The 282,496-nt window shown below is 45.4% G+C and overlaps 8 protein-coding genes, 3 long non-coding RNA genes and 2 other non-coding genes across 21 annotated transcripts in view; 9 read left to right on the top strand and 4 right to left on the bottom strand.

The window, feature by feature from the left end:
- Window positions 1–25,385, top strand: part of SLC43A2 (solute carrier family 43 member 2) — a 30,713-nt gene extending 5,328 nt beyond the window's left edge. The window contains exons 2-13 of the mRNA XM_008930434.3: window positions 2,184–2,373; window positions 3,380–3,435; window positions 4,161–4,237; window positions 10,684–10,776; window positions 11,463–11,596; window positions 12,033–12,235; window positions 12,951–13,094; window positions 16,647–16,785; window positions 17,228–17,360; window positions 18,290–18,363; window positions 20,085–20,208; window positions 21,029–25,385. Of these exons, the coding sequence (XP_008928682.2) occupies window positions 2,184–2,373; window positions 3,380–3,435; window positions 4,161–4,237; window positions 10,684–10,776; window positions 11,463–11,596; window positions 12,033–12,235; window positions 12,951–13,094; window positions 16,647–16,785; window positions 17,228–17,360; window positions 18,290–18,363; window positions 20,085–20,208; window positions 21,029–21,190 (1,529 nt within the window). The 3' untranslated portion in view covers window positions 21,191–25,385. The remainder of the gene's footprint in view (window positions 1–2,183; window positions 2,374–3,379; window positions 3,436–4,160; window positions 4,238–10,683; window positions 10,777–11,462; window positions 11,597–12,032; window positions 12,236–12,950; window positions 13,095–16,646; window positions 16,786–17,227; window positions 17,361–18,289; window positions 18,364–20,084; window positions 20,209–21,028) is intronic.
- LOC108640407 lies at window positions 25,209–27,792 on the bottom strand. The gene is made up of 4 exons (XR_001921155.2): window positions 27,611–27,792; window positions 26,619–26,738; window positions 26,162–26,285; window positions 25,209–25,482 (listed from the first exon to the last, which is right to left on the bottom strand). It is a non-coding gene; the product is annotated as an uncharacterized LOC108640407 (long non-coding RNA).
- A 315-nt stretch (window positions 27,793–28,107) lies between these two features.
- Window positions 28,108–53,016, top strand: PITPNA (phosphatidylinositol transfer protein alpha). Its single transcript, XM_029961270.1, has 13 exons — window positions 28,108–28,530; window positions 28,624–28,658; window positions 33,122–33,152; window positions 38,451–38,596; window positions 39,150–39,241; window positions 42,927–42,934; window positions 43,823–43,897; window positions 44,274–44,357; window positions 45,443–45,520; window positions 46,433–46,543; window positions 48,139–48,261; window positions 48,990–49,059; window positions 50,125–53,016. The coding sequence occupies exons 1-12, from the start codon at window positions 28,108–28,110 to the stop codon at window positions 49,035–49,037; spliced, it is 1,254 nt and encodes a 417-aa protein (XP_029817130.1). The 3' UTR covers window positions 49,038–49,059; window positions 50,125–53,016.
- Window positions 53,017–53,178: 162 nt separating this feature from the next.
- On the top strand, window positions 53,179–69,693 carry INPP5K (inositol polyphosphate-5-phosphatase K). Of its 3 annotated transcripts, none has more exons than XM_018076729.2 (13): window positions 53,179–53,328; window positions 55,273–55,557; window positions 55,775–55,882; window positions 56,557–56,665; window positions 59,492–59,608; window positions 59,931–60,103; window positions 60,714–60,825; window positions 61,363–61,472; window positions 63,745–63,937; window positions 64,172–64,309; window positions 64,803–64,886; window positions 66,084–66,188; window positions 67,229–69,693. In XM_018076729.2, exons 1-13 carry the CDS (start codon window positions 53,294–53,296, stop codon window positions 67,343–67,345), a joined length of 1,686 nt encoding a protein of 561 aa, XP_017932218.1. In that variant the 5' UTR covers window positions 53,179–53,293; the 3' UTR covers window positions 67,346–69,693. The 3 variants fall into 3 exon arrangements, with proteins under 3 accessions (XP_017932218.1, XP_017932216.1, XP_017932217.1); XM_018076727.2 differs by lacking the exon at window positions 55,273–55,557 and adding an exon at window positions 62,045–62,071 and having other exon boundaries at window positions 53,181–53,328; XM_018076728.2 differs by lacking the exon at window positions 55,273–55,557 and having other exon boundaries at window positions 53,182–53,328.
- Window positions 69,694–74,632: 4,939 nt separating this feature from the next.
- Window positions 74,633–127,231, top strand: MYO1C (myosin IC). 5 transcript variants are annotated; one of them, XM_018076755.2, is made up of 32 exons: window positions 74,633–74,713; window positions 107,500–107,655; window positions 108,253–108,368; window positions 111,375–111,573; window positions 112,459–112,539; window positions 113,287–113,466; window positions 113,673–113,771; window positions 114,005–114,118; window positions 114,663–114,734; window positions 115,000–115,119; window positions 115,333–115,415; window positions 115,945–116,050; window positions 116,170–116,250; window positions 116,638–116,729; window positions 117,369–117,463; window positions 117,631–117,677; window positions 117,966–118,046; window positions 118,217–118,322; window positions 118,826–118,943; window positions 119,163–119,276; window positions 119,452–119,528; window positions 119,682–119,750; window positions 119,993–120,077; window positions 120,270–120,429; window positions 121,134–121,217; window positions 122,787–122,880; window positions 122,989–123,044; window positions 123,505–123,640; window positions 124,230–124,300; window positions 124,720–124,817; window positions 125,067–125,166; window positions 125,754–127,231. In XM_018076755.2, exons 2-32 carry the CDS (start codon window positions 107,530–107,532, stop codon window positions 125,778–125,780), a joined length of 3,087 nt encoding a protein of 1,028 aa, XP_017932244.1. In that variant the 5' UTR covers window positions 74,633–74,713; window positions 107,500–107,529; the 3' UTR covers window positions 125,781–127,231. The 5 variants fall into 5 exon arrangements, with proteins under 5 accessions (XP_017932244.1, XP_017932245.1, XP_017932246.1 ...); XM_018076756.2 differs by lacking the exon at window positions 74,633–74,713 and adding an exon at window positions 82,556–82,642; XM_018076757.2 differs by lacking the exon at window positions 74,633–74,713 and adding an exon at window positions 96,732–96,753.
- Window positions 127,232–127,792: 561 nt separating this feature from the next.
- YWHAE (tyrosine 3-monooxygenase/tryptophan 5-monooxygenase activation protein epsilon) lies at window positions 127,793–149,428 on the bottom strand. Of its 2 annotated transcripts, XM_029961323.1 has the most exons (7): window positions 149,331–149,428; window positions 138,622–138,822; window positions 134,059–134,165; window positions 133,326–133,532; window positions 132,446–132,582; window positions 130,163–130,209; window positions 127,793–128,728 (listed from the first exon to the last, which is right to left on the bottom strand). In XM_029961323.1, the coding sequence occupies exons 2-6, from the start codon at window positions 138,817–138,819 to the stop codon at window positions 130,202–130,204; spliced, it is 657 nt and encodes a 218-aa protein (XP_029817183.1). In that variant the 5' UTR covers window positions 138,820–138,822; window positions 149,331–149,428; the 3' UTR covers window positions 127,793–128,728; window positions 130,163–130,201. The 2 variants fall into 2 exon arrangements, with proteins under 2 accessions (XP_029817183.1, XP_029817182.1); XM_029961322.1 differs by lacking the exon at window positions 130,163–130,209.
- A 1,757-nt stretch (window positions 149,429–151,185) lies between these two features.
- Window positions 151,186–174,008, bottom strand: CRK (CRK proto-oncogene, adaptor protein). Its single transcript, XM_029961269.1, has 4 exons — window positions 173,447–174,008; window positions 168,693–168,836; window positions 160,372–160,907; window positions 151,186–154,517 (listed from the first exon to the last, which is right to left on the bottom strand). The coding sequence occupies exons 1-4, from the start codon at window positions 174,006–174,008 to the stop codon at window positions 154,380–154,382; spliced, it is 1,380 nt and encodes a 459-aa protein (XP_029817129.1). The 3' UTR covers window positions 151,186–154,379.
- Window positions 173,927–190,346, top strand: NCBP3 (nuclear cap binding subunit 3). Its single transcript, XM_029961381.1, has 13 exons — window positions 173,927–174,071; window positions 175,708–175,765; window positions 176,549–176,654; window positions 177,486–177,611; window positions 179,864–179,992; window positions 182,023–182,096; window positions 182,971–183,079; window positions 183,835–183,934; window positions 184,260–184,366; window positions 185,418–185,703; window positions 186,528–186,685; window positions 187,810–187,974; window positions 188,499–190,346. Exons 1-13 carry the CDS (start codon window positions 174,007–174,009, stop codon window positions 188,732–188,734), a joined length of 1,719 nt encoding a protein of 572 aa, XP_029817241.1. The 5' UTR covers window positions 173,927–174,006; the 3' UTR covers window positions 188,735–190,346.
- A 1,698-nt stretch (window positions 190,347–192,044) lies between these two features.
- On the top strand, window positions 192,045–194,369 carry LOC108640384. Its single transcript, XR_001921134.2, has 5 exons — window positions 192,045–192,362; window positions 192,965–192,988; window positions 193,416–193,491; window positions 193,747–193,801; window positions 194,200–194,369. It is a non-coding gene; the product is annotated as an uncharacterized LOC108640384 (long non-coding RNA).
- LOC112841194 lies at window positions 193,207–193,280 on the top strand. Its single transcript, XR_003212820.1, has one exon. It is a non-coding gene; the product is annotated as a small nucleolar RNA SNORD49 (small nucleolar RNA).
- LOC112841189 lies at window positions 194,055–194,127 on the top strand. The gene has a single exon (XR_003212815.1). It is a non-coding gene; the product is annotated as a small nucleolar RNA SNORD65 (small nucleolar RNA).
- Window positions 194,370–200,336: 5,967 nt separating the features above from the next.
- LOC108640419 lies at window positions 200,337–215,799 on the top strand. The gene is made up of 3 exons (XR_001921170.1): window positions 200,337–200,437; window positions 214,102–214,165; window positions 215,638–215,799. It is a non-coding gene; the product is annotated as an uncharacterized LOC108640419 (long non-coding RNA).
- On the bottom strand, window positions 206,609–277,112 carry LRRC75A (leucine rich repeat containing 75A). 2 transcript variants are annotated; one of them, XM_029961389.1, is made up of 5 exons: window positions 276,673–277,112; window positions 251,614–251,742; window positions 232,629–232,741; window positions 209,312–209,919; window positions 206,609–206,626 (listed from the first exon to the last, which is right to left on the bottom strand). In XM_029961389.1, exons 1-4 carry the CDS (start codon window positions 276,934–276,936, stop codon window positions 209,334–209,336), a joined length of 1,092 nt encoding a protein of 363 aa, XP_029817249.1. In that variant the 5' UTR covers window positions 276,937–277,112; the 3' UTR covers window positions 206,609–206,626; window positions 209,312–209,333. The 2 variants fall into 2 exon arrangements, with proteins under 2 accessions (XP_029817249.1, XP_029817248.1); XM_029961388.1 differs by lacking the exon at window positions 206,609–206,626 and having other exon boundaries at window positions 207,796–209,919.
- Between the last annotated feature and the right edge of the window lie 5,384 nt (window positions 277,113–282,496).

Genomic DNA, 282,496 nt, shown 5'->3' with positions numbered 1-282,496 from the left:
TCACTGCACTGTTCGTGGCCCTCCACCCTTCTTCCACTCCACAGCTGAGCTATCTCTGTACAGTGCTGACACAGAGAAACTGCTACTACTTTCTCAATTCTCCCTCTCCCCTTGTTTTCCCAAGTTTAACCTCTCACCCACATCTGTTTCCTATGAATTTATCTTTGTGGAGAGCCCAAAAAGCCTTGATGCTGTGGGTGAAGCTGTGAGCCTGTGCCTGCCTTACAGAGCTGCTGTCTCAAGTCAGTATTTAAGATCTTGGGCCACACCAAGAGGAGACTGTGAGGGAAAGATGGTTGAAAAAGATTGAGATGTAGCATGAAAACTGCAGAGAGCCTCCTAAGTCTGTCCAGGACAGACTTCTAAGGATGTGACTTGGGAACCTCAGGCTGCAGTGCTGCCCTCCCTGCCAAAGTGATGCTGCTGGTGGGACATGTGGTGTTTTGGGGATATTTGTTGCTTACTCAGACTATCCACGAGTAGCAGGGCAAGAGAAGGGACAGATTAAATTATCAACCAGGAGCACATGGCAATGGGCAGGAACAGTCATTGCTGCCTGAAGGCAGTTTGAGACCATCTTAGCAAAGATGTTGGTGGGAGCAATGTACATGGAGAGAAATGCCTCTGCCTTCCCTGGAGTGCTGGGAGGGGACAGAGGAAGGTTTGCAGGCAGCTCAAAAGCCTTGGATATCAGCTGAATTCCTGCTGATACCTGATGGCTGGAAGGTGGAGTGAGGTTTGTTTACAGTGGACACAAAGCTGGGAGGGTGGTTTTGGGCAGCTGGGAGAGGCAGGGTGCAGCCAGTAACTGTAGTGGTGCTGAGGCTTGGGTAGAAGAGGAGGGGTTGCAAGATGGGGCTGTGTGATCTCTAGAGATGGAGGGAGGGCAAGAGCAGCCAAGGGAATCTCCTCTACGAGCCACACCGAGCAGTGAATCTGAAATCACTTGTACGTGAGGGATTCCTGCTAATTAACTAACTAACCAGGGCTCACTGGGAATCTCTAGTCTCACTGCATGCTGATGGATATGTAGGTGACTTCTCTCCCTATTCCTCCTTTAATATTGAACTTTGTCAGATGAGTTATTAAATATGGAGGAGAGTATTTTATATCACTGGCTTGCAGCAGCAAGAGAACAAGTGCTTTGTCATACCAGCAAAGGTTACTTACGAGTCAGATAAGTGTTGGGAGAAGGAGAGGTGGAGTGCACTGGAGCTGTGGGTTGATGAGAGTCTAAAGGCACACATACTCACTCAAGGAGTTGTAAGCAGCCTTGGGGTAGGCATGTAACAGGAGAAGAGTTGACATGAGGCAGTAAAAGGGAACTTCTTTCCTTTCATTTTTTTTTTTTTTTTAACTGTCCTGTTTCTGTCTCGGTTACACAACGTGGGCTCTGTTCAGCGTGGGAGTTTGCATGCAGAGTTCCTCATGTAAGGGCAAGAACAGAAGGCTGGAGTTATTATTGATCTGTACGACCTAAACCCACTTTGAAAGAATAGAAAATGCTAATTATGGGGCAAGAGTTAAAGATGCATCAATCCTTTAACAAATGGAGAAAGGCAGGTGAGCTGCCAGCCCTCCGGGGAGCAGGGTAGTTAAATCCAGGAAGGATTTTTCAGAGCCAGGGCAGCCAAAGCAGGGTGGCTACTGCAAAGCCATTCCTCATCCTGATGCCTGCAGTGAGGGTAGGAAGCTATTCATTTGAGCAGGCTGTTGCTCAGTGCCAGGCCTTGTCAGCCCAGTGTCTGGAACCAAAATAACTGATTTGACTGTAGCTGTCACTAGTTTTGTTAGGGAAAAAATCTGTGATGAGAACATGACAGTTGTAAATTAGGAGGAACCTATTTTTGTGTTAGTCCCTTCAGGTTCTGCTGGGTTTAGTCCCCTGTAATTGCTGTATAGTTGTTTCAATAAATTAATGAACCTCCAGTGTTAGGTTTTTACCCTGCTGCTGCATGGGATGCCTATCCCCTGGGTGCCTGTGCATCCTTTTCCTGCTCAGGTTTCCCTTGTCCTTCTGCTGCTCTCCTTCTCCATTTCTCACTGATTATAATAAAAAATGGAATGTGGAGGCTGTATGCCCAGCGTGTTGTGGCACCCCACGTGCGGAGCTTTTCTCTTCCCTCCTTCCTGAAACGCTGCAAACCCCATCCTAATGCACATTCCTCTCTCGCCCCGTGTAGAGGACACCAACAACAGCTCTGAACACGAGAACAGCACAGCTTCAGAGCACAAGTGGCCTTCCTGCAACGCCCAGGATGAAATGCTGAACTTGGCCTTCACCATCGGGTCCTTCCTGCTCAGTGCCATCACGCTGCCCTTGGGAATTGTCATGGACAAGTACGGCCCTCGCAAGCTGCGGCTACTTGGCAGGTGGGTGCCCTGGGCTCCCCGGGTGGGCTGAGGGGTGAATTCCCACTTGGTCTGGGCCAGATGGGTGCTGTTTGGGTGCTGTGCCTGTTGTGGTGTCCCTGCAGCATTGGGAAGAGTGTGAGGGATGGGATCTGCTGGTAGCTGGTGGCCGTGCACAGGGCTGGGATGTTTTCAGCCAGCACAGTGAATTGCTCCATAAGGGAAGGGCCTGGAACTCCATGTCCACACTTCTGCTCTCCAGTGTTGCTCTGTGATCCCCGTCCAAATGGAGCCTGGAGGGAGAGTCATTTGTGAGTCATGGAGGGGAGCTTTCTCCTTGAGCTGGGAGCTGTGTCCTGAGAGGCACAAAACCAAGATGTTACATCATTGTTTGCAGGCTGGGGAGTTAACTTGGGAACAAACACATCCTGTTGCCTTTTCTAGGGCCCTTCTCTTCCATGTGGTGTATGTTGCTTTATGCCTTAAATAACAAGGTCTTAGCTGCTTCCATCGTGGCATGTAGGGATTAGTGACTTGTTGGGCTCAGTGGACCCCAGCACTGTTTTAATTGTCACGATTTTAATGCAGTGAACTTGATCAGAACCCAAACTGGTCTGTAGGCAGAGTGGGAAAAACAGGGCAAGTCTCTGACTCAAACCCTACCAGAGAGGAGCTGTGAGTGCTGTGACCACAGCTGGGGCTCAAGACAAAGGCTGCTGCTGTCTTTGGTCACCTCGGGGTGAGGGCTGGCAAAGCTCTGTGGGGAATTTGAGTCCAGGCAGAGCTGCGTCATTACTGGGAGGAAAGGTTCCTGCCTCAGCCCTTGTGCAAGACCTGCCTGTAATATTTGTTTGTCCGTAACGTTTGGGTATTTCCCTGGATTTTTCTTCCCAGATTGCCAGCTTCCCTCCCTCTCACAGAAATTACGCTGCGCTTGCTTAACGAGGCGCTGAGGAGAAGGAGGCAGATGAATTTTACTGCATTTAAGGCTGTCTGTGAGAAACTCATGGGTCTGGTTCCCTTTCAGTGCCTGCTTTGCTGTGTCCTGTGTGCTGATCGCGTACGGTGCCAGTAACCCAGACTGTAAGTCAGTGTCTCTGCTGAGCCGGGAGGACTCTGGGGCTGTGGCTTGGGGTTTTTTGGGGAAGCAGACGAGTGTGCTCGGGCTGTCACACCCCCAGTGCTGCACTAGGGTCTTGCTGAGGACAGGAGCCAAGCCTCTGCCAGCCTGAGGGAGCCAAGTGGCTCTGGGGAGGGCTGATGTTTCACAACACTGAAGTGGAGAGCACAGTCAAGGGCCAAATGTCTGAGATACCCAGGTCTCTTAGCTTTGTGGTTGGGCAGGGACAGGTCCTGTAAAGGAGTAATTGCAAACAAGTTCATGGCTTTTTCAGGGTTGGGAAATAGGTAATAGCACACAATGTGTAAATTGTTTTCTTACCAGAGATAGATGGAGCTTGCTCCTCAAGACCAGATAGCGGCATGACACTTTGAATCCAGCTCTTTCAAGTAAATCTTCCTTTTAAGACCCATCAGGCAAGCTGAATCAGCAAGTCTTTTCCTCAGAGAAAAGAAACCCTTCCATTCTGGGGAAAGATGATCCCATCCTGAACTCTGTTTTGGAGGAAAGCCCTGTCCCTCCTGGTCTGTGTGGCTGGGGAGATGGGTGCTGGGTCAAGAACAGCGTGACATGTCCTGAGGGTGTTGATCCGCTGGTTTTGTGTGTCAGGGCCAAAGCCCTCAGGGCTCTTTTCTCCTTTCCCTCCCCACCCTAGTGAAAGCTAAGGGCAGGTTTTTTATTGTTGCAGCTCTGTCTGTGCTGATATTCATTGCACTGGCTCTGAATGGCTTTGGTGGGATGTGCATGACCTTCACATCGCTCACGGTAAGTGAAGAGTTATTACCTGACTGTTCTGTCCCTTACTGTGGCTGTGAGCTGGGCTGGCAGGAAAGAGCAAAGTGGATCTTCTGCCCGTGGCTTGAATAGCACGTGTTTGTGTTTGGTACAAAGGGTCAGTCACCCTTGGGACTGAGAACTAGGTTGTTATTCTAAGGCTTGTTTTCCCCAGTCCTGTTTTTTCACCTACCTCTTGTATCTCAGGTGAAGGCTTGGAGGTAAAAAGGAAGTGTTTTTGTCTAGGACTCACATTGTCATATGCCTGTACATGCAGTGCTCAGCTACTTGGCAGAGGCTGGACATGTGTTTGCACTGGATTTAGCATTGACATACTGCAGGAAGAATCAGCAGGGCACAAACCCTTTGCAGCTGGGTATGACCAGCTTTCTGCAAGTGCAGTTTGCATCTTGCCTCAGGAGAATGGTTGTTCTTGAGCACAAAAAGCTTTTGCTTTCAGAAGGGTGAGAGTCCTTTGCAGGTTTCCTTAGAAATGCTCCATTGTTGAATGTGTCCAGCTCCATCTGTGCAGCCTTCTTGGATATGTTTAGTTTATGGATTGTATGGAAAGCTTTGGTCAACAACTGTCAGCTGGATCTCTGCATTTTGGGGTTCTTTTTGCCTGGAGGCAGAAGCAGTATCATTCTCCAAATAACTGCTTTATTTTCTGCCTCATTACCCTGATTGTTGTCAGCATGGCTGAAACAGGGCTGCGTGGAAAGTCGCCCAGAAAACAAGCCTGGGAAGCACTGATGTTTTTTTGAGCTGTGGTCAAAAACTTTCAGATGTGGACTGCGCTACCTTGAACTTGCTGTTGAAGTAAAACTTCCTATTAAAGTTACCACTAATTTAATAGGGCTTAGGCACTGGCTGAACAAGGCTTAGACACTGGCTGAACTCCTGAGACCTAAATTTGGCAGAGGCTGGGTTTTGAGAGCACTCTGTGTACTGTGATTTTGCTGCTGCTGTTGCCTTCGTGTATTCAAAGCTTTCAAAACTCTGTGCAGATGTTGCTCTCTCCTTTGTATGGGGTGTTCTTCACTGGGAGCCTTGGCTGTGGCCCCAAGGAACTGTGGGGCAAATATCATCCTGCCACGCTTCAAATAAAAGCAAGGAAGAGAGGAGCACATCAGTACTGCTGTGGGAGAGGGGAGGATTCCCACCCTACTGCTACCAGCGTTGGTTATTGTCTCTCTGGGTGATTATGAAGGGGTCACAGATTATTTTAGAACCACTGGTGATGATAGGAGTGAGGGCAAGGATAAGGAGGAAGTATATTGGATGTGCTGTACTGTGTGTACTTTTAGCACCAGAAGAAGTGAGCAAAGGCACTTATTAGTGCCCTCATTAGTGAGCCAGTTCCGCAGTGCTGAGGAACTGCAGGAAAAAGGTCAGATCTGCCCAGAAGAGATCCAAGCCTTGAGGAGGTCTGAAGCAAGTAGTGATGCTGTGAGAACACACAGGGAGGCCTCAGGTGGAGCCCACCCCCTCCAGACATCAGTGTGTTTTATAAAGAGCTGAGGTGGCTTCAGGCCTGCCTTCTCCAACCCAGAGTCAGATGTAGCTGCTTGTGCCTCCCTGCACAGAGGCATTTTGGTACCTGAGGCGTGTGAACGTGGTTAAAAATAATCTAAAGTGGGAGGGAAGCACTTCTTCACCTGCATCACAGCATAACTGTGCTGGTGACTGTTGGAAGCAGCTGTAGTTTGGTTGTTGGCAGATCACTGTGTGGTTCTGCCTGCAAGCTGGGGAGCTCGCAGGTGGTGTGCCAAGAGCCACCTTCTGTGGTGACACGGTGATACCTTGTGGGCTCCTTCCAGCTGTGGCCCACAGAGACAGGGAGTGTGACAAGGGAGAATGGCATGAAGCTGAGTCAGGAGGTTTTAGGTTGGGTATCAAGCACCCAGAGGGTGGCTGGGCACTGAACAGGCTCCCCAGGGCAGTGGTCACAGCACCAAACCTGACAGAGCTCAAGGAGCATTTGGACAACGCTCTCAGGCCCATGGTGGGATTGTTGGGGTGTCCCTTCTAACTCAGCATATGCCATGATTCCATAGGGATGACAGCTCCACGGCTTGCTGGCTGCAGGTGACGTGGCTCGTACACACTGTGCCCTGCGTTGTGCCCAGGAGAGGTTGGAGTAAGCACTGAAAGGGGGAGGCTCAGAGACCTTTGTGAGGACGTTCATTGCCAGGGCGGTGAGCCCTGAGCAGCTCCTGGTGCCAGGGGAGCTCGTTCTGGCTGACACAGGCCCTGGCTGCCGGGCACACACGTGCACGAGTCACAGCAAGGTGACTCCCTTCCCCTGCCAGCTGCCAGTGGCCTGAAGTGCTCCAGGAAATGGGTCAATCTCAGTGGTGTATGAGCTGGTCTTCTGCCACCCCGGGTGGCTGGGTGTCCCCAAGGGAGCCCCTGCAGTGTGTGGGGTTGGGGTGCTCACCCGGGGAGCTTCATCAGGGGTTGGAACCTCCTGGGCCGCCTGCGTGGCGTGATCTGGTGGCAGGGCAGGAGACTGGGATCCTCGGTGCCTCTGCAAGAGATAAATGGGATCTCTGAGGATTAGAGCCTGGGACAGTACTGCACAAAGCTTTGCCTCTTGGGTTTAAAGCCTTTTTCAGTGACAAGTCCCCAGGGTATCATGAAAGCACATGGCAGGCTGTGGAGCCAAAACAAGCTGCCGTTTCTGGGTGCCTTGTCTGTGGCTTGGGGAGGAGGGGGAGCGAGCAAACGGTGCAGTTCCCAGTTCTGGGAACAAGGTCAGGCTGTGCCTGTTGTTAAAATGCAGAGGGGAGATTTCTGCCTCGTGACTTGGTCTTAGCCAATATAAGTGAAGATTGGAAATGGAAACAGATCTGTGTTGGTGGCTCTGACAGCAACACAGGGATCTGGCGCTGATCCTGCTCCGCAGCTATTTCATGCAAAGAAATAAACATGTGTGATAAATTACCACAAAGAGCCTTTTATAGATTGTTCTCTGTCCTGTTTTCCTTTCAAAGAATTACAGCTGCTTTGCTCTTTATTTTCTGCTGCAAACAACCCCCTATAATCAAGGCGGGGGGAACATCTCTGTATAGGGAATCTGCTTGGAAATATTAGGAAAACTTAGGGCTCTCTGAGCTTTTGTTTGTTGGATAATGGGAACAAGAATTTCCATATGCTTTGAGCAAAGCAGGCAGTTTGAAGCTTTCCTGGAGAACATATTTTTAGTGTCTGTATAACTTCCAAATACACCCCCGACAGGGAAAACAAAGTTTAATTGAACAAAAATACCATTCTCCAGTAGTCAGGTTCTCAATCCCTTGACTTCTTCCACTGTTTTTCAAACAGTCCTTGCAAGAGAAGGGAAACTGGGTTTGGTAGTACTACTGTGGTATCTTCTGTATATGGATTATCTCCAGGAAAAAGCTGAGAAAACTATAAAAGGTGATCTCAAACTCACTATAGGGCAGATGAGAAAATAATCTGCAAGAGGAAATTATCAGTGTAGGATTACACACCTGCAATAAAGGATTCCAGGAAGAGTTACATATGGAAACATTCAGTTAGTGTCTTTCTGACAGGACATGAAGTTAATAGTACATTGAGTGTTATTGACCTTTAAACAGGAGGCTGAAGAGTTTCTGTCGTCATAGGTCTTGCAGAATTGGAGCTGTCATACCAGAATGGGCAGAACTTAGTGGAGGAGTCACTCTGCAGAGATAAGACAGAATGAGGATCAGATCTTTTTGGTGGCAGAAAAACAAAGAACCCACTTGCTCTCTGTGGCTTGTGTTTTTTGTAGGTTTTTTTTTTCTTCCCCGTGGTTCATTTTTTCCAATGCTTGCTACTATAAAGACAGCATGAAAAATGACTTGGTAAATACTGTGTGTTATTTTAGTAGCTGGTCTTTAGCTGAGACCTGCCCAGGCCCTGCCAGTGCTGGCATTCACAGTCTGAGAGGTTTTCTGTCTGGGTATGGACTACTTTTTCCCTTCACCTCCTCTCTGCCCCTCCAGGTAGTCTCATATTTCCTTTCCTTCCAAGTGCTCAGTGTTTGCAATTTCTGTTTTGATAGGGTTGGATAAGACCTTAAACCTCTTCTGGTTTTTTGGGTTTGGGTTTTTTTTTTTTTTTTTTTTTTAAGTCTAACTGCTTGCTTGGTGCCAAATTGGATTTTAGGAAATCTTTAGCCTTTCTAGGACTTCTGTCCCTGTCAAGGCAGAAGCAGATTTGGGTTTTCCCAGGCATAGTTGCCTGTTCTGTGTCTCCAGTAGCCCTCAGAGCAGGAGGATCCACCTGGGAATTGCTTGTCTGCTGTATGAAAAGGGCTTTTTGTGGTGTTTTGGGTCTCTGGGGAGAACCACCCCGAGCCAAGAAGCAGCTGTGTTTGTGGAGCCCTTGCCCTGCCCCGAGCTCCCCAGCAGGAGCAGCTGCTTGTTGTCATTTCTGGAGATCATTTTAGGTGTGGGGTGTTCGAGGTGAAGCGAATGCCCACCCAGTGACAGCGACCAGCCTTTCTGCAGCCTGCAGACGCCGTATCCTCTGCAGATGCTGTTCTCTGGGGTGTGTATTTAGGCCACTGCTTCCAAGGAGAGATTTTTTTTCGAGCCTGGTAACAGACCTTTGGATCCTTTGCCGTTTCCTGCCTGCAGCTCCCGAGAGCAGCCTGTTGGCAGCTCTCCCGCATGCGGGGATCTGGGATGGGTGTGGGGATCCTCTGCAGAGCAGTGCAGCGTTTTCTGCCCGGGGTTCACCGGCACAGCATTCCTGCTGCTCCCTGGCCGGGGTTATCTGAGGACCTGGAGGCTGCAGTGCATAGGAAGCTCTGCAGTGGGACACAGGGATGATAAACAGCCAGATGGATCCTGGAGTGTGCCTGCACAGGAATACTTGCGTTGTAAACACGCCGCTCCTGCCGTGACACAAGCCAGATTTGCTTGCCTTATATGCTTGCTCCTGGGAAAGATGGATTTGTTTTTCAGCAGTGGAAGGGGAATGTGATGGCAGCATTTGCTTGCTCAGGCTCGGTCTCATGTTCTCTGAATTGTTCTGTGCAGTGGCCTCTTTACACAGATAAAATGCTGGTTGTGCTTTCAGTCCTAGAAGGCATCTGCAGTGCCCTGCTTTGAGGTCCTCTGAGGCTGATGGGTAATGATGCTCAAGTGAATTTGGGGAGTAAGTGACCCAAAAAAAGGAGGTGGGAGGGAAATCTGCCTGCCTGCAGCAGAATCTCTGCCTGTTGACCAGATTCAGGAGGTATCAGCCGAGTTCTCTGTAGCCCAACAACTTCAAAGCTTCTCCCTGTAATTTTCAGTTTCCAGGGCATCATTGGTGAGTGATGGAAACTTTCTCATGGCTGGTTGTTCAGGAAAACAGGGAGTTCCTCCTTTAGAAAGAGGTGGGAAGGTCTCCCAGCTCTTTCTGCCTTTTTCACTTTGCTTTTGGGTCCTGAGTGGAAGCAGGGGCTGGTGAACCAGCCTGGGAGTGATTTTTTCCTGTTGAGGTGGCAGAAGTGGCTGCTGTGAGCTGCTTCTAGCTGTCCCTACCAAGAATCTGTCTGCTTTCCCAACAGATCCTTGCAGGACCAGCCTGGTCTGCTCCCAGCAATGCCAACACACCTGATGGGAGCCCAGGCAGTGAAGTGGGGCGGGTGGCAGGAATGGCAACATGAGGTGCTGTTGCTTGCTACAGAGTTCAGCAGCTGTGTAGCTGTGCTGAGCAATAAATCCTTGGGTATCTAGTGTTTGTGATTGCTTTCCTGCACCTAGCTCCAGTACAGGGTGCTTGGGCATCTGAGCCATCCAAATGATGCAGAAATTATCAGCTTTAGGTAGAGAGAGTCTGCTCTCACAGAAGGAGCCATGGAGATAGCTGGAAATGGAAATGCAAACAGCAGCACCGTTTGTGTTTGTCTCTGTTCCTTCTTGTTATAACAGGAACTTTCTGGTCTGCTGGAAAGATTTGGATGCTGACCCCAGGTGCATAAACAAACCTGGCAGTTCAAGGTGTTGCAGGGTGTGTTAGACTGTGGCAATCAGGGGCTGTGTCTAACAACTTTTGACTTAAAAAGAGGGCGATGCACAGAGAACTTGGGCTCGGGTTTTTTGGAGAGGAGAAGAGGTGGTGGCTGCAGACTTTGGGTAAGGAGCTCTTAAAGAAAGTGCAAGAGCTGGAGCACACATTCCTGTGCTAAAGGTGACCAATGCAAACTATGCCGTCAGTCTGGAAAGCAGCAGCGTCACTGAGCACATAAATCTTGGATTATAGACATTCCCTGTCACTGGAGACACCAGTGCAACCTGCAGAGTAATATCCTAAAGAGCTAAGTCATTCCTGAGTAAAACTGGCTGCTTCCCATTCTGGTATCCAGGAGCCTTAATCCTAAATGCCGATATTGTCCCAAGAAAGCCTCGTTCCCTTGGCACCAGCCTGTTTCAACTGATTTTTTCTTTCCCCAGCTGCCCAACATGTTTGGTGACCTTCGTTCCACGTTCATTGCTCTGATGATTGGCTCCTATGCTTCCTCTGCTGTGACTTTTCCAGGAATCAAGGTGAGGCCATGGGATCAAGACTCGTGACTGGGGGTGGTGTGCTGGCGTCTTGCACCATTTAGCAATAATGTGGCAAGAAAGAGGGACTGTTTGCTAAAGCACTTTTTTAGAGATGTGCATTTGCAAGATTCAGTTCCTGTCTGTATTAAAGGCTTCCCAAGTGACTGCCTCGAGAATGCAGCAAATAGGAAAATTTAAAAGGTGCTAAGTTGAAGTAACAAATTTCTTCAAAAAGATCTTAAATTTTTCAATCTCCAAGCCATGTATATGTGTTTTTTTTTTTTAATCCACATATGTACACTTAACCTCTGTGATTGTCACCAGTGGTTGGCTTTGAAGATAATTTATTGCTAGCAAATGGCACTGAGGGGACAAGAGACAGTCACCTGAGCTGCCTGGATAGATCACTACTGGTTCTGAACCAGAGATGTTTGATTGCAGGGTTAGCATAAGGGGGATATATAAAGGTAAACCAATCTCAGGTGTGCAGGGAAGTTCCTGATGGCTTTCCAGGAAGAAGGTTCTTGTCACAAAACTGGTTTTTTTTTTTTTTGTTACCACCTGAGTTTAACCCATTTTAAATGTAGTATGTTCTTTCCCACCGGTTCCTCTCAGACCTCATTCAAAGAATATTGAAGGATCTTTCTACTCTTATAGCCAAAACCACGTTCCCTTGTGATTTCCAGGTTATATACGACTTTGGGGTCTCCTTCATCCTTATTCTGCTTGTCTGGGCAAGCTGTGCAGGACTTGTTTTCCTCAACTGTTTCTTCAACTGGCCCCTGGAGCCCTTCCCAGGACCAGAAGACATGGACTATTCGTAAGTTCCCTCTATCCTGGCCTTGAGGGCTAATCCTGTTCTTAAATCTCTAGAAAGTGCTGGCAGAAAGAACTTGGAGGAGAGGACAGGGAACTCCCTTGCATGTTGTTTATTGCTGCCACCTCTTAGGCTGAGGATTTATGTCTGCCATTACCATTATGTCTTTATTGGTGAATACCAGTGGAAAGTGGAACTTTCCAAAGCGTAGGAATTATGGAAAAATAATCTGTCCATAGTCATAAGCATTCCTACATTGACCTGTGCCAAATTGGCCTGGGGAAAGTATCTCTATGTGCTCTGGATCCAAACCATGTGTGGGTTTGTAGATGGAAACTAGTGCCTTAAATCCACAAACAGCCGTTCTGACTCTTGCAACTTTGCTGCCTCAGGTTCCTCACCCTGTGTTGCAGCTCTCATGCCCTTTGCTACCCAACAGGGTGAAAATAAAGTTCAGCTGGCTGGGATTTGACCACAAGATCACCGGGAAGCAGTTTTACAAGCAAGTGACGACCGTGGGGCGCCGTCTCAGCGTGGGGAGCTCCATGAAGGGCCCCAAGGAGCCGGCAGCCTTGCAAGAGAACAACAAGCTCTGCCTGTCTACAGTGGACCTGGAAGTGAAGTGCCAGCCTGACAGTGCAGGTGTGGTTCCCTGAGTGCCCCAGGGATGCTTGTGCTGGCACAAGCCCATTGGCCTCTCTGCTCTGCTCCAGAGCTGTTTGTAAGAGTGATACGTGATCCAGGTGTTGCCAGGGCCGTGTGCCAGCCACCGTGACGGAAACACGAGTTCAGTTATATAAGGAATCCTGTCCTGGTATCCCTGCCTAAAGACAACATATGGAGTAGCCAGTGGTGGGGACACCACCATGGCAGTGGGTGTGGCTGCAGGAGGACAGGGCAGTTGGTCACTGCTGTCTCTTAGGTGGACTGTTGCCATGATAGAATGGTATGACTTTCAGGGAACCTTAAAGATCATTTAATTCCGTCCCCCTGCCCTGGGTAGGAACATCTCCTACTAGCTCAGGTTGCTCAAAGTCCTGTCCAACCTGGCCTTGATGGTGAAAGCAAATGGTTTGAAGTTTCCTTTTGTTCCAATCCACTGAACCAGGCAAGTCTTCTTTCCTGCTTCCTTGCCCCAGTTACTGGTACTCAAACTCCAAGCATCCACAGCTCTTCCTTATGGAAGTTTGTAAGGTGCCAGGTAGTTAACTTTGAACTTCTTGGAGCTGCCACTGGCACACGGTGTTGGAATGACTATTGAGAAGACTTGCTAGGCCAGAGGTGGAAGCCTCTTCTGAAATGGTAAATGTTTACCGAGGTGTATTGCTTTCTTCAGACTCTGTTATTCCTTCTGCAGCTTCTCCCTCCTTCATGAAGAGTGTCTTCAGCCCTATCTTGTTGCTCAGCCTTATCACCATGTGTGTCACTCAGCTGCGGCTCATCTTCTACATGGGAGCCATGAACACCATCCTCGAGTTTCTGTCTGGAGACCCAAGTCAAGGTAGGGGGATCTCTGAAGACCTTGCTTTATCTGCTTCCTTGGAACTGGTTGCTGCCCCAGGCTTGGTCCTCACAAGAGGCCAGTGAACCTGATTACTCAGCAGATGCACCGTGTGTGGTGTCCCAGTGCACTGGCAGCTGCTGGGAGGGTCCAGCCTAGGGCTGGAACCAGCCCAGGACAGAGGGGCAGCGAGGCAGACACTTGAATGTCAACCTAATTTTAGCCCTGTGTCTGTCAAATACTGCTCCACGTTATTTCCCCGGGTAGGTTGTTTGAAAGCAGCCTCTCAGGGTGGACTGTGATGATTTTTATTTTCACTGGAAAACCTATTTCATCAGGTATTTGCTCTCCTTACCCTAAGCAAGCACGGAGTGCAGAGCAGCTGACTCTCATGACTAATGGTTGGACTCGGTGGCTCAGCCCAGCAGCTGGGGGTGGGAGAAGTGAAGTCAGAGCTGTTTTGTGCAGCTTGGTGTGTGCTGGGGAGGCTCGGGGTGCTCCCTGCACTGGACTCGTCTGTATTTATAGCTCTGATGCAGCACATGGAGCAAACAGGAAAGAGTACATTAGTTTACTGTTGTTCAAAAGACCCAGGGTTGCAAAACAAGACTTAAGACTTTTTTTTTTTTTCTAAAGTTGTTTTTGTCCTTTGTAGTAAGATCCAGTTTGAACTTGTTAAATCTGGATTGCATGGAGCTGATAAATCAAGAGGCACTCCTCTGAAAACAGGAGTGAGCTTTGGGGGAGGGAAGGAAACTCAGGAAACTCCAAGTGCCCTGGCATTCCCTGAATTGCTTTGTTTCTTGAGCCTCTAACAGCCTGCAGCATTCAGCTCTTTATCTCCTGGCTCAGGAGCCAATTTAGACATTAAACAGTAAACAGGACAAACTTCACACTGCCTACCTTTCCCATAGGTGCTTAGTTTTCTGCTTATCTTGTAACTCTGACTGGGGGTTTTTTATTATTTTTATTTATTTATTTTTACCCTGGCTTGCTCCAGTTATTTCTCTTTCATTTTTTTTCCTCTCCTCCCCTCCTTGGAATTTTAGAATTAATACCAACCGTATAAGCTGCCAATTCTGTTTAGATCAAACTCTGTGCTAGAACAGGGGTTGTGCCCCTTGAGTATATTGCATTTTTTCTGTGCCACCTTTAAGATTTCTTCCTCTTTTTTTTCCCCCTCCTCCCCCTGAATTAGCCTGGGCTCAATGCAGTGCAGTCGCTGTCTTGGTGTTTCCATGGCATCAGCAAAACAGTGGTATTGTCTACTCGCAGCAGTGTCAGGCTGCAAGAGCACTTCCAAGGCGCGTGCAGCTCCCTAGAAATGTAATCTGTGTGGATCAGGAGAGGATGGGATGATCTCCCTGGTCCTTCTCACATTTATTTACTGGAGTGTGATTTGCTGAGAGAGCTCCCTCCACCTGCAGCTGCCCTCGGGAGCACTGAGCAAGGGAAGGGAGGGAGTTGACTCAAATCCTGCAAGTGTTATGGTCAAAGAAAACTTCAGCATTCCTGGGAGCAGAACAGGAGAGAAGGATGTGGGGGAAATCATGCAGATAAGTAGCAATGCCTTTAAGTTGCAGCGAGGCACAGTTCTGAAAAACTGTGAAAGTTCTTCCTGTGCAGATTATGGTGACTTAGACCTGTCATGAAACCTAGAAGTGGAGAGAGCAGTCAGCCTGTGGCTGCTTAGCTTCTGAAAACCCTCAGAAGGTGAGGAAGAAGCTGAGGGTTCAGTAGCTCTGTAAATGACTGCGTAATTGTGTTGTGGGAAGGCAGGAGAGAGTAGACCTGTCGTGTCTTGAAACCTGGCTGCGATTTTCATAAATTGTCACCTTGGTTTCAAGTGTGGTGATACTGGGAGACCTTGGTTAGAATCAGGGCTGGAAGAACTCAGCTGTATGAGGTGATTGCTTAGGATAGTTTTGAGGACAAGATGTGTAGAACATTAGATGTTAAGGATTGTGCCCTTGTGTGCTCCCTTTGCTGGGATAGAAGCTCTATCCAGCCTTCCACTTCTGCCATGTCTACTCGTGGTGGTATTTGATAGGTATTGTTCTGGCTTTTTCTCCTCAGGAAAGAATGTTCTTTTAAGATGATCGATAAGTTGAGGAGGCCCTGTTTTGTAGTAGCTACTGTCTTTCATTCTCTCCTCTTGCTGACCCCATAAATTTCATTCCCTAATTCAAGTTGGCCTTTGCACTTGCTGTTTAGAGCCCAAGATTAAGTGTTCAGAAGAGCAAGAAGAGGCAAAACATGACAGAGTGGCTTGCTTCTTACCTTCTGTTAAAAAATAACCAGACAACAGTAAACCAGCTCCTGGAGTGTTCACAGAAGGTGATGCCACCCGTTTGTCTTGGCTGCAGCAGTTGCTATAATGAGAGGGGATGTGGGGTCACTTCAGGGTTTGCCTTTGTGGGAGTAACAGGGGTTAGTTTGGAGACTGGAGTTGGAAGTTCCTCTTGGTTCCTTTGCCAGCAACCAGAGCCAGGAAAGTATCATCAGGTGCCCTGCTGAGGTTTGCTACAACTGGATAGGAAAGAAAGGCTTGTTGGAAACTTGTCTCCATTACTAAGTTGATTTGGATGTAAATCCTGGCTGTACTGCTTTGGCCAGACCTAGAACTGCTTTGGGAGGGACAAACTAAAATTTAGTTTAGTTGTTTTGCTTACAGTGCTGTTACTTGTGCTGTGTGCTGAGAGGGGCAGTTTCAGAACTACATCCTTATTTCAGAGCTGTGGCACACCATGACTCACCAGCCCTTCTGTGCGGTGCCTAAATCATCACGTGGGCTGCTGAGAGGAAGTGGAAAAAGCATTGCAGGGTGGGGGAACTGCTCAGTAACAGGAGGGGACAGTTCTTCTAAGTCTGCTGGCATCAGCTTTCCCTTAGCAAACAATGGAGACACTTCTCTTGTCTTTAGCGTGTGGGAAATTTCATCAGTTTGAGTTTTTCATGATTGCTCTCAAATGCTGTGGTTTTTTTGCTGCTAATCTCCCCTCCTCCTCCCTCCATACTTGTCCATTCAGCACAAAATGGGTTAGTCCTCGCCTTCCCAGCCTGGTTGTCCTTGCTGGAGCTTCCCAGCTGGAGGGGATGTAACTGCAGCTCCCAGCAAGGCAGGAGAGGAGATGACTAAGGCAGGTCTGGCTGTGCAACACATACAGCTTGTGAGAACTTTTCCTGTCTGTCCTAGCCAGAATAAATCTCCCTGGCACTAAGAAGTTGCTGTGTCCCACTTTTGAAGCCCTACCTGCTGTTGAGCTGCTGCTGCTGCTCAGGGAATACTAGTGCAGGATCAGAAAGGCTGAAGGAAATGTGCCCAGTATGTCAAATCTCTGGGAGGCCAGTTGATGGAGTGGGGCTTTGGTGTCCCAGCTCCTTGAGCTCTGCCTGTCAGCCTGTGAGTCCAGGGGGTCTGGGTTCTTCAACAGAGAGGTGGTCAATGGAGAAGAGCAGGACTTTTTTGTTGTCTTTTTTTTTTTTTTTCCTATTGCTGCTACGGTATCGCTTGGACTAATAATTATTTTTAATTTTGTTTTTTCCCTGCAGTGGCTCTCTACACTTCCATTTTTGGGGTATTGCAGCTACTGTGCTTGCTGACAGCGCCTGTGATTGGGTGCATCATGGACTGGAGAATGAAAGAATGTGATGATGGCTCAGAAGAGAACGAGGAGAGCAACGCTGAGCAGTGCGTAGTGTGCGCCACACGGGACATGCAACCACGTAGCAGGCCCCCCCCTGCTCTACATTATGTGTTTTGTGATGAAAGACTGAAAAGAATATTGGCTCTTCAGTATAGAAAAGAAAGCCTGAAGGAAGACTTGATAATTGCAGAGGAAAGGAGCAAACTATCTTCCGTGTCTACTAAGATCAGTCAAGAGGAGCGAATTTAAATTGTAGCAGGAGAGGCTCAGATCTCCCTCCTAGCCTAAGAGTAATAGTAACAGCACTGAAATAAGTACCCAGATGTTCCTCAGATGTTCTACTGATGGAGATCCCAGCCACCTCCATAGGCAGGCCTCTAGCCAAGCTGGTTTAGATAGAGTTGATGTGATATGTGGAGAATCTTGCTGTGAGTTCCAGTTGCTGCTGAAAGTGCTTTTGTAACACAGGTTTTGCTGTCCTTCCAGAAGTGACAAGAAAAAGAAAAAGCGTGATCGTCAGATCCAGAAAATCACCAATGCCACCAATGCCTTTGTATTCACGAATTTCCTGCTGGTTGGATTTGGAATCACCTGTCTTATTCCTAACCTACCGTTGCAGGTGAATGAGTGGAATGGATGGGGGTGCTGGAGGGGCTGGCAGAGTGGGGCAGGGCAAAAAAACAGACAGGACAGTGCCAGGAGAACGTGCTAGTGGCAGGAGGGCTTTCTGGCACTGCTGGGAAACTTCTGTACTGCTTGGGAACCCCAGGAGTTGAAACAAATAGTACCATGCAGTTTACATACCCTTGAGAGAACCAAAAGAAGCAGCTCTAGTTAAAATGTCAGATTTGATCCAGAATTTATTCACACTTAGAAGCTTCTGCAGCTGAGCTGTGTAACAACAAATACTTTCCTACCAAGATCCTCTTCAGCAGTGCCTGTGTGTTTAACCTGGGCTTGATTTAAGCTGCTGACAGTTGGAAAATTTGCTGCAAGAAGCACAGCACAGGGTTATATACAGCAGGTTATTTCTGCGTCAAATGCTGTGCCCAATGGTACATGTGGGATTGTAAACCTGTTAAAATATTTATTTTGTGGCACCACCTATTTTTGGCAGAGGAGTTTAGTGATTTTATGCTATACTTAAGCGTGCCTTGATGATATAGGCAAACAGATGTAATTTGCTCCCACTCGCGTGTTGTCCGCAATAACTTGTGGAAAATTAACTAAATTGGTCACCATGAAAAACCACTTGTGATCCTGGTCACAGGTTGCTGGGGACACATCCTTGCAGCAGTGCCATCTGCAAATGAGAGAGGTCTTGTGTGTGGTTAACCTCAGGGGCCTCTGCAAAGAAAGGAAAAGCAGTGCCTTGAGACAAGTGCAGATTTCTTCCCTTGTGGTGATATTTTTGGGTTTTGGTTCTGGGTTATCCAATCCCACCTTTGTACTAGAAAGAACAGCTTTTAGGAGTGGTTGTGTGTTGGGGTCTGGCACGCCTGGGTGGTATCTCGAATGTGATGGTTTTTTTTCTGCTTCTCTTTTCAGATTCTTTCGTTCATTTTGCACACAATTGTGAGAGGATTCATCCACTCAGCTGTGGGAGGCCTTTATGCTGCTGTGTAAGTCTCTGGTTACCTATCAAATGTGGCTGGCCAGATAAACTGTTTTGGGATGATAGGCTGTCCAGGTGAGAGGGAGATCAGGAAGTCTTTGTGGTCAGAGGGGAAAAATGATGCAACTTGTTTCCACAGTCACCACTAGACATGACAGTAACTAGACTGAAGTCCCAGCTGGTGCCTTCCTTGTTTAGCAACAGCCAGTCCCTTTGGCATAGCTACTGCAGTGAGACAGGCACAGCTCTGTGTGGGCCTCAGGTGAGACTATGGTATTGACACTAAGGTTATATAGTAAAAGCTCAAGGCTGTTTTTGTCTTACAATGAGCAGATGTGTGCATGTGCCTGGGTAAAACATTAACGTAACTGAAAACATCGCTGCTGCTCTGCTCTGAAGTTACACTGGTAAAGCATTGCTCAAGATAGCATTAGTGATGCCTCCTCCCTTTCCCAGGACAGATCATCCATCCTGTTTCCACCTTATCAAAATTATCGATAGCTGAGTCTAAATACTCTCTTCCTTGTTAAGCAATGTGTTTGGTTTTGAAAACAGATCTGCCCCTCTGTCCTGAGCTGTTGGGACAGAGGAACAGAAAGGAGATGTTCTCTTTCAGGGAATCACAGAATCGTTGAGGTGGGAAGGGACCTCTTGAGACCGTCTAGTTCATCTCTCATGCTTGAGCAAAGTCAGCTAGAGCAGGTTGCCCAGGATTGCACCCGGTTGTGTTTTGAATCTCTATGGATGGAGACTCCACAACTCCACAGACTCCTTCTGTCAAAGGTTTTGGTCCCAGTGTCTGGGGAATCCAGACTAGAAAACCCATCTAAGACTCTGCTTCAAAAATGCATAAGCTTTTGGTTTCCTGGCAGCTAGAAGTGAAAGATTTTGTCTTGGGCAAGGTAAATAAATGTATGTTGCTGTACATATCAACTTGCTTGCAAACTAATCCTGTTTGGCCATTGCAACTCTCTGGAACTTCCTGGAGTGAGGTATTTTTGCTTTGAATGTGACTTATTTCAATATTTGAAGGTTTTGACCCACTTCTTTCTTTCCTTCCAAGCTTAGTTTAACCTGACCCTTTTTAAACACTGCTCAGTCATGGAAAGAGAAAGATGGTTTCTGAAATTTGTTTTTCCATTAGTATTATCTGATATTCATCAATTCAGTCAACAGTGTTATTTAGTTTGACATAGGATCAGACTTGTCCTCTAAAAAGGAAAACACATACCTGTTGTGCAGGTTTCACTCACTTCCAAAGGGAGCAAATTGTTGTAACCAGATAAAAACAATTGCTCAGCCACAAATGGTGTCATCTGGATAAAGAGGCCCTGCTTTCAACTTGTAAATATCAACACTCTGCTCCCTGTGCAATAGGAACAGTAGTTGTATAAGCACTTCCACCTGCCTACAGTACAGCTGCAAAACAAAACAAGTTCTGGATTTTATATTAAAGTTTGAGAGTTTAGTATGAGAACAGTCTGGAGAGGAAGGCTCCAGCCTTTGCACCAGGGCCACCACTGGGTATAGCCAAATACCCTGTAAAAAGGTAGTTATACCTTAGTCCAGGAGAGAGAAGTCCTGCACATTATGCCTGTCTTGGGACCATGCTCTCAAGTTAGTCTCTATAAATTAGTCTCTATTAGTTGACTGGGAGTGTAATCTGATCTGGGTTATGTGAACAGTCAAGGTGACATATTATAATGCTGTTGCTCTCTTTGTTGACAGATACCCCTCTACTCAGTTTGGCAGCTTGACAGGGTTGCAGTCGTTGATCAGTGCCCTCTTCGCCCTTCTGCAGCAGCCTCTCTTCATGGCACTGACAGGACCTTTGAAAGGAGACCCCCTCTGGGCAAGTTCTTCTTAAATTTCATGTGAAAGCTTGAGTGGTTAAGATGGCTTTTGGCTTGGAAAACAAAAGGACTCCTGTGCATGAACCAAAGTTAAAAAACAGCTGGACTTTTACCTGTCTCTTAATCTGCTGTTACCTTGGTGCTGTCCAGGAGACCCTCCTCTGTGTGAGTAATGACTCACTGAGAGGGAAAGCCATTAACCCTTATGCTGATTTATGGAAAGGGGGGAAGGAAATGCTTTCCACTAACAGTTTATTCAGTGAGTCAAAATCTGTCAGGTCAAAGTGAGTGACTGTGAGGAGACTTCAAAATACAATAGAAATACTCTGACCCTTAAGAGCTCTTAGCTCCATTTACCAGTAAATTTTGGATTGCTGATGCTAATGTCCAAAAAGCCAAATGGCTGTTGAGGGTCAGGGGTAATGTAGTGTCTTGCTGAGAGTCTGGGCAGCTCAATAAAATAATGACATGGGTGGAGAGTTCTGGTCTCTAGGCTACGTGTGCCCACGCCAGCAGCCTGTTGCTCTTCAATCAGCCAACTTGGTGTGAAAGAGCTGCAGCTTTTTCTGTAGAACGAGACTCCCACAGCCATAATCCTGAGCAACAAACTCTTACAGTGTGTAGCTTGTACACATGGTGCTCTGGGCACAGGAGTGTAAATATAAAAACAGTGGAGGATGTTGCCAATACACTGAGCAGGGCGTGTCCTGGTTTGCCCACAGCTGAGTGACGTGGGCTGGGTTCTGACACTGCAGGGTGCGTGACTGAGCTGTCGTCCTCCCTTGCCTGCCTAATCTTGGTTTGCTTTTTTTCCTGCAGGTGAATGTTGGCTTGCTTGGCATGAGCCTGCTGGGTTTCTGCCTTCCAATCTACCTGGTCTGCTACAGACGCAGGCTAGAGAGAGAAAAAAAGCAGAAGATGGAAGATGCCAAACTTTTCTTCAAAATCAATGGCACTCCCACTGAGGAAGCCTTTGTTTAAACTGGTGCTTCACATACAACCTCCCCTGTACAGGTTCCTACCACATCCGTGGGTTCTACCTGTGGTGTAAGCCAGGATTTTCCTCCCCTGGCTCTGCCAGTCTTTGCTCACCACTGGAGTGAGGGCCGGACATCATGACTGAGATTTCCTCAGATATATGGCAGGAGGAGACTCCTTACTCCAAAACACGGGACACTTTTTCTTTTTTTAAAGGCCACACAGATATTGTGTCTTAAATTATCCCCTGATCACGCTCTCCAGCAGCAGAGAGTTTGCATAGGAGATTGGGGAGAGAAGGAATAGAGGGATGGGAGAAGAGGGAAGACAGACCATAGTTTGAGTTTGCAAATGTAACGCAGTGCAGTCTGTTTTCTCCCCCTCTTCCCCCAGCCTCGGCTGACAGTCTCAGATGCAAGCTGCACTCTCCTCCCTTCCTGAGGCTTCATAATGGTCTTTCTGCTTGATGTGTAGCTGGACCTGGTGGTTTTACTGTCTATTCAGACATACCCTAGACTGTTTCTGAGGCAGGGAAGGGGATTTTATTCCTATGTGTATGAGCACAGCTTCACTGTGTTGCTAAATGTTGGCTGCTAGCACTGACAGCTCCCAAACCTTTTATTACTGCAAACGACACAGACTGTGAGCAATGGATCTGCCTTCCATAAAGAAATGAAGAGCCTATAGTGGACTGCTGGTCCTAGACCAAGCCTTCAGAGGCCTGGAATTCTTCCTCTTCCCGGTTCACAAACCACCTGTATGTGTTTTAAACTGTCTGCAGTCCTGGAACCCTTGAGATAGGAATTGGATCTTGTTTACAGATGAAGTGCTTTTGAGACTTGTTGCCTTTTGCCTCTTCTTCCCTTCGACATGACCCTGGGAGGGGAGCAGCAATGTGTATTTAGTAAAGTGGAGAAACTTCTTGAAGCTTGAGTTCTGGGGCTCCAGATACCTTGGTGTTCACGTGTTGTGAGCTGGTGAAAAGAATCAAGAATGCAGAACACTCCTTTGTGTCTGGTAACTGGATCCTGTGGACAGGGCAGGGTGATGTGGTGATGTAATTTTTCCTTTAGCCATAGCTTATTTACATTGCTCTGACAATAGTCACCAGGTTAGTGTGACTGACCAAAATGCTGCCAGTTTGGCTGTACTAGGAGCCTTTTTGATGCTCTGTCTGGACAGAGCACGTGGTGATTGATTGTATGGTGAAGCTGACTGTCAGAGCAATATGCATGGGTAAAGGTGCCCCAGGCTTGTTCACTAGGGAGGGAATACAAAGGGAATTTTTAACCTGTTTATTTTTATAGAGGTCTTGTCTAAAGCAGACTTTTCTGCCCTTAACCTCCTTGCTGAGGCCAGTAGCTCAGGCCCTGTAGCCTTGTGACTTGTGTTAACACTGTTGGACCTGCTTGGAGCAGGACTGTGCAGGGGTGAGGATGAGCATCCCCAGCAGGCGCATTGAGCTGAGCTGGTGGCTGCAGAAAGGCTGGGGCAGAAACAAAACAATTATGAGCGGTAGTGGATCAAGGGTTGGACTTGATGATCTCGGAGGTCCCTTCCAACCCAGATGATTCTATGATTCTGTGAAGATGTGGTGGTGTTTTACTGCAAAGCCTGGCAGGGGGTAAGTCATTCAACTTCTCTGTCTGGTTGGAAAAGTACAAGACTCAATCGCTGTTGGCGCTAAGCGGAGGATTAGAAACAACACCACGCTCAGACCTTCCTGAGAGAAATTACCTGGAAACCGGGTGTTAACTCCTTCTCTGACAGTTCAAAGCCTGCAGATGCTCAGCCCAGCCAGGGCTTCACCTTTCCTAAAGAGCAAGCGTGCCCAGAGCCTGGGCAGGACGGCTGGAGCCCTTTGCCAGCGCAGGATGACGCGGCAGCTCCGTGGGACGGCAGCGCCATCTCCAGTCACTGCTCCCGCGAGCAGTTCCGATGCGAGCAGTACCTTTCGGTCTTCAGCCACTCGTTTCGAAAGGACTCGCCACTTGAGCATTTGACACATTTGTGAATTTTTTTTTTTTTTCTTAATGTGTTGCCTTTATTAAATGTGTTTGTTCCAAGACAGCCTTGTTGCCTGCTGTCAACACTTTACTCTTCTGGAACTTTTTGTCTTTTGGTGTTGATTCAGTGACCTTCCCAGCTTTTCTTTCTTTTGTGTCGAGCAATAATTAAGGAGGCAGAGTTTTGGTTAATTTTCCTGTTCACCTGGTGTACATGTTCAGAGACTCACCTGCCTAGGTTTCCAGAGGGCTTTCTGCAGGTTTCTGCATTCAATATTACAATACTTCTAAATATTTTGAGAAGAGTCCTACTCTTGCTTCAAGGTATTTGTGACACGAGAATGACAGATTAAGTACCTTTTTTTAGGAATAGCTCAGACAGGTGAGTGTCTGAGCCACCATCCACAGTCTCAGTGTCCTAAAGCAGAGAAGCTGCTGGAGGGTGTCAGTGTGCTAACTCAGCATTACTTCCACCTCTGTTTCAGAACATTGAATGTGATTGCTTCCACTCTTATGTCACTTGAATTCCTGTTATAAATGTCTCTGCAAAATAGTGGAATATAGAGTGGCATATTTTCATGAAGTCACAGTGGAGTTGCTGCTGCCTTTTAGTTTAGCTGCACATACTTCAAAGAACACCCCTTTATTTCTGCCATCTACCTCCCTACTGCAGTTCCCAGTCCCTGCCCTTTATTAGGAATACCTTCAAATCCAGTTTCATTTGAAAAAATGGTGGATATGTGACTTTTAGTGTCTCTGCTGATGTGGCATGGTGTTTAGAAGCTGCTGGTCAGCTGTGAGGAGCAGAGCTCATGCCTTGGAGTTGCAGTCCTAGTGGGTACACAGGGAAGTTTTAGCTATTCAAAGCTGAACAGACAAGTGGTGTCACCTTCTCAGGCCTTGCAACAAACTGTGGGAGTCATTGCTACAGAATGTAGTGGGGAACAGAAGTATAAATTTTATTTATTTTTTTTTTTTAAAGGGACTGGTTAAACAATGCTCTGCATCCACTAACTCAGGGAGATTTTAAGTTGCTGTAAATAAGAAAGTTGTGCCAAGGAAAGATTATTGTTCTTTCTACGTATTCTGTCTTTTGAGAATTGGTCACAGATGAAGAAAACATGCTGGGCTAAGGTAAAACACTGGTCTGACACTAGTGGGGTTTAATTTATTCTGACAGTTGTGAACCAAACTAATTTTAAAGCAGTCTCAAATATATCTGCATGCAAGATGTGCAAATACTCTACTGATTGTGGCATAACTGCTTCAGTCCTGCACCTCCTGCAGCAATGGGCTCTTGGAGGACAATATTCTGCCTCCAGCCTCTTTAAATGTTGTCATGCACAGTGCAGAAACAAACACTGTCAGGGTGGTCCTGTCACGTGGTGGATCAGGGTCAGTTTGCCTCGTTTTTTGAGGCTCAGGGAAATGTAATTGTGGATTATGTATGTTTGGAGTGGAAAACAGCACTGCTGCCTTCTAGCTGAGAGATGAAGGATCAAGAGAATTCCTGGTGCACTCCCTGTGTGCATGAGCCACCTTGTGGGAAAAATAAATGGGCTACCAAAGGCTGGAGAGCCCCAGCAATTTGAATCAATAATGTGTTTACCTTTATAACTCAAATATAGGTCAATGTGTTTAACTGCTTTCATAATTCCTAAATTATGAATTTGTAGGTCTTGGGGTTTTTTATGCCCCTTGTACCCCCCCAACCCTCATTCACATGAGAAGTGCAAGGAGGGTGGTCGTGGGAAAGACCTCCATGGAAGCATCCCCAGTGGAATGTAATGAAGCAGAAACCTCATCTGTGAGTACTTGCTGTTTGTAGGGGCCCTCAGAGTCAAGGGTGTTGCTGTGTAAAGGTGATTGCACCTTCTGAAAACGCTGCTCCTGACCTCTACAGACTCACATGGATGTAATGTGCATCCATGCTAAAAAAATACATATAAAAAATTAAATTCACAGAGTGGGGAATGGAGGATGACAGCTTTTTGCTTTCACTAATCTGTCAGTGCCTAAGCCCTGTTGACAGAGTCTTTATAGCACTAATGCAATGACACTGTGTCAAAAGTAGCAGAGAAAATCTGTGCTGTTCTGCTTTAATAGGACACTTTACACTATGACAGTAACAGCATAAAGCTATATCTGGATCCTTGAGATGAAACTGGACACAGATGTATGCAAAAAAAAAAGAGCAAATCTTGCTGAGGCTCCAACTTAACTGCAATGCTGCTACAGCAACTAAAATGTTCAACTCCCACAGCAAAGCCTGGTCTTTTCATGCTCCATCTACAAAGGAAAATTGCAGGATAATGAGATTGTAACTAAGTCAGTATATCACTAAAATGTTTTCTAGTAGGAGATTTCCCTCCTGACATGCTGATGAATTTGGAAAATATGCTACAAAATTTGAAGCAGATAGCGTAGGGTAAAAAAGAAATCTTAAAACTACAAATTTTGTTACTTTTTTCCCCCCTTTTGAGTCTTTTCTGCATCTGCAGAGCTTTTGGTATTCCCTGTGCCCCAATTTAGAACTGCAATGTACTTCTTTTCTAGATAATGGAAATGAGTATTACAGTAGGATTCCTGATGGGAAGGGACTGGTGGTTGGTGGTTTTGGTGGTTGGTTTTTTTTTTTGTTTTTTTTTTTTTGTTTTTTTTTAATTTAAAAAAAAGCCACTTCTGATTTATAATTCACAATGTTATCTTCTCTGGAGTAGCTGAAACAATGATGTGTTATGTAGCTGCATTCTTACATGTTAATTATAAACCCCCACAGCTCGTTGTTTTTCTGCCTGTGCTGCCAGCCTGTCTCTGTGCAATCTGTTTTTATCAGGTGTCCTCTACTCCACGTTGTCACCCTACTGCTGCCTGTCACTTCCTTGTGCCTGACCCTCTGTCACTCACTTTTTATTCTGGAGACAATCCCTTCTTTCAGAAAACCCCCTCTTTAACCCAAGAGCATTACCTCTCCCACCTTTTGCTGTCCACAGAATTTTTTGTGGTGTTTGTCAAAGTTGAATTGTAAGCTCCTCGGGGCAGGCCTGTGTCATCTTCTCTGTGTTTGTAAGGTGATGTGCACTCTTGCAGTACTATCTCAAAATAAAGTGATATTAAGTTAATCATTAGTTTTCCTTCTGAGGCTGAACATAATAAAAGCATTGCTTGCTTCCTAATGAGACTATGGAAGCGTGAATGCTTTACAGGGTGTCACCTGCCAAAGGGCAGGACACAGATTAAATGTTTCCTTGAATTTTTCTTCCCTAGGTTAGGAGCTAATAGCTAATGCCAATTAAGCTCTACTGGAGAATTAAAATTTAATCTCTGGAAAAAGTCCCCAAACCGTAGAGGGCAGGTTGAGAATGAGATCAAGCTCAGTTATGCAGGACAAATTAGTGTCAAATAATGAAAGATGAACAACTGACCTTAGGTGGGAATGGAGGTGTCAGCAGGAAAGCTGCACATCTCAGTTATCCCCTCTTGAGCTTGGTGATGCTAAATCTATGGTGGTTTACTTTCCCAATCCAATAATGACAATCCTTGCTCTGTGATTCCAGTGACAAAAGTGGTAAGATTAGCACTCCTTAGTGTTTTTTACTGAGTACAGGTCACAGAAAAGGGTTTTTGCTATCGCCTTCTAATAAATATCTGGGGTTCCTCTTGATGCCAAGTGCAGCCTGGGTGACTGCAGCTCAGCAGTAATATTGAAAACTAAAGACTTGAAAATGCGATAAATCATGACCTGGTGACAAGGTGGAGCCCATTACCTGAGGACACTCACCCTGTCTGACTGTAGCACTGACTTATCCCCTGGATATTTGCATTAATACCCTGATCACTAGTCATTCCCTTTCCTCACCCTCCCAAAAGAGGGGGGTCAGGAGCTGGCAAGAGGGCTGGAACACCTCCCCTGGAAAGACAGGCTGAGAAATTTGGGGCTGTTCAGCCTGGAGAAGAGAAGGTTTTGTGGAGACCTCACAGCCCCTTCCAGTATCTGATGGGGCCCTACAGGGAAGGCAGAGAGGGACTCTTCATCAGGAACTGTAGTGACAGGACAAAAAGTAATGGGTTCAAACTGAAAGGGGAAATTTAGGTTAAATACACGGAAGAAATTCTTCCCTGTGAGGGTGGTGAGGCCCTGGCACAGGTTGCCCAGAGAAACTGTAGCTGCCCCATCCCTGGAAGCGTCCAAGGCCAGGTTGGACAGGGCTTGGAGCAACCTGGATTAGTGGGAGGTGTTGGAACTGAATGATCCTTAAGGTCCCTCCCAACCCCAACCATTCCATGGTATTAGGATTGTAGAACCTCCCTAGTGGCAGGAGGGCTTCGTGGCACTGCTGGGAGACTTCTTGGGAACGCCAGCCTTAAGAGCTGAAACGATTAACTCCGCGCAGTTTACATCTCTTGAGAGACAGACCCTAAAGACGCTGCTGTAATTAAAAACATCGGAGTCGACTCAGAAAAATCCGAGGGACTGCCAGCGGACTCCGGCACTGCTGGGAGACCTCTGTACCGCTTTGGGAACCCCAAAGTCTCGGAGAGCCGAAACAAACCGCACCGGTGCAGTATAGTTTTACACCTCCTGGGAGAACCCCTAAAGGAGCCCAAAAAAACCCCAAAAAAATCGGCGGGCCGCGCTCGCGCCGCGCTGAGGGAGGCGGTGGGCGGGGCCGCGCGGGCCCCGCCCGCGCGCGGCGCGGAGGTGACGCAGCCGTTGCCGCAGAGACGAACCGCCCCGGCCCCCCCGGCCCGGCCCCCCTCCGGTGCGGCGCGCTCGGCTCGCTCGGCTCGGCTCGGCTCGGCTCGGGCTCGGCTCGCTCGCTCCATCGCCATCCGGCAGCGGGCGGCCCCGGGGGACGCGCCTCCTTGTCACCTTCAGCGGGGGCCCGGCCGGCAGGCCGCGGCGGCACCGCCATGTGCTCATCAAGGAATAGTGAGTGCGGCGGGGAGCCGCTGCTACCCCCCCCCTCCCTCCCAACCTCGGCCCCTCTTCGTCCCTCCGGTCACCTCCGGGCCTGGCGCGGGCGGCCGCGGGTGGGCGGCCCGGGCTGGCCCCCGCAGTGCGGCCGCGGGAGGGAAGGGAAGGAAGGGAGGAGGGAAGGGGAGCGCTGTGAGGGCCGCGGCGCCGGTGGGGGCGGCAGTGAAGGTCACGGCGGGGCGGGGGCCGCGGCTGCCGGCGGGCCCGGGTCCGCTCGGCCCCTCGGCGGCTCCGCGGGGCCCCCCCCCCCCCCGGAGCCCTTGGCCCCGCACCGGCGGTGGGCTGTGGGTTGTTCCCGGTGCCCCGGTGCCGAGGGCCTCGCACCGGTGGAGTGTCAGCCCCGGTGGTTTCCGTGGGGGGTCTGTGGGAGGCCGGGGCGTCTCGGCCCCTCTCTCTGCTCGTTGTAGCGGGGCCAGGTGCCGAGGCTGGGTTTGGTCCCCTCCCGCCTTTAGCTGTGGAGTCCCCAACGAGAAGCTCCTGGAATAAGGTAGCGCCAGAATATTTCGGGATGTTTGGAAACCGGCCCTTGGAGTTCTTTGCTGACCCTGAGGCTGCTGCGGTTGTTCTGCCCCGCGATGGGGTTGAAGGGGTGGAAGACAGGCGAGGGTGTGGAACTATTAGTCACAGTTGCTTTTCGCAGCCTTCGGTTCAGCAGCTTTGGGCTTGCTAACGTGGAATATGCTCTTGGAGCGGTGCACTTTGGCTGGGTGTCTTCAAGCTCTGCACACTGCTGCACGTAGTTCTTCCCTGAATTCTTAAGGTTAACTCAAGTGCATTCTTAAGTTGAGTGCATTCCATCATTTTAAACTCCTTTTGGCTGATGGAAGAGGCTTTCTGTTTATATTTTCCTCTCCCCTTTGTAGGATATATCAGTGATCCCAATGATAAATTAGGTTTTCAGGTCTTCTCTTAGACACATTTACCTACATGACTGTGCCCTCTTTATAGTAATTACTTTGCCAGATTATGGACCATGGGTTGGATTTAAATATTAAAACTATATTGAGAGTTGTACTGATCCTTGTACTGGTCTTTAAACTTGATTAACTTTTTTTCCCCCAGTCCTTAAACCCTTGCTATTTTTATCCAACAATAGGAGTGTAGAATTCAAGAGCAGCAGCAGGACTGCTCTTTGTAACACAGAGACATTGTTACCTTCTGTAGCCTTAAACTGGATAACAGACAGAAACCTGGGCTAAGTGCTTAGTTTCAGGTGCATGAAAATATAATTAACTCGTTCTATAACCTCTGTTTTGTTGATATTTTCCTATGAATTTACTACTTTCCCTCTTACAGCACCTTGGCTCGTTTTTTTCTATCTTTTTCATGCTTCTGCTCACAGCCACTTGCCCTGTACCACAGTAAAGCTCATTGCCAGGGAGCTGTGCTGTAAAGGTGGGATCATCTGTCCTTGGAATTTTCAGATTTCTGAGCATATGAACAGTTCATTTTGATGAGCATCACTTCCAAAAGTCGTTTTACTCTATTATTTACCTCAGCAAATCAACACGTCTACTGGTCTTTCACACTGCCTGTTTCAGAAACAAGATGTGAAGTGTAAACGTTAAGACTAGAGGTTAAAAAACCAGAATTCCTACATCTGTTTCTTTTTACAGGCTTCCATTTCTATTTTCAGAAGGGCCAACAAACCTTTTAAATGTTGTCATTAGTTACATTGCTCTGTTCCCTTTCTTCCCTTCACTGTGTCCTTAGTAAGACATATGTGGCTCTAAGGACAGTCAAGGTTGCTGCTGTGCTTTGAAATGAGCATCTATTTTTCACTTCTTGGGATTCCCAGCCGTCTCTAAGGGTTGCACATTCTGAGCTGTGTCATTGTATTGGTTCTGGTATGTATTTCCTTGATGTTGTATGTTGAAGTTGCCCATTTTACATCCTATTTGAGATGTTTGTTGATGAAATCTCCTGTTCCGGGAAGCAGTTGTTTAAGGCATATAGAAACCACTTGTTTTTGGTGTGAGCTGGCTATTTGAAGTACTTTGCTATGACTGTTTTGTTGTTATTTATATTAGTTCTGCTTGTCCAAACACTGCATACAGGTACCTTACAGCCCACCTAGTGTAGATGGTAAAAATATAAGTGGTCTGTAACTGCATGTCATCTGAACAGATTATTCTTCCATCTCTGTGACCCCTTGTCAACATTCTCCCTACTCAATCAGATGGGTTTTATTATCTGCTCCACAGGTATTTTAGGAGACATTACAGATATAGAGCAATATAACAAAAACCTGATGTCACATATTTTACTGTCAGTCAGTCTGTATCATCATTTTTGTGCAGATTCCTGTCCTGATGGTTATGCAGTGATGGCTTTAACTTTTCGTTTGATGTCCTATCAGACTTTCAGACTTACCTTTTATTTCTACCCATCCGTGCTGCAGATGAGCTGCATGGATTTTGTTCACTTGTTTGCATGTTTTTGGTTTCAGGGTTGGTAAATGCTGGTTGAAGCCTTGCTTGCTCTCCTTATTCTCCTTTAAGCTGCATCAGAAGAGCTTGAGGAGAATCAGAGTCTGGAGACTCACTTCCCTTTCCTGTGAAGTGATGATGATGGCACTGACCTTCTCTGCAGCTGTACTTCCCTTTGCTGCCATTTGAGACAGATTTTAATCTGAGAGGGATCTTAAATGTTTGTTCCTCACCATTTTCAGGCCAACCACATTGTATAATTTCTCATAAGTTGAGCGAGTTCTGTCTTAAACTTAGTAATTTTTGTTCCCGTTGCTGCTCCTGTGAAGCTTTTCCTCCAGATCCTCTTGAGAAGTCTTCCCTCCTCCTTCTTTATTACTTGACTACCTATAAGTGTTATTCACTCCTGCGTTCTTGGCTTGCTGAACAAATTGTAAACCATTGAACTTGTTTGTGTTTCTGTTTCTTTGTTGATGAACATTAGAGTCTAAGATAAATATTCAGATCTAGTGTCTTCCAGTTTCCTAAATGGAATTTCATTAGCCTACATCAATGTTTTTACACCAGGTTTTCTAAAGACAAATATTTGAACTCCATTCCAAAACCACTGTTTTTTCCCTTTTTCTTGATCTTTCACCTTTACATATCATCCTGTCCTTCTTTTCATTCTTACTGCAGTTTTATCCACGTAACTGACCTAATGTCATGAAAATCCATTTCCTTTTTTTTGTCCTCCCATATGTAAGGAACACCATACTGAATTGGACCAAAGATCCTCTTCCATCTTGCCTTTTAGCAGATATTTTCAGGAAACAATATATAATAGTGAGTACAACGATTGTTGTTCAGTGTATCCTACCAGTAAGTGGCATATGGATTTCCATGACTTGATCAAATCCCATTTAAAAATTGCTTACACTTCCATGTCTGGCAAGGAATCCCACGACTTCAGTAGACATGATGTAAAGAAGTACACTTGATTTGGTCTAAAATTTGTTGCTTACTGATTGCTCTGTTGTAAGACAGCCACTGTTCCTTCTCCATTCACTTTTTCACACCATTCATGATCTCTTGTGGTCTTTCATACCTGAACCCTTTAGCTGTTTTTGATCCCAAGCTGGAAAGGCCAGGTCTAACTGCTTTCTTCTCCCATGGAAGCTTTTTCCCATTTCCAATTATCTTTTTTCCCTTCCTTCACTTGTTTTTTTATCCTCCTTGAGATGAGGTGATCAGCACTATGTGCAATATTCAAGACATCGATACACGAGAGATTGTAATGACATAATTGTCTCTTTGTGTGTGTTTGTTGTGATGTTGGGTTTACTTTTGAACTGATGTTTCCAGATGCTTTTTCATAAAGACACAAGATATTTGTTGGCAATAGCCAATTTGGGGCTCAGTAACTCCATGTGTTTGGTGAAAACAAGTGCCTGTAGTGCATTATTCTGCTTTTATTGACACGGAACTTCATCTGCAGTTCTCAGTAGCTCTTTCTGCAGTACTTTGCAGCCAGCATAAAGCATTGCTGTCATAAGTAATCTTACATAATCTGTAAACTTTTGCCTCTCTTGCAGTTTGTTCTTGTGGTGTCTTGCTGGCAATATGTAAAAAAATAATTCAATTTTCACCAGTACTGCTTTTTAAAAATCAGTTTGCTAATAAAGAGGACTTTTTTTCCTGATCCCATTATGTCCTAGTTTCTTTGAGGCTAATTCCCAAAGAATTGGGAATTCTTCCACCCACAGTAGCTGTATCCATTTCACGTCTGTATCTTGCATTGGTTCCTTGTTCAGCATCAGAAGTTAAATACAAATCTAGTTTTTTTAGACAGATATTTTTAAATATTTTTAAAGGCCTCAACACATGTGCATTTTTGTCAGCTTTACATTCATTCTTTTTCAAAAAAACCTCAGTGTGATTTCTGGCAGTTTTTGCTCTGCTGTCCAGTCAGTCAATTCTAAGAAGCATTCAGGAAACCACCACGTGAAAAGAAGTGACTCACGTACAGAAGTGGCAGCACCTTCCTGTGCAGTGAGCTCTGAGAAAGCCTCCCCTCTGCTCTGTCTTCAGGGCTGTTTCCTGCTGCTTTGGGACATGTGAGCAAACAGTGCAGTGCCTTGTGGCTGTGGCAGAGCTCAGCAGAATTGCTGAGGCCCAGAGCAACCCTCTGCAGCAGCTTGATGAGAAATAAGATGTGACTGCTGAAAGGATGGATGAGAGGGAACACACGGCTGTGTTGGTGCTGCCTAGATTTGTAGGCCAGTGAGGTATCACAGGGGAGGGTCTGTTGAATTACAGAGTTTTAGGAGAGGGTTGCAATTATGCCCCATCTCGTGTTGGTTCTCTTTGAGGTTATTGTATAAATAGTCTTGGGATTAAAGAGTAAGAGCTAGGGATGGTAGCACTGGGTGGGTGCTGAAATACTGGGTGGAGGGTAGAGCTGTGCAGCCATTGCTGTGAGGAATGTGCTGTGTAAATTTTGGGATATTTGTTAACATTCTGTCTCTGTGTTCCCTTTCAGCCGCGTTATCCTGCCTGTGTCTGTGGAGGAGGTAAGCTCTTTTCTTCTTGCCTCCTTTCTTTAGGACTGTAAATAAACTTGTGATCAAAGCAGTTTGTATGAACAAAAACTGGAACATGCAAGAGAAGGATATAGCTGTCTTCAGGACCCCTGTGAGCTGTTAATTCATTCGCTATCATTTTGACCAAATTAAAGTCTGAGGGCACTGATCTCTTATACTTTCAGATATGCTGATTATAAATCTAGAGTTGACAGACTATTTTAAAGTGCAGTTTCCTTTTGATTAGTACTATTGTTCTTTACTTTTCTAACATGAAGAGGAAGCTTCAGTACAATTTTAAGTTACCCTTTGAACTGTGTGTTGCTGGAGCTCTTTGTTTTTAAACTTGTAGGCAAAGATCAAGAATTTCTCCTGATTTATGAGGCTGGTTTAGCAAAAAAAAAAGATTGTGTATATCTTTCCTAGGACTCTTTAAGACCTGTCCTCTCTAGCTCTTACAAACAGAAAACTTCCTTTTTGTTTAGGTAAAGCTCTAATTGAGAGAAGAAGTGTAGTTTATAATGGGTGTGGTGATTTTGATCACCAGACTGGCCATGGAGTAGCTGTGCAGAGTCAATGGCTGTTTCCCTGTTCTTTCCTCTGAGTTGCAGCTTGCCTTTCCTTCCTCCCTTCTGACTGAACACCACTCTTACAGACAATCTCACAATATAAATGTTTTGAACTTTTTAACCTTCATACTAGCAGAATCTACAGGACATCTGCAGTAGATTTCTTCTGGATGTATTTTTTTTTCTTGTGATCCTTGGCTGTAAGCCTTAGGATTGTGAGCTCTGATCAAGAGCTTGTTCTAACTCTTGAGGAGAGCTGTGATAACAGCACTCTTGTTCATTTTTCTTTCCTCTGAATATAGCAGCTACTGTGGCGTAGACAGTGGTGGGCTGGCTCATGGCAGCACTGTTTTAAGCATATCCCTTTTATAACTCTACTCTTTCGACAGAACACAGTTTAGGAGTTGGTGTGGTGCATTCCTGCAGCCATGGGGCTGGCTAGTAAAACAAAAGCAGTGTCTGAACTGAGTTTCTTGTTCCTGTGGATCAGTCTGCTATGACAGGCATCACATGCTGATGGAAAGTCTGGGCCTCTGATCAGAGAGTGATTTTAGATCTATGTTATAATGCCAGAAGTCTGTCTGTTGCCAGCTCCCTACCTGTAGCTTTTATGCTTTCTGCATTCATCTGTTTCAAGCAGTTTTAACAGAAGTCAGACTGAAGTGTTACAGTAGGAATGTTTGAGTCTTTTATTGTGCCTGAGTGCTATTTGTGTGGGGAAGTCCTTGTCAAAGGAAGGACTAACATGATAACCTTCACCAAGTAAGCAAAGGATGCAAACTTGCAGGTTAGACAAGGTAAATGGCAAGGTACTCAAGCCCAGTGGACAGAAGACCTCAGCCTGAATAACAGGAACCTGCCTGGTAGTGATATGGCTCCTTGGTATCAAGCTGTGTAAAAAGAATATGCAGGTCAGTATAGAAATTGTTTCTTTGAGGGGGTTAGATTGGATGGAACCCAACCCAGGGTTTTTCTGAGTTCTCTGATACCAGGATTAGCCTTCATCCAGTTAAAGCGAGTCCCTGGCCGTGCTCTTTTCCCTCTGTGGCTGTTCAGTGCCAGGCACGTTTGAGCCTTGTGTGTGGGCTGCCTGGGTGGGGCATTGAGCTTCTGGGCTGTAAGTGAATCTGTTGCTCTCGAGCAACCTCCTTTTCTGAGGGTGCCCCGGGGTTATCTGTTTTCAGGAGGTGTGTTCCTCTACCCTGGGTCCAGTGCTTGGATTGCAAATAGATCCCCAACTTGACCAAACTTAATTTCTCCTGAAATCTGTGTAGCGTCACCATGTCCCTGAGGGATGCCTCATTTCAAGGTCTGGTGTTTTTCCCATGATAGACCAGACTTCAGGAGCCAATTCCATGAGTGGAAAGAGTTCTAAAGTTCACTTACCTTTGCATATGCACTTGGGTGACCTGACAGTGTTAAAGGTGTGCTTAAGAAGAAAGGTTATTTCCAGTGTTGACTCAGAGGATGACTACTGCTCTACTTATTGCTTCACTCCCTTCCTGTGTGGAAAGATGCTGACACATCTGTGCATCACTTGGTCACCACACTTATGTCTGTACTACAAACCAGCTGTTAAAACTTCATTGCTTTCAAGGATTTCCTTGTGTACAAAACTCTTAAATAGGGCTCTGGAGGCTTGTTATGGCTCTTGACTGTGTGGCTGTTCATTAAGCATTTCTGGCTAGCAAGAGGACTTCTGATTTCACTTCAATATGGGCCATTTTTGCTCCAAAGACATAAGAGTTCACACCTTCTGCATGCAGATTGTTGACAAAAGTCTGATGCCAATGTGTAAAATAGGGAATGAAATTAGTTGTAACTTTGGGGCATCATCAAAGGGTTGACAGAGCCTTCAGTGTGGTTCTGTGATATGCTGAGGATTCTGTGTTCAGTCTCCTCACCCCTGGCAAGTGGAGCTTAACCAATAGTACGGAATTCAAGGGAAAACTAGTGATTAGGAGGGCACTGAGGAGATCAAAGCTGACTAGTTAGCCAAATAACTGCTAAGATGGGAATAAAATAGGGGAAGAGAAGCCCTGGTGATGACTAAAACTTGAAGGCTGGGATGTAGGAGTTAGACTGTAGCAGACTGTCTTCTACAAGGAAACTCTGCCAAAATGTGGTCTGCTCAAGTGCGGGCTGCAAGCTGCATTCCCGTGTTTTATACATTGTCCCACTTCAGGGACCAAAAGGAAAACACCTGTTGTATCTTGGGTGCCAACCTTTGCTCTCACACTCTGACCAACGTTGTGTTGTGTGGTGCCAACTTTGGGAGCGTGGACTTGAGCGGCTGTGTGGGTGTCGTGCCAGCTGCCACCGAAATTCTGGTATGGATTAGAGCTGTGTGTACACATTCTGTGCTGCCTCTTTGTTCCTTTCACATGGGAAGGAGCTTGCCAAACGCAGAGGAATCTTATTTATTAATTGTGTTCAAAGCTGCTTTGGGGAAAACAACTGTTCTTGGAGATGGCTGTGTTGAAATCAGGCCTTCTAAAAGAGTTTTGGTGTAATGAAGATATCCTGTCAGCTATATAAGAGGTGTTGTGACACAGATCAAGAGGGATGATTTCTTGCAGAAGAGGAGAAGGTTATTTTGGAGCTCTCAGATCTGCAAGGATGGGTCTATCTAGAGTTGTCTGGAGTCCAGATTCATGGAGCCAGGATCTGTTTCTCTGTTAACCTTTGCAGGCAGATGCTGTGGGATTTGTTCATTGGGACAGTTTTATTTGGGCTTTTTTATCAATACGATTAAAGGCTCAGAAATAACAGGGAAGTTTAAATGGTGAAGATGTTAAACCAAAGGGTTTATCCTCTTAGTGTGTGAACTTTGACCCACATATTTGAAAGGGAGAAGGAATGAATAAGAGATTGTTACTAAGAGGAATTAGTTTGTACCCCTGGAGACCTGTCCTGGGACCTGCTGCAAACCAGTCACAGCCATTCCATCCTTCCCTCTAATACTGTATTTATCAAACTCATCACAAACTCTTCACTATGAATGTGTGACTCTAACCGTGCTAAAGTAACTTTGCTTCTAAGGTTTCACAACTCTTCATGTTTTGCTCTTCTGGAGGGAGGTGAATATTCTTTTCTGTATGGATCATATGTAGGGAGTCATAAGGAAAGCAATGTGGTGTGTGAAATGTCAGAAGTCAGGACCTTGTATTGCAGCCCAGAATCCAGACTGAAACCCAACCTGCTGTGCCAGTGCAGGAACTGTCCAGCCAAGCAAGGGCTGCTCATATAACCTGGGCCAGCACCTTCTGGAGAGATCCAGCAAAGCTGCTCTTCCAGTAGGAATAAATGTTTCCATGGTCTTTGTTAGCCCCAGATGGTACAAAACACCAAAGAGCTCGGGAGCTGTTGTTATTTTGGATACTCCGACAACAAAATTTAACAACTGTAGAAATCTTCCGTCGTTGCTGAAGATGTACCAGCCCAGTGGAGTATTTCTGGGTTGTATTCCACTTTTCCAGGCTGGGTTTCAGTGTGCTAAGTGTTATTCCTGACTCTGGTGCAGAGCTCTGTGCTGCAGAAGACGGCCTAGACAGTGTTCCATTGCTTTGTAGTTATGTTTTGGAGGTTTTTTTGATTTTGGTTGGGGTTTTTTAAGTCATTGCACTTCTGATGCCAAACACTTTGTGGATTACCCTTTCAGATTGCCTCTCTGTTCTGTTGCCTTTGGCAACAGTTGCTGTTTTGCTTGCTTAAGAGTTCTGAAGACTTAACTCTTTTAAGTTAGAACACTTCCTTTTGACTTAGTGCTGTAACTTCTTCATCCTCAAACTTTGCTCATCTAACTCTGCCTCAGAGAGACCTGAGTGAATTTTCTTCATTTGATCATGTTTCTTTTGAGCTCTGCATCCCCTTTTGTAACTACTAGAGGCAAGAGTGTATTAATCTTAACATCTTATGCAGAGAAGAATGTTCTCTTTTGTTCATGTTCTTGGTTTTTCTTCTGCTCTTCCCTGTGAAACATTTGTGCAAGTTGCCTCTTATGAAAGCAACTGCATAGTATCAAGTGGTTTGAGTGATTTCTGGCAAATAATGTGCCAAGTGAGTGTCAGTAAGAGACTGAAAAATAATCTTAGGATAAAAATTTTACTGCATGTTGTAATTCTGTGCTCTCCCTGTTAGTGGTTTAAACTTGTGGCTAAGAGGAAGTGTGATACAGAAAAAACCCACAAGCCAAAACAAGGATCATAGGAAAAATAATAGGGGGAACAGTGACAGCATTTTGTAAAAAAACTTTGTGTGAAGTTCCCCAGGACTCTTGTGGATGCAGTACTGTGTGCTTATTGATTCAGGACTGGCAGTGCTTTACTCTCCATTTGACTTGAACAACTGGGACACCTGTCCCAAAAAGAGTGAAAACAAAGGATTTTGCTACAGTATTCCTGAATTCATCTGTGTTTTCTTTAAATGTTATCCTGATGCTCCTTTAATCTTTTCTGCTTTCTCCTGATTTTGTGTTGGTTTGGAGCTTGAGATTTAAGAGTTAAAGGTAACTATTTTGTTGGCAGTGCTTTCCTCCTAACTACCACTCAAGTTTTCTGTATCAAATGAGATTAAATGAGCTTCTTATCTAGCTGTACAAGTGAGTGTCCTTTTCTCTGCCCTTTCCCCAGGTAATGAATTTGTCCTTGGCATCATCTGGTGAAGTTATTACTTCTGCTAAATTATAGCTGTCATAATACTGTGTCTTTAACTTCCTCAGTATCAAGTGGGGCAGCTGTATTCTGTGGCAGAAGCCAGTAAAAATGAAACTGGAGGAGGTGAAGGAGTGGAGGTCCTGGTGAACGAGCCCTACGAAAGAGATGGAGAGCGTGGGCAGTACACACACAAGATCTACCACTTACAGAGGTATGGGAAGCACTGTACTCCCAGAGCTGGGCAAGAGGAACTGGAAGAAGCTGCAATAGGGTTGCACCAACTGTAAATCACAGATTATGTAAAGGCTGAAAGACAAGCAGGAGTGTAACAGCAACTGGCAGTGAGCATTACTGGTACACCTACCCACCCCTGTAAACGTGGCTGTTGTCCCTAGAAAATTTGGCTTTGAGCTTTTCAAAGCAAGTCTGATCCTGTTACCCCATGTTTTCATACTTGAATTTGGCTAAAGAGCAAAATACCTCCTAGATTTCAACCTGCTTTCAGCCTCTGATATTTTTTTTCTCCTTTTTTATATCCTTTATTATGTAAAGAAGGTTTGTATTAACATGTCCAGTTTGGCATCTCTAGAAAACATTGTACTGGGGGTGGGGAGAACTCTACAAATTCCACCAATGTGCCCAAGTGCATATTTCTAGCATTTGCATTCCAGGTGATGTCCTGCCTGTCTCACAGTGTCTGGGCCAGAGCTCTCATTACATGAAGTCCTTATCAATGCCTTTCTTCCTATTTCCAAATTCTGCAGCAAGGTGCCAACATTTGTGAGAATGCTGGCCCCTGAAGGAGCTCTGAATATACATGAAAAAGCATGGAATGCCTACCCCTACTGCAGAACTGGTGAGTGCCTGAGGAAGGACTGTTGGATTCTGGCTTTTTGGTTTCTGAGGGTGGGGACGAGGGTAGGAGGGGATAAGGAAGGAAGCAACCAGCATGGAAGCTGTTTCAGCTCTTAAATCTTGGATTTCTGTTCTCTACCACCTTTCTGTGGTCAGGAAAAGCAAAATATGAGGACTTAAAAGAAGTGCCCTTGTCTGTTGTGCTGCTGCTGAGTGACAGGGGAAAAGAACAGACTGAGGAACATATCAGTCCTACTAAGGGAACAGATGTGTAACACTAATGGAATAAATATGAGGGATGATTTTATGTACTCAAGTGCAGGTGTAGCCAGGTGGGAAAAACAGTGGAAGATGCAAGAGGGGAACAGGGCAGATCTCAGTTGGCTCTTGCTTAGTGCAGTTTGAAGGGAGCAGGTGTTATGGGATGGTGTTTGCTCAGTTGCAGGATCTGAAGTTGGTGAAGGCTGAGCAGGTAATGCTACAGTTGCTTGACACAGTTGTCCAAATCTCATCCAACAAGCATGAAGTGAATCCATGTGTAAGGCAGGGGTGAGGCTCTGGAAGCTTAATAAAGTGGTGAAATAACATCAAACTCATTTTCTACAGGAATGTTTAGTATTTTACTGAAGTTACCAGCCACAGTGTTTAACCACTACTGTTTTTCTGATCTTTGCTGCTGTAGGAACTGAAAATTTGACTTTGCCTCCAAACTTCTGTAGTGCTTTTGGCTGCTTTATGCTGTTTGTATCTTTGAAGGATTAATTTTCTGCTAGTTGGTAGTGGTACAGTTGCTATGGGAACTAGAAACCTAAAAATTCCAACTGTACTTGAAACTCAATATAGAAAAAAATATTTTTCGACAGTTTACTTAAGAGAATTTTAAATGAAGTGTTTTAAAAGAAGGAAAAAGCTTTGCAGTGGGACAGGATGGTGTTACTTCAGTATGTGAACTTACATGTAGCAGTCTTGTGGAATGCATATTTCAAATACAAAATTCAGATACTGTGAGCAACTACACGATACATTTTTAATGTGTCACATAATTCAAGATGCGGAAACAAAGTTATTTGCAACCTTTCTAATTTTTACACAGTTTTCTTGCTGCATATTACTTAAATGCTCTAGTAAATGTCTAGCTTCTTTCCATGTTAAGCACACTGAACTGATTTAAATGTCTGCTTTATCCTCCTCCTCCTCTTTTCCTTCTCCACCAATTTCTGAAACAAAGGTGTGGAGTTACTTGTTTTTTCACTCCTACCTGCTTATCCTTCAGTTACCCACTGCTAAAATTCTACTTAAGTAAAAATAAAAAGAAAAAAGCGATGCTAAAATCAAGTACGAGACTTTCCAACACAGTCAAAGAAATTTCAGATTTTGATATGCTAGAAATGATAACAAAGCCCCAAAAAATCCTCAACTGTAATAAACAGCAATATAATATGAGATAGAAAGGGCTTTGTTGTGGGGGTTGGAGCAGAAGGCAGTTTTGATGCGGAGGCTGATAAATCTGTTTAGAGAATCTGCCAGCCTGACATGAATCAAGAAAAGCTCAGAAAAGTTGCTGAAACCCTCCCTTGCTGGTATTGGGCAGGAGGGAAGAACCCATGGATGTGCTGTAGGATTCCTTGTGCTTTACCATTTTCCTTTGGGATGCTCTCAGGTGTTCTGGTAGTACGTGAGAAGCCCTTGGATGGCTTCATGTGAGTCTTTGGGCAGCACAAAATGCCTTTCTGACTTACAGTGAGTGGCAGGGCTTTCATCCCTCTCACCAGTCTGGAATTTAAGGGCCAGGGACACAGTAAGAGCTAAGCCTGGTTTGAGTGTAGGAGTTCCTGGTGTTTGTGCCTGTGTCCTCCCGGATCAAGGGGGTGTCAGTGTGCTGCTCCCTGAGGCACTGCTTGCTTGCACATCAGCTATTACACAGAGCCTTCTAAACTGGAAAAAAAGCAGCACTTTTAGTTAATTGTGCCTCATGGTATTTTGTTTTTATTATATAAGATCATCCTTCTTACATTTCCCAATATCTCCCCGAAAAGCTCAATTATTACTTTAATATGCATATTATGTGCCATTATCAAAGCAGTCCTGCAGATTGAGGGGATTTAAATGCCTAGTTTATAACTTCCTGCAATTCTGCACACTTGTTTGTGCTGTAATATGTTGGTTTTATATACTTTGAGTGGAAGCCTTGCTTAGCTCCTTTGAGAGTATGAGCAGTAAATGAGATCGTTGTTGTGTGCGTTCACAACTTCTACAGTAAAAAGTGATAAGGATTGTCTGATAGTTATACCTGTGGGCTTGTGCCAAGGAGAACAGTGTTCTTGGGTCTTTTCTGCAGTCTGATGTAATGTTGCTTAAATGTTTTTAGAAAAGCAATTTGATGTGTGCTCCACTCTTCTGAGTATAAATGTGGCCTGTGGCCAAATGTCGAGAAAGTGAGAAGTTACAAGTTCAGCTGAAATGTGTAGGAGCTGTTGCTGTAACACCTCAAGAGCAAGTCCTAATTTGTAACAAGCTGAGCATCTAAGTTTCAATGGACATTTCTAAAGAGATTAATTTGTTTGCTTTACAAATGAGGAGTCTTCCCCACAGGGAAGAAATTAAGAAGGTGAAGGAACCTGTTTTAAAGCAGCTGCGTAGTCATGGTACGTAGTCACAGGAAGGTGGGAAGGCCCTGATTTATAATTATTGCTGGTTTATGCATTATTTTGTTGGCACTAGCAGGAAAAAAATCCTACTTCCTGCAGAAATAATGTTCTTTGAGATTAAGTTCAGCCTTTTAAGAATTAGCCTCAGCTCTGCTTCCTTGTTCTCTCCTTCCACCCCAACTTGTCAGTCTAAATAATTTGCCTTCTGTAAAATTGCTGTAAAAAGCAATTTTCAGACTGCTGGGGGGTTGGAACAATCCAAGACCCAGCAGTAGGTAATTAAGGAAGCTGGATGTGCATGGTGGGTGATTTGGGATGGTAACTGTCTACAGGATGTTGGGTTGGAAACTCACAAATTGCAGTCGTACCTTTAAAACCAAATTGCTCTTTAATAAAGCCCTCATGTTAAACTTCAGTACAGAACAGCAGAGTTCCACTCCAGCTTCAGACTTCCTTAGTCTTGAGTAGAATTGCTAACATGCCCTGATGGCTCAGGTGGAACAGATGCTGACTGTTACAGGATCTTTAATGGCTTTTCTGTGTTGAATAATTGAGCCTCCCTGTCCGGGGAGTTTGGTTACCATGAGCAGTAGAGATGCAGAGGGTCTGGTTACCCCGTGCAGGAACAGTGAGGTCTTCATTGCCCTGAAATCCAGCATGTGTTTGCTCCAGAACTATGGGGAGGTTTCTTATCTGCAAGCTGAGAAAGGATTGGTAAAATGCCGTCAGCTGAACATACTTATTCCATCTTCTCATCCAGCTGGCTGGAGTCCAGGGAGCACAAGTGGAAGTACATAATTAATTGCTGCTCCTCTGGGTTTCTCCAAGCCTGAGAATTTCCAGAGGAGAAGGAGGTGAACTTCACTGGTTTTTAACTACTTCCATGTTTTTTTAACTCAGTAGTATCTGCAGCCCCTTGGGAAGCTGAAGCTGCCCCTGTGTTGCTGATAGTTGGGAGGAGGGCAGTGGTTGCTGTACAGTCTTTTTTCACTAAAGTACTGTATCTCTTTCTTTTCATGTGTTGATTTCTTGGACCAGTTATTACAGTAAGTATTGCTTTTACTAATGATCTATGGAATAATGCCTGAAATGTTCTGGATATAAGAAGCTCTTTAGCTAAAGGCACTTCAGCTTTTATCACTGTAAGATCACATAGATTAACCCCCCTTCCCAACACTTTGTGACCAGGGACAGGGATGTGTCTGTGCTGCAGCAATGCTCAGCTTTACAAATGGGAATGTACCACTGCCTGGGGAAACTGAGGAAAAGGCACTTAGCCCATGCCAGGATGTCCTTTTTGAGTGATCTGTCTTCTGAATTTGATATTTCCTTTTTACATGCTGAGTGTTTCACTGGCTTGTGCTTTTGTTTCTGCTCCCTTGAGGGAGGATTGGGTTACCTTTGGAAGTCCTTTGCCACTCACAGTAATAGTGAGAAATGGAAAGTTTTTTGCTTACTTGGCAGAACTGTGCTTCTTGTCCCTCCCCTTTCCAGTGTCAAAAGCTCTCAACACATCAGTTTAATATTGTTATTAATTTGAAGAATTGCATCAAAATATGTCCTCAGTGCTAGATCTATAATCTCTTTGAAAAGACGGTTTCTGTCTAGTTAACTTATGTTATCCCTTCTAAACTATGAAAAGAGTGACAGATATTGTCCTTTAAAGAAAAAGATATTTGTAAACTCCAAATGTTTCACTGAAACAATGGAACTTATGTTTTTTCAGTGAACAGCTTGTGCTTTATTTGATCTTAGCAAAATTAATTGATCACTAATTCCTTAAAAGCAATGATGTGTTTACAGAGAATTCTGAAATTCCCTGAGACCCCAGTCAAATTATAATTCTTGGAGTTGACTCTCCTAATGCTTATCTAGCTAATAAGAAGACAAGTTACATATCCTGAGAATAACAAGAAGCTTTATTTTGATGACAGAATGAGTATATGAAGGATGACTTCCTGATCAAAATTGAAACCTGGCATAAATCAGATCTTGGAACACAAGAGAATGTAAGTACTTGTGTCATGTCATTTTACTCATCTCTTTAATGTCACAATGCTGCTTTCTGTGCTAGATGAGAGAATTGCTGCATGGAACTATCTATTCACTGTGTTCCTGGATTTGAAATGCTTATCTCACTAGCAAGGCAGAGCCTCCTTCCTTTGGCTTCTCACATATGTGAATAAAATTGGCCCCCAAACACTTGTTCTGTGTGAGCACCTTTGCTTCTTTAGCAGATCTCTCACTGTGTGTTTACCACAGTGTCCTCTCTGTGTGTGGAAGGGGAGCTCTGGGTGTCTGCATCTCCTGCTGGCTTTTTATGATCTTAGAATGGGAATGTTCTGTAGTTGAACCAGTTAAATTGGTCTTGTTCTTTCACTGCAGGTCCATAAACTGGAGCCAGAGGTATGGAAGAGTGTAGAAGCCATTTATATAGACATTGCTGATCGGAGTCAAGTACTTCCCAAGGTATGGTAGGTGGGTAAGAGCTCCCTGGTGTGGGAGGCCTTGTGCTAAAAGAGGGATAATGTACAACTTGTGTTCCCAGGAATGGTCACAGGTAGCAGGACAAGTGAAGGCATTCCTTAAAAGTTCCAGCAAGCTAGAGGAAGAGCTCTTTTAAAAGCTCTGTCAGCACTGTCTGTAAAATGTGTTGCCTTCTTACAGTGCATGTGACAGTGTAGTTCTACAGCACTGCAGCTGAGTGTTTGACTGGCAGGGAATGACACTGCCCTTTCCATACAGGATCTCTCTGAACCTGCCTCCTTTTTGAACCTGACCCATGACTTCACAAGTATATCTTGAAGTCATGTAGCTAATACTTTGTTCTAAGAATCACTACAGTTACTGTAAGAAAGTGAGGGATATTTCTGTGCTGGACCGGAAAAAAAACCCCAACTGCATGAAAATGGGATGTTGTTTGAGTTTCCCGACTTCAAAACAGTATTTGATACCATATTTGGTACCTGTTCTCAAACTTGGTCTTGGGTATTAAACCAGAATGGGTACTTATTTTAGCTTTTCTTTCCACTGAAGATGAATTGGTAGAACATAAATAGCATCTGAATGCTGCAAACTTATTTCCAGTGCAATAAGGACCATAACTGAAGCCTCTTTCTTTTTGATGGTGCTACGAGTTTGACTGTACTTGTCTTCTAGTGTGCAGCATGTGAGCATCACACTGATGCAGTGCTGTGAAAAATCCTGGATACCACAGCTCCAGAGAGTGTAGCTGTTTTCTGGAGCAGCAGTGTTTAGCTCCCAAAGAACAAGTGGTTACAGGAAACATATCCTGAGGGGTTACAGATCTTCTGATAGCCTTACAAAGGTCATATCAGTTTGATACCACTTCACAAAGGTCTAGGACCAGCACAGGGGGAAGAAATATGTTTCCTTTAAGAGTGCCTGACCTAGTGTTGAAGTCTCAAAACAGTAGCTCTTGAGAAGAGAAGTTAGAGGTTAGTTCTTTGCACAGAAAAATACATCCTTTGTGAGAGTGAGCAGCTGGGTGACAGTAGATAACTTGTGTTTAATCCTGTGGGTCTGTCCAATAGGATTACAAGGCAGAAGAAGATCCAGCAAAATTTAAGTCTGTCAAGACTGGACGTGGACCTCTGGGTCCCAACTGGAAGGTATGTATTGATGAGTTCAGGAGCTGTATCAGCTCTCATGACTGAGGTACAGATGCTGGGCCTTGGAGCCAAAGATATATCTGTAAAATGTTGGATCCACTTTTGTAGAAGGAAACAGGGAACTCAGCTGTGAATCCGTTCTGAAGTTAAAGGAATTTGGTACAAAGAATGAGTTCCAAGAAATCACCAGAGCTGTTGGTGTTCAGCCCAGGGGTGCACCCAAGAGAATTCAAGGATGAAATAGCTGAGTAATGACCAGCAGTATTTAACCTTTCACTGAAATCCTTGGAATGGGAAGACTCTACAAGTGCAAACATGATACTAGTCTTTAAAAGGGACCCTGAATGAGATCTGGGGAGCTATGGGTGTGCAAGTCTGATCTCTAGGAGGCAAACTTGGCAGAAGCTGAGGCTGATGTGATTCACTTGGGAAGACTGTATATGGCTCCTGTAAAAGGAAGTAGGAAACCTTATGGAGTTTTCTCTAGGGCTTAATAATTATGTGGGTGACTCATGATATAATCTATTTCCAAAATGTTTTAGATGAGGACACTTTGTCAAGAGACTTTTAAGGAAACCAAGTCGTGTCATAACAGTGAAAATACTGAAAGACATAATTTTAATTGAAGAAAAAATGGACAACAGAGGAGGGGAAGGAATAGTCCACTCTCAAAATTGCAGGGAAGGCAACCTGTGCAGAAACCCAAGGTCTATTTTCATCATGCTCTTCTATACCCTGAAAAAGGGATGAGAGAAGATGTGACAAAACTAGTCAGTCAAAGATAAACAAGGTGTAAGGATGCAAGAGGATTGCGAGGAATTGTGGAAAGACTTCATAGTTAGGACTGAAGGAGCTGCTTTCCTGGAGACACTTGGCCAGAGTCTTAATGTGAATATCTTTGTGTCTTTGCAGAAAGATCTGGGGAAACAGTCAGATTGTCCATACATGTGTGCTTACAAGCTGGTAACAGTCAAGTTCAAGTGGTGGGGCCTGCAAAATAAAGTTGAGAACTTTATACAGAAGGTGAGTTATTTCATGAAGAGAGTTGTTGAAATGGGGCGTTTCATCTTCTACCTGCTGTAGCACCTCAGAAGCTTCTAATATTGTGTCCTGCCTGGAGATAGTAACTTGAAATCCAGTCATATCACCTTAGGCAGTGTAGTCAGGGCCTCTGAAATCCTGCAATGAGTTAAATGTGGATTCAATTTGTTGTTAATCCAAGGGCAGGGCTGGCTGATTTTCTGTGAATTGGCTATTGAACCCTTTTGACTCCAGTGTATGAAGGTAAATTGGCTGTTTTGCAGTGTTTAATGGATCAGCCTGAGAATTGCAGTCACTTGGTAGTTGGTTTGTGAATGAAGAGATGATGCCATTTATACTAGAATTACTTTGCTTAGGGGCAAGACATTTTTTGGGGGGGATAGTTACAGCTTCAGCTATTTGATCCTGATCAGCTGAGGATCTTTCTGGCAAGTCCTAGCGCTGTAGTCATGTTTTCCTCTCCTAGTCTGCTGCTTGAAAAACAGGCAGAGGGTAGGAAACTTCATTAACTTAAAGCAAAATGGGTATCCTGAAAAGAGCTTTTTCTGTAGCAGAGTCCATAACCCATGAACTGCACCAGGATGCTGCACCTGGGAATCAGTGTGTGTGATTCTCCAGGCAATACCACGTGCATAAAACACCAGTGCCTTCAGATCACAGAGACTTCTCAGTGGTTAATATTGATAAACTACAGTGCTGCTTCTGCAAAAGCAATTCTCTGGTGATATAATCTAAGGAGAACTCCAAAGGGGAAGGACCATGGTGCTACAGGATTTCAAATACCTGTGTAACAAAAGGCCTGAACAAAGCAGTGTCTTCAATCCCTTTCTTCTTATGAGCATCTGCAGGTTTGGTTAAAAGTAGTCGAGCTGCTTTTGATAAGAGCAGGTTATCAGATATGAAACCATAATGGGTAAAACTGAAGTGTCCTTCCTTAATGAGGACTTTCCAAGAGGCATGTTATATCCCTGTCTAATATAATGCTTTTGTCTAGCTTATCTCCTATAAAATGGAAATAAATTGCTTCAAACCTGAAGCAGCTTGTGCACATTAGTTACCTCTGCACAAAGGTTTTCAGCTGTGGAAAACAAGTTTAGGCATTTTTTTTTAGGTCAGTGCAAAAGAAAAAAGCATTTCCTAACTTCCAGTTTTTAGCAAGTTTAAGGATTATTTTAAAAATACCTGTTTCTCCTGTTTTCCGCACCTTCAGACCAACTCTTTTGCTCTAAGTAAACCCAACTTGGAGCACTTTTTTCAGTCAGAACAATACTGTCAAGTCAAAGGAAATTACTAAAGCATTCACTAATTCTTTCAATGCAGTGTGCAGACTGCTGTCTAGGCTTGAGGGAAAAAAAAGGCGTTTTCTCTGGGGATTCAAGGCTCTAGATTAGATATTCTGTTAAAAGAATAAAAATTAGCTATCTCCAGTTTCCAATTGTGGCAGCTATATAGAAAGGTGGGCGAGAGAGCTGACTCTTCAGTGTACACATCTCTGAAAACTGTAACAATCCGGGTAGATCCATGGTAATTGCCCTGTGACTAAGCTCGTTTGTGTTTTATTCCTCCTCTTTTTGCAGCAAGAAAAGCGTCTCTTCACAAACTTCCATCGGCAGCTCTTTTGCTGGCTCGATAAGTGGGTTGATCTGACTATGGAGGACATTCGTAGGATGGAGGAGGAGACCAAGAGACAGCTGGATGAGGTCAGTGGAAAAGCAGGGCAGGTGTGGGTTGTGTGAGAAGATGCTTCTCTCCAGTACAGTAGAGAGGAAAGACTGGTGCACTGTCAGAGCAGAGTGTGTGCTGTCCTCCTGCTATCTGGGTCATGCTGTGTGTGGTTTGAATGGTTTTGCCATGACTCCATCGTGCTGGCATCTCCTTCTGATCATTATGGACTGCTGTTTGTTGTTGAGCCAGGAAATGTATTGAACCACAGGTAATGAGGGTCTGAGTGTCAGTGATTCATTTACTGCTTTAATATCTTCTGTTCGCTTTTACCCAAAGCTGAATGGTCAGTTTTGCCCTCCTTCATTGCCAAAAAACAGTTGAGTAAAAGGTTTTTTAGCTCTAAATACTATAAGCAGGTAGTGAGGGTATGTAACAGGATTCTTACTCTTAAGAAACACAAGTTTGGTAATAATGAGAACCTTGTTCTGTGATTTGTGTCCTGCACTGCACCCTTCTCTCCCTTCATGCCTCAGGATATTTCATTATAGTTTCAAGTACACTCTGCCCCTTGGATAATGGTTCCAAATCCTGTAGCCAACCTGCAGCTTAACCAGCAATGGTGCCTGCCTGTGCATTTCACAACCACTGGTTTGGGATGCTCAGGTATAATCAATGTCTTACATACAGGAGGTAGCTTAATGTGTTCCATCCTGATACATTTTGAGATAACATGTGTGTACTCAAATATTGTTTCCTCTTTCAGATGAGAGAAAAAGATCCAGTGAAAGGAATGTCGGCTGCAGATGACTAATATGACTCCTTCCTTGTGCACTGTAGGTATCAAGGGAGTTTGACAAACTCTGTATTGCTCTATTATTTAATTAAAAAAAACCAAAAAGTCTATGTAAGAAATGATCCTGTTTATAGCTTCTGACAGGCAAATCTGTGGTATTGATTGTTTTTATAGTGAACTCGTTTCACTGACAGGTTGATGAGTGAGTTTACTGTCTCGTTTCAGATCTATTCTGAAGAAATGTCTGAGTGAGAAGTGTAAGAAAAATGTGTTAGAACATTTTGTAGATTTTGCTGCAGTTCTTATTTCTGTAATGCATGTGTTACTTTCCATGACTTGAAGAGAAACTTTTGTGTCTCAAAAAAAAAAGAAGTTGGACCTGCAAATACTTAGATACAGTTGGCAATTGAACATTCCAAGAATATTAGCAAGGAATTTATTTTTTTGCATTGCTTGTTAGCAGTATTTACTAATGGGCCAAGGCCTGGAGCAACACTTCATGCTGCAGGAGAAGCAGCAATGACAGTTTTAATGCTTTTGACTTGTTCTCTTCCTATTCTGTTAAATTGTGTCATCAATTTGGGGCTTGGTTTTGGTGAATTTTTCTTAGACACTGTAGAAGAACGTGGTATAGTGTTAGAGAAGTAAGAAGGCAAGGAGAAAGAAGAGATTGTCCATTTATGTTGAGAAGTCCAGGTAACTAGCCTCAACTTTTCTAGGGCAGTAAAATACCATCCTAGTTATCCCTGGGAGGAATGGGGTGGGGCAGAACCACATCCTCCTGGAGCACTGACTGTTTACCTCTGCTCATCCTCTCTTAACTACTGGTTAGTTGGTGGTAGGTGGTGAGCAAGGTGAGGGAGTGCCTGAAGGGGTGTCTTCTGATAATTTCTGATGATTTTTTTAATGCAACTTCAATGTTTTTATTTCCTTCTTCGTTCACATTTACTCTGGGTTCGTGCTGCAATGTCATGATGCAGGGCTGTATTGCCATTGTCTGCCTGGTGACTCACATTTGCTCTCTGAAGGTTGTCTGACACTTCTCTTGGCACACTGCTCTTCCAGAGTTGTTCTAAAATGTTTCCCTGTTGTCTCTTTGTTTTAGTTTCAAGACAGTCATCAGGAAGGCCCAGGGAATCCACACTCTTGACTGACGGACCATCTCTGGATCAAGCCTTTCTCTATCCAATCGGCAGGCGATTTTAAACCTCCCATAGCTAATTCTAGATGCCCCTTAATATTGTGAGCAAATAGACCGTCTGGTACTAAGCACTCCAGTGTTAGCACGTGTATCCCAAGGAGGCAGCTCCTCGGAGACGTGTGACTTAGAGATCGCTGTATTTACAACTCCTCCCTCCTCTTTTTTTCATTGTGTTCAGACCAACTTCCATGTGGCCCTGTTTGATTTCCAAGTGACATTTTTAGCTAAAATAGTCTTGTGATGTGGTGACTTAGATTTTTTCTTTTTCTTTTTTTTTTTTTTAATTTTTTTTCCCATGTGGGATAAACTGCCACCTTTGTTTCTGCCCAGCCCTTCACCGTTCTTTGAATGTCTGTTTGGAGAGGGAAACTTGTCAGTATTTTAGAGTGCAAAATGATTCCACAAAATGCTCTGCTTTGGCTCTTGCTCCCAGGGGGAGATATTTAATGATGGGTAATCTGAATACATAATGAGTAGCAGCCAGAGAGAGTTCTTGGTCTGTGATGAGTTGTGATCCATGGCTCCTGCCTGGCATTACTTTGTTCTGTCTTAGCATCCATGGATTAAAGACTGCCCAGGAGCTGTGATCAGCATCCCCGTGCTGGGACCTTCAGCACTTCCCTGTTGAGTTTCAACTTAGGGGTCCATGGTCCCTTTGGCCCATGTAGCTCTGTTGTCCTCCAGCTGTGTGTCAGTCTTACAAAATCCTTCTTGACATATGTTGCAACTTCCTGGTTCTTTGTTTACCAAGATTTCCCATAACTTACAAAGCTGAAGTGACTGACTAATAATAATGTGATTCTCCCTGGACCAATTGGGATGTTGCAAAGGCTGGTGTACAAGTAAAGTCTTGGTGTCTGGCTACATCCAGATGCCTGGGGTGGTGGTTCTGCTCAGCAATAATATTCTTCCCATTGCAAGACTGACTAAAATATCTGCTTTTGTGCTATAAAAAAATAACTTACAAAAACCTGCAGTTATTTTCTAGGATATTTGTTGGTGATTATAAATCACAAAGGATACTGTTAATGTAAAGAGCTCTGTTTATTTAATGAACTCAAGTACTTACTGTAACTATCCTTATGTTGATAACAGCTTTAGACAATCAACTAAGCAGAACAAAGAAATGCTGCTTTCTTAAATATGAGAAATATGAGGAAAAAATCCTACTTCTTTGCTAATGCCCTAAGGCACAATATTTGATTTTTCTTTTTTTTCCCCCTAGTAGTAATAACTTTATTTTCCACTTCTGTATTTGGCAGCACTAACATGAAATACTGAAATGCCAAACAGTCGTGGGTGCACCACCACTTTTGAGGAGTCTTTTTAGCATTCTGTAATGCACCAACTCCTCCAGCCCTTCCTGCTCCTGCAAGCAGGAGATCCTGAAATGATCCCATGCCATGCTGAGCAAGGGCTGGGATCAGAACTGTTTGCAGAGTGAGGGAAGATAGGAATGCTCTGGAGGGAGAGGATGGCATTTGGTTTCTGGGAAGGGGGCAGTTTATCCCTTTATTTTTAGTTTGTTATTTTGCCTTACTCATGTCTAAGTGCAATAAGCTCTGAATTGTACCAGTAACTCTGGCAGGCTCTTCTCAGTGACCTCAGACGGTTCTGTGGGGTTGGGGTGGGGTTTGAGGGGTTTTTAGCAATCTCACCAGGCAGAAGTAAAACAAATTTATTGTAAAATAGGTAAAGAAATTAAATTTTAATCTGTGAGGCTATTTGGGACCAGGATGTTTCATGGCATGTTCTGTAGCTGTTCCAGAAGTTTTTTTAGGAGTGTAGGCCCCAGTTAGAGTTCTTTCAGTTTGAAGTATTTTTAACTGAGAATTTATGCACTGACTTCTGTTCGTGTTTGTTGGTTACGTTTTGAGGGATTCTTACACTTGAGGGCAACCTGAGAATACACACAGCACACTTGTTCTTTCAGTTTGTGTTATCCAAGAGGCTTTCCATCTGATGACACTAATCGCCGTGGAAGCAGATTGTAACATTCCACCGTGCAATCCTTTTTTGATCCTCTGATTTCAGAGTAAGAGCTTTTACACAAAGCTTTCCTGATTAGTGGAAAAACTTGGAGGCGGGGGGAGGAAAACTGCAGGAACTTCAGCCTGAATACCCCCCCCCCCCGCCTCCCTTGCCCTGTGTTTTCTTTCCTTCCAATTTGATCCGAAGTGGAAGCATCCCTCAGCCTTGGGATAGACAAATCCTGTAAAGACCCTTCAGTCTCGATGCTTGGTTCCTGCTAGTGAGCATAGCGAAGATCACGCAGCGTTCCCGTGCCGTATCTCTCATCAGCTTTGGCAAGAACCCCTCGACCTGTCGGCTCCCAGCGGGATTGGCCCTGGGACATTGGCCCATCCAGGGGCGATGGATGTGCCAGGACTGTTGCTCCCATCTGCTGTTGGTCCATCCAAGGTGGATGTATATGCTGGGACCCTTGCTCCATCCTCCACTGGTCTGTCCAGGGGTGATGGATGCACTGGGACCTTCACTCCCATCCAGAGTGGGTTTGGGGGTCTAGAGGCAGGTCCCTCACCCCAGCCTGGGTTAGACTGGTTTGCTGGTGGGGCTGCTCGCCCCCCACATCCCACACCCCTCTGGGTTCATCCCGCTGGGCCTCCCGCCACGTCCCGATGGGTTCATCGTGCTCTTTTCCTTTGGCAACACACTTTGTAGAAAGGGTTAGATTATCTCGTCGTTTCTTTAAATGTGAGTTTGTGCCTTTTTTGTCTCCTAAATCTTCCAATACAGGCATATTGGAAACGAAATCTAATAAAATACTAGACAGAGCCTCCCGCCTCCGCCTCCTTTGTTTTGGGGGTTTGGGGTTGGATTTTGGGGGGGGTGGAGGGGGAATGGTTCCCCTCGGTGCTGCCGCGGGTCCTCCCGCCCGCCTGGGGGCGCCCTGGCGCGGCGCTGTCCTGGCCCCGTCACGCGCGCCGATGGTGTCGGAGCGTGAGGCGGCGCGGAGGCCGCGGCGGGCCGGGCCGTGTGAGGGGACCCGGGGGCTCTCCGCCGTCCCCTTCCCCGTCCCCTCGGCAGCGCTTCCCTGCGGGAACCCCCGGGCATGGAGCCCGCTGGCCCTCCCGTGAGGGAGCTGAGGTGAGCGGTGGGCGCGGAGGGGCCGCGGGTCTGAGGGCAGCTCCTCCGAAAAGTGTAGCCAAGCGGTTACGTAAATTAGCCGAGAATTAGCGAAACTTGTGTTTGTGCTTATTAGCCGGGGGGGATGGGGTCACAAAATTGGCGGCGTTGCTTAGTCATATGAAAGAGAGGAGAAAAGCTGATTTTCTGGTTTGGGAGGCCGGTGCTGGGGTGGTTCAGGGAGGCTTATGGGGCATTGCTGGGTCCCGGGGCTCCCCAGAGCCCTCGCTGTGTGTAATGAGGGCACGGGCATCTGCGCTACATTATGGACATTATCTGTCCCTAACGTACCGGGCGTCTCGAACTTGTCGCTTTTTGTGAGGAAGAAGGAGCTTGAGTAGGTCTTTGGCTTCTGCTTTCACGATGTTTGTATGTTGTGTTTTCCCCCTGTCGGTAAGCGATGTCCTGTAGGCTCGGTTCGCTACAGAAACCTGCTTAGAGGGTAGTTGGATGACTGTGACACGAAAATTAAAAACACCAACAAACACTGGCATTTGCTCAAAGATCCTAAAAATCATCTGAAGGTGGTATTATAAACGCTCTGACCCTAAAAAATTCTCTACTGAATCACTTGAGGAGTCGGTGACTCTTAACATCAGTACGTTCCTTGTATTTAGGACAGTGTTTGCAGAAAGTGCACTGAAGCTTTGCTCCAGTGGGACTGGGAGCTTCCAGGATGGTTTCATAGAATCACAAGATGGTTTGGCTTGGAAAGACCTTTAAGATCATGTCCCAAACCCCTGCCACGAGTAAAATCCTCCCTGTGGTACAAGCTGTGTTTGTGACATCAGGTGGAAATGGGCATCACTCAAATCCCCCCTCCTGACTGTGGGCAGTGCTTGTATGGTCCCGCAGTGAAACTGCATAATTAAAGATGTTCTTAAAAATTTTACAAGTGTTTTTGCTTTTGGTGTAAATTCTGCCCCTGCAGTCTGTGTTCTTACCAGTACTGTAGTCACTGGGCACTTTGAAGAATTGAATTTCTGTCAGTAATGACTGATGGCTTCAATATTATTTCAGTTTTGTTTAATCAGGTAATTGTCTTACAAAATTAGTAACTGGAGAGCGTTCCCAAGTGATACTCTGATGGCAGAATTAGATCTGCAGTGTACCTACATTTTTTTTTCCCCCTGTAAACTCGTTTTAGAATAGCTTTTGACTGACTTCAGCATAGTCTTACAAAGAGAAACTATTGGTGAGGGAAATTATAGATCATTTTAGTGTAATATGCAAGGTCACTTTCCAGCTCTTCCACATACATTGTGTGTCACCTTGAGCTGATTGGGGGATTAAAATACAGCCTTAATAATGGATATATTGGTGGGATTCAGTGTTTAATTATCAATGTTTATAAGGTCCTTATAGGCCTTTAAGATGGATGGAAAATTAACATTTATTGTATTTTTAAGTCAATCTGACATGTAGCAAGACTGATGGTTGAGTGAATCTCTTTTTATAAGCTCTGACATTGAAATCACCACCTTGTAAAGAAACCAACAGACGAGTTCTAAGACCTGCAAATGTTTCTGACAGCGCTCAGGAGGAGCAGTAACTTTGCTTGGTTTTGGTCAGAAGTTTGTATGTTTGGGAGCCGAGGATTATATTTCTTCTTGCCTACAGACAGGCACATGATCGATTCAAATCAACAATAAATTCTTTTAAATCTCGAGCTTATATAATTAAACCACATTAAATCTATTATGAAGAAACAATTCCCTGTGTGTGGTAGGACGTGATTGCAGCTTTTGTAACAACCCAGTGAGCGCGGTGGCAAGGCCAGAGGGTTTTTTTTTTTCCCAGCGTCGCTGCACCTACGTTTGTCCTTTTGTGTTAGAAGCTATGCTGAGTTCCACTTGGTTTTTTTATGCACTTGGGATTTTAATGGGCCAGTCCTTCCGAGGGCAGGTTTGATTTTGAGCAGATGGCATCCCTCAGCGGCGAGGATGCGTCTCAGCATTGCGAGGGGCTCTCCCTGAACGACCTGGAAAGCCTGCACAGCTTCCGCAGCCGCTCGGGCAGCGTCGGCAGCACCGGCTCCAGCGGCCGCCTGCAGCTCCGGCAGAGAGTAGCGCACCTCATGGCCTGTGTGGAGGACGTCAGCTCGGACGACGAGATCCACAAGGAAGTGTCTCGCACCCTGGATGAAGCTTTCCTCATCTGCGGGAAAAAGCTGAAGTGGCAGGAGTTCAGGTTTTGTTCCCCCCAGCTGGTTGTTTCTTCTGGCGGCGTTGGGGTTTTTCTTTTAGGCTTGGCTGGCAAAGAGGTTTCTGAGTGATGAAAAGTGACAGAAAATCTTTGTTTTCCGCAGGCGGGAATTCTGTGGGGAAATCAGAGCGCTCTTAGGGTTGGTTGCCTGTCCACGCTTCAGTTTTAGCAATGGTTTTGTGTGATTTTTGTTTGTTTGTAGACTACACTTAGTTACCTGGAATGTGGGCACAGCTTCTCCACCTCCCGATGTCACCAGTTTACTTCAGCTCAATTCACTGGGCCCGACTATGGATATGTACGTTATAGGGTAAGTGTATATTAAAGACCTTGCTTTGTAAGTTTATTGCAAAACTGCCAAGTCTCAACAGGTTATGGTCTGTTTTGGGAGGACTGTGTGATGTGAATCACTGTCTGGGGGATGGTTTAACACTATCACTACCAGAAGGTGAAGACTAACTTAGTCTAACTAACAGAGTACTAACTGACAACAAAGGTGATTTATAGGAGGAGAGGCTTCTCTTCTTTATGCTGCTGTTTTGTGACAAAATGCAGAATATCTTTTTTCTAAGCAGACAAAATGTTTTGGCTGCTGTTTGCTTTGTATCAGGTAAAGGCATGTTCATTTTGATATGACAGTTATGCAATATTCAGCATGTTTTAAGGAAATTAGTGCAAGCTTATTGGGCGTAATCTGCCATTGTGTTTTCCAAACTTTCTTGAAATTTTGAAGTCCTGACAGGTTATTTGTCATATCTAGAACCTGAAACTCTGCCTTCATGTGTATATAAGCTCCTTTAACTTTGTTTTTCTTGGCGTTAGATGTGTTAGACCTGTGGGTGGGTTGAACTGCTTGTGAGTGAGAAACTGAACAGCAAGAACTTCCTGACTTAAGCTTAGGGTGTTGTGATCTGTGTTCTGCAAAGGTTATATGAATTGTGTTGAAACCAACTGGTACAGTGTGAATAATTGTGATGTATTCAGCTTACAGGAGGTGAACTCAAAAATCACCAATTTTCTGTCTGACTTGGCATTCGATGATCCGTGGAGCATTTTTTTCATGACTGTGTTGTCTCCCTTGGGATACATCAAGGTAATTATTTTCATCTCTTCAGTGTCACAGCACTGCAGGAAAGTGTCTTTCCCAGCTCCATTCAGATTTTCTTTTCCTCAAACTCTCTATAAAAGATTAGTTGACAGTGTTTTTTGCAGGTGTCAGTCACTTCCACATTTATTAGAAGTGATTTGTCATCACACTTGAGTTTTCCTGTTTTGTTGATAAGGGCAGTTTTAATTTTTCTCTATTAATACTAGTGTCCTTAATTTTAGCAGTAAAAACTGGACATGTGGTTTTTCATGTCTCATTTGGAATAGTTGGGCAGTTTTGATGCTTTTGCAGCTCAGATGACACACAACAAGAAGCTACTCAGCTACAATGGCAAGGGCAGGTGCTGCAGAATCATGTGATGAGTAGAAATACTCCTGTCTTAGTAAGAACACACTCTCAAGGAACAGAGTCATGAAGATTATTTAAAATGAAATGTGATGTGAGCTTACACTCAACAGCATATCTCTTGTGGCCACAATATCTCTGTCTGTCTCTTGTTGTAGAACATTTTCTTGCTCTGTGCAATATTGGGGAACTCCATTGTGATGTTTCTGATGTAGTCTTGCACTATAAATATCCCAAGCAATGGCAGTGATTTTTGTTAAGATTGCTAAGGTTCCTTTTTCTTTTCTTTTTTTTTTTCCAACTTGTTTGCTGGTGAAAATAAATTGCATATATGTAAACCAGGATTTTAGTGGGTATGTGTATTTATCTGAGGACTTCAGATTTGATTGAAGACCTACAACATTATATGGTAGTTTGAAGGACAAGATTTTTGGGTAATATCTGGGGCATAAGACCAGCTAAAGTGCTGCCTATTTTAATAGTGGAAACAATAAACATAGGAGGATATCCTGAATTTCTCTAATAAAGAGAAATTAAAAGCCTTTTGAATGTTGTATTGGTTTTCTAAATCAAGCATTATTTCAGGGTGATTTTGCTGAGATGATTGTATTATCTGCATGCTAATCAGACTCAGCAGTCGTGCTGTTATTTTAATTGTGATTAAACAAAACAAAGGACCCATTGGGAATTATGAAAAGGAAGAAACCCACATTGTTCATTCTGGTTAAGTCATTGCTGATAAACATTCCAAATCTGGCTGTGGGCTGACATTCAGGCCCTGCATACAGACAGTTGAAAGAATTCCTGGTGGTATGCCTGGCTGATTTTGAATTCCAATTTATAAATGTGGCAGTTTGGACACACTAATGAATGGATGCTGCCACCTAATGGCTTTCAGCAGGACTGGATTAGCTCCAATAATAGGAGGGAGCTGTCAGGCCAGGTCATAATCAAAACAGGCAGCAAGGAGAGGTTATCCCAGGACTTAGCCAGGAGGGGAGGAGCAGTTACCCCTTGGCTGACCTGTGACGAGGTTGGGTGTAGAGAGGTGGGTGTCATCCTTGGGACTTTATGTCCCTTCAGTAACAGGGTCTGTTTTCCAAGTGTTAAATTGGTCATAGTCAATTCTTTCACCATCCACAGGATCATGTTCCCTCTGTGCAAGGTCTTTGCTGGATTTGGCTTTAAGTGTTTGTGGGACTAGTGCTGGTTCCAACAGAGGAGGGATTGTTGTCTTGCAGTATTCAAGACCTGGAGAGAGGTGGTTTCATATGGATCTTGAGAAATGTCTGGGGATTGGCCACAGCAGAGTGAAGTAAAGCAAATAACAACGGGACTGGCAGATCTTGGTATCTCATGAATGCAGTTATGGAGAGGAGAATGGTGGCTACTGAAATATTTATGCATCATCTAATAATTACAATCCGTCCCTTCAGTATACTGTTTAATATTTTGTTGGGTTCAAGGACAATGTGAACATTGACATACATTCTGAAATCATTTAATTGTGTAGATATGGAGGCAAGGAAAGGAGAAATTCCGTTTTAAATTTTGGGCTGAATGTATGTACTTCTCCAGCAGTTGTATAGTCAGTGTTGTTCTTAACAGGAGGCTTTATTTTAAAGTAGGCTTTTTCTAAGTTAATCCAGCATAAAATTGAACTGCAATGAATATATTTCAATGCCTGTATTTTAAATTTGAATTAATTTAAAATCATTAAAACAAACACTTTAAATGAATTTTGTGTCTCATGCCAGGAACATTGTAAAGTCCATAACTTTTTAATGAAGGGTATCTTTATTAGACTATTTCCACACACACACACAAAAAAACCTAAACCACAAAAAACCCCCGTGTCTTATGTGCTCTGTTAGTGTTGTTGCTTTGGAAGTGTTTGGTAAATCAGTTTTTACAGGCACTGCAGGCAGGAGTTGCTGCTGTTTGCACTCATTGTTTTTGCAGATGTCTAGAATTACCTGCTGTGCTTCTTAGGTGTTTTAGTGGCATTTAGAATGTTTAGTGATCTGCTGAAGGATGGTTCAGTTTGAAAAACTTGCTGCTGTTGGAGGACTTGTAGGTGTGAGCTATTAAGGTTACAGGTGAAAAGTCAAGGATTTGGTTCTTCACGAACAGGATTCTTAAAGATAGAGACAAGAGGCTGGGGAGGCAGAAGCAAAGTCTTTAAAGAGGTTTGGGCAAGGTCAAATTCAGATTTGTAACATGATGTTCCAACTGTGTTAATTAGTTGAGGGATTGATCAGATTTGTCTATAAGCAGGGAATGTGTTCCTCACAGCACTGGAACGTGCCTGCATTTCCTGTGTCCCAGGATCAAAGCCACGCTTGGCGAGGGAATTGCACGACTTCTGCTCTGGTGTTCTTCACCTAAAAGCTCCTATGGAGTAAACCCAAGTTATTCCCAGTGCCTCCCTGGAACTGACCATTCCCTCTTTCGTCTCTCTTCCAGCTCTCCTCCATTCGCATGCAGGGGTTGCTGCTTCTGACCTTTGTGAAGCACATCCACCTGCCCTTCATCCGGGACATCCACACCCAGTTCACACGCACGGGCCTCTATGGATACTGGGTAAGGAAGTGCCTGACACTCGGTTGCCCTGCTCACTTATGGTGGTGTGTGTGCCTCTGAATGGTTTCATGCTGGGAGAGAGGAGATGGGGTTCAATTAAAAATTTATGAACTGACAAGCAGCGAGACTCGTTTGTCTGAGCCATGTGTACGAGTGCACTGCACAGCCCATAATCCTGCTAGTTTATTACCTGACGGGCAACAACTTCTGTAGGATGAAATTGTATTGATTTAAACCTAAATAGCAAAGATTTAGGTGTTAACAGTTACATTTGGAGGCTCTGAGTGTAGGTTCAGGGAATGTTGTTGATCTGCCCTCCCAGGGGAACAAAGGAGGAGTCAGCATTCGCATGTCCCTCTATGGCCACACGATCTGCTTCATGAACTGCCACTTGCCAGCCCACATGGAGAACACAGAGCAGCGACTGGATGACTTTGAGAAAATCCTGGAAATGCAGTTTGAAGGAGAGAACATTCCAAGTACCTTGGAGCACGAGTGAGTTGTTCGCCCACTTGGTGTTGGTTTTATCTGTTATATGGTGAACTCGTGCACTGAAGAGTTTTGGGTTTGGAATTTTTCATCCGTCATTTTTATTTTAAATGTCCCTTCAGCCTGAATCCTGGGGGGAAAAAGATAACCTGAAAGGTGGAGATCTGTTTTACAAGGCTGTTTTCTTCCTGTCTTTAATTACATAAATTAGTTAGCATACAGACTGTACAAGCCATGCAGGAAAGCTTTAGAAAGCCTGTTTATACCAAAAATCCTTCTGATTGCTGTTCAGTGTTCAGAGATGCAGATCATTAGGAGGCTCAGGAGAAGTTAATATTCAGGCAGTAATGAGCAAGCAGCAAGAGTGCAAGGGACTTAATTTACTGTTTCAATTACTTCAAATTTTTGGTGTAGCAGCAGGTTGTCCCTGTGTAAGCTTATCTATAACTACTTAATGTTTGTTTTTAAGCTGTTTGCATTAAGTAATATAAGTGATTAGAGCACCTAATTAGCATAATGGCTTTTATTCTGTTGAATTCTTCCCTCGTGTTAGTGGATTCCTATAAATCTTCCTTGGTTTTTTTTGCATTTATTGTTTTTTCTTCTTCTTCTTAAGTGTTCTCTTCTGGTTTGGAGACCTGAACTTCCGGATAGCAGACTATGGCATCCACTTTGTCCGGGAATCCATCAATAACAAGCGTTACAGTCTGCTCTGGGAAAAGGACCAGGTGTGTTGCCTTAGTCTGGGGGGGGTTTGGTTTGGTTTTTAATGCATACAAACACAACATGTTAGTTAACATTACCTCTAGAGTTTCTAATTTCTTTCAAAGAACACAGACTCAGAGCAGGCATGAGGTGGAACAGGTCTGGCCGTTCATTCTCTCACTTCTCTCAGTCATAAGCCCCAATTAATTGCCAACTATTTCTGCTTTTGTTTAGTTTCTTGCTTTACAATGCTTGTGTTTGACTGGAGCTTTCTTAGAACTTCATGTCTTATCAGTTGTTCCTCACCTTGATTTCTCCTCTTCTCCCAAGAATTATTTTTAAGAGAACCTTATTCTGAAATTTGTTTTGAGTATAATTGCCTCAAAACTTGTAGACAGATCATGTCAAGAGTTCTGGCAGTAACAGAGGCACTTCTGAATTTACCCTTCCAGTTATGTTGTACTGACCGAGATGTTGAATTCTTGGAGGAGCTTTCTCAATCACCCTTTAAGCTCTGCATTTTAAACATGAACTTTAAAAACTACTTTTTATTTCTGCAGTTAAATATGGCCAAAAAGACAGAAGCATTTCTTAAGGAATTCATAGAGGGTCCTTTGCAGTTTAAGCCCACCTACAAGTTTGACCTTTACTCGGATGTGTATGACACAAGGTAAAAGCATGTGGGATATGGGGGTGAATGTGGGCTTGGTGAAATATCACTGTAGTAAGTAAACCTGAATTTCCTGAAGGTACTGGTTGACTGGGGCTGTTGAGCTACTCTGTTAGGCTTGTTCACTGATCAAATCTGAATAAATTAATATTGCTGGCTGATGAAGCTGGAGTCTGCTGATTGCATGAGGGAGGTAGTGAAAGAACCCAGCTTCCTTTTTGAAAGGGCTGGATTAACAGAATAAATGAGCACTTGTTTAGGCCACTTCTATTTTGTTGTTTATGGCTAAAAGTGCCCACTGGTTGTCAGAAAGGAGCAAAAGAAAAAGAGTAATTGTCTGCAATTTTTGTTTTCCTTCTCTGTTTAAACATTTTATTTGGTATGCTGGTATTTGAAAGTTAATGTAAATTTGTCTTCACTGATTATTTTCAGTTGAAAATGTAGTATCTTAAGTTTCTCAAGTTTTTCTCTGATGCTAAAGTTTGTTGTTAAGTATTAGTCTTATATTTTAACAGGAGGATAAGTTCCTGTCCAAACAGGGGTTTTGTACTGATCTTTTTCTTTACTTCCAGAGAACAGAAGTCCCTGTTTTGGTTTAAGTAAGAAGAGAACTTTCTGAATTTTGTAGTTTCGTAAATATTTCAGAATCAAAACAAGGCTCTTTTCTGAGCTTTGATTTGATTTTTGTGAAATATTTGAAAATCAGACGACAACTGATTTTCTGTAGGGACTTTCTGAACCTGTCTGAAAGCTGTAGTGTTATCTACTCTGCTGTTGCACTTAACATTGGATGTTATTCCTTTATATCCAAAGACATTTTGCTCCCTAATTGAGTGTAAAGATATGTAATGAGACCAGCAGTAAATCCAATTAACAAAAAAGACTTATAATAATCCGAACCCAGACATTCTCCAAATGATTCATAGCCTGGTAGTCTGTACTGGCTCATTTAAAGAACAGAAAGTGTGCTTACACATACTGTGTGTGATCTGCTGCTGTTCAAGCAAGCAGAGAGACTTTGCTCAGATGGGGGGAGATCAGCAGGCTTGAAAAGTGTGCTTTTGATGAAATCCACAGTATTTTTTTACTTTTTGATACTTTTTCAGTGTGAATTTTGAGGTTTTGTTTCCCATCTAATCTGCCATTTTCTCTAAAATAGTGAGTGTATTAACTTAAGCTGTTTCTTTGGTATTTTCTTGCACAGCAGAGCAGACATATGGCAGCTCATAAAGATTTCTGTCGGTTTATATAATTACTGGAGTAAGTGGGATAAGGGCCCTTAGTCATTTAAAATCTTTCCACCTTACTAAAGGTGAGTCAGACTTGCATATGGGAAGGGGTAAAATAAAAATATGTTGAATATTGAACTAAATGGCATTGGGTTTGATATTCAGAGTTATTAAACTGACAGTTTTCCTTACACATCCTGCTCATTAACTGTTATAACTCAATCCAGTCCATTCTAATTCCTCTTCCATAGGGTATGATCTTTTCTCCATTTCAATTTGAAGTGACACATCCATACAGAGAAGTTGCTGTTAAGTCTTCCTCCCCCTGCAGAGGGAACCATGGAAGGCTCGTGTCTCCTGTTGTTACTGATATGGAATAGGAGGAAACTCTGCATTATGATTACAGTTTGATGTACAGCACAGTTGCAGGCACAACTTTCTTGATCATGGAATTTTGAAAGCCTGTTGTTTTAAGACCTGCAGTGCAGGCTGGTACAATTTAGAGGAACTTTTAAATAAAGCATTGCTGTGGCACCTGTGATTACAATAAGCTACCCAAGTTTGTCCCCTTTTTTTGTTGTTAAAAGAAACTTGTCCTCAATCATCTTGAATAATTTTGAACATCATTCACACTCTTCTACATATTCCTTATGTTTATGCCCTCATTTCTCAGAATATCTATACATTTGAAGCTTGGGGCAGTTGCTGTATTATCTCAATGTTCTTGAATTTATTTTTTTTTAGGAGAAAGTATCATTTCCTGTATGAAGTCGACTAACCCACTGAAATGCCCTTCTCCCCTTCATTTTACTCCTCTTTCAGAAACCCATGAAACTGGTCTGTGGTTAATGGAGTTCAAATTGAGGAAATGTTGGTTGTAAAGCATTTTGAATGGAGCTGTAAAATGAAGCTTGAATGCGATTGCCCTCTTTTATTGATACGTATCTGACTGTCTTTGAACTCTGAGTAGATTTTGCACAGCATTCTTAGCTTTTGCCAACTTGTTTTTCTTCTCATTTCACTTTTACCTTGCACTTTTGCAGTGAGAAGAAACGAAAGCCAGCATGGACTGACAGGATTCTTTGGAGAGTGAAACATCTCTGCCAGAATGCATCAAAAGAAGGCGAATTCTCTGAAGAAGAGCAGACAATTTTTGTTACTTTGAATAACTATGTCAGTCACATGAGCTATGGCATCAGCGACCACAAACCTGTTACAGGAACATTCGGGCTTGAGGTGCTGTCCCAGTTATGTTGTTAAGAAAAAGTTTGTTTTGCCAAGTGTTACCTTACAGAATCTGGTTTTCTGAACCAAAATCTCTGTTTCCTTCTATTTATAGTGACGGCAGCAAATTGGTGTCAGTTTATTTCCACTCAGTTAAGAGTCCCACAGCAGGTGTGACAGAGAATAACATGAATAACTAAAAGAATGACAGAGTTGACTGACTTTAAAATCTGTTCTTTTGCCTAGTTGAAGCCTCTTGTCTCAGTTCCTTTGGTGGTGCTGAATCCTGAGGGTGAGTGGAGTGCAGAACACGATGTTATCATCCGCTACTCCGCAGTGCCTGAACTCCCCAGCAGTGCTTGGGACTGGATTGGGCTCTTCAAGGTAATATTCTCATATCATGGTTCTTCAGCAAAGATGGTGAATAGGACTGGAGGAGGTAGTTGCTAGTTTTAGGGCATTGTGATTCTTGCCAGTGCAGAACTCTCTGGTTTAGTTGTCTCTCCTTGATTACCGTTAGTTTCTGTGCCGACAGTTCAGCTCCCTAGATGTGAGTTCTTTCACACCCTTAGATTCTCTGCTAAGAGACTGTGGTGATTTATTTAAATAAAATGTTAAAGAAGCTATGGAAAGGAGTTGTCCTCCCATGATGTCTGCAATTCAAGAGATTTATGTAGCAAAGAAAGAACAAAAATAAGTTCGTGGAAGGGTGAGAGAAACAAAAGTTATGTGTGTGCCCCTAAAATGTTTTTGTCCTAAAAGTGCAGTGTTTTAATTACGTCAGTGAAGTATAAACAGCTCTCACAACTTTGAGTTTTCCATGTAATGTGCTTTTTGTTTCCTTCAGAAGGCTGATGGTTTGCATCTTTCTCTGCAGGTGACTTTCAGGCATATGAATGATTATGTTACTTATGCTTGGGTAGAAGATGATGAAATCTCTTCTAACAAAGACAGTAAACAAGTAAGTCAGTTGTATTTCTTTCTAATGTAGTTTCCCACAGAGTGGCATTGAAGGTCTGTTTGTCCCATATCCCCTTCCTCTGGGGGGTTCTGTATCCTCTTTCCCAGCTGAAGCTAATTGGGAGCGATATTATTGTTTAAAATCCCTCTTCCTAATTCTTAGTAATTTTCAGGTAGTCTGGCACACCTTCTCAATGTGATCATATAGCTTAAGGGAATTGATGAAAAAGCTATTTATTCCTGTAGTGACTTTTCACTGTACTAAAACTACTGTCATTTTATATTTTGATCTGTTTCTGCCACTGCTTTAAGTAATGGGCCATGTTTTCATCTGATTGTCCAACTTGCTCAATGTATCCTTAGTATTTATTATTTTGGTTACAGTTGTAAGTATTTACACAGTTAGTTCCAGGTACCTAATACAGCTCCAGATTGAGGTTTCTTAGACTTTGTGTTTTGACTACTGAATGTTTTGGTTCTTCTTAAAAACTGCTGTCTGTTACAAAGCTTGCTAGTAGTGATTACCTAAAGTGATTGAAAACAAACAAACAAAACTTATTTGGAATACAGATGGTGTGTTGCCAGAGATATTTATCTGAACAAACAGAAATTAAAATTTAATTTTGGAGACATGGCAAGTGCAAGGATGGATAAGATTTTCCAGACAAGGGAAAGCAGTTATTTCACGTTAAAGATTTTGTAAGTTAGCATCAAGTTTACAACAGGAAAACAAATTGTATTGTGTAAATACAAAGCTTAGAAATCTGAGCACTATGAGTGTTCTTTTAGCAGGACACTGGGGGGTGCAGTTTGGGGACGGGAGTGGTTTCAGGACCGGAGCAAACCGAGGTGGTGCTTTGCTCTGCTCGTTGCCACCAGGAGGCAGCTCCGCTCCCTCCCTGCTGCTCCGTGGCCTTGTCCTGTCCCCTACAACCACTCTGAGCTTTTTCTTCTCCCTTCTCACTGAACCAACTCATCTTGCTAACATGGTGAAGGATATTCCTTTTCCTCCTTGACTTAGTTTTCAGATGGTTTCATAAGTTATTTCTGTCCTCATCCTTTTTAGTTTGTGTTTTAAAACCTGCTTATAAATAGTCAATACTGATTTTTAAGGTGTCCTGAATGGCAGAGACTGATTTTTTGTAAACTTCTTTTTCTGTGGAAGTTGCTCATTGCCTGTTCTTATTCTTGTTGCCAGGTTTACATGAGTGCTTCAGAAATACCTACTATGGGAGGAGAATTTTTGCTGTGTTATTATAGCAATAACTTGCAGACAATAGTTGGTATCAGCGAACCTTTTCAGGTAAGGTATTTGGAAGCACTGATTAGTGTTGGTGTGATCTTTTCTGTTTCTTTTACTTTCACATGCATCTGAACATAGATGTGTGCAACTGTGTTAATACTGGAGGAGGTGGCAGCAGAAGGAATTCTAAAAATTATATGTCCTGGCTAACATCCCATAAAAGAATTTGCTGATGTGCTAAAAGACTCTTGAGTAGCTGTTATGGCAACACATAGCAGTGAAATAAGACAGGTTTCTTCTCTCTCAGCTTTTACTTTTGGAACTTCAGGCTCTCATGTTAGGTCCTAGTTTCTATAAAAATGAGAACTCAAGTGCTGCCCAGTTTCTGGCAGATTGTAGGTGAGCTCTTTGTGCTCCATTCTGTGATAGATTTGCACAGAAGTGTTTCCTGTATATTAATCACTTGAATTTGGGAAAGACAGTACAGCTGGAACTCAAGTTAATTGTTTAACAGGCTTCATTTAATTTCTGAAAGGATCACTTAACCTGCACAAGCAAGGTGAAGCAACCAAGCATTGCTGCTTCTACACAAGCACTGTTTTTTCCAAACTAATTTTGTTTGTGCATAATTTTCCATGCTGTCATAGCTGTGCTAATGTGTCGTGAAATGATTGAAATAGAAGTTCTGCACTGTTGTTGGATGAAGGGGTTTTAAAAGACTGTGGAGCTGCATTGCCTTAGGGGATACAGTAATGAAAGTCACTGGGCTGGCTGATATATCTCAGTGCTACTGTTCCTGTTTTTCTCTCTGTTTTGGTGAGAAACATGGCAGTGTATTTCTATTACCTCTGAGCTTAATAGCTACCAGAGACTCTGCAGGATGGTTGTCAGTTGGACATGGATACAACATCCAATATGCCTTTCTTTTTGCATGACACTTAATGTTTTGGTATCAGTTTAGTGGATTTTTACTAGATTTTTAAATTGTCTCAATTCTTAGCAAGTATGACAGCCATCTTTATGTAATGGTATATTGATAGTGCAGAGCAAAACGGTGGGTTTGAGTTGTTAATTTAGTTTTTAACTTGTTTTTCTCCCAGATTCTGCCCAGCAAAACTTCAATAGAAAAGGATTTGACACAGGAAGAGAACAGCTGGATGCAGAAACCTGATGATCTGGAATCACGTGATGAGTCTGAAGACAGGAAGGGCATTTAGTGGTCCTGATTCAGGAGTCAGATGATTCTTTATATCTTAGTGATTGTAAGCTTTTACTCTTAGAAGATGGAGTAAGACAGGTAGGATTGTTCAGAAACTTTGTAAGCTCGTGGAAGATAATTTATTGTGGAAACAGATATTTTTATTATGGGGAGAGTAACTCTCTTGCACTGGATGAGAACTGTAAAAATAGCACTTAATGAATGCTGTATGTTTTAAGGTGATAGACATTTCTAATACAATGATTTAACCTAAGGAAGTTGCCATGTTTAATAGATTTTTAGGCTCGTTCCCTTTTTTGTAGAGGATGTTTTATTTACGATGCAATATTTGCTATACCGTAACCACTTAATAATTGATTTCCAAATTTTGAGTTTAAATGAAGTTATTTTAAAATATTTATTAGATATGGCCAGTTAGCTTGTTTTGAAATTTTATTTGACCTTCAAATGTAAGCTAATTACCTTTTGGGAAACATGTGTGACAACAGGTCACATGAAAACAAAATCCTTGGAGTGTGTAGTCTCCTTTGGTAGATCCTTTCCTTCATGCCTTACTGAGAACTCTCTGTAGGATTTTCCATTTTTAATTTTTCCAAACTGAAATACATTTATCAAAATGTATTTTTCCTGATTTTTTAGAAATTCTTCTTTTATAAAACAATTAAGCAATTTGCCTATTGCCTTTCTCCCCCTCATTAAAAAAAGTAAAATAACACCATTTTTATACCAGTCCCTGGCTCAGAGTTGACCAGGATCACACAATTTCTGAAAGAAATGCTTTAGCATAGGTGAGGAGCCCATGATTGTGAAGAATTTGGCATAATCTGTGCTATAAAAATTGTAAATCTCTTCCATTTAGAGCAATCAGTCTTAAAAATTTCTGGTTTTCAAAGGGTGCTTAGACCTTAATACATCCTGTGCACTTGAGGGTGGAGATGCAATAAGAAACTTCATGTACTTTTAGGAACCTGAAAGGTAGTTAGCTTCAGAAATGGTTTTGTTTCTTGATGAGGAAATGGAGATATTTGGAAAGGATTGGAAGAAGCACCAACATTCCACAGAATCTGAGACTGCAGTGCTGGAAAAGAGCACTTGTGAGTCTCCCATGTTACAGACACAAAGCTTCCAGCTACCTACCATGTGTGGTAAGTAGAGTTAGTTACTGATCACTGTCCTGGTGGTTAGGGATGGAAAAGAGCAAATTTGGTTCAAGTGGAAGAGCAAAGGATGTTGGTGTGTTTATGCTGGAATGCTGCTTCAGAAATGAATCAACTCCTTTTTGCTCTCTTTCTCAAAGCCTTATTTTTTTCAGGGTTGTTTTGAGATAGAAAGTTAGCACCTTGGTGTTTGTTTGGCGGTTACTTGCTTGTATCATTCACTGTATAAAATCTTTTGAGGGCCAGGTGTCTTTGTATGCTGTGGGAGCTCTAACATAGGTTATCTGGTTAGGTAGCTGCAGTGGGGGTTAGGAACACTTGGCCTCTGTAGGTTTTAGACATATTCAGCTTAAAGCTTGGTGTTGGGAACTGCTCCCAGTTGTGAGTAGTGAGGGCAGGTTCAGAGGATACTGTGTTCATTGCCTGGATTAACACTGCCTTGAGGTTTACAGTTTGTACATTCCTGTTACACTTTGGAACAATATTAGAAACAGTTTTCACATTTGTACCGGTCTCGCAACAATTTGTTTTGCACTGAATCTTTCAGGTATGTGACTTCTCATGGCAATTAGGGCACCAGACAAATCCCTGCTGAATTGCAATAACTCTTGCAGTTCTCGAGTTGTCCTGTTTCTGATTTCACTTGTGTAACCATTACCATACTCCATGCAAGGAGATTCTGTGGAGAGCCCAAAGAACAGTGGTCTTTGAATTCCAGACCACAGCTGGTGATTTATTGTGGACCAAGATCCAGTTTCTTCCAAGCAGGGTGCATCTGCTGTTCAGGAGCAGCTCAGAGGGGGAGCCACTCGAGAGCCTTTCTGTTGTGTGGGAGCTGATAACCCTCTGTCACTGGACACAGAAGCTGCATTTTGTAAACTAATCCTTTGAACCACAGGACTTCACTGAAAATGCCCACGGCAGCTGGGATTGGAACTGCTTGTTAGTAGGATGCTGCACAGAACTGTACTTCTTTCTTCAGTATTATGCACACAGAGGCACTTTTGTTTACTACTGTTACCTATGGTAGCTTTTCAAACTATTCCATGACCTGTAATGATGCAATTTCTGATGAAATTTATCTTTCTTAAAACACCTTTAATTGGATGTTATAATCACTGGAAATGTTTTTATACTCATGTATTTTCTTTTCATGTACCTCTAAAATAAATCCTGGCAGTGAAGTGTTGCACATGGCCTCTGTTGATTTGAGAATGAGCATATTGGTTTGGGTGGGGAGGATTAATTTGTGCATGGTAACCTTTCTCCAGGAAACTTTGGTCATGTTTAATGCACAGATACAACAGTGTTTTAGAGTGGAAATCAGTCAATAATAACATGGTGTAGGGCTTTGGGCTGCAAAAGAAGGGTAAGGACAGATGCTATTTTTCTTTTGGATAAAGCAGATTCATCTAATTTTTTTTCCCCCTATTTCAATGAACCCAATATTAAATGAACTTGTCATTTTGCATTTCTGTCCCCCTTACCCCTCTGAGGAGGGTTTGGTATTTTCCTTGTAAAAATGCACAAACTCTTGAATTGCTTTCTTAATTTTTAAGAACAGGTTCTTCTAATTTCACCTTTTCACAGAGAATTTTTCACGGTGCGATTAGAGGTGTCCTTTTTGTCTTTGTGAGAGGTCTGCTTCATTATGCTTCGTATTTTAAATTTTGCATGTTTTAATATAAATTTGTACTCAAATAATTTCCGTCTACGGGTAACTTCTCATAATTCCCTGGTGTTAGAGAATTTATTTAAAAATAGGAAATATGTCTACCAAGGAATGTTGTCCAGTATAGCCTCATTTAATTTCCATATATTTCTGATTCCTGGCTAACCCCAGGATGTGCAGTGTATCATTGCACAGAGATAGTACAGCTCTGTGTAAACAGGAAATATTTCTAAGATGTCTTGCGTGTTTGTTAGACCCTAAAAATACGTTCTGATAAAGACTATTGTTTCCACTACCACTGCTTCCTTCTCTGGTCTTGGACACCAAGTGACACTCAGATGAACTTGTCTTAATTAATATACTGCAGTGAAAAGGCCAGTTGAACAAAGCCTGAATTAGTTATTCCTTGAGAGAGGAAACGATCCCTTTTTTGAGAAATCTGTGTTACTGACAGGAAACTTCCAATGTCCCTTTCAGCCCTTGGATATAGGGATTCACTATTGGAATGTGATGGAACTGAAGCAATTTCTATGCAGTGCACAGGTTGGAAGAATCACTGGAGGAAAACAGTGAAGTCAGGGCAAGTGTGAGAACTGGGAATGCAGACAGGTGAGAGGAAATGCAGAGGTGCAGGGAATATTCAGAAAATTAGAATAGTGGCACCACAAAAGGAAGAAAAACAGAATAGCAAACATTTTAACCTGCTAACCATACTTTGAAACTGGCAGTTATTAAGTACAGACATCAGCCCTGGTAGGGAATATTTCAGGATTATTTATCAAATACCACTTTCACTGTAACTGTGTTTTCAGTGTAGTTAAAGTGGTTTTACAGTGAACTGCTTGAGCTCAGCAAAGACCACACTATGTTCCTCTCTTCCCTTTTTTATTTTGTTCTTACAATTTTTTTCTTCAGCTTCTTTCTACTTTCTTTATCCTTTTCTTTTTGTTTTTTCTCTTGTCACTGACTTGTAGCCCATTTTCAAAAGCTTTTGTGCACCTAGTTCTGGTATCAGCATCAAAGGAGCCATTCCAACTACACAATTCTTGTGTTCTAGACAACTAATCCTTGTGATTTCTCTCCATGGGAAGGGGAGAAAGGACAGGCTGGGTATTGCTCCACATGGTGGGTTTGTTTGGGGAAGTGACAGTGATGGGGGTTTTTTTTAAATGTGATAAAATCTCTTTTTCAGTATAACCCTGTATTGGCAAGTAAGTGCTCAAGACAACAAGTGTTGGAGTGGAACAATCTTGTGTGTAACAGCTAAGGGAAGCATAAGAATGATTCCAGATATGAAACACAGAACAGTGACAGGCTGTTTCTTTTCAGCTGCTGAGCAGAATGGTGTTACCTGGATCTGCTTTGGAGTGGCCAGTGGTTGTTAATCTTACTAACTAGGTAGGTTTTTTGGCAAGCATTATCCTTTGGACTTGGTTCGTAGTACAGTTGAAAATTCAAAATTGGCTCTTCCAAGAAGATAGAAGGAATTGCCTCCTATCAGCAAGTCTTAAAATACCTGAAATTTAGACTGATTTCCCCCCCCATCACAGGTGGGATATCTGCATCTTTTTTGGAGAGGTGTATGAAGGGAGTGAAAGGTCTGGCCTCTCCATTAATGGATGGCATGACCATTGTAAAGCTCTGTAATTGCACTTACACCGGTGCTCACCAGAGGATTTTTCTCATATTTGTAGGAGGAATTTTTGTGCAGTACCGTGCAAGTTAATTTCCTTTGTCATGATTAGTTAGCTACTCAAGGACTCAATTAATAATGATTTCGTTCTGCAGCAATTTGCAGAACTTCCTGTAGTTACCATGGGAGCAATCAGTATTTTCTATTGCTCTGCCTCTTGGAGGCAAAGACGAAGAATTTTTCCTGCATAAAATCTCTTGGTAGGTTTTTGAAGTCTGCAGTGTGACTGTTTCGTGCTAATACCTTGAAACAGCATCCGCAGCGACTTGACTTGGAATTCTGAGTCCGCTGGGAGTAAAGTGGAACATCAACAAAGTTGGCAGCAATAAACACAAGCATAAATTTAGGCTTCTTGGAACTGTCGTGGCACATTGTAACCAGTGGAAACTAGTCTTGAACTTAATTGTTTCGGCTCACACCTAACCCTTAGTATAAATACAGAGGTTCATCTTTTCCTCTCACAACAGGGCTCTGAACCAAAGATTGCAGTTAGTCAAGTTCTGCTGCTGCTGCTGTGCACTGAAATCAGAACTGTCCGTAAAGAATAGAGAGATTTCCCGACTTTCCTTGGAAAAATGGAACTGCGGATTGAACGTGTTCCTACCGGAGAAATCATCCGCGTGGTCGGTCGCAGTGGAGAGCACAAGACTGTAAGCCTGGCTTTTGTTGTTCTGTTTTCCCCTCTTGTAGTGTTAGTTACACAGTAACCAGCTTAGTTCTGAACTGAGCGACTCCAGTGCAGAAATATGAGGGTTTGCAAGACTGGTTGGTCCTTGGAGTGACTGTAGCTGTGTTGTGAACAGTTTTCCCCTCCCTAGGATGGAATTAGTAGCAATGAATGTTCATATGAAGTGACTGTGAGTTTAGAAAATTGTTAAAAGTGTATTTCCTGTTGAAATACTATAGTGTAGCAAAGTTGGTGTGACTTGCAGTTGGTGTTTGGCCTGGCTGTATTAATTCTGTCATAATTCTGGGAGCATTTTCAAAGTACAAAGGAAGGGAAAGAGCTTTGAAGGGAGTGTTTTGATCCTCTTCAATATCAACTGTTTGTACTGTCACTGGGTTCATGCCCTGAATGTTATAGGAAGGTTCACACTGAAAATTCAGAGTTGAGGGACATAACAGGCTACTGTGAATATCTCAAGGAATTGAGTATTCTGTTAACTTGTGACTTTTATTGACTTGTGTTCATGTAAGCAGATGGAAAATCCATGAGCTGATTATTTCTGGTTTGATGTGGTAGATGTGAACAGTTAAGAAAGACACAATACTCTTCTAAAAATACTTTCCATTTTCTTGGAATGAACAGCCATTCTGTGTGGTTTGCTTCGGAATATTTTCTAACTGGATTTATATGTTTTTTAATTAAAGGAGTCTTTAGAGAAGAAACTGTAAAAACTATTTAAAATGTTTATAAAGTACCTAAATGCAACTGTGAATTTATATATCTCTGTCATAGGTGCTTAAAAGCTGTTTAACAGATCTTGAGCTCTGGTAGAGCCATCTTGTACTGAAGTGCACATCTGTGCATGTTGCTCCCTTTTCCTTGCATTGTCTTTCTTGTGACTAATCTAAAACTCGATCTGAAAATTAGCTGAGACATCTACTGTGTGTGGTTACACAACTGTCAGGTAGAGACACTTTATTCCACAAAAACCTGAGAGCTCTCTCTGCCTTGTTGGAAGAGGAAATAGTGGCAATTCTGGTGTTGTTTGGTTTTCGGTAAATGGTCCTGAAATGTTACTGACTTACTTGTAGTGACAATAGAGGACACTGGCGGGACTGAATTGTCTTTCCTGGGGGGAACTGTTCCTTTAAACTTTATCCCTAATAGCACGTGCCAGGGTCCTGGGGGAGACATCAGCGAGAGAAAAGGTATCAGTTCAGCTTGCTAAAAAGTTGCAAATACTCATTATCATGCCATAAAACGGCAATTTGTTACTTTGAGATCAGCAGCCTTGTCTGTGCCAAGTGCTGTCGGTGCTGCAGGAATGGCCAGAGAGAGGCAGTTTCTGATGTCCTGCGCTTTAACAGAGGCTTTAAAGACACTTTAAACTGTTGCAGCAGTGGCTGGGGCAGAGCTTCACTGTTTCAGCTCAGCGCGGTTCAGCTTGTAGGGAGAATTTCCCGTGGATCCCGAGGAAGGCTGCCTGCGGTATTTCCCACCTGTGCGGACGCGGATGAACCATCAGAGGGGACGGTTACCCGAACCTGGCGAAGTTCACTCTCTCTTTTGGGGGGGGGGGGGGAATCGCTCCGGAGCGAACCTGCGAAGCGCGCTTTTGACGATGCCCCCGCACAGCGAAGCGGGGCGGCGCGGACTGGCGTTGCCGGCGGCGGGGCAGCGCGGTGCCCGGGCAGGTGAGGGCGGAGGCGGGGCCCGCAGCCCGCATGCCGGCGCTCGGGACATGCTCACTAGCGGCGCGGCGCGCGGCTCGCGGGCAGTCGCCGCCGAGGCGCTCGCGGAGCCGCCGCAGGCCCCGAGCCGCGCGTCCCGCGGCGCCCGCGCAGGTGAGCGGGGCCGGGGGGGCGCTCCGGGGGTGTCCGCGGCGCGCGCCCGGCCCTCCCGCGGCCATTCCCCCGGCCACATGGCTCGAGGGGGCAGCGCCGCGGAGGGCAGGAGCAGGGCAGGGCGGGCAGCCGCGGTTTGGCCGTGCGCTCCCCCCGCTCCCCCCCCCGCACCGGAGTCGGCGACCTTCCCGGAAACTCTAAAAATTTCCACGGAAGAAACAAATGAGCGTTTGAAGAGCCAGCCGGCATCCTGGCGGCGGCACGGCGCGGGCTCCGGCAGCGCCGAGCGGTTGCTCGCTCCCTCCCTCCCGTTCCGTGACGCCGCCGACTCCGGTAACGCTTCCCCGAGCGCATCCCGAGCGCCCAGCCTGGGACGGGCGGAGCGCTCGCGTGGGGAGCCCGAGCACGGCCGGAGCCGGGCGGGGTGTGGCGGGGCGTGCGGCTGCTCCGCGCTGAAACGTGGCCGTGGCACGGCCGGGGGTCGGGGTGTCTGCCTTGCCCTGCTCGAGAGCGGCTTCCTGTACATCCCTGACTTTGAGTTACGGTTGTGTGCGCGCTGCTGATCCGCCCTGCTGTGCATGGCACTGACATTGACGTTGGAGGAATTCTCCCTTCTCTGCCAGTGCTTGCACAGGTGCCCAAGAGCACTTGGTGAAGAGATCTCGCTGTATTTAGCCTCGTTTTACAGATGGAGATGATGTCAAACTCCGTACTGCTTCAGCTTAGACCACAGGTCTGAATCCCCTGAGACTCGGGGGTCCCCATCCCTTGTCTTCTTTCTATGCCAGTTTTTCCCAGTTCTGATAGACCTGGAGTTAATTGCCTTAAGCGACAGTGATTCTTGGAAGGAATCTGACTGCCTGAATGAGCAACTCGTTCTAGTAACTTGAATTTTCCAAGTAAGCTGTCTTGAGCTGCGTTCTTGTAGTTGGGAGGATTACAGAGGAAAAGTGATTCTGAGATACAATACAGAGATTATTCTGGTATTTAATCATTCTCTAACAGTTGCTGGAGGCAGAAGGCTTCTCGAGAACTACTTGTAGATGGCAGCTGCTTAGTTTTAGAAAGTGACAAATGAGAAAATATCCTTGGTTGGTGGGACAAGCCACAAAAACAGAACCACATCTTAGAGTACTTGGGAAGAAAGGCGTTTTTCTTTCGTCTCCTTTTGGGGCAATAGACAATTACCAGTTGTCAGCACCTTTTCAAAAATGCCTAAGGCTTGTGGAAGTGATGAGTTCTTAATTTTTACAGTAGGCCCTGATATGGCAACCGCTGTCATGACACTTCAGGGGTTTCGGTTTTGATAGTGGATATAATGTGTTTTAGGGAGGGGCTGTGTAAATATGAATCTTGTCTTCTGCCTGGCAGGGACCAATGGAGTGCTAGACTGTGCACATGCTCTCCTAATTTATCATGGTATAAAGGGTAGATATATTTTTTTAAGGAAAAAAAGATGTGAATCATAGTACTATAAGGGAGTGAGAGATCCCGTGTGACTCAGGATCCACAGGGTGTAATCTCTGTTCTCTTTTGCATAATTAATAGCAAAGAAACTTGTGATTGATGGTACAGGGTTTATAATAATTATAAGAGAACTTATATAGATCCTAACAAAATGATTCAAGCTAAGTAGAAAACTGGTTTTTAATTTATTTTTGTATGTGATCTGAGCGCACTGGAATAAGGTCAGTAAAGAACTGGGGGCTAAGAATGCTTTATAACATTAAATATGGTGTGTCTTTCTCTGAAAAAGCTCAAACTTTATGCAGAGGTAAAATAATCTTAGTCATGCTCAGATATTTGGGATTTTTCTATTGTTTGTAGTGTCATGTTGCTTATTACTTTGTTGGGAACCACATGCTTTCTAGGAACTGGACAAATTCCTCTACCCCTGTCAAAAGGGACAATCTGCACCAAATGCAGTAGAAACAAACTGCAGCAGCTGCCACAGTCCCAGAGCAGTGTTTAAACTACTGCTCTGGTGTTTCAGCCCACTGCCCCCTCCCTTGGCCCAGTGCTCTTACCTGGCAGGTTGGAGTAGTTCCAGCATGTAAAATATGGAGAATCACTGGGCTAGAGCACTTTGCCTCCCAGTTTGGAGAGTAATGAGTGAGGGCTGTTCACAGGGTGCTGTCAGATAACCAATACTTTCTGTAGGACAAGTTTATATTTGGGAAAATATGATGTGTTACTGGTGGGGGAGGGAACTTAAAAGTGCAGTGGATTTTCCTGAGGTTGGTGTGTCCTACTACCCTTTGTAATCGATGCAAATGTAACTAAATCACTTGTCCTTTCATACAGGCTAAAGAACCCTTTATAAAGGCTCATTTGTGTGTTTCTAAAATGCTACTGCAGGGAAAACCATCTGTATTGTGCTTTGCCTTACCTGTATCAGTGACACTCAAATGTGGTTAACTTTTCAGAACTGATCCAAATCAAAGCTGAGGAGGCAAAACAAACAGGTGATTTGTCTGCAGCAGATTCCCAGCCCAGCTCCCTGTGCGAGCACACCAACATCTGCACAGAGGAAGGAAAGGCTGGGATCAGGTGGGGACAGCAATGCTTTATGCTGGCAATTGTGGCCTGTGTTTGTCTTTTGTCAGGGCCCTTCCTGTGTTATATACTGCTTTACTGCTATGTAACCAACCCCTGAGTGATGTGGTTGGCCTTGCCTAGGATTGCTATCCCTGGCTTCAACAGAAATCATACATCTAACCTTCTATCATCTCTAGTGGGTGAGGTTTGCATGGGTTGTGTTTCTCTGAGATTGTGTAACACAGTTCCTTTTCTGCCTGGAGGGAGCCACTGGTGCTGTGCCTCCTGTGCCTGGATTCAGTGATCTCCCTGCTGGAAAACATCCCACTATATATTTTGTGCCGTCCTCTGCATGTTTCTTTTTGATACATTAGTGGGGTGGGTGGCCAGCTCTTCCCAGAAAGCATTAATAAAGCAAGCAACATAAATAAACGTGAAAGGTTAACAAAGCTTGTTATGGCAGAAGGTTCTGAGTGGACAAATACCAAGTAATTTGTTGCAACTGAGTCATGTTCTGTGGGGGAGGAAGGTCTGGTGTTCCTTGAAGCCCTGCCCTACTTTATTTAAATATTTAAACATTTAAATACTGCAAGGAGCAGCAGGGCCAGTACCTTCTCTATTACTATATATCTCCGGTGTATCCTGTGCTATATTCAGTTCCTGTCCTGGAAGGTGATAAAGGTTGGTATTTAGAACTCCTGTGACATTCATGCACGCAGGGATAGCTCTCCTTGGCAGTGGTTTTTCTTTGGAAAAGCTCTTGGTCATGTGTGAATGTCCAGCTAAGCTGTGCTTCCCTGGGACACTCACAGCCCTTTAACCGGTGCATTGACCTTAGTCCAGCTTGGCCCCCGCCCTTCCTGTGATTCAGTTCAGCAGCTGATAATAAATGAAGGTAGAATTTAGCACTTGGCAGTACCTTGGGAGCACTGCACTGTTTGCCTTCCGGGCAGTGAGGTCCTGGAGCTGGAAGGTACAGCAGCCTGCAGTCACTGGGAAGTTCTGTTACTGAATGGGCAGTGTCATTGTTGGTGGCAAAGAATGTCTTGTCAAAAATGTGTTGTGATATTTGCCAGGAAGTGGATAGTCCATGAATGACTATAAAAAGTCCTCCCTGACACAGTTATGATGGCACTCAGCCCGCTGGTTGGATGCAGACTGGGCCACATAAGCTGTAGCTGCTTTAAAAGGCTGTGCCTTTAAATTTATTTTGGTAATTTCTTTTGGAGGCGCTTTTCTAGAACAAGTTTACCACAAAGTTTGCTACAGAGATGATGAAGGGCCTAGAGGGGAAGTCATTAGGAGTGGCTGAGGTCACTTAGTTTGTTCAGCCTGGAGAAGAAGAGGCTGAGAGGAGACCTCACCACAGTCTGCAGCTTCCTCAAGAGGGGAAGTGAAGGAGCAACCAGTGACAGGACCCGAGGAAGCTGAGTCAGGGGAGGTTTAGGTTCGGTATCCAGAAAAGGTTCTTCCCCCAGAGAGTGGTCAGGCACTGGAACAGGCTCCCCAGGGAAGTGGTCACAGCCCCAAACCAAAGAGAGCTCAAGGAGTGTTTGGACAACACTCTCAGGCACATGGTGGGATTGTTGGGCAGAGCCAGGAGCTTGACTTCGATGATCCTTGTGGATCCCTTCCAGCTCAGGATATTCTGTGATTCTGTTATTTGACTCTGTATTTCCTTGTGGTGCTCATATATCTGACCAGAGACTTCACCACAGAGATGTGCTCCTGTTCTCAGACAGTGCACACTGGAGGCTGGAGAACAGCCTTTGCAGTGGGTTTAAGACTGCAGGGAAGCCTTTGTTCCTTAGCAGCTGAGGCAGTGTTTCATTAGCCAGAGTGATCCCCAGTGCCTTATGCCAGCTGACAATCACCAGGTGTATTTGGCCATTTTACTAATGAAGAGAAGGATTATGGAGGGAGCTGTAATTCAAGAGAACAGTGTTGTCAGAGGATTTTGGTGAGCTTACAATTGCATTTTTCTTCATTATCATATACTCAATATTTCATGGTTGTCTTTATGTCTGTTTTCATTGCCACCTGCTGCCTGGTCTGAATGGGATATTCCTGTCCAGGAAAGAGTCACTTTTACTTCGGTTATAGTGACAAACTGAGAACAGAAAAGAGGGTAAACTCAGCTCTCTCACTGTGCATGTTGTTCATGGCTGAAGGGTCCAGTTAAGTCAATGTCCAATTATATAATGAAGAGATAGTGATCTGTGTAGCCTTTTAGAAAATTAAATTCCACTGAAACAATATAACTGGAACTATAGAAGTAGGAGGAAAGCTATTTTCCATTCTGAAACAGATCTTTGTGTAGTGTTGCGAGTTGGGTTTTTTAAACTCACTAACAGTAACTAATAACTTGTACATTATACAGCCCACACTGAGTCATTGTTTACTCAGGGAAATGACTTTCAACAGCCAGACTTGTTTGCTAACTTTAATAACTAAAATATGCAGTTCTGTGCTTTACAAGGCAGCACACTATAATCAACATTTTTTTAAAAAACAAAAGCTGATACATATTTGCAACACTACACAGTGTTGCTCTACAAGTAATGCCTCTGCAGTTCAGGTTTTGGTCTGCAGCAAAGGCTGAGGTGTCCAATGGTGCAGTTTGGAGAGAGGGGAAAATTATTGCACAAAATTATTGTTGGGGTTTTCTAGAGTTTTATTGAACCTTTCAAATTAGAGACCAGAAAGCCTTGTTCTCTGTCCACACATCTTGTTCTTTTAAATAACAGGTTGTCTTAAACTCTTAGAACTTTTGGAGTCTGTGTGAAATTGCCTCTTGGGAGGGAAAACCACACCTTTGCACCAGGAAGCCAGGAATTCTCTCTCTTGAGAGAACTGGAACTTAGACAGCAAAACAGATGTTTCTTTTGCCTCATGTAAGTGAGCACTGAAGTTCAGTTGTGAGCAGTTTCCTGCCTCTTCCTGACTATCTGCTGTTCTCTGTTAGCACAGGGTTTTCTCACAGGTGTTACAGGCAGCTTTCCTACCCACCCATTACACCTGTTAAGATTGTAACAGCAGTGTTTGTGTACCTGGTTGGTTTTGGTGACTGAACAAACCATGCCAAGTGCACAGAGTGCAATGTATCATCAGTTCGTTCATGTGGGGGTGAAGTGGGGGCAGCTGAGCATGTCTGACACTCCATGTGAAGGGACAGGAAAGAGGGTTTGGACTTTTAAAATATAATTTTTGAAGCTATTTCAGATCTTCTTTTTGAATTTATGCATTTATGAATTTTGTGGTCAGTTCTCTTTCTTCTCCCTTCAGAACTAGTAAGTACCGTGTAACTGAAAAAATATTGCAACTTGAAAGAGGAGATTCAGAGTAATGTGATTCCTGGAAAAGCATAGTAATGGGTAATGAAGAACTGCTTTTATATCTGTTTTATCTTTCCAAGAATAACCAAAAAAGCAGCCATCACATTTCTCAGGTAAACCAAATGCTGCATTTTGACTAGTGTATTCAAAATTATTATTTTCAATTTCTCCTAAATCACAGGCTTTTTTGGACACAGTTTTGTTTGAAAATAGAAAGGAAAACTTAGTCTCGTGTGAAAAGGAAGGCAAATACAAAATACGTGACTTGCAAAATCCTTATTTTATTTGTGCATGGATTTGTTTGCTCTTCTGGTTGGGGGAGGGGATCAAAAGCAAGTTCTGCAGGGAAGTACAGAGTGTGTTTTTTTGTGTGCCCGGCCATAGCACTCTGTGGGAATGCAGATGATATTTAACTTCAGTTTTGATGATCTTCTGCCCAGAAAGCTGGTGGATGGGAACTGGGAACAGCAGCTGATGGAGCCATCAGCAAAGCTCAGAGCATCTGTCTGAGACTCTGACTTTAACCATCTCAGAATTTCTTTTGTTTTACTTTTGTACCTCCATTGACACAATCAACTGTACAGAGCTGTGAGATTCCTAGCAGCATTGGGGTTAGTGAGAGAGCCAGTGTGTTTCCTTGGGCATAAAACTGTGCTGTTGTGACTGCAAGATATCAGGATGGATGCTGGAGTGCTTCTGGTCAGCTGGGCTGTAGAAGAAGTTAGAGTATGAATGTACACATCAAGGTGAGACCCTGTTGTTTGCAAAGGGAATTTACAACTTCATAACCTTGAGGGGGTTTGAATATCACGTGCTGGATGAAGGGGTGGGAGTCTGAGAGAAAACCAGAGGCTGAAGACCTGTGGGAGGCCAGAAGGAAAAGTGGAGGCTGAAAAAGAGTGGAAAATCAATAAGAAAAGTAGAAACCAAAAAGGAGTAGGAGGCTAAAATGATGTGGGAGGTCAGCAAGGAAAGTAGTGGCCAAGAAGTGGAGGCTGGAAAAGTTTGAGAGAAATAAATGTGTGGGAGACAGAAAAGGTTATGAGGCCAAAATAAGCCTGTATCATAGATCTCATTGAATCTTATTTTGCTTTCCCTTTGGTCTTTGCATCCTCCCAAAGTAGTGGATCTACAGATTATTTTGCTAAAGAAAATTAAAGCTCGGCCTTATGAAACTTAGGGACAAATGCTCATTATCTTGGCTCTCATATTATTTCAGTTGGTGCTGAGTTTCAGCACTTACAATTTTGGTTTCCAGCAGAAAGCATCTCTCTAAGTGCAGATGATGCTTCCTGCTAAATGCTTCAGTTAAATGCTGGCTACCTTAAAATACTGTCCTTTAAGATCACCTAAATCTGTCTCCTCAATCCACAGAAGAAACACCACTCTCATGACTGCTTATGCAGGGATTGGAGAAAGCTGGGAGCAATTTGGGATAATAGAAGGGATAATTTATGCACATTCATGAGGTATTTCTAAACCAGGTGTGTTAAAAGTCCCTTAGAACATTTAAGAAAAACATGTGCTGACATAATGAAGAAGCACAATATCTTTTCTTTTTTGCGTGATGTACTTAAAGAATACATGGGCCAGTGGTTATAGGCCATATATACATATATATATTTGGGTAAAGCTTTCAGATGTTATTTGACTCAAGTATGAACTAATCTGATTGAGGTATTTGTGTCTTGATACAAGGAAGAAGCATAAAGGAAAGGAGAGCAAAAAGAAAAAGAGTCCAAAATGAGCTGCACTTCCTGGAGATTGCTGTAGACAGAGCAGGGGATGGCCGGTGCTGGGAGCCTGGCAGGTAGTGAGTGTTGGGAGCCAGGGCTTCCCTGCTGCTCTGGCAGGCTGGTCATGAGGCTCCATGTGAAGAGAAAGAGAGGAAGTGTTGCAAGAGATGTGGTGTTCTGTATGCAAAAAAACTTGCAGCGTGAAGGAGGCTGTTTGATCTCACCCTTCAAACTGAAACCTGACTGGTTGCCAAGTGTCTTGTTTCTGCTCTGAAGTTTCCGGATCTAGGTGGGGACAGGGGAGTTCCAACGGGTAAGCCTGAATGTGTTTCAAACTGGCAACTGCTGGCATCCAAACCACTTTTCTTAGCCCAGCTTGCACTGGGAGGAAAAATTCCGCAGAGTGGTTCCGTGGTTCTGTGTAGGATGGGAATGTGAACTATGTCCAGGCTCACGTCCATGGAACTCCAAAGCCGCGCTCGTGTAACTGTTTACTTTTTTCTGGAGGCTTCAGTTAAGTTGGCTGTTTGTTGCTGAAGGCATTTTTGCTGGAATGCTCCTTGTCTGCCATCTGAATAGGAAGCACCTGTGAAAGGATTGCGGTGCCACCTGAGTGGAAATACAGAGGGGAAGAAGATCAGTGTTACTGCAGGGTGAGTGTACTCCTCTGGGAAGAAATCTTTGCCAAGCATTGTACAAGCAAGCTGTTACCTTCCAAAGAAAAATTCAGTTGGGACAAATCTTGCTTTTTATTTTGGATAGACTGGAAAGGTAAATTCTGGTATATAGGTCTAAAAATAGCTGTCAGCTTGGTACCTTGCTGCCTGTTGCAGCAGTGAACTTCTCTGGTTAATCTGTGTGCTGAACTCTCCAAAGTGCTTTTCAGGCCACACTTTCTGGCCTCAAACAAATTATCTTAATTGCAAACCACTTATCTGAACTGATGGGTAGTTAACACAAATGTGACACAGTGCTCGTTAGAGTAGAAAATCAATCAGTGTTTAGTGTGGGCTGGATTGAGATTTGTGGATTGATAGGGAGTAGGGAGGCTCATTTGGGTCAATAAATGGCACGGTGATGAGTGTGTGAAGTGAGCTGCCCCCCTCCTGTGTGCTTGCAATTAGAGTCCAGCAGCATCAGCCCTCGTTTCTAAGGCACCTGCCAAAAAGTGTCAGTTGTTTGCAGTCTTGTTGAACAGCAGAGCAGTGTCTTAGCTCGGCATGTTTCTGCTGGCAGATCGGGTGTGACATGGATCCCCACATGTGTCAGGATAGGTAATTTATAGTGCTGCTTCCCTGCTCATGGAACACTGCAGCTGACAGGCTGTAACCTCTGGTGGCATTCCTGGGCTTGTCCCTGAGGCTGCCGGGGGTGATACTTGTACGTGCATCACTCCTCAAGGTTTTCAGTGTTTGGAGGCACGTGTATGTGCACAGGGGAGGGATGAAACAAGCAGCCAGAGAGTCTTAGAGCTTTATCCACGTCACTCTCCATGGAAAGCCCTTCCTCACCTGTCTGCCAGGAGGATGTATTCCCCCAGTATCTGAAATAAGCTTATACTGACATGAAGTTCTGTTTAGAATCATGGAATGGTTCGGGTTGGAAGGGGCCTTAAAGATCATCTCTTTCCAACTGCCCTGTCATGGGCAGGGGCACCTTCCACCAAACCAATTTAAATTGGTTTCATTAGTTCTCCACTCCCTGCCCTGTACCTGAAATAGTATCCATTTGACCCTTTGGTGAATTAATTGAAACAAAGTTGGGAGAACAATGATGAAGAAAAAAGTGTTTTCCGTTTGTTTAGTTCTTGAACTGTCTTGTCACAGAGCTGGACAGGTCTTAGTCCAAGTGCAGAGGAGGGAGAGGGCCGGGACAAGCCCAGCTGGGACAGAGGATGAGCTGTATCACAGTAATATCAGCTGTCTGAGTCAACTGACAGCAGCCTGAGACTGCACTCTGGTACCTCAGAGGACACTTGCTGTGCTCTTTTTACCTTGGACAAGTGTCTGTAATGTGATGATGTGGGAATGATGGTTTGTGTAACTGTTCTCTTCTTATGCTACCATGCTTTGATCCCTGAAGTCAGTGTCAATGAGGAGAAGTCTGAGTTTGCTAGAAGGTTCTGCAGTCATACTGGGGGACTTTTGTGCTCAGATGTGTGGGCTGATTGGCACTAAAACCTCCCAGCATGTGGATGTGGAGCTAGGCCAGCTGTTTGGAACATAAATGGTAATTAGTTGTTTTCTAAATGTTGGCTTTATTAAGATTTACAAACAGAATACACGATCTCCACCCCACTGCTTGTACTGGGAATTCACAAGCTCTAATAGTTATCCTACAGTTAGAGCTCCTAAGAAGTACAGGAACACCTCCCCATGCAGTGCCTGCACTGCTGTGCCCATTAATGTGGGATCAGGTCAGGAAGAGAGAGGCACTGATAAATCCTACCAGGGACACATGCCTGGACACTGAACCAGGAGAAGCTGGAGTCTGTTCTGCCTCTTACCAAACCAGCACACAGTGTCCAGGGTCCACAGTGGGGAGAAAAACCCAAGGCAGAGGTGTCCAGTTGGGCACTGATGTCAGTGTGTTTTGCTCTCTCTGGAGCAGATTCACCCCTGCCCCTTCCCAGAGCATTGCCATCTGTGGAAGGAGGTTGGGAGAGCCAGTGCACTGGAGGGCTGGAGGGAGGATGTAGGGATGCCCACTTTTGCCCTGCTTTTCACCAGCTGTAGAGGTTCAAAGGACTTCTGGGCCCTGTGGGACTCTGACAAGGTGTGTGTGTGTGTGTGGCAGCAGGACAAGGTTGCTGTGCTGTGTTATCTGGGCATGACGTGACCGACACAGGCAGGAAGGGTAAGGGAGAAGGAATTAATTTTGCTGCCAAAACCTTTCGTGCAAGAGGTTGGATCTGGGCTGTGAGCCCACTCTGGGCATACGTGCAGGTTCCTGCAATTTGTAGCTGCTGTTGCTGTCACCACCAAGTAGTGGCACCCAAGTAAACAAAATTTAGGAATGCCATCCTGCAATGGAGACTTCAAGAGGCTATTTCTAGATGGAATTGAAGCTCCGTGTGATTTAGTGAACTGCAGCCTCGTTGTGAGGGTAAGAGGCAACCAAAAGTGGTTTGAACTGGAATTCTTTATTGTTGCTAATGCTGTAGTGGGCAGCTGGATTAAACTGTTTTGGAGCTTTACTCCTTTTTGATACCACACCAGCACTCTATGAGTAAAGAGGCTTCACAGCCAGCTGTCACCCAGCAGGTGAGCTGGAGCAGCAGGGGCAATAACGGGTTAGCACTTGGATAAGTGAACTTTGGAATAGGGGGGTTCAGCCTTGTGGCTACCTGCATGTACCTACCTACTACTGAGACCCATCAGCTGTTGCAGGAATTCACAGGAACGTGGAATTTGTCAGATCACCACACAAGTGTGTGCTGCCTGTCACACACACCAGGAATCCTGAGAATGTGAAGGACTCTCGAATTCCAGTTCTTTATGTCCCTTCCCCTCCTCCTCTTGGGGCTAGTGGAAGCAGGAAAGGAGGTCAGGCTTGAAATACAAAGTCAAAGAGGAGGAATTTGTGGATGTATAGCAGATAACGACCATCAGTCACTGTACTTTGCCACTCCCACTCCCCCCTCCTTTGTGGAAAGTGTGATTAAAGCCAGCCAGCCGCTCCACCCTGGCTGTCTGAGCCATACATCCAAGCACAAATGCCAGATTCTCTTCATTCCAGGCTGCTGACTTCAAGAAGGACTTGCTCTGACAAGCTGGAAATGAGGGCTGGCAGCTTCGTCTGCAACTCAAAGGCTTTATCTCTCTTAGACACTCTTCCTACCATTTCCCACAAACACTGCTCTGCTGGTAGGAGCTGTTGCACACAGAGGATCCATCAGGCACTTATGAATAAAGCCTTACCTTGTGTAACTCTCCTTAGAACAGGCGAGGAAGAACTCATAAAGCTGTTGGCACCGGGCCCACAGCAGAGCTTGCTCTCCTTGTGCTTCAGCCTCATTATTTGGGGAGCGGTAGGAAGAGTCAGCTCAGCCTTTGATTCTCTTGTCCCACTCCTAAGCACTGGTGTTCTTTGCTTCACAAAAGTCCTACAGTCCAGCCTTCATCTCCCACTTGGAGCATTTCCATCAGCTGATGATGCCTCCGTCTCCAACTTCCACAGCATATTTCTGTGGTTCATCACTTTGGCCTCTCTTTCCACCCTGGATTCCCACCTTCACTTCTTCCCCGCTTCTCCACGGTGAGCACAAGTTCTTTGACTTCTAGGATTGTTCTGGCTGCACCAGCAGCTGCTGTTTCCCTGATGTTGCCTCCCAGCATTGTTGCTTCACTGCTGCCTCTGCTCCCTGACGGATGCCAACTGTGTCCACCTGTTCGGGTTGTTCAGCATGTGTTTTAAGCTGCCTGCTTCTGCTGCATATGCAGTCCTGCACTTGGAATATTCATACTCCCTGACCTATCTCAATCAGTTGATGAACTCAGCCTTCAATAAATGCTTTCCCAGAGTGAAACCTGTTTCAGAGATGTAAAAATGGTTCTAGAGAGCATTCTGTGCTAGCAAGTGCAAGATGGCAAAGCTCTTCTTTGATTGCTGGTTTTGTTTCAGAATCAGAGCAAGTACATTTTTACATTTACATAAAATATTTAACATGTGAAATTGAGATAACTTTAAGCTTGATGCAGTAAGGTGTGCACCCTGTTATAAAAACTTATCATAAATCAAATTTGAGTACTCATTATGGTTGTGACATGATTTCTGCTTAAAAGGGTATCTTTGATATCATCATATTGCTTCAGAAGCAGCTTGCCAGTGTTATTTTAGGTTGTGGAGGGTGTGTGCATGTCTATAGTTTCTAAAAACCATAAGACCAGTGTCAGATGTCTGCCCAGTACTTCACAGATTTCACAACTGGCTGTTAGTAGACAAAACGTTTTTTGTCTGATTTTTGGGTGAGGGCTGTTATCGCAGGGCCTTGACTTACAGCCCTGTAACTAACCATGTTGAGCAGAAAAGGGATGCCACTATTCTCAGCTCCTAAAGCTCTCTCCTGACCGTGGGCCTGTGCTTTTTGGATGTTGTATGAGAAAAGAGTGGTGAAACAGAAGCTCCAATTTCCCTTTATCAAGGTTAATACATGCCCAGAACTCCAGAGCAGCGATATAAGAGAATTAGAGTCAGTGTTGTTGCAGTGAGAATTTTGAACAAGAAGCCTCATGAAGTACCCAAAGCATTTAACCACTGTGTTTTATTCATCCTGGAGCAAGTGTAATTTAAAGTGACACCTCTATAATTGATGAAGTATCTTTTTACCATTTGTTTAATTACCAGTTTCAGTGTCTAGAAAGCGGCGGATCAATAATTTACAGTGATGAGCTTCCCTGTGTCTCTCTTCTTCTACTTCAGCCGTACAAACAACAGCTCCTGAAACAAACCCTCAAGTTCTGGTTGCTTTTCTTTAGGTGATATAAAAGAGCTTAACCTGTTTTCTTGCCACAGGTGCACTCCAACACAAGTGAAGGTGATGGCAGAGCTGACCTCAGCAAGGCAGGGATATTCTAGGGCTTGCCCTGCATAGTGGATGAGCTCTCAGCTTTTTTGCAGCTTCTCTCATTGTTGTGGAGTGATGAAGGCTGAGCTCGTGTTGTAGCTGTAACAGAGAATGATGCTGCCCTGGCAATATGAGTTGTTAGAACAGAACATTTAAGCAAAGGAACCTGCTGTCTGTGGTTTGTATGTATTTCTTACATTATAGGGTTTGATACCATGTGTTGGCTTTTGTATGTGAAGTACCTATTCTTGAGACTCTTGGACACTTCTTTAAGGTTAGATCTCAGGTTCTGTCACGGTCCTGCAGCACTTGCTCTCCCCAAGGGGACCTACAGAAAATATACCTGTCAAATGAGAGGAAAGAAAGTGTTTCCTTCCCAGTGGGATGAGCCTTCTGACAGTTCCTGTTGTGGTCCTGGCTCCTCACACACCACCAGAAGAGAAGATCTAAAGATATGCAATTTCCATGAGATCTCCAAATCCGTGCATTTCTAGCAGGATGTGCCCTTATGTGGAAAGGACTCCCACCTACTCAATACCTTCTGCCTTTTTGAGGATGTGCTCTTTGTCTGCATCAGCACAAGTGGATGCTTTCCTGTCTCTGACTCTTAAGGGTGCCAGTCCTCATCTTCTGATGGAGAACAGGATGCTGTGGGACTGTTGGTGTTTCTGGTAATGTTACCACTGTCAGTTCCTTCAGGATCTCTCATTTGAGGTGGAGATCACAGCCCAGAAGCTTTTGCTTAAACAGTAGATGTAAAGGGCCACGAGGAAGATTCCTCAGCCTGGGACCACCTATAGTGTGCCTCAGCAGGGTTTGTGTAGTTTTGAACCACCCAATGCAGGACTATGAGTAAATCAGACAGAGAAAGAAAAAGGATTTGGACCTAACCACAGCTGGGGAAGGAATGTTTCCATTCTCTGCATCGCCCATGTTTATCCAGATGTGGAACGCGCGTTCCTGAGAACCACAAAGGGATGGACTCCCTAATTATTCTGTAGTGTCTTTGTTTCTGATTAAGTTGATGTTGCTGATAATGCAGAAAGTCTTGAAAATGCAATGAGGAGGACAAGGAAGTTCTTCCGAGTGAGCAGGGGGCTGAAACTCTTCCTTGGACATGAGCTATTCCTTACAGTCCAAAGGGTGCTAAGCTGCAAGCCAGTGGTTTGTTTATTTATTTCTTAACACCAATGTGATTACTACTTCTTTTACTTAAAAAAAAAATTTGATTTAATGTAGTTTTGATTCAATAGGAATATACATTTTTAAACTGTTGGAAAACAATATTCTGGATTGTTTGATGAGTGCCAGCTGATGCAGGTGGATGTGGGATATCCTTCTGAAATGCTGGCTGTATTTTCCAGGCAGCCTGGAATATTTTTGCCAACGTGATGGCAACTCATCATTCCCTGTGTACTGTTAAGTGATGATATATCTATTTTAGGGTAAAAATGTCTTCACAAAAGCGTTGAAGACTGTTCCGCTGTGGGCTCTTCGGGGTGCTGTCAGAGCAGTCAGAAGGAGATTACCTCACACAATACCCTTCATCTGGTGGCTTTTCCCCTCCTTTTCAGCAGCAGCAGGACAGGCAGGGGAAAGGGAAGCAGCTCAGACATCAGCTGCAATATCATCTGCCCACGTGCTCCGGGCGGTCGCCAGCCCTGGAGCCTGACACGCTGCCAGGGCCAGGCTGCACTGCCTGCCTGCTTCCCTCTCCTCTGCTTTTGGAAACTGCTCAGCCCCTTTCTTTTAGCATAATCTGGAACTTCTTTAGATCGCTGAATATATTTATTTTGGGTTCATGATCTAGTTTTACTCCAGACTGTTGATGAAACTCGCCCCTTAAACTTTTTGTAGGGGACTCATGCCATCACAATAAATGTAAAATGCTCTTTGTTCCCTTACAAAGAAGGGTTTGAAAGAAGTTCAGTATCATGTGTGCCCCTAATAGTTTTATTAGAATTTATTTATAACTTTTCACTGTCCCAAAATAACTGCCTGCCTTGGGCCTCAGGCCAGTAAAGTCAGTTTGGGACAGAGTCAAAAAGAAAAAAGTGGTGGAAGTACAAACTGTGCCTGTAAACTCTTCACTTATAAATCATCAAATTAAAAACTGCTCCACTTGTTTGAATGTTTAAAGCATTGAAAATGCCTTTTTTTTCTGGACTCACAGAACTTGCCTCTACTTAGTAACTTGTAGTTTGCTTACAGCAGGGCTACGTTTGCATTAAAAAAGGGTCACACCCAGAAGGAAAATAAGAACTTGTTACTCCCAGGTATCACCAACTCCTGGCATCAGGATGGAGTGTTGCAAGAATACTTGCAGATTGCTGTTTCTTAAGGAACCTATAGATATTACATGGAACAACCTATGAGAGATGCAATTGTACCAATACAAAAAATTGCTCGTAGCACCATTTCCCTAAATTTCGGGTACAGATTACACTGAAATATCACAGAAATTATGATATGTACATCTTCATCCTACTATAAACTCTCCATACTAGGGATTTGGCTATTACAGTAACAGGAGTGGGGATTAGGATTAGTTAGTTTTTGGGGCATCACTCATGTACAAACTATTTCATAAAAAACTCTCAGAATTTAAGGAAATATGTTCCATATGTGATCCTCTTTCCCATGCTTTTCAGGAAAGTATGAATCATTTGACCTTTATTTTTCTGACATTGGAAGCTTGAATATCCTCATAAAATCTAGATATTACCTCTGTTCCAGTCTCCATATAATAGAAAATTCATGGGTTTGGCAATAAACTAGGAGTTCACAATAGCTTTATTCAGGCTTGGTGAAAAGGAAAAGCTTCACATTGACTAAAAGAAACAAGTTCATTTGGCTATTTTGGAGGGAGATATTTCCTTTTTAAACTTTTTTTCACAGTACCAATGATCTGGGTTTGGGTGTAGTTTGTTTTAATGCAAAACTGCATTGCTGAAAGTTGTCCATTAAAAGAAAAAAGGGCAGCATAGGACAAGTCAGTCAAATTTAGTTGTTTCCTATAATGCAATCTGATATAGTAGGTAAATTGGGTATTTGGAGCTCTGTAAAATGATGTGTGTTGGCACAGTAAAGAATAATGTCATTCAGGTGGCCTTCCCTAGGTTTTGGATTTAACCCACTAAAGAAATTAAAGTAACTTAAACTTACTGTTTTAGTGTCAGCAGTTCTAAACAGACAATTCCTATATTTAGAGGAGAATGTTGCAATCATCAGTGATGGCACAGGGGAGACTTGGGATCCTGACAGTACATCAGTAGGAGTGGTTGAACTCAGTTTTCAGGCTGCCAGTCTCATACCTGCGATTCTTCTCACTTTTTAGAGCCAAGACAAATATCTTATTTCTCCTGGAGCAGATTTTGAAACTAAACAAACAACTTAGTGACTGCATCCTTGGAGTTGGGATGAAAAATAAATAGAGAAGGCAACAGTGTTTAGGTCCAGGCTTAAAGCTGAGACTTCGTACTGACTTAAATCCACAGGGAGCTAGTTCCCAAAAATGTTTTTTTCTAAATTTAACTTTCAGATGCCACTGACCACAAGCCATACCAGCACAGGCCATCTTTCTGAATTGCTTTATAATTGTTATGGAGCAACTGTTACATGAGACCAGAGGCATAAGAGTATTTGATATAAGCGCTTTCTTGTAGTTGTTCTTCTCCAAGAGTCACAACCGTTTGTTTTTACTGGTTCTGAAAAAAAACCTGCCTGTTGCCTGCACTTGTTTTCCCCCTCGTTGTGCAGTCAAGGATGTGAAGTCTTTAACAGGACAAAAATTAAAGGTCAGTTTAAAAATCTTCAGAAATCAAGATGTCCCTAAAGATAAGTCCAACGTGAAACATCCTCTTGGCACAGAATTGCTACATGCCCTGGAAAGCTTAGCACACCCTTGAGTGCACACCCTTTTTTGGCCAGGTATTGTGGGGACAAGGGCCAGGTGTGAAGAACATACCTGAGAGCCTGGTTACACTGGAGCAATCCTGTGGAACAGTGGAGGGAATTGGAAATCTCAGCCGTGCTCTCCTGGGGGCTGTGAAGCGCCTGAGATGTAGGGAGTGTTCTGCTGTCAGACTCTGCTTTACTGTCTCATCAATGAGCCTTTCATAAGGGCAGCCTGGGCTGTCTTTTTAAGGCTCTCAGCCTAACTTTGCTGTGGCAAAGTGACCATTGCAGCTCAAGGAGGTCTCACCAGCTGACAGGAAAATGTTGGCTGGGATTTGTCCTCACGTTCCACTAGGAGCTGTGTTTGGAGACAGACGTAGGATGTAGCAGGGCTACAGATACAAAATTGTTTGTACATTTTGTCATAAACATCTCTTGCTGTCAGGGAAAAAAAAAAAGTCTGGGTGATAAATCTGTCTAGCAATTTATATTGTGCTCGTTTCCGTGGCAGCTCTGGGACTGTGTCAGACTGTGTTTGCTCAGCAAGTGTCCCTGCACTGGGAGCTCAGAGCTCCTGGCCTTTTCCAAAGACAAAGCAGAGATGGAAAGATACCCCTCGCTGGTGATCACAGGGAAACATTCCAGTTCCATCACTTTATCCAAACCAGGCCTTTGTGAGCATCGTTGTAGGAACTCCCTTTCATTTGTATAAGAAGGAGGAAAGTCTGTCTTTAACTGGGCTTGCAGGTTTTGCTGAAGGGATGGTGAAAAGTGTGTGTTGGAGCTACAGCTTAACACAGGTCCCTCTTGGCAGCCTGCTGGGACATTCACAGCTGCTCTGTGCAACTCTTTGCTGCTGAAACTGTTGGCCTGCAAGACATGAACGCCTACAGTTCTATGGGAACGCTTGGAAAATGAAGTTGAATGGCTCTTTCCACAGGTGCCCAATATCTTCACAGTTTAAAACTGTCCAGTTCACAAAATGCAGCAGCAAACCATTGTGCCCCTTGGATCTCTTGCCCAGGAAGGGGAGCTGTCAGCCTGCCTTCTGCATTAGCACTGCCCATGTCGTGCTTCAGGATGTGGCTGTGTCTTTTCCTGCCCTTTCCGTGTCAGAGACGTGCTCAGCCTTGCTTTGCAGGTGTTGTTTTGTAGATTTAAAAGTCTGTCTTTTTTGTGCCGTGAAAAAAAGCAAGGGCACGACAGAAGAAGGACATAAGGACACAGCAGCTCTAATTTGTACATTTAGTTTCTATTTTGGGCTGTGGGAGAGGACTCTGCTCAGCAGAGGAGTCACAGGTTAAATGCTGTCCCTCTCTGTGGAGGGGAGCCCTGGGTCACCCTGTGTGAGGAGCCCTGCTCTGCCCCTTCTGTCCCTCCTCAGCACTCCTGTCCATCCTTCTCTTCCAGACTGCAAACAGTTTAGTGCTGATCTGGCCTTATATAGTAATTTCCTATTATTAGAAACATTTCCTTGGGATCTTGCTCAGGGAGTAGCAGAGGGAAATCCTGTTTCCTCCATCTAACATGCAGGCAAAGCACCAGTGTTCACTCTTTCCTTATCTAGTGTGCATGGAACAAGAAGTTTTTGTTATGATATGCTTTCCAGTCTTAAGCCCTTTCTAACACTGAGCCTCTTTTCAGAAATGCAGGAAAAGAAATGAGAAGGAATAGGAACTGTCAGTGTGAGCTGTAAGTGTTGTCTACAGCTTGTATGGTCCCTGTTCTTCTACATCATCTTTTTCTCACTCAGGTTTCCTTGTCTGATGCTTTGGAAAACCAATTCTCTTTTCGTGTTGCTTTGTGTGAAAAGTGGTGTACTAGGATATTTCACCTGAGTGTGCCAGGGATGGCAGAGAGCCAGTGGCTGTGTTAAAAACAAGGAACAGCTTTTAATTAAGGAGGGAGAAGGTTTTGTTCTGCGTGCAACGAGAACGTGTTTGAAAGGCGAGATTGGTCACTGAAAGCACAGAGATATGCACAGGCTTTGAACACTTAATTTTTCCTGTGAAAACATTTTTTCCCCTTAAAAGGAAGATGTAGGTCCTGCCACTGGGAGTGACTGTTTGGAAAGTCAGTCGGGAGGAATGCACATGAGCTGAACTGAGTCAGGCTGTTTGTATTAACAGCTCCCTCCGAGCTGCTCTTGGTGCTCTTGCCACAGACACTGCAGGGGAGCTGCTTAAAATGATCCTATCAAAGCACGGGCAGAGCAATCAGAGGGAATTAACTGTTGTTTTTAAACTTTGCTGTTGAAGTTAGTGCAACAATTACTGTTGGAATCAGGATGGGCAGAGTGTGTTTGTAAAATCAGCTGAAGAGGTGAGGGGTCTCCCAGCCCCATAAAACACCGACGGAGCCGTAACACGCGTGAGCAGGAGCAGCCACAGGCATGAGACAAACTGGCATCACATTAAGGGCATCTGGTAATTATAAAGTGGCACTTTGTTCTCATGGTCACTGTCAAAGCCAGTCATCCCTTTCTGTTTCACTGGTTCAGCAGAAAGCAGCAACAAGGAAAATTTATCTTAATTTGTTAGATTAACCCAGTTTCTGTTTTCGCTCACGTCACAGACCCAGAATTATTGTGTGTGTGCGGGAGCCATAACTAAATACGAGCCCTGCGTATGTGCTTTCTAATCTGCTGCTTCTCAAACACATCCATCACCAGGAGCATCAAAACAGTGAACAGCCCTCGCAGAGAAAACGTAGGAATCCAAGGAGAGGTGTGCATCTCCATCTTCATTTTTTGTAATATTCCTTTTTTGTTATTTATTTGCGAAAGAGTGTGCTTGGGAAGAAAAGACGTTTCGTGTTCTCACTGTCGAAGCTTCCTTGGAACAAACAAAACCAGTATTGACAGTTTTAGGCATTATAAAAGCATAAATTAGAATCCAAAATAATAATCTAAATATTCTTTGTCTTCTGGTTTTTGAACCCTTTTGGCCACACCTCACGTGTTTTTAAGGTTTTGTCTGTAATCCTGCAAACACAGTCCCACAGAATCGGAGAATTCAGTCATGAAGTTTGCAGTAAAATTAAGGAACTTTCACCATCTTGAAACACCTTTTGAGTGAGTATAATGGACTTTTGATTTAACCTTTCTAGGTGTGCGGTTTCATAACTGGCCAGGAATGTTGTCTCTCCAGGGACCAATGTCCTGTGTTCAAACTTGTGTTCCTGACTACTTGTTTGGAGCACAGCTGGCTGCTGTCCAGGTGGGGAAAGAGGAGATGCATTAATCCAGATAAAAACAGGGTAGAATCCAGACAATTCTTAGCAGAACTAATGATATGGGTAGGAGGTTCTGCCTTGTTATCAAGGCTGTTACAATTTAGCATTGGCTCTTTGGCAGGGCATTGATTTACCCAGTTATCCTGCAGTCACATGGTCATCCTTTGCTGGAACAGGGCTTTTTTCCTAAGCAGTGGGATACATGTCCTTCAGAACCTTCAGTTTCTTCTATAGGGTGTCTTAGGAATGTGAGGCATTTTAATCAGTTTTGGATCAGTGTAATCTGGACAGCAGGACGTGGGTGACAGGTTAAGTTTCTATTTTTTGGTGAAGATGTTCCTCTGACCTGTGAGAGGAAGGGCTCTCGAATTCCTGGCCTGTTTAGGGTGGTTTCTTTCCCATGGTATCTTTGCCAAGTGCTTTCTAATTATGGAATGCGTGTTATTCTGTAGTTCTTTTGCAAGGCAGAAATAATGAAGATTATAAAAATCCAGAAAAAAAAAGACTGAGAGATGAACTTGACATCTTTTGCTTTTGGAATAATGTAGATGTGATCCACGCTGATTTTTGAGCAGCGTGAACCCAAGCCAGCATCTTGTACCTCCAGAGTTCTATTGTGCAGTGCAATCTGCACAGCACAGGGGAAGACTGGTTTGTTGATGTTGGTTTCATGAGGCCAAACTCTTGTTTTATTTGTCAGCAGAGCCACTGCTTGTGGGTGTAGCTCAGCAAGTCCCGCTCGGCTCTGGGAGCCTGTCGGAGCAGGGCTGACAGGAAAGGTTTCCAGTCCCCTTGCTTTGAATGTGAAATTGTATGCAGGGAATCAGCTGCTTATCAGCACCGAGCAGAGCAATCCCAGTGCTCTAATCCAGGGTTTATATGAGTCACTTCTAACTGGTGAGGCCTGGAAAACTTGATTCATACCTCTGCCTGTAGTTGCCTGTTGTAGTGATCCAGACCTTGCCAGCCATCCTCAGCAGAAATCACAGACAGGGGCTGGGCTCTGCTGCTGGAAAGGAAGAGTCTAGTTTTATCACCTTAATAATCCAGATCAAGATCTTTTAAAGTAAAATTATGCTGGTTATCTCTGCTTTCCAGCTATTTTTTTCCCCTCCTAATTTAGGCTAACCCACATGGAGGAGTGTTTTCCTCACCAACAAAAGTTGGGCAGTGGTTTGACTGCAGAAAAAAGCATTTTGAGTAAAGGTCTTGCCAGTGAATAAATAAATAAAAGGGTTTTCCTGCATTAAAAAAAAAAAAAAGCCAAGGGAAATGTGTAAAAAATGTACTTCTAAATATTGGGCTGTTGTATATTCTTCTCTTATGTGGCATTTTCAGTGATGTGTTCTGAGAAGTGTTAGGAGATGTAAACTAGGGGAAAGGAAGTTGCTTACATGAAGATAACTCTGCTAATACTTAAAATTGCAACAGGACTTTTATTGACTGTTTGGCTACAACTAGATGGATTTGAGGAGTGATGGTGGAACACTGACATTCTCCTCCTGAAGTTTTAGAGCCACCAGGCCACAGCTTTAATTATACCTGGAAAACTCCTGGCTCGGGGCTCACCGTTATGATTCAGTAATGGCTGATGTGGCTCAGTTTGGGAAATACAGCTTATATTGCCTTTGATCTTCCCTGTGCTCCTGCACTGAGATGGGCTTGGAGTATTATTATCCATTTCCTTCAGTGTTCTGACAGACCAAAGCTAAACCCACCTCTGAAATGTGTCCTGAGGCTGCCTCTGTTAATAACTCACCCAACTGATCGATGATAAGCGAATAAAAGTCCTGCCAAACTGTTGTTGTGCAAGCACTGAGAGGTCCTGCGAAGGATTTTCAAAATGGAGTGTGGTGAGGGCAGAGGAGCTGGTGGCTCCCCAGCGCTCCCAGAAGCCAAACTCCATCACAAATCCTTGGCACATTCTGCCTGTGCCGACTGACACCCACGGCAGCAGTGTGGGATCTCTGGGATCGGTGCCTTGGGCCAGAGCTAATTAGAGGGGAGTGCTGCACCCAACCACTGACAACATCTGCTACGTGTGCTCGGTTTTAAATAGCCTCCTGTGTGAATAGTGGCCGTGCATGGCCTTGGAGTGCTTTGCTTGGAAGCTTTTTAGCTTTTTGCTTTAAGTCTTTTTAGTTTAGAGCTCGACTTTACCCTTTCTGTAACAGAACTTGAACAGGATGCATTTTGATAAGAAGGAGAACAAACAAACAAAACCCCTTTTAAGCAGAGCTGACTGCAGGTGGTGCCAGTCATGAAACATCAGCAGTTAAACTTGAGAATGATTTCATGGCTCTGCCTGTTCAATGGTTAGAGAATCTGCCTGACAACCCATAATGTGAACTACCTGGAACACCTGAAGGGTGGTACCCTTTGGCTGGGCTTTGTAACAGATCTGTAGCTTTATTTGCTAGACTTTTAATTCATTTTACTATGACTACGTAGCTTAGTCCATTGAGGAACAAAATAATTAATAGAATCATAGAATAATTTTAGGTTGGAAGGGACCTGTGGAGACCTCTGGTCCAACCCCACTTCCAAGCAGAGCCAATTTAGATCAGGTTGCTCAGGCATTGTCTGGTTGAGTCTTAAATATCTCCAAGGATGGAGTTTCACAACTTCCTGGGCCCCCTGTTCCAGTATTTGACAACATTCACTGGGAAAAAGATTTCCCAATAACTCACTGGAATTTCCCTTCTTCCAGCTTATGTCCATTGTCTCTTGTTGTTTCACTTTCCACCTAATGCTAGCAAAGGTTGTATATACAGTATTTTTGACAGAATGCTCGTATCTCTGAAGGGGTTGGGTGGGGTTTTTCACACTCTTGGTGTAGCTGTGGCCATAAGTAATTTTGTGTGAGACCAAACTGATGGGCTCAGAGACAGCAAAATGTGCTGCTTGTATTTGCAAGGACTGGGGACTGAGAGCAGCAGTGGCTGGAGTGTGTCCTACGAGAAGGGTCTTACTTGGCAGTGTGAGTTATTTTGAGATGGGGACCTCAAGGACCTCCATACACAGCGTGTGGTTTTTGGGGGTGGATGCCTCAAAATGAATCTGGAATAAATTACTGCTGAGCCATTATGCTAAAGCCAGGCTGGACAGGCCTTGGAGCAACCCAGTCTGGTGGAAGGTGTCCCTGCCCATGGCAGGGAATTGGAATGAGGTGATCTTTAATGTTCCTTCCAACCCAAACCATTCTGTGATTCTAAGCCCTTACAAGGGCCAACAAAGCAAACTACATCCTACCCCTGGACGCTTTGTGATCCTTTGATTTGCTGAGAGGGTGATTACAAGTATAATTTTAAGTCCAGGGGTTTTGCTGTGGTTGGGGTGAGTTGGGGGTGGGGTGGGGAGCCCTCTCCATGCTGCTGTTTCAGTACAATGACTTGCTGTACCGGAGCATATCCTGTCTGTTTGCCGTGGTCTGTGTGCTGGGCTCTGCACCAGGTTTTCCAGCGCCTGTGATTACTTTTCTTTCCGTTTTTCCCTGTCATTGGGCAGCGGGAACTCCGCAGGCAGAGCACAGCTGACTTCTCTTGGACTGCCTCTCACGGTCTGTGCACGTCGGTCTCTCCTCGTTGGGAGGGGAGGAGAGTTCTTCGCCTTCTCCTTGGAAAACGCCCTCTCCAGGATGCTCCAGTAGGAGCTGGTGGGAGGGAGGGAGTTCTGACTGCACCGAAAATGTCATGAAAAAAAAAAAAAAAGGCAACTGACAGAAGAGAGAACTTGTCCTCAGATTGCTGCTTTTTGCAGCAGTGTAAACTAAGTGTCTGCAAGTGCTGCGGGAGCTGCAGGAGGCAAAAATGAAGTTCAGAGGCGGGGTAAGATTTATTTAACTCTTCTGGTGGCTTCACAGCTTTCAGATGTGTATCTGCTCTGAGAAGAAGGGGGAGATACGTTTTTGGGGTTTCAGGACATAAGTGAAATGCTTCAGCCTGCTTTGCAAAAGACCCCTTCACTGGAAAGTTATGTGAAAGGAGGTGAAATGGGATTAAAAATGCCAGGAAATACCTGCTTGGAGGAGGAAGCCAAGGTGGGAGTTGAGAAAGTGGGAAGAGAGGGGGAAAGTTGTGCTCTTAGCTAGGAGAGAAGAAAGGGTGGAGCTTTTTCTTGGGTGGAAGGGGTACGAGGATGGGAAGGTGCCGTCCTGGGGTTGGGCTCTGCTCCTGCCCTGCCCAGGGACCTGGGCTTCTGTCTCTGTCACTGCCATCCTAGGGAATGGCAGGAAATACCTGCTTGAGGACTCCCTGCCGCTCAGTTCCTCCAGGAATTTACTTTAGGAAAACTTTGTCCATGTTTTAGCAGCAACCAGAACGCCTGGCTCTGTGCACTGCATCTGCTGCAGCAGGACAACCTCGGGAGCTTGGGAAAATGAATTTGTGGCAAAAGATTGGGAGGACTAGCATTGTTACCTGGAGAAAGAGATGAGTAGGAGAGGAGGAAAAAACCCCACATATCCAGCAGTGCCACAGAGAAAGCAGCTTGTGAGTTCCCTTTTCTGTGTTGTAGCTTAGGAAGAGGGACATTAAGTTAAGTTAAAAGTTGCCAAAGAGATGCAAAGATTATTTTCATACAATGTATAATTGGGCCACGGAATTCACTGACTGTGGAAGATGTTGAGGTCAAGAATGAGGGAATGTTGCAAAAAAGTGTGTGGGCTTTTTGCCTGCTCAAGGCTTTAATTGGTAAACTTACCAAATTTAGGAAGAGAAGGATTGAAAGCGTCACGTCTGTAGATTTAAGCAATTCTCTGTTGAAGGTGAGTTAGCATGGGGCTGGAATATCCCATACCTGCTCTATCCAGAGATCCTTGCATGTTTTCCTGCATAGTCTGGTGTTGACCACCACCTGAGAAAGGGTCTTAGTGATGAAGGGAAGGGGACAGAGCTGTTGGAGGACCTGCTGAGTCCCTCCATACAACAGCACATCCAGAGGTGGAGATGACAGGGATTGAGAAGCCTGTGCTTGGATTTCTATTGGCAAGGGGGATGCTGGAGGCAGGAAACCTCCCTACAGCTGTGGGGATGGAGAAAGGTTGTCAGATGTGATAGGTGAGAGTGTGATAGGCAGAGGTGTTGTCTGGGGTGGCGCTTGATGTTCTCCGAGGGAACATGTGGGTGTGGCAGTGCCCTTCACATGCCCCGGGAATGCACGGGAGTGCTTGTTCTGTTTGGAAAGTTTTACTGTCTTTGAAAGACAGTCTGAAAATGGTTGTGTGGGGTGTGTGGAATCCAGTAGGGAAGGGGGGAGGGCAGAGTGCTGCAAGAGTGACGGGGTGAGCCCTGTGGTGTGGGCAGTGAGGGACCAAGTGCGGCAGTGACCGGAGCAGGGAACGGGGGTGCAGGGGGTACCACATTGCTGCAAGGGGCACGTCCATCCCTTGGCTCTTATCTGTGGGATAGCATCTGAGTTGCTGCCCCCCCTCACCTGCTCACTCTGATCAGCATCAAAACTCACTTGCAAGGGCAACAAGCTGAGGTTTTGCATTTTTTTGCCTTTTTTTTTGTTTGTTTGTTTTGGTGCTGTTTGTCTTCTGAAGCTGCTGTGGGATGCACAGGCCTGTGGTCACAGGTAGTACTGCCAAGCAAACTGTCAGCAGCAGCATCTTGTAACCAGCAGCAGCTTGTGTTCTCTGCTCAGGAGTAAAAATGTCAGCTCCCTAAATATAGAAATTCAGTGTATTTACTTTTCCAGCCCCAGTGATCTTTCTGGTTTGCCCTCATTCATTTTTCGTACTGCTGTTTTATATTTAGCCTGTTGATTGAAATATCAACCTTTCCCCTCTTAGAGGTAAACATTTTTCCTCTCCTTCAAATCAGTTCTTACAGCTACCTTTTCCTTTTCACTGCTAATTGCTTCTCTTCCTGCCTTTTACCCCTGCAAAGTAAAATGTAGAAAATATAATTATGTTATTAACATTGGACAAATGATATCACCTGCTTACCATGCATATCTCTGTGGCTTTGTTTTGTTTCTGGCCCATGATAATTTGCACTTTTAATTTCCACTGGAGCTCCTTAGATGGTTTCTTACTATTCTAAATCTTGCAGATGTCAAATGTCATTGATTAATGTATTGAGTCACAATTAATTACAGCAACATCTGCACCCACCATTGCTGTTTTTCTAAAGATTAAATTTTGCATTCACAGTTGTAACTCCTCACATCCTACCTGCATTTGATAAATACTTAAAATGATTCCCACAATGTGATCCATTGCTCATATTTCCTATTCTGCTTTGCATTTAGGGTGAGAGATTAAATGACTCTGTAGGTTGGAAAGTGAGGGAGGCAGAACTTTAACTCTGAGGTAGTTTGCTATTGAGGATATAACAAATCTTTGTGAGAGCAGAATAAACTGGCTTCCCCTGTATTTCCAATTATTTTAGGGTTTAAAGTGTTTCAGTTTGTCCCTACTTAAAATATGGAGGACTTCAAAATAATTACAAGAATTAGTCAAGGATGTAGCATTTCTATTTCTTTAATACAATTTTTGAATGGTGTATCCCGTAGTTAAATCCTTCCAACATCTGGTTTAGGATGGGAAGGGAAGTATCAGGGAGGGAGAACCAGGTTCTGAGCATGGCAAGTGCTCCCTGACTCCAGACATTCCATTGTTGGTGATGTATTGCTCTAAAACAAGCAAAACTAAAATGTTATTCTGCTATAAATGGTCCTTGAGTGGCAGCTGCTGACATGGTAACTTTTTTTGCAAGTTAAAGTTGTTTCCTTTAACTCTGCTGGTCTGTGTTATCAGAGTCATTACCTGGTTTTGATCCCAATCCCTCTGACAGTTCTGATTTTCTCAGGCTGTCTCTTGGGAAATCAGTTAAAAAGCAAAATAAAACATTTCCTCCTGTTATTTAATTTTTCCAACTAAACAAGCCAAACATGTGTCATATAAATAATTAGCTCAGCTCAGGTGGCTTCAGAACGGGCAGACAAATCCATGGGGTTGGTTGCAGAGGATTTTTATGGGAGAGCCAGAGCTGCCTATCTGGGAACCTTCTTTCCCACCCAGCTGTTGACTAACAGAGTTGGTTGTGTCCAAAATGTGCAGCTGATTTTCAGTGTGGCAGGAGGAAGGAGGGTCCTAAGTGGCTGCACTTCAGTCTGTCAGGGATTCGCTGGCAGACAAGTGCTTGACTAAGATCCCTTGGTTCCGGTCCACCTCCGTTGTTTTCATTATTGCTTTTTCCATGCAGAGGGAAAGGGGAGCTATCCCATTCTGCACCTCGGGAATTGAGGCCCTGGATAAAACAGTTGATTTCTGTCTGCTCTGCTGTCTAGCCCAGGCCGTGTCCAAACCCTTTCCCGGACTGTAAAGTGGAGTAGAAATCAAAGGAATTTTCTTTCCTTCCTGCAGCTTTGGCATGACAGTGAAGAATGTCAGACTATCCAGGAGACAAATGTTTTTTAACTGCCACCTCCCCACAAGGAGTTCGTTCTTGGTTCAGACTTGTATTGTCTTCCAGAATCTAATCTGAATTTCCCTTCCCACTCACATTTGGTTCTTGCCTGTTCTTCCGTTCCCGGCTTTGTAACTATTTCTGGAACCTGCAGATCAATCATCTTCCACTTGATACCAAGATAAAGGTGCCTCTTTCCATATGGCACCCGCTTCCTGTGGTTATTTAAGTGCAAGTCTCCTAAATGGATACAGTCTAACCTGTAAAAATACATTGCCAGAAGAAAATATTAAAAGATACATTTTTAGATGTTGAAGCAGAAATCCTGTTTACTTTGGGACTTTTCTTTCTAATTATGGAGTTTCCCTGCTCCATCCAAAACCATTCACTTTGAGAACTCCAGGTGTTTTCATGTGCATCACTCATGGATACTTCAGGAAGGAGAGGGAGTTGCTGATGCTCCAGGTGCTGCCTGTTCTCTCAGTGGTCAGCAGCACTTGTGTGTCTGGAATTGCTGTGCCAACATGGACTACCCAGGGACCCCTCTGGGAATGAGTCCTTCTTATACCCACTGAGCTGGATGTTCCATGGCCATGGACCAGCTGATGGACAAAGCCAGGGGGAACTTCTTGCTCTGTTCACATCAGCCCTGAAGCCCTGTGCTCATGGCAGAGTTACCCTCCATCTTCCAGCACACAAGAAAATTTCCCCAGTGTCCTCAGGCTGGCTGACTCGGATACTTGGGATTTTGTTGTGCAGAGCAAAAGGTCCTGTTTTTCATTGTTGAGGTGTATGAGCTCTCCAAGTCCTAAGCAGAGGAAAAACTTTATCATACTTTGGCATTTAGTTTAAAAGAAAAATATGTGTTTACACCTCCACAATACCATGTCAGCGATTTACTAGTTCAGTTTAGGAAACTCTTTGGTACAGTCTTGAGTGGTTTTGTAGTCCCAGGAGCTCAAAGGTATTTTCTGGTCTTGTTGACTCTTGTATGAATACAAAGAAAGGCTGGAACCTCAGCCAATGTAAACCTGGCTCTGCAGGCTGCATTCAGCAGCACCAATTTACACCAGCGGAAAGTCTTTCCCAAAATTTAATCACAGGGAGGGAAGAGGCATGTGGAAGTAGTACCGTGCTGGTAATTGCACTGGCCTGGTCCCCACCATTCGGGAGTGACGGCTTTTCCCTTCCTGGCTGGGAGCCACTGTTGTGCTGACGGCTCTGGAGAAGAGATTAAAAGCGAAGAGTGGGTTAAAATAGTGTGGGAATGAGTCCCTTGAAACGGTACCATGGGGTGGGTTTGAGAAATGTGGTGGCAAGAGTCAGCTTGTGCACTCTCGGGTAGGAGTGACCAGCAGGACAGCGGGTTTAGTGCGGGATGAAAGGCGAGTTTGAGGGAAGGCACGGGCACTCCTAAGCCCACAGGCACCAAGATCACATGGAGATTGCTCAGATTTTTGCAATTCACTGTTTGCAGCCTGTGCTGGGTGTGGCATTAGCACTGTGTATCCATCCTGCAATGCTTAGGATACTCAGCCTGGGCCTCCTTTTGATCCCTTTAGTCCGGGCTCAGCTGCACATGGTGGAGCTGACCTAGATAACTTACTGTCAGTGGGCACCTATGCTCCCTTTCCTCCTTTCCCTGGGTCTGACACTCACCCAATCCCACTGTAAGGTGATTGAACTCGCAGCCTGGACAGAAAACTACCAGCTTCTCTTTTCCTGGTCCTTGTTTTGCTGATTTAGTGAGTTGCATTAGTTTGGGTTAGAGGCAGGTCATTGTGTAAGCTGGTGCCAGGGAGGCAGCAAAGCCCAGAGGAGGGGACATATTCAGTTTGGTGCTGAGCTCTAGGCTGCACCTGACCTGCCTCTGAGGTGGTCATTTCACAAGCACTGAAAGACAGCAGGAACTGGCCTTGCAGCTGAATTCTTGCTCATCCCTGACTCCACTGTGGTTCCCCATCACCATATCTGTGGCCACTGCGAGCGATTACATGTGGAACCAGTGTGGGAAAATGACCTGAATTAAAGCAATTAAAAAAAAAATCAATCTGAGTTAGTTTTAATGCCTGTCAGATTTCCAGTCTATCTTATTGCACAAGCCAAAGGGTGCAGCTGCACAGAGGGCAGGAGGGATGGTCCCTCTGCCTGTTCTCACTGTCACGAGGGCTCGTCCACCACTGCACTCTCATAGCAGCTTCCAGAAAACTGATTTTCACAAGGAAGGGTCTAATCAGACCCTCACAATCTGTGTTCTTGTAATTATCTGGAATACATACCCCTACCACAGGGCTTTTGGAGTTGTCCAAGCTGATCTCTTGCCTAGTACGGGGCAGAGGATGTTGTAAGGGAACTGTACGTCAGCCGGGGGAGGTTTGGCACAGAGAAATCTCCAGGGGAGCCAGTGCTGTCCATAGGCAAACTGCTTTAATGGTTAATTAGCCCCACTGTAACAAATTTAACTCCCCAGACTGGGTTTTCTAGCACTGATTTACAGCCACCATATTTGGTGTCTGCCTGCTAACAGAAAATAACTAACATTTTAGTTATTTTAATTTATTCGGTGCCTTACTGTCACACTCATCATTCAGTAGGAACATATGGTCATCACTGTGATTATTTTTTCCTAACTAGTGTCTTCTTTCCCTGCTTCCTTCCTTCTGCATTACTGTTCTGTTTCCATTTTGCAAAAAGGATTTATTTGCACCTCCTTTTACATTGCATCTGTTGAAGTTATTGGCAGTCAAACAGTTAACACTGACATTTGAAGCTGGTGCTAGACTTGGACATATGCAATAAAGCAAATGAGCAAATGCTGGCACTGAGAAGTGCCTATTACTCAGCTGTGGGTTATGGCTGATGTTTATATTTGCATTGAACTTGGGCTTGGGAGGGTACAACACTGAGTAAAGTTTATATTCTGGAGAATCTGACTGCAGCACGTCCCCCGATGGGTAACCTGGTCACGTTTAATTACTGCTCAAAAGTTGCATTTAGTTGTGTTGTTTTTGGGGGAAGGAGGGGTCGGTGTGTTTTTTTCTTTCAAACAGACTGAATGAAAACTTGAGGTAGTTATTTTGTTCTCACAGAGAGAGTTGGAGTTGAATGGGAAGACAAAAGCGTGGAGGAAACCGAAGCTACTTGGCCTTAAATGCCTGTCCCAGGGGAGGCGGCCGGAGCGCAGCTCTGTGTGTTGTCAGTGGGGTGGGTTGGCTCTTCCCTCGCCTGGATGTGGACAGCTGGGATCAGTTTGTCCTGGGCCGAGGGAGTGGCTGATGAAAGAGCTGCTGAAACTGCTAAGTGACGTTTTCTGTGAAAGTCTTTAGGATTATATAAACTTGGATTAACTGTGCGAGGGTGGAAGTTTCTCCTCAGTCGTTTTTGAGGCAGCTGTGTTTTAAGGCTGTAGTTATAAACTTACCCACTTGAAAAGTAGTTATTTTCTTTTGGTTTTGCCTTTGTTCCCATTACCTTGTCCAAAACTTGCTCCAGGGCTGCACCACTCTGGCAGAAGAGTTCTAATTTCTAGGCAGAGTTTATTTGTATGTTTATCTCTTTTTCTTTTGCCAGTGTTATCCTTTGTCTCACTACCTTCCTTCTCCAGGGGTTATCCTTTTTCTCTTCACCTTGGCTAAGAGGGTAGAAGAAAACAACAGAGCATTTTGCTGAAGGTGTGGAGGAATTAGCTTGGAAAATTTGGGGCATTTTAGAAAGATTACTTGATGACAGTATCTGTGAATCCCTCCCAGACTGGGTCTTTCCAAGCTTAGAACTCAGGCCTTCCAGACCATGAGACTAATTGGAAAAAAGAAAAGAGGAAATCAAATGATGTTTCTTTGTGGTATTTGAGCCATTAGAGTGGATCTGGATTTGAGATTTCCAGAAGGAACTAATTTTCCTATCTGAAAACTGCTGGTTTCATGCAATCACTTCTGCCCAGGCACTGGACTTGTGAGGAGGAAGCCAGTTAGTACTTGTACAAATAGGCAAAACTGCATTTACCAGTCATTTACCAAATCAAAAACATCTTTTACCAATAAATGATTGGTAAGTCAAAACAACTGCAGGCTGAGGGAATTTACACCCATTTAGAGCCAAATTTGTACTTCAGCAGCTCTTGCCTTTATTACTGTTTAACAAAACTTCAGGTAAATTTTCTTCTGACCAAGGCTGGTTTTGTTTTTTTTCCCTGAACACCATCAGTCCCTGTACTCTGACCACTGTCATATCTTGAGAAGGAGAGGAGAGAAGAAAACCAGGCAATGTGAATCAGCAAAAGTCCCCTACATCATTGTGTAGGGTTTTGGGGCTGGACAACACTGTTGAGGGTCCAGCATTCCCAGTTCGTGATGCTGCTGCAGGAGAGGGTGTCTGTGTATTGCTCCTAGATGGGAACATCTGTGGTGTTTGTGCCAGCAATGGCAACATCCCAGAATATAACAACATTCTCTGCAGTGCATTAGTGCTTTAGGGAGATCATTTAGGAGAAGGGTTGCTTGCTGTGAGGAGTTTGCAAAGTAGGAAGGATTTCAGAGTATGATAAGGAAATGCAGACAGGTGTGAGGCAAATGGTTCAACACGTTGTATCTCCTGTCTCTGGTTTCTGTGGTGTCTCTCATCTTGAACGCCTTGTACATCATCTCTCTGTCGTGTAGAGATTTTCCGGGCAAGCAGCAACTGAGTCACCACTCGGTGCACATTTCCCCTCCCTGTTTTAGTACGTGAGGCTGAGTGAAGTCAGAAGTCAGCAGACGAGTGTTTTCCAAAGATGGTTGTGTCTGAACCCACATCACATCAAAAATGTAACCTTTAAAAGAAGGTCAGGGAATAGAAGTTGCTTGATGTGTGTTAGTGTCACAGTCTAAATTCAGTGGCGTGGGACGCAGAAATGCCCATTTCTCCTTTCTTCTAAATTTTCGCCAAATTTTCCCATTGGTTGTCTTGTAACAGCTTTTAAATTGGTCAGCAATGTGAAACTGTTTGCTTGTGAGATGAATCACCATTAGTCATAAAAGATTCCGTACCTCGAAACGGCTTCCCGTTGTGAAATGAGATAAGAGAGGTGGAGAGAACACATTTCAGTCCCACTCCTGCTATAGGATGCCTGGGAAAGGAAATCCAAGATTTATTCTCTTTATCAAATGCTTGTTTGATTGATTGATTTAAAGTTATTGGAAATCTAGCAGTAACTTTTCCCCCATGCTGTCTTGTCTTCCATCAAAGCAGTTGGTGTAAGCCAAGCGATCAGGTGTTGGTACACACCGAGTAGCGTTTTCAACAGTAGCGGTGGGATTGTTCTCATATCCATGGCTGTCCATGGATAATTGTGGTTCTTGTGGATGGGGAGAGCTGCTTGAAAACCACAGGTATCCCAACCTTCCTCTGCTCTTGGCTGCAGGGATTAGGAGCTAACGGCATCCGGCTGACCATGGAGAGCGCTCTGACTGCCCGGGACCGTGTTGGGGTGCAGGATTTTGTCCTGCTGGAGAACTTCACCAGCGAGGCAGCATTCATTGAAAACCTGCGGAAACGCTTCAAGGAGAACCTGATCTATGTGAGTGGCAGTGACAGACACCAGAGTGTTCATCGCTGACCTGAATGTGGGTGTTTGGTGCAGAAGACATACCCAGCTCTGCTCTGCGGTTGGCTTTGGAGGTGGTGGTGTCAACTTTCACAGACCATTGCTTGTGTCAGAGCTAGTCTGGGATACTGTCATGTTGACAGATGTAGGGACTCCCTGCAGTCCTCCCGTTGAGGTCTGCTGGCATTTACAGATTTTGCCAGCACTGAAAATCCGATTTTTACCATGTTCTTCCACATCATGAATTCACTCACTTCCAGCAACCCCAGACTTGAACTTGATCCTAAATGTATATCAGAAACAATCCAATATTCTTGCTGTTAGAAGCACTAAACCCGTTTGCAGGTGCTGTTTATCCAGCAAGGGTCCAGCAAGGATAACATGTCTGGCATAACTCCAGCAGTGTCACTCTCACAGCACTAAGAGATCACTGCCTCAGCACCCTTGGCCTGTTTGGAAGCTCCTCAGGAGCATCCCCAGGGCAGGCACTTGGCCTTCAGAGAAGTCTGAGCTCTCAGACTCTGCTGCCAGACTGTCTGTAACCTCCTTGCTTTTTGTTCTCTTTTCCAGACCTACATCGGCTCCGTTCTGGTGTCTGTGAATCCGTACAAGGAACTGGAAATCTACAGCAAGCAGAACATGGAGCGGTACCGCGGCGTCAGCTTCTATGAAGTTTCTCCTCACCTGTGAGTGAGTGGCCTGTGGGTAACAGAGCAGTTTTGTGCCATTCCCATGCAGGTGTGAGCAGCAGTGACGTGTGAAAACAAGCAAATAGGACTTTTCCTTGCACTGAAAATCCTAGGGATATAAAGGACCCTCCGGAGGGTGTGGTTTGGGGCTCTTTCTATTCCTGTTCCTGTCTCCAAAGAGGATGAGTTGCCTTTGCAAGAGCAGTATTTGGAAAGGGAGTCAGTTCCTTCCTGGCAGGACAGGAGTTCATTGTTCCAGGGTTACTTGGGGTCTCCGTGTCCGGGCCGTGAGTTTCCCCAGCACAGGGCTAACCAGGGGAAAGAGTGTGTCTGTTGTGTGTGGGTTTCTTTCCTACCTCTGCTGGTACTGCCTGACCAATATTTATCTGGTATTTCCCTTGTTGCTAAGATACCGTCAGCCTGTTGGAACAAGGAATGTATTTATTTACATGGTCTGGCCTGGTGAGTGTTCCCAATTTCCCATTTGAAAAAAAAAGAAAAAAAATTTGAGGTTTAAAGTTATTTTTGAAAGCATTTGAATTTTTTTGTCAGACTGAATGGCTGAGAGCTGAGGCCACATGGCTTCAGAATGTTTTCTTTCAGGACCAAGGGCCAAATTCTGAGCACCTCTTGGAGGGGTTTTTATGTTGTATTCTGGTTTGGGGGTTTTTTTAAGAGGTCTTGGAAGAGTAAATGATATTTTTTTTGAGTGAACTATTTGGGTTGTTTCTTATTGCTGGCACGTAGCCCAGGAGAGTAAACAAAACAGAATGCGCTGCAAGCACAGAGAGGGGGAGAAACACCATTACTTGGGAAAGTCTAAACACTTGAGGTTGTATTTTTTAATGGTAAAAATGTGATTTTTATTGTGTGAACCTACGTGGGGGAAAATTAAACCTGAAAAAACCCTGCATTCAAACCTCCTCAGTTCTCCCCTTGGTGTAGATGTTCCACTTTGGCCAGGGTGTTCTTGAAGGGCTTCTGTGTCCTTAGATGAGAGTTTTGGGACTCTCTGGAAAATCCTTGGGACTGTGGCTCCTTTTTTCTGTGTGCAGTAGGTGCAGGACTGAGGATGATGGCAGTGCTCATGGATTGAAGCATTAAGCAGATGTGCTTTAATTCCTATATGTGCTACACTCAAATCACAGGGCAGCTGATTATTTCTTAGGCTGTTCTCTTTTCTTTTAACTAGTCCTGTAAGAAGTTGTAAAACATGCAGCTCATAAGTAAACCCTGGAGAACTGTAGTGCTGGATACCACTGCTGCTCCCACTGGGAAAACAGTGTTTTTCTTAACTGTTTTTACCCTTCCATTAAACCCCATTGCATTATTTATTTCCATTGCATTATCTGATGATGTATGCATTTAAAATTACTCTGAGGAGCATCGAAATGCCCTGTCTGCAGTGTGGTGCTCTGAGCTTTTCCTTTTACAGTAATTCAGGTGTCTTTTTTCCCTCTTTCTCCTCCTTTAAACTGATTCTAGAAAGCCAGAATTCTTCAAGATGTCTGTTCCAGTGTCAAACTAGTTTAAGTCTAGGCCTGAGCTGTGGGTTCTCTGGGAAGTGCGTCACGTTCAGAGGAGGAAAGTTATCCCTATGGGCTTGGAACACAGCACACTTCCCAGGGATCTGTCACATCCTGTCCTCTTTATGGCCTGCCAGGGGGTTTGGAGATGGGGGCTGCAAATGGGACCATAAACATCTTTAACTGAAGTGATTCTGTGTGTGCTGTGCGTGACTGCTGGAGCTCACAGTGCCATAAACCACCCAATAAAGGCACGCAGTCTAGAGGCAGTTCTTCAAATTTAAATTAAATTTACATTTATTCAGCTGTTTGCAAAATGCTCCAGAGGCAGGGTTTGGATGGGAGGAGAAGGACGTGATGTGTTCAGTGGGGTAAGTGTGGAGTTGTGTTGCTAGGTAGCTCATTGGTGTTGCCTTAGCACCAAGTATTAATAGACCTGAGAAGGCCACGGCTGTTATTTTGCTGTGATTATTTCTAATTAATTGCACAGCATGAGAGGTAAAGAAAAAAAAGAGGAAAATTAAAAAAAAGCAAAGCTAGCAGAAGGTTGTCAAGCGTATGAAGACAGGATATCTGCTTGATCACCACATGTAAGACAGCTGAAAATATTGTTATGGAGGTTGTCTAGACGAGTTGTGAAGGGCTGATGCTTCTCTTTTACTCTCTCCCATTGTCCTTTCCCTCTCCCTCTATGAGCAGTTGCCACCATTGTCACTCATCCTCCTGCTCTCTGGTGTTCTAAGAGTGTGTATAACTGTGTAACTCTTGGCATGAAATCCTGTCTGGTCTGTGATGGGCAGGAAAAGAGAAGGGAAGGAAAAAGCAGCAAAGAGGAAGCAGGGACAGGGCCAGAGCTGGCTTGTGCAGGCAGGAGGTGTTTTGGGCAGTGCTTGGCCTAAGGTGAAGGGTAGCTTAACCTGCAGGATGCTCCTTAGTCTGTGCTGGCTCATCCAACTCTTCCTACCATCCAAGGGAAGCTGTGAGAGGTTGGGCTACTCTGGAGCCACATTACAGGATCCACCCAAATAGCAAAGTGCAGCTGTGGCCACCTGAGTGTGTCATCACCGAAAAGATAAGCAAGAATAAACACCACTGGGCAACAAGGTGTTTCCTGAATGTTAAGCTTTTTTGTCCTGGGGGACCAATGTTGAGAGATCATGTATATTTAGAAAAGTTGATCTGCATCATTTAGTCAACTTCTACAGAAACTTCTTTTGTCAGTTTGTGAAGGAATTTGGTAATTTGTGCTGTCACCTTGCAGAAACTGGGCTCAGTGGTTAAGTTGTGAAAGGAGTGATCTCCTGTGTCTTCACCAGTGTGAAGGAGCAATATGGTCTCACCCAGCCCATGGACTGGGGCAGATGCTTCTTTTGGGGTGTGTCTGCCCGGAGTTCTCAGGGTGGGATAATCCTCTCTGAGGGGTCTCTGCCCTTCACCCGAGGAGCCACACCAATGCCTGGCTGTCCTTGTCCCACAGCTACGCGATTGCAGACAACTCCTACCGCTCCCTGCGCACGGAGAGGAAGGATCAGTGCATCCTGATCTCCGGGGAGAGCGGGGCTGGCAAGACAGAGGCCACCAAGAAGATCCTGCAGTACTACGCCGTGACCTGCCCCGCCAGCCAGCAGGTCGAGACCGTGAAGGACCGACTGCTCCAGTCCAACCCCGTCCTGGAGGTGACTCCCACGGGAACCTGGCGCTGAGTCACAGCAGTGACACATTTTCCAGCTGAGGGGGTGGTGGAGGTGGGACCCCACGGGACATGACAGAGCGGAGAGCGTGTCCTGGGAGCGCTGGGTCATGGTGTGTGGGCAGATCATCTGCTCTGCACACCGGGGAATCCCGCTCTGATTCCAAGCCAAAGGAATGGCTGGCTGCTGCTGAGCTCGCTTGGCTCTTTCCACTCCACTGGGAGGAATTCTGGCATGGCCGGGGCTGCAGGGAGAGAGGGGAGTTTGGAGTGGGAAGAGCTCTGGTTCACTGGGTTAGTCTGCAAAGGCAGGAAGGGGCACACTGCAGTGGGCAGCGGATAAATGCGTTTGTGGGTTCATTTTCTGGTGCTGTGGTGTCCTCTAGTGTCCAGCCCCAGCTGTCTGTGTAGTGCCCGGTGATATTCCTGCTCCATGCTCAGCTGGGTGCTGTATCCTGGGAAAGGTGTGCTCCCAGGAGCAGGGAGAGCCCGGCAGGCCCTGTCCTGTTGGGATAGAGCCTGTTGTCAGTGGAGCAGCAGGTGGCTGTAACAAATGGCTGTGAGGAAAGAGGAACCTTTGAAAAGACTGTCAGACATGACATATGTTGTCAACAGTGGACCAGCATTAAAATAAGCTTTGCTGAGGGGATGGAAGTATTTTCAGAGGATGTTCCATCTGCAGTGCTTGCACTGGGTATAAAGATCAGCCTTAGAATTTGGGGAGCAATCTGCTTCCTTCTTGTTTTTCTTTGCAGAAAGGAAAATCCTGGGCTTTAGTGGCTGTAAACAAATAACTGGCAGCTTCACCAAAGTGTTTATAAATAATCTTATTTGGTACTTATTTATTTCTCTCTAATCATTTTCATTTCAGGCCTTCGGAAATGCAAAAACCCTTCGAAACGACAACTCCAGTCGATTTGGGAAATACATGGATGTGCAGTTTGATTACAGGGTAACTTGAAATCTGTTTTGTACCTTGAAAGCTGTGCCAGTCATAGCAGTTCTCTGTTGCCTGTGTGTTCTTGTACTGATGTGTGTGTGGAGCAATTGTTTTGCATTTCCTTGATGACAATGTGAGCAGAGTCTGTGGTAGCAAAGTTTACTTCCAGTGGGTTTATAGTACTCACTCTCCTTTCTTTCTTCCCTTATTTCTCTATATAAGGAGACAGTGAGATTAAATCCTCTTATTCCTAGGGTATATGTGCACTGTGCAAATGGATACTCCCGAACTAAATCCACATAATCCAGCTGTGATCTGAAGATAATCTCTGTCCTGTGTAACTTTGCACAGGGTTTGTTTCCGTTCTGATCCCTGGTGTCCCACACTGCAGGATCTGAGGAGCTCAGCATTGCCATCCTGCAGTCCTTTAAACATCTCAGGATACAATCCCTTACAGTTTTGTGAATACCTTCTGAGAAGGAATTTTACACAAGACAACATGCCATTCAACATGTTCTGTGGCCAGGATTGGTGTTACACCATGTCATTGTCACTCAATAGCTCATTTTGCATGCACTTGAGCACCCAAATCACCGTGCTGGAGCTGAAATAGAGCTTGTGATCCAAAATGACAGATGATTTTCTGTGTTTTTATGGGCTTTTGTTTCAGATCCTGTTTGTCTTTGAATAGACAACCAAGAAGCAGAAACATTTTCCTTTATGTTGATGAACTGTTTCAATGTACCTGGTTTGATTTAGGGGGCTCCTGTCGGGGGCCACATCTTGAACTACCTCCTGGAGAAATCCCGAGTTGTGCACCAGAATCACGGCGAGAGGAACTTCCACATTTTCTACCAGCTGCTAGAGGGAGGAGAGGAGGACTTGCTGCGGAGGCTGGGCCTCGAGAAGAACCCACAGCAGTATCATTATTTAGTAAAGGTGAGCATTAACCAGTAATTCTTATAATATTTTTATATTATAGAACCAAGATATTCTCGGTTGATTTTGTCGTTTCTTTCCCTCACTTCAGAAATAACTCTGAGATGACTGCTGTTAAAAAGAAGCATATAACAGAAGTGCATTGAGCATGGATAATGTATCTTTGACAGTTATTTATTTATTTGTGTCAAACTGTGTCTTTTTAGGGTCACTGTGCAAGGGTCAGCTCCATAAATGACAAAAATGAGTGGAAGATCATGAGAAGAGCCCTGTCCATTATTGGCTTCAGTGACAGTGAGGTGGAGGTGAGGCATGTGTGGAAGCACAGCTGATTTTCCTGCTTTTAAAGAATTTTTCTACTTTGACTTGGGATTTCTGATTGCAATCAAATGAGAGTGAATCAATTCAGAGTGAATGTATTCTCTACCGAAATCCTGAAAAAGATACAAAATGTTCTTGTGAAATGTTAATTAACATAAAAACCTCACTGTGTGTTCGTTTCATCATCCTGACTTTCTGCCTCTTGCTTCCATCCCAGGATTTGCTGAGCATTGTGGCCAGTGTTCTGCACATGGGGAATGTGCAGTTTGCTGTTGATGAGCAAGGAAATTCTCAGGTCACTACAGAGAATCAGATTAAATACCTGGCTAGGGTGAGTATCACCAGTCAGGGAGATATTACAGGAAAGGTGAATGGTGGCAGTTTCCTTATTTTGAACTTGATACCATCATATAATTTTAGAATATGATTTAGAAGCTCTCATAAATTTTACTTTGGTTTGACCTAAATAAAATGCAAATATTATCATCAAAACCCTTTAATTGACATCCTCTCTCTTTACCACCTGATCCACCACTGCTTTGTGGTTTTCACCTTCAGGCAGAGAGATAGGAATAAGAATCTGGAGAAGAACTTTAAAGAAAAACCCACCTTTGTGGCTTTGCTTGGTCACTTCTTTGTGCCAGAATCATCAAGCCAATGTATTTGTTAGGTCATATCACTGCCAGAAAGGAGGGGATGTGTGGGAGAAAAGGGAGGGATTGATGCTGCAGAAGACTTGCAGTGTGAGTGGGAAACCAAGGGTTGGTTCACTGGACTGGGATTTTAGGAAGCAGCCTTTCTGATGTCTTAAAACTATTATTAGTAAGTGGAACATACTGCTTCAAAAATCAATTTAATATCCCATTGCTTTGCAGCTTCTAGCAGTGGAAGGCTCTGTTCTTCGGGATGCACTGACCCACAAGAAGATCATAGCAAAAGGGGAAGAGGTAAGAACAGGACCTGGGGATCTGGGAGGCACATGGAATTAACACACCTTGAGCTCTCATACCAGAGCCCAACAGTCCCTTCTCACTTGTCAGAGGACTCAGTGCAGGAATCCCACAACCCGCTGGTGACTGTTCATCTGGGAGGCAGCGCCAGGAGCTGAGCCCAGGCGGGCTGTGGAGTGGCTGTTAATTAATAGTGATCCAGGGGAGGGGAATCTCTTGTTGGAGTGGATGTTGAATGGCTTTTGTCTGCTCCTGCCTGCAGCTGGTCAGTCCCCTGAACCTGGAGCAGGCGGCCTATGCCAGGGACGCCCTCGCCAAGGCTGTCTACGGACGCACCTTCTCCTGGCTGGTGAACAAGGTCAACAAGTCTCTGGCTTACAAGGCAAGTGAACCTTTTATTTCTTGATATCCAACCACTTGTGAAAGGAAATTCCAAATCTTTTAGCTGCAAAGCAGTAAATGCAAGTTCCAAGCCTTAGTGATTTATAAATTGTTTTCCAAATTAAGCGGTAAATGCTGGAACTAAATGGTCAAGATCTGGTGATGGATCGTAGCTGTGAGTACAAATCTACATTTATTTTTTTCTCTGTTGCAGGACGAAAAGTTTCCAGGCTGGAGAAGTACAACAGTTCTAGGATTGCTTGACATCTATGGATTTGAGGTTTTCCAGCACAACAGGTTTGTTTCAATCAAAGTCTCTTGAGTTTTGAGTAAACTCTGCATGACTTCATTCATTACAGTGTTTCTCTACTTTGGGATTCAAGGCCTTATTCCATCTCTGGTTCTCTTAATAAGAGAAAGAGGTGGAATTTAAACTTCAGGAAATCAGTTGGAAAACTGATAATCACAGGGACTCTAACACCTGGGGCATCCAGCTAATAATTAGCATTTACAGCCAGGGTCAGTCTGGAACCTCCCTGAGGGACAGCAATGAACAGACTCTCAAATTTGAAGTGTTATTGGTCACTTATTAAAAGTTTCTGTGTTCCTCCATATTTCCATCCTTCATGTTCCATCCTTCCTGTTGTTTTTCCCTCCTTCTGTAACCAAGTTTCACTAAATAATCAACTTACTATATTTATACAGCCAGTAAATAAACATTTCACAAAACCTCTTCCGTTTCTGTTGATTTACTATATTCATGCTGCTCCCACTGTTTCACTTGTGGTACAGTCTTAGTGATTGTTTTTCTGATTTTTGTTTGCAGCTTTGAGCAATTTTGTATTAATTATTGTAATGAAAAATTGCAGCAGCTCTTCATAGAGCTCACGTTAAAGTCAGAGCAAGAGGAATACGAGTCTGAAGGCATCGCGGTAAGAGCCAATGTCATCCCTTCACTCTCTCCTTCCCAGCACCTCCCCACTGAAATTTCCATGTGTTTTTCCAGCCTAGGATTGTTTTCACCCCCAAGTGTGATTTCTTGTCTTTGCAGTGGGAACCAGTTCAGTATTTCAATAACAAAATAATTTGTGATTTGGTGGAAGAGAAATTCAAAGGCATCATTTCTATTTTGGTGAGTCGAAAGCACCTTTTTAAATGAAAAGTTTGGGGCAGTGTAGTGGCAAACAAGGCCAAGAACATAGAAATAAAACAGTTTTATGTTAGGACTGTTGGAGCAGGTGGGGAGAGCAACAATACACTGAACAGTGACACTATGAAAAGCCATTGTATCACCTCCATGGACTCTGGGGAAAGCAGCTCCCAATCCAGGCAGTCTGGAAGGAGGGAAGTGTTTTCCTTCTCAGCTCAACAATTCTTCACTCCTTGAAATCAGAGCTGGTTACCTGTGGAAAGGCCAAAGGGCCAAACTGGGGTGGTGTTTCAGTGAGACAGAGTCAGGGCTGGTCTGGGTGCCCACAGGCCCAGTCAGAAACCAGTCCTGGAATGTGTCTGTCTGTAGGATGAAGAGTGTCTGAGACCTGGGGATGCCACAGATACAACATTCTTGGAGAAACTGGAGGAAACTGTGAAAAACCACCCTCATTTTCTCACGTGAGTGTTCCCACAGCTGAGGGCAGTTACACTGGTCAGATCCAAGTGTGTGAGAGAGCCCAGAGCTTTAGTTATTCCTAGAAAACATTGTACTCATGGTGTGTAGAGCAGTAGCATCCTTGGTGTGCTGGGTCCCCCATAAAGGATGATCAAGTTTTCTTTTGCAGAGATTTGATTGTGATTTAAGATAATATAAAATAAGTTGGCAGTATTGACTGCCTGGCTCTTCTCAGGCCTGAGCTTCAAAATACAATAGGGGCAGCAAAACTCTCGTTACTGACTTGCCACTTCACCTTTCAGATTATTTACTTCAATTTTGGAGCTCCAAATGTCTTTTTATTGTGAATGTTCTGCTTATGCTCAGCTTAGAACCTGTACAGCATCTCATGTGCACGCAGAACCCCTCTGCAAGGAACACTGAAATGCACCCCTTTGAAATAAACATAAATACATTTAATAACATTTTTATGATGTGCTGGTGGATAACTCTTGATTTACTTGTGGTCTTGAAAATCACCAGGTCAGATTCCATTCCCTGTCCCCCTTCTGTGTTCGCTCAGGGACTGAACATCACGGTGCTTTTTGAAGTGACTCTCCCAGATGTTTGTTTCTCATGGAGCTTTTTGACTTTCTCCCCAGGCACAAACTCGCTGACCAAAAGACACGGAAGTCCCTGGGGCGGGAGGAATTCCGGCTCTCGCACTACGCTGGGGACGTCACCTACAGCGTGGCAGGTGAGTCTGTGCATCACCTTCCTCCTTTTCTCCTCCTCCCATCCCCTGCCCTTTGAGTTAAAACAGCTCCACTGTGTAGTAAAGAAAAATCTGGGCACAGAATTTTTCCTGCCCTGAAGTTCCCAGGGAAGAGCAGTGGGAGCCTGAGTGGTTTCTTTTTCTTCCAGGTTTTCTAGATAAAAACAATGACCTTCTCTTCCGGAACCTGAAGGAGGTGAGTGTGGACAGAGGATGTTTCCAGCACCCTGCAGAATGAGCAGTTGGGTTTAAAATGGGATGGACCTGAGGGAAAAGATTCTTCTAGACTCCACCTGGAGAACATGTGTCCATAAGTCTGTGCTATGAAAAGAGCAGTTGAGGTGCCCAACGTTCATTTTATTATTAAACAGCAACACAAACCAAAAAACCTCAAACAAACCCAGTTTTTGTCCCATGTTTCTCTGGTGTGGTTCACTGAGGAATGGTCTGTACTTCATCTCTGAAAACCTGTCTCTCTCTGCAGACCATGTGCAACTCAGAGAACCCCATCATAAACCAGTGTTTCGACAGGACAGAGCTGACAGACAAAAAGAGACCTGAAACGGTAGGAACACGAGAGCTGAAGAGAAATGGGGCTGTTTCCTCTTTTTAAAGGCATGAGCTCCCTAACATGGTGATCCCAGTGAGAGCCCCTTGCATTCAAAGCTGGGAGCCCGAGTTTTGCAGTCACCAGCTCTAAGTCATTGCTTCATACATAGTTTTCTTTTCTCTTAGGCAGCAACTCAGTTCAAAAACAGCCTCTCCAAACTCATGGAAATCCTGATGTCCAAAGAACCCTCCTACATTCGTTGCATGAAACCCAACGATGCTAAACAGGCTGGTATGACCCTGGGGACTCTTCTTTGGCAGATGTAGAGCTCTAGATCCCAGTCAGTGAGGCACAGAAAGGAGCAGAAATGAAGTCCTGCAAGATTTGTTCATTTTGGGTCTGTGCCAGAGCTTCTCACAGGGAGGTGGTGGCAGTGCCAGCAGCCAGGAATTGGAATGGGAGCACTGGTCTTGGGTGAAGTAGGGTCATGGTTAAAGTAAAGAATTATTAATCTACATAAATGCCCTTTAATGACCTTTATTCTCCCTCATTTTTTGTTCCTGTGTGCATAGAACATCCTAAAGGAAAACTTTGTCTTGGAACTAAATATAAATTATTAAAAAGGGATGGGGGGAAGGCAGGAGACACAAAGTTATGTGGGAATTGCACTGCAAGGGTGGGTTAGAGGTTAAAGATGATTGTGTAAGACACAACAAGAGCTGAGCATTCCCCTTCTCCAGGTGAAGGGGCAGCCACACACTGATCCTGTTTCTCTGTTTTCCTGCTCTCTCCAGATCGATTCGATGAAGTTCTTATCAGACACCAAGTGAAGTACCTGGGGCTGATGGAGAACCTCAGGGTGCGCAGGGCTGGGTTTGCATATCGAAGAAAATATGAAGTTTTCCTGCAGAGGTAAAATTACCTTGGACTTCTTTCCACTGCTGCTGCCTCTCCCTGATCTTCCTTCCACCAATGCCAAGGCTGGGGAGTTGTTCTCAACAGCACAGAGGCAGCCCTAAAACCTCACAGACCTATTTTCTAGAGGGGGCCTCTCCCCCTTCCCGTGGCCTCTGACCCTTCTTCTTGGATTGGAGTTCTCTCCCTGAGGTTTCTTCTCCTGCCAATTTGCAGGTACAAGTCGCTGTGTCCAGAAACGTGGCCCACGTGGGACGGGCGGCCCCACGACGGGGTGGCCGTGCTGGTGAAGCACCTTGGCTACAAACCAGAAGAATACAAAATGGGACGGTTAGTTCTTCTGTGTTCTTCATTTGAGGTTATAAATCATCAGGTGTCCATGGAATGGCTCTTTAATAAGACTTCTCTACCCAGAGAGAGGGATTATGGAGCCCAAAGAGGACGCCAAGGGTAGAAAGCAAACTTCTCCAGCATGTTAAATGTAATTCTGCATTTCTGTTTGTAGAACAAAGATTTTTATCCGCTTTCCCAAGACCTTGTTTGCAACAGAAGATGCTCTGGAAGTGAGGAAGCAGAGTCTGGGTGAGACACTCACACTGCAGTAGCTGTCTCCTTTCTCATTGTTTTTTTTTGTTATTTGTTCAGGGAGGGATTTCTGTTTAAAAAGTTGAGTCTTTTTCTACCAAAACCTGCTTGGTCACAGTCACAAACTGCTGCTTTGTCTTTCAATTTCAGCAACAAAAATGCAGGCCACGTGGAGAGGTTTCTACCGCCGGAAGAAATTCCTGACCATGAAACGCTCAGGTACGAGAGACACAGAGAGAGAGATGTTCCCCCAGCAGTTCCATGTGCTGGTGCTTTTTACTGACATTTATCCAATGGTTCATGTTGTTAAAAACTTACATTATATTATTTTCCCCATGCCACGCTGAAGGCTGTTTATTTCCAGGGCGGGCTTTCCTGAGCACTCTTCGGTGCCAGCTTTGTCTGGAGTCAGTGCTGGGATGAAGGACCTCACTTAGTGCAAAGTCTTTGTGTTTTTTTAGCCATAATCATCCAGTCCTGGTGGCGGGGGACCTTGGGACGCCGAAAAGCTGCCAAGAGGAAGTGGGCAGTGGAGACCATCAGGAGGTGTGTAAAGAATAGCCCAAACCCTCAAACATCACTTATTCCCTCATAATAAGATGCAAAAAATAAAGCTTTGTCACTACAGTATCTGGAGCTTTTTAAAAATAAATTACGACTATTAAACAAAGCCTAGAAAATTGGATTGAAAAGGACATCACTTTTCAAAGTTTCTAATAATATCTTCTTCCTCCTCAGGTTCATTAAAGGTTTCATTTACCGGAACCACCCTCGGTGCCCAGAGAACGAGTATTTCCTCGATTACATCCGCTACTCTTTCCTCATGAACCTCAAACGTAACCTGCCAAAAAATGTCTTGGATAAGTCCTGGCCAACTCCTCCCCCGTCTCTCTCTGAGGTAGGAATGGCTGCCCTGGGATCTGGGGGAGGGAAATGGCAATACTGGGAACCACAAGCCTGAGGGGACCCTCCTGCTCTGAGCAAGAGAACCAGGTTCCACACTGCACCAGCATCCCTGCTGGTGGAATTGATCCAGGGGTGTAATCACAGCACATCCATGAAATCATTAGTTGCAACACCATTTTCTGCTGGTTTTCTCACCCATTTCTGAAATTCTCTTCCATTTCTCTCTGGACAAATTCAGCTCCCTCTGGACAGTTAAATTGGTTGCACTGACAACGTCACTGCCTGTGAGAACATATTAAATGTCCTTCCTCTATTGCCATTATTATCCTGCCTCTGGCTGAATTGGTTTATCTGAAAAATATTGCAGAAAATCCCAGTTACCTTATCCAAAGGTCCTTGTTTGGATTGCAGGTACAGCTGGAAGGAAGGAAGGGCACAGCAGTGTAGAGTGGGGGGATCCTGGTATTTATTCCCCCTTCTAAAGCAGCTGGAGAACATCACAGGGCAAACTCTCATAGAAAGGCATAAAATAAACTAATTATTTAATTCTAAAAGCAGCTCTAAGTCATGAAACAGCATTTTAACCCAGCAGTGCATTCTCTGCAGTTGCTTCTCCTCTGCACTGTTGGGTTTGTCAGCAGCTCTGAGCTGTTTATTATAAATTTATTATCAATTCCCGTGTGATTTCCCCCTCAGGCGTCGCAGCTCCTGCGCCGGCTGTGCCTGCAGAACATGGTGTGGAGCTACTGCAAGAGGATCAGCCCCGAGTGGAAGCAGCAGGTATCCTTTAGGGTGTTTCCCAAACCACAGTGACATTCCCAAGAGCAGAACTCAGCATTGTTGACTGCAAGGAATGAAGGAGAGGAGCAGCTGGATGGGAGGGGCTGGGGAGGCACAGTGGGGATGTGGAGGGGCTCGTGAATCGCTGCATTCTGGGGTGGTGTTACAGCTCCACAGGAACACTGTCATTTATTTTCCCTTAGGTTAGAGACAAAGCACTAAAAGACTGGAATGTGTATGAAAGAAAACCCGTTCTATACGTATTTGAATACGTACTATTTAAACACTTTGTGTAGCCAAGCCCCTACATAATTTCTCTGCTGAAAGGCCCTGTTATTCTGCCCATGGAAGATAAAAATGTAAGAAGCTGCATTATTCTGCCTGTACCATGTAAAGTAGAGAGTAAGAGTGCTGCAGACACAAACCCAGTCATATTCCAAACAGAGAACTTACATGAACAGTTCCAACTGCTGTTGCAACTGAAAAAATGATACTGAGATTTGATTGATCTTAATCATGGAACTGTAGGGGGAGGGAATTTTTATAAATATAAATTTTTATATTTTTATATTAAAAAAAGGCTCAGTAAAGAGGCATAGAAGGAAATGTAGGCAACAAACCAGTGGGATGTAACTGTAATAGCTGCCATGAAGGTTTTTCATTGCACGGTGTCTCACCTTCTGAGGGCTGCAGTGCATCGACACCTGTAAGGAGAGACTGTGTCTGAGCCCGTGATTAAGGACAGGGGATTAACACCAGCTCAGCAGAACACTTGCTTTCCCCCAGCAAACCAGACTCACTGATGATGAGGATCTTTTTATCCCCATTTTTCCCTGTAAATCATCTCAGGTCCCTTGTCCTGTGTCACAGCACCCACAGCATTTGCCCCAAGTACAGCAACGGGGTTTCCTGTTTCCCCAGTCACTGGGGTTGTTCTTGCTGTGCAGTGTGGGGTGACTGTCCTGGAACTCTGCCACCTCAGAGGGACTAAAGGCTTATGGTGACTAATCATCCAAACAGGAACTCCCAGGGCCATACGGTGCCTAATGGAATTGTGCTGTTTGTCAGGATAAGGTGGGGAATATTGAGCAGATCAGAGAAGGTGTTACACAGCACTGATAAGGACATGACTTTTGTCAGTGCTTCAAGTAAAGATACTTTTCTTTCCCCCTGAAGCCTTGCAGTAAGTCTTAAGCATTAAAAAACCCATAAAGGATAGAGCAGAAGAGCAAACTGTGCAGCTTGAGGGGAAGAGGTTGAGAGAAGCTCTGCAGTGGGAGAATTCTGAGACTTTTTAAACATGGGCATTATTAAAATCCAGAGACTATGTGTCATGTCCAGATAAATTCAAACAGGAAATAAAATATTTACTTAAGAAAGAGAAAGGAAAAAAGGGTGAGAGATGTATGGAATATTGATGTAATTTTGTGACTGGTATGATTCAGGAGGTCAGAACTAAATGACAATTGTTAATAAAAGCAAAAAGGGAACATCTCTTTTAAGACAAATGTATCTTTTTAACAAGGAGGAATCTTAAACTAAACAAGAATTCATCTTTTGTCCTTGCAGTTGGAACAGAAAGTAATTGCCAGTGAGATTTTCAAGGGTAAAAAAGACAACTACCCTCAGAGCGTTCCCAGACTCTTCATCAACACTCGACTGGGTGAGTAGGTGTTGCCAAGATTAACAGGAGGAAGGAAGGGGGGGATTCATCTACTCTTTCTTGCTAGAAATTTCTTTCTGACCCCCCACCTCTTTGGTTTTAATACAGGTAAGGAAGAGATACATAATAAAGTCCTTCAGGCTTTAGAAAACGAAGCACTTAAGGTGAGATATGTATCCCAATACTTTTGTCAAGCTTCTAGAGTCATTCAGCAGGAGAGATTAGATTTCTGAGGAAAGTACAGCAAGAACTTTACATTGTATTAAGCTTGTAATACTTTGGAGGATAGTCTGTGGGAAAAGCTGATGGCTCAGAAAGAGGAGATTTGGGCAATTTAATTGTGTCAGTTAAGAAGTGAAGGGGTTGCAGCTGGAGAGGAAGGGAGAAACCTGCAGAGACTGACACTGGGGGTTTGCAGGCCCCAGCCCTGACAGCTGCAGCCCCCATGGCACTGCTGGGAGCTGCTCGGGGTCAGCAAGGAAGTTCTGCCCCAGGGAACGGGACTCAAAAGAATCATCTCCTCCATTCCCAGCTTCCCAAGCACTGGGCTGTTCCTCCTGGGCGCTCTCTGGGCTGCAGGTGGTTCCCCAAGCTGTGTTTTGGCCCTGCTAACCCTTGTTTCAGTATGCAGTGCCTGTGGTCAAGTACGACCGGCGGGGGTACAAAGCCAGGCCGCGGCAGCTGCTGCTCACCCAGAGCGCTGCCATCGTCGTGGAGGAGTCCAGGATCAAACAGAGGATCGACTACACCAACCTCACAGGTGGGAATGGGCACGGAAACAGACCCCCTGCACTGCACTCAGTTCAGGAATGCTAATACAAGATCCAGTTTGTCTGTCCTGGACAAGAACAGAATCATCCGATCCTGGACAAGAACGGAATTGTCTGATCCTGACAAGCATTTCAAGTCTGTAATTTCTTGAAATTGAGTTTTTCTGAAATTAAATCCCGTAAAATGTCACAGAAATTACTCAATTCATCTCCCCTAAGTAATTTCCCAGTTGCACTGCCCCAGCACAGGGGAGTTGCACCATTATTGCACAGCAGCTGCCTGGGACACTGCTGCAGCTTTTGGCACTCAAAATATCCATCAGGGACTTGATCCTTTTGGAGAGGGAACTTGGTCAGAGAGGGAAAACTGCCAAGTCTGGTGCAGTGTGGTCATTATAGGCTTTGGCTGAAACCTCTCACTTCAGCCCCTTGCAGCCCCCTCAGCCTCTCTGCTGCCTTGTCAGTGCCCTCAGCTGTCGGGTCTCTGTGTGGGAACAGTTGCTGCATTCCTGGGAGAGGTGGTGGGACACTCCCAAGGTCCCAGCAGTGCTGGTGCCACATGGCCTTTCTCTCCCACAGGCATCTCCGTGAGCAGCCTGAGCGACAACTTGTTTGTGCTGCACGTGCACTGTGAGGACAACAAACAGAAGGTAGGGGGGCTCCTCCATCCCTTCTCCAGCCACCTCTGGGAAAGGTTTGAAAGGCACAGAGAGCAGATCCAGCTGGGAGGAGGGGAGGGCTCACACAGGTGACAGGGGTGTAACTGTGCCAGCTCTCAGGGCCCTTTCACTTCTATTGACTTGTGCTCACGGGTGGGGTTCCCCACTGGTGGTTCCCCAGCGGGGTCAGTGCTGTCCCTTGTCCCCATCAGTGGTACCTGGTGGATGAATTGACTGCCACAGGTGCAGTGTGACCCACTGAGAGCCTCACCAAGCCTGGTCCCCTTGGAGGATTGGTTTTCCTTTCTCACCTGTGACAGGAGATGGCTCTGTCCCTGTTCATTCCAGTGCAGTGATTTTGGTGCAGTGACACCAAAGCCATGATCCTAAACCATGGTCTCTCCTCCCAGGGAGACGTTGTCCTGCAGAGTGACCACGTGATCGAGACCCTGACAAAAACAGCCATCCTGGCTGACAAAATCAACAATGTCAACATCAACCAGGGCAGGTGAGTGACACCAGGGCCCTCCCGGGGCCCCCCTTGGCTCTGCTTCAGCACTAAAGGGCTACAGGAACATTCCTGTACCCCCTCAAAATGCACCAAATACACCTTAACTAAGGCTCCATTTCCTTGAACATACAGATCTGTTGCAGCAAAGCACCAATACAAAGCAGCCACTTACCATTTTTTGTGTGCACTGAGCTCCTGGAGAGTCACACACACTCAGCAGAGCTGTTCTCACCTTTCTCTTCACAGCATAAAATTCACAGCGGGCCAAGGCAAAGAAGGGATCATCGACTTCATCTCGGGCTCAGAACTGCTCATAGCCAAAGCCAAGAACGGGCATCTAACAGTGGTGAGTAAGGGCTGGGCTTCACTTACACTGGATCCAAACCCGGATTTTGGCATGAAATCCTACCTGCACACATGGGACCTGTGCCATGTGATGTTCTTGCCAACTGCACTGCCCTGGTCTCCCAGCCTTTCCCCCACTTGGAGCTGTGCTCTGTATTTCTGCAGCCCTGAGGACCTGCCAGGTTTACTCAGGCTCAGCAAGTGACTGTCCTCGCACTCGCTTTGTATTTCCCCCCAATATTCAGGGCGTTAACATGTTACTCCAGAGCAAATCAAATTTTAAATACATTTAAAAGCACAGGTAGCAAAAAAAAAAAAAAATCCTCTCCCTTTCTCAGCTTGTTTGTGGTTGTCCTGCCAGTCAGATACAGTCACACAGCTGATTTAGGCACTGTCAGATTAAAGGTTATCCAGAGATAAATCCAGGACAAATCCACACTGCACTGACTCCCCTTCCAGTGTCAGAGCTGGGAGCTCCCATCAGGACCACAGGCTGCTTGGAACAGCCTCAGCTTGAAGATGTTTGGGAACTGAAGCTGTTGCAGCATCTTTGTTTTGAGCACTTTCTAACCCATCCCTCTCCTGCAGGTTGCTCCTCGTTTGAATTCCCGATGATGAAACGTGTCCCTGTGCCAGGACCTTTCCCTCCATGGAATTGGCTGAACATTGTTCCCAGCAACCCCCCCCTTCCTCGCTTTGCTCTTTCTGTTTATCGTTACCAAAGACCTGCACTTTCAGAACCACCACAAAATACATCCTGCTTTGTCTTACTCTCAAAAGTCCCAAACAAAAGGCCTTCTCTTCTCTTCCTTTCCCAAGTGGCAAACACGGGGTCCAACGCAGCGGCCGCAGCTCGGGACATTCAGCTGGGCTTTGAGGGAGAGGGAGCTCTGACTCTGCTAACAGAGTTTAAGCCCCGATGGAAATGACCAAAATCTGTGCTTGTCGTCACCAAAAAAGCACAGTCAGAAAACAAGTAACTCTGCTGCTTTCTCAGCCAAACCAATGAAATGCCAAACTTTGTATTCAGAATGTTTTATGAAGAATTTTGCTCTGAGATGTTTTAATGCTTTGTGTTACAATTTAGTGAAGCCATATTGTGTAAATGAGTAAAACCTGTAAATACTTTATAGCTGAGGATGAGATGCACTACGAGAGATGGAGTTGATGTGGAAACTTATGTAGATTTGGAATTTTTTTTTGTTGTTGTTTTTAGTTTATGGTTACAAGGTATTAACCTGAAAAACCCATCATGCAACTTCCTCACTGATCTGGATCCAGAGACTTTTACCTTTTTTTGAAGTCAGCTGTCCCATTTCTTGCTATTTTTATACCGTAGGAATTTTTCATATCCACACAAACACAGTCTAATACAAACTGCAGAGGTTACCACTGCTTTGTGTGTCTCCAGACTGGCCTGTAGTCCTTGGCCCTGGGATGGGCACAAGCTTTCCCTCCTGCCTGGGAGTCACCACTGCCCTTCCCCACCCAGCTCAGAGCAGCACGTTCAGGAAAAACAGCTTTTCCTCTTCTTTTTAGCGATAACTGGAAGTTTGAGTTCCCGCAGTATTTATGTCGATGCCTCAGTGCTGCCTCACGAGGGAGGGCTGGGTCAGCCCTGCTGCTGCTCCCCAGCTCCAGGGACACACCTGGAGTGCTCAGACCACAGCAGAGGTTCATCCTCAGCACCTTCACTTTAAACCCAAACGGCCACAGGGTGCACAGCTCCGTGTGGGATTCCTGCTGCCTGCACACCACAGCTCCAGACCTCAGTGCATCCTGCACTCCACTTGCCTTAGGAATCCTTCCCATTCCACCTCTATCCTGACTCAGTAGCACAAACAGCTACAGCCAAGCCCTGACTGAGATCTAACCCCATGTGCTGCCTCTCACCCACCATCGGCTCCTCCGCTCTGGTTCCTGACAGGATGCCCCTGTCAGGCCTGGAATGCCGGATCCGCTGTGGCCATTCCCAGTCCTGTGCTCAGTGTGTACATACAATGCTGTCTATGCTGGTCTATAGCCCCTTCCAGACTACACCGAATAAATTTTTACAAAAAAACCAACACCCCTTGTCTCGGTTCTGAAGTTTCCTCACCTGTTCTGCTGGGCAGGCTCTGCCCCAGCCCTGCTGCACCTCTGGCTCTTGGGCCCATCTGTCTACACAGAGCAGTCCTGCTGCTGTCCAGGACAAGGCACAGGTTATTCCTAGAGAAAAGTTTCTAGGACTTTGTTTTTCAGTCCTTTTCTAGGACTAGAATTTCCATCAGCTTAGCAGGATGGACAGCAAGATACACAGATGGAGAAAAAAGAAACAGGGTAACTGGAGTGGATGAGGAGTGCTGTAACAGCAGGTGAGTGGAAAGCACCAACCAGCTCATGGGTTTTATACAGTTAGGTAGGGAAAGGCTGGCTCAGGGTGGGCCCTGCAGGCTGTTCCCAGAGCTATTCCCACAGCAGCACCACTCCCACGTCAGACCAGCTCTTCCTTATCTCATGGCTGAAGAGAACAAGGCTGTCCCTGCTCGCTCTGTCTCCCCCTCCAACTGTTCCTACCACGAGTAACAAAACAAACAAAAGTTACTCTTCCCAAAACAACTGAAACCTAAAAGAAAGCCGTAATAATATTTGGCATTTTTAATTTAGGTTTGTTTTATTTAAGTTTAATGTTAATTCCATGCTGTGTTTCAGTAAGAACAATACAGATTCTGTATCTGTGGCTCCAGTCAGATATCCAGTAGTACAAATTAGCTTCAAGTTACACATACTGAACAAAAGAGGTTGAGCGAGCGAAGGGAGATGGGGAGAGGGGAGGGAGAAAGAAAAAATATTGAACACGCATGCAGGCTTATCAATGCCACCTTCAATGCTAACCTGCTTGGAGGGAGAGTAAAGAACAGGCAAGAATGAGCAGCCACGGATTGTTGAACTGTTACCAGCACCATGATTTTTCAGCAACATTTCAGCAGTTTGGAAACTTTTTGTTTTTATACAGTAAAACCACTACAATGTATGTCCCAATGCAACCTCGTAACTTCAAGCTAAATACCCAATTAAGTTGAAACATTGGTATAAAATTCAGTTTAAACAGTTATAAAAAGAAAAAAAAAAAAAAAGGAAAGATGCCACCACATGCACACTGCCTTGGCCAGGACAAATCTCTGCCTACGAGTCTAAGGGCCTTCAGGTGTCACCTCCAGGGCTGATGGCAATGTCACCACAGCTGGCAACACAATACAGTAATGCTGAAAGAGCCTTTATGCAGTCCTGTTAGTGTCTTAAAGAACCTAAAAGCTGGCACCAGTAAAATCCACAGAAATTCACTCTTGCCTTTAAGAACTTTTAAACTGTGTAAAAAAAATAAAAATAAAGAAACCCAACAGGGCAGGAACCTAAATTCTGAGACCCAATGTAAAAGTCAGATTTGGTGGTTCTCAGAGTGACACTGAGGGTTTTTGTGGGGAAAGGGAAGGGTGGTCAGAGATGGGTTCTCTTGTTGGCCTTTGTGTCTCACTGGTTTTCATCTTCCACATCCTGCAGCGCTTCTTTATTCTGTTCTTCACCTACAAAAGTGGGTAAAAGTAAGGAAAACGTTAACTTTCACAAAGGAGACCTGCAGAAAAGCTTAACAAGCATCAAGAGATTAATAGTTTCATGCAAGCACACACTCACTCTCACACCCAACACTGCCAGTTCGGGAGTGAAGCGTTTCCATGGAAATTAAGCCTGGTAATCACCTCCACACCTCACCCAGAACTGCAGCTCAGGCCATCAGAACAAGGACTGTGAGGACAAACAAAACCACCACTGCTGAAAACTGACACCACACAGGTGATCAGTCCTGCTGAGCAAGAGCTGGATCCATGAGAAATCATCAGAAGGGCTGTGGATCAACATCCTTGGATCGGGAAACACCTTCCCAAAACCCTCATCTTTACTCCAGAGAGCACCAGGGACATCTACTCACTCACTACAGAAATGAGACCTAAACAGGTTTTAGAAATTAGGACTTTTTTCTGCTCAAGTCCACTCAAGTCTCAACAACAGCAAAGTACTTTTACACAGTACCACTGATGGCAGGTTATTACCAAAGGTATGGAAAATGTCTCTACTTCAACATGACAAGAAACCTTAAATGAGGTTATTAAAGAAAAACATGTAATGGAAGTTAATTTCTCTTGAAAAACAGTCAGTTTGGGCATATTCAACCAGGCTGGGACATGCAGTGGGATGAGGTCTGTCCACAAGGACTCCTGTAGTTGAGGACACTCCAGCTGCCCCAGTGAGCCCCATGCAACACCCTCCACACAGCTTGGCCAAAGTTCTAATGCAACAGGGAAAGTTTCAGGTACTTCAGCTGGTGCCACAACACATGCACAACTCAGTTAATTGATAGGAGAGACTGAGAAAGTGTTTTCTTTAAACTTAATCACAAGAGGTAGTACTCTCTCAAGGGCAATAAACAGAAACTAGCAATTAAAAACTTGATTTGCAATAAAGTCTAATCAAATGAGACTAATGGCTTCCAGCAGATAACCAGGATGCCTGCTCAGAGCATGTCCAGATTCAGGATTACCACCAGGTACAACACAAGGTAGATTTTAGAGGAGGTGGCCTAGGAACACAGGACATCTGACATTCAACAACATTACAGACAATATTATGTGACAGATCATTTAAGAGAGGAAAGCACAGCCCTAACCCAGGAAGATGATTAAAAGATCTGAGCATGCTCTAACCAACGCACTGAAGCAAATACCCCTCAAACAGGCCATGGTGAAAGTACTTTTCATGCCCAAATATTCTTAATGCCCAGCTCTGCAGCTCAGTTCCCAAAGGTGTGGGTTACTTTGGATCTCAGTCAAGCACAGGGGCCCCGGGCAGGTGCCAGCCCTGGAGGGGCAGCAGGGCCACAGCGTGGTCAGAGCAGTGACAGAGGCAGGCACGGTTAGTGACACTGACACCGAGCACCTCGTGGAGCCACGGCAGACACTTACAAAGTAGAGTTTTTAGGAAATGAACAGTTGGACTTTCCTTTAGGAATCTATACAGCAGGAAAGAAGGGGAGAACAGGAATCATATGGAGACGACGTTACAAGCGTGGAAATCAACTCAACACTCATCTGTGCCAGGGAAAAGCTACGGGAAAGGGGATGGGGAGGGCAGCAGCTGGGAAAGGCCTGGTTCTACAGAGTCATTCCCTACGACCTGCACAGCTGAAATGGAAAGAGGGAAAAGCTCAAGGTGAAAGAAAAGCCCTTTTCCAGTCTCCCCCAGTCCTTGGGAAACTGGTAACTGTGCCACTACTGACTTTATCCTTCACAGGCTCTGCCCATTTTGGGAATATGGAGTTCTGGAAGCAGCAGTTTAAACACACTCACTGAGCATATTGGCCTGGCATGAGGAAATGAGGGAACTTAACTTTGCACCTGTGTCTAAACATTCTGCATAAACACTTTTTTGAGGGATCTGAAGAATTACACCCCAATTTTAAGTAGTTCTGCAGTAATTTTGTAATCACCATCTTTCTGGCACACATTGTAACCAACAATGAGGATAATCTGAAATAGTTTAGAAAGAACCAAAATGTCTATTTTCTATGTTGTGGAGCTAATTATGAAGCAAGAAATTCCAATCTATATTTCTTTTTGCAAAAATCTAAAGAGCCTTATAATAATGTTGTGGAACTTCTACAAAATAAGAGATCCACGAGACACATTACCCAGCTCACAGGCAAACTAAGAGCTTTTGGAAGATGTTCTAATGCTTCTGTCTCAAACAGTGACCCAGCCCTGATTCTGCACTGAAATGGTTCCACAGAGCACCAGGGTATTTGGCTCCACTAAAAATATGGTCATATCTTAATTGTGGGAATTGGAAACAGATTTCTTTTTCCCAGTGCCTAACCACAGCAAGGAAGGCACCTAATACCCCCTGAGGTGTTTAGAGGAGAGTCTGTACAGATCCCTCCAGGATCCATCCATGAGATAACCCCACAGCCTTGAAACAAGGCCTGTGCAAGAGCCTTAAGCACTGGGATGTGGAACAAATTAGGAGCCAAGATCCTCCACATTTACAGTATTCCCAGTTCTGTCAACAGCCCAAAGAGCAGAGCCAGAAGCTACTGAGTAACAACACTTCAAATCCACGGGCCCTGCAGAAAAACAGGGAGTCAGGAGAGAGTTAAAAAATTCTGCACCGGCTTTCAGATGGACACTGCACCAATGGGGTACCCACAGGAATGCTGTGTGGCCACCACTGTGCTTCAAGTGACACCTCACCAAAAAATGTAAGACACTCCTGTATTTATCTGAAGTTCAGCAGGGATGTTTCAAACCTCTGGGCATTTGTGGGTACCCAAAATAGTTTAAACAGGACTGATTTTTTTTTTTCCCCAGCCAAAGTAAAAGTAAAGAAAGTCAGCTTTTTCCACTTGTGTCTGCAGGACACGATTTTTGCAGAAGTAAACTTGAGTTTCATCTTTCTAGATAGAGCTTATATTTAATTCATTTCCAGTAATCAGTGAAATAGAAGGTGTAACTCAAAAAACCTAAAATGAGTAAATTTATACTCAGCATTGCAAGTGAAAGTGTAAGAGCTGAAAAAGCCCATTCAATATGCCCAAGAAACCCCACCCAAATTTAAATACTATCAAATCTTAGTAATCAGAAACAATCCATGCCTCACCCTCTGGCACTGTAGGGGATATATCTGGCATTTTCTCTGGCAATAGCCCACTTTGAGTCACAACCTGCCATTCTGGCAGTATTAAAGAAAGCACATTTCCCCAATCTCTTTTCTTTTTTCCATGGCAACAAAGTATTTTACAAAACCCTTCTTCTCTTTTCCTTGTACTTAATCCTTCATAAAAGATACAAAAGTGCCATAAGGTGAGTGATTAGTATAATGGCAGCAAATCATCCACTGAAATGCCAACAGAAATACAGAGTGACCTGGAAAAAGGGGGAAACCAGATCACCTGCAGTGGTTCCTCCTGCACTGGAAGTTCACATCTGGTTGGAATGACAACCAGAGATGAACATGACAAGGAAAGAAAAAAATGAATTCAATGAAGTCACTGCTTTCAGAACAATCACAGATGCCAGGTGGGGAGCCAGTGTCAGCCCTATCACCTCAGCCAGTGTTAAGGCAGGACGGAAGTGCAGGAGGGTCAATTCTGAGGGAAGACAGAAGTAAATCATCAAACCCATCTGCATTTCCACGCTCTGTGTCCTGGGCAGAGGTTGGGGGATGCAGCTTTCAGAGCAGGATTTACTCACCATCACCCTGCATGTCTGAAGTCCATAGTGTCAGGTTATCACGTAACAACTGCATGATAAGTGTAGAGTCCTTATAGCTTTCTTCACTCAGTGTATCCAGTTCTGCAATAGCATCATCGAAAGCTGCTTTTGCCAACCTGTAAGGGCAGAAGAAAATCAGAATTAACAAGTATTTCTAAACAGAATCCAGAAGCACAAGTTAACACAGGTTAAGCCTTTGCCTCAGCACACCCATCCTCTAGTCTGGCTGTGTGACATCCACAGCTCCTCCACAAATTCTGGTGTTGTTTAACAGTGTTTAGATGTTCATTTGAGTATCTGCCATGTTAAAAACCAGTCACCTTGTGTGCTCAAGAAATTTTTTATTCAAGCACATTGGTTTATTAAAAATTTCTGGATCCTGACAGAGGTCTGCTAAAAGCTCAAAGGAAGTGTAATACATAACCTGCAGTGACAGGAACAGAAGACAAACAGTATTTGTTTCAATCATCACTTTTGTGCTCAGATGAGCCAAAGCCCTGTGGACAGGTGAGCCACTGTCACTCAATACACGCTCACAGGAATTAGTAGCAGGATCCCTCCTACCCTGAGCAATAGCCAACGGGAAGAGGGGTAAATTAAACCACCTCACACCTTTGGCACATTAAGGGCATGCACAGAGTTAACCTGGCAAGCTGCTGAACTGCCATTAGCTGATCAAATCAAGGTTATCACTGTTCTGCTTCTCATACAAAATCTACTCCCACACAGCCACATGGGTCTGGACTCATAAGAAAGCCAGCCCAGTGTTCCCACTGAGGAAAAGCAGTTACCCAAGTAGCAGCTTCTGGCTTGTTTGGTATTCACACAACACTGCCCCATGTTCCCAGTCACCACATACCTGCAGGCACGATCAGGAGAATTAAGAATTTCATAGTAGAATACAGAGAAGTTGAGCGCAAGTCCTAAGCGGATGGGATGTGTTGGCGGGAGTTCTGTCATTGCAATATCACTAGCAGCTTTGTAAGCCACCAAGCTATTCTCTGCAGCTTCCTTCCTGTCATTTCCTGTGGCAAACTCAGCCAGATACCTATGGTAGTCCCCCTTCCTGAAAACAGAAGCAGCAGGAAGTCAGTAATCCTCATTTCCCCACAGACACTAAATTAACGGCTCCGTTCTGAGGCTGATGTTTATGTATTCACACACCAAGGACCCGCTGTTGAATTACTGTCTAGACAACACTGTCTTAGGAGCTGAGGGAATTTTAAACCATCACTACATGACAGTTGTCTGTCTGCCTTGTTTTCTTCTCTTCATGAGCAGAGCAGAAAACACTGAAGCAGGGATGTGATTTCTACATTAGTAGCTCAGTTAGATGTAAGAAACAGCAATTTCCTTTAAGAGCTGCACAACAGTTTACATTAAGTCCTCATGGCATTATTCCAAACATCATCATCTATCCAAAACCACACGATGAGGACATGGCAGTCAAGAAGGGATACTGGTTAGACACTGCACTGCCCTCTTTCTAGAAGGTACTGTGGTTGAGTGGGCAGAACACACATGTACAGCTCCTGCATTTGTCTCTATTCCAGGCCCAGGAAGAGGTCTGTTCCTCACAAGAACATACTTACATTTTGTAATAGAAAACCTTGGACTCGCCAGTGTTAGCTGCTGGAATGAGGTGTTTGTCCAGTACATCCAGAATGTCACAACAGATTAACTTCAGTTCAGTCTCAACCTAGTAATGCAAATAAAACCACAATTCATAATTAATTCATAATTAAAAGAGGGGGCAAGGTTAGCACATAAGACTAAGAGCTATTTCAAAAATATCAAATTGATAACATCATAAAGTTCCAAAGAGGAATTTCTAAAGGGAGAAAAATAAAATCCAGCTCCTCCACAGGTGCATTAAGCAAAACAGTTCTGCACAATTAGCTGGCACACACAAGAGGCAAGGACTGATGGATGATGAAATGTGTAACTCAAGGATGGAATTATGAATTCCCCAGAAGACATCTTGCTAGACTGCTGCATTAAGTTCATCTCAGGATGTAATTCCTTACTGCAAGGCTTGCACAACTCAATTCCTTACATTTTTGATCCTGGAAGGCTGCTCCCAAAGTGGCAACAGTGAAGGGGACAATTTGAAGGTAATTAACACAAATCAGCTAAACCCCATTAGACCCCAGAGTTAAATGGCACCTTCAGAACAGATTTCTAGTGACTACTCGGAGGGAAAGCTCTGACAGAAGAGCCTGAAGACAAAAATCATGGAGTATCAGAACAGAACAAAGATGTGCCAGCAAACAGGAAGGTCAGGTACAACATGAAAATGAACTCCAGAGGCAAATGAAAAAGATAAAGTGCAGCAACTCAGTGAAAAAGCAGAAACCATCAACTCTACCAGTGAGGTCTGTGGCCAAAAAACCAGTATATAAAGCCTTATTTAAAAACAGATGCTGGATTTTAATAGTCAGAATTGAAAATGTAGTCACATCACCTTCATTTTTTTCTAGTTTCGAATATAAAGCAAGGGTTGCATGAGGTTAGGTTTTACCACAGAGAGTTTCGTACCTGAAAGCAAAGAAACCAAACACACCCAAAAAAGCTGAAAACCATCCTCTGACATCAATATTGCCAAAACCTGAGCCTCCCATGTCATTCCAGTAGAAGTGGTTGGTTGAGTGCAGACAGACACCTATTGCTGTTGTCTCATGATTTCACAGTACCTTTCGTACCTACAGCTGAAGACTGGCTCAAGCTGATTTCATATAAAGTAGAGATTTTTCAAATTACAAGAAACTATCAAAAACTGTATGTCTTGGCTCACAAGAGCAGCCCCACTGAGTCCACCATCCCTTCCTGTCCTCCCACCCAAGCAGTTTGCTTTCCTCCTTTAAGCATTTTTTTTGCCATGTAATACTTTTATCACCATTCAGCTCCCAGACTGTCAGGGCTTGTAACCACACCAGCTAAAAAGGTGTTACTAAAGAGGTGTTAAAATTACAGATCCAAAATAAACGCCAAACTGGCACACACACACACACGGATTTGTAGGAAATAACAGATTTGCAGAAGTTCCTTTAGATAAATTAATCAACAGCAAATTTCATGTACAAACAATGTCAGAATGCCCTGACATTCAGAGGAACAATCAGATGCTATACTTAAGAGTTACGTGACAAAAGCTTAAGGAAGTTGCTGAAATATGGTCACTTGAGAAGAATCTACTTCATATATTCTTGGGCTACAATATAAAACCTTTGGCCAGCAGTCAGTTCCTGCAAACTTCTTTCCTCTTGATCCTCTTTTTCAATGACTTCTTTTGCAGAGAGATCTTCAGCAAAACTGCAAAGAATTAAATCAGTTTCTAATCCTCTTTAGTTAAATAACCATACATGTACAAACTTCTATTTCATCTCAGACAGAGCTTTTTTCAGCTTTGCCTAAAGGATCAGTCACACAAGTTATCAGAGATCAGCTCCTGTCCAGAGCAATGTAAATGTCCTCACCAAGCTTAGTTTAAAAAGATTTAATACAAATCAAGTTGATTAAGAACAAAACAAAACACACACACAAAAAAGAAACCATAACAAAACCCTAAAAGCTCTTGTACAAAAAGGATCTGTTCTAGACAGAGTGGCTTAGCAAGCTCTGCCAAGCAGCAAACCAGCACAAGAGCCCACACTAAGCCTGTTCAGAGCATTCCTAACAGGCAGGTTTAGGGTCTATCACCATTCCAGCTCCAAATAGGACATCTGGGATTACAGAATCTGACCAGCAAGGAAGGACTGCTCACCCCAGTGGGTGCACAGAAGCTGCCCCAATCCACGCTGCCTGCCTTTATGTCAGTGCCACTGCCAGCTTGATCAGATTCCAGGCTGAGTTCTCAACTCTGCAGACACAAAAGCTTCTAAAACACAGGTGATCAAAATAAAATAAGCAAACTTATTAATTGCCAAACCTTTCTAAGAGGAGGGCATGGAGGAGAGAGCCTGACAGGTGCCCCAAAATACAACCCAGGCTTAAGTTAGAGCACTAGAAACACCCATCTGCCACAAATCCAGGGCAGAAAGGGGAAGGTGAACACCTGTCCTATGCTATGGGAATGGGTTTGGTTTGACTGCAAGGAAGTGAACTGCACTGTGTGCAGCCACACACCACTTCATGCTCTCAAGGATGAAGAACACAAGCCCCAGTGGAGGGGCACATGGCTACAGATGTGTTTTGCTACATTTATCTGAAGTGGTTTGGGGAGAGGCAAAGCCTGGTGTCTTCCACCACCTCTCTGTTGCCTGGTTGATGCTTCATAAAAAAGCAGTCTGGCCCTGCCCTCTCAACACACCATCCCTTGAGCTCTGCCCCAAGTCAGGCTGGCTGGTAGCTCAAAAAAACCCTCCAAACATCAGCCACGAGCTAAGTTATAAATACTGATGGAGACCAAAGCCATTCACACTCTCCTTACAGCAGATGCCAACCCATAATAAGTTCTCCCAGCAGCTCCTAACAGAATATGGTCTTCAGCTACAGACGACACTCAGAAGCCTCTTGGAAAAACTCCCTCTGGAGCTGAGCAGACACAGCCAGTGTTCCTCCAGCACAGAACCACATGCCAGTTCTCACTGCACTCCTCCACCTCAGGCAGCTGTGAGAGCTGTTCCCTTTAAGGATTTAACAGCTGAAGACACTGTTGGCGTGACTGCACTTCAGTGTGGCCTCTCTCTCCTGATGCCTCAAGGACTACAGACATCTATTTCTTGCACCCTAGTCCAGCATGGCCCTTGTCCTGTTTATAAAGAATAATGCCTATTTCTAAAGTCCTTTCAAAACAAAAAAACCCAAGTCTTTTTACCATTAAAAGATCTTTGGCAGAAGACAGAAACCACCCACAAAATCTTGTGCAAAAGAACCTGGAAGCACACAGTGTGAGACAAATTTAAACAATCATTAGACAGCTATTGTTTTATATGTTCTGTTAGAAAGATTGTAGACATCCATCAAGAAAAGGTATTTGGGACTGTATGTAACTGGCAGAGTCTCATTCCATCAACATGCCAGCGTAAAATTAGAAACTAACAACTTTAACAATTCCACGGAGCAACAGAAACCCTGTGAGTCAACAGAAAGTAGTCCAGAGCCATTCCTGAGAGAAGATTTCCAAGCCAACATCATTTCCATTGGTGGTAAATGAATCAGTGCCAGGTGATATAATAGACTCCACTGTTTCTCTGGAAGTGAAGATGTGAAACACGTGGAGGCACTTGTCCTCAAATAATGGAGATTAAGTCTCTGCAGAAGTGTGTGGGATCTGAATAGTATGGGAGCATGCCTGCTCCATGCTAAACCATCACTTAGGGAAGGGGGGAAGGGAAACAACAACTCCCTGTTCTAATAGCTGAAGGTTTCATTAGCCCTTACCAGTGGAAGCCAAAGCTTGCTCCAAGTTCTCCATTTTAGGTAAAGCTGCACACACTGACTAGTCACCATGAAGTTATGTGGATCAATTTTTCCCCCTCTCAAGAGAGAGAAAACAGTAAGGCCCTGGAGGTTGTTACATGTGCAAGTTTCACAGCTGAGATGACCAGGACATCTTAGCATCCACCACCCCCAGGAACACAGAGCAATAAGAGAGAAGGTAAAGGAGCCAGGAACAGCACTGAAGATCCTTCAACTGGCCTTTCAACTGTCCGGATTTTGAACTTTGTAGGACAGAGAACTGGAACTGCACAAAGTGTCACTGTATGATCCAAAGCAACTTTTATCAGAAGTGGAAGCTTAACAGCCAAACACCTCCTTTGACAGGGTTAATAAAAATAAATGGTGCTTGGGATAAGTCAGGTTGGAAAGAATAAGACCTCCTGAGTATGTGCAGCCTCACACTTGAGTAAGCAGGGAAGAGGAAGCACAGTTCATATTCTTGGCAGATCTGCTGATGCACTGAGGGAAAAGCCCTCCCTCTCTTCTTTGAGTCTATGCCCTTTAGAGTGTTTACACAAAACCACCCAACCTCTCCCCTTCACCAAGGATATTTATTCTCCAGATAAGGAATAAACTCCAGCCTTTCAGGGCTGTCACCCTGTCACAGGTCACCACCCCACAGGCGATCTGAACCCCAGGGCAGTTCATGGCAAGGGTACCAGAGCTGGACTGTAACTCAGTGACCCGGCGCTGTCAGACCAACCCCATCTTACCATTTGCCGATATTCCCGAATCATTTTTAATTTGTCTTCTCCACCTTTGTTTTCTTCTTTCTGTTCAATGCTGCTGATTATTCTCCAGGAAGCTCTCCTGGCTCCGATCACGTTTTTATACGCAACAGAAAGCAGGTTCCTTTCTTCCACTGTCAACTCCACATCCATTCCAGCCACTTTCTTCATTGACTCAACCATTTCTAGGAGGAAGAGGTCAGGCAATTAATTCTCACAGCTGAAGCATCTTTCAAACCATTCAATACAAGCTGGATGTTAATGACAGCTCATGAAATTAGGCTTCCTCCTCCTTTCATCACAGTTACTCCTCAATTTTACACGGAGTGTTCCAAACAAATCAATCAGCACGTACACAAAGGAAGTATCTGATGTTCATTTAAAGGCATTTGACAACAGTCCCCCAAAATTCTTTAAAGTTAACTTAGTTTTTGGTTTTATTTTTTTGATCTTTGGTTTGGTTTGGGTTTTGTTTGCTTTTTTAACAGGAAAAAAGGATTTAGGAGCAAGAACATTTTTCCACATAATAGTTATCAGGACAATCCTACAGGAATGTGTTCTGTTCAAAGTGCTTCAGAGGAGGCAGTGAACAGTGAGAAAAGCATGAGCAAATGTAACCTGGCTCTTGGCATTGTCAGGATAAACTGAAAAATCACAGAATGCTCCACCAGTTTGTCAACTGGAACATGGTGTAACATGGTAATTAACAAAAAAATAAAATCCAGACTTGAACAGATGTAGAGAAGTATGAGTACTGTTAATAGGGAAGAGAGTCAAAGTTGCAAGAGGAACCTCCAAAAGAAAAATCTGGTGCTTGGAGAAGTAACAAAACAGTAATCCTGAGGGTACCCAGACAAACACATCTACCCATGCCAAGCAGCCACTTACACAAAACATGAATTAACTTATATTTATATTTCAAGCCTGTTGGAAATGACTTCTAAACCTGAAGTTAAAACGATTATTACCAAGTATACTTTCCTACACTCCTGTGGAAACAAAAGACTGAACTACTTAAGGAAAGTTATAATCCTTCCCTTACCTAACCATGTTATGATTGCTTGGAACACATTAGAAAAGTAGTGTTAAATATACACTGAGAGCCAAGTATGAGACATGCAGGGATCAGTGTTGTCCTGCCACCCAGGGCTTCAGTTCATTCACCAGTTCAATCACCTTCCAGCTTCCAGAGCTGGTGGGAATCCCACAGACAGGAAACATGACCATCAATGAACCAGACTAAGCCCCAACTACCACACCTCCTCAAGAGAACAACTGTTTCACCACTACCTGCCAGGCACAGAGGGACACTTCACTGCCACATTTTGCTTCTGCCAAAAGTACAACCATGTGATTAGGCTGTGCCTCCCATAACATGATGCCCTGCTGTTCTGTGGCCTATTTCCCTTGCTCACTCATCATCCTTCCCATCATTTTGCCTCCTTGTGTTCTGCTGTGTCATGGTAGCACAAGCAATGGCAAACTAATGAAGCTTAACTGTCATTTTTTCCCCTCAGGTGTCAAAATCACAATCTAAACAGGCATAAGCTATTCCAGCAATGGAGACTGTAGGCTCAATCTTCTCCCTGGTAGGAACAACGTTATCAGTCTCCAGCAGGTCTCCACATGTGCAGGACAAAATTTTATAATGGCTCCCAATGGAAGTGGGGAAAAAAAAAATCTCTACTTCTACCAGTAGATTTTGCTTCTCCACAGAATCTTCACCAATCTGAAGATCTTTGGTCTAATTATTACACTTTAATCAAACACACATGGTTTTAGATATGTGGCAAGCTTAACTAACCAAGATCCCATCAAATCTGAAGTTATGAAAGCCAAGAGAAACTGAGTAACACTAAAACCTTCTCTGAAACCTGCAGGTTCCTGAAGAACACCACACTTTCTCAATGACACTTGCAACCCTGTACTCTGACACCACAGAGCAACACAAGAGGGTACAGAAGATCCTGCCCTTCTTTAAAACAGTTTATATTATTGTGTTTTAAGCACTGGGATTAATTACAGAGCACTTTAGTCATACCACTGGATGCACTACAGTGCTTCTATAGAAAACCTGCTTCTCAATGAAGTGAACAAAAAACTACTCACACCTGTTTCATATAATAAACAATGATACACATGTAATAATTAGTCCAGAAGTGTGGAGGTTGAGAAACATGTGTGATAACAGCTTCCAAGATCATCTGACTGCATCAGAAAATTGCAACAACTGGGGGAAAAATGGGTATGTTTTATCAACTCTACTACAGGTCTCCTTCTTTCGTAGAGGAATTTGTTTACTGTGGAAATTTAAAAGAAAAAATGATACACAGGACTTGCTGTTCCCTGTAAAGGAGTATCTGATCCTCAGAGTACATTCAAACCTATCATTACAGATCTAATATATGGCTTGGCTTCTGCAGGATTTGATCCATTACTTGCCTAAACATCTTGAAACAAAGGTCCAACACCCCTGGGCACTGGGGGGCAAATCCAATACAAGCTGAGCAGCAGCAGAGGTACATCCACGAGAAGCACCTCTGTCAGTACCTACTAGCCCTGCCCCACCTCTTCAGTCTTCTGCAAAGGTGGTCATTAACTACCCTCCTGTACAGCCACCATAACCATGGAAACAATGGAGCCAAAGGAAAACAGCCACCTGCTCAGAACTACCGGTGTCATAAACCAGACCTTATCACCCCAACATTTTTATGACTGACTTGTTAGTAAGTCAAACATATTCTTTGCCAAGTGACAGTCACTGATAACAAGATGCTGGGGGATGGGGGGAGCACCTGAGGTTTTCTTCATTTATGCTGAAGCACAAAACCCTCCAGCTTCACCAACTCCTCATACTGGGTACACAACCTCTCAATACAAAAGCAATTCCTGATAAAAGCAACTGAAAGGTCTTCTCCTCAAAATCTTAATCCTAAATTAACTACACAACCACAGATTAGAATCCCACCCATAAACAAGCATCTTACCCAAAGAGAAAACATTTATCAGCATACCCACAAAGCTGTTGGAGAAAGGTTTCCAGTTGAATAATGAGCACAATTTTACTTACAATACAAAACTCTGGGCTGATATTTCAACAAGATAAAATAATATTATGCACATACCTTGGCCTCCCACAGTAAAGCCACAATCCAGCCCTGAAAGTTTAAGCCTGATGTATAATCTTAAGAACTCTGGCAGTAAAAAAGCAAGGGGACAACATATCTGTATCTTCTCCAACAGAAAACTAACTCTTTAGAAAAACAAAGCCATCTATGCCTGCCAAGAGAAAAAATGTTTTATATTTTAAGTGCAGCTTTACCTATCTGGAAGTTTCCACAAGGAGGTGAAAAGCTGAGGGCCCATTCAAGACAAAACCCAAGTCTGAGATTACATTTCAGTAAGAGGGATTACTGCAGTAATGACAACTCGCTGCACACAGAATCCGGAGCAGCTTACACTGCACGATGGAGAAAGTGGTGTTATGGAGATTCAAAACTGTAGTTTAAGTGGTTGAGTTCCAGCCTGTCAGTTGATTGTGGCTGTTGACTTATTATGCTCCTGTCAGATCATGCCACCACCAGAGCAGGAAATCCCAAAAGTATAAACCATGAAAGGAGAGGGGAATATTCTGGAGAATGACACTCGCCCTAGATTTATATCCTTCCCCAAGCACTTGCTGTTGGTTAAGAAATAACACAATAAACAGATATTTGGTCTGATCAGATTTGTATATTCTATTGGAAAAAGGCATTTGATTGTGACTCCAAACAACTGCCTAAGATACTACGAAACTAAAACAATGCCCATGCAATTTTTTTTAAAGTTCCTTCATTCTGCTACTATGATTAAAATGCTGGCTCCTCACTGCAAACACTGCTGACTCCTCTCCAGCCACTGCTGAGTACCAGGAGGGACACACATGCACAGCTTGTAAAGCATAAGGGGTTTGGACACTGGTCACCCCCATACTGAGAGCTACCTACAAGGGGTTTTTAAAATCCCAAGGTACTTGGCCTGGGATTGGGGTTTTAATGTCAAAGACTAAGAATAAGCCTTACTCTAAAATGTAAAGGGGAAGTTTACAAGTGTTGAGAAGCACGTTTGATAAACCATTTACCAGCAGCCAAGCTACAGGATTTGTACAAAGGGCACAGCTGATAAGGACTCCTACTAGGTCACAAAATAATGACTGCCTCTCCAACAGAGACAGATGGGAAACTAAGTATTTGTTGCTTCTCAAACTGCAGAATCAAAAAAAAAAAAAAAAAGGAACTACAATGTCCCTGTGTAAAGAAATATGGAAATGGAAGATGTACAACAAATTTAGAGGAAAGACTAAAAACCTTCCTAATATAGGATGCAAAACAAGAAACAGCAGACCCTATCAAAGGAATAACCACTATCTGATAGTTCTACCAAAATCTGTGCTTGTAGCAGAAACCATCTGGTCCAAACAAAGGCTGATGCGTTGAAGAGAACTTGTTGGGGTAAAACTACAGTTTTGCAACCTCTAACTGAGGCATCACACAGTGCCTGGGTCTCCCTAATGGAGATGCTACAGTGTCAGACTGTTTTACAAAGCATCTCATTCTATATAGTGAACAACCCCTCCTCATGATTTCGAACATATACAGAATCTACTTCAACCTCACTGCTGAAATAACTATCCCTTGCCACCACACCCTGGTTCATCATTACCCCAGCAGGAACAAGAGCTAGAAAATCTCTCAGTGGTGTGCTTCACTTCCAAAAGAAGAAATACTTAAGTGAGAAAGCTGGTTGAAATAAGAACAGAAAAAGAACGTGTTGAGTAAAGATGGGATGGAGATGACGTGATGGTCATCACAGTCAAATCAAATGAAGCTCAGGAGAACCCAAAAGGTAGAATTCTTAAATATTTCTGAAGAGTAGCAGAACCACTACCTTAACTGTCCATTAAGACTTCAGAAGCAGCAGCAGAACATCAGAAAAAGGAAGCTGTGCTTTAAGTTTAATGCTTTCTATTCCCCTTATCTAAGGGCAATAAAGCAGACTGAGCTCTTCAAGTTTCTAAGCTGCTGCCCAGTATCTATTTCAGCATATCAAAAGCTAAAAGCTGAGTATCCAGTGTGCTGTGAGAACGTGATGAACACAGGAGAAAAAAGAAGTCTTCCCACGTGTCCACCATAGATGATCATGCACCATAACCAGTATTCAGAGAAGACTTAATACAAGTATTAGTCTTGTACTTGTTCATTCTTGCAATGAACAAAAGATGATCAGCAACAAGTCTCAAGAACTCAAAGTATCTGACCCTAAACTGTAATCTCTCAGTGAAGTCTTTACCAGCAGCAGCAGCAAAGTGGCCAGCACTGTTAATCTGAGAAGGGTTCCACCAGACACTCAACAGGAACTATAAAACCATTAACCTGACACTCACCAGGGGTCAAGTTAAAGGGAATTACAAAAAATACCCTGAATGAGTGGGTATATGCATAAACATTATGCTGTAGAACTTGGTCTTCTGTAAACTCAAGTAATGCCTCACAAATCTACTGGAATGCTTTGAATGAGTCAAGCACATGGACAAGGAAGACATGATTGATATAGTCTACCTGGATTTCCCAAAGGCATTTGACAAGGTCCCTCACCCAAGGTTCTTTAAGGAACTCAACTGCCATGGGATAGGAAGGAAAGTCCTCACATGGATAAACACTTGGCTGAAAGACAGGAAACAGGGTATGAATGTAAGACTGAAGAGTTCAGAGCAGAGAAAGACCACCAGTGGAATCACACAGGGATCTGTGCTGGAATCCATACTAACACTTCTAAGTGATCCAGCAAAACAGAAGCAAATATTGAGTACTGACTCAGTAGTAGCAGCAAACTAATAAGAACAAACACAAAAGGAACTGAAGAAATAGGGGCAAAGGTGTTTTCTTCAAAGAGTGATGACTGTAACTGTGCAGACTAATGCCCTCAGATTGCATTCCCCAAAACTGCAGGCCTCCACCTGGCATCAGTGGGCTTGATGAGTTCCAAGAGAAAGCAGGTCTCATCCTTCCATCCATCAGGAACTCTTCTTCTAAACACTATTACATTGCCTGCACAAGGTTTTTCTGTTCTCTTAAGAAATCCAGCATCTGGCAAGGAAGACTTAAGGGATGGCTAAGCCCATCCTGCAGCTCACAGGGAGGTGAGTGGTTGGATGGCTTTCCCCCCATCCCTATCAATTCCCTCGTGCCAGCTCAACACCCCTCTGACCTCTCGACTGGCTGATTCAGGTCACCAGCTCAGACAACAACTACTCAGGGAAAAAAATTAATCTTGTTCTTCATTTAGAGAACTGAACTGGTTCTAAGGCTCAGACTAGAACCCAAATAAACATGAGAAGCATTTCACACTCACCATCATGTACAAGCTCTATGCAAATGAGCATAAAAGAACCTAACAGGTAGATTTCAAGAAGTTAAGACAACCAACAGGCTAGGAGGAAAAAAAATACAAAATAATACCCAACCTGCACAGTGGTTTTGATTATTATTTTGTGGACAAAGCAGAGGGTTATGCTGCTATTCCTTGTGTGAAGTTTGTAAAAGCTGGTGCAGTCAAAACATTTCCCCCACGTGACTTTGTGACTCTGCAACACAGTCCTACAAATACACCTGGACCTTCACACACACGTGGAGAAACACGCAGGTTAAGGCCAAGTTATCCAAGCAACTGTGGGATGTTCTACATAATCAATCCTATGAACCACCACAAGTCCTTCTTGCAACAAGAACATCATTTCTAAGTCATGACTATAATCTCTTCGAGCTGTCGACGTAAATAAAGAGGGTTTCCCCAGTATTTCACCTCTAAAGACTGTGCCTCATCATACACATTTCTGCTACTAAGTCATCTTCTGACACAAGTACCCAGTGAACTGGACACCAATTCATCTTCTGGGCTCCTTGTAGAGAACCAAACCATCCAACTGTAGAATTTTGTCTCCTCTGGTTGCACTTGGTACCTCAGGAAGTTCAAGAAGGCCACTACAGACAAAGGCCCTCTCCCAACACAGCTCCTCACCATCACAAGTCAATTTGTGTCCCAGTATGTACAAGTGTCACTCAAAAAAATTAACAGTCTTATTCCTCCAACACTGTCTTGGCCATGTAACTCTTAGATTCCCACAATTATTAGGGATATGCTGAGATTTGATTGCCTTTTAGCAATTTCACATCTACCCAAACCAGAGACAGTCATACCCCACGTCACTACAACACTAAGACTTCTGACAGACAGGGTAAGTGCTGAACATTAACTGGGGGAAAACCCAAAAAACTTAATTGTGCTTGACATTTGGTTGACACAGACCAATCATCTGCAAACTGAAATTAATACACAACCTAAAGTCTAGTTTCTTACTTAGTTTATTGATTCTTCATTAAGCTCTAAGCTGAAAAACTGCTACTATGAAGATTTTTCTAAAAGGGGTTCAAATCTTGACTTGAACCCACTGCTGCACACACTGCTCCCATAATAAAGACACATTTCCCTGACAGACAATTTATAAATACATAGGGTGCTGCACTGGGAGTCCAGAGATCTGTCAAATATGGATGGGTTGGGTTTTTTTCCTTACCTGTACTTTGACCTATTATCTGGTTTTCAGGGGAGAAAACCCCACCTATTTCACCTCACCTTAGTCATGTACTTCAAGACTTGCAGTACAAAGCAGTTGTTTAAAGTATATAATTTTTTTAGTCTGATTAAAACAAAGATGTTACCCAGCTTCAGCAACGAGGAACAGGTTTCAACATTCAGGTTTCAACATTCAGCAGCAGTCTACAGCAATCCAGATCCATCCTCTCGATATGAAGAACTCAAATGTTAGGATGGTAATTTCACAAGCCAACACAATCTTACTTACTCCAATTGTTTTCCAAAAAAGGAGACCATTTAGAGTTATATATTATTCTACCAATGACAATGTTTGAAGGAATAGCAGTGAGTGAGATTTCTCACAAAGCTTCCTGTACTACAATTAAGCTTCCTGGCATTTTGTGATTTGCCATGACATGCCTAAGCAGATCTGTGAAGATATTAAGAGATTTGGGTGTCTGACTATCTCCAGAGATCAGGGTTTAAGTGCTACTTACACTGCAAAAGTACCTAGAAAGTTGCCCTCTTAATCTGGGCCAACACACTGAGGACAGTACAGATACAAGACTAGATTCCCAACCATTCACAAATGCAGTTCCCAAGGCTTCATGAATTCCCTAAGTAGGTCAGGTAAGTAACACCAAAGAAGCCACAGTTGGATGCCCACCATAAGTGCTGCTATAAATGCCATGAGCTATACATAAATAGCAACCCACCACTCTTAGTCTCCAGGAGAAAGAAGATGGCACAGAACTTGACACAACCTAATGTTAAGCACAAAAAATTGTCAAACTCGCATTCAGATTACCCAAGGGATTTGTGTTACCACATATTTGTAGACAGTACTTACCATCACCTCATTTTATATGTGTCAATTAGTAAGTGTGACCTCATGGTTGTGTGTGAACTGAGGAGCAAAATGAAGTTTAACTTACATTTTACCATACTGCTTCCCAAGCCATTTTGTTCACAGAATTATTCAGCTATGATCTTGGCAGAACTGCATTATTTCATATAAACAAGAACAAATTATGCCAATAATTTTTAATTGTTTCAGCTGAACAAGAACACAGAATTAGATGATAAAACAGTATCTACAGTACATTTTCTTCCAGGCCATGGACACGAGCAATGTGAAGATGCATTCAGACTTGGCAGAATTAGAGGGTGCACCGTAAATATGTTTACCCAACTTGATTCCTAAAAACTCTGCAAGTCTAAAACCCACAGCAGTGATTTAAACAAGGCAACTTTAAGTTTAGTGCTCCCTCCTAAACTGTAACAAGTCTCATTACCATTCAGAAGCAATACAGCAGAACGAGTCTACATTTTGCTCTAGGCAGCTTGTTTAGCAAACATTCACAGCACTGGTGGAACCAAAAGTCCATCAAGGGAAACGCTGCACCAAGGCAATAATCCCTACTAATCAATTTTTATTAGTTGACAGGAAGTTTGCATTGCAGATCTGTACCAAGGGGGAGAGTCTGATTACCTTCTACAGAACTGATTTACTGCTGACTTAAGAAAACCCCAGAAACACAGTAATGCCTCAAGAGCTCCCAAGGATGATGAATTCTCCAGGATGTTGGCCAAGCATCCAACTTGGGTTTCCACTCAAACCAAAGCCAACACTTCCAGTTGCACTGACTCATCCATACCAGGTGGAGAACCCTTCCCTCCTGCACTCTTACTGTGGAATATGGAACTGCATGTGTCCCTCTGTCTGAGTCAATCACACTGTACCCCAATACCTGGGTTTTGGAAGGGTATTTTTTTTGCTGTGAGTCCTTCAGTTATTGTGGAAACTGCCTGACTGCTCTCATATAGTGGTATTATTTGTTCTACCACATTTCCCTATCAGGACTGTAACTTAAAAGAGTCTTACTTAGACCTCCTTTTTGTTGTAGGTTCTATTTTCCTCTCCAAAATGTGCATTTTTCAGATGTTCTGCGATGGTGTCATCACAAGTTTTCTACGCATAACTCAGTAAAAATCTGTCATTTGGTGAAACCTCGGTCATGTTGCCTATGAAATTTATGAACAGAAAGTATCTGGAGTGTCTTTCTACCTCTAAATGAAGTGTAACTGCATTCACACTTTCTATATGGAAGGGTGTTTATTTCACTTTAAATGAACATCATAGCTCTTGGGCCAAAGTAACAGTCCCAGATGAGTAACACCATCGAGAAAATTAAAGGCCCTTTCTATTCTATGCAAGGGAACCATGTTTAAAAGAACAGTTGCAAGACAGACATTTTTGGGCCAAGAGACACCACCCAGGGTTGCCAGTTCCTCCCCTGTACCCATTTTTCCCCAGATATTAAACGATCAGGTATATTTAATGATCAGGCACAGCGCACAAGCTTGAAAGGGAAAAAGGATGAAAAGAAGGTGCTGGAAAAGTAAAACGATCCGTAATAATTTCTACCACATAATGAGAGCATACGCGTTTTCTTTGGGCAATGAATCACGTCCCCGATCCCTGCAGGGCGAGCGCTCGCTCTCTCTGGGTTTGCCGGGGGCAGCGGGGTCTCCAGCCGGGGTTGAAGGCAGAGAAGGAGGCGCAGCCCCGTCCCCCGGGACCCCAGAGGAGCCCGGCGGGCGAGGGGCCGCGGGCCGGGCCCCCCCCATGGGCGTTGTCTGCGCCGAGCCGCCCTCGCCCACGCGCGGCCCGGCCGGGGGAAGCGCCGGGCCCGGCCGCACCGCACCCCGCGTAGGCCGCGAGGGGCACGCGGGGCTCTTTGTGGGGTCCTCATCCCCCGAGGCGGGGGGCGGCTCCCCGGCCCACCCTAGGACTCGCCCTTTCGCAAGCCGCCATTTTATTACCCGGCTCCTGCCCACCGCCCCCGCCCGGGGCCGCCCGCCCCGGCCCGAGACACCCCCTCGCCGCGGGCCCGCCCATCCCCCGGTTCACGGCCCTCAGGGGCGCTCCCCGTCGACCTTTGTTGCCCCCCCCCGCCCCTGCCCCCCCTCCCGCCGCCCCAGCCGCCATTTTGTGGCCGGCTCCTCTCTTCCCTCATCCCCTTGGCCGTGCACGGCCTCCGGAGCCCGCGCGCTCACCAATCGTAGCGCTCAGCCTGCTCAGCCAACTTGGCCTGATAGACGAAGGTCCTCCCCGACGTCCATGTCCTTGCGGGCGGAGCGGCGGCGGGGCGCGCGCGGGGCGAGGGCAGCCGATGGGTCCGAGGGGCTCGGCAGCTACCAGCTCGCTAGCTCTCCGGGCAAATATGGCGCGAACGCGCCTCCTCCCGCTGCAATCCGGGCACTCCCCGGCGGGCGCGCGCATAGCGCTCCGCCGCTGGCATGGCAACGGCGGCTCCCTGGCCACAACGGCGGAGGGCGGGAGAGGGCGGGAGAGGGATGAGGGAACCGATGAAGGCGGCCGGGAAGGCCGGACGGAGCCGCCGCTCCCACCGCCCGTGGTGGCGGGGCCGTGTCAAGACACGGCGCCGTGGTGTGGGACAGCGGAAGGGGGCAGCGGGCCGGCCGGCGGCCAGGCGGGGGATGCTCCAGGGGGGTGCCATTTCCCTCAGGGCGGGTCTTTCTCTCAGTGTTTCTGCTGCCCTCAAACGCCGACAATACAAATAGTACTACTCCTCTGTGTTACATATAGTATACTAAGCCAAAGACATCAGCATGTCTTCACCAAGATGAAAATTAGGTGTCAAGTCCAGAAAAAAAACACATGATTTTCAATTTATTGATATACTATCAGAAAAATGCTGACCCAAAAGGTCCCAGCACTGCACAGTCACCATCTCTTTGTGTAAATATACTAAAATATGTGAGACTTGCAAGTCACCTCTGCACTTCATAGATCTTTACCACAAAAGTCCTATTTTTTAGCAACTGGGGCTTAGTTTTGTAAGCAAGTTGTGCACAGTAAATTAGATTTGCACCAATCTAGGAACTTTTCTGTGATCCTCATGTTCAGCAAGCATCAAAGTTGTAGAGGTCAACAGTATAAATAAACCAGGACATATTCATTTGTCTAAAGTGAGGTGCATGCTTGATACATTTGCTGAATAATAGCATATTGTCCAAACGCTTTAAATACTTGTGAATGCACTCATTACAGATGGCATGCAAATATTTGGAAATTGGTCGGGGATTTAGCAAAGTATAAAGAATAAATAGTCTAATCCAGGGAAACACTCACAGCACTATTTGCTGATGCAATCCTTGCTTGTCCCTTGCACCCTCAACTTTCACATGAATTCATTCAGTCACTACTGTAGCCAAAAAGCATGGCTGGAAGGAGAGGGAAAGGAAAAGGAAAAGCAATAGGTTTCTAACCTCATTAAATGGCACTTTTGGATTGCAGATCTGCTGCAGCCAAGCTGTGTGAACACTGGAGCAAAGCTGGGGGGTTTTACCCAAGAAAATGTAAGTTTTTTTCCATCTGAAGGTGATAGAAGAATCTTTACTGTGTGGAGATACAATGGGAATCTTGCCATCAGGATTCTTATCCTTGGGGGCCGAAAGACCACCATCCCCTTGCAGTTTTTAAGGAATACAATGGCAAAAGTAGGTCTAAACAGCTTTTTACCTTCCCAAACATACACACCCCATCCAAAGAATCCCCAAACTATTTCCTGATACACCTGTGCAGGTAGAAGTGAAACCAATAGCTACAAAATCTCATATTAACATTCCTCACAAGTCCTCTTTTGCAATGACAATTCACTTTTCCCCAACCCCTTGACTAATCTGATTACAGAAAGCCACCTCATTTCAAAAAGCCATATTTTATTGGTTGATAAGTTATTTTAGTTACCTTGGTTTGTCTTACTTCTGCAGGTGTTATAATTGTCTTCATACAAATATGGCAAATTAAAAATGGCCACACCCACAGCTCTATTTTTAGATCACTGAATTCAAATATTACAACAACAACTGATTGAGAATGACACCGAGTCAAAGTTTTGGCTATACTTTTATTTACTTCACGTACTATGAACATATACATTACATGCTACAAAAAAAATAAAAAAAGACTTTAACTGTCAAGAAAGTGGATAGTGTTATAATACAATGGCACATGTTTCATATTTTTCTTCAAACTGGTTTGGTTAGAATCCTTCCCCAAAACCATTAACAAAAATGAAGTGTTTTACTCTTAAAATGATTAGAAATATTTTCATTATTAACAAATACAATTCAAACAGATTAACAAGATTTAACCAGGTCCAATATTAGTAAAAAGGCTGGGGTTTACCAAAATGAAATATATATTAAAAAAACCATAGCAGCCAGTTGTACTTTTTAGTGTGATATAATGTGTAAATGCACCAGAAGAACACAGTGTAATTGAGCATTCTGCTTTCACGGTGTATTTCTAGAAATGATTATTCTAGTTCTAACACCTGCCTATGCACAAGAGACCAAAAAACACAGCCAAGTAGAGACAAAAGATTGTGACCAACATTCTTAGCAATGATTTTTTTGCACGCATCGGGGAGAAGGGAAGGAACAAATAGAAGAGGATAAACAAAGGCCACAAAAGGATTTAATCTACATGTTCATGAACATAAGTTCTACCTATTTTCCTTTAAGAGCTTGACAAGTTGAAATGTCTACTTTGTCCAAATGCAAACATTTCTACCACCTATGAAACAAAACCACATTTTGGCTTAGAACTGAATAGTGGAAAACAGTTGCATTAACGTGTCAGTTGACTATGAAAAACTGCTTGACAAGAACTTGGGGTTCTAGTGCAACAGCGGCTATTAAGACTCCTCTAGTTTCTTTATTTTGCTGTTTCAAAGAGTAAAAATATTCACAATTTATACAGTCTTAATAAAACCACATCTACAAAGTTTGCAGGGTATTTGCTAGTTAATTCGACTCACGTCTTTCCTATTAAAAGGGCAATATTTGCATAATAAAACTACCAGAAAAATGTTCTTTCGGTATCTTAAAATTTAACTCCCGATTGGAAAGGTACAAATATATGGGCTTTCATTAACTGCAGTTGGGAAAAATACTTCAGAACAGTGTTTATTCTAAGAACACACCGTTCGTTATGTTTCTTTTGCAATACATGAAGAAAAATATAAGCAAATATGGGCGATTGAAAAACTCAATATTAAGCCTGTTATTCAGAGTGCAGCTATTGAACAAAAAAACCCTGTTACAGTAAATATCGAGGTCAGAGGAAAAATACAAATTAGCCTTAAAGAAACCGATGAGTTACAGAGTCTAAGAGTTAGTTTGTCAATTTTTTTCCCCTCAAAGTGAATTTTGTACTGAGCTAGAAGAGATCCCACAATCACTGGCACATCACCCTAACCAGAACAGCAATCCAAGCTAGGACAGGACTGCAATTCCTTTGTTTCCACTCCCACACCACTGTCCCAGCTGTCAGTTTTCTGACAATCCTCAGTAGTGCTCATGAGACTGGTGATGGACAGGTGTGATTAACACGTACATCGGCGTTAGTGCACAGAAGTCATGAGTGCCCATAACCTGAACATTAGTCAGACTTGCTGATGGATTAGTTCTGAAGTAAAACAACTAGTACTTAAATATAACAGAAATATTATAACTTCCAGCATGTTACAGAGTTCTGAGGTAAAGTGTTACCAGTATTGTTGTACAGGTCGGTGCAGTGCAGCAAAGGCCTTTGCAGCATGTGCGACCAACGAGCCACTCGAGTCACATGGTTTGTAGCAACCAAAACCAACATTTTCCGTTTGATACTATTTAGAAAAACTGTTCTGTACGGATTACACTGTAGTCATAAAGTTACAAAATTTAGTTTGGTCACTAGAGTGCTGTGCTTGGAAAACAACCCAGGGTACAGGCAAGGGATAGTTACTTCAGTGTTTAATTTCAGTTTACAAAACTTACTGAATCCATTCTGATTTATATTAGAGAAAACCAGATAATTAGAAGAACAGACTACAAAAACAACCACCAAGCAGTGCATAATACTGCCTATTCAATGCACTGATTTTCATTATGAGCTAGGAAGCCGTATTTACTCTATTATGCCTTTTGAGAATCAGTCCAGAAGCACACAATTATTTTCCATTAGTTTATTAAAAATAAAATCCTCATGAATTCACTATCAAATATTTTACAGATGGGAATCAAACCAGAAGAGTCCCCAGAGTAACTTTATAATAAAAGTAATATTTGGTTTGTCAGTTCACCATGTTTGACACCGATTTGTACTGTAACAGTATTGTACAACAGGAGTATCCAAGAATTCTAGAAACATTAAACTAGCCCTACATAATTTAACTTTACTGGAAAGCAGTGTCAATATTTTAGTATATTTAGTGAATCAAACACTGCTTTAAAGCTACGTATTAAAGTGCTACGCACGTATTTTTCAGCACTGATATGGACGTTTACACTTCTATAAGCCTTGTATTTGTGGATAAAGAGATATTTGTGTGTTAACAAAAACCTTAATTTAATATCAACTGCTATGTTTGAAGCATCAACAGTACTGATGAAATCAATCTAGTGTCCACAAACTTCTAGAATTCTGAGGTTGATTTGATCTGTCATTTACCATCAAAATGGTAAGAACGTGTAAATCACAAGGGCTGTCCCCAACAGCACTACATAAATCTGTACTGTGCATAGTTAACTGACCATGCAGAGTACTGTATAGCCTTTCTAGGACAGAGAATTCAGGATGGAAAAAAACATGGAGAAAGCTCCAGGATAAATTGGTAAAATTTCTATCTGTGTATTGAATTGTCTACGGTTGATGTTCATTGCCTGAGGAAGAAGCAACATAAGCAATGGGACCGGAGAGAGCTATAAATGTCATCTGAACATCTACAGTCCTGCTCTCCCCGGCTGCTGCTGCTGGCAAGGTCCAGTCTGCCGTGCACATGGACATAAGCAGGCATTACAACCTAGAATCGTGGACTAGTTCTGCCACTTGACACACGAGTTATCTACTGTCGTACCCTGAATTACATGACCCTTGATTAAGGAATGGTGGTGTTCAGTCCCAGGGGTTTGCAGGTTATCAGAATGCTTATCCAAGCAATTCCGCTTTCAATCGGTCGGAACAGAGTCTTGATGGCATCTGCAATAAAAACAAGTTGAGATTGTTCCCATCTGTAAGAGCAACTGTTGAGCCACACTCAGCTGAAGTCCTCGTCGGGATTCTGTTGATCCAGCAGACGGACGTGTGTGAATGGAAAGTGACCCCGTCTGCCATTACATTCTCCTTCCCACTGACCACTCATGTTAATCTTTGTGACCTTTACCAGCTCACCGACCTGCGGGGCAAGAAATAAATACGTGTTACCATCCACAAACACCGGGATGAGCCGCCAGCCCTCCCCGCTGGTGTGTCCCCCAAGTGTACCAGACACACGTCCATACAAAGCAGCCCTGACCGTTCCTGAGACACCAGCCTGTCCCCCACGTCATTCACTCCTGAAGAAAGTATAGAGAGAAAAAGGCATGCCTAGATCAGGTGAGAACTACCTGAAGAGCCAGTAATCCAACACCAATCCCTCAGAGCACTCTTGGCACCTGCCATCAGGTGCCATCCCAATAAATGTGCCTCGCTGGACCGACAGAGGCTCGCGCACTGCTAGTTCTCCACCGAGAACATCACCAAGGCAGGCAGGACAAAGTGAACACTAACCTGGAAGCTAAACAGCTCCTTGGTTTTGAAATTCCACTTCTCAAGTATTATTAAAAAGGCTCTGGATAAGTGGGGGATCTCTCTCCACAGACTATAAAACACTGAGAGAATGTGCAGGTGTCTAAGCAGCAGTGCCTTAAGGCTGCTCTGTTCTTACTCTGAGCGTCCTCAAACAGCCACTACCAGAGGCAAGGCCAGATGACATTTCAGTCTTGCCCACCACAGATTTCTCACAGAAATAAATCTCACTGAACCACAGAATAGTTTAGGCTGGAAAAGATCTTGAGGATCAGAGTCCAACCATTAACTCAGCACTGCCAAGTCCACCACTCACAGAAATATTAAAGAGAACTGATGCCCTCTCCCTCTTAGACCTGACTTTTTTTAGCTAGAAAAATAAAACAATGGTTGCTATGGACCAATGAAACTAGAACACATTGTTTCAAAGCATCTGATTTTAACAAAGTACACTACATAAAAGCCCAGCAATATATCTCCTGTTCTCATCTCCACCCTGATATTCTCGGCACCAATTCTGTCTCCCTCTGACAAAGGGTCAAACTGCACAGCAGTCAATTCCCCAAGGCAGTGCAGTCAGGTCTAGGTCTGATCAGTCCCCAACTCTGTTGCATCTTCAAGGGTACTTTAAACAGCACTTACACAAGCTAAGAAAGCAAAATTTACATTGTAAAGGCGCTGGTGAATTAATAAATGCAACCCTGAAAAGCTGTCTACCCGTTTCTACCCCTCTGTAGAATTTTATCAATAATCTTATTTACAAGTAAAAAACAATGGGTTTTAGAATTCTTTAGAGGGAGGATGCTTTCTGGGGACAGATATACGCTTATTTTCTTTCATGTATACTGTAAATAAACTCTGCAGGCAAGGCCAAAGGCCTCACTGCATTTAATCCAAAAATTCACTGAATATACAGTTACTGGTTTACACAGATGCTCATCACTGTGTTCCAAATCCATCCTAACTGAATCTCATTATTCTCACTTTCCAGGCAGCAAATGAAGAACAAGGAAAACAATTTAAGATGCTACCAATCTCCATTAACTTTACAGGTTTTAATCACTTACGATCTTTTGCCAGAACAGCTTTTAACAGTTCATAAATTCAAACCACTTCATGGACATTTAATTAAGCTCCCCATACCTCTCATGATTACTTATCTGGTAATGAGAGGCCCACTGGGACTCTCACTGTAGTTTTATTTTTTCCTTTTGTATCATTAGTATAGACATTTTAATGAATCATATTTTGAAGAAAATCCTCTTATGTATTTGCTACAGGCAAAAAGGAAGCCTTCCTCGACTACTGAATGCAAGTTTCAGCTCTTTAGGAATTTAATCATGCAGTTTGTATAATTCTACTACTGCTAATAACCACTGGGGGGTTGTACCAATAAAAATACTCTGCTGACCAAAACAATACATCAGCTCTAATTTAACAAGGGGGAGATTAAATGTGACAATACTAGAACCGGAAAATCTTATTTCCCAATCACAACCGTTACAAGAACAATGTCCCAGATAATTTTAAACTCTTCAGACCTGGCTATAATCTATGTATCAGCCTCCAACACAACAGTATTTAACCTCCAACCCACTAGGAAGGAAGAAACACAAGTTGCACTTAAGTTTGCTGTCTGCAAGGTATTTTTTTCAGACTGCTCTTATTGACTATCACACCCTAATTCATGTTCATACAGAGTTTATCTTGGACATCCTACAATCAACTCACCTGCAAAAGGTGAGTTCACCACTGCAATGGCAGTGAGTTATAATACAGGATGCTTGTGACACTCCCTCACTCCCAGAAGCATCCTGTAGCTGTTTTTTGGTTTTCAGGGGTGTTTCAGGGTCATTGCAGCCAAGGGACACCCATTTATGAATTCTCCTTACTTTAAGAAGCTACACATGAAATCTGCACTTCAGTGATCGTGAAAAGAAGAAAGACCTCTGAGATAAAATACTCCTTTTTTACCATTGCAGTAATGTCATTCAGCAACCACTCTGATACAAATTTTCATTCACATTTCATATATATATATATATATATATATATATATATATCTTCCCACTTCATTCTTTTATATATCTCTTTACACCTATCAAAGTAGGACTGACTTAAATGAGCATGGATCATTTCACAAATGCTGGCTTAATAAAATGACTCCATTAGTTCCTCAATAACTTACAGATCTTTCTAGATCTGCTTTGAAACTCTGCCTATTAAGCTACAGTTCAAACACTGTCCTGAAGACAATACAGAGAACTTTTCAAAAATTACCCATTATTACAAGTGCTGAAATTTTAAAACATTTAGATTAGAAGTGGATGTTCTCTTTGAATTCCCCTCACTTTTAACATTGACTTATGGTATCATTAGTCCATAGTGCATCATCCCACCAAGCACAGCACCTCAGGAACAACACTGTACCCTGCTAGAAAGTCAGGTTTGTCTCAGTCTTCATCAGAAGTTTTAAAACTAAATATACCCCATATGCTTCAAAGCAAAACTGAAGGTTCAAGTGAAGACTTCTGTATGCTGAGGTTTTATTCCAAGTACTCCTCTTTGGTGAGGTCAAGGTGGCAGAGTTCTGCTACTGTTACAAAGAAAAAAAATAAATCGATCGATCTCAGAGTCATTCACCAAACAGATCTTCCCTTTTTCTCCTCTATTTTCTCTTAAAATAGACTGACAACTCCTTGAATAGGTCCAGTTACATGCAAAATAAATGTTAACTTCTCCTGCTGAATCTTTTTTCCATAACACAGCACAGACTTTATTAGAACATTCCCTGCTCTGATCCTCCTCCCTTGAGCTCTTCAAAAGCATGTCAGTCTTAAAATAACAGAGCAGTACAGATATTCTGTTTGCAGTTTGGGCAAAAACTGTTTGATGTTAAGAATCTATTTTTCTAAGAGAAACAGTGGGATCCACCCCCACCCATGAATATTGCCAGATTTGAGGATAAGAGTTTTCATTTGGAAAGAATCCCACTTTCTGTATTTATAAAGAGGTCTGGGCAAAAATGGACTGATAAGATTTACATAATGCTTTCTACTAAGTTATCTAAGAAAGAGATCTCTAAATAAACAGGGAAGGAACACCATGAAGTGAAAGGGAACGTGAAAAAAAGGAGACAACAAGAAACAGCACTTTGATAGACAGGATGAAGAAAAACTTGGGAGAAAATGAAGTGCATATTGCTATTTTTTTCCCTGTACAGACATCGAAAGCAACTCAGTAACATTGTGATTGGAAGTGATAAAAGCTGCAAAGAAGCTCTGAAGGACACTAGAAGCAGTGATCAATGGTTCATGTTCTAAAACTAAATTTTCCCCGTTTATACAGAATAAAGAACCACCACTACTACTGCATTTCTTAAATGCAGAGGTGTAGCAAGACAGGAGTGCATCACCCTAATCAAGAAGTTCTACATTCAACTGATAAATATTTCAGTAAGTTTGTAAGGCCCACAAAGGCCAATGTTGTGCACCAGAAATCTTACACTGTCACAAAGATGAGTTGAGCTGACACTTCTCAGTTCCCCCCTCCCCAACACTTCAGCTGTCGAGGCTGTTACCATCAGTTAGTAAAAGATACTAATGGTGTAGGGTAGCTCAGAGCAGAGATACTCTCCACAACTACTCTTCCTAAAGCACAGCAACTTGATAGATCATGTGAGTTTTGGTGAAGAGGATTGAGCTAACACAAGATCAGCCACAGCACTCACAAGCTGTTCTTCAGCCTGTAAAGGATTTCCTTTCACTCTAAGTTGCTTATGATGGTCTGGATTTACCAGCATTTTCTCACTCTCCCTATTTCACTCCACCCTCCCAAACTCTGCACAGGGCAGTGTTGTGGGGTTCTGCTTTAAAGTGGGAAGTTGAGGCTTGAGAGAACATTAGTGGCACACTGATAAATAACAGCAAAATAATATTATAAAATTAATAGCAAAATCCAGAAAGAAACCCAAAAGGTTTTGATAAATATGCTACAACATAATATCCAGAGGCTCAAAAAATATGTAACATCTGGTAATTACATAGTCTGCAATGCCATTCAAGAATATTCCCAAGTTCCAGGAGGTGGCTGGGTGAAAAGAGTGAGAAAAACAGGGAAAGAGACAGTATTTTAGGCTGTAGTAAAGGATGAAGGATAAAAATCTTCACGTTTCCCTAAAATCTGATGAGTTGGCATAAATTTCTATCCATGCTTCTCAACCCAAAAATAGTCACATACTTAACAGAACGTATAGTAACTCAGAGTGCATTTACATTGCTCCCCCAGATAAATTTTTACCTACAATGGGGAAAAATTTCACATTTGCCAGGCTGCACATCAATTATCCATCTGTAGAATGTGCTGCATTTGCCAGTTCTGTACTACAGACACACACCTACAGCTGCCAAATCACTGGAGTCCTGAAGTGCCTTTTGTGCCATGCACAATTACACAAAGTATGTGAGAGTGAAGAGGAGATGCTCTGACTCAGCACAGAAACTGTTTTTTCCCAAGTACTTAAAATGTTATATAAACAGGAAGTCAATTAGGTATCAGGAAATTCCAGAGCCTCTGGCTCAAAGAAAGCCTAGATTAAAGGATACAATTTACATATCCTAAGGCAAAGGTCTGCCACTGGGAATACCTTAGTATCAATTTCCTCAAACTTAACTTGAGGGAGAACTATCTGATATGGAGAGATAGAGCACTCTAGTCATCTTTTAAGAGGAAAAAGAAAAATCAAAAAGGGCCTGTACAAGTACTTGGTCATGTCAGGAAGTGAATCAACCTGAGGGAAACTCCTTGCTTTATTACAACTCCTGCTCCATCAATCACTGCTTTATGCAAGACCTCCCTAATAAATTGTAATGTAAATTGTAAAACACTCCCGCTTCACAATCTAAACCCAAAGCAATCTGCTTGAGGTGAAGATATTACAATAAAACCCTGTGTGTGATCATCATCCTCTCAGCCTGGGTAACTTCAAAATGACTACCAATGTTTGCACTGATTGCTTTAAACTGCTGACAGACTGTGGGGGGGAACCCAACACAACATAAGCCAACAAACAACCCAGCACACCTTGTACACGTTGGTGAGGCACACGACAGCAAGCACAGACACACAACTCATGAACTGCTCCCTCTCCCTCCCCCCTAAAATAAACACTTGGGAAGTGAAAACATGGATGGGGAAACACTTGTGTTAGTGATGGCTGACAAAGACACAATACTGGTTCAGTAACCTAAACATGCTGTAATAATCAACAATAATCTAATCTACACGTGACTTAAATCACTCATTTAAAAAAAAAAAAAGCCTTTATCCATAACTTATTAATTATGATGTAAAACCAGTATTACAATGCTTTTCCCTTTCTTATTCCTACAAAACTATCAATGTGATTGAAAGGGAAATCCCTTGAACAGATCTCTTCCTTCTGAATTTTGCCCATTATGTACCTCCAAAGCCAAGGCTGTCTTGTCGTAGGCATTAGGGACTCGCTTCTGGATAACCCGGGCATAAATAGGGCCATTCTGAAGGTTAGGGAGCGGAGTGTTGATGCTGGGCTGGGCATAGGGCCCTGGCTCCGGCCCACCCAGTGGTTGTGGGTGGGAACTATCCTGGTTACCTCCAATCAGAGTAGGGACTGAAGCAGAGGAAGGTCTATACTTCTCGACGTAAGGAACAGGTATCATTCCCCTCTTCCCTTCGCTGTCTTCTGCATTCCACCACTGCTCTTCAGGCTTATCCCAGATTTTCAGTATGTCTCCTTTCTTAAATGGAAGATCTTCCTCATCATTTCCATTAAAGTCAAAGAGAGCTCGCACATACTCAGCCTCCTCCTGCCTGAGGATAACACCACTATTCTGCCTGGACCGGGAGACTGGTTCTATCAAGGTCGTAGTGTCCAAATAGTGTATTTTGTAGAATTCCAGTAAAGATGGCAAAGAATCAAACTCTTGGTCACCTATTCGAAATCTGGTGGGATTCGACCCTGAAAAAAGAAGGCAACATGTCAAAGAGAGCATACAACAGTTAAAACTGTAAATAAAACATCTGAGAAGACATTTACAGAGAAGTATTTCTACAGTGAACTTGCTATCTTTACATCAAATTCAGCTTTTAGAGTATTTTTAATCTAAGACAGCACTATCGTGATCGTGAGGATAGAGTTTTGTTCTAAAAGATTTTGTCAAAGAAGGAAAAGAGTAATTGTTTGGCACTGCCAAACTTCCTGAATTAGGACAAAAATATCTTTGTTTCTTTAAATGTTATATGGACCCAAGAGATGAAAGTGTTCAGTGTATCTTTCTCAGAAGCCTGTACCATTTTCAGCAACACATAATACCCTTTTTCCTGTTTTATACTCTAAATATAGGAAGTAAATGAAATTTTGGTACAATTTCAAGCAAATTATTTTTTTAAAACTCTCTTTTGCTGTTCAGATTTATTTTCAAAGGACAACAGTGCCATAATGGTTGTTTACCTGCTGTAATATACCTTGGGTTAAAGGCATGGACACTATGGAAAACTGCTTAGCACAGCAGCAAAAAAGTGATGGGAATGAGCAAATGAAGTTATTTTTCATTTTGATAAAAGGTACCATTAAAGAAAATTATCTATGTTTTATGCAATGCAAAGCAATAACATATATTTTCATAATAAGTATGACTCAGCCTTTTAATCTCAAGTCTTGTAGTTTCTTTGCCATGTTTGTCAGACAGAACCTAAGCTATAAATCCAAAACTCAAATACACTGAAATACAGATGATGTTCATATTCAAGCCATCAAAAGCACCAAAGTGCAGAGTATCCATTTCAATTTGCAATCAGTGTGCTGTACTTTTTTTTCCATTTTATGTTCTTCTGGGGAAAAAAACACACACATGATGTTCTATTTCCACCATACCCTGTGCAATCAGTTATGGGAAGGATCGTGGAAGGCTGGGGGAGGGTAGAGGAGATGAAAAGATTTATGCTTTAATGAGTAACTCTTTTAGCAAGAAAGAGATGCTTACTTTGCAAGTCTGTTTTCTCTGCAGGGAATATCTAACAGTTCCGAGACTTAGCTCTGGAGTACAAAGCAAACAGAATCCTTCAAACTGTCACTGATCCAAACCCCCCTTCAAAGTAGCACTGTCAGCATGGAAAGCTGACATTACAACAAGTTCTTTCAAGAGAGCAAAAAGGGGTTCTAACAGAGAAAAGGGCAGATTCAATAAGATCAACATAGACAAACACCCGATAAATAAGTTTTGAAGTATCCTGAAGGAACATAAACATTAGTGAAGCTGGTTACAGGAAACTCAAAGCAGCAGAACTAAAGCCATCGGAAAATGCACATTTGCATGCATTAACAGCCCTGAAAGGCTTTCAAAAGAAATGAATACAAACACAGGGAGCCAAAAACCAAAAGCAATACCCTCAAAAAAATTGTGAAAAACGAAACACAAACTGGCATCACCGAGAGATAAGGAAGTTAATGTAATTATCAGTATGGAATATGAACCCAGCATGGGAAGAGAAATAAGATTCCATCTTATTCTCCCAAATTGTAACGCTGAGAAGTTACAAAACTCCCTCAACTTTTGTTGCTGAGATGTAACTTACAGCTCTAGACTTTGCCAGAACTCTGGAATTTCATCCCAGTGGCCTCACAGGAGATGACTTCTGGCTGGACAGGCAGCATCCCTACACCACTTCCAAACAGCTGAGGTTCACTCCATCAGGGTAGGATGTGATCTGGGAATGCTGCACTTCCCCTAGCTTTGGAAGCAGGAAACCAAGCTTGTAACTAGTGGTAAAGACATCAAGTTTCAGACCTGCCTGGTGACAGAAACATGAGCATGTATCTCCTACTACTTTAGTTGTGAACCTTTAAGGATCAAGGCTTGTGGGACACTTAGGTTAAAAGAAAAAGTCGTAGAAACTTTAAGACCAGGGCAGCAAAGCACTTTGAAGTCATAGGGAAAAGACTGAATCTCAGGGAAGTTCACTGACATGGAACTTACTTCACATGACAATAATACAGAACCTGTAACTCTAATTTACTTTTGTAAAAGCTGCTACAAGCTGACTCAGTCAGGAGGCTGAGCTCTGTCTCCAGCAACAAAAGTATTCCAAGAAAATCTTACAAGTCATAGGGAATGAGCAGCTCATCAGTAACATTCATCAGCCTTGTCAGCACCAACAATCATCACCAGGATGAAAAAGGTATTTTGGAGTGTCTTTTTTTTCCTTTGGAACAGGTTCACCCTTTTGAATTAATGCACAACAGCCTGAAGTAGCTGCCAAATGTACCTGAATACAAGTTGGACTTTAAGAAGGAAAGTCCACTGGAACATTATGTACAGGGAAGGAGCGACTGAAATCAGTGTACTGTATCCTGGAAAATCATACTCTAAAAGGCATTTGGCACAACTGAAGAACAGCCAGAGAACACAGACACTCCAAATTCAAGGATCAGAAAGACAAATGCACTCCTTGAAGGGACAAAGAGACAAGCATCAGAAAGGAGAGACTCTATCTTCACAAAGAGCGCTGCCAGAATACCACGTGCACTTCTGATGCTTTTGTATTAAAAAAAGTAAGGCAGCTACAAAAGGCTGGAAAGATCTCTTTGCAACAAGAAATCTACAGGCTTGATCCAAAGTAATTAACAAAGAACACAAAGGCAGCAATCTCATAATTGTCTGGAGAACTTAAACAGAAGACCTCTAAAATTCAGCTACCAGAGGCATAAAAAGGACAAAATAGTTCCAGGTCACAGTTGGTAAAATTGCAGGTTGGAAATAAAATACAAATCCACCTTGCCAAGGAAGTGGTAAACTTCCCATCAGTTCTTTTGTGGATACTCTTGTTCAGCTACAAGGTAATGAGCTAAATGATGCTCACGTGTAACAGAAATAATTCTACTCACTAAGGCTTCCAAGTTCTGTCATTTCCTGGTATAATGAAATTCAAAGATTAACAGATTTCAGGCTCAGAGAAATTCTTCAGCTTCTTGGCTGAACTGCAACACTGCTCATATCTGTAGGCCCATGGAATAATTAAGGCAAGATCTAACACAAGAAAGTTACAGCAACAAGGCAAGTGTTTTTTTGAGAATCAGAGCAGTTTTCCTTCGTGATCCTGGGAGACAGTCTTCTTGAAGGCACAAATATGAGCAGCACATTGTCCCCATCTTCTGAGGGCTCTCAGGAAGAGCACAAGGCGTGGAAAGGTAAAGTCCAGCTCCTGGAGGAACTTTAGTCACTTCCTATGAAAGTTGGACAAAAGGAGGACTAAAAATCATCTTCCCTCCTCCACAGCCCTGCAGAGCTGAAGGAAGAAGAGCTGCTCAGTGTGCACCTCTAGCACCAGCTCTGCTCTGCTGGGTAAGGTTACTCCTTTGAATGAGAAGTACAAAGGGCTGAGGATCATCTTTCTTACTTACTCCATCCTGCTCCATCTCCACTAGGACTTAACCTGACTCCAGCCACCCCAGAGTGGCAGAGCAGGTAATGAAACCCCTGCTCTCAGAAAGGCCAGGGAAAAGTTAAAATCCAAAGCGTTCCAGAACTAAAGAAAGCTTCAAACCTGGACCCTGTCTGTTCTCTGTTTATGATGCACATTCTCTCCTGACACGCTTTGGAACTGTGCTGGCTTCATGTCAATCTGGAGAAGATTGATTATATATGTTTTAAATATTGTACAGACACTGGGGAATGAGGAGTATAAAACACCCAATATTCTACTGCTTGAGAGTGTGGGCAGGTGGTGTAACCACACAGCAACTTCTCACTTTCTCACACATCTCAGGGGTTTTACATTTCTCTCTTCACTCCAATTAACTGTTAGTGTCACTAGGGAGTTTTCTCTTTATTCCCAAGCTTTGGAAAGCTTTCCCTTTCACTGCAGGGAACACCTCATGCAAACACAGGTTTTCATGTTTGTATTTAGGCCTAATCTTTAAAGGCAGTCCCCTTTCCCAACTTACAAAACGTGTTTTGGGCCAGAGAAGCTGTTCTTATCACACAGGTACTGAGACACGAGGCTCTCGTTCCCAAGTAAGATATCAGAGTGATGTAAGGCAGTTTCCTCCTGGAGCACATGGGAACCGGGCTCCGAAGGCACCACATTCCAGCCTGTGTGGTTCCCCCACCCCCACAGGGACACCTTTTTTCTTTGTTCTTAAGTACCTTCCTACTCACGCTGAGCAAAACAAACAAGCACCAAGAACGCCCTATGAAAACATAAAAGCCCATTGAGTGGCTCCTGGCAGAGCTCTGAGCACACACAGGAGTCACAGACTCATTTCTGCAGACACAGGAGGGAAGAAGAGCAGATGTCTAATGCAGGCACTTCCCAAGCTTCCACTGCTTTGCATTTAAATATATTTTGATTTCAATATAAAAAAGGAAAGAAAACCCAAACCCAACCCCCCAAATCCCAAGTGTCAGAGTTAAACCACACTGCTCACCCACACCTAAAGCCGTTCCATATAGAGTGTGGAGTATCATCCTGTATGTGTGGATATCATCCTGCAAGGATTCTATGATTCCAGGAAGTAGTCACAATGGAAGTGACTTAGAAGCCTAAGTTAAGCATCATGTTCCTAAAACTCACAGTGAAAACACCAGTTTCTGCACTATATTTGTCACACTTTCCTACTTCACACAAATTTTACTACACTATAAGGTTTCTGTCTCCATAATGTTGTACTCTTAATAGAAAGCATATCTTTCTTTGGGTATTTTAGGCATTTTGTTTTAGTGCATATCACACATTTTTATCCCAAAGCCTCATGTTAAATTGCAAACACATGATGTTTTTAGTATTTCTTCTATTGTCTGCTGCCCTGCATGGAGCACTTTGTATTGTTTGGGATTTCTTCAGCCTGTGACTGTGATATTTCATCACAAATTATACCCTAATTCTCATTCAGCTGTTAATCTCCATCTCCAGTGGAAACAGAGTGTTCTTCTTTCCCATAATTGGGTGATTTATCCTATTTTTTTTTTAAACAGCCTTACAGCATTTCAGGAAGAAGTGAAAAGATTTGGTTGATTTTTCTGTTAAATATTTTTCTTATGATGAAAAATCACCTGCAAGAAGTTAAAAACTGCAGCATCAGGCAAAAGGCGAATTTAACAACAAGTTCACAAGTTTATTTTATACTTTGGAAACAGAACAAAGTATCATGTTTTTGTGACATCATGGCTTTCAGTATTAGGGAAGCCAAAGCTCCTCACCTCATTCACTCTGTACTGAGGCTTCCCTAACTCTAAGTGCAGTATTAGAGCACTCAGGAATTTCACAAACACTTACTGAGACCAACAAAAATCAACCCAAGACCCGACCTGGCATATTCAGATTTCCCAGTGAGACCTGTGTGTTTGTCAACCAATAAACTGTACCATAATAAAACCTGTAGAATTGGTTTTCCCAATGTTTTAGCTTGACCACAATAAGCAAGCAGGACAATTTGCAAACATTCACCTCTTTTTACTGCACTGGTTTCCCTACCCAAACATGAAATCCTATTCAATCTTCTACCAAAGTTTTCATCTCCCTTCCATTGCAGAACAACCCCACATTTACTTTTTTCTGAAAGAACATCTTAATGACACTGTAATTTAATATACACACTACCAGCACCTTCTTGGGTTTAGTGTATCAGCATGGAGGCATGATTTAGTTAAAGTTACTAAAATCAGTGTAGGAGTGTCTGTAGTGCAAGAGGACAAATAAAAAGGAGACCAACCAAAACATAATTATACTTTTTAAATTATATTAAGCCTACTGTGCAACCAGCTTGCACAGCTACTCTTTTTAAAAAACAGATAAACATTTAAAGCAAGAGAATTACAAGGCATTTAGTGATTTTGACCAAACCCCACAATGTTTTAGCTCCCATAGCACAAGTCAGCTCATAGAATGTCACAAAATGAGCTTAAGGATGTACCCCAATAAAAGAGTCAGGATGGCTGTACTGAAGTGATACCACAATAACACGGAAACACTGTTTTTCCAGAGATCAGTTGCTCCCCAGAAATCAACTGCCCAGAACTGACAGCCACAATCCAGTGTTTTTCACCACCACTGTCTTTAAAGTCCTGTTGGGCTGATTCCACAACAAACCATTCTGGTAACTTACCCTGCTCTACACAACACCAGCCATCCACGGCAGCAATTATTGCACCAAACCTCTGCAAAGCTACAGCAACAGAACTGTCTGCACAGCCGTGAGACAATCCAGCACACTTTGGGGCAAACCATTTCACTGCCCACAGCAGCAACGACTTACACTTGACTTCCAGCTGAATTCAGCCACTTCTACCTGTGGAGCTTTGTGACTTGAGTGCACTCTGCAGTTCCTGGGGTAAACATGAGACTTTCCCAAATTTTCAAATCTGAAGTGTCCCCCTGAGCAAGGGAAATTACTGTGTAACAGTGCAAATCTACTGGCAGTAGTTTTGTTTTTTTCTTCGATTATCTCCCTCTTAGTCAACTGAAAAATCTTCCCTATAACAAGTATTGTTACATCTTTCCAATCTTGGTCTCTTATTCCAACCACAGACCTACATCAGAAGTCACTGTCCCTGTAGAAATTCATATAATGTTTACTTTCTACCAAATAAGTTCACCAAATCTCTTATTACACAGGTTTACTAGACTTCAAAAATTGTCCAGTGGCTCTTTTGTGAGATGCCAGCAACGGACCCACATCATTTTGCAGGCATTAATATCCAAACTGGAGCAGTTCCACTACCAGCTTCATTAATTCCCACAGGAGGGATATTGCAGGTTCTCACACATCCAAGGACTCTGCATTGCTGGGGGTTCATTTAATTGCATTAAACAGCAAAAACGCTGCTTCTCATGACACAGTTTTCCCCCGACACCATCAGTACCTTGTGCTCTCTAAGTGTTACACTTAAACACGTTTTCATATTAGATGCTCGGCTGATGAGAAATAACATCAAACTTCGCCCTTCAAGGGGAAAAACCCCCTGAATTTTGCATCTGATTCAAAGCGACGATTGCCATTACATCCCGAGGAGTCCCCACTCCTTAAACTACCCGCTCGGAACTCAGCCTCACGCCTGCCTGACAGCGCAGCGCTGCCTTGTCAGAAGGCAGATTTTGGGATGACACTTGCACAGAACCATCTCCCGGCCGGGGTGACACGCGAACCCACGGGCTGTCGATAACCGCTTTAGTAAAACAAAGGCGGCGGGAGGCTGGAGCCGCAGGATCTCCCCGGCCGCCCGGCTCCGGGACGCGTTTCATGCGGCGCTGGGAAGGCAGGTGCGGGCGGACGGCTCAGCCCCAGCTGCGGAAACACGGCTTAATTCCACCACAAAGCGCTCCCACGCCTCCAGCACCGCCCGGCGCCGAGCGGAGCCGCCCCGGCTGCCCTGCCCGGGGCTGGGGGGCACCGCCAGCCCTGGGGGTCACTCACTCCGGGCCCCGGGCCCTCGCCGCGGCCCGCCGGCTCCCGCCGGCCCCAGGCTGTTGACGATGTAGTGCGAGACGCGGGAAGCTCTCGGACACCGACAGCACGAAGTCGCCGGGGATGGTGCCCGAAGTCGCGCACAGCAGGAAGGTGCCGTGGCGCTGCCCTGCAGCAGCGAACACGGCCTCGGCGCGGCTTCAGCCGCCCCCAGTACCAGCTGGCGCGGTCCTCGAGTCGAACTGCCGGCCATGGGGGCCGCGCTCCTCCCCCGCCCGCGGCCGCCGCCCGCCCCCGCGGAGCCGCTTTCAAAATGGCGGCCCCGGCCCTGACCTCACCTACCGGACGTGACCGCGCGCGGGGGCGTGACGTCATCTCCCCGCGCGCGCGGGAGGCGGGGGGGGCTCGGCTGTGAGGGCGGGCGGGGAGCGCGGAGGCGGGAACGGGCGGTGACCGTTCGGAGCCGCGGAATCCCCGAGTTACAGACTCAGGTTGGAAAAGACCTCTGAGGGAGTCGAGTCCAACCTATGACCGATCACCACCTTGTCAACTGGAGCGTGGCACTGAGTGCCATGTCCGCTCTTTCCTTACCTTCAGGGACGGTGACTCCACCCTGGGCAGCCCTTTCCAACATCTAATCGCTCTTTCTGTGAAGAAATTCTTCCTGATGTCCAACCTGAACCTCCCCTGGCACAGTTTAAGACTCTGTCCTGCTGTCCTGTCTCCACCCTCCTGTCAGGGAGTTGAAGAGAGAGAGAAGGTCCCCCTGATGCCCCTTTTCTCCAGGCTGAGCACCCCCAGCTCCCTCAGCCGCTCCTGCTGCTCCAGACCCTTCCCAAGCTCCGTTCCCTTCTCTGGACACTCTCCAGCCCCTCAGTGTCTTTCTTCTTGTGAGGGCCCCAAAATTGAACCCAAGATACAAGATGTCTCAGCACAGGAGGACAGATGGTCACTGCCCTGGTTCTGCTGGCCACACCATTTCTTGCTCTGTGGGTACCAGTGAGGGCTGACCACAACTGGAGGGGTCCACTCTGGGTATTTGGGAGCAGCAGTGACCACCACCAGCACCAGCCTCTCCTCACACCTTCCCAGTGCTCCCACGGGGCTCCCCTGTGGCAGGAGGAGGGTGCAGATGTATCCCAGCCATTGCCCCTGGAGCATCCCAATTCCTTCCCTGTTGCTGCAGATCACCTTGGGGGCTCCTGTGAGCACTGGCTTGGCTGCAAAGGCTATGAAGATGGTGAAAAGCCTTGAGGGGAAGCCTTATGAGGAGTGGCTGAGGTCACTTGGTCTCTTCAGCCTTGAGGCGACTATGGGGAGACATCATCAGCTTCGTCACAAGGTGCAGAGGAGGGGCAGGTACCAATCTCTGCTCTCTTTGACCAGTGACAGGACCCGAGGGAGCAGCTGGAGCTGTGCCAGGGAGGTTTAGGTTGGATGTTAGGAAACAGTTCTTCCCCCAGAATGTGGTTGGGCACTGAACAGGCTCCCCAGGGCAGTGGTCACAGTACCAAGCCTGACAGAGCTCAAGGAACATTTGGACAATGTTTTCAGGCACATTTCAGGATTCCTGTGGATGTCCTGTGCAGGGCCAGGAGTTGGACTCAACGATCCTTGTGGGTCCCTTCCAATCAGGATATTCTGTGATCCTGCTCGTTAAAGGCTGCAGCTCACTGTGTGTTTTCCTTCAGGGCTGTGCCAGCAGTTCCTGCCCTCATCCTCCCTGCCAGCCACATGTTCCTACTCCATGGCTGTGCCAGCACAGCTGTTTTCGTGGGACTACATGCTGAATTGGGCCAACGAGCTGTTCTGGGTTAAAAATAGCCCTGCAAAAGAAAAAGTTGAATTTTATTCAGGGCAACTGACTGCATTACCACAGAGGTCTGCAACAGGGAAGAGCTTAAGTTCCACTGGTGCCACAGATGAATGCATGTGTGTGGCTATGCACAAATCAAGAATTACATCTGTAAGAGCAAAGCAGTATTTACCACTTTCAGATTGTCCTTCAAGATCTCTTAAATCCCAGAGCAATATCTGTGAGTGTGCATTGAACTCTGCTCCAGCTCTGCTCAATTCTGTGAGCTTTTTCCAGAAAGGAATGTGCTTTTTCAACTGTGCGGTCTCCATGTGGCAGCACTTGCATAAACAATGTTAGAGCACAGCTGTCCCGAACTGTGAGGGTGCTGTGCTCTTTCCTGCCTCACAGCATCTTGCTTTCTTGTAGGACACTTTGGAGCCCTGTAACTGTCTCCTGGAGGATGGGACTTTGGCACTGTGTCAGGTAACCAGGGTTGTATTAACCCTCACAACATCCCAGTGAGAAAATATTCTGTCTTACAGGTGGGAGCCTGTGGTTCATCAAATCCATAAGAAAACACCAGGTGCTTAACTTCAGCTTATCCGATGGTTTCACAAATGAACATCCTTCCTCTGCTGATCCTGTTCCCTCTCCAGATGGACTGTAGGTAGGAAGTCGTTATCTATTCAGGAGCCAGAGTCCCAGTTTCCCTGGTGATGTGTGGGGTTTGGGAGCCAGCTGCAGAAATAGCACACACACTTCCATGCCTGGGTTCTTCACAGGTTTGAAAACCTGCAGATTCTTGTTAGAGAGCCCAGGACATCAGGAGAGTTAAATCAAATCCGCAAGAACACGTGTCCGTTCTGTTCAGTGTTCACAGGCTTCAAACAAACAAACAAAGGAACCAATCAGGACTTTTTTTACCAGGGCAAAATTCACCATTTCTCTGACTCCTGCCAGACCTCGGCAAAAAAGTCTCTTTTTGACTGAGGACCCACAGACTTTTCTTTCTCTTCCCTCCCTTCCAGTTCCCATCCGTGTGCCCCCATCTCCTGCTTTCAGCCGAACCCCAAAATTACAGGAATCAGTGGAGTTTTCCATCAGGTTTGGTTTTCTCTCACTTTCGGAATCCTGTTGCAGGAGCTCCCTCTGGTGGTCAAAACCAATAAACGAACAACGCTCCTGCCCTAAACCGCTCTTTTTTGTATTTTTATGCTGGAATGATTTGATAGAATCACAGAATGGTTTGGGTTGGAAAAGACCTCAAAGATCATCCCGTTCCGCCCTCCTGCCATGGGCAGGGACCCTTTCCACTAGACCAGGTTGCTCAGAGCTCCATCCAACCTGGCCTTGAACACTTTCAGGGATGGGGCATCAACAGCTTTCCTTCTACAGTCACTTTCTGACCTTCATTATTTGTAACAGCCTTTTCTTAGCGTTTCTGATAAAGACTGGTAGCCTTTTCCAAATTCATTTTCCCTCCCATATTTAACCACTGAACCCTTCAGTAGTTTATTACCCTTAACCCACCCTTGCTGCACAAAGGCTACAATAAGGTAGAGCCCTTCTGCCCAAACCTGCTTCCTACAGGTTTGGAAAAAAAGGAACATTTTGAGTTCAGGTGGACTTTCAGAGGCAGAGGCATTGCCCAAGAGGAATGTGAGAGAAAAACAGAGCTCTGAGGCACAGTCTGAGAGAAATAAAACTAAATCAGTTGTAATTCTAAAGAATTCACTGTTAATAACAAGATTCTGAAAGAAGTTGTAAAATCTTGTGAAAACATTCTATTCACCCACCTGGCAGTAAAAGCCCTCTTGGTATCCAGGTTTGGTTTTCCTCTCCTGATTTTATTGACCCTACCAATTACCAGAGCTTATTTTTTCCTAAGAAGCTCTAAAATTTTGGTAACCAGTCTAAAGCCGCTGTTAATCAGTAGAAAATCCCTTGCTGAGTTCAATGACTGAGCCTCAAAATGCTGCCATGTGCCAAGCACTGTAGTACAGCAACATTCTCTCTGAGGTGACATTTGGGGATGTTAAAACAAAATAAGGAAACACCTGGGTGAGCCAGAGGCTTCATCTGCTCTCTGCTGACAGCAGTGCAAAGTGACCTGGAATCACAGAACCCAGCCCCAACCATTCCTTGAAGGGTTTGGCTTTGTAAATCTGGTCTAGATCACATGGCAATACTCCATCCTACTTATAAAACTAAAGCTAAAGGAGGAGAAGTTCCATCTTTTGGTTTCTTTTCCCCGTGACCTGAAGAAATAGAGTTTCTGCCATAGAAATGTGTTTCCTCTGGCAATTAGTTCAGACTCAGCTGCTCACAGGAGGTGTCTGTGTCCTGTTTACTCCTGTTCTTTGTTCCTCTTATGTGTGTGTGGTCTCTGCCATAACTCTTCACACCTGGCTTGGAAGTATCACCTGTGTCAGGTGCTGCTGTGTGATGTCAGCACCAAACGGAACGCAGGTGACATGAGCTATTGCATAAAAAGCTCTGCAGAGACTTAAATAATCTTGGAGTGAGTGATGAGTGGAATGAGCTATTGGATTTTGTGTAGGGAGGAGCTTTTATGCTGCCAGCAGGAAAATTTCTGCATAGCAAAGTCAAAATTTGGGAAGTACTGTCAGTTCAGAGGGAAAGTGATGTAATGTAAGGGATGGACTAGCGGGTTTTTGTTTGGAAAAATGTGCAGAATTAAGAAATGGAGCAGCCTGAACAGGAGGGAAGGGTCCTGCAGCTGGAGGAATATTTGGAATTCTTAATGGAATTGGCTGTGTGTGATGATAATTCACAATGATGATGAGATGTGGCTGTGGAGCCTGTTAGTTGTGGTTTCAAGCCAGGGATGGGGAAATAATGATGCCAAGGCAGGAGTAAACCCTCAGCTAGGACAGGGTTCTGGTCTGCTGTGTGCGAGGGGATGGAGCTGATTAGTGTAATTTGGGAAATGAAGAACTTGTCTCATGGGAACAGATAAAACCATGTGGTTTATTTAGGCCACAGGCCTCTCCTGGAACAGTCTGAACACCTTGGGACAAGGTGACAAAGAGAATGACTGAGCCCCAGCACAATGGGACACAACACTTCGGAGAACTGCGAGCTGGGAATTAGTTCGATTTTATCAGAGTTGTAAAATTCCACTAGTATGGAGTGGAGGGGAAAACTGAATGTTGTAAAAGTTCAGATAGTTAAAAAAAATAGATCATTGCAGGAAGCTCCGCTTCCTACACTAATACACGGAGGGACTTAGATCAGGGCTGTAAATCCCCACCTGGTTGTGTGTTTCTCCCCTCACCCTGTGCCTTTCCTCGGGGATGGGGGTACGCGGTGGCGGTGCCACCCTCCCCGGAGCTGTGGTCGTTCTCTACCCTGAACCCTTTGGCCTCGAACGGGCTCTGTCTTCCGCGGGCCCCGGGGGTGCCCCGGGCTGCGGGCCCGCCGGGTTCGGAGCGCGCCGGGCACCGCTGGGGTGCGCCGGGTTGGGGGTGCCCTGGGCTCGGGGGCCGCCGGGCTGGAGGTGCGCTGGGCTGCGGGCGACGCTCCGCCGGCCCCGCCGGCCCCGCAGCGCCCGGTGCCGCTCCGTTCCCGCTCCGTTCCCGCTCCGTTCCCGCTCCGTTCCCGCTCCGTTCCGCCCGTTTCTGCGCCGCCGTGCCGCTGCGCTCCGCCCCCCCCGGCGCTCGGTGCCGCCCGCGGCGCTCGCCCCGCCCGCCCCGCCGCTCGTGCTCGGCGCGCTCGTCTCGCTGGCCGCGCTGAGGCGGGCCCGGCGAGCATGGCGGCCGTGCGGGCCTGCGGATCTCGGTGAAGGCGGAGGCGAGCGCGGCCACGGCGGAGCCGCGCGGCGCGGAGGGCCGAGCCATGGAGGTGGAGGAGGGCGAGCTGGAGACCATCCCCGTGAGGCGCTCGCTGCGGGAGCTCATCCGGTGAGGGGCGCGAGGTGTGGGCAGGGGGGCAGCGCCGGGGCGGGGGTGCCGGGGTGGGGTGAGCGGTCCTGTGAGGGCGTTTGGGGGGCACTCGTGGGAAAGCGGGGACACGGGGCGGGGGCGGGAGGGAGAGCGGGAGGGGACTGGGGGGTGCCCGAGGGGAGCGTGGGGACGAGTCCTAAGAGGAAACGGGCGGGATGTGCGTGGGAAGGAAAGGAATAAAGGAGGCTGCCGAGAACGGGGTTTGGGGTGCAGTTGAGGGGTGCAGAGGACTCTGTGGGTGGGAGAGAGAGTGCAGAGGGAACACAGGCAATACCTGGAGCAGGGAACAGCGACTGACCGCGGGAGAGCTGGGCTGGAGCCACTGGGACGGTGGGCTCTGGTCAGCGGGGTTTGAGGGTTTCCTTTCTGTTTTGTTTTTTTTTTGTTTGTTTGTTTGTTTGTTCTGTTCACTTCTTCATTCTTGCGAGTTGTTTCTGTACAAGTTTTAGTTAGGATTAGGTTCACTAGCGAAAAATGGGTCGCTGTTCTAAAACCTTAAGTAGTCTTGTGCTCTCCAAACTTCTTGGAAATTGCTTTAGAAACTAATCTTTAATTAGCCGGTCTGCCAACGTGCTTGTGCTCCTAGCGAACATGTGGCCCGAGACAGCACCCTGCTGTACTTCCTCGTGCTCCATGAGTCAAGCTCAGACAGTGGGGGTTTTCAACTTTAAAAATAACATTTATTTTGCCTTACTTTTTCTAGTAACTCTAAACATTTGGCGAACTTTGATGCTCTTACTAAGAAAAGTGGTTGGAATGTGTTTTCTGGTGTTTCTAAACTGAGACTAACTCGCATCTAAAAACGGTCCTTTAGCCAAAATAATTATGGCAGCACAAGTGCAAATAACACGTTTACTCCTAAAAAAGGCTCCACAAACTCTTGCCAGGTGATGGTCCTGAGTGTGTCAGAGTGAAGAGGTGCCATTTGTACATATGCAAGCAATGGAGGGGACAGAATTGGATCACTGGTGCAGGGGCTGTGGGATTGAGTACATCTGTGAATTCAGCAGTCTTGTCTGATGGATGGGAAACTTGTAATTTTTTTCCCCATATCGTTTTCCGTTTTTATCCAGTAATGTTTCACCTCGTTATTCGGAAGTTGGGTTTGAAATAATGGTTAGGAATAAAAACTTACAGATGTGGCTTTGTGTTCTGAATGTTTGAGAGTAAAAGCTTCAAACTGACACTTCAGGAGTCGGGTATCATTGCTAAATCTGTTCGTGTTTTACAGGGAAATTATACCCAAAACCAATATTGTGCAAGTCTTATTTAGGAAGGATATTTGACGACTTCCCCTGTATTGCTGAGAGAAAGTAAAAACTTTGGCAGCAGGTGACATGGATACTAAATTTTATCAAAGGAAAGAATCCTTACAGTAAAGGAAGTTTTTGGTTCAGCTCATGTACTTTTACTTTCACTGACATCAGAGAAGGTTCTTGCTTGTGTGCCTGTCTGTCTAGGGATGTAGCTTGGATCAAGGAAAAGAGGATGTATTTCTCATAGAAATGGTCAGGTTTTTTTCAGTATCACAAGTGTGTTGCTTTTGGGGTTCCTTGAGATTTCATCAGCGTTTTGCTTTGTTTCAGGACACTAGTAGGAGATACGAAAACAAAGCTGGAAGTTTCATTACTGGAATAGATGTAACCTCCAAGGTAATTTTTGTGCTATGGCTCTTGAACATGTTTTCATTTTTACTGCTGGAAGGGAGGAACCATTTCATTTCTTTCTTCTTCAACATGCACAAAGGCTTTGCCTCCTGCTCAGATAGCTGGCATGAATCACAGTTTATGTTCCAAATCTGACTTCAGTTACTAAGATCCAAAACCTATAATGCTTCCTAATAAAATCTGTGGAACAAGGAGCTTCTCAGTTTCCAAAATTGCACAAGATCCACACAGGCTGTTGCTCATGAGCTACGTAAAAGGAGCCTGAGTTGCCAGTCTAAATAAAATCTCTATAGCCAGCTTTTAAATTCATGTTCAGAGAGACAAGTTTACATTTTTGTATATATTTAAAAAACAGATAGGGAAAAACCTCTATAATCTTAAAAAATGAATTTTTCCTGTGGTGGAAATACTTCTTTTAAAAGAGATTTTTTTTTCTCTTTGAGCACAGCCTTTTTACATTTTGTTAGGGAGAAAAGGGTAATGTTACTGTTCCATCATGGAGTCTGAGCATTGTCCAAGATACCTTGCTTTCCATGCATCTTGATTCCCCTTTTGTTGCTGGACCTACATTAAAACTATTCTGTGGCACAGAAATGTTTTACTGAATTACTCCTACATTCTGAAACTCACAGGTCTCTTCATAATTAATGAAATTATTAATCCAGGTTGTTGCCGGCTGGTAGGTTTTAAGTATCTGGCCCTTCAGTGCAATTTGTTTAGAGTGCTGCTGTGATTCCTGTTTTGACTGCATTGTTTTGTGTTTTGCAGGAAGCAATTGAGAAGAAGGAACAAAGAGCAAAACGCTTTCATTTTCGAGCCGAAGTGAATCTCGCCCAAAGGAATGTGGCGCTGGATCGGGACATGATGAAGAAAGGTACGAGTTCATCCAAAAGTCAAGGAGAAAAGATCCCTTTGTTTACTTCCTCACAGTACCTCTACTTGATTTATCCTATATTTCCTGCTTTCCCAGAGGTTTTGCCAAGAGAAATCACTTTGGTGGTTTTTTTTTCCCACCTTTTCATTTTAATTTCACTATTTTTTAAACCTACTTGACAGTTTTCAGTTCACTCCTTGTTTTACCAACCCCAGAAAGAAGAGGGCAATTTTTGTGTGCCTTATTTACTACCTGGGAACAGCACCTAGTGCTACATGTCCAGGATTCATCTCCTGGATCAGTGCTGCTTTGAGAATCTTTAAATTCCTTGGAAGACCAGCCCTGGAGCGCTGTGTGTGTGCACGTGGAGGACTCCGTGTCCTGTGCACAGGGAGATCAGACTCTGTGCTGTACCCACAGTGAAGCTGGGCATGTTGGGATATAGGCAGATCAGCCAGGAGATGTGAGCACAACAGATTGGTGCTTTTGGCACCCAGTTAGTTCTCCAGGCTTTTTTTCCAGCTGGCAGCTTGGACGTGCTAAGCTGTGGCCTGTTACAGCTCTCCATCAGGTCATGGAAGTGCTTTGTGCACTGCCTTGTTAGTGTTCTGGCTCTCTGATACTTCATGATAACACTGTGTTTTAATGCTCAATTTATTAAAGTTTTGCATTGGTTGGAAGAATAAATCAAGTTACTGTATTTAGAATGGCACATCAAACATCAAGTAGCTTCCCTTTAACTTATTTAAAATGTTTTGCTTTGTAAGCCCATGTGTTACTAATACAAAAGATCAGAATAAGTATCAGTTTTGTTTCTCTTCCTCTTTGTAGCAATCCCTAAAGTGAGACTAGACACAATTTACATTTGTGGAGTGGATGAGATGAGTACACAGGACATCTTTGCCTATTTCAAAGAGTATCCTCCTGCTCATATCGAGTGGTTGGATGACACATCATGTAAGTATACAGAGTCTTTGTAATTCTTACTGTTTTTTCTCATACTGGTCGTAGCTGCACCTCAGATGTCTCAGTGGCTTTCAGAGTCACAGATCTTTGCTTGTCTCAGTTTCCCTGTCTGCCTTAGTCAGAAGAGATGTAGAAGGAAAGAATTAATAACATGGTGAAAATCAAACCCACTATCTGATTGAGTATCTATTATTGGGAAGAGACAGCACAAAATAACTTGCAGCTCTCTAAGTGGAAGAAGTGAAAGGTCTAAAATTACGTTCTGCTTCCGTCTTGACGTAAACAGCAGATCTGAGAGAAGGTGATTGAGCTGTGCAGTTGGGCAGGTTGGGATGGTTCTGTGCTCTGAAGGAGGAGACTTGTTGCCATATTTGTGCAGTGCAGGCTCGAGGAGAAATTGGTGGGTGGAAGGAGATGGCAGCTGCATGTGATTTACATAGATCGGAAAAGGAATGTACCTGCACATGGCAAGGGCTGTTTTGGGGGGTGAGCCTGCAGGGAGATTGCCAGCAAGATAAAAGGTGGTTGTGGTTAACAGCTGTGCTTTCTTCAGTGACAGTGAAGGCTGTACAAGAGCTACAGTTGGGATCATGGAACTGGAAGGATTGTCATGTAGCTAGAAATCCTGTAACTGAAATCATATAAAAAGAAATGGGAGCCAGTGCAGGTTTTCCACTGGATTGCTGGAAACTGTTTTATTGACAAGCGTGGCTGAGACCTGAGAATTAGCAGCAGGGTTTCCCTGGAATGACCCTGAAGGAGTTATGTTCAAATGCAAGACAAAATATATGGTATTCTCCAAAACACTGATAACTTTGAAGTCACTGTATGTGACAGCTTGATGCACTGGCACAAGCTGATAGAAGATTTGAAACCAAATAAACCCTGGGTGGACAATTGCAGTAAAGAGCTGCTAGATGGATCTATGGGGATGCACAAGCTTGGAAGTGCACAGCTTAACTCTCTGTCCAAGACTGCATTTCTAAGATTGTCTCTTTCCTTTTTCTTAAATGCTACATGAATAAATTTAACGTGGAACCAGAGTGAACTTCCAGTCCAAAAATGCAAACTTCAGAGTTGTAACAATACTTTACCCAGTTATGGTTAGAACACATCTTTTTAGTGATTAATTTTCATGCTGTATCTGAGTTAGCATGCCAGCTACAGTTGATGAAAAGATAAAGGCTTTGTCTTTTCAGCATAGATTTGCATCACAGCATGGCAAAAACTTTAATGTTCCCGACTGAATTACATCTCAAGGTGACTTACTGCAAAGGTGCACTTCCACAGTGTGCTGTGTTTCAAACTGATGAATGTTAAATGATAAAGGCTTTGAAAATTTGGAGATGAGAAGAAGAGGCAGGCAAAAAAAAAAAAAGAGAGAAGTTATTAACTACTCATTGCAGTTAATATCTGTGTGCTCTTCACCTTGTAAATCTTGTCTGAGTAACTGAAGAGAATCTTTTATTTTGGGTCACTCTGTAGTTTTCTTGATATCTGATTACACTCTACTTAACAGCAGAGCAGTGACATTTGTTGCTGTGTTTGCACCAAGTGCATCCGTGCAGAAAGCTTTTGTTCAAATCCTGTTTCTAAGCAGTTTTAGCTCTTTCAACTTCATCTATGAAGTGCTTTTAATTGGCCCAATAGGTTATATTTTAAATACTATCTGTTGGTACTTAAGACAGGTACAAGGCACGTACTGAATCATGTTGACCTGTGTACACGACAATCTGTGCAAAGGGCCTGAGCAGATTCTCTTATTTTCCCCTATTTTCCTGCTTTTTGGAAAAGATTAACAGAATTCCACAGTAAAGTCCAAGGTTCTGTGAAGTTGCCAAAGGGAAAAAAAAAAATCGAGGCTTCAGTTCCTCCCCCCTGCTGCTCCCTTAATCACATTTGTGTGGTAACACATTCATGAGTACACTGACCCCACTCAGCACCCTGATTTCTGTGCTCAGGAAGCCTCTAATATCTGTGGTTGTGCATTTCAGTGATTTTGGTTTTCATCAGTTGCTGTGTTTTGTAATATGCTTGAAAATTCCGTGTTGTCCAGCTTATTGAGTGTGTTAAAGAATATGACTTTCTCTGCAAGAGGTGTATCTGCTGCCTCTTCTGTCATGGCACCACAGAAAAGCATTTCTGAGCTTCTGTCAGCAATTCCCCTGCAGTGGGGCAGGGAATGTGGCTGCTGGATTACAAAGACTGCATTTGGGTTCTGTGTGTGTTTACATCTGTCACAGGTAACGTGGTCTGGCTTGATGAAGTAACAGCAACACGGGCTCTAATAAATATGAGTTCCTTGCCTGATCAGGAGAAAACAAAGACCAGAGAAAACAATGAAGAGAAGACAGCTGAAAAAACCAAGAAAGGTAGATGGAGATATCCATATATAGACTTCATCTCATTAAATCAATGAAACTTTAAACTTATGCTGGGGTACTGCATAATCTAAATTACTGAAGGAGCTTCTATCATATAGTTTCAGGTAAATGTATTCTGCCACTTTAAAAAAGGCTTTCATCTTGGAAACCTTTTGAAGAAGCTGCTTCTTAAAAGGTGGGTTGGAACTGGACCAAAAGCAGTAATTCAGTCGATACTGAACATGTTGGATGCAGGGTCATACTCAGATCTGGTATTTATAGTGGTGTGTGTTGCACAGAAATAAGTCTGTGTGATGTACAAAGGCAGTGAAAGGATGGAATCTAAGTGTGGAAAAAGCAGGTGTGAGAAAATGTGCTATTTTTGAAATGCCACAGTTGATTGCTTTTTTGATACACCAGCATCCTTTAAGTACATCCTTCACACCAACGTGACAGTGTATCACTTCTCCACCCTGTGGATCTTCTCTAAATTTGGCCATTATACTTTTAAGAAAGAGGCACTGAAAGATTGGTTACAAAAGAGCAAAGCAGCAGAAGTACATCTCAGTGTCATGATAAATCTGGTACCTGAATGCCTGAACTGTAAATTTATTTTACTTTCTTGTGTGTAAGGTAAAATCAGCCTTTTGCTACCCGAGGACTCTCTTGCTCTTGGGCTGGTGTGAGACATTTTTGTGATTCCAAGTGGATCCTTCTAACTCACCCCCTTTTCTTGTTTCCTCCACAATGCAGTGGCTCCTCAACCATCCATGTGACTTTAATTTTGGGGCAGATGTTGATAATGCTTCAAGTAAGACTTGTTATGAAGGTTTTGGAGACTAGGCACTGTCTTGCTTAAGTGGAGCCTGAATATATATATTTAATCTTGTTTGCTGCGAATTACATATTACATTATCATCACACCACATCTGAAAATAAAAACTGTCATCTAAATTACTCCTGCTCATCTGGAAAAGTGGGATATTAGATAAAGTACAGACTGTTCAATTACATCTTAAGGTGTGAGATGCATACAGATACACTGGAGCAATCTGGCTTGGTTACATTCCTGTTTTTAGGAGAGGAATTTGAGGACTATTTAGACATTTAGGGAAGCAAGAGACCAATCTTTACTGTGAGAAGCATGAGAAGCTTCTACTTTGTGGGGGGGGAAAGTACATGAATACTGTCCCTGATGAACCTTAATTATTCAGGTTTGAATTTGGGTAGTTTGGTTAATTGTGCTCTTTTAAAAGTGTTACTCTTTTCACTTGGGAATATTTTCAGGATCTTTTGAACAGCTGCTGCTCTCTATTTTAGGTTTTCAAGTCTATTGTTGGATGAAATGTAAGGAACTCTGAAGTATAAAAGAGGGGGTTTTTTTAGTCTGATGTCTGTGAAGTACTTTCAGATCTTTGCAAGTGGTATTGGTATATGTTGATAGCTGTCCATATTCACTACTTTTTTTTTTTTTTAATAAAAAAACCAGTATAACTCTGAGCAAAAAAGAAACCCAAAAATCTGTGCAAGCATCTCACAATTTTAGTAGTTCTGTAAGCATGCACTCTTAGTTATTTCACATCAAAATTAAGTCACTAAGGTTGGTTTTTTTCCTCCTTCTCTCTCAGAAACCTCTAAGCTCTCGATTAACCTGTTTTACACTGTTATATTGGATACTTCTAGATACTTGTGGAATTTTAAAGGGAGACTGAAGGAAATGGGCTTTCAGCATCGTGGCCTTGCTGATCTCTGCCATACCCTGAAAATGCAGTGCAGTTTCATTTGCTTTCAGAGAATTAAATTAATAATCCATGTGTGCTGCAGGCAGTTCTCTGCACAGGGGCTCTCTAGTTTGCTTTCTGTGCTCACGAGTGCTTCTCGTGTCCGGAGGCATTTGCTGGTTTGATCATTCTCTAGGCTGCAGAGGAGAAAGGAAAAACACCTTCAGGTTGATTTCAGAGGATGCAGGCAATCATAATCAAATGGGGCTGAAGCACTAAAATGGAGTTTGTTTGTTTTTTCCCCATAATTTGTCTTAGAAAAACAGGAGGAAAGCTCTGATGACGAGACAGAAGAAGGCGAGGTTGAGGATGACAACCCAAGTGACGTGGAGGTCAGTACAGAAGGGGAGTGAAAACTCAGAAAGGTTTTGCTCTCACTGGTGTAAAGTTTTCACAGCATTGCAGGTTTAACCATGTAAGTGTGCAATTCACAGTCATCAAAGTAAATGAGATGGGGAATGAGAGGAGGTGCAGGTGTGCTGTTGGTGATAACACCAATGTGAGAGTGTTTTGTGGAGGCAGATTTTGAAGCATCCAGTGTGTGAGAGTGAGTCTGGCTGCTCTTTTCTGCTGAGAGGAGGCAATGAAAGAACAGTGATGGAAGGCAGTGACCTTTCAGCAGTGAAGGCAGTGCTTAAAGAGACAAATGGGATTTAGGCTGTCCATAGATCTGTGGGAATCAGCATACACATTGATGTCCTGTAAGTAATTTAATCTTCACTGGCTGAGTATATAATAGGTGTGATTAGTATTTTCTTTAGGAATGGCTCAGTGAACACTCATACATCACAGGAGTCTGAATTTTAGTTTCTGTAAAGCAGCTATAAATGAAAAAGAAAGCTTTTTAGTCATTGTGTGAGGGCGTGAGAACCTCATAGTAAAGCCATTTAGATAGGAAACGAGCAAAAAAAATCCATTTTTTCAGTGTCCAAGTTGTGCTATTTATTTTCTGCATTTCAGTCAGTAATATGTCACTTGACAATTGTCACTTGACAATTACTGGATTTAATAATCTGAGATAAAGTTATGAAGCAAGAGAAGGAAAGGTTTTAAATTTTCAGGGCAATTTATGTTAAAAATTCACCTTGAACATAAGTTGAAAAGTAACTTTCTTAATAATCAGTTGATTGCTTCTCTGCAAGCAATCCATTTTCGTTCAACAGTAATTTTATTTTTGAGTCCAAAATACCTTTTTTGCCCCCAAAGTTGGATGCCCTCTCCCAAGTAGAAGAGGATTCTCTCCTGCGTAATGATCTTCGCCCTGCCAATAAACTGGCTAAAGGAAACAAGCTATTCATGAGATTTGCTACTAAAGGTAAATGACCAGCTTAACAAGCACAGTGAATTAATTGCTTGTTGTAGTTTTATTTGTTGACTAATTAATGACTCAAAGTACCTACTCTGTATGTGCAAAACTGTTAGTTTTTTGCTAACCATTGGGTGTTAAGGTTTTACAATAAATCCACATTTAATGTGTGAATTAAATCCAGTTCAAGTTGTATGAAAATCATTCTACTGGAAGCTTTATCTTGGGCTCAGGGCATTCTTCCCAATACCATGGAATAGGTTTTATGATGCCCTTTTCCAAAGAGGTAAATTTCACATTTTATAAATATGGATATAACTTGAGATGCTGATGAGGTATTAGTGGAACTTATTGCTAAATACAGTTGAGATATTAAATTATATTTATGAGTAAAATGAAAATCCATATAGTTTCTGGACCGTGCAGGAAGTGACACATCCATAAAGAAAGGAAAGGTGGTGAGTAAGGTAAGTAGAGCCTCCAGCAGTGACAGAGGGATGTAAAGCTCTGTTAAGCTGATATGTAGAAACTCAGTCTCCCTGGAATTAAGTTTCCAGACACAAATAAAACTGTGGTGGTAGGAGAAATTTCAGAGGCGTCAGCAAAATTGAATCCTTCGTGAAGGAGGGTGAAGTAATGCTGATTTGTAAGATGTACTCAGCCTTACTTTTACTCTCTGTTTGGGTGGTTATTTATTTTTATGCTGTGCTGCCAGAGATATTCTAAGAGGGAAAAATTCCTATAATTGATGTTTTTTTTTTCAGATGACAAAAAAGAGCTGGGAGCTGCAAGGAGGAGCCAGTACTACATGAAATATGGCAATCCCAATTATGGAGGCATGAAAGGAATTCTTAGCAACTCTTGGTGAGTGTTGGACAGAGGAATTGGAACATTGCAGGTAATTGGACAAGATACTCTAAAGTGATTTTAATTGGTGGATTTTCTTTCTATTCAGTTTATGTAGATGCTCCTTACGTGTAAATAAACGTGACTTTGAATTTGCAAGGAAGGATTTTTGCATGAAAGTGAAGAAGGTTTATATTTAAAACGTTCAGAACAGATCTCTGACATAAATATATGTCTGCTGGTAAAGTAGGTGACAAGTGCATCTCCTTAATGCAGGACTCAGTGTAGCTCAGTCACTGTGCCCTTCCTGTGACAGGAATGTCATTCTTTTTGTGGTGTTTAGGAAACGAAGGTACCATTCCCGCCGAATCCATCGGGATGTGATAAAGAAAAGGACACTGATTGGGGATGACGTGGGTTTGACTCCTCCATATAAACACCGTCACTCAGGTAACTGGGCCCAGGGGGACAGCCCTGTAAGGGGAGGGCCTTGAGCAGAACCTCACCTGATCCCCCCTGTGTTGTGTGGTAGTTTTCTAAAAAAAAAAACCAAAAAACTGAATCACGTTTAAGAGTTTGCAGGGAATGACTGAGGCAGAGACTCTGTGCTGCTCGTTGCTTACCAAAATAGCTGCTGCTCTTTATGTGAGGTTTTTATTTTACAGATTTAGGATGTGGGGACTTGGAGCATCAAGGGGAAAAAGAAGGGATGACTTCTTCAAAATTCTGGGCAATTTGTTGTACTTGCTTAATCAATTCTTCTGCTCTGTGAAAAATCGATCTCGAGATATAGAACAATAAATACTACAAAATTCTATTAATTAGGCTTGAATATCTTTATCTACTCCCTAAGGTAGAAAGATAATTCATATAAAAATCTGGAATGAAAGTGTCAAATTTTCATATGATTGGCCTGTTAAAATACAGCCATGGCTGTATCAAATCTCATGGCAGATTTTATGTGTTGGTAGTGTACTGCTTTCTGAAAAGATGCCTGCACGCTGCTGATGACTAAATTTAAGTTGTTTATATTTAAATCAGAGTCTGTGATGAATTCATAATAAAGATACATGCCTTCTTTTTGGCATTACTGCTTACAGGACTTGAAAGGATTTTTGCAGAGCCAGCAGTTGGCACATTAAGCCCTGCCAAGATCACAGGAATTGTTGTGCTTAGTTAAGGAAGTAAGAACTGCACCTTCTGCAAGAGGCAGTTTTAGTTGCTCTGCCCAGCTTTATTCCTGGACAGGCCTCTGAGGTACTGAACACCAGGGACATTTTTGTCCTGTGGCAGTTTCCTTCCACTTAGGCTATTCTGTAATATCGATTCCACTTAGAATATTTTGAAAAATATTCCCTCTCTTTAGCCTTGGAGAACTACAAAACTCTTTTGTCAGGGACCACTCATTACAGCGAGGTGGGTTTTCTTCGTGTCTCGGTTTTGAAGTACTTCACATGGGTGATAAAATTCAGTTTATCAGAATGGGTTTGCCTCTCTACAGGCTTAGTAAACGTTCCTGAAGAGCCTATAGAGGAGGAGGAAGAGGAGGAGGAGGATCAGGACATGGATGAAGATGACAGAGTGGTGGTGGAGTACCGGGATGAGCTGCAGGCCTTCAGGCAGTCCCGGGAGCGCAGCGCAGCCCGACGGTCGAGCGCCAGCGGGTCTGACTCGGATGAGATGGACTATGATCTTGAACTGAAAATGATATCAACACCCTCTCCCAAAAAAAGCATGAAGATGACCATGTATGCAGACGAGGTGGAATCACAGCTGAAAAACATTAGGTAAAGGTTTCTCGCTCTTTAAAACTAGCAGTGAAAAGGCATTCTGGATTTAATCGGTGGCAGAGCTGTCAAAGCTTGAAGACAGGCTGTTGAAGATGCTTTTTCAATCCTTAACGTAGTTTTGTAGTAGATATTTTAAAAAGTAATCCAGAAACAGGCTTTTAATAAAACTAACATGATTTTAAATACAGCTTCTTTTGCAGATCTCTGAATTCTGCTCATTGATAATAATGAAACTTGAAGTAGAATCAATAGAAATTTATGCAAACAACCACAATGAACTTCATGCACTTCGTAGCTAGGCCAGAGAGAAATAACTCTTCTCTTTTCCCCTTCCTCTTCACCCCTTCCTCTCTTCTCAGAAAGAAGAATAACCCTTAAGTGTTGATGACAAAAAGGAATTTATGCTCATTATGGGCTTATTAGTCAAAATTATAGATTATATAATTAAAACTATGTTATAGATTATTAAAAGAACTTTAATTAGTGTCCCTTCAGTAGTATGGTTATACTTTGTAATAATGTCAAGGCCTTGAACAATTTTGAGGCTGCTCATCAGTGCTGAATTATGACCCAGAGGCACAGCCTTAAAGACACAAACTCAATACCTGCCTTGAAATGGATACAGAAGTATTCATGGGATTACTGTTAAATTCAGGATTCTGACTGGAACATGTGCTCATCTAAGCAATGTTTTTACCTCTGTTTCTCAGTAGAAAAATCCTGATACTATTTTTTTTTCTGTGATGTAATCTTACTTACAAAGAGACTTAAGAACTGTACTAATGTAATTTAATTTAAGGGCTGTTAAATCTATTTTGTAGGAATTCCATGCGAGCAGATAGCATAGCAACCAGTAACATCAAAAACAGGATTGGCAGCAAAGGATCATTAGAGAAAGTTGCAGATGTGAGACTACTGTTAGAAGAGAAACGTCAGAATAGCACTGGGCCACGTCAGCCAAACAGCACTGTAAAATCAGGTAATTGTCAGCTCCTTCATATATTCATTTCACATCTGTGCTCCACTGGAAATAACAAGCTCTGCGTTCATACAGTCTTTCCACACTCAGAGACTGGGTTGGGGATTGCTTTGGGGAAAAATGAAATACATTGTAGTGAAAGCTTATTTAGTGATGTTGGTTTTTATCCATTTTCTTTGCTTGTGTCTTTGTCCCCCCACTCAGTCTCTTGTGGTTTGCTCGAGGCAGAGATTCCATACGACTCAAACACAGCACAGAGAGAAGGTCATGCACAAAATCCAGTGTGAAACACTGACTACAGTTATGTGAAAGAACATGTATTACATGAATATGGATGTTCTTTCACTTGGCAGGGTTTATTTCTGAGCTTACTTGCCTGTTGTTTTTTTGACTCAAGTGTGTATGATTTCATCTACGTCTGACTTAATATTCTGAGGATTATCTGACTGATAAGGGAAAGATATGCTTTTGTATCAGTGTAATGTCAAAGTTTTGTTAGTATATTTTGCCCCTTATGCCTATTTTGGACCTCTGACAAGTTGGCACAAAAGTTCTGTAATTCCCTTTGCCTTCATATTTTTGTTTGAACCCCCTGTGAGACAAGGAACATCTGGCTAAACCAAAGTTCAGAATGCAAGATTCAAATCAAAGGCTAAGTGTCAATATATTTAGGATTCTTATATTCTGGTTTTCATTTTGTTCTGCAAAATATCAAGAAGTATTAGAATTCTAAAGCAAGGTATCTGTTATCTGAAAAGAATTACTGAATATATACTTATTTTCATGGAATCTTATCTCATGCTGTGCTGCTAAAGCAGAAATGCAGCAAGCCATGGAATAACTTAGTTTTCTGATCTTTTGGACCGAGCACAACCTGAAAACATTAAGTGTCAAATTTATTGCCAAAAATGAAATGAAATCTGGATGAATTGTACTGCAGACATTGCCAGGACTGAAATCTGATTATGAAAGACTTAAGTGAGAAGACTGTAGAAAAGATGAAACTAAACAAATGCTGTGGTTTTAAGTTGTACAAATTGTGAACAAGCATAAAATCAGCTGGCAGGGCTGGAGTAAATGCAACATGAGTTTTTGGTCATTTTAATCACTGAATTCATCCCTAGATGTGCGGCAAAGACTGGGAAAAAGGCCACATTCTCCAGAAACTAAACCTCCAAGTAGTACCTCTGCTCCTCGTCGGGAACCAATCTCAGATGTCCACAGCAGGTTAGGAATCCCCAAACAAGATGTGAAAGGCCTCTACTCTGACACCAGAGAGAAGAAATCAGGTTAGTTCTGTGGAGAAAGTGTAATAATGCAATTCCTCTGATTCTGGAGTATGAGAGGGATTCCAGCAGAAAGTCATGAAGGAGGTTCAGCTGAGTGAAATTCAACTTATAAATTGGCAAGTGTTTGTTCAGAGCTTTGAAATCTAAATACTTGTAGGTAGGAGCTGGGAATGTTTCTGAGCAGTATTTTTATAGAGGTATGCTGAAAAGTCAAGGACCACTTTAAAACTGTGGTCAAAACAGGGCACTAAAACAAGTGTAATGAGTGCAGTGGCACTTCAGTGCTGTGGGTAGAATTCTCTGCAAATGGGCAACAGTGAACATGAGTGCCCTGAGCCTCCTGCAGTTTAATTTCAACTCCTGCTTCAAAGCAGAATTAGTTCCATGCAGACATTAAGGTGGAAGGAGTATGAGGGGTTTAAAGGGATGCAGTGAATTTAAGATTTGATTCCTTGACTCACCCAGAATTCCTTAGTCCTGTTTTTTTGGGGTTTTTTTTAAATGTTTGTTTTTCATCTGATCAGGTAATTTATGGACCCGATTGGGGTCTGCTCCGAAGACACAAGAAAAGACTTCAGATAAAGCTGAAAACTCTGCGGCCTCTCCAGAGGAAGAGGATTCCGAGCTGCAGCGGGTCTGGGGGGCTCTCATTAAGGAAAAAGAACAGTCTCGGCAAAAAAAGAGTCGGTTGGATAATTTACCTTCCCTACAAATCGAAATCAGCCGAGAGAGCAGTTCTGGCTCAGACTCTGAATCATGATGGGTTTTACGTCCTCACCCTCAAGATTGTGACTCTGCAGTGTGGCAAGACTTCCTTTGCCCACAAGCTGGACACTGGCAAAGGCTCTGCAGTGAAGGTCCCAGAAGTGTCTCTGTTCCTTTTATACAAAAAGAGATGCATAAACCACTTGAAACCTAAAGCAATCACCTTTGTCTGGAGTCTGTGGTTGGCCCTGTGTTATGTAGGGCATTGTCATATATGTTTATTACAGCAAACCTGTAGTTAATTCTAGCAAAACACTTTCCCCCGAGCTCTGAACTTAAAAGAAGAGGCAGAAATGCCCTGTATTTTTAATGAGACCTTTTTGTTCTTAATATTTTCATCATGGAGGCTTTTAACAAAATGTTTTACACACTTCATCCAAAGAACAGGGCTCATGATCAAGATCATTGCCTTGCCCTTCTGGCTCTTACCAGCACCTTTCCTTTCCTCTTGAAGTAATAACAAAAATGCTTCCTGGGTGGGCAGCCAGCAAGGATAAAGCATGAAGGGATTATCACATTCCCTTCCTCCAAAACACTGAATGTAAATCCAAGTTAAATAATATTTTAGTACAGTTAAATTTCATGTATCCCAGTGGTATGACCACTCTCAAGGAATTCTCATTTATTTTGGTGATACCACGTCCTGCTGTAGTAGGGATTGAGATGTTCAGGACTGCAAAGTTGGATGTTTGAGAATTGTGTAAATCCCCAGGGGGTTGGTTTTTCGTTGTTGTTGTTGTTTTTACACAATGAGAAATTATATTTCTTCCATTTCACCTGGATTATGTTTTGCAGCACTCTTAACAGTTGGAAAGTATACATTTTTATATTTGTGAGAATTTTCCTGTTGGCCACGGTGAAAGCTCTAGTGGTGTTCTCCTATGTGCTGTTTATCTATATATATATAACTGAAAGAGAAAAGGAAAACTATAGGATCACTGTCTCATGTCAATACTTTTGAATGTTCTTCCTGTGTAGTACATGTGGATGTGGACATGGTTGACTTGTTACATTCAGCTTTTTTACCTGCACATTTTCCCTTCCTAGGCAGGAGAAGGGTTTGATCAGTGTGCATCTGCCATTTTTTTTCTTGCTGCCTGTGGGCATTTATTTTGGTTGCCAGTAATTCTAAGTGAGGAATAATGCAGCACATCACATTCAGGTAAACAACAGGTAGCAAAAACATCGTCTGCTACATTTTGATAGTCTGAAAATTTGTTTGCATTGTCCCTATTTCCTCGCTTCTGTCAGTCCAAAAATGTCTATGAATATCTCCTACAGTTCCTGCTTTTTAACAAGCAAATGTTTTCTCTTTTTTTTTTTTTTCCCCCCCTTTTTTTGTACTAAGTTGAAGTAGGTTTGAGGTTTCAGCAAGGAATCTGCAATTAACTTTTCTTACTGCTTTGTTATGTGTAAGAATAGCAGCATGTAAAATGAAAGGCAAAATGAAAGGTACATTGACTAGAAGGGCAATCTGGGGGCTGACCAGGCTTCAAGCCTTACCATTTCCTTGTTTTGTGACACTCATCCTTGATTTTATATTTAATTATTGAATATATAAATGTCTCATAAAAGTACTGTTGAGAGTAAATGACTGCAACGTCTGATCACTGTAATAACTCATTTTAAACGTGTGCTTTCATTAATATCCTTCCCAAAGCTTTCCAAGAGAACCATACCTATACCATACCCATTTCTCAAGATCCTGATAAAGTTTATTTAACCAGTGTCTTTTTGCCAGTAAACCTTGTGTTGTGTTACTGCTTTAAAGCCATTGTGACCTTTCCTTTTTCTGAAAGGAGGTGGTAGATGGGAATCATACCACTGGTCTGTGAAGTCAGGCTTCTGCCTTGATGGGAACCCTTGCACGTCTTTTAAGATCAGCAGCTGGTTTGTGCCCCACTATGTTTCCATGTAAATACTCATAACTTGGGCCTGGTGATGGATAAATTAACTGGGAATGGGAATAGAGAATCTGATAGAAAAGATCTGAACTAATAGATGTGTGAAATCAAAGAACAGCCATGTAGGCACAGGCCTTTTGTTGAGAAAGAGGCACCTTGAACACCAGTTCTGCCTTCCAGGTTGTCCTAAACAGTGCCTTAAAAGTGCCTCTGTATTATTCAGGTCTATTGTATTTATGATTTGGGGGGGGTTACATGTGCTATTGAGACCACAGTAGCTTAGCTGCAAGAAAAATAGAGGTTTACTGTTGAAGGTACGTAAAATAGGGGTTTACTGTTGAGGGAACCTACAGAGAGGGTTTTGTAATTGAGTGTTTGCATTTTGATGATGTACAAAGGAGCCTTGAAAAGTGTTTGCTGATACCAGGAATTCTTTCCAGCTTTGGTCTTCCTTAGTTATGTGAACAAGAGCTGCTGGGAATTTGATAATTAAAAAATGAGCACTGAATCTTCAGCGAATGCTTTTTCCTCAACATTTTAAGTTAAATCTATTTGATCTGGGGAGAGATTGCAAAGAGAATTGTGTTCTAAGTTTTGCCCTTACCTAATATGTTCTTGATTTTTCACTGAATTCTCAAATATTAATCACCTGCAAGAATTTGATGCAGAAATTAATGTTCTGACACTGAGATACCTGTGCAGTTTACTGAAATGAACTTATGTTGAAAATTGCAAGGAGAATCTTGGCTTTGGCTCTTGCTGGATGGATCTGTGTCTCAGAGGAAAAACTGGTCTGAATTTTAATTATAGGAGCACAGTAGTCCTTCTTGTAGGAGGATTTTGTTTTGAAAAGGTGTATTTTTGATAAATAGTTCTTCAGGCAGAATGAACATGTGGCGTTGACAGGGTGGTGGGTTTGTGTTTGTTTCTAAGGTGTTGGGATGTGCCTGACAGGGAAAAGGAAAGCAAAACCCCCTTATTTTCAGTTCAAGATGGCATAAAGTGAAGAGAACAGAACTTTTATTTTAACAGCCGTTCTGTTCTAAATTAAAAGTTGTCTGGAATCACTGTGACCGCTCCAGTCCTGCCGGATCGCCAAGGGCTGGTGCTGCCTTGGCTGCCGCACGTGGGGCTGTGCCTGGCCAGGTCCCTGCCCACTCGTGCTGAAGGCAGCTCTCCCGCGCGCCGAGGTGGTGCCTAAAGCCGGGTTTTAGAGGCTGAGGGGACCTCAAGGCTCCTCCCGCCACGTTCCCTCCTGGCCCCGCGGAAGGAAATGGAAGCCTCGGCGCACCCCCGCCTGGCTGCAGGAGTGGCCCAGCCCACCCCCCCGCCGCGGGGTGGTACGTCCCAAGCCTTTATAAGCAGCCGCTTGGAGGCTTCCCGCCCTTTCGATCCATGCGCCTGGTGGAGTGAAGGTGCTGCGCGTGACCTGCAGCTCGGGCTTGGGGCCCAGGTGGGGGCCGGCTGGGCGGGCAGGGGGAGGCGGTGGCCCGGCGTGTAGGTCGAGGCGCCCTTAACATTGAGCAGGCTGAAGGGAGGGCCCCCCTCCCCGCTCTCTGCAGTGGTGGCGGCCGCCGTGCCTCGCTGGGCCGCGTGGGCTGGGCCGGACCATTGTACGGGGGGGTGGGGAGCGTGGCGCCTGAGGCCGCTATCCGTTCAGGCAGCCATGGAGGCGACATCGGGGCCGGGACACGCCGGAGCTGCGGATGTACCTTCTCGGTAAGTCAGGAGGTGCTTGGCCCGGTCGGGGCCCTGGGAGGGCACTGTGTGTGTGTGTGAGGTACCGCCGGGCGGGAGGAGGGGCTGGAAATCACTACCCGGAGCTCCGTGAGGGCTCTGGGGGTAACGCTGCTGTGGTGGGTGCGCGGCAGTCAGTGCCCTCCGTGGATTTTTATGGCGCTGTTTCAGGGAATAAGTCTCTGTTTTTATTTGGTTTTCGATGTGCCAGACCCTTTCTGCACAACAGACATTACAAACTCAGAATTGGAATATCTGCAATTTCAGTTTTTGAAAATTGCCCTAGTGGTAAATGCAGTCTGGCAAGCTGCATTTATATACTATTCTAAATTTAGGTATAAATTTCCTCACTAAAAACAATTTAGAGAGGATTGTCGACTACTACAACCTTTCTGATGTAAATATTTCGGTGATTAATAGCAACAGAAACACAACTGGAATTAAAAGCAGAGTGTTGGTCATGAGGGTCTGGTTTTGGTGGGGGGGTTTATTTTTTTTTTTTCCTGTATAAACCAACTTTATACTTAAAATCTAAAATTACTGCTGAAAAGTATTCTAATAATACTTCTCTTTTATCCCCACAGCAGGAAGATGACTTGAAGTAAAGAGTAAGTTAATTTTTTTTTTTCTATTAAAATGCACAAGCTGTTAAGTTCCAGGCCTTTACTTAACGCTAATAGTCGAAAATAATCTGTAACAATTACACCTTAAAGCAAGCTAAATAAAAATTCGTGTACCCACAAGTTAAAGAGTTAAAGCCTCTTATACACAAAGGGGAAATTGTACAACCTGTTTTGTAAAGGATGGGGTGCAGAAGCTGCTGGCTGTTGATGATGATAACCCTGAATAGGAAGTGCCGTCAGATGCGAGAACTGACGATACCCTTCTTACTGTCTGAAATACAGCTACAGACATGCAGAAATCTGTCTTCTAAAACTAATCAGGCAACTTTTATTTCTGCTTTGCTGTCTGTGAAAAGCGCTCTTGAAATGTTTAACCAAGCTTTGTGTCCCATCTGTTCCACTTGACCTGCAGAGCCTGGTCTTTTCAGATAGATGTGACACAACAGGATGGGGCCAGGTTGCTCTTCTGGGATGGCCCAAATCTGAAGGTAAGAAATGAATTTCACTGGAACACATAGAGCTTTATGCCAGGGGAAATATAATTTGAGAATGAATGAGCTTCATAGGCTGTAAGGAACTTGATAGGTGTGTTTTGTCAGCTTGACTCAATCTGCTTTCCCTCGTCTCTTCTTTATAGTTTAAAGCCTGATACTTATTCTTGATAACTCTGTATTTAGGTATAGCTTGCAGGTCTGTGCTGCCATGTGCTGGTTGTTACTAATGTCCATCCATTGATGTTACAGCTCTTCACAAGCCCTATGGAAGGTGGTGAGACAGCAGAGCAGGAGAGTCTCCTGGGTGAGTTTAATGGTTAGTGTGCTCTTAGTTTAACATGGCTGCAGTCTCAGGAACGTGTTTCTGCATATTCTTAGCTCTAAATGTATAATTAATGAAGTTCTAGGCCAAAAAACCACTTTCTTAGACTAAAATAGAGGCAGTAGAGGTGTAAGAGCAGCTCTCCTGCGCTGCAGTTTTGCTGACAGCACTATGTAGAGCAAAGGGACAAAGGTGTTGCTTCTGCCAGAAGTGTATCAATTTACCCAAAGATATCATGTGATGAAACAAACCAAAAATTGCTGGAATTACCGGCAGAGTGACTGGTGGTGAGCAAAGGTTTTCTGATGATATCTCCTGCATGAACAAATGAGTTAATGATGGTGTGGAGTGGTTACCTTAACCCTGCTGCTCTGTTACAGGTGGTGATGGTGCAAACAGCTGGTCTGGGGAGGAAGGAATCCAACAAACCACGTGAGCTTGGGGACTGGTGTTTGTAGACACAGTGGTTTTCTGTCTGAAGGTGCTAAGAAATGACAATGGTTACACTGTCCTGATTACACAAACATTAAAGTGATCTCTTTCAAAAAAACACTGGGTCTGTTTTCATCACTACTGCATTAAGTAAATGCAGCTATTTCTGTAGCTTGTTTCCAGGGTCGCTGCTTCTTCATTATTTTGGCCTCAAACTTTAAATTAAGCATCATAATTTAACTAATACCTCATGAGCACATGCTCATTCTGTGCCAAGAAGGTTAACAGCAGTGTCAGCTGTGCAGCTGGTAGAAGGTATCTTGTTACCTGGTTTGAAAGTGGTGGAAATTTTACTGGGAAAATGGCTGGGAAAAAGCCATTCAGGACAGCCAACAAAACAGTCAGAATGGTAGTTTTCAATCAAAATGTGATGGGCAATATTTTTGCTGTAGTAACTAAAGTGAACAGATCAGGTTGTCATAAAACTAAAAGCAGGGGTACAGTTTCACCCAGGGACTTCTGGCCCATAAAAGCAGTAGCTGTGAGCTTAGGGTGGGACAAAGAAAGAAGTGACAGCAGAACATAAATATTATTCCAGCCCTGGATCACATATAAGACTTCAGGGACTGCCCAAGCTGTGATTGCACTTCCCTGTGTAGTTCAGGTAAAGACCTGAATGTTTTAATTATTTCCTGACTGGAAGAAGATGCTGTGACTTGGGGCTGCCCTGGTGGCATCACAGGGCAGTGTCCCTGTCCCTCCAGTAGCACAGGTGGGCTCTGCTGTCTGGGGTGCAAAATATATAGAATGTAGGATTTCACAGAGGTTGCTCTTACTGAAAAGTCAAGAGTTAAGTGCTCTGAAAAACAGGTTTTCAGAGAAATGTCAGAAAGCAGTAGGGTGCCTGATGCAGGTAAATTAGTCTGGATTTTTCCCAGAATCACGACTAATACATACAGGGTTTAATAAAAACATTCAATCTGGGTAATGGAGTATGTAAAACTTGTATGGGATTAATTAGTTTCTTTTTATCTGAAGGTATTTGAGCAGTATGAAGAACAGGTTACTCCAATGTTTAATTAAAATCTTAAAGTAGAGTTACATTCTGTTCCCAGTGTTTAAGGAAACAAAACTTTTTGCCTGATTTTAAGAGCTTGTGTATTAGAACATGCTGACATTTCTTATCTCATGTAACATGCATTGGAAATAAAAAGGGTTTTAAAGCTTTCAGAAAGCACAAGGGATGCATCTCTTTTGAAAACCAGAATCTGTAGGCCATGAATGATCATGGAGTTAAGAGTAGCCACGTACCCTCAGGCAACAAACAACTAAGCAAATTGTTGCTTGACTGTTCAGTGTGGTGCTTAAGTTGCTCAAGAAATGTTTGCTGCAGCTCGTTTTTATAATTGTTCTTGCTTTCCAGTGTGTGTCAGAATTGTCTCATTAAAAAAGAGCAGAGTTGATCTGGGAAAACTTAAGTAAACAGGACATAATTTATCAGGGTTTTTTGAGGTTACAAGTTGGTATCTGTTAGAGTTAACTATTCATGAGTTTCATTTCAGCAGGACTTGTTTATTGTTTTAATCAAAACCAGAGTTCCTCAGCAGGGATCCTCCAACAGGCTGGATTTTTTTCTAAGATAAATGAATGGAAAAAGTGTTATTTCTGTTAGAATATGGTGCCTTTCAAACAAAATAGATACCCTGAACATACTACTGTGATGTTACATGGGGGCACAGATAATTTTACTGTTTTTCTTACAGTCCTTCAGGGGAGGGGAAAAAAACCCATTCTGTTTTGATTACATTCGGAGCACACAAAATTTAGTGTTGTGGAACAAGCAACAGACAAAAACCCCTGGTTTTCAAACACAATTAATTTAGATTTTCTAAGTTTTAAAAGAACAGTTGGCAGGAGTCCCTTGGCACTTAACAACAGCCAACAACCACAAATAAATCTAAAATAGACGAAAGGATTAAAGCAGAAATAAAATATGCAGTGAAGTGAAGAATGGCCGAGTGACAGCTTTTAGCAATCAGAGAGATGGCAATGTCATGGGGTAATTTGTGAGAGAAAACACACTGATTATATGTTATCCCCAAAATTCATGCTGTGACTGGACCTGATGGAGGAGGAGGAGGCAGCAGTGGTGTGGCCTTGATGCTGACAGGGGATGTGGCTGCTGGTCTCTGTTTCCTCACTGTAAAGCACAAGCTTCACATTTAACATAAATGCTGGTTATCATTATTTCTTGATTAGTATTATAAAGCCATTGTATCTACATCAGTATTAAAATCACTCATGCAAACCTATAAATTACTATCATTAATATATCCCAGCTATTAATGGAAATCTGAGGAGTTTTTTCTCTTGCTGGCTGCCATTTCAGCTGAGGCAGTTCTGGCTCTGCTGAATTAGAAGGGAGGAAGGGATATCCTGTGTATCTCAGCTTTTTGTAATGAAATAAGTCCTTAATTTGGAAACTTCACTACTTTTCTCCTGAAGCCAGATGGAAGAGCAGTTAATCTTGCAGCTCTTGTCTCCCTCATTTCACATTAGTGAAAGAACTGAGGCACAAAGGAGCTGCTGTTTTCCAGCAAGGAACAATTAAGATGGTATTAGTGTCATGCAGGAGAAGTGTTACAGGTTTGTTTTCATCCAGGTGCCACCTTGGCAAATGCTTTGTGATGATTTCTCAGATGCCTCAGGCAGCAACTCTGAGCAAAGAGCGAGGGCTCAAAACACTCAAGGGAGTCTTTGGCCTTCCTCAGGCTCAGCAATGTTCCTAGCACCCAACTGACCCTGTGCTGTGAGAGCTTAAGCACATTTCACATGTTCCTGTAAAGAAGGACAAGGTTAACACATCATTTAATGGCCTGGTAGGACATTCACCTTATTTTGTCAGTTTATGTAATTTAGTGCCTTAATTTTACACTTGAAATCAATTTTAACCCAAGTGTTATAAACTGATCCTGGTACTGCTTAACATGGTAAGAATTTTACAAGTGGGATTTGATTTAGAGCATGGCAGGAGGACATACTTGAAGAACATCAGCATTTTGTGCTCCTGTACTCTAAATTCACAGGAGAAATAACATCTGTCCTGCTTGAGCCCACAAGGTGGGGCAGTGACCAAGCTCAGAGTGTTTATTGAGAGATTTTACAGTGTTGGAAGATGATTGATTAGGGAAACATGGTTTTATTGCTGGTTCCTTCCCAGTTGTCTAGTAAGATTTTCAACTTCCATTACCACGCAGAGAATCCCTCACACAGTGAAAATGTCACTGGCTAATTAGTTGCTAATTAATGTTGCTTAGTGTTGGACCAGCAAAGGCTCTGTTTTTGCTGCTGTGCAAACCTGTTGCAGTGATGGTTCCAGCCCCAAAGTGTTCCTGGTCTGAGCAGACAGCAGTGACACAGAGAGCAGGAGTAAACAGGGGGATGAGGAGCCAAAGGAGTTAAAACTTAATAAAAATGCTGTATGAAAAATGGTTCTCTCCAGCAGCCTCAGGACTTGCCAGCCCGGCTGTGCCTCCTCAGTGGTGGGTGTTGAGCTTCAACTCAGCTGGAGTCAATAAACAGCCTCCAGCCCAGCACCTGTGTGGAACTGAAACCTGAACAAAATACAAATGAGAAAATCACATTATGGAGCCTGAATTTGAAATCCCTGCTGTTTTAATCAAATGGAGACGTTAAAACTTTCATCTCCAATAATCACGACTTTTCCTGTGCGTGCTTTCTTTTCTTTTTGTGGACTTCCTGTCAGTTTTTGCAAGTCAATGCTTAGATTTTTTGTTTGTTTGTTTGTTTTTCCCATAACAAGTTTTTTATTTGTAATGATTTGTGGTAAAATAATTGTGTGGCACAGCTGCAGCACGAACTCTAAACAAAAAATGATCGATATTTCTAAAGCTGCCTGTGGCTTGCTGGTGATCTCTCCTTGGTTTTCTTTATCACTTTGATTTTTGAATTACTCCTTTGCTTGTGCTTTCCCAGACTGTGTAGGACAGTGTCTGCAGGTTTGATTTTCTTTGTTTTTCTTGGGTTTTGTACACATGCAAACAGCATGTGATGTTTTGTTGGTGTGGGGTTGTGTCAGGCACTGTTATTAACAGAACGGTGGAACAGGTTTGAGGTTTAATAGCACATTCAGAGACAAACTTCCTGCTAACTCTATTATCACCCATAATAAAAAATAATAAATTTTTATAAACAGCTTAAATTCTACTAATAAATACCTGAGTCAAGGTAAGAGTGGTATCAAATACTTCTGATAATAATTTGGTTATCAGAGGCTTTATCTGACAGCAAGTGCAATACTGGTGTTCAGGTGATCAGTGACCGTGTACAGTTGTTTAATGCAGCCCACAACAGCAGATGAAATGTTTAATATAATGTTAAATCTCCTGTGTCTCCATCAGGTAATCTTGATTCCAGATTACCTCCCCATTACAGATGAAAAACTGGAGCTTGGAGTCTTGCTGGGGGGGGATGAGAAGAGGGAAGGCAAATTTAGTCAGTCGTTGGATAAAGCAATTTTACTTAACTGTGTCAAATCAGATATTTATTACTTTCAACCATAGCAATAAATAATAAAATCTTTGTGCCAGCTGCTCCTTGGGATGTAAAATACCTGGGATACCTGCTGGGAAGGTGATGAGAATTGTTTCAAAGCAAGGAGCAAACTGGGAGCTTTGAAATGTGCAGCGAATTCAGCAGGTCACGGGAAGACACTGTACCAAGGTACCTGCACTTTGAGTTGGATTTGATGTGTATCCAGTCAGCTCCCAACTGGCCTGTTTGCTGCTGCACTGGGGAGGAAGGTGCTCTGTGTTTGCAGGAGGTGAGACAAAGCTTTAGTGTCAGGGCCAGGCTGTTTGTGCTCCAAAACTGGAGGCTGCATCAAGGAGAAGGGATTTCAGAGGTACTGCTTTTATGCTTCAAAAAAGTCTTCGGAGATGACAGCGACACAGTGTCACTTGGAAGCAGAGTAGCAGCTCCGAGGCTAAAGCTGAGGAAAAAGAAGGGTTTTCAGGGAGGAGAGCAGGGCTGAGGGAACAGGAATGACACCAAAATTGGTTGAAGAACTGTTGTGATGAAGGAACAGCTCTGGTCTGATGGCTGCCCCTGCTCTGGGTGGCTCTTGGTGAAGTTCAGCCCATTTTAGGAGTTGGTTTTTTTAGTGGTTGTGTGAAGACCCATTAACTTGTGCCTTTGGAGAGAGTTTCTGGTGCAGAGGCAGGTAGATAGAGGAGGGAACTGCTTTCAAGGGAACTCCTCTCTTCAAAGGAGCAGCAGGTTGAGGTCACTGGGTTTGCAGAGGGGACATATGAACTATGGGGAAGAAATTTGAGAGTCTGGACTTTAGAGGAAAATGGATAAAGAGAAGTGGAAAATGGATAAAGAGAAGTAGAAAATGGCAGTAAAGTTACATTGTACTTGGGAAAACTTTTTCTCTCCGGAGCACCTTCAGGAGCCCAGTCATCATGGATGTGGATTTTTGGTCAGTTCAGAGGGGATATTTGTGCAGAATTGGAACAACAAAAGCTGTCAGATGCAGCAGAGACTTTTTCACTGAAGCCCGTGGGTTCATCTTTCCCAGGCACTTCTTGCTGCTGATCTCAGGGCTTACAGTTGCATCCAATCAGCCTTGAAACTTCTCTAATCGCCCCCCACAGCCCTTGATAATCTGATCACCTGTTAAAAAGCAAGGTCTGCAGGTCTTTGCAAGAAGGGGTTGTCCAATCTGTGTTGAACAGAGCTTGAATAGTCTTAGAAAAAGCCTGGAGGCTGCTCACAGACTGCTGCAGGGCTGACCCTTAACGAGGAGAAGCTGGTGCTCGTTAGGGGCCCCAGGTGAGGCTCTTCACATCCATCTTGTTCTAAACGTCCACCTTCCATTTTATGCTCCCCCTGACACCTCAGGCACAGGGCGAGGAGTTGGGGTTCTGTCTTTCTCTTTATAAAAATAATATTATGCTTATTTAAGTCCTCTTGCTGCTCTCAGGATGAAAGGGCAAACTCCTGGGCAGTGCTGGGTGGTTTTGGAGGCAGGTGAGAAAAAGCTGCATTTCTGATGGATGAACAAGCAAGAAGCCTTTGAATCTGTTAGACTGGCATGCAGAAGGTCCCAGTTGCAAGAGGAAGAAGAGGTGGTACCTACATCCACTAGAAGAGGAAATTCAGGTAGGAAAAATTATGATTTCCCAGAGAAGCTGGTGTCTAATCAAACCCTTGAGGTTTTCCTTAAAGTTAAAGAGGGAGAAGGAAATAAGTGGTGGTCGTGGGAAAATATGATCCTGGTGCAGGGAGGGATTTCAAGGGGAGCCTGTTGGTGCCTGTTACTTTGGAAGAGTTTTGGTGAGCTTGGAGGTACAGGGGAAAAAACCCAGATGATTTAAAGGAAGACACATTAAAATAAGGGCAAGATAAGAGAACTTTAGACACTTACATATGTAAGAGTTGTACAGCCCAGGATATGGTTTTTGTGGGTACATGGCATTGCTTCCGAAATGTCCTGCTCTGGAGCTTACTTGCTATCAGGAATTACCAGTTGCTGGGCAGTTACCATCTGCAAATGTTGCTTTAATCCCCTTTATGTGAGCTGTGCTGAATCTGGGGGGGTTGGACCAGGGGGGTGTGACGTTGCTGACACTCAAACCTGGGCTGCTCAGATTGGTCTGTGAGATGGGATTTACATGGAAAGCTCCTAAATTCCAGCTGCAGTTCCACGGTGTGTGTGTGCTGCCTGTTGTGTAGGTGTGAGGAAAATTGACCCTGCCTTCTACCACTTCCTAATTAGTATTATCACTTAAAGGAGCAATATCCACTCAGGTTAATGAGCAGGAACGAGGACAGTTCCAGTGAGAGAGGCAGAGAAGACTGAGTTGAGCTACCTCTGGGGTGGGAAAGCTGAGTTTTCTCCCAGGGATGCTGGGAATTGGTTCATTTAGCTCATTGCAGACATCTTCCCATGCCCCCAATTCATTGGATGGGCCAGATGTGAGCTGAGGTTGGACCTGAGCTCTAGAAATGAGCTGGAGTGAAAGAGAACTTGTAAGAAATGGAGCTTGCATGTCCTGAAGTGTTGCAATGCTTTAAGCTGTTCTACTGCTTTGTTTTGTTTCTTGTTGGGGATTTTGGGGGCGTTTTGTTTGGTTCTTTTTTTCCTGGCTGAACAATGGAGTGTTTTTTACAGTAACTTTTGCCAGTTTTTGGGAAAATGTGTATCACCCAGTTGGCTCTAAGCTCAGCTGCAAAGCCTCTTCTTCAGTTGCTTGGAAGGGAGAAGTAGGTGCTTTGTTCTTTTGAAAATCTCCCTTTTATAATTTGCCTGATTATCCTTTTTTTTTTTATCCTTCCCTGAACGTAGTTGGTGGGTTTTCATGGCAAGGGAAGGCAAGTGAGGGGCACAAAAAAGGACAAGGTTTGCATTGCAGCCCCCAGCACTGTGCTGTTTCAGTGCATGGGGTGGAGGGGAGCTCTGAGCCTGCAGGAAAGCACAGCTTCCCCCAGAGCACTTGGGAAAATACTGAGCCTTTAAATTCATAATTTAACAAGCAGGTGGGCACAGTGAAGGAGATGAAATAAAGCAAAAAAAAAAAAATAATGGCGAAGTTCTCCTCCTCTTGGAAAGTGATGTATAAAGGCACACAGCCTGGAGCTGCTGCCTTTTATGTTGTGTGTTTGAATCCTGTCCACCTCTGGGATTTTTCTGCCTGCATCTCTACCTGCAGGATTCCCCAGGAGTTTGGTAAGAGCTGGGGTAGCAGGTACCAGAGCGTGATGCACAGAGATTGATTCTTTACTGCCTTATATTTAATTTCTATAAGCAAGCTGGGATTGCAGGGCTTTCCTGGAGGTAGCAGCAAGACAAGGAGCAGCTGCCAAAGAGGAAAAGAGAGGATCATTCCTGTGGTGATGCAGCTGGATTCTCCATATTTGTTATAGCCAATGTCCCTTCTTTATCTTACAGTTTTCCACATATACCTGAGTCTCTATATATCTAGGAGTTTATACAGGAGTATATTCCAGGAGTTTATACAGACATGTCTGTAATGAGGTGCTTTGAGGTTTAATCACATGTTTTTATGTCGTGTTTAGCATTGCTGCCCCTGCTGCTGCTTGCCATGCAAAATCCTAATCACAGAGCACCTCCACAAAGGTTTCCACAAGTCCAGGACAACTTTGGTTTCCCCTGGAGGAAGGACAGAGCTGACAGGTAGCCCAGGAGCCACGGGGAGAGGCAAAAATAGAGCATCCTCACAGCACATACCTAGAAACAACCAGTGATAAATGCAGGGGCCAAATCTGCTGTGAGTTATATATTGATCTTTCTCTCCTCCTTGTGCTTTGCTTTTGTAAACCTTAAAGCTATTTCTGCTTCCACTAACAACTCACTGAGAGATGCCACATGCAACAGGCTCACTGGCAGTGGATTGCTCATTCCACCTCACCAGATACAGCTAAACCAACCCTCCTTTAAGGATGTTTCACAGTCTCCACAGGTTTATTTTCTCCTCAGGCTGAGTTAATAAAAAAGCAAAGAAGAAAGATGGCACAGAAGCTACAGAATCAATAAGCTATTAGGATTCAGAAGAAAACTCAGAAAACTGCACATATAATTAAAGGGGGTGGTGAACGGGCTGCATCTTTTCTGACTCCATGAAATCAGGTCTTCAATTTTATGTAAAACTGTAAACTAAGCTGAAGTTAAAAACTGCTGTGTCTCTGCATATTTACAAGGGAGAAGATAGAAAGTGCAAGCCCAAAACTGCCAGAAGGGACTATAAACAAAGCACCTCCAATTCCCCATCCATCAGGAGTAATTGAGCCATGGGCTTATGCAGTTTACAAGTAAAAAGCTGGCACTGTGTCCCTAAATACCTTGGGATCCAGGGTTCCTCCCGTCCTTTCCAGTGAGCAAAGCTCTTGTGTTTGTCCTTGTGAACAAATTCAGTGCTAATATTTTATAGAAACATAGATCACAGAATGGTTTGGGTTGGTAGGGAGAGCCCTGATCCTGGCCAAGACCTGCAGCATTGCCATAAACATCAAACCAATCGGATCCATTGGCTGCTTTTTGTTAATTTGGTTGTGGTAAAAGGGAAATTTCGCAACTGGGCGGAGTATTTGCTCACTGAAATGTGGGAGATAACTGATGGCCTGATCCATCCATCCCTGCTCCTGGGAGGCTGGTTCTTCTTGGTGCTCAGGATTTGGTATCTGGCACTTTTTTCCTGGACCCTGGAGTATTTTGTCATTGGCCTTATCCCTCCACCAAGGAAAATGATTGCACCAAGGATTAGACACATCCCAACTGCAGTGTAATTTTGGTTGAGCTCCGTGATCAGCAAGAGCTAAACCCCCTCAGGTTTCTGACTGTGCTTGGTAAGTGTTTTGTATGTAAAGCAGGTAGTCCTTGAGGGATAATACTTCCATTACTTTTCCAGATGCTGCTGTACACATTTCCCCTATCAGCTGAGCTCGAGCAGGCTATTTTCTATCTCAAGGGCCCATGTTAAACACACTGGCATGAGCTGCCAATAAATAATGCAGAAGATTCCCCTAGCCAGGACTTTTCCTTCTATTAGTAAGGGGAAAAAATACCAGACTTGAAGGTAGCATGGGAACTGCTGAAAGTTTTAACCTAAACTTCTCCTGGGTTTTTACATGGTCAGTTTTTTAGTCCCAGCTGTTGTGGGTGAGATTTGTCCAGGTCTCACCTTTCTCCCCTGTAACCCTCTCCAGAGCCACCTTCTCCAGGGGAAAACTGCATCCTGCAAACATCTTCTTTTAGCTCCTGCTGGTTTCTTCTCAATTTAACCAGCTGAAGCAGAGTTGATTTTCTTCACAATAACCAGAGTATTCCTGTGGGTTTTGGTGTGACATGGCTCACAGGCTTCAAAAGCACTCCCCAGGTGTTATGTTTTAGGTGGAAAAGTTTTGTGTGTGGCCTGACTCATAATTTTAGGAGACACCCTGGGGCATATATAGGGCAGATGGACCTGTCTGCTCAGGAAAATGGCAGTCCAGCATATCTAAATTTTGGACATTGGGATCTCTATCAGATTTTGAGGTAGCTTCACTCGGGGCAGCTTGGGATGATCTTACCTTAGAGCAGGAACAGCAGGCTCTGCTCAGGAGGATCCTCACTGAACATCTACCATGGCAAGTGTAGAAATCTTTCCTGGTCCCTTCCCAGCCCTCTTTGTGCTCCTTAAGTGCTGCATTTTCCAATAAATATCTATAATGGTGATAGAAATCAGCTGACCTGCTGCTCGCTGGGTTTTCAACTAGGTCAGCTTTTTCCTGTTTGAAAAGTGTGTCTTTCATATTGAAACCCCACCTTCTGCAGCAGTTGTGATTGATTATTCAGTCACCCGTTCCCCCAAACCAGCCATTTCCTACAAACCTGCTTCTTGACAATCCAGAGGCTGAAAAATATGGATGTAAAAAACCCCAAAATAGCACGTACCCACTACCTCCTCCAGTTCAATTCCTATTTCAGTTCTCCCCTGGAGTGCTCTGCAATCCTGAGGAGCACATGGGAAATCCTCCACACACTGAAAATATGTATTTTATTCTTAAGGCTTGGAAGAGAATGAAAATAAATACTACACAAGTTGGGGTTTCTAAGGCAGGGAGGAGGCTGCATCAGGGAAACCTCAGTCCAAAGCCCAGTCCTTTTGCAAGTACAGACAAATCCATTTGCCTGCCCTGTCCAGACACCCTCCTGTGTGCCCAGTATTTGATTTTTTCCTCTGAATAAAGAGCAGGAAAGATGAGGGAGGGGGGAAAAGATGAATTATCTTAAAGCTGGGCATGATGGGTGTAAGCAAAATGGGTGAAAATGTGAGTAGGCATCAGGGAGAAGGACTTGGTCCTGGTGGGGAAGGGATTGCACCTGTGTGGAGAAGCTTTTCTGGTACAAGCAGAGTGTGGGTCACAGAGAGGTGAAATAAGTGAGCAGCCTCACAGCCAGCCCTGCACTGAAATTTCTCTTTGTCTCTTCTGCCCATTTAAAGTCTCCCAGCTGGGAGTTTTCCTCCCTGTGACCCAAACCTGTTGTATTTCTTATTTTTTGGCCAGCTTTGTGTGACAAGTATCAGCCACGATGTGCTGCCTGGGTGTGTGCAACCCCGTGTCTTGAAATCAGTGGCCATGGGGTGCTGTAAGGGAGGGGAGCAATCCCCACTGAGCCTTTAACTCCACACATCATCACCTTAGAAGGCCTCTATTCCCCCAGGGCACTGAAGGAAAGGCTGGTCCTGGTGTCACAGGGTCATCAGCTCCTTTGCTGGCAGCTGTTGAGCATTTGAGAGCATTCCATGAAGCTGGAGCTGTGAGACTCACATCACTGGAGGCTGTTGGAGCACTGTGAGTGACACATCTGGTTTCCTGTTTGTCCTTCAGAATTTGAGGCTAAAGACATTTAATAGAGCTGGAAAGACCATCTCCTCTTGCTGTGTGCAGTCTGCTGGTGGAACACGGCCCCCAGGCAGATAAAAACTCAGCTGCCCCTGGAGCGAAGGAGGAGAGGGATCACAGGATGACATCCATGTACCAGAGAGGTCAGGGGGAGATTAAATCTGTTTCTCTCCAAGGAACTTTTCACTGGAGAGGTTAGGTCAGTTGTTTTTTTCCCTCTTTATAAGCCTTATTCCATGAATACTGCTAATAAGGTCAATTAGTTTCCTTGGCAATAGCGGCTACCCAGTTAATGGAACATGGGAGTCTCTCTGCCTTTCTGAGGACATGAGTGGTCCTTGCACAAGGTCAGGAGTCTCCTCCTCTCTTGCTGCTGAAAAGGGGTGTGCTGAGCCACAGGAGAGCCCCAAAACCTTTGTGCCTGACTGCACAGTCAGTGGCACTGGGATAACCCGGTGCGGTGCCATTGCCTGGGACAGCCCCGTGTCCCCCTCACACACTGTAGCCTCCCCCCCTGTACCCTTAGTCTTTTGGGTCACTTTTTGGCCTTTCCTCTGCAGCAGTTTTGGGTTGACATTTGCAGCCTTCTGCTCCTCTGCCAGGGGCTACTGAGCAGCAGCAATGCTTTTGGCCAAAGTATTTTTGAGCTTCTTGACGTCCCCAGCAGCGCTTTCTGTTGCTTCTGTGCTTTCCCACACGCTCCATGCTTGAGGATGACCCTCCCCAGCCCTCTTGCCTGCTTCCAACTGTCCCTCAGGAGCATAACCCTCATTTTAAATGAATAATCACCTTCAAAACCTGAACAGGGTTTGTGCAAACTCTTCAGAGATAACCCAGCTGCAGCGAGCCCTCCGGAGCGTGCGGCACCAGCCCTTTCATGCCTCTCTCATTCCTCTCTCCTTCCTCGCCTGCTGTTTCAATTCCCCTCGCTGTGGGCTCCTCAATCTGTGCAGAATGATTTCCAATTACATTTTTGTTGCTGAAGGCATAAATCTTCTCCCCCAGACTAGTTTGTTTCATGCCCAGGCAGAACTGTGGTGCTGGTGGAGATAACTAACCAAAGCAGGCTGGGGTGTTTTATGGACTTCTTTATTTTATGGTGGCCATTTCCTCCCCTCTTTGACAAGAAATGACCTCAGCCAACTTTAATATTCTACCAGCAGTGATTTTTAGTCCTTGAATCCTTCTTCTAGGGCCTTTTAAAAGCTTCTAACCCAAAGCAGCAGCACAGGGAACATTGATTATATACAGAGTGAGCCCCGAGCTTGTTTTGATGCTGATGAGCTGAGAAGGGAAACATCTCACACTGCTTTCTTAAAAAAAAAACACAAAAAAACAACAAACAAAACCCACTCTTTACTGAGCCCACAGGATCATCATTATCCTGAAGTGCACTAAATGGATAATTGAACTAATCCACACTGTGAGGAAGGGACTGATTAGCCAAAGCCTCTTGCTTTTATAACCAGTAACTGTCTCTACTAGAGCTCTGTTTTTTTCCTTTTTCTATGAAAGTAATTTGGTGCATCCTTCAGCATATACAGATATATTGATGAAAGGCCCTTTCTAGTTCTTTCCTTGTCTCAGAGGGGCTGAATGCTTGCTGGGCACAGAGGTGCTGGCACAGCTTTCAGCACCTGTGGAGCAGAGGCAGCTCAAGTGGTGCAACATCTGCACAGGGCAAAGGGCTTTTCCTTCAGTGCACTGAGACTTGTATTGGAGATAAATACCCTGTGGAGCACTATACCATTCTCATCACTCCTTTCTCCCATATTATTTTACACACTGGTGATATTTAAAATTTAACTCTTTCTTTCATGATGCTCCTGTGTCCACCTTGTGCCCACCCTGAAGAATCCAGCCCATAAACTGGGCTATTTATTTCTCCAGCCCAGCTCCAGTGACCCTTTTTTTTTAAAGTCCCCTGAGGAACCCAGACCAGAGCTCTTAGCTCTCCTCTCGTTTTTGCTGGGCATTCCACCTGGACAGAGGAAAAAAAAAATCAATGCTGGGTCTTTATTAAACATTGTCATTTATTTTGATTACGGATAGCTCCTTTATTTCAAACAGAACAGTTTATTCACTGCAAAGGTTTTTCATGCCTGTTGGAAAGAGTTAGAATTAAAAAAAAAAAAAAAAAAAAGGAAAAAGGCTTGGATACATGCAAATCATACTGAATGTTGCCAATGTATTAAAACAAGTAACAGAGTTTCTTCTAAGTTACCTACTTGCAAACGGAGGAGGAACAACCACTGGCAGCATGAAGCCCCTCTGGAAAAAGCTTCCAGGTGCTGGGATGTTACATGGACAGAGCCAAAGGCACGACCAAAAGTCTGTTTGCACCCAGAAAAAGCAAAGCCAGAGTCACTGCTGGGAGCCAGGAGAATGATCTGTGAGCTGGGAAGGGCTTGGAACAAAGAAAGGGGCTCCCTCTCAGCAAAGGGAGTCATGTCTGGTCCATAGGGGAGAGGAAGCTTTTCGCAGTTTCCTGCCCTCCCCCAAGGTTTAGGATCAAATGAAATTCTGGTTCAAAAGCCAAGGTGCACATTCCAGCACTGCTGCTCTGGGGTGATCCCTTTTCCATCAAAAATAAAGTAAAATCAAACCCATGTCTCTTACAGAAAAACAGAAGGACGTTTTAGAAACAGAGCACTTCTGGTCCAGGGGGCAAAGGACACAGCTGAGTGACCCAAAGCCTTTCTGAAGCTTTAAATCCCAGCTGGCTGGGACTGCCCAACCCTCAGTGGCAGTGACAGAGGGATGAACCCCAGGATTGATTTTCCTTTTAAAAACCTTCAGTATTGTGGTCTCTTGTCAGCAGCAGTAATGAGCCTGAGCTGAGCACTCCATGTTTTGTGCATCACTCCCCAAAATGGATCACATACTCCCAGCATTGCTGGTGCAAGTTCCAGAAACCACATGAAAAGCTCTGGAGTTATTACAGCAGCACAGCTGGTGGGAAACTGGTTGTTACATCTGAATAAATACTGGGCAGGCACAAGTGCCAGCCTGATTTTGGTAAGGCTGGAGGGTGAGGGTGGGGTCCAGGCACACTGCAGGCTGGGATTTAGCTCCACACCAGGAAAGCAAAGCTCTCCCTCCAGGCTGGCTCACAATATTAAGAAAAACATCCCTGGTTAGTGTGTGACCAGACTTTTGTTTTATCTCAGTAGATACCAGCTCCTGAAGTCAGGACTGGAAAGGAGTTAAGGTTTATCTCAGTGGCAGCCCCCTCTGGGGTGACTGCTGTCTGTCCATCACGTGTGGGAGAGCAGCTGGGCCTGGTCAGATCCAGCACTAAGGAAAGGGAACCCTTCCCTGCACAGTCTGGGCACCTTCCTGCTCCTTTTTCCTGCTCTTCTAAGACCCTCATGGAGATGCATTTTTGAGAGAACCAAAAGCACAGCACATCACTAATGCTCAAAAATACCTGGGCAGCTTTTATAAAATACAAATATTCAACATGATCACCTTTACCTGTTCTTTGAAAAGAAAACCATCGACATTCGTGGTACAGGGGGGAGGCAGCAGTCCGGGCCCCCAAAGGATCCCACCGTGTGATCCAACCCTCTGCCAGGACCCCCAACACCGAGGTCTTGGATTTAAGTAATCCTTGCTCAGCACACTCACCCAAGAGCCCCGGAGCTGGACATCATGTCTGTGGTGTCCCAGCCCCTCGTTCTGAGTCTGGGAGCTCCCCGGCCTCGGCCGTTCTGTCCGTCTGCTGCGAGTCTGTGCTGTCAGTCTTGCCTGGTGCAGCTCGCAGGTCCTCCTGGCTCTCAGCCAGGCCATCCTGATCCTCCAGATCGCTCACCTGACCCTCCCCAAACTCCAGGATGGTGGGCAAATTGCCTTGCTTCGGGCACCGCCTCTTCAGGCTGACCAGGAAGGGCTGTGGCAAGGAGAAGATGTCCACGTTGTTGCCGAGGTCGATCCAGGTGACGCTGGGGAACTTCTTGGGGTCCTTGAGGGTCTCGGTGAGGTCCCGCAGGATGGCCTTGGTGAGCCGGTTGCCGTTGAGGGAGAGGGTGGTGAGGTGGGGGAGCCCGCAGAGCGCCGGCAGCAGCTGCAGCAGCATGTCATCCGTGAGCTCCGTGAAGCACAGCTCCACCGTGTCGATGTGCTCCGAGCTGTGCTGCAGGTAGGACGTCACCCGCTCCAGGTCCTTCAGCGTCAGCGGGATGCCCGACAAGTCCACGGTGTTGTCCTGGGGCTTCCCCATCAGGACGGCTTTCAAGCTGTGGCAGGAAGGAAAGGAGAGGGACGTTAATGTGAGGGGATGTCTCTGTGTGGGGGCGTCGCTTTGGGCTCCGTGGCCGCTCCTGGAGAGAGCAAGAACGTGAGTTATTCATGTAGGATGTTCAACAGGGGCTGATAATCAATTCTGCAGAGGCCAGGAGTGTGTCTGTGCAGTTGTGTAGCAGAGAGATATTTCAAGGCTGTTAATTGACAGAAAATGGCCAGAAACAAGGAGACCATGTTCAAAACCCATAATTCAGAAAGAGTGCAGAGTTCTTTCTTAGGGCCACTGCAAACCCCTGGAATAAGGAGGCTGTCCTTTTAGAGGCTATCCTTTTAGACAATCTCCTGGGTACTGTTTTTAGACCAGAAACATCTCACAAATCCTGACCAGGTTGTGATGGGGAGGCTGGGAGAGGTGAAAGATGTCTTTTAGGGTTCCCCTGGTGATGCCGGATTACCCTTTATGGTCTGTTTAGCAGTAAATTGTTCTTACCCCTCCTTTGAAGATCTCATTACAAGGAAGAAATGGATGTAGATAAGTGCTGGGATTAAAGGCAACTTCCATCTAGAGGCTTGGCTAAACACTAGGAAAACAGGTTCTCTTCCCAGTTCCAGTTTGCACTTTAGCTGTGGCAGAAAGGGAGGTGATTTCACAGAGCCTCCTTGGCAGGACCAGGTACTGAAATTGGAGCTGGATGTAATTCCTGTGCAAAAGTCCTTGATGATCACCTTGATGATCACCTTGGATCACAGTCATTTCACATGAACTATTTGTTTTCAGGGAATACTCCACAGGAAATAACTAATTTTGAGGCTCTTTTTGTAGATCTTTGAGCCCTTTAGAGGCTCACATGGCCCAGTGCAACCTTCCTGCTCCGACTGCCTGTAATGCAGTGAGCAAAATGCCTGAATTTCACCTAAACTAGGCTATGCACTGCTAAAGTCTACTTAAGGACATTAATTCCCCACTCCCCAGCCCCTACTTTATGCCCCAGAATCTGCTCATCTGCTCTGTGTGTGTTACTCATGGATTTTATGTCTGAAGAGAGAAGCTTGTCCTGGCTGTGGTCACTGCTGTGGGCTGGAGCCAGGTGGGAGGGAGAGGCCGAAGGGACATTGTGGGATCCAGGAAAACAGCAAGTCTTCCCAAAAAGTGCTTGAATGGGACAAGCCCAAATGGCCACTGCATGAATTAATTCCTCATCCTTAAAAAACGTGGGTTTGTGCAGCAGTTGGGCAATATCTGAACCATTAAAATGAGCGACTGATTTCTTACTAACCTCCTAAGTACCTGGGAGACCTGTGGGTAATTCTGATCCATCATCCTGACAGCAGCCCTGGCACAAAGAAAATGTTGGGACACAGCACCAGGTGAGTGAGTGGGGCAGCTCAGCAGGTTCTGTCCATTGTGTCCACCCTTGTGCCGTGGGCTGGGACAGCATCTGTCAGTCCCTGGGCTGTGGGAGCTCAGCACTGCCCATCAAACCCTCCATCAGGGCTAAGCCTGGCTTTGCAAGGGGCAAAGCCTCACTCTGGCAGCTCAGACTAAGCCAGGGCAACTTCTAACTTAACCTTTATTTTTCATGCAGATGCAGGTAAAAAACTTTCCAGCCTAAAACTGGCGAGAGAAAAGTTATGTCACCTAACTGATCTAAATCCCCTTTGCCTAAGGCAGGACCCTGAGCTGCCACAGGTTTTAAATCAAAATTGACAGGCTGAATCTGAGCATTGCTCACCCAAAGAGTTGGGCCCTGACTTAGACAGTGTTAGTTATGTTAAACAAGCTTTAAGACTACGAAATAGCTCAAAGTTTCTAGGAGCAAACAGCTCCTGAAGGTCTGACAGGAGTAACTTAGGTGGGGGATCAGTCCTCAATAGTAGGAGAATTAGAAGGCTTTTAAAAAGGTTACAAAACTGATGTTTTAATGGTTTTCCTTGTTTAAGAGGTTTGGTGTTTAGTTTGTGGGGTTTTTTTGTTGTTATTTTGTTTTTTTTTTCCTTATGTAAGACAGATCCTACAGTGCTAAGCTATTATTAAGTGATCTGGGGCCACGCTCCAGTGGGCAGGTCAATAATGTCCACACATGTGGGCTCTCATTAAACTCTCCTGTGCCTTGGGGACACATTTCTCTGCTGTGGTGGCACTTCTGTTAGTGGCAGTTTGTGGTTTGCTGGGTTGGCTGAAACCTCAAACACACCCCCACAGTCATTCAACAAAGTCTATACTTAGCCCTTTACAAGGTCTCATTTAACCTGAATGTGGGCAGAAAACAGCTGTTAATGTGAGGTGCTTCTCTGTACTGGTAATTTTTTGCCAACATTGGGAAAGAAATCAATGAAAAAGTATATTTATTATTATAAAAAGAATAATTTGGTGTTCATGTGTTGGCAGCTACTTCTCTGTGATATGTACAGCCACATAATTTTTTGGAAGCAGCCCCATCTGGAACCAAGATGATGCCTCAGTAGCAAGCCCTTCCCACCTAAAAAACCCAGATTACTCTTGTCCTGCAGTCTTCGAGCACCACAGCTGTTTATAGAGGGATCTCACTATAAATAAATATAAATAAAGCACAAAGTACCTCTCTGTGTAACTGATAACCATTTAATAGCATGGCTAAAAAAATAGGGGTTGATCCTTCTTTTATCCAGCATGGATATCCCCTGCTTGGAGTGATGCTGCCTGTCTGCCATCATCTTGTGGGACTTCTGGTGTGGCTTTAAATCAGCAAAGCCAAGGAGATAATGAAAAGAGAATGGGGATAATTTTGGGGCAGTTCTTTTTCGTGTGTGTGTTTTGAGCTGCTTTCAATACTGCTCCAGATTTTTTTTTTTCCCTTGGAGTATGTGTATGATTTCTGCCAGCCAGTAAAAGAGGATTTCTCACTAGGACTTTTCCCCCTGCTGATGTATCAAAGGAAATCTCCTGAATCCCCAGGTCAGAGCAGCCCTGGGCTTGTCCTGGGGGGATGGTTTGCTCTCCTGCCTCAGCCCACGTTCCTTCTGTCCCTCGGGAAACCAACCAACCAACCAACCAACCCCAAACATGACTCAAGACAAACAGTTCTGTGGATATTCTGAGCCATCCCATGGAAATGAGGGGGATATTATGTTAACAAACAGCTGTAACAACTTGTAGCCCTGCCATAAAGTTGGCCACAGAATGGCCCCAAATCTCTGGAGGAAGATCTTACAAATCCCTACGAGCTTTAGTGGGGGATCAGTTACACCCACTTGGTTTCATCCTGATGTTTTATGAGGTTATTCCATAGGGAAAAACACTGATTTTTTTTTTTTTTTCCCCCAGCTGGGGTTTTGACCAATGTAATGAGAGGATTGGGAATAAAGCCCTGCACTAAGCTCCTGATAACACACTGGCAGGATGCTGCTTTATACACACTCACACTCAACTAAAAGCTATTTTACATGCAGTGTGGAATCAGATCAGAAAAAAAAAAAATCCCATAAACAGGAATATTGATGTTTAGATCAAACAGAATGAAAAGAAAGGGATTTCCTCTTGGTTTAAAATTCATGACATTTCTTTCAAGCGCTGCACGAATCGTGACATGAGACACCAATGTGTCATGTACTGGAGGATAATTGGGCTGTTGAGCCTCTTTCTTGCAGGGCAAGGGAATAGCTCAAGAAAAATGAAGAGGCAGCCTCATAGAGTGAAGAATTACAGTAAGAAATTCATAGGATACCTGGTGAGAAAACTACTTACGAAAATACCAGCAAAACATTATTGAACATAATGAGTCACCAGAAAAAAAAAAAAAGGTAAAATACTGAGATGAAAGACTTGTCCTGAAATGCTGGTGGTATCAAAGATAAGTGCTTTTTCAAAGTCCCTGCTCCAAATGATGGCAGTCAAACACTGGAATAGATATTTGGGAAATGGAGGGAAGAAATACAAACAAGTGCTGCAAATGCAGGTCCTCTGTTAGTAAATAATGTTCACTAAATGGTCGAGCTCCCCCCAGCCTCAGAGGAGGAACAGAGACAGAAAACATAATTATTTAGCTTAAATGAGGAATCTGGCTAAGGTGTACATAATAATGTATTATATGTTGAATATCCTATATTCTATAACATATATATAATATTTGTATAATAATAAGGATGACTAAAACAGAGAAGATGAGAATGAACTGCTCTTTTTTCATCTCTGTTAGTGCAGGACCTGAGGACACCCACTGATGCTGAAAGACTAAACTCCCAGTGGATAAAAGGGAAGGAGTGAGTACACAGAGCTCAAATTAATCTTGCCATTCCAGCCACGGGATATCACTGGGATCAAGGGCTTTGTGGGAGGTCTGAGGCAGAAGGGCACTGCTGTGGCTGAGAATATCAAAAGTCATGTTAAGATTTAAAAAAATTAAAATAAAAAATTAGCTGGGTCTGTGTTCTGGGGAGCAATTGCAGAAATTCTGCAATTCACCCCAATGGGGCCCTTTTGCTTTGCTGTGTGAGCAGCCTGTGGTGGGACAGCAATGCCCAGGGGGCTTGGAATGCTGGTCCAAAGGCTGTGTCAGGACCTGGGGGCACGTGAAAATACACCTGTATGTGCCTGAGTGTGTCTTTTGTAGCTGATCCTTATTTAAACTACGGAGAGGCACCACAGACCCAGAGCAAAAACACTTCTACTTATTCCAGTAGCAAGGCCAGGGCTGTGCTTCCCCAGTGCAGTTAAAAAACCTCTTTTAGCAGTTTTTTGATGCTGCCTGGTTGAATAATTTCCTCTCCTTTTCCTTTCTTTTGTTTTACAAAAACCCAACACTCACCATCGAAACGTGACAGATGTGATGGGACAGATCACAGAATAATGCAGATAGAGCCCAGGTCAGAACTGGAGCTGCCAAATTCTCCAAAATTCAGAGACAGGAGATTCCTACAATGGCCCCACCACAGCTCATCCTCAGCTTTTACTTCTCTCCTTCAGTTTTACACACACCTCAGGGTCTGTGTGTGGCTGTGGTTACTCAGTAGCTCGTTCAGCTCCTTGTTTACCACCACAGAAAGGTTTAGAGGTTTATTAACAGCACAGTCTAAAGTCTCTGTTCCTCACTGCCTTTAGAAATGAACAGCTTGGAAAGATTTCACTCCTCTCCTTAGAGAGATTCAGGGTAAAGAGGATTTTTAAAATATATAAATATAAAAATATGTAACTTTAAAGCCCCTTTAGAGCTTATCAATAAATACATTCAAAATTCCAAAGTCTTTACTGTTAAGAGAGAAGGTACCAGTGGGGATTAGTTATTTTGATCTCTTCTTGTTCCAAGACCCTTCCCAGTTTTGCTAAGGTTTGCAGTTTTCATGTCATTAAGTCTAGACACCCCCTTTGTTAATGTCCTTCCCCTCCTCCCAAAATCCCAGCCCAATTCTCCAGTGAGTGCCATCGGATTTGGGGGGTAGGAAGGGCAGGTTGGTCAGCCTGGAGCTCATCTCAGGGGGCTGTTTCCTCATCATTTTGTCCCTGATGTTTGACGTGAAAATTAACTTTATTATGGCCACTTACAAAATAACTGTGCCTGCAGGGAAATGCTCTGTGGGAATCACATCCCCAAACAGGATCTCCCATTGCCAAGGAGAAACCAAACACTGGGCTGTTTCTTGGACAACCCAGCACAGTATTTATTTATTTTTTTTAAGCAGCTGAAGAGCAAACCTGGAGGGAATGCTAAAATTTCCCCTAAATTTTCCTCTTGCAGCAGGATCCCCAGCGTGGCACGCCGGGAACGATGCTCCCAGTGACCTCCTCTGCATGTCCAAGCTCATGGGCTCCTCCAGGAATAACTCTGTGTTGACATGGCTTCCCTTCCCAAATCCCACTGCATTTTCTTTGGCTCCACACCAAGGCCTGTTCCACCTCTACTCCAGGCCTAAAGCTCAATAAGTGCACGGGGTATTTGATGGGAAGGGTAAATTCTGGGCATCCAAGAGCATCCTGTGCACCAGGAGAACTGACACAGGTCTCGTGGCTTTGGCCATGGGGTGGTAGGGGAAGGATTGATGGTATCAGAAAGATCTTGATCAATAAATCCTTCCCATCATAATGATAAAAGCCAAGCAGCTGTGATTTATACTCCTTTACTAAATTCATAGGATCACCAAACAGTTTGGGTTGGAGGGGACCTTAAAGATCATCTTTTTCCAACCCCCATTACTTCATGGGGCGATGCCTCCGCGTAAAATTCTAAAAGCTCATGATACAAATATCAAGAAGTGATTTTTAGCCCTGAATGAGTTTTGACCTTTTCCACCAGCCTCAACTCCTTCACCTCCACCCATCTGATGAAGAGCCAACCACCAGAGAGCAGTGTCACCTCATGAAGCAGTGTCACCCAACAGTGTCACCCAAGAGAGCAGTGTCACCCCACAGAGCAGTGTCATCCAACAGTGTCACCCCACAGAGAGTGGTTTGGGGGGGGCTTGGCAGTGCTGGGTTAATGGTTGGACTCGCTGATCTTAGAGGTCTTTTCCAGCCTCAATGATTCAATGATTCCTTGGAAATGCCCCCCAAGCCAAGCCCCACCATCAGCCCACCCTCCCCTGCAGCTCTCCCCCGTCTCAGCTGCTGCGTCACAACCTCTGTGGTATTTAGTAAAAGGACCTAATTAAACCTTTAAAAGCAACAAGCTTCTTGGAAAATGAAGCACTGCTATCAGGAGAAGCAACTTGATAAATATCTCCAGCAGGGGCAATTAAGCAGCAGAACTGCTCTCATTTGCATGAGGCACATCCAGTTCCTTGTCATGGTCCGGAGGAGCCTGGATTCAGACACGGAGTGAAGTGACAGTCTCCTGCTCTGTTTGAGAACCACCATTTCTTTGTTACAGGAATGGGGATTTCCCCCCCCCCCAACTTGTTTTTAATTTCCTGCTAAACAAAATTCTAAAAATAAGCACTTGGGATCCATCAAAGTGCTTTGCTATAATTATAACTCTATTTAACTTACTGCAAAAAAGAAATGTAAATATACTGCTGCTGGAGTACTCCATTTTTCTATCCTCGTCCTCCTCAAAATAAAATGTATTTGTATCACCCCTTGTATGACAAATTTTGCTCTCAAGCCTGCGTTTCCCTAAAGAGAAACTGTGCTGGAGTATTTTCAACAAATTCTACTCCAGCGTAATAAGAAACTGCAGCTGACGCCCCATTAATAACCTGCATTTGCAGAAAAGGCAATTTGCACAAGTGCCAACAGAAAAACAATCAAGAATTCAAAGGAAAACATGTCGGGCTTGTTGCTTCTGTAAATGACCCCCTGGAAGAGAATTGGCCCAAAATAAGAATTTGTTCAAGTCTGCATTGTAATAAACGATAGTTTGCAATAAAACAAACAACATTTTGTTTAAATTCTAACACAGGAGAAAATAAAAGAAAAGCTGAAAGGACTCTTGGAAAGGGACTTTTATGATTGAGTAGCTACAAAAATACCCAAGTCACTGTGGATTTACATGAGCAACTTCCCACTAGGGAGATAGGAAGCTGATGTGCTCTGGGTTGCTTGGGAAAAGGACCTTTGAATCGAATTGCAGTCCTCAGTGGCCAAAGGAAAGGGGCCACAGGAAGAGAAATCACCAGTAAATTGCTCATAAAAACATTACAATTTGCTGCCAGGACGTTTAAAACAACCAGTGAGTTGAAAGGAAGAGGAGGAAAAAGAAAAGGGTGGGAGGGGGCAAGAGGAAGGGGCTGAGGTGGTGAGGGATGGGAGATCCACAGGGATGGATTGAGAATGACAAGGCAGTGCTGGCTGGGGCTCCAGCCCCTTCTGCAAAAGCAGGATGGATGGTTCCCTGAAATCCTTAATTTCACCCCTCCCTTGGCTTTTTTACTGCTTTGTCCTATTTTTGCAAGGAATGACCCTGAAACAGGCGGGATGTGACCCCAGTGTGGGGTTGGGGCATGTGGCTGCTCCTGCTCTGTCCCCCTGACCACAGATTTTAGAGAAAAATGAGTTTTGACACGCTGAGTCTATTTGCAGATGAAAGGGGCTGTTGTTAATTATCTCCATCCTGCTCTGGAGCCCCGGGAGCTTTTGGGTGGTGGAAACACACACAGTCAGGCTCCAGTTTACTTCTGCCCACCAAAATCTTCTCCCAGCCCTCAAACCTGCCCCTGGTGCCATCAAACAACAACAACAACAACAAAAAAAAGCCCAGGAAAAGTTTGCAGAGAACTCCACATACCCAACTGAACAGGCTCTCGCCGAAGGTTTGAGGTTCACGCTTTGTAGGGGCTGTTTGTGTTTCCTGTTCCTTGAAATAAGTTGAATTCCATTAATACAAAGGGGAAGAAAACGGGATTTTTGGGGGTGGGGGGATGAGGGGACAGAAGTTTCAACTCTGATCCTCCAGCCCAGTTTTCTCATCAGAAACCAGCCCAAAGAAATAAAAAAAACCCCGTCTCCCAACTCTCTTCCTGCAATTAGGGAGTGATCAGCTGCCAAAGTGTGTGCCTGGGGCTTCGCTTTCCCTAAACTGTTTATTTTATTGGAGCACAGATCACATTTGGAAGAGTTTAGGCAGGCTGAGGTCCCCTATTGCCTGTGCTGCTCTGATGAGAGCCAGAGCACGAGAGGCAGCCGCCAGCCTGGCTCCCAGGGTCCCTGTTTGTCCCTCACCCTGTTTGGGAAGAGCTTTTCTCCAGAGCCAGGAGCTGGTATCACCTCCCTCTTTTTCCCCTTCCCCTCCTGATCCTTGGCTTATCTTCCTTCCATGCCAAACCCCTGCCTTTCCCACTGCCATCCCAACACCTCTGGTGTCCAAAGTGAGGGTCTGAAGCTCAGCATGGGTCCTGACACACACACAGAGGTGGAACAAAGGGAAGCCACCACCTCCTGCTCCAGCCTGACCCCGGACACATTTCAGACAGCTGGTTTTTTGGGGGGGACACGTATCACTTCCCCATCCAGGGTGGAGGATGGACAGACCTGCAGTTGTCCCTAGCCATGGGGTTGGTGTCCTCCAACCACATCTGGGGGCTCAGGACCTCCCCCCAGCTCTCAGTGACAGAGCACAGGACACCCAGGAACTTGTGCTGGGGGAGCTACATGTCGAGAAGGTCTCACTTGCAGGAGTAACCAGTTGCCAAATGAAGAGGAGACAGGCAAATTGAGGCAGCCAAGAACCTTTCATCTAATGTTTGGCCTTGCTATCAGTTTTGATCATAATTTGCACATCTATCGAGCCAAAAAAGTCCTGTTTTGCATTATTTTCAATGAACAGATGTTACATCGGCCAAGAAAGCCCTTGTCCTGTCGCTGTCCTGCTTCCCCTCAGGGGCACAGGATACTCACAGAGGGATGAGATCCCTGGGTTAAGCTAATGAGACCTGACCAGTGTGTGGCTCCTTCCTCGAGCCCTCCCTGCACCAGGGATGCATCTGCTTTACATTAATGTAAATAATGGGTCCCACTCAACCCAGCAGAACAGAGCGACCATTGTAACCTCAGCTTTCATCAAATGAGGAATAACAGGATACAACCTGACCCACTGCTAGTTCCCTGCTCGTGTCTTCAAAAGAAAAAAGGGATATTTTTTGTAGGTTTTTCATATTCTGTTCCAGTGAGAAGATTTAATAGTGCTCCTCCTCTGTAAGTACAGCAAAAAGTTGCCCACTGGAGCAGGGGTAGAACCTGACTTATTGGCATCCCGTGGGTTCCTTTTCCTGCTGGGCACAGTTCCTTGAGCAGTTTTGCTCCCTCTCCCGAAGTTATTTCATTTTAGCAGCCCCTTCCCCGAGTGCAGGATCAGCAGAAAGCAGCCATGGCCATTTCTGGGGCTGCAAAGCCAAACAAAGGAAAACAGGCAACAGGGAACAGCTTTAACTGCCCAAAGAAAACCTCCTCTTCCCCCAGCACTTCATTGCTTTTGGCAGGTTATTTCCTCGCTGATGTTGGAGATTTCAGCGTTCAGCTCCCCCCTAAAGATGAAAACAGAGCTAAGAGGTGGAGCTGGCTGCCAAGACGCCTTTTCAGTGGGCAGAACAGAGAAGGAATGTGATACGCTGCCCTTTGCAGCAAAACACCAGCACTGCCCAGCTCCCCCCGTCCCCACGGCACGGCAAATTCCGCCGGACAAGCAGGAAAACCACAGAAACCTTCCCTGAGTGTTCCCTGACTGGCTGTTTAGCTTTTCTGCTACAACACAGGCCCTGTTATCAGATGTATCAGACTACAACCCAACCACCTCTCTCCCTCAGCTTTCCAAACGCAAACATTTTGCCCTTTTCTCTGTTTTCTGCACCCATCAGTGATGAGGTTTTGTCAGGTCACTGTGCTCCTCCAAGCTGGCTGTTCAGGGGGAATGATGCTGGAAAGATCAGCCCAACAACAAATCTTCCCAAGGTAACTAATTTATCCATATTATGTAAACACACACGTATTTTCCCCCCCCTTCCCCAAATCTCCAACTCATCATCTTTGGAATAATGAGCCCCAACTGAGCACTCAGTGACCAGCATGACCCAGAGCTGATTAAACCAGGGAATGCAGGAGAGGACTCAACTCCAGGTGGGCATTTCTCCCAGCCAAGATGCTGTTGAGGAATAATCCTCACCCCCAGCAGCACGGTGAGAAGTGACCTTCACAAGAGACTGAGCACACAGGGAGAGCAGCCCACAAGGGTAGCTTCTTCCCCCCCAAAAAACCAACCCAGCTCCCCAGCCAACCCTGGACAGGGGGAGAGTGAAACACCTGGAAGAGCATATTGCCACCCTGGGCTACACAGTGCTAGACAAAAGAAAGCAGTCTTGGGGCCGAATGCCTCATTTCTCAGGGACTGGGACGTGTCAAAACACAGGCTGCCATGAGTTGGCAAGACCTGTGACAGCCAAAGCTGGGAACTGAACGTGGGCAGGGTCTGCACTCTGCAGTTTGGTCTCTTTTTTTCTTGGAGGTGCCAACCAGCCCCTTTTGAGATGCAAAGCATCCTTCTGTGCTGGTGGGATGCTCAGCCAGTGGCCAAAGGGGGGTTTTTTCTCCACCACATCACCCGTGAGCCAAGGGAGGACCCCACGTCCAATGCTGAAGTGTCAGACTGGAAGGGGATGAGCCAAGTCTGTGTCTGGGTCACCCATGGGGTGAGGGCAGACCTCAGGGCCTGGCTCCCATGGGACAGATAGAAATGCCTGGATATGAGCAGTCAGGGCTGGGCTGGAGAGGCAGGAGCCCATGCCAGGAAAGCTCCATCCCTGCTGGCTGAAAACCTCAATCCAGCCCTTCTCCTTCCCGGAGCACAAGGAGCAGCAGCGCCTCCAGTGCTCCCTTCACCATCCCCGTTTGCAGAATTATTTTACAGCATTGTTTTCACTCAAAGAGAGCAGCAGCAGGCGTGGGAGGTGGAAACTCACCCCGACAGCGAGTTGGAGCCCCGAGTCCAAGTGCTGGATGAGCTCACTGAACACCTTCGTTCGCCATCGCTAACGATGCACCGCGTGAAAGGGCTTGGGGAAAAACAGTTTAAAGAGCTTCTATCAAAGCTTCATCATAAAGCTTGATTTTCTTAATTGGGAAATACAGCCAGGGGTGACAGGCACGCTGGGCTGGCTGGTAATTAGATGGGCACCACTGCTGGGGAGCAATGCCTGTCCTCCACGGTGGCAGGAGCCCAGGGCAGGAGCAGCATCCAGGCTCCAGGCAAGGGACCAAATTGCCCCTCACCACCTAAAAAAGGAGCCAGGCAGCTCCTTTTAGACAAGACAAATAACCACGGCGTGTTTGGAGGACTACCAGTGCAGGGAAGAAGCGAGTGTGGAGATTAATTATCTCACCAGCTGATTCCCTCGTTTAATAACAATTTCTACTACTCGATTCCCCGCTCCGCAGCCCAAGTTGTGAGGATTGGTTTAAATAATCCCTGCCATGTGTCAATAGAAAATCTAATTTCCACTCTGCCCAGAAGCAGAGGAGTAATTATTAAAAAAAAAAAAAAAAAATTGCAACCCCCACACTTTTCACAGTCAAAGGCCTTTTTTAATCAGGCACAGGACTTAAAAACATACTTAAGGGAGCACAAGCACCTAAGTGCAAGGAGGTGGGAGGGGAGTGATGCCAGCAGGATGGATGTTCCCTCTGAGGGGAGGAAGACTACCAGGTTATTCCTTAGTTCAGTTGCAGGAGGGGAGAGGAGGGTGGCTTGAAATCGAGGTTTTTAAATCACAGGTGGTGCCTGTGATCACCTGAAGCTTTTAAGGCTTCAGCAAGAACGTGAGCAAGCTCAGAGAAGCGAGTCAGTGGGAAGGGATGTCCTGCTGCTGTAAATCATCTCATCCCAGCCTCAGGATTTTTCTACTTTAAATCATTTTCTAGTACTTCTGGCTGTCAGTTCATTTGCTCAACGAGGGAACAGCAAAGGCAATTCAAGCGTTTGTCGGGGTGGATATTCATCATTGTGGGGCGAGAAGTGGTACTGCACAGTTTGGGTTAATTGCTTTAAGTTCTGGAGCAACACAGACAACTTGTGGAGGGCAACAAACAGGGTAAGGGCTCATTTTACAGACTGAGTCAGTGGAAAACCTTAAGCCTCTTCCAAGGTGACAGCTTGCCCTGTAGCACCTACCCGGGTGGCATTTCAAAATCCATGCATTATTTACGGTTTAGCTCCAGCAGCTTAAAAAGTAGGTCTTTGCTAACACCAGCTCCTGACTGAGCAAGGTGTGATGGGGCTGGGCTGGCACATGAGAAGCAGCTGCAGCCTCTCCATGATCAGGGAGCTGTCAGGAATCCCCAGGAATAACTTCTCCCCCAGCAAAACTCAGCTGTGTGATCCCATCCATCCCAGCTCACCAGCAATTCCCCTTCAGCTGCACAGAGGATGATCCTGCCCAGCCATCAGTCCCACCTTCCAGATGCTGCTGCAATATTCAGCAAAAATTTCCATCCCAAACTTGCCAATCTCATGCCCAAATGACTCTCAGCAGCAATGAAGAACAAAATGAGTGATTTCACCACCTGCTTACCCTCTCTGCTTGGTGTGCTTTGGGGTGTGCAAAATGCCCAGGCTTCCCAGTGGAGCAGATCCCACAGCTCTTGCTCCAACAGGCACAGGAGAAATTGAATTTCCCCTCAATATCAGCAATAAGCAAACTCCCTGGAGTTATTTAAAGATATCCCTGGAAGTATTTAAAAGGCATGTAGAAGTGGCCCTTGGGGACATGGTTTAGTGGTGGACCTGGCAGTTACACCAAGGGTTGGACGCAGGAGGCTCTTCCAACCTTAATGATTCTATGATTGTAGGGTGGTAGCTTCTTCAATTGCCACAAACAGCATGTTGCAGAATTATTTCTTAGCCACAGCCCTCACAAATATTTGCTCCCCTGGATTTGCAGCATTTCACCTTTCCCTCCACAACAGGCACTTTATTTGTTCGCTGTTTAGTCCTGTTTTCATCATGCCAAAGGTCATTCCAGTGACTCTGACTCTTTAAATTCAGCAAGAAATGTTGCATTTCCTTCCAAGCCTCTCGGGAAAGACAGACCACCCTGCCAGCCAGGGCAGATTGATGTGTGTTGACATGTCAAGGGACCCTGGCAGGGGACACCCCTGGCTCAGTCGACATCAGAGCACTTCTGCCCTCTGCAGAACATCTAAATGGCTTTTTCTCCAAGGCTGGATCCTGTCTCAGGTCACTCTCAGTACGGATTTCCTCTGAGGATGCCCTTTAACTGCTCAGGGCTCCCCAGAGCCCTCAGGCAAGCAGAGACAGGTCACCCCGATGGAGTCAGAAGTAGGCAGAAAACTCAAGGCAGAAGGGCAGGATGCATCAGGTGAATTACAGGCTGGAGGGAGCCTCTGTAGTTCTTAGGGAATGGTAGGACCCTGCAGACTCTGGAAAAATCTCACCTCCTCACTGCACTAATGCTGGGATAGTGATAAACATCAATGCAAAGGAATAACCATCCTCAGTCACAGCAAAGGCTAAGAAGCCCAGATCCTGTGTCTGGATGTCAGTTAATGTCTGGATGTTAGTCAATATTTGGGTAAAGGATCCAGAGCTTTATTCAGTTACTCCTCCCTGGCAAACCCTCCGAGCTTCCCGTGTTTGGAGCCTTCTTGAGTCTGAACTAGAGTGCTTAATATTCTGTCCTGGATTCTCTGTGCTTTTGGGCCCTTTAACATCATTCAACAAGGAGAGCTGAGTGAAAAAGGAATTCCTTCTGTTTGTTTCCAGCCTGCTACTTGCTGCTGTGGAAGCTTTGCTGTAACAATGGCACACTCAGGGCTGCTCAGCTGGGCAAAGCCAGGAGCAGCTCAAGGCAAAGCCAGGAGCAGCTCAGGGCATCCTCCCTGCACCACTGGGTCCATCCCGCCCCGTCTGATGCACACACACTGATTCAGGGATAAAGTGCACACCAGGAACAACCTGACACCCTGGTATTTATACCCCACTAGCCTTAAAAGAGCATTATTTAATGCAAAAGCCTCTTAGTGCTGTACATTATTGACTTTAAAATGGCATAGCTTTTTTTTTTTTTTTCCAATTCCTGTCTCATCAGGAGACATCCATCTCCAAACGGATGAAATCCTTCCCTTCCTCCCACGTGGCTTAGCCTGTGCTGTTGACCTGTGGTGGATGATTGCTGGCCTGATCATCCTCTCCCCTCCAACGTCACACACCATATGTGTGACGAGGACAAAACGTTTTTTGCACAGTCACAAAACGCTGGACCCGCCGGATGGGACGTTTTCACGTTAAGCAGCATTTTTTGAGAAGAGATTCAACAGATTTTCTACACAGCAAGAAGTGAGTGAGTGCTGTGATGCCTGCCTGGCTGCAGAGAGCTGCATCTTGGCAGGGTAGCTTCAAAGGGTTGGGATTTCCCAGGGATAAACTGGCTCCAACAGCCAGGCTGGAGCCAGTGTGGACGGGGCAGCTGCCCAGCACCACGCAGGGCCAGGGCACAGCCACAGCAGCTCACCAGCATGTCCCTCATTTTTGTGAAGCAATTTAGGCATATTTAACCCCAGGCTTAACCTCTCCACCACACTCATTCAAACCCTTCTGTTGGGGTGCCAGCATGGAGCAAAACATCCTGGCCAGGTACTTTGGTGTGTGCAAAGGACCAGCCCCCAAAAGGTTGCTCCAGTTCAGCTATCTTGGAAAATGGACTTTCCACAAACAAAGGAGCTCCTGACCAGGCAGTTCTGAAGTCACACAGACCATCAGAGAGCAAAACTACAGAAGGCACTGTGCTTCCAGCCATGCATGTGCCAAAGGGAATAAATTCAAGAGGCGGGAGCCCAGAAGCAGCATCATGTGGGGGAGCACTGAGAACTGAACAAGTGACAGGTCAAATCATGGTTGTTCCAATCCCAGCTATAAAAGAAATAGAAAGTCACATCTTGAGTCACTATAAAAAGTCCAAAGAGTCCCAGACTGGCAGATGGAGGAAATGCCCCATGGCCATGGAGGAGACTGAGGTGAGAAGGACAGAGATGATGAAAAGTGCACTCCTCAGATATGAACTGTAGAATTATCCACATCCAAATATTTCTCCCAGCTCCTTGCTGGTACCTCTAAAGGTTTCTTTTTTTTTCCTTTTTTGTTTGGCCATGGTGCATGCCTTGAACCCCAGCAAACCTGCTTGTTTGCTTGGCAAAGAGCTGGATCCCACAGCGCTGCTGGAACCAGCCCCCACCGCTCTTCAGGACCGCAAGTTTCCAAACATTTCTGCCAAAGGAGAGAAAATATCCCAGGTTTATGCATGCTGGCTCAGCGTGAACCAGACCAAACCAAAGGTATCTCCCAAAGGAGCTGCTGTAGGTGCCAGGCATCCTCAGCCCTGCGTGATGCCAGTGCTGCCCGTGGGCACAACTGGGATTTGCTCCATGGGGGCCGAGCACCCTCTGACACAGAGGGAACACCACACCCCACCCTGCTATTGCTGGCATTAATAACTCAGGAATAAGGCTGAACAAAGTGCTTTATAAGTCTGAGTTTGATGCCTCAGAAGAGGCCAAGCAAACACATGAGATAGGCAGGATGCACCACGAGCCAGCTGATGCCAGTGGCAACCCTGACCACAGCCATGCTGGGGCACACAGGACACGGCCTCAAGCTGCAAAATCACTCAGAACATCTCTGACAGCAGCCAAGGGGGAGGTTTCTTTTGTCCTGCTCATCCTCCCCTCATTTTCCACTCTCTCTCCCAAAATCTTAGCTCCCTTCTGACTTCTGGGTCACTCCAGGTCTTCCCATCACATGAAGTCATCATCTATTAGTGGAGGATTACTCAGTGCCCGTGGTTAACCCTCCCCATTCCCAGTTAGCCCTGCTCAGGCAGGGACACCCCTTTGCATCAAATGGCTCTGCAGGACCTGCTGCCCTGGGACTCCCTCCTGCATGGCCCTGGTGACAAGGGACAACCAGACATCAGACACCTTGCAAGACACTTTTGGTGGCCATTCAATATTTCCAGAGGAAAACCTGGTCTGCCTCGGCCAGGCTGGGATTTGAGCACTGAACCACAACAATACACTGAGAATAAATTCTAATTTCCAAACCTCAGCCACAAGAGCAGGGTAGGACGTGCTTGGAGGTGGCCTCTCCTGTACTCTTAGGGCAATTAACAGAAATAACATAGTGAATAACCACAGTGTTTCTATGCTGCAGGGTACACAGAGGGGGAGGCTCTGCTTCACCCCAGCACAGCTCTTAATAACAGCCTCCAGGCACAGGCAGGCAGCAGTTGGTATTTAGTGCCCACCCTGGGAATGAATTGCTTCCCTCCTGCATCCTCACTGCAATCATCGTGTCAGAGACACTCCAAGCTCTGTGTCACAGCCACAGGTGGCTGGAGCTTGGTGACAACACGCCTGGGCAAGGACAAGGACAAACACTGGCAGCCACAGGGTGCAGAGGGCCACAGGCTGTCCTGCCCTGGGGGTGAACCATCTTTTTGAACCATCACCAAATCACAGCCACCGAAGCAGGTATTTAGCTCCTGAGGAGGATGGCAGCACAAGGATTCATGGACTCAGTGACCACGAGGCTGCAGACCTTGGTTGTTGTGATACAACCCAGTAAAGGTCAGAAGATCCACCACGGCCAGGAGCACTTCTGTGCCTCACCCACCTCCTCCTGTGGGATGCAGGACCCACCTGTAAGCCAGAGCCCAGCATCCCACTGATGAGGCCTTAGTTCCCAACCCCAGGCAGCCCAAAGAACCACCAAGAATCAGAACTTTGCTTTTCTCCACATGCACGAAGCCTCAGGCTGTGCTGGAAATGTTTGGAAATTGCCTGTTTTCCACTGTAAAAGGTAGAGCGATTTAGAACACCCCCTGAAAACACAGCACCAGCCAATAACTCATTCTGGGGTTTGTGGCATTTTCTCCATGTCCTGTAAAGCACTTTGCTGTTGTCTCCCCTCTGCTCTCTGGGACAGTCATGTAACACAGGGCACAACAACGTCCCACGGACACAGAGAGCAGGGATCGCCCACGCGCGCGTCCCAAAGGCTTTGGATCACAAATCCTCTGCCCTCCTGCAGCAGTGACCAGCAGCCTGCTGTGCACACACAGACACACAGAGGGATTCTAATGAAGAGGAGACACTGCATAATTCCTGCTCCAGCCTCCTCCCACCGACAGCGGATTTGTGTCGGATGCTCTGAAGGGACCGTTTGTTGCAGGAGCTACAACTTCTCCTATCGCTCGCCCACAAGCTGCCGGCAGCAGCGGAGGATTTCCATCCACAAACGTTCTCTTTCTGTTTTCAAAAGGGCTTCTCCCTTGAAAACTCCCTTTTTTTTTTTTTTTTTTGCCTTATAAAGGAATTCAAGCAGGCACTGCGAGCAAGTATGAAAAAACCAGCACCCAGCATTCCCCCAGGACAGAAGTGTTTTGTGCCCCTGATGAAGTTAGGAGTGGGATGTTAAAAGATCATTCCTACCAACAAAATAAGGCTGCTCAGCCTCCACAAGTTCGTCACTAAATCAAAACACCCTTCTCTTCTGTTTTAACAGGTCTCTCTACCTGGATGCCAAATGCAATGGAGAACATTCAACCCACGGGTAACCAGGGATTAAAATCTACCACAGCCTGACGGAGCCTCCTGATTACCAAAAGGTGTCCCAAACTATTTGCACTTTTAGCCAGGTACTTTCAAATTGATTTCTAACTATTTCACCTCAGAGAGTCTTAAGAGAGCCAAGGGGAGTTCAGGCTGACTCCCAGGTGTAAAGGAGAACCCCAGGCTGGCCCTGCCATCAGCAGAAAGGACAAGTGGTAATGAGAAGAGAGTTGGCTGGAGCTAAGTAAAGCCACCTACAAAATCTTTTTAGGGGGTTGTCTGCTTATTGCAGAGCAACAACAGAGTTGGAAAATCCACAAATTTGGGTCCAGATTCACCCCATTTAATAACAGTGCTCAAACTGAGCTGCTTCACCCTAAATCCTTCCATGCTTCGTGCTCCAGTGGCACCAACAGGAACTGTGGGTTTTACCTGATGCAAAATGGGGCTAGATTTGGAGTTATGATATGAATTATCAATCTTCCTTCAGTTGGTGCTCACTGCTCAGCCCAGTGGGGAAGGCACCACTGCTCCATCCTCCCTGCTGCATCCCTGGCAGGATCCTCCCTGCTGCATCCCTGGCTCCTTTTATCTCTCCTGGACACAGCAGCAACACAGAACAGGAACAGTAATGGGATATCCCAAAGGGATAGGAAAGACATGGCAAAGCCCCAGGGAAACACCTCCTCCCTCCCCACAGAGCATCCAGCCTGTTCTCCAAAGCAATTACAGGCACGTGGAGCTTTGATTCCCAGTTTTGCTTTTGTGATGCTGAAGTGAGCACTTGGCAGCAGGAGGAGCAGGGAGATTCCAGGATCCAATTCAACACTTGCTAGTTAAACACTGGACTGTAATCGTGGCCCTAGGCAGAGCCAGGGACATACAAATTACTTTTACAGGCTGGCTTCATCCTCCTGCTATTGGCTATCCTCTCATCCTGGATGTTTAATGCATGCAATTCAGAGGGAGGCACAGAGACAGCAAGGGAGAGCCAGACAGATTTATAATATGCAAAAAAAGCAAGGTCATTTGGCACAGGTTTGGGTGCTCTGGTGCCAGGCAACACAGCAGAGCAGGGCAGCCAAGGCTGAGAGCGTCTCCCTCCATTTAGCTCTGTCTGTGCACACACAGGCTGGACGTGATGCCTGGGATGAGATGGAACTGGGAAGCACGAGCCTCCCCCTCTGCCTGCACAGCAGGCTGCCTGACCACAGCACGACTGACTGACTGCAAAATCAGCTCCAGTCCCCGCTATCATCCGTCCCCATCCTCCTCCTCCAGCTACTCTGCTTCCCATTATCACCTGTAATGGATATGGCAGTTGTGGAATAAAGAAAAGCAATTTTCCCTTGTAATTATTTTGCCATATTTCTGGTGAGATTAATTACGGCTGTTGGGCTTTGCTCAGCACTCAGCTGAGCTGTGCAGGGCTCTCACTCACCACGCCAGCAAGACCTCAGCAAAGGTACCAGGGGGTCCCAGGAGCTGGTCCAGGAGGGACTGATCCACCCCTCTGCTGCTGGCTGCGTCTCCCACTGCCCAGTGGAAATGCCAACAGGCACTCAGTGAAGAAGGAATGCTATCCCACTAAAAATTTGACTCTGTGCATCCAAGGAGGTGGCAATAGAATGACATCCAGAAGCCACCGCCCCTTCAGCATCCCACTGTGTCTGAGACCCCCTTGATCCCACAACTTTGGATCAAAGGGAGGGATCAGCACTGCACTAATGCACCCATCTCCTACAAATGCACTCCCACCATTTCTGATTGTAGGGATAATTAAAATTCAGTTCTTTCCCAAACAGTTCCAGCACTTCCAGCCCAGCTGCAGGGGACAGGGGATTGTGGAACACAGCCGTGAGCTCACAGAAATGATGCCTTCTAATAAAGCCCCGCCACAGAGGATGATGTGTGTGTTTGGGCTTGTCAGGAGGCAGTGCAGTAATGACTGTGCCTCTGCAGATGGGACCCAGGAGCACAAGGTATCACTGAGACATAGATTCCTAATCAACAAAGCATTCTCCAGGAACTCTGCAGCTCTGGACTGGGAGTTCTCCATGATGGGTTCCACTGCCCCTGCTGTTATCCTTTAGCAATCCCTAATTCATATTATCAGCAGGGAGCCAGGGACAAAGCCAAAACATTCATGACAAGGACCAGAATCACTGTGCAGGAGATGAGGGACCAGGTTTCCACATCCAAATATTGAGCTTCCTGTGGGTGCATCCTCCAGGGAAGTCACAACACAGGACAGGGGGTGACTCTAAATTGTCCCTTTCTAACCCCAAGGTTGTCAGAAGACTTCCTCTCCAACAAGAAGGAGAGAAAATTAAAAGAAAGAACTAAGAAAGAGCAAAGAAAAAGGAGAAATGGCTTAAGAAAGTGTTATTCACAGGTGCAGCCCAGGGATGTTACAAGGTCGGTGCTGCAGGAAGAAGGAGGGGAGGGAAAGGAAAAACCATCATCTCTTCTGCAGCAGCCCCTGTCCTGTTTTTCCCAGCTGGAGCTGGGAATGGCAGGAGGAGCAGCCTCAGGGCAGAGCACTGATGGGGTGTGGATGGCCAACAGACACACAAAAAAGTGTGGAAACTTAATATTTGGAAGTTCCTGAAACATTTGACAGCAGGGCTGAGCCAAGGCGACACCAACACCTGGGAATAGGACCCCATTACTCCCTTGGAAGCATCTCAAGGCACTGGCAAACCCAGAGTGGGGACTCTGGGGAAATACCTGCTGTGCAAGGAATCAACTTACACAGAGATCAGGGGCATTCCTGGCAGGGGAACTGCCAGCACATGAATAAAGCAGTGACTGCTCCAGCACAGACAAGACAGATGCTCTCTCTAGTCTCCTTATAACCTCTACATCGTGGCATTTAGACCTTAGCAAAAGGCTGACCTCATCTTCCAGTAAAGGGTTGCCTTCAACTCACAGAGCACCTAAACCAGAAACCCAGGCAAATCCCATCCTCCAAACCCTGGCCTGGGCAGAGCCAGCAGCCAGTGTCCCATGTTCCCACTGTGTCCCATGTTCACAGCCCTGGGGTCGTTGCCATGTGCTCAGGGCCTCATTTACTCTCCAAATCTCATCCCTGCAGTTAAAACTGTGAAAAACCTCAGCTATTCCCCAGCTGCTCCAAGGAAAGGCAAGTGCTCCAGCAGCCTTGTCAGATAAAGCCCTGCAAATCTCTGGCACGAGGATGTGCTCCCACAGCTGCTCCAAGCTGATGATTAAGGACGGGGATTGGCAATTAAAGACAGAGTGGCACAAAGCACTGCCTTAAATTTTCTCATTTTCAAGAATTTCCTGTGTTTTGGGCTGCAGAGAGCTCCCCACTGCCCCATCACCATAACTTTGATAATGCCCTGATGGGGTGACAAGGGGTGTGCATTTCCTATTCCAATCAAGAAAAAAACTCCAGAGGGCAATGAGCTGCTGGGTCATTACCCAGCTCTGTGTGCTGAGCCCAGCCCGGGGGACACATCCCCAACATGCTCCCTCCCTTTCTGCTGCTTTATTGGAAAGAGCAAATTTTAGTCACCAGTACACCTTAAACACACTCAACACCAAAAGCAGTTCCCACTGCTAATGAAATGGAGGTGTTTCTCCACGTTTGAGTCCCTAAGGACAGCAGTGGGTACGGGTGCTGAGCCAGATCTCCAGGATATATGGCCCTAATCCTATTAGGCCGGGCAATCTTTTATTTGCTTGTGTCTGTTTTCCTCCTGTGTCCATGTTCCTCCCCTCTTCTTGTCTTTCCAGACCCAGTTTTCTCACTGGATTAGTTTCGGATTAGTTTCCACTATGGCTACAAACAGCATCTACTACAACAGGAACCAGACCTCTCTCAGAACCATGAGCCAGCACTTGGATACAAATCCTGACTTTGCCAGATTGTGGCTTCTTTTCTATTTCTTGCCTCCTTATACAAAAATAGTAAATATATAATGCATAACATCACAGAAAACAAGGAGTTCTTTCTATTCTCTTCAGCCTTATCTACAGGTTTCTTGGCTCTGTGGATCCAGGATGCTTTGCTGAGGACCTGGATGAGGAGGGGATCGGAGTCATCTTCTCCCCATTTTTAATAAAAAAATTCCTTTTGTGTAAACACACTGCAAGCCACAGTGTTCATGGTGCCTGTACATTAATTACCACCTAATTAGGATGTCTTGGAGCAGTTTGTCTGCTGCTCTCCAATGCCCAGCACGGGATGTTTGGAGGATGGATGGTTCAGGTTTTCCAGCCTGTTCCCCCCTCCCTGGGTGCTACTGTGCTGCTTTCTGGAAACCAGGATGCAACGGGGAAAGGAAAATGGAAAAGGAGGAAAACACCTCTGGTTCAGCACGAAGCAACCTGATAACACAACCACAAATGGGGGAAACACTGGTGAGATTGGAGACAACAGAGGATTCTGTTGGTTGTGGCAAGCTGGGAGGTTTTGACATCCTGGCTCCCTCCAGGAGCATTTAAGGGCTTTGGGTACTTCCCAAATCGTGGTGGATTCGTTCCTCCCGTCACTGCAGGCAGCTCCCACCAGCACCCACATTTGCACAGCACAGCTAAAAATAACATGAAAATCCCCCTTCCTGCTCTCCTGAGTCTGTGGTGGCCTTGAGGGCGCAAGGACCAGGCTGGGGACAGCGACCCACCAGGGTGACAGCGGTTTCCAAACCGACTCACCAGGACTGTGGCTTCCTCTTCATGATGCCCTGGCGTCTCCACTGCGAGTGGGGGCTCAGGTGGTACGTGAGCTGCCGGCAGAGCTTCTCCATGGCCCCCAGGGAGTCCCCTTCCTGCAGAGACAAGGGAAGGACACCAGGTGAGGGGTCTGCAGCGCTGCCGTCACACCCAAGGGATGCTCCGACCCCAAAGAGGCTCCAGGAGCTGGCACCGTGCTGGAACCATGCTCCAAACTCTGTAAGGGGGAAAAAAATCCCCCTCTGATTGATAAGAAGCTGCAAGGATGCACCGTTATCACTGGACACTACGCAATAGCTTTCAGCACTAAAATTTTACAGAGATGGATTAAATAAAGCAAACTACCCATCCATTACTGTCAAAACTGCTTCACAGAAGAGCAAACAGGGGCTTTGTGAGCTGATGGAGATCTTGGCAACAGAGCTCAGCAGAAACTCTCAAAACATTTATTTTTCAGGATAAAAAAAAAAAGGCTTGAAGGAAAACAGGGATTTTGGTGTCCTCTCAATTTCAAGTAAAACTTTCACCACAAAGGATACTGGCTTGGAAAACTTTAATTCTGGTTAAATTTTGGTTCCTAAACTTTGGAAATTTTGGTTCCTAAAAATAAAACAAAATACAACCCCCAGTATCTGGACTGTTCAATCATGTCTCATTTCAAGATCTTCACATACGTGCTGTGACATCCAATAACATAAACCACCCGTCCTGCTCTGCCTTGCTTGCTCTCTGAAAGGTCACAAGCAGAGATTAACCCGACCTAAAGTTCAATAATGATAAAAAAGATCAAGATGTGACAGTTGGCGGTGTCAGCCTGGTTTTATCAAACTGCTGCATCATGAAACATCTTAGAGAAGACACAGAAACTCAACCAGGAAACCCTACGATGAGCACTCGGTCGGGTCTTTGATCACAGAGATGGCTCAGGATTTTCTGTGTGCCGGGACAAGCCAGGCAGGGATGATGAGGAAGATGCTGAGGAAGATGCTGCTGGACACCCAATTACTGCTGCCTTCACGTCCTCCCTGCCCAGGTGCCCTGGCAGAGCTGTGAGCTCGTGTTTCATGCAGCCTAATTTATGCAATGTATTTTCCCCCTCGCCTCCGAGTCAGCAGAGCGGGACCGGCCTTATAAAGACATCATAAATATTGAATTACCAAGGAGCAGTTGGGATTTTGACAAATCACCTCTGGGTGTACAGGAAAACAATTACATCAGGTTTTCTCAGGGTAAAAAAAACCCCAACAAACAGGACAAAAGGGCGTCTCTACAGATGGCTGGAGCAGAAACACCAGTGCGGGACTTGTGGTTTTTAGTTTCTCTGTTCAATCCACTCTGTAAAAACGAAGTCTTGACATAAATTGGGGTAGTTTATTCCCAGACATATCCAAGTGCCTACGCAGTGACTACCATTAATCAAAAGCTGATTTAATGCAGGGTGATACCTTCCCGGCTCCATCTGCACCAAAGGCACGCAGTGACAGGTGATTTCAGCAGCTCAGGTAGAAACTCCAGATCCACAGATACCAGCAGGGCACGGTGTATGGAAAACATTGTGTCAGCACGAGCTGGGAACAGCGTGAGCCAGGAGCCATTTCTCACCTGAGCTCCGCAAGCGTTTGATGGATGTACCTCCTGATTCCCAGGAAATATGGGTTTAAGAGCATATTTAAACCCATGCTTTTCAACACCTCATTTATCACCGCGCTTAAATTGAAACAAGGGTTTTAATCCCACAGATTTCAACGGGATGTCAGCCTGTGCTAAACCTCAGGCGTGCCCACAGCTCCTCTCCCGCCGGCGACCCTGCGGCAAGAACCAGGTACTGCTCTGGGCCTGGGTGAACCCTGGGAGCCTCAGCCTGGCCAATTAACACAGGTAAAAAAAAAAAAAAAAGAAAGACAAGGTTTTATTTCATGTTTTCCACTGGAAGGTCTGGAAACACATTGCAGTCATTCCTTAATTAAAGCCTCAACACATTTCGGGAAGGCAACAGCGCACGCCGCTCCCTCCCAGCGCTCTCTGCCAGCAACACCTTCCTCGCTGTGTAACCAGCATCCCCAAAGCGAGATGAAAACACCACGAGTTTTGACACCTCCCTATTTTTTCTACCTTTGTGTAATATCCACAGCAAGCTGCCAGGTGCCATCAGCTTTCATTTTATCTGTTTTATTCTTTTTCAGCTGTTCTCTTGCAAAGCACCGCAGCAGCCTCTGAAATAGCAGCGTCCACCTGGCTGCTGTGTGGGGGTTCCCATCTCCCAGCCCTCCCTGCATCCCCTGAAAAAAACTCCTTGTTGAGAAGGAAACAATGTGCTAAAATGCTGTGGAGTAAGGACACAGTGCTGACATTCTGTGCTGCAAATTACGTCCAACATAACCCTGAAAGAGATAATTAAATTTGTCTCCAGTATTATCTCCCAACAACTGAACTGCCAGGGAAGTGAAATCATGCACAAGAGAATGTGGAAAAGAAGCTGAGAAAGTAAAAAACCCAAATTTTTGCTGGTACAAATGTGACAGGATCATCTTGCCTCTCCAATAAAAGGCTTTTCCCCTTCAGCTGCCAGACCTCTGCTGCAGTGGGTCCAGGTGGCTGGTGGAAGCTCAGACCTGAATTTCATATCAAACTGATTTCTGAGAACTTCATCCCAAAGAATTCCTCTCAACAGAACCCAGCAAATCGTCCATCAGCACTGACACAGCACACTGAGGGGGGTCCAAGGAAAGAGGCTACAGCAGGACAAAGTGCTTTAATCCTCTGTATCAGCAGCCACACCCAGCTCATCCTTCCATGGTCATCCCAAACAGACCACTCTTTCAGCCCTTTTTCTTCACAAGCTCAGCTCCCAAACCCTGCACATACTGGGCTACTTCTATTTTTGAGTTTTAAAATATGATTTAGAGAACATAGTTTCTACACACACCAACTCATGCATGGTCTGTAGCTAAGTGCTACAGTTAAACACTGGGATAAACAAACAGTCCATTTCAGAGCCCTCAAAAGACACATTACTTCTGCACATCTCATTCCCATCACTGCACTTCACCTGCCCATGGGTGAGACACAAACCTTTCTGCTTCAAGAACCCACATTTTTTAGGTACTTTCCAGAACCTCTGCAATTCCCCCTGAGAGTTTGCAGGAGTCTCCAGAGCAGCCCCAGGGGTGATCCCTGGCACACGAGGGCTGCCCTGGGCTGCACAGAACTTGTGTGCAGGAGAAGGGAGTTTTGCTGGTGCAGTGCCAAAGGCTCCTCTTACGGTCTAAACAAAAGCTTGTTCACTGTTTATGATCCAAGTCTATCAGGAAACAATTGAAGCTGACGCACACCCTCGTGGGACTGAGCCCAAGAGACTGTTTGAAAACTGAGTCAGCTTAAAAATCAGCCCAGCTTGCCTGTGTTGGCAAAGCTTTAACCTCGCTGTCTGTACCATCAGCATCCTCAGGCATGATGGAAGAGAAGCCCCAAACCCCACCGGGCAGGCAGATCCTGCTGCCATCCTGCCTCGCTGCTTCCAGTGATTTAACTGCTTCCCACAAAATGAAAAGCACCAACCAAAAGGTCTTTTTGCCCCATCTGCTCCAGTCTGGATCACATCACTCATGCAAGGTCAGTATAAAGCTGGGGTTTTGTGGTCAGAGGGTGCATGAGTGGCAGGGCAGACTTCCCTCAACCCGCAGAGACCGAAACCCACAGCGCTGGCTTTTGGCAAACACCGCGTGCCCTTTCCACAGAAAGGGCAATAATAAAGCACAAGGAGCACGTTGTCCCACCACCAGACCCAAACTGCAGCAGTAATCATTCCTGAAATAACACACAGGGATGAATCTCTAGCAAAGGCATCACCAGTGACACCACATAAGATCTGGCCCTTCTAAACATCAGGCATTTGTGGGTACGTGCGTGGGAAAGTGCATTTGGTACTCTGGTTTCCAAACTCTGGGAGGAAAACTGCACAACATCTCAGGGTTGGGGAGATAGGACAGACCACCCAGAGAGCTCAGCTTTCCCAGCTGACAGTGCTGCCAGGAAAAAGCTTGTTTCATAGAGCTGGGATATGGCCTTTCCCTTAGCACTGCACTCACAAGCCAGCAGATAAATGCTGGTAAGAGGCTGGTGACGAGCTCAACTGAGCTCCCCGGAGATCCATCAGCCACACATCTGGAAATATCCATGAGTTCCCAAAAACTCTTAGTGCCATGGTGTTGCACACACGTGTACAGATCCTGCATGGACAGAATCCTGTGTCACACGGAGCAAAACTGCTGTGAGCAGCACCCAAATGGGGGCCAAAGCCTCACTGCAAGAAGCAGGAATGTTTTATGGCACTTGCTTTCCCTTCCATGCATCTTGGCTGCCCAGCTGGAAAGCTCTGAGGAGATGTGAGCACGTCACACAGCACCCTGGCTCTCGGCAAGGCTCAGGGAGCCCACGAAGCACAAGCCCAGCTGGTGCAAGACTCAGCTCAGGGAAGCAGTTTTTGGGCAATATCTTGGTTTCTATTCAACTGTGTCCCCCCCAAGGTGGCAGAGACCCAGCACAGCTCCCAGCCATCAGGCACGAGGCAAAGCCTGGGTCAGAGGAGGGATGTGGGGAAAATTGAGAGCAGAGGCTTTTCCCTGCAAAGGGCCCCTTTCCCCATCATTCTCCTCTGCCTTTGCCTGCCCTGGAGAAGCAAAGGGCTGCTCACTGCTGGGAGGAGCCCAGAGATTCATGAGATTTTAATCCCTTAACAGATTTCAGCTGGGACAGGGATTCATGGCACATGCCCCATCTGCAATCCACAACCAGCCCCGTGCCAGCAGGATCCCATTCAACTGGAAAACAAGGGGGAGCGGCAGGAGCTGAGCCCTGGCTGTCCCCACAGGGGAGTGCGTGCCCCAGGCATGTGCTGGGCGCCACCAGGGTCCTGCTGCTGGCTCCAGCCCTGGAAGGGGACCTCTGGATGAAGGGCTGGAGCTCTGGATGAAGAAACAGGATTCAGTCAAACTCCAGGGATAAGTGAGAGCAGGTGGAGGCCAAGAGCCAGGATCACCACATTGTGTCCTGCCAAACCTGCCCTGGGTTCTGCAGGGGGACCAGTTTTATCCTCACTGATGGTGTAAAATGTGGTGTAGGGGGGAAACCATTCAGCCTCCACCCACACCCCCGACAGATCCCGTGGGCGAGGCATCACCCGGCATCTGCACACCACCTTTAACCACTAATGAGCCATCCCTGGAAACGTTCCTCACTGCCAGAAAGGGAGGGGCTAATTAGAAGCAGAGGGATTACACCATGGGAAAGCAAACACGGGATGAACAGGACCATGGTTCCACGGGGAAAAACAACCCTGGCATCGCTGCCTGCCCTCCCTGCATCACCACGTGGCAACAACTCCTGGGAGATGCAAGAGGTAAGGTTTGGGTTCACAAACTGCTCCAGAAGAAGCAGCCAAAGAACTCGGAGGAGGACACAAAGCACAGGAAAGCCTCACGATAAAGATGTTGTTACAAATTAATTTGTTTTCATTAAGAAATTAATCACCCGCTCCTCCTCCAGCAGCAGAATCCCCGGTGATGTGCAGAGCCCTGGGGGGGCTGCACTGGGGCCAAACATCCTGTAAAATAGGCCAACGTTAATGATTAAAGAGCCCTGGTGAAGAATTCCTGCTGCAGCACAGCAGGGGATTGACCCAAATTAGAACAATTAGCCATTGTCTGCAGGCGGAGGAAGCGACAGGGTTTTTTTTTTGTGTCATTACACAGTCCCACATTTCTGTCACTCACAATCAATCCCGAGGAAATTAAAAAAAAAAAAAAAGGTGCTGTCCTGCAAATCTTAACACACAAGAACTTCCATACTGGCCCTCCCAAATCGTGATTTTGACTTGATTTAAAAATTTTTTTTTTGTTCCTTTCTTGATTTCTTTTTAAAAACTTTTCAAACTTGCAGCATCACTTTCTGGATGCTGCAGGATCTGCAGTTGCTGCTCTGATGCACAAAAAGCTCTGTCCAGGCACAAACCATTGCAGTCACAAGCCAAGGAAACTGCACTCATCCTGGGTGCACCATTCCTGCATATGAAATATTTGATGTGGAGACCCCTTCCATTTGCTTTCCATACAGTTCAGTAGAGGGTAAACCTTAAAACATGACCTATTTCACACAAAAAAATACAGAGAGTGATAGATTTCCTTCCAAATTCTCCTCCTTGGGTTTTGTTTTGTGTCTTGGGTGATTAGCTAGGACAATGGGATAATAGTTCAGACTATTAAGCAAAAAAACCCAAACAGCTGAGAGACAAAAACCCCTATGTTCACAATGATAAATGGAGTTATTACACAGTTAAACAAAGGCATAAAATAGTGAGAGATGCTCTCGGAAACCCTAGGACAGATCATCCTCAATGGCTTTAATGTGTATCAAATCAGTTATTAAGAAATCAGCAAGAAGCAAAAGAGAGCAAATCCCCAGTAACCCGTGCTGGTGTGGGGATAGAGTCTGGAAAGGATGACAAGGAAATGAAGAGGAAATGTTGCCTCACCGCTGTGAAATGGCCCCACGTGCGAAGGTGTCACACGCTGTGAGGTCCCTGACACATCTTAAAGCTGATGGGACACAGGGACCTCCAAACACCTGCTGGGAAGGCAGGAGGAGAAGGCAGGAGGAGAAGGCACAGGGACACATCTCAGGGAATCAGCGAGAGCCGCGCCCGCCACCCACCAGCGCAGAGGGGGTGAAGCTCCCCATAACCCAGGTCAACACGGTGGCTGGGAGAAAGCTCTGCCCACCCAAAACCTGCAGCTGCTCCTGTGGCCCCAAAATGTCTTTCCCTGGCTGCTGGCACCAGAACTGCATCCTGCTCCCCGGCCCGGCCCCGGCGCTGCACAGAACCCGAATTTACACTGCCTTCCCTTTTGATGTAGTCACGAGGGGCTGAAGTCATCTAATGGCTTGCTGGTTTTCTTTTTTTCTTCCCTTTCTTCTTTTTTTTTTTTTCCCTTTTAAAGCCTGGGGCTAAACTGCAGCCTATTGTTGCCTGCAGACATCTGTGCTGCAGCCCCTGAGCCCACCCCCAGACGTGCCTTCAGAACTGACCTCCTCCTGTGAGACCGGGAGCTGAGGAGGTAGGAAAGGCCTTAAATCCACCATTCCCACCTCACTGAAGGCCAAAACATGGCAGTACCCTACAACCCCATCCAGGTGAGCAGGGGAGGATCCACAGCAGCAACAAATCCCTCTTGCTGCATGGCTGAATTCCTCAGGCAAGGCATGAGAAACCCCCCTTGTGCCGTAGGGAAGAGCTCTCCAGGGAAGTGTCCTTAAAATATCACCATAAGGGCACTGCAATTCCCTCTCCATCATTACAGGCTCCTCTGGGAAGAGAATCCAGCGTGTGGAGAATGAGTGATGAGGTGGATGATGCCCAAAGGCAAGCAGATATTGGCACAGTGGAGGGAAATGACATATCTTGTCCACATGGAGGAAAACTAGATCCAAGTAAAGTGACAATATTGGCTTTAGATGGGCCAATCTGACCACCCAACAACACCGTGCAGAACTTCTTTTGAAAATAAATCACGTCTGTTTTAATTCAAGTTAGAGGAGGGACGGAACAAATTTAATAAAGGCCATTTTAATAACAATGAGGTTGTTCCCAGAAGGCTTCACTGCAACTGAGCTAATTCCACTGGTTTTTTCCCGAGTTTCTCCAGGTACTCAGCCATGAGGCCAAACACCACCCCTGCCTCCCCCTGCTCAAGGTTAGGGCCAAGCACTCACTGGCAGCAGAGACACCCTGATGGCTTTTGTAAGGGAAGGATGTGCCCCAGAATTAATTCACATCATGAAATGGCCAAAAAAAGAGCAGCTGGCCCTGGAAGAGAATGAAGGTCTCTTATAGGAGAAGGGCCATTTGGCTTCTTACAGGAAAAATGCATTTTTTTGGCATAGGAAATTCAGCTTTGGGCTCGGTGACCCCTGTCTCAGCACGGCTCCAGCACTGAGCTCATGGCAGCTCAGGTCCTGCCATAAGCAGCACTCCCCATCTGCTTTGATGAAAGGCCAAAGTGTGAGGCCTTGGACTCAGTGTTGACACACCAAAATGAAAAGCAATGTACAGTGGGGCTTATCGAGAGAGCCAGAAGTACGAGATGAATGGGATCTGCAGCAACTCAGGAAGTTATTCAAAAGGATCCTGGAGTAATATTACACTTGGACTTCAGAGAAGCAATTAAAGAAGGCAATAAAATTCGAGGTGATAGATGGCCCTGGGGGGGGACATGGAAGATAAAGGGAAATTGCAAAAAAGAATATAAAAATCTTCTGTGAGAGCTACTGGAGGGTACCCAGCTTAGCTTCCACAGCAGAGGAGGAATGAGCAGCAGTAAGAACAGTGTGGGGAATGGCAGGGATCTGCACCCACCAGCTGCACTGCCCCGTGCTGCGATGCCCAATGCTTGCCTGAGATGTGCACAGCAAAGCTGTGCCTGTGGAGGAGGCCTTTGTGCAGCATCACTCCAACACGTGTTCCTCACATACACAGTAAGGTCCTCAGCCAAATAAATTGGGCCCACTTGAGTGCTATAAACAAAGTCACCAATGGGGAGGCCATTTAGGTGCCAGTGTCCGTTCCTGGAAAGGTCACTGGACCATCCTTTTAATGACAGATGCATCTGTACCCTCCTGACAGACACAGGGAGCTGCCATAAAACAAAGAGAGCAGCTAAAAATCCAGAAGAGCCATTCATTACCCTGGAAATATCTCAGCAAACAACCGACTGGCAAGATAATCATTACAGCTGGTGCAGAACAGCAAAGAGAAAAACACCCAAGGTGCTGCTGACTGGGCTGAGAGCAGGAAGAGCCATCAGAGGTGTCAACCTCCAACGCCTGCTGAAGTCAGTGTGTTCAGTGGGTGATGGCACTCACCCTCCTCCTCCACATACAGACAGGGAGGATTGATTTCAGAGCCTTGGGGGATGCAGAACCCATGGGCAGCTCCTGCCCAGGGGGTGCAGAGCTCCCCACCACTCTCTGTGGCTGGCCAAGAGCAGTTTGCAGGTGAAGCTCCATCGTGTTTTGGCAAACAGCATCATCCCTTGCCTGATGTCTCTACTTACCTGTCCAGCCTCAGGCTGCAGAAAGTGCTCTGCCTCCTGAGGGGCTCCTCTATTTACTTCTCAGCCTCTCAGCCCCTGCTCAGGGATGGAGTGATGGGGGCACAGAGCTTAGCATGGAGTCTGAGTCTCCCACCATCCTTCCCTGAGCAAACCTGGCTCTTCAGCCAGACCCTGCCTTGGCCTCTCTCTGCAGGAGCTGGTATTTCTGAGGGAACATCCCATTTGGAACCACAGGTCACAGCCCAGCACCTGCCTTTGCTGCTAAATGCAGGAACCCCTCGTTGTCCTCTGCACCCACCTCCCCCCAGGGCTAAACCAGACGTGGATTCTTTGGTTATTTGTGTCCCAGATGTAGGACACCACGCAGAGACTTTCCCAGCCCAACAAGTCTCCTGCAGAGCCTGTGTCTCAGCTGCACCGCGCCAGATCCCACGGGAAGCAAACCCCAGTCCAGGCTGTTATTGCTGCTGGAGGAGACCAGGACCATCCCTGGGATACTGCTGCAAATATTTATGTCATTCCCTGGAGGCTCTCAGCCCCTCACCACAGCCCTGGGAGCCTCATGATGTGCATGAGAGCCTGGGGAGGGGCAGCAGCGACCCCCTCACATCAGTCCCTGTTGTTCCCTGCAAATGTGAATCCCAGGGCAAGGGCATAACCCTCAGAGCAATGCTCGTCTCCAGCTCATTAACCACTGTGGGGCCCTCGTAGGCACAAGAGAACTGGGAATTTTCCTATTTTTTTTTTAAGGAAAAAGATAAGATCACAGTAAGGAAGCAGCAGTCCACAGCATCCAAGCTCTCCCAGCAACAGCTCAGGGAAGGAGTGGGGTCACTTCATCACGTGCTCCAAGCAGATGTGAAACTGTGGATGCAGGCACAAGAGCTGTACTGGGGATTTCCTGGAAGGATGGATGGCAAGGAGAAAAAGGAAAGTGACAGAGAAACTGGGAGGATTAGCAAATTACCCTGTGATTGCAAAACTCTTTGAAGATGGAAAGGGTGGGATAAAGCTCTTACTCAAATCCTCAAATACCCCAAACTGTGAGATAATCACTTGCTGGACTTTGACCAGAAATCACAGTCCCTGCCATCTAGGAAGAGCAATCACTGAAAATCCTCCTGGCACCTTCCCTATCTACAAGAACTCATCTCTTTGCTTCTCTTTATTACTTTTTTTCCTGCTAGAGATGGGGCAGGTGCATCCCCACTGGAAGGATCAATCACATGGTGATTCTCAGGGAAAGGAGGGCACATTTTACACATGGGGTGAACCAGACAGAGGGGTCTGTGCCCTACCCCAAACCTGCCATGCTGCTCACTGAGACAGCTCCTCTATTTGGCTGGGTGAAAGCATCTCTGAGCCAAACTGAGGGGATGCACAGCTGCCCCTGCAAGGTGACTCCGTGCTGGGAGCTGCCAAGGCAAGAGCTTGGAGATCAGCAGCAAAGGGACAAACTTCTCCTTGCTCCAAGAAATAGCCTGAAGCATATGTCAGGACAGCTGTGATGCTGCAGGCAGGCTAGATGCCAGTAACTCTTCAAATTCCGGGATTTGTGCTGGAAATGAGAGAGCTCTGGTGAGTCCAGTGTTGCGCACAACCTTTCCCAAATCCAGGCATCGCTTTTCCTTACTGTGAAATGCTGGTAGGGTTCTTTCCCTTTCTCATACAGGGCTTGAGGAACCAGAAGGAAAGGGTGCAGAGAGCTGTTTGGCAGTACCAGTGGCTTATCCTCAGTGCTTTCAGCTCACCCTGCAGCACCACAGGTATTCAGCACCTCTGGTGCAAAGCCTGGCCACGGTGCACAAAATCTGAAATTTGGGGTACATGCAAAACAATGGATTTTTCTTCAAGCCCACAGCACGGGGCAAAGGCAGGATTTGGGGCAGAGACCCTGGGCACATCACCATCTCCATCTGTTCCCCCAGATGCTGCAGGAGAGCAGCACACTCGCTGTGGTGCAGCAGGGCTAACCAAAACATGCCCCAGCACCTCCAGTGGTCAGGGTTGAAAAATGGGTGTACCAGCTGACTGCAGCCCCAAAACAGCTGAGATTGGATCCTAATATCTATTAGAGCTTCTTTCAGCCACCTTGGCAAATGGTGAGTAGGCCTCTTCTGCCTTAACCGAGTCAGATGTGGCCACACACTACATCAATTCCTCAGCCATCAGCAGTGGTCTATCAACGGAGAGGAAACCACTCATTAAACCCCTCAAACTCATTTCTGCAAATCCACATTGCCAGCAGACCATTTGCTCACTTAGTAGTGACACACCTGTGAGTTAGGCTAGAAACAGACACTAAAATACCCATCCAAGTGCCAGCTCTGCCCTCCAGCCATCCCACAGGACAGGTCCCCACCACACACTCCTCAGCACCCCAGGTAAATAAATAACACTCCTGCCAGGAGGCAGGGAATCAATATGCTTCCTTCCTTTGTGGTAAATTATGTTCTGATTAAAAGCTAAATGAGCTGAACTCAAATGTCGATTGCCATCAGAAAACATCAATAAAATATGTTGTTACTGTTTAATGAGGTACCTGCTGCTTCATCCGTCCTTTCCCTTGGGGACGCTTGGAGAGGCTGTGTGTGAAAGGGTCCTTAGGAGAGATCCAAAGCTAAACTAGGCAACTACAGCCTCACCCACAGACTCTTCTTTACCCCCATGGTAAGCCCAAGATAGCCATGAAATATCTTTTCCTGCTACTGGCTCTCGTTTTAATCTCCTGCTCCAGCTCCGACCCGCGCGATGATGCTCGTCACTGTCACCAAGACGCTCTCAACTGCTTGGCAGCAAAAGGGAAGCTGAGCACGCAGCTCTCCACACATCACTTGCTGCATGATGTGGCACCTGACATTTTGGAGGCGCTGCAAAATCCACCTCCGAGCCGATAAAATCCACCCTGCGGCATTTCGGAGGGTTTGCAGATGGTTACACCGTGGTTAGGAAAGGTCGGCCTATTGTTGTGGGAACTGAGCAAAGGGCCTGGCAATTCTGCCAGCTGGCACTGGGATTTTGGGTTTAAGCAACACGAAAAGAGAGAAAAAGATAGAAGTTTGATAAAAGTCACCTTGGCCACGCTGGAGTGGTTAATGATAAAAGTCACCTTGGCCGCGCTTGGGGTGGTTAATGGCTGGGTTTGATGATCTGAAGGGTCTTTTCCAACATAAATGGTTTTATGATCAGACTGTGATTAACTGCTCAACATCCCCACATGCAAACTGAGCACCGGGGAGCACATTTATCAGGCTGGGAGGGATAAGGACAGCAGGGGCTTCCTTGCACCCCACAGGGTTTGGCTGAGGAGGCTGAGGTGGGGCTCATCACTTCTCCACCCACAATCCATTAAGTTGCCAGCAGTGGCACCATCACAGCCCATCTAGACCTCACCATTATTCCCTTTTAGCCTTAATACTTTAAAAACCTGCAAAGTGCAATTTTCCCCTGTTTCCAACCGAGGCACTCTGCTCAGCTTTGGCTCACACACAAGGGCTTTAGGGAACATTTCTGTTTTTCAAAGGGAAGATGAGCAGAGAGCATGGCACATTAAGTTAGCAAAGAACCAGAGCTGTCATTAGTGGGGCCTGAGCTTTGCAGCCTCTTTCATACTTCAGGACATTTTAATGTATTGCAGATGTCTTAAATATCCATAAAGAGTGATCTTCACACTTGGAGCAAGACCAGCCAAAAAAAAACCAGAAAGAGCCATTCACACAGAATAGACTTAGCTGAATCCCCATCATCCCCTTTGCTTTTATATCAGATATTTGGGGGTTTAGAGGGATTTTGTTCATAAATCAGCCTCCTTCTATGATGTTTCTTAAAGCAAAGAATAAGTAATACTTAGGGCTCTCATAGCACTTTGCATCTGGAATCTGAGAGCTTTGCAAGATGTGTGAGATTTTCCTTGCACGTCTCACAGCAAAAGGGAAAGGTAAGAAACTCTCTGAGGATGACAAGCTCTCCTGACACCCTGTGCCAGAGTGTCCCTCAACAAGTCATTGCTCCATACCCACAATTTCAGCTCATACTGCTGTAAAAACAAGTTTGATGTCAGAAGCTTGGAATGATAATTTGAATTCAAGATCAAATAACAACACACATGATGGAGGAGCTGGATTATGTGCTTGGTTTGGGGATAAAGGCACCGAGCTGGTGGTCATGGTGCCCTGATTACATTCACCCTGTGTAAACTGAGTTGATTAATACAGTTCTAGCCACATGTTACAGCACACAGGATAAATAAGAGGAAAAATGCTCATTTTAGCTTCAGTGCAGCTCCGTCAGAAATAATATATTTTAAAAACTCAGGGCATAAAAACCCCAACATTATTTGTAAGTTAAGTCTTTACACCACAGGGCTGAAGAAGGGATAGAAATAGATTATTTCACCCAGATCACAATAACCACTTTCTCTTTCCATATTTTCTTCTTTTCATGGGTGACAATTCATGTAATCAAACCCATTTTGCAAACCTGATCAATCTGGAGCTCATGCAGGAAAAGGTAGCTGAGCCAGGGATGTGGCTAAGCATATATTGCTCAAATGACACAAAAGTGAACAGGAATATAGATCTTCAATCTGTCCAGAGCTACACAGGCAAAATCCATTTTGCTTCCAGTCACTTCTCCAGCTACACCAACTGCTTAGAAGAGGTTTTAAATACCCTCCCCTAACCCATTGCTGTCACCATACATCTTGAAACACTACGAATTTTGGTGGGGAAGCTGTGTACCATGTTCCCTGCTGTACACAGCTTCCACTCTGAGGTGTTTGCCCACATCTAACACCCTGTGTGTGAACGGGATCACGTCTTTCAACTGTTGCCTTGGAGGAGCTGCTGCCCAAGAGGTGCAGGCACCAATAAGAGGATGGACAGGCAAAGCTGGACTTTGGTGGGGCTTCCCTAAACTGCTCTGCCAGCCCTTCCCTGGCCACTGACCTGCAGAAAAGCCTTCCTTCAGAGAAAGCAGCAGGATGGGGGTCAGCAAAGCCAAAAATCTCGCTGTGTATTTACTCTGGGCAGCCTTCAGGGCTTGGAGGAGCTTCCACAGTACATCCCCAGGCCAGCAAGAACTGGTGCAATCCAACAGCCCAAGGTCACAAGGCCAAAAAGGTTTGTGAAGCCCAAGGCTTCACTTTCTCCTCCCCCCCAGCCCCACTCAGCGCTTATCCCAAATTCAGCAAGTCCTCAGACTGGAGGAAAGCCTGACTCCCTCCCCATCCCAGCCATCAGTCATCCATCCATGTGGCTTTGGTGTGTGGAAAAAGAAACCAGTTTAATTTTCCAACAGTTTACAGCCAGATATTCCTGCTGGCAAGAAGACCTGTGAATTTTTTACGGGGGCCCTTTGCTCCTTACGCGTTTGTGTTTTCAGCTCCTTCCCACTGGAAACAGGAAAGATACAGGGCATTGTGGGCGCTCTGCCCCACACCACGTGGCTTTGCTGAAGCATTTTGTCCCCTTTGCCTGACAGTGGGGACAGACAGACCTTGCCCTGGGGGCTGCACCAGCAGCACCAACTGCCTCCTCACCCCAGCACGGGTTTTGGAAAGTGGCGTTTGCAGAGAGAGCTGAGCTGCTCTCCAAGGAACACGCCTGGCACCTTTCCATGGGGCTGGCATTGGAGAGAGGCAGGGAGATAAAAGACTGCCCCAAGGTCATGGCCGTGGGGAAGAAAACACTTGTTCAAATGTCTTTGACCCAATGCAAACACCCCATTGAACCAACACTGGAAAATTCGCTGCGGAGTGTGAGAGTTTCCTGGAGAGCAAAACTGCCTCTTCCAAGGTGTGAGGAACCCCAAAGGTTGACAACAGCTGAATGAGGTGACAAATACCCAGAGCAGCATCTATGGCCACCACTCAACACCATGTTGAAAAGCAACAGCAGCATTTATTCCATCCAAAAAGTCCCCTGTCAAGAGAGCAACCCTGGGCAGTTGCTCCCACACGGCTCCATCAGCATCTCCGGAGACGCTGCATGGTCGTGCTGCAGGCACATCCCAGCCCCTCCAGGAAGGGGTACTCAAGGCACCTGGACTTGGTGGAACTGCATTATACGTCATTAAGTAGGGATGGGACCAAATCCAAACCCTGACTTCCAAATGATCTGGAAAAGAGCTTTCAAGCGCCTCGGGCAAGGCTGGGATCTCAGCAGGGTCTGGGAGACACAATCCAGCCTGTGACATCCATACAAAATCTCACCCAAATGATTTCCATACTCAGGGCTCATTCGCAGCAATCCAGGTTCCTCCAGCACAAGTTAAGTTTTCTGCCTTGCTGCAGGTTTGAATTTACTGGCTGGAATAAGCATCCACTGAACTGTGCTGAGCCACAGCCACGTTGGAGAGCCCAGGCCAACTTTTTTCTGGCCATACAGACCAGGACATGTTTACCCAGAGCTTTATTTTAGCTCAGAGGAGAGACCAAGGGGTCACCTTTAAGCTAAGGGTGGTATAAATAGAGGCTGAGTAAAAAAGCAATGTACAGAAAGTCAGGGAAGTGCTCAGTGCTCTCTCCAGGAGGGAGGAGGAAAGCAAGACCTCAAAGCCCTGAGCAGAGAGACATTTAATAAAGCAGGTTAATAGGGACCAGGGTCCAGATCAGCCCCATCTCTCCCACCTCTCCCACCTCCATATGGATGTGGGCAAGGTCACAGCTGCCTCAACCTACATATTTACGTATATTTGTGCCACAGGATGCAGAGACATTCCTTTGGCAGGCAAAGCAAAAGCCCAAACTTCTGCAACACTCCTGGCCCTGGCCCTGAGCTCTCTCCTGCTCTTGTATGTCGCTGCCAAATCTCTGTCAAAGAAACTGCAGGGAGGGAAAGAGGACTGGGAGATGGAAAATAACCCAGGTGACTGAGGCTTGCAGGTTTCTGGGGGCTTAAAGAAAATCAGTGTCTCAGAAAACCACCAGGAAACACTGGTATGAAATGACTTTTCACCCAGTATCCCGAGCTGCCGAAAAAAAGAGGGTAAAGTTAAAGCACAGCCGGTGGCACCCAAACCTGAGCAAGGTGAAGTCATGGACCAGGAGCTGCAGCACAGTCCTGCTGTTGCTGCACTTGCTGTCTGTCCCCTGCACAACCCCTGCTTTCCTCTCCAAGGCAACACCCATCCATCTCCTGGGGATGCCCCGGGGCTCAGCAAATGTCTGTGAGCCCCTGGGGCTCCCCGGTGGAGCTCCTCGCTGCACCACAGAAGACAGTACGTTCTTTGCTGCATTAATACAGCTGTCACCACTCTCATGTGAGCACTTGCCACCTGCCAGCATTTGCCACCACAGCCTCGTAAGGGACTGCTGGCCCAGAGAAGCTGTTCCTTGCTCCAGCACCAAAGCAAGTGCATGGTGTGCTGCAAAGCCTGACCTCCAAACCTGACAGAGCTCAAGAAGCATTTGAATGATACTCAGGCACACGGTGTGACTCTTGGGAATGGTCCTGTGCAGGGCTAAAGGCTGGGCTAAGGTTTGGATTTGATGATCCTTGCAGGTCCCTTTCAACTCAGCATATTCTGTGATTCAGCACAAAGGAGGGGGAGAGGATGAGTGTGTTCAGTGCTGCACGGGCTGGATTTATTTGGGTTTTCATTGCATGTTTTACCACTGCAGAATCACAGAATGGTTCAGGCTACAAGGGAGCACAGTGGCTCATCTGGTCCCACCTCCAGAGCACCTGGCACAGGACTGTGTCCAGACAGTTCTGGAATATCCCCAGTGAGGGAGACTCCACACCCTCTCTGGGCAACCTGTTGCAGTGCGTGGTCACAGCACAATAAAGAAGTTATTCTTCCTATTCAGGCAGAACTTCCTGTGCATCAGTTTCTGTCATTCCCCCCTGTCCTGTTGCTGGGCACCTGCAAGCAGAGCCTGGTCCATCCTCTGACACCTCCCTGCACATACTGACAGACATTGATGAAGTCTCCTCTCAGTGTCTCTTCTCGAGGCTGAACAGGCCCAGCTCTCCCAGCCTTTCCTCCTGAGAGAGATGCTCCAGTCCCTTCATCATCTTTGTCACTCTCCCCTGGACCTGCCCCAGAAGCTCCACATCTTTCTTGTCCTGGGGATCCCAGAACTGGACACAGCACTCCAGATGTGCCTCACCGGGGCTGAGTAGAGGAAACCACAGATTGCTGGACGCCCACCTGATTCAGGATGAGGAGTTTGCATCTCCATGCTTACACTGGCACCAGTTTCTCCACCGCATCCAGTGCCAAAAGAAACGTGCAGGGAGACATGCAAAAGCAGGCACTTGGTGGTGGAGCAGCTCAGCACTGCATGAGTGGCCTGGGGTTGTTTTTGTGAGGAGTGCAGAGCACACACTTGGCCACGGCTCACTGTCAGTCTCCCAGGGCAAGACGTGGAGGAGAAACCAGCTTAGTCACGATGCTTTGGAAAAGGGTAACCTCAGCGGGGGAACGGGGCCTCTCTGCCTGGAAACACGCCCGGCAAAATAGGTTTCTCCAGTTTCCCACCTCATTGGCCCATGGGGGAGGAGAAAGGAAAGGATCTTATTCTCCACAAGAAAAGGGAAAGGGATCTATGAGTACCCTTGCACAGGTTTAGCTATGCAGCACAGGGATGTGTCTGTGCCTTGAGCTCACGCTGTAGGATACGGGACAATCAGAGATGGACATCTGGGTCCCTGATGTCCCCTGCATGCTGCTGCACCCGCTCCACCCTTCCCAACATGACACAGAGAGTTTCATGAAGCACTTTCAGAGCCAGTTTCACACCACAGCCCAGGCAGACACACTCCGAGTGTCACCATGGCTTTTCCTCACCACATTAAAAAAAATTTTAAATGTCTCCAAAAAGCAATTTCCCTCATTTTTAAATACTGGTGGAGGTTATTATTAAGAAAAACACCCACAAGAAACAGCAGTGAATGACTCCATCCCTTCATACACTCTCACAGAAAGTTAAAGACCCATTGTTAGCAGCAAGTACAGGAGAGCGATGCCTGCAGGTCCCAGCTCAGACCCCTGTCCCATCACACCTGTGGATGGTCCCTTCCCAAGAAGAGCTTTAAAAATGCCACAGGCAAGTCAAAAGGAGGCATGAGATGGGTAAAAGCCTTGAGCTCAGCAATAGAGATAAGAAGAGATGAGCCAGCTCCAAGTTTGCTGACTCAGAAGGGAAAAACAACACCCTCTCCAACAAAATCCAAGGACAGAGAGCACAACAAATGTGCTTATTGCACTGACAGTATTGATTACTTAAAAAAAAACGGGGGAAAGAAACCTTAAATATCCAAGCAGCCAGTGGCCACCATGCAAAGTCCCATTTACCTTGGAATGAAGGGAGCCAGCCCAGGATTTTCCAAAGCCCTTTTGCTGCTAGAGTTGCCAGGGGGCAAATGGGGCTGATAGTTTTAGAAGTCCACATCTGCCCAGGGCTGCACTCACAGCCTGCTCATGGCAGAGCCCAAACAGCAGCCCATGGAGGCTGTGCTTTTTTGGAAACCCAGCCTTGAAGACACGGCCAAGGACTCTCCTGTCATTTGGGTTGTGATAAATATCACATGGGGCAAGGAATGGTGTGTTATCCTCGTGAGGCACAAAGCATTCCTGATGGGGCACAGTCTTTAAAACACACAGTGGCAGAAAGCAAAAATAATTTGCAAACCAAGTGCTAACCCAACATTAGGTGAATGTCACTTGGTCAGCTGGAAAGCCCAATGCTGTGCAATCAAACCACAATCTCCAAGCAAATCCTCCTGGTCCAAAGGCACACAAGCACTGCAGTAACCAGAAGGCTTTTTCCCTGGCACTCAGGGAAAAGCTCCACACTCCCAGCAGTCTCCCAAGCCAGCAGAGTCATGGAAGTGTGATGAGACCATGGTACCTACCGGTTTGGGGCAGTGGATGTATCTAGCAAGGCTGATGATCAAGTCATGAGTGATTGGATCCACTAGGTTTCGAAAGCTGGCGTATCGATAGAGGACATCATCGAGAGAGGTCGACTCCATTCCTAAATCCTGCAGGAAACAGGGCAAAGCAGCAATATTAGATGTGCTACTAATGCCTAGCGTGGATCTTAAAATTATCCCACACTGGTGGTGCCCATGGGAGAAGCCAAGAAGAAAGTGATTCCCACCACCCAACACAAGGAAGGGACACATGAGCGTGTCACCCCGGGGAAAGCTGCACTCCTGTCCTTTATCTGCCCTGCAAAGAGGCATTAGAGGTACAGAAAGAACACCCTCATGCCAATAATAAATCCATACAAGCCATAATTAAATAACAAAATCCAAACAAGCCATAAAGCCACTGAGCTAACAGTACACTTGCAACAAAGTCAACCCAAAGAAGGCTCCGGAGAACGTAACAGCTCGATCGACATGAAACTGCAGCTGGAGAATAAACACAGCATAGATGTGCTCTGGGTCTGCTGTGCACAGGGAGGAAAGAATGAGCCTAAAATTGCAGCAATGGAAACAGGAGGATAAACTGGAGTGGGGGAAGAACAAAGTGCTGAACTAGAATGACCAGGGAAGGCACGGAAGCTCTGCCATTGGAAACTGGACAAGGTTGTGTCAGGAGCAGTTCAGATCGAGCTGATCCTGCCCTAGGGATGGATCAGACCTCCTGAGGTGATTTCCAAGACTATTTTTTATGATTTGCAATTCTTAGACATAATAATTTGAGGAATTTTGGCAGAGAACTCATCATTATATTAAATATGTTGGTGCAGAGGGATGAGGAGGGGAAGGGTTATATACAGTGTACTCATTTAACTTCAAATGTATATAATATACAAATATATATATATAGTGTACTCTTTTACTTCCCATGGAGCTGGTGACATCTGGCACAAAGGCTTTCCTGTTGGCAAATATAAGCCAATAACTCCGTGGCCCCCTGCAATAAACTGGAGTCTGTCCTGAGCTCAGAGATGCTCCAGCCCCAACAAACCAAACCACATTGGTTTTAGGTGTTGATGCTCTGTGACTTCAGCCAGGCTGAAAACAACCATCTTCACTTAAAAAAACCAATTGTGCCTTCAGACCCTGGCTGCAGCAGCCAGAGGGATCTCACATTACCTGCAATTACAGCTCACGGCCACAAATGAGGTGGCAAGTCTTTATCACACTGGTTTCCTTGGTATTTTTAGGATCACCCCTGCAGCACTGACTGAGTTAACACCAGCTTTGCCAACTCTTTGACTGCAAACATGTCATTTAGTAAAAAAGAGCCGAGGCAGTTAAAAATCACACAAATGAGGCTGCCCTCCCTTGCCGGGAGCGCCAAAAAAGCCTCAAAACAACAAATCCAACTGGCCACAAAACCCAACCAGCCAACCTGCCCACTGAGAGCAAACATGCCCAGCTGGAAAACTGAAGTGGCCAAACTGATTTATGGTCTATCTCATGGCTTCTGCCAAGTTGGCACTTTAAAAAAGAAGAACTAATCTCAGTGTGGAGATGCAGAGCTCAGCTGAGGGCATGCACTGTGCTCGCTGTGGCAGCCAGGCCAGCCCACCAAAGCTGTTCCAGAGTGGTTGGCTTTGATTAGGCTGGAAAAACTACCAACTCATTTGTTCAAGGTCATCTTCACCCTCCTGTATTTCAGCACCACGAGGATCTGCAGGTGACTGCACAGAACTGGAGCTTGGGTTCCTCTGCAAGAGGAATAACAGGGAAAAGAGAAATTGTGCGGATAATGTAGGAAGGGGAGATGCCCAGAGGTAACTCCCTCTCTTTCAGGAGCAGAAAAACCAAACAGCAGTGTGGATGTCACCTTCCCAGTCTGGTAGAGCTCAACATTAGGATTTAGCAAACATCAGCTAAGAGCTGGATTTGGTCCATGGCCAGATGGCATCGCTGGCAAACACCACACATTACCAAAGGAGCCAGTCTGGGGACTTGGTAGAGGTAATCCTAAAGACTCAGCTCACTGGGACCTTTCAGGATCAAACCAGGTTTAGCATCCTGCCACTTCTCTTTAAGCATCTCAAAACTCTTGACAATTTTCTCTCATGCTAAAATTAAAATGTAGAGCTAATAAATCAGAGAATTTCTTCTCCTCTCTCGTGGGAGAACTTACATTTTTCACATGAAGTATTCCCTCCTCCCTCCTGGTATGCATTTTTTATGCACAGATGTCTTTCTCAGCTGCTCCCTAAATCTCTCTGCCACACCAGCATTGTCTCTTTTCCACCACATGCAATATTTTAGAGCCACTCAAGGCTGAAACTTGTTCGAGGCCAAGTGATGAGCTCATCTGCAATTTAATAACTTAACACCAGTTCATGCTGTCAGCAGCAAATCACAGATCTCTAGCTTTGGAGAAAACGCCCAGCATCTGGCTCCAGTCACTTGGAGTTTTTTTCAGCACGTTCCCTTTTCCCGGGGGATTTTACCTGGATAGCAAGTGCAGCTTTGAAACAGGAAGGGTGTCAGGGTTTAAAGTTATGGTATTTATGAGCCAGGCAGGAGCATGGCTTTCTCAGCCCAGGCTGGAGGGGTGTATTTCTAGAGTGCACCCAGAACCCTGCACCGTGCTGAGATGGTTTGTGCATGTGCAGGGGAGGGGAACATCTCTGCAGGTAGTGACAGGACAAGGGGGAATGGCTTCAAACTGACAGTCACCCACGACCTCCCTGCAATTTATCCGATTTCTTTCCAGCTTTAAGAGGCTGAGAGGAAGCCAAACCACTCATCTGTCCTTGGGGAAGGCTTATCCACTGGAAGGAAAAGTTCCTGCCACCAACTAGTTGCATTCAGCCTCCACAGGAGGAGTCTCTGCGAATGCAGCAATGTAAAGCTATTAAATTCTGAAAAAAGACACACACACACAAAAAACCCCAACCAAAAAAACCCAACACCACACCCCCCCCCCCCGTTGGGAATTAGAAATTTATATCAAAGAAATCCAGCAGAAAAATGTAATGTTTCCCTTCAGCAGTCAGCAGTTGAAACTTCCCAGCCACAGCCATGAAAGGCATAAGAGAATCCAATTATTTTTGAAAAACACCAAGCCAAGCGAGAGCCCAGGCACAGTCAGTCCTGTTGCTCTGCAGAACTGATGCTGTGCTCAACCTGGGTCCCTTTTGCAAGCAACAACCACAAAAACAGCCCAAACAGACCCAAAAACCAGCCCAAATTCAGTGCCCAGCACTGACTTTCCAGGCCAACACGACCCAGGTAATGCAAGCAAGACATTTGGGAGCTGTACCCCCTGCTTATCTTTCCTTAGTACCAGGTGAAACAACTTGTTATTCCCCTTCTGCTGCCTGTCAAAAAACAGCAGCACAACAGTTGCCAGTCGAGCAACCAGATTCTGAAGCTCCAAGTTGTGTTTCCATGAGATACAGCATCATGTAAAGCTCCCCTAAGCCACACAGAGCCATAATCGACGGAAGCCAAGCCCATTTTCGCTTATTAAACTATTTATCACTGCAAATTGAATTGTAATTAGAGGCAAATCCAGCAGGTCCATGTGAGAAGTCATATGAGAAAGCAGGTTATGCTGTTGCTGCTTTCCCTAACATGGAGCAAATGCAGTTACCAGCTGCCCAAATGAGGTTACTGTGCAAAACACCACCCCGAGCTCCTGCCATCAGGGCTGCTCATAAATATTCCAGTATCTGCTCTTTTGGCCAGCACCTCTTCCAAAACTGCTTCTTATCTCCACTAATAGCCAGGGCAGCACAATGAATTTCCAAGCGGAGAGGTTGGTGTTATGAACAAGGGTCGGGCACGGAGGAAGAGAAGGAACAATACTGTGTGCCATCAATCATCTGCAGCGACTTATGAGGGAAGAGTGATTTCATGAGGTGAGCATCAGCAGCGTGGGGAGTAAGGTCAGCTCAGAGACAGGCGTGTGAGATGTGACTCAGCTGCCGGCGCAGCGTGGGCCGCTCGAAGGCCGCGGGGTTGTTTCTGTGCGTGGAGGACACACTCAGCTGCTCAGCTCCTGTGTCTGGTGAAGCCCCCCCTCGAAAACAAGTGAGCAAACTGCCTTTGATCTTTAGGATGTCCGGCTCCATCGCAAACCCTCCCGTGTGTGGTTGATTTCCGAGGTTAGGAAGTCACTGTAAAGCTTGGTGTTTATGGGTGTGCCTGTTACGATGGGCACAGGGTGTAGAATCAGCCTCCACCTGTTCTGCATGTGATGAGCCCTCCAGTGTTTGCTTCCCTGCTCTTGGTGCAGCTTCACTTTCCCGTGAGATAAGGGCAAGGAACGTGGAATTGCACTGCTGAAAAGATTATCTGACTGGTGCATTGACTGCAGCCCAGCAGCTCCTGTCATCTGTGTACACCCCCTATAAACCACGGCTTCATACACTGCAATAAGGTGTTCAACACATGCCATAAACAGCTTAATTCTTAACTGGGTATCCTAAGGAAACAAGGCTGAAACAGTCACATTGTCCATCCATCTCCTGCTCTTCCCCAAACAGTTTTATAAGACAGGAACCAATTTGACAGATTGAGAGAAGAGTAAAGCACCTGAAGGGTAATGACATTCCAAGACGTTTTGGGGAAAAAACAGACCTCAGCAACACAAAGATGCCCAACTAATCCACCCCATTAGTGTAAAAACAGAGTTTCAGTACATGGGATATTTTTAACAGAGTTAATATTGGTTTGGAACTGATGATTGCTCATTCAAGCCTGGAGTGAGGGTGCAACTAGAGAAGAGAGTTGATGCTCTGGGGAAGTAGAAAACATTTCCCTGGCAGACTGACTCAAATAATAAATGGTGGTAGCTTGAACCCCCTCCAGGAGGCTGGAATTATAGAAACTTGGAGAGATGGATTAATGGGCAGAGATATGATGACACCATCCAGATAATAAACAACTGAGAATAAGAGATCTGCAGAAAAATGCCCTGCTTTTATTTTATACTCAGAGGCAAAGGCAATTACTCCAACTGGAGTTTGGCCAGACCACAGTTAAAAGAATTCTTCAGGAAAGTGCCTGTGGACATTTAATGAGGAGAGCCTCAGCTACCCATCCCATCTTGATTTACAGAGCCAGTGGGATCCCAGTACAGAAAAAGCTTGGAAATGCTATTTGGGTAAGGTGACTCCAGGATTTGCTTTGAACAATTCAAACAATTTAGATCCATCACTCCCTTTAATGCAACTGTATGTCATAAGCTCACAAAATGTTATTCACTCATCCCTCCTAAACCAGCAGGAGCTGCCCACATCCTGATTTCCCATCCAACCCAGTGATCAATCTGGGGCTGTCGTTCCAGCTGGGGCTCCAGCCCCAAGCCAGGATCCTGCTGGCCATACAGAGCCTGCACCAGATGGCTTCTGGTGGGACTTGTCACTTCTTCCTCCTGCTCCTGGATGGATGGGTGACAGCCCAACCTCCCAGCAGTCTCAGCCCTAAAGCACAAGGGTCTCTTTAGCCTTTGCACCAACACCTTCCCAAGGAGAGCAACCCCCCAAAGTTTCCTCCTGCAATGGAAACGCGGGGCAGAAAAAGCTGCAGGTCTAAGGGCAAGATGTGGGGGAGGCTGTGAGCAAAGCACAGCTGGGTGCAAACACTGAAGGGCCACTCTCACGGCCTCCTCACCTCCTGTAACCAGCCCCACCCAGAGCCCCCCACACTACATGGCCAAAATCCAAAGGAAAAGGTTAATGCATCAACCCTGCAAGACACCCACCCTATTAACTCCGTTCTTGCTGCTGGACCTCCCATTAACAACTCTGCAGTGAAGCACTAAAAGGAAATAGGACAAATTTAATCAAACATCTGCCATTTCCATCCTCATGTGTGCTGAAACAGCTTGCTGGAGAAACCCAGGTGCTGACTGAGGTATCCAAACCACAGGTCAGAAGCAGAACTTCAATTTATCATTCCTTTTGCTCTGTGACCAGCACCTCATGGCTGCAGAAGGAACTCCTGCCCCAGCACGGGTCAGTGGCTGATCCCCAGGGTGAAGGGTCTGCACCAGTGCCAGCTCCCATCTGCACCTCTTCTCCCTGCCTTTTTTTCTTATTTTCCCTTGCAAAAGCTTCTGAGATCTCTGCTGGAAAACCGACTTTGAGGACTGGGTTCATATCGTCTCCTGTCAGGTAAGGATCCAGACTTGTCACCTAAGCTCAGTCTACTGTCAATTCATATGAAGATGGTGATTCATCCCACTCTAAGACAGCTGGGCTGACTCAGTCTCTGGATGTGGTTGTCTCTATCAGTCATCTGCCAAGAAAAGCCCCTATAATTAGCTTATCCTAGACATTTAATGTTTAGGCAACTGGAGCAGGAAAATCCCACTCATACTGTTCTCACCTTTGTTTTCCAGCACAGCAAGCACTGAGCTCTGTGTGGTTTTTGTACCAACTCTTCCAGCCGAAGAAGAGCCCCATCTGTTTTGCAGCTGATCACCCATCAATATTAGTTACATTTTTAAGATTTGCTTCAGGCCCCCATGGTTTTGTTGGAGGTAAACAGGAGCTCAAACAACTCTTGTCCCTTAGAAGGTGACAGGAGGTGCCTTACGGCCGCTGAAGACTTTTATTTGTGCATGCAGATATTGTATCTTTTGTGCTCACACGCAGTAAATACACACACACACACACATCTTTGTAGTAAGTATTTAGAGGAACAAAAACAAAAAGCAGAACTGGGATCCTTGCAGGAAAGGGGAAGAGGTTCCCAAGCAGAAGACACTGTCAGATGGGGAGGAATCACTCGCCTTCATAATTTCCACTGCCTGTTAGAGACCGCCCCGGTGCCTGGGAATGCAGCAAGTGAACGATTCCCAGCACAAGAGCAGCATTTGTAATCACACACCTTCCCTGTTTGGAATTACAGACAAGTCTCCCTCTCCCTACACACACTAAAATTGATGAGAGCTGTTGGAGCAACACCGAGTCCACAGGCACTTTGTGCAATCTGCTCCTCATCCCCACCTGCACGTACTGCATGACCCAAACACCCAAACACATCCCTGCAAATGTCTCTGCTAAGAAAAGAGTCCAAAAATCTTGATTCACAAGGCCCAGCCTTAGCAGAGAATCAAACAGGCAACAAGGCTAGAGCAACTGTGCTGCCTGTCCATCCTCCCACCTCTCTGTCCCTCCCCAGGTAATTCTGTGTGTCAGCCAGTCTCGTTAAACTATGGGAAAGGGGCAGAAGCCTCAAAGGTAATTAAGGTCCTGCAAGTTTGGGGGAATCAGTGTCAGGGGAAGGAAGAGACCCCAGTAAGGGAAGGACCAGGCCTTGGCTGTGGTACACCCTGCATGGCAGCAGGTGGATGGACAGAATGGATGCTCTGCAGCTGGGCCAGATGGTCCCCAGCTGCTGACAGGGTTGACTGGCTGGGACCTCAAGGAAGGCACAGAAGGAGAAGATGGATTCTCCTAGAGCTCAGGTTTGGCTGACGTGATGGACAATAAAGGTAAACCTGCAGGAAAGCCAGTCTGACCTCACCCTGTGCTGAGGACCCACTCTCTTTTCTAACAGAGAAAATGAGACACTGGGAGTCCTCACCTCTCACTCCTCCCTGCTCTAATCCAGCCACCTTCTCTAAAGTTCTCTTCACAGATTAACACAACATGGCATGAGCTGCCAGGCTCTGGCATTAATTCTGTTGAACCAGGGTCTAGTTATCAGGAAAGCAGGATTTATTGTCTTGGCCCACTTGAGCCCCATCTCCTGTTTCCAGCAGCTGTCACCGTGAGAGGAGAAGGTCAGCGTGGATCTCCTGATGTACAACAGTGCAATCCTGCCCTTGGGTGAAAAGCCTTCTCTGAGCACAGCCCAGTCAGCTGTTCCCAGGAGCAGGTGATCCCAACACAGCCAAGCACAGAAGGAATTGCAACTCACGGTTGAAACATCACCTTTGCTTTTTCTACCCATTCAAAATGCTACTTTTGGGTGGCATCCCTCGCTCTCCTCAGCCAGCAGAGCTGTTGCACTCCAGGGATGGAAAAAGAAACTTCATTATTTTGGGGGATAGATCAGGTCTGTGTTGCAGTGCTGCCAAAAATACCGAGGTGGGGATTACCCACACCTATCTGACATGGGGGCTTTCACAGCTCTGCCCAGCAGCGAGGATGCAGCCAGCCATGTGAGCCACTGGGAATCCCTCCCACATCAGCCCCAAGCACCGACATTCCCAGGCACATCACGCAGAACCTGTGGCACCAATGACATTCCCGGATCACCAGGGAGCCTCCTGGACCCGCCACCAGCACCCAAAGGAAATCAATCTGTTCCTGCACACACAGCAAGAGCCTGCAATCCAATAACTGCCACTTAAAGCCTGGTTCCACTTCCAAGCCCTGGGTTGATTATTATTGCATTAGCTATGGAGGGAAGTATTGTTGCCGCTCAATGAATGCTAAGCTTGACTTCAAAGGGACTGAATTTCGGTGGTGGGAGGCTGTAGGAATGTTTTGACAATTGCTTTGGGATCCTTCAAGGTGGGGAGGTGCTAGAATAAAACCTCAGATTTAAAGATTCTCTTCATAGGCCTTAGTAAAGAGAAACATCAGTGATTCCTCACCACAGCTCTTTCCCAGTGTCGGTTATTCAAGGGAAGTAATTTAAGACATCTGTGAGAGACACAAATGTTCAATTCACTCTTTAAACTGGCTGCTGTGGAATAATGTGAATGCTACAAAAAGATAATTTAAATGAACAAATTGCAGCTGATTTTTTTTTTTGGTGTCATTTATACCATTGCAGGAGCCTGGGTGGGAGGAGCACAGGGACAGAAGTGGGTTTGGAGGGGAAATCTTGAGCCCTTTATCCACAACATCCTCATTCTTGCTTTGCAGGCACGTGGACATCCGAAATCCAGGTATATCCCTGGTTTTCTACCAGCAAGGAGAGTGGAGTTACTCTTTACAGCTGCCTTGCACAAGAATCTGGCTACATATCGCTGCAGAAAGACACCTAGCAGAGATTCTGCACTGTAAAAACTTAGAGGAAACAAGACACCGACAGATTTTAGCTCAGTGCAAAATAGGAGAAAATAGGGTTGAGCTCAACACTGAAATAAAACCACCCTGACCCTTTTCTGCATTAAGATTTATTCTGAGTAATAACACCCTGTTCCACACTGAGCGTGAGGCCTCTTTTTTCACTTGGTACCTTCCCAAAAGTTAAAAGGGGCTTCCAGCAAAGGAGAAAACCAACCAAATCCCACAGCACCGAACTAATTTCCTTACTTAAGACAAGGCAAGAGGAATGAAATCAAAACAAAGGTTTCCACAGCTTCCAACAGCGTGCCAAGGTGGCCAGCATCACCCAAGTAATTATTATGGACAACATGAATTTCAATTCTTTCATTTGCAAATCCAGCATCACAGTTAATCTCGAGCATGGACAAAGTCCATTAATAAAGCAGATTCATGTAATGGGATTCAAAGCAATGGCAAATCAATACATAACAAACTCTTACGCTTAAATAATTCACGCTTTGCATGATAATCACAGTAACTGTAATGCTGTGTGTTTGTGTGGAGACATATTCCAGACCAGCCCAGGCCCTCAAATGAGCTCGGTTGAGCTCGTTCTCCTGCTGTGGGATGCAACCAGCACTGGGCTGAGCAGCCACAGCACAAATACCAAGCAAGGAAGTCATATAAACCTGTGCACGAAGTGGCTGCAGCAGGGAGAAATCAGGGAGGATGCTGTTTCACACAGAGGGCAAGAAACTCAATTTCTCTTTTTTTCAGCTTCCCCAGCAGCAAGATGGAGGTGGTTCTGATGGAGTCCACGGGACCAGGTACCTCAGCAAAGTGCCTGAAGATGCAAGGCAGCTCCACCCACATTTTGAAAAGCCTGGTCCCCAGCCCTGGAGCAGTGTGAGTTTACTGAGTCAATCCTGATAACCACACTGCTCAGTGTCTCTGGAGTGGAGTCAGTGAGGGAAGGGAAAGCATTTCTTACACTCCTGAGCAGTCACAAGTGAGGCACTGCATTACCCTCTCCTGTGCAGCCCTACCAAACAGCTGTCGAGTTCCTCATGCTCAGCAGCTTTTTGATGTGTGAGGGGAGATGATCTCCCTTCAAATCCTTCCTCAAGCCCCTCTGGTCTCACCCTGGGTGCCTGGCAGAGCCCTCCTCTCCAGGAGCTGCCTGTCCCTGGAGCTCAGCAGCTGCTGGTAGGACCTTTCCTCTGTCCTCCACTACCAGCTCAGATGTATTTACTGATCCAAACTGATCCCAGCTCACTGGTCTCACTTAATCACTGCCTTTCTTGTAATCTTTGATGCCTCACAGCCCATGTGGGGTATGCAGGGAGTCTTTCCCTGAACAAAAGGAGAAACTGAGCCACAGAAAGTTAGAGCCACATCCTCAAACTCACACTGCTGCCTTCTGCCTCCAAAGTCCACATTTCCAAACACCTTTAGTTGGGAGGCCACGGTTCTGTTCTCCTCCTTCTCCTTTGGGATATCTTCTCTCATGCTTGCCAAGTCAGAAAGCCACTTAAATACCTGATTAACTACAAGCACATGTTTAAGTCCCACTGAAGCCAAAGGGGTTGGATTAGGCGAGCACTTAATACAGGTTTTCGTTAAGCAAAACTTCTTTCCTCCTCAGCCCTCTCCACCCCAGTCCCTTCACAGCAGCCCAGGGAGCTGATGGCCAGGACACACCACAACCATCAGCTCACCAGAGCGAGATGCAGCTTCAGTGAGCAGTGGAAGAGCATTTTGCACAAAGTCAGGCAATGAGATCCCAGGAGATCCCAGGCAATTTGCAGGCTGGGCTGGTCGGAGCAGTGCTCTGCCCTTCCAGAGCCAGCACTGACTCGCCAGCAAATGTTTCCAGTAAGTGCTATTAAGATCCTCCTCTTCATTTCACCACACACTGCTGCAGAAAGGCCTGAGGGTGGTGGCTGCTGGCCCTGCTCCTCTGAGCCCCAGGGGCTGCCTGGGATGTGACAGATTAACCCACACGTGGCTTGAGAGCCCCTGTGCTTGGCCAAGAAATTCACCCCAGGTTTCACTGGGGGTGCTGAGCAGATACAGGTAATGAACAGCCTTTCTGCTGTGCCCTGTTCCTCCTGCCCTGGTTGTAGGCTCTGAGTTCTCTGTGAGGGGGAAGAGGTGCTCTCTGCACCCCCAAACCCACAGCACCCCCACGCCAGGCAGGCTGGGGGGCAGCAGGGAGAAACAAGGACAGCCCCTCCTTCCCCCAGGAGCCACCTCCTGCTCGGAGGGAACAGTACATCTTGTTCAGCAATAAAAGATGTCAAAGTCCCCTCCCAGCCCCAAATAAAAATGAGACTATTTCTGCTTTGTTTGACAGTCGGGGCCATTAAGTTGTTCTTGTTGATACTTCATTTCCCAGCGGAGGTGCCGGCAGCGTGTGCCAAGTGAGCTGGGATGCCAGGGACAGAAAACATACCTTTGCCCAGGAAGCTTCTGTGAAGGAAACCGAGCACATGATGGATCAGTGGCAGTGCAGTGCCCAGGGCACGGTAACACTCCATTAGCTGGCACTGGTGGGTGACAATAACCACGCCTGAAGATCACTGGGCATGGAAAACCTGCTGCTTCTGCTGCTGAGTCACACCATAGCTCCTGCACTTGGAGCTGATGCAGTGCAGGCTTTTGCTTCTCACAGCTCCCAGGCTGATGAGGAGTTCCCTTCCACCAGTGGATTCTACCCGACCTCGACTGTTGGGGTCCGAGCTGAGGACCCAAAGACAACAAGTCAGTCATAGGAACAAGGCAGGGGCAGCTCTAGAAGGGGAACATCAGCAAAGCACCCACCAAGAAAAGCCTCTGCCTCCATGCCTTGGGCTATTTCCCTCTTTCCTTACAATGTGACACCATCCCATGAAGCAGAGGCCTGAAATGCCGGTGGTAACACAGTACCCTGCTAATCCCTGTGCTGCTGCATCCCACTGGTGGCTGAGCCTTCCTGGGAAAACTAAACCAGGGCCCATGAAATGCTGTGGCCGAAGAATATTCCCACAGGTGCTAGAACAAAGTCTTTGGCTTGGAGTTCCCACCACAGTTCCGGCGCTGCAAGCCCAGGATGTTTATTTTCCAACTTCAAAACAGCCAACACTAATATTTTTGACCACCAGTTCCTCCTGAAGTCAACAGCAGAGGAAGAAGAACCCAAGAAGCTTTCAGGACACTGGACCAACTTCTTAATATCGTTTCCCAGATACGACCACAGGGCTGAATAATCACTGAAACCTGATGCAAGACAATGAGCTGAGCAAGAGCAAAGCCAGGATGAGCTCACTGTGCGGCCCCATCCGCCAGCAAGTCGAGCCTTCCCTTCCCTGCTTTGGTCCCAGCGAGACATTCACTGCCCTGGGCTGGAATTCCTCCAATGGCCACGAACAGCTGATTTCAATACTAAGGCAGCACCGAGACGTGACTAATACTAATTGAGCTGGTTTCAAGGTGGAGAAGCAACTGGTCTGTGGTGAACCAGACACCTACAGCCTCACACACACGAGATGTGGGTGAACCACGGTGTTCACAATGGGCTGGGGCGGCATTTAGCACGGGGTGACACCAAATGAGCCTTGGGTCCTTACTCCCCCCTGCCAAGAAATTCCAGAAATTCATGCCTGAAAGAAAGATTCCTTTTGCAAGACGTTAAACAAGAAGAAAAAAAACCTTGTTTCTCTCTGAAGATATCACAGGCTTGTCCAAAATCACCACTGACAAGTAAATAGGTTGGAAAAACCTACTTCTGAGAGCTGCTGAGCTGCCAAGCAGACTCAATATGTGCTATCTTTTCCCTTTTTACTTTATCTTCCCTGACGAGACTGCTCAGAAAGAGATAAGGAGCAGCTGCTGGGAGCCCTGCTCGTGGCTCTGCCACTTCTGCACTCTTCATTCCTGCTCTTGGGATTTCCCTGCTCCAGTGGATGTTCCCATTCCTCTTTGCCAGGGGGACACTCAGCCTTTCTGCCCTCCATTCCCTCTGCAAAGCAAGTAGAACAGATACTTTTCATGGAATCCTCTAGGTTGGAAAAGCCCTCTGAGATCATCAAGTCCAACCACAAACCCAGAGCTGCCAAGGCCACCACTAAACCACGTCCCCGAGCGCCTCATCTACATATCCTTTAAATCCCTCCAGGGATGGCAACTCCACCAGTGCCCTGGGCAGCCTGTTCCAGGGCTGGACAACCCTGTGGCTCATGGATGGGTCAGTCAGAGATGAAACATCCGGAGATGGAGCTTGGTCAGCATTGGGTCCCACAAGGCTTTGCACGTGGTGCTCAGCAGCACGATGTCATCCTGATCCTTCTGCAGTCAACAGAGGCAGCCCTGTGAAATGATCTCAGCCTGCAGGAATGGCACTGTATTCCTGCCTTTGGATTATTTCAGGCTTCTGTATTTTTGCTCCAGCACTGTGTCCTCTGAAGGGAGGGCATATAAGCAAACATGAGTCCTTCTAGAAAATACAATTCATTTACAGGATGAAGCAACACTTAAAGTTTTCTGAGTTTTTTTAAATAGCTTGCAGGAGAGAAGCTTAGCTTCTTTATTTTCTTTGTGTTGGTGGAGAATAGCAGCTGATGGGCACAAGATGAAAGCACCCCAAGCAGAGATTCCTCACTGCGTTTCAGGAGTTAATCTCATCTGAGAACTGCTTTACATCTGTTTGAAAAAGGATGGAGAAGTTTGTCGGAGCCAAAACTTGCACTGGGTGCAGACAGGCCGACCCTGTCACCTGCACCGTGCCAGATTCTCCACCCCCCCCTCTGGACAGCAACAGGGTGGGAAGGAAAACAAAGGGAAGACCAACCAGCTCCAAGCTGTGCATGGAGAGTGTGCAGGAGCTCAGGAAGAGCACTGGTGCTGTTTCCTTTTTTTTTTCTCCAGCTCAGCCTTTCCACTTAATGACTGTACTGGACAGTCAGCTCCTGGTACAGTTCCAGCAGCTGCTCCCCATGTGGGAGCAGGGACCTGCTGTGCCAGGTGCTGCACACCCACGGGCTCTTGTTGCTTACAATGCACCCAGGGGCTTTACAGAGATGCACATATCCTAAAATCCAGGACAACCTGGAGTCCTACCAGCTCTCAGAGCTGCTGACACCCTTGTTCTTAAGCAACAAGGGCAAGAGAGGTAAAATGCCTCTTCTGGCATTCTCCCGTGGAAAGGAGAGGATTTTTGTACTCAAAAAGGAGATGTCAGAGGGCAGAGGTTGTGCACGTACAGCTGAGACACCTTTCTCCCCTGCTTGGGCCAAATGCACAAATCTGTGCAAAGACTGGTTTGGGTTCGAAGGGACCTTAAAGCTCATCTCATTCCAACCCACTGAGCCCAGGTTGCTCCAAGCCCCATCCAACCTGGCCTTGGACACTTCCAGGGATGGGGCAGCCACAGCTTCCCTGGGCAACCTGTGCCAGGGCCTCACCACTCTCACAGGGGAAGAATTTCTTCCTAAAAAATCTAATCTAAATCTACCCTCTATCAGTTTGAAGCCACAGCAGCCCCTCCACAAAGACGTGGAAGGAGCCTGTTTGCATCACCCACGCTGGTGATGCTCAGGGTTTTTAAGGGCACTCAGGTACGTGGTTAAGAGCTGCACCTTTAATCTGAAGAGAGGCTGAAAAGCCTCATGCTCAGCAATGGTGAGGGCACTCTGTAATCCCATTATGGGCTCTGACAGGCTGGGAATGGCACACAATCATACATCGATTTTGGCTGCTGTAGGAGAGGCTGCCAGGTGGCTCGAGGAAGGGAATTGCTGAGATGAGGGTTTCCTCTTAAAACACCCACAGAAAAATGGCATGCTGATGGGGAAAGTAATGGACGAGACCATCAGCCTGGGCAAATTATCTCCACTTCTTGCAGGGTGGCTTGAAAGCCTCCCATCTTCCCATCCTAAGACTCAATCAGTGCCACCATTGCCCTTACCTGACAGGAATATATCATCAAAGGAATGTCAGGAGGTTTTGGGGGTTAAGGGAAGAAATTAAGTCTTTCCCATGTTTTATCCCATGCTTGAGTGTTTTGATTTGCAGTGTAAGATTTTTAACCCTCAGGCTGGGATCTGGTATTTGGTACTTGGCTCAGAGGGAAGAAGCTTGGAAAGTGAAATCTTTCTTGAAGGCTTTCACAGTAACTTCCCTGTCTGGCACCAAGGAAGCTGGATGCTCCTTTGAGGATCCAACTTAGCAGGTATCTCCCAACTGGAGGAATGTGATGTATGGCAGCTGCAGGGGTGGGATCCTCCCAGACTTCTCAGTCTCTTCAGAGAAACCCAATGGTAAAGTTATTTGGCTCAAAGTGATCGGAAAATGCCAAAACTTGCTATGGAAGAATTAATGACTGGGCTGCACAAGGATTCAATTCAGTGACATTAAAATTCAATTAATAGTGCTCTTCAAAGTGGCTTTAAACATTAAACGTTAAATTTAAAAATTAAATTTAAAACACCCATTTCAAACAAGCAATTCAAGGTGACGCCAACTTCTGGTCATGCTTTAATATTAAACAGCTCCTGTTTGCCCAGGTAAGCAGGACACATCAGCTGCTGAGGATTTTAAGGGAAGACACTGATGAAAACACAACCAGAAAAGACTGAAGCACAAACACAGCTTTTGGGAGAGTCTGGTTCTCTCACCAGGACAAAGAAAACATCTTAAATTCCATTAATTCAAAGGTTGGACTCCATGATCTTTAGGGTCTTTTCTGACCTAAATGAGTCTATGATCTGTTCCAACCCCTTGACATTCTATCATTCCGTGATTGTAATTCACTTAGTCCAGTTTAACACCTCATTTCAGCAAGTCAATGAACAAATCAGGAGTACAAAGGAGAAATGCATGTTTTCCAATCTGCAAGTAAAACTGCAACATGAGAGACCAAGATCTCTAATTATGGTGACCAGTGTAACTCATTAGGTACAATTAATACTGCAGTTAATGAATCAACTAGCTTTAAATGTAAATTCTCTTTGAGACATTTACTTTTTCTGCCTCACATATCCAGCCTATTTTATTAACTGATCAAATAACACTCAAATACTAGTTTTCTGCTTTTTAAACTCGTTTTCATCTCCACATAACTTGAGGCAGAAATAGAAAAGAATAAATCAATTGTGTAAACCCCAAATTCACCATTTCCCACCAGAATAAAAACATACAAAATTAATCACCCAGCCAAACAGCTGCCTAAATAAACACCCCCAGATCCACCAGGCTCCTTACTCAGAAAAGGAAGTATCTGATTACACCAAGCAGAAGCAGCTTTTTACAACCAAACAGGAAAACATCCTCTTTCTTATAGAATGATCCCCCAAAAAATCCTAAAAAAAAGGACTGCTTAAGTCAAGATTCTCTCCTTGCTGATTTTGGCTGTGGTCACCACCGTGGATGTAGGTCACTCACACTCACATCCCAAATTGCTTCACACTTTCTGCCTTGGACCAGGAAGCCCACGGAGCCATTGGGAGCAAGATTTCTCCCAAATCCCTTCTTCTGCCAATCCTGGAGCGAGGAGAACTGTATCTAAATTGATGCTATAAATGGGAGTACATGAAGGAATGCCAGAATGAACCAAGGCTTTGCTGGTGCTATGTGCCACCATGGATCAACAAGAACCTTCAGAGAAGGGACCATCAAGGATGGGCTGTTTGAACAGGTTTGAGTTCTGCTCCTGCAGAGATTTGTGCTTCACTACCCTGATTTTGGTGCACCAGGGCCTGAGGCTTATTCAACACAAGTAAAATCCATGGAAGATGCTGCAACAGGTACGATTCATCCCCCGTGCAGGGGTGCTGGGGCTCTGCCCCAGTGTGCTCTTTTGCCAAGGTCCAACCCGAGGCTCCCACCCCCACCTTGACATCTCATGGGACACCCCAAACCTCCTGCTTTCCAATTCCCACTGGAGGCAGGGCTGCCCCAAATCATGGCCAGACAGATGGTACCATTCCCCACGACACTCACTGTGCTCTGTGGGACCAGCTCTGCAGGCAGGGTGGGAACAGGGACAGAGGTGTCCCACCAAAAACCCTCAGCACATCCCTGCCTAAAATAACCATTTCCCACCACAGACTGCAAAAGGCTGAGGGCACGTCTGCTCTCCTTCCTCAGCAGACTTTGCTTTCCCCTGCTGGGATTTAGCTGCTGTGCCAAGATCTGCCTGGCCCTGGGGAGGATGGGGGCAAAGGAACAGCCCTGCAGAACAAGAGAGTGATGAACTGCTCGGCCGCTCCCAGCCACCCCCTGAGAGGGCTCAGATTAACCCTGAGAGAGAGGAGAAGTCAGCTCTGGGAGTGTTTCCCAGCGTGGTACCCAGCCATGGGACCAGGGGCTCTCAGGCACAGATTGGCTTAAAGCCCCATGCCCTTGGGCCAGGAATCTCCTCCTCTGCACACAGAGTGCCTGCGAGAGACAAAGATACAGGAACCGTTCAAGGCACTTTTAGTCTCACGTTTTCCAGGCTCATCCTGCTTTGGAGGGGGAGGAAGGGACAGATAGAGCTCACTCCTCTTGGCTTCTTTTGCATGCTGAAGGTTATAAAATGTGGCCTTACTTCCCAGGAACCTGGAGGTCCTGCCCCTGTGGGTGCTATGCCATCCATCCCCCAGCTGGGTGAAGGCAGTGACCAGCACTTACCCCGTCACCCCCAGCTTGGCCGAGCTGCTCTGCACCCTACACCCCTCACCTTTCTAACCTGGTTTATTTTTGCTTTCCCAGCTAACATCCACTTTATCATTTTCTGTAGCTAAACATAAAGCAAGGAGCTGAGAAACTCAGCACACACACCCTCCCCATCCTCCAAATAAACCCCGCACACTCGAGGGTCCTGCTCGGAGTGCAGGCTGGCTGATTGGCCTCTCCTTTAATTAATTAACATTCATGCCAACTCAGTTACTATCAGAATTAGAATCACTATTACTAACAGACAGTGCCTCACAAGTAATCTCTTGTGCAACACACAAATGCAACCCCTGGCCCCCCGTGATCACTCACAAGCGTTGCACAACCGCGCAGGAACGGGCAGCGGAGCGGCGCCAGCGGGAAGCAGGAACAGGTCTGCAGCAAAGCAGCTGGAAATGCTGCTGTTACTTCTTGGAAGCCAGTCTCAAAGGCAAAGGGGACATTAAAGGACTGGAAGCAGCAGACAGCAGCGTGATCCAGTGCCAGTGGAGAGCAGGGAAACCCTCCATGGGCCGACAAGGACGCACAGGCTGTTGGAACACCCGCAAAACTCAGAAATGCCTCCCAAAGAAATTCCCCCACCAATATCAAACCTGAGTCCTGTTTTGCAATGGCAAGAGAGCCAGGCCTCTAGGAAGGTTATATTGCAATATAAAGAGGCCCTAAGGAATGAGATATCCATTGAGATACCCAAAGGCATGAGGAAGGAGGCAGCTCCCTCCCATCAGCTCTGGTGCGTGTCCAAGGCTCTCTCTCGAGCCGGTGAAGCTCAAACCCTCACACAAAGAAAGTGCTGCTGACTTTGAAAGACATGAATTCTGAAAGATAAAGAGTCTTGAAAAGATCTGAGAAAGCTGGAAAGCTCGAAGCAGTTTCTACTTGCAAAGCAGCAAGGTCAGAGCCAGGAATAATTGGAGTTAAACCCTTCTGCTTGTAGAGGAATGGAAAGGACAATTTGCTTTTCCTTTTAGAGGCGAGATTAAATTTACCATTCAGTGGTCTTTTCTCCAAAATCTGGAAGAGGAGGAGGCTGAGACACACAAAAAAGAGAAAGGGAATTAGGCATTAAATCATATTAGGCATTTAGCTAGGACCTGTAGAAGTTAAATACTAAAAATTCCACATCACTTTGTAGGAGAATGAAATTAATATTAATATATAACCACCTCCCTTACCTAAGAGGGGGCTGCAGTCACCAACCACCCCAACACATCAAAGACTATTATTGACCTAAAGCCTTTGAGAAGCTACAATATACTGAATTTCAAGTGCATCATCCTGCATTACTACTCCCTGAGACCCCCAGCACAGCCCAGCACACTCCAGCACAGCATCACAGCACAGATCCCAGCACTGGGATCTGCAGGGAGGTCTCTGCCCACACAGCCATCACACCCACACACTGGCAAGGCAGAGGAGACATCCTCACACTCTGGGGTTTTACAGTTTGAAGCAAGATAAAAAGGAAAAAGGAAAAAAACCCTAAAAGTGCGTGCCAGGCTGTCTGCAGGCTGGAGACCAGAGCTGCTGCAGTTCACATCAGATGGGAAAGCCTGGGGGGGGGAAATGCACATTCCTGCTATTATATAAACAGATAAAGTGCTGAACAGGGGCTGGGGTGCCAACTGCAACCATTAACTTCTCCCAGCTTGGAGACTTCTGTCTCCACTGAGGGCACAGGCAGGACCTCCCCCTCCTCTGGGAGCAGCCCATGGCAGACAGTCCAGCCCAGCCTAACCCAGCCCAGTCTAACCCAGCCTGGCTCCACAGGTCCAGAGGAAGGAAACCAAGTCTGACCCAGCAGTTTCATCTCAGGTCCTTTTCAGCTGAGGCACCTCCCGGATCCAGAGCTATGGCATGTGTGGGAATCACCAGCTCTCCGGGCACACAGTCCTCCCAGCCAGCAGCACTTCCAGACAGGCTGAGCCAGGGACCCCTGGGAAGCTGGTCATGGAGGGAGCTCATCCAGGATGTGCCCCTCAAATGAAATGGGTACATGAACACAGATCTCACCCGTGCTCAGGCCCCCACACTGCCAGCCCTACAGCAGCCCAAGTGTGTTACACTAATGCATCCACTACCAACACTGATTCCTAATGTGTGTGATTCCCCAGTCCTGAGAGAAGAGAATAACCACTCTGCTCCATGTCAGTGGCAGGGTGAGCATCACTGCTGCACAGGGGGGCTGCAGGGGTTGAGGCCACACTGCCAAACACATAACTCCTCTGCCTGACCTTCCTCTCCCTCCCTGCATCTCAGCATCCTCCAAAGACACATTTTTCCTTAGGAGGAGCAGCAGCAGTCACCTTGCAGGGGGTTAATTAAAACCAGGCTGCTTGGATGCCAAGCAGACATGGGACACATCCACCTGTGAATCCCACAGGGGAAAGAAAAAGAGCAGAAGGAGCCAGGACGGGAAGCACACACACTGCAAGAGATCACCTTTCAGCAGGGCAGGGTTAAGGAGCAGGGTGTAAAGACCAGAGACCCTGTTTGGGGCAGAAAACACCCCATCACTGTCACTTGCTGCCTCCAGCAGCCTAAGGGTTAAAAAAAAATCGAGGGGAGCACTGGTGGTTTCAGCAGCAGCCTGAACCAGAGGAAATGAGCACTAATCCCAAAGCTGCCCCACTCGAGGGCTGGGTTACCCAACTTCCACCCTGCAGTGCACAGCAGAACAGGTCCCTGGCCTCAGCCCCCACTTCCCAGCCTCAGGATCTCCCACTTGCAAAAAAGCCAAGCCCAATGCTGCAAACCTCTTCATCCCTGCCCTCCTGGCAGCTCAGAGGCTGCAGGAAACCCCAGCCTTGGTCACCTGCGGTACATCGGCCGGTCCTGGCGCTCAGGAGAAGGAACCAGGGGTTTCCTCGGAGACACAACACTGCCAAGGTCCTCCAGCATTCCAGAGGCCACAGGATGGTCTCCACAGGAGTGATGCCCCATGGCTGGTGTGCACAGGGCCAAGAGGGAGCAGAGAGTGGCACAGTCCAGCCACGAGGCACCCGCAGGCTGCGGAGAAGCTGCATCGTATCAGCCAGACCGCAACGCTCCCCGAGGTCTGCTCTGGGTGTCCATAAGCACATCCAACCACACGGCTGAGGAGGAACATTTCAGCAGTTTTGGCACCAGCAGGGCTGAAGTGTGTGCTCCGAGGTTGGGGCAAAGCCAGGGGCCAGCATCCTTCAGGGAAAATGTCTGAATCTGAGACAAGGCAGCAACAAAACCCACCCCCTTCATCCTGGTGAGCTGCAATCATCACTTTGCCCATTTGGGGCCCTGACCCCCCTCCCTTGCCCTTCACACCCCATCACTGCCCAGGCAAAGCTGCTGCGGCAGAGAATCCGCCTTACAAGTGGAGCAGCCTTGCCGTACCTTGGACCTTGCCATTTGGCTTCTGGCCACCTCCAGCACCCAGGGGTTTATTACAACACTTTTGCTTTCTTCTCCTCCTTTTTCTGCTTAATTCCTGGAACTGCTGCACACCTCCTGCCCAGCACAGATGATGCCCAGATCCGGTGGATGCCTCCTCCTCCCCTCTCCCACCAGCTCTGCTGGAGCAGCAGCAACAGCCCAGCAAAGCCTCCACGTCGAGCCATAACCAATGGCAAATTCCTCGAGTGAAACGTAATGTGCTGGGAAGAGCTTCACCATTTCACTTGGGAAAACCAATCCATTTGGCAGCAGAGAGGAGGAAAACATGCTTTGTTTTACAAATCCTCTCCCCAGCAGGAGAGACACTCCCAGAATTTAATATACTGACAGCTCTTGGCTGCCTTAACCGCTGAAACTCCAGAGTGGGGAAAAAAATAAAAAAGTAAAAATAAAAGTGATACACTACATAATGCTAAAGCCCATCCTACTCTGCAACTGGTGGTATTTGGCACAGTGGAGCTGCAGTTTTCCCACCCAGGACATGGATGAGGTGAAGGGTCTGAGAGCAGGTTCCCATGCCTCAAGTTCTGGACACCCTGAATTAATTTATTCTTCATCCTCTCTTAGGGTGAGGCCCTGCTGCAGCTCCTCGTTGGAGAACAGAGAAGATGCTGACAGGTAAATCTGGGAAGTCGTTTTATAGCAGAGAAACTGGATTCCAAGTCATTCAGCACAAGAATCACTTCCATGAAAGGCAATTGGCTCCTTCCAGGTGACTAGCAAGCTCCTGGCAACCCCAGACTCCAGCCTCAATGAAATGTTAAGCATTTCAGTGCATTCCCACTTATCCTCCAATGTGTTTAGCTGCCAAAAGCACCCTACGAGCAGCACTGAGAGGGCAAACACCTCAGCCAAAGAGAGAGGCAGACGGCACTTTTTTGGGGAAGGGATTTTAATTCTGCAGCGTGGGCTTCGGGCTCTGGGTTGTTGACAACGTTACCAGAGCAGAAAGGAAAAAGCAGTGGGTATCTCTAGCTCAAGAGCCCATAGTTAAACGAGCCTGGCTGTGCCAGAGGAGCACATACCCTCTGGAGTGGCCGCTGCCAGCTCCTGCATGCAGGAATAACACGAGTGTTATTTTGAGGGCAGGCAGTGGGATCGAATTGCCTCCGCTCCAGAGACCGCTGCTGACCTCTCCAAGGAGCAGTCTGGAAGCAAAGGAGTCTGTCTGCTGTTCACATTTTTTATCTTTTCAAACAAAAAGAAGTTTGCTTTGTATCTCAGCGTTTTATAGTTGTTTGCAGCCTCCAAGCATTCCTGGAAACACTAATTAGTCCTTGTAAGAGCCTGAAAAGAAGACAGCAGTGCTCCTATCTCAGGGAGGGGAGCAGGATGGATAAATCTGGTGAAATGCAAAAGGCCACAGTGGACATTGGTGCCAGTGGAGGGGCTGGAATGCTCATCCTGCTCAAAAAAAAAAATGATGGAGCACCTCCAAACACAGGGATGCTGTCACCTATCCTCTCACTAGCTTGCTGGACTGGCTAAAAAGCTTGGTGAAGTCAGTGGAAAGGCTCCCAGTGACCTAAATGGCTGGGATTTAAAAAATCTCAACTGAGAGCTGGGCACCAGGTCACTGGGTTTGCTCGAAAAGCCCAGTTTTGCAGGAGCAGCATCCCACGTTACATCAGCCAGTGCCACAGCCCCTCTGCAGTGGACACCCTATAAATGGCTCAGGGGAAAAGTCTCTGCCCCACCAGGCTCACCCATCCATCCCTCTCCACAGGGGGAAGCTCATCCTTCCCTCCAAATCTTCACTTTCAGGCTGAGATGTGGCAGGGGCTCAGCTTTTGGAGGTTCCCACTGGTGGGGAGCAAACCAAGTGTCCCTTGCAGCCACCAATGCACCCTAAAATGTCCCCTCCCAAAAGCCAGCTGGTGGAAAACCACAGCAATCAGGATTTGTTCAGTGGGGCATCCCACATTCACTACCTGTAGGCAAGGAATAATACCACCTCATTAAAAACGTGCTTTGAGTCTATTATAGTATCTAGGACAAAGTGTTCCCTATTTTGACACTCTAAGATACATTTTATCAGAGCAAGCTCTTCAGAAACACTCACTGACAAAGATATACTTGATTGTAACAGATTCCTTGCTTCCCCCAGCATTTTAGAATGAATTTTTAGCTTTTTCTCCCTCCCTCTCCCCCACCAAGTCAGATGACACGATGCCCCCACGGTCAGATTTGTCATCAGGGCATCCACTGTGACACCTCCCAGCTCCCTCACTCTGCACAATCAACTTGTGTGGGGGGCAAGGACAGTCCAGAGCATCGCTGAGAAAAAACAGTCTCTGAAGCCAGAGAGAACTTGAGAGTGATTCATGGCACTCCCCAGGCACCAAGATTTGTTTTTTGGGGAGGTGTTTGAGATAAACACCTTCTAAAATTAGCACCTGCCTTTCTGCCAGCTCCAGTGGGCTGGGGCAGCGATAAAGCTCTGGCGTGGCTGAGAGGGTGCAACATTTGGGCACTGATCTGCTGCCCAGCTCATGGCCACTCCTGTCCCACGGGGTCTTCCCAGCCAAGGAAACCCACAACTGCTGCACAGATCCCAAATGGAGAGGTCATTGTCCCAAACACTTGTACTGCCAACTCCCAGTGATGGGGCAAGTTCATCTGGGGAAAAGCACCTTATCTCAAGGTTGAGAGTAAGTTCCAAGAGCTTTCCATAAAGAAACAGAAACAGATATGACACTGCTCAGATTTCTTAGCTGGGCTGTTCCAAAGATAGTCCTAAACCACGTAAACCAGCTGGGCAGAAGGACCCTGGCTGACAGGATAAATGGAAGTGGGATGAATGGGTCAGGGACATGCCCCAAACAACACATCCACTTGCTAAAAAGTTAACTGGACCAGAAAATGGTGGGAGTGGGGGTGGAAAATGCTAAAATCAAAACACAAAATCCAAAAAAGAAAACCATCAGACTCTGCACCAGCTGTGTTTTCCTGTGGACAGACTAACTACAGGGCAAGAAAGCTGCTCCCAATGCCCAGCGAAGTTCTGAGCAACTTTTTCCCAGGTGGCAGAACTGGTTACACTGAACAGCTGAGTGCCGTGCAGGCTCCCTGGGAGAAAACCTGAGCTTAAAGACAGGTCTAGTTTTGGTTTGCATGGAAAACTTGCTGCCTTTCAAAGCCCTGCGTACCCCAGAGCCTTGAAAATGCCCAGCACTTCGGTCTTTTTATCACCACCTATCAGTAGAAAAGATTAAATGCTAATTTGCTGGATACAGAGCAGTGCTCCTCAGCTGCCTTTCTGTTTGCTCACAGCAACTTTCCGTCCTGTTGCTTCTCAGCTAATGCCCAGCTCAAACAGACTTTCAAGGCAAAAGGTCTCGAGCTCTGCACAATTAATTCCCCACTCCCGCACAGCGTCTCGTTTCTCCAAGCCAACACCAGCAAAACTCCACCACGCGATTGTGCGTCAAAAAGAACAAGATAAAAAGCAAAGCTGCCAACTCCGGGTATTTCTGAGCCAGGAAGAAAAGAGCTGATCCTCAAAAGCTGCCAGCTCAAATTGCCTCAGCGCTCTTACAGAGCTGCTCTGAACACCAAACTTTTGGAAAGTTGAGTGGGAACCACCTTGAGTGGGCTGTGCACGCTGCAAAACCCAGAGCTATCAGCGCCAGCAGTGAGGGGAAGGAGAAAAATGCACCCGGCAGGGTTCCTCGCTGCAGACAATGCAAAGCACCTCCCCGGGGGTATTTTAGCATCTCCAACACCATGACCACCCTGCAGCTCCTCAGTCACTTCCCCAAAATTACGCCACGAAAGTCAGACCCACAAAAGCAGAGCGTGCCCCTCTTTGCTAACAGGCTTTCGAAATCAGCATGGGGTTCGCTCCTAGACTGTCTTTTCCCCACCGAAAGCAGGCAGCCCACGCCCGGAGAAACCTGCCCATCCTCACCTGCCGCAGGTTCTTCAGCAGCTCGGTGGCCTCCTCTTGCTTCCCCTGCTTCACCAGCACCAGCATGTCCTGGATCATGCAGATCCGCCGGTGGTAAGGGGGCAAGCTGCTGCCACCGCCCTTCCCAAACTTCTCGCCGGACTTCACCACGAGGGAAGCGAGGAAGTCCCCTCTTTCCCTGGGGGGCACCTTCTTGCGGTGGTGGGCCGGGGAGCTCTCCCCGGCGCTGCCCGGCTGGCAGCCCTTGGTCTGCTTCGTGCCCATGGTGTGCAACCCCGGCTCCCGCAGCCCTGGGGCTGCATGCAAGGGGGGGGACGGGGCTGGATGGCACGGAGAGGGGGTACAAGGCGGCTGAGGGGCGCACAGGAGGATGGAGGGGATGCACAAGGGGTCGTGGGGTACACAGGGGGGACGCACAAAGGGGTGGGGGACGCCCAGAGGGATGCACAAAGGGGTTTGGGGGGTGAACAGGGGTCGGGGGATGCACAAAGGGTTTAGGGGGGAGGGATGCGCGGAGGGTTCAGAGGATGCACGAAGGGTCCAGGGGGTGCGGGAGCCTAGTAAGGGGGTCGGTGCCCGGCGGCGGGGCGGCTCCGCTCCCGCAGGCGGAGGAGAGGGAGGCTGCGCCCGGCGAAGAGGAGCGAGCCACGGCCCCGCCGCTCCGCTCCATCGCCGCGCGGGAGCCGGAAGCCGGATCCGAGGAGCTGCTCCTGCGGCTCCGGGCGGCCCCGGGGCGGTGGAGAGACCGGCGGCGCTCAGCGCTGCAAAGCGGCGGCGGCTCCGCGCAGCCCCGAGCCCCCCCGAGCTGCTCTCTCCTCCTCCTCCTCTCTCCCGGTGCCGAGGGGGCTCCCCGGGCAGGGCGGGGGGCGGGGCCGCGACTTGGGGCAACTGTTGCTCGGCGGGGCTCCCCCGGAGGCGGCTCGGCTCGCCGGCTGAGGGGTGCACGGAGCGGGGAGAGCCGGGGGAGGAACGGGGCGGGCACCGGGCACCGAGGCAGGGCTTGCGGAGGAAGCCGGAGCCGGACGGGCTCTCTTCCTTCCTCCGCCGCCTTCTCAGCCAGCGGGGCTGGGGGCTGCTCGCCGAGGGCTGCACCGAGGGGGCACCGAGGAGCGCCCCGGGTTTGTGTAGCGGGATGGCTCGGCTGCCGGCAGCCCCTCCCCGAGGCAAGCGAGGGGCATCCCCGCCGTGCTTCCCGGGGAGGAGCACGGAGGGATTCCCGCTGGATTCTCGCCCCGGGGGATTTGCAGGCGCTTGGCCGTGCCCGTGCCCCGCAGGGATGTGCTTTGGACCGGACGTGCCTGTCCCCTCCGGGCTCCTCTCCGGGAGAAAGCTCCGCGCAGGGTGATGCCGGGCACTGCCGGCTGCCGAGCCACACCGAGCCGTGCTCCTGCACCCGCTGGCCTCCTCCCTCACCTCCACCCCTGCCTGCGGCCGCTCCGGTGCCCACCTGGAAGTCACTACTTGTGCCCTGCCATCCCCTGCCCCATCCACAGCCCCCCTGCCACCCCATCCCGAGCTTCCAGCCACGCCTTGCACGTGCTGCTCCTTTCCAGCAGCTTCCCATCCAATATTCAGTCACTCCTTATCTTCCAGGCACTCCACTGGCAGGACTTAGGGCACAGATTAAAGCTCCTGGATAAAGCTTATGATGAACAACTCTTTATACAGGCACTGCTCACCTGCTGCAGGAGACAGATTGCTCCAGAAGTGCCTGGGAGGGAGCCTCAGACCCTGTCCCAATGCAAGGGGCTGTTTTCCAACACAGACACGCAGCAAACTCTCCATCCACCCCCACACCTCTGCTTGGCCAGGGTAGAAGACACACCACAGCCACTGTGCAGTGCCCAAGCTGGGAAAGCATCACCTCCTGTGGTAGGAATGAGCTATGGGGGCATTTTGCAACTGTGTTAGAAACAATCCCAAAGCAACACGTGAGAAGTTTCTGCATCCCGTGCAATTGCACATCCATGAACACACAAATGCTGTGTTATGTTGATGCATAAAAGGCAGCTCTCCTCAATCACCAAACAGCTGGAGGCCCATGTAACTGTTCCTAAAAGTCCAAAGGCCAACTCATGTAATGCATTTTTGTACCCAGACCACGAGAACAACACAGACCCCCACTGACTTCACTGGAGTTTGGCCCCGGTTTGCAGAGTCATGCAGCACATGATCCAAAACAGGACCAAACACTGGTGTCTTCCCCCAAAAAAGAGCTCATGACTGCTGTCATGAGCCAAAAACTACACTTCAGTGGTTCAGCCATATCAGGTAAAGTCAGATGAGGAAACACGCAGCCAAATGGTTTGCAGAAACCACAAGTCTGTGTTAACCAAAGGCCTCACCTGGCAGTAAATCTCCCTGGAGAAGCCAGGGAGAGGCAGCCAGTTTGCCAATGTCAACAGGAGGCAGTGGGAAGTGGTGCCTGACAGGCCTCCAGCAGCATTTTCCCCTGCAGACGTCATCCCAGGTACAGCCTCCTCCCTTCGAAAGGATCAGTCCTCTTAGCAGGGTTATGACACATAATGACATTAAAGAAGGGCTTTTGTGACCCTGCAAGATGCTGTGTGGGGTCTGTGTCTGAAAATGCAATTGAAGCAGAGTCATTTCAGACCTGGAGCCCGACATTGTGCCCCAAAATCCGTGGGACAGGACTGGTCACCTCATGTGTTCGTTCTGCACAGGAATAGACGCAGCATTGTCAGTGCTTTCCTGAGCAGCAACTGCAGTCTCAGTGCTGCTGGTACACACAGCCTTCCTGCCTAACAGGAGCTAGCAGACAAGGTGCTTCCAGCCCTAAAATCCTCTGCCTGTCCCTGAGTTTCATCTCAGAGCCTGTTCCTTGCTTACATCTGTAAGCCTGTGGTACAGCAAGAAGCCAGCGAGGTCAGGTCAGTTCACCTTTCCAACAAAAATATTGAATAATGGAAAAGAAACAGAAAGAGAAACCCCTGCCAGGGCTGAGATCCCCCATTCCCTGCACTCCTCCAGAATTTGAGGCCACGGGGCCTCCTCCAAAGAGACACAGCTCTGTACAAACAGAGCATCTCATCCAGGATGAAGGGAAAAGCACACACCTCCCTTATGCCAAGAGCCATCACTCATTCCAGGCACATGGAGAACCAAATCCAGCCCATCTCTGATTTTCAACCACTTTAAAAAGGGCTGTTTGTGCCCTTTCCCATGAGTTGGGGCAGCTTTAGCAGCACAGGCTGCAGGACTGACCACGCCAGGAAGGCACAGACATCTCTCCACCTCTTCAGGTCCATCCAGGGGACCACCTCACATTTGTGGGATACCACCATACCTATCCCCTTGGGACTAAAGCTACAAAGCCCCTTCCTTCCCCACCTGCTGCCCAGAGGAGAGTGGAGCTTGGCCCACAAGGATCCTGGCCAAGGAGGTGGTTTTGCACAGCAACCATGGCCTGAGTAAATAAATAAAGCCCAACCTTTGCACTCCTGACACTTCTGTCAGCAGGGCAGAGTTCATCAACCTGATCAGACTTACTTATAGCACACAGGACAAAGCCTTGGGGAAAAAAAAGAAGAGACAAAATTGTGGGGTGTGCTCTTGTTACACGAATGCAAAGCAAACACCAAGCACTGCCAGGTTGGAGGAGCTGGATTTATGTTCCCTGTGAGTGGATGCAAAGGAACTGTGACCATTCAGGGCAGCTCAAGAATAACCTCCAGGCTCAGCACTGGTGGCTCAATGGTACAAGATGTGCAGATCCCTCAGCAACGCTCCATCCCAGAGCATTGTTCACTTCTACACCCTCAAAAGGTCCCATCCAGCTGCAGACCCAACCTTATGGCAATGCTCAGCTTTCATGGACACCCACAGTTTTCCATACACACTCAAAACATGTAAACCAAGCCCACCCAGCACCAGAAAACCTGAGCCCAGCCCTCGTGTGCTGGGAACTGGGGCTGTCCTGCAGTGCTCTGGGGCTCACTCGGCAGCTCTGACTGATGAAATGTTCTGCTAAACTCATTAGTGGATCCACAGCCAGTGTGCATTTTTTCCTTAGTGCAGATGTGTGCAAACTTCAAATTAGTAGATGTTTGTCTAAGGGGGTTTCTTTTTTTTTTTCTTAAACTCCTTTCATGCTTTTTATGATGTCTAATATTAAGGGCGAGTTAGAAAAATCCGCTGCTTTAAAGGGAAATAACTTCAGACCGTGAAATCGTGAAAGACAACAGTTTCTCCTCCCCCACAAAACTCAGATTTAAGAATGTTCTTGCTTCTACATCAAAAAGAAATTAAAGCTTTTCAGTGCATTCTGCAGAGGCCAGGGAACATCCATACCGTGTGAGTCAATAACCTGATGGAATAAGCTGGTGTGCAGGAAGTCTGACATCAAATACCTGAAAAATGGAGACGTTCACCCTCAGTTCCCCAACATCCCAGGTGTGGGGAACCACCACCAAACCACTTGGCACACCTGTAGCATATACATTTGGCTTCAGATTAGTCACAGACAAAACTAACTTCCCATTTCCAGGAAGCACTGACTGGTTTTACTGGAAGTTCACAATCCAGTCACACTTCTCTCTTCCCAGCCCACCTGTGCTGTCCTCTGCAATGTGCTTTGTAAAGTGCTGGAGCTTCCCCCTCTATCCATGAACTCACAGGCTTGGATGGGGGAGATTGATTTCATAACTTGCCCTTTCTGATCCCAGGTTTTGCCCAGGACTCCCACCCTGAACTGGAAAATCCACTTGGGACAAGTGTGATCCAACGTGGGATATTCAAAAGAGGGTCTAACCCTGTAGACCTTCATAAGTGGGTATTTTGCAAGAGGGACCAAGCTCAGTTTCTGATCAAACCCTCTTGCTTTGAAGGGCAGCACAGGACTTGCCAATTTTTCTTGACTGGGATGGAATTATTAGGATTAATTTTAAATGTCAGCATCAGATTCAGGTTAGTGCTACTCACTCTGTGAAAAGACTAAGCTGACTAAGAGAAACATTACTTTCAAGATGGCATTTAAAGGAATCCCAGAGTTAATGTGATTTTTGCCTCTTACTTTAAAAAAAGCAACCTTACTGTAAGACACCACCAAATCCAACAGGAGGAGAGCAGTCAGTCTCAACAGACAATCTCTGGGGAAGAAGGCCCAGTTGAAAAATGTGATTTTAAAAGAACAAAAGGCTATCCACATCCTCAGCTTAATTCAGTTCAGATTTGACAAGGCACAGCAGTGAGACAGGGTTGAAGGGCCTTGTGAAATGCTGCAAGGTGGAATTGCAGATGAACTGAACTCCAGGATAAACGGGGATGAGAAACATTGAATGCACCGAGAGATGTTTCTAAGGAGAAATGAATCTCATGTAGAAGCATTTATGTTTCCTCCTGGAAATGAATGAAGTCGTCCCGTATTCACCTTTGAATTAATTCTCCACATTTGGCCTAAGCTACAAAAGGCAGGTGAAAAGAATTAAAAAAAAAAAAAAAAAAAAAATCCCTGTCTTCATCCCCCAAACCAAGGGAGAACACAACCTGAGCAGCCAGAGAAATATCAGTGCAATGCAGAGGGAAACACACTCCTCCTGCTCTCCCTTGCTGCCTGAGATCTGTCCTGAACTCCCATTTCATCTGAGTTCATCATCACCCAGGTTGGAGAGGGGCTGGGGATGAGGAAAGCAGGCATGTTCCTCAGGGCTGGCTACCAGGGGAAAAAGCTCCTACAGGCAAGAGCACAGAGCTGCCAAAATCCCCAAACCACAATGTGGAAAGCTTTCTTCTTAATTGTTAATTTGCTGCACCTTATCACGTTCATTACACTGCAACAGCTGCACCTACACAAGTGTTTTTAGAA

This window comes from Manacus vitellinus, unplaced genomic scaffold (assembly GCF_001715985.3).
Source record: "Manacus vitellinus isolate BGI_N305 unplaced genomic scaffold, ASM171598v3 scaffold_32_pilon, whole genome shotgun sequence".
Classification (NCBI taxonomy): Eukaryota; Metazoa; Chordata; class Aves; order Passeriformes; family Pipridae; genus Manacus; species Manacus vitellinus.
The sequence above is the reverse complement of the archived record's forward strand: the minus strand, read 5'-3'. Positions and strand labels throughout refer to the sequence as shown.

Bases quoted from the DNA above. Each gene is read 5' to 3' on its own strand.
- PITPNA (XM_029961270.1), top strand. From the start codon at position 28,108: ATGTGCTCATCAAGGAATAGTGAGTGCGGCGGGGAGCCGCTGCTACCC. The intron at 43,898-44,273 runs GTAAGTACTTGT...CTTTCACTGCAG, and splicing joins ATCTTGGAACACAAGAGAAT to GTCCATAAACTGGAGCCAGA. The intron at 48,262-48,989 runs GTCAGTGGAAAA...TTCCTCTTTCAG, and splicing joins CCAAGAGACAGCTGGATGAG to ATGAGAGAAAAAGATCCAGT.
- INPP5K (XM_018076729.2), top strand. From the start codon at position 53,294: ATGGAGCCCGCTGGCCCTCCCGTGAGGGAGCTGAG. The intron at 55,883-56,556 runs GTAAGTGTATAT...TGATGTATTCAG, and splicing joins ATGGATATGTACGTTATAGG to CTTACAGGAGGTGAACTCAA. The intron at 64,887-66,083 runs GTAAGTCAGTTG...TCTTGTTGCCAG, and splicing joins CTAACAAAGACAGTAAACAA to GTTTACATGAGTGCTTCAGA.
- MYO1C (XM_008930429.3), top strand. The intron at 116,730-117,368 runs GTGAGTGTTCCC...CTTTCTCCCCAG, and splicing joins AACCACCCTCATTTTCTCAC to GCACAAACTCGCTGACCAAA. The intron at 117,678-117,965 runs GTGAGTGTGGAC...CTCTCTCTGCAG, and splicing joins TCTTCCGGAACCTGAAGGAG to ACCATGTGCAACTCAGAGAA.
- YWHAE (XM_029961322.1), bottom strand. From the start codon at position 138,819: ATGGTTGAGTCAATGAAGAAAGTGGCTGGAATGGATGTGGAGTTGACA. The intron at 132,583-133,325 runs GTATGTGGTGAC...CTGCCCTTACAG, and splicing joins TCTCCTGATCGTGCCTGCAG to GTTGGCAAAAGCAGCTTTCG. The intron at 128,729-132,445 runs GTGAGTAAATCC...CCACTTTTGTAG, and splicing joins TTCAGACATGCAGGGTGATG to GTGAAGAACAGAATAAAGAA.
- NCBP3 (XM_029961381.1), top strand. From the start codon at position 174,007: ATGGAGGTGGAGGAGGGCGAGCTGGAGACCATCCCCGTGAGGCGCTCG. The intron at 183,935-184,259 runs GTGAGTGTTGGA...TGTGGTGTTTAG, and splicing joins GGAATTCTTAGCAACTCTTG to GAAACGAAGGTACCATTCCC. The intron at 185,704-186,527 runs GTAAAGGTTTCT...TCTATTTTGTAG, and splicing joins TCACAGCTGAAAAACATTAG to GAATTCCATGCGAGCAGATA.
- CRK (XM_029961269.1), bottom strand. From the start codon at position 174,008: ATGGCTCGGCCCTCCGCGCCGCGCGGCTCCGCCGTGGCCGCGCTCGCC. The intron at 160,908-168,692 runs GTAGGTGAGGTC...TTCTTTTTTCAG, and splicing joins CCCGCGCGCGGTCACGTCCG to GGTCGAATCCCACCAGATTT. The intron at 154,518-160,371 runs GTACATAATGGG...CTTGCCCCGCAG, and splicing joins AGACAGCCTTGGCTTTGGAG to GTCGGTGAGCTGGTAAAGGT.
- LRRC75A (XM_029961389.1), bottom strand. From the start codon at position 276,936: ATGGGCACGAAGCAGACCAAGGGCTGCCAGCCGGGCAGCGCCGGGGAG. The intron at 251,743-276,672 runs GTGAGGATGGGC...TGTTTCCTGCAG, and splicing joins TGCTGAAGAACCTGCGGCAG to GATTTAGGAATGGAGTCGAC. The intron at 232,742-251,613 runs GTAGGTACCATG...TTGTCTCTGCAG, and splicing joins ACATCCACTGCCCCAAACCG to GAAGGGGACTCCCTGGGGGC.